We start from the raw sequence: 288358 nt of genomic DNA, 5'->3' as shown, positions 1-288358 counted from the left end.
ATGTTTTAGAAAGGAAATCTAATGTGCTTTACTTTAGGTAAGAGAGTCCATTGTTAACCTTCTTTATATATCCATAGAAAGTAAAGAAAAACTACATTAACCAATTTGTAAAAATAAGAGTCATATGAGAGACCATCTTTTGTTCCATCCCACAACCATTTCTTTAGGTATCCTCAATATTCCAGGGGTTATAAGGTCATGATATTCATACCTTCTGCAACTAGAATTTAGCAACACTACCACTTCCATCAGATTATAAGCTCCAAAGAACTGAATTGAATCTCTACCACATCGCATAGACCTAGAACATGGTGGAACTCATTAAATATTTTTCTAATAAATGAATGAGTGCTGTGAGAAATATAACAAAGGGCAACAATGATTACCTCTTAGTTGGTTATAATTCTGGAAATAAGTCTAAAGTGATTTTTTAAAAAATAAAATGACTACTTTATAATATATAAAATGGGTGGTGGGGACCACACTTTGAGATTACAGAAAAGTAAGACATCAACGTAGGTTGAAGTTGCAGGGGAATTTCTTTGTTGGATGGTTATACCTTCTTCCAAGCTGTGAAGGACACACTGAATTTGGATTACTGGAAGCTGGGAAGCAAAGATGCGAGGCTAAGGAAAAGAATTGCCCTAGATTTAGAGGTAGAAACACTCACAGGAGATACTAATAGTGTCTGCAATAGGTATTTTACAAAATAGTTGAAGTTTGTAAATAGATATTTTCGCATATGCACTGCCTCTTTTGGACGTCAGAATCATTCTTTGGGGCACCTGGGTGACAGAGTCAGTTAAACCACTCTTGGTTTCAGCTCAGGCCTGATCTCAGCATCATTAGATTGAGCCCCATGTTGGATTCTGCTTGAGATTCTCTCTCCCTCTGCCCCTCCCACACATTCTTTTTCTCTCTCTCTTTCTGTCTCTCTTTTAAATAAATAAATAAATAAATAAATAAATAAAGGGAGGCAAGATGGCAGAAGAGTAGGGGACTTTGTTTCATTTGGTCCCTTGAATTCAGCTAGGTAACTATCAAATCATTCTGAACACCGTGAACTCAACCTGAGAGTAAGACAAGAGGTGCTGGAGTTGTGCAAATAGAAAAGTGACCACTTTTTGCAAGGTAGGAGGTGCAGAAAAGTGAATGGGAGAGGATGTATCAGAAGATAAATGGCAGGCGTAGGGATCCTCAGTAAGCCAGCTACTAGAAAGTGATATAGCCCCATAGCTCATAATTGGAACATTTAGAAGTCTGCTCCAGAGAGAGATGTCCCTGTCTGAAATGTGCTCAGGTGGCAAAGCAGAACAAAATCATAGGTGGGACCGTGTGGTCTCAGGATCCCTGGGGTCACGGAAAGAACAGGGATGCCTGAGATGGCAGAGCTCCCAGGCATCAGATCAGGGAAGCTGGCTGCATTAAGTGAGCTTGGGAGTGGGCTTTCAGCTGGGTTTGCCATGAACTGCAAGCCACGGTTGGATTACATGACTGTTCTCTGTGTAGAGGTCCTTCACAGAGCAGAACCGTAGTAACCCTCTGCCTTCCCCCCCAGGAAGGGCAGTATGGGTGCATGCGTGGTCCGGCAACTGCTCTCCTGTGAGGGCCCTGCAAGTGGCAGGCCTGCAGTGACCCTCTTCCCTCCCTGGGAGGTTGGGTCCGGGTGTGCACTGTAGGAGTCTGCAGAGTTTAGCACACACAAAACTGAAGATTGCTTTTCTCTGAGGATTTACTGAAGAGAGGGGGCCACAATTTTTTGCTCCATGGCTGGAGACCAGGGTTTGACCATGTTTACTTTCATCCTCTGAAGTGGGGAAGAAAGCCTTCAGGGAACAAAAGCCACAAAGAAGAGCCTGAAGCAGCTTACGATGATCCTGGCCCCATGGCAAGGGGTGGTGCAATTCAGCCCAGGATAAGGCACCCGAAAATCAGCACAGCAGGCCCCTCCCCCAGATGATCAGCTGAAACATCAAGAGAATACCAGGCTTACCAAGCACACAGAACTGCAGAACTCCAGCACTGGGAGAAAATAGTATATAGAATTCAAGGTTTTTTTTCTCATGATTCTCCTATCTTTCAGTTTAAAATTACCCTTTTTTTTTCTTCTTTTCCTTTTCAACTAGTTTCTTTTTTTATCAACTCTTTGTTTTCAAGTCTTTTTTTAACTTTCATTTTTACATTTACATTTTATAGATATATTCTTCATTTTTGGCTTCCTTTCACTGTATTCAATTTTATTTTTGTATATATATAAGTTTTGCTTTCTTTACAATTTTGGGATTTAGTTTCTTCTAACAAACAGACCGAAATACACCCAGAACCAAGTGGATCACCCTGTTTTGTCCACCTAGGAGATTATATTCTCTCTTCTCTTTCCCTTTTTATCTTTTTCTTTTTTGGTTTCTGACATCTTTGGATTTGTCTAGTGTGTATTTCACTTGAGTTGTGGTTTATATTTTTGATTTTGTTCTCTCGTTCATCCACTTTTTTGAGCAAAATGGCTAGAAGGAGGAATTCACAACAAAGGAAAGAACCAGAGGTAATACTCTCTGCCACAGATCTAATTGATAAAGGTATAAGTATAATGTCAGAGCTGGAATTCAGGATAACATTAATAAAGTACTAGCTGGACTTGAAAAATGCATAAAGACACTAGAGAATCTCTCAGTGCAGAAATAAAATCTAATCAGATTGAAATTAAAAATGTTTTTTAACTTAGATGCTGTCTAAATTGGATGTTCTAATGGTTAGGGTAAATGAGGCAGAAAAGAGAGTCAGCAACATAGAAACAAGATGATGGGAAGGAAGGAAGCTGAGGAAAGAAATAACTAATGAACCATGAGGGGCAGCATCAAGAAATCAAAGATACCATAAAGTAAAACAATATTAGAATTATTGGAGTCCCTGAAGGAGAAGAAAGAGAGGGAGTGAGAGATAGGGAGAGAGAAGGTATATTTGAGCAAATTATAGCTAAGAACTTTCCTAATCAGGGTAAGAACACAAGCATTCATGTCCAAGAGGTAGAGAGAAGGTCCCCAAAACCAATAAAACTAGAATACCCAACATATAATAGTGAAGCTTACAAATTTCAGAGATAAAGGGAAAACCCTGAAACTACTCAAGGAAAGAGCTCCTTAACCTACAATAATAGAAACATCAGACTAGCAAAAGACCTATCCACAGAGATCTGGCAATCCAGAAAGGACTGGCATGATTTATTCAGGGTACTAAATGAGAAAAACATGCAGCCAAGAATACTTTAGCCAGCAAGGCTGCCATTCAGCACGAAGAGATAAAGAGCTTCCAGGACAAACAGAAACTGAAAGAATTTGTGATCACTAAACCAGCCCTGCAAGAAATATTAAAGGAGATCTTATAAGCAAAGAGAAAGCCCAAAAGTAACATAGACCAGAAAGAAACAGAAAATCTACAGAAACAGTCACTTTATAGGTAATAAAATACAATGACACTAAATTCATATCTGTCAATAGTTACTCTGAATGTAAATGGGCTAAATGCTCCAATCAAAAGACACGGGGTATCAGATTGGATAAAAAAGCAAGACCCATCTATATGCTGTTTATGAGAGATTCATTTCAGACCTAAAGACACATCCAGCAGTGCCTGCATGTCTCAGTTGGTTAAGCATCTGCCTTTGGCTCAGGTCATTATCTCATTGGTCCTGGGATAGAGGCCCACATCAAGATCCCTGCTCGGCAGGGAGCTTGCTTCTCCTTCTCTCTACCTCTCCCCCTTCTTGTGCTCTTTTGCTCTCTCTCCCTAAAAGAAATAGATAAAATATTTTTAAAAAATAAATAAAGACACTTCCAGATTGAAAATGAGGGGGTGGAGAATAATTTATCATGCCAATGGACATCAAAAGAAAGCTGCGGTAGAAATCCTCATATCAGACAAATTAAATTTTATTTTATTTTTTTTAAGATTTTATTTATTTATTTAACAGACAGAGATCACAAATAGGCAGAGAGGCAGGCAGAGAGAGAGACAGGGAAGCAGACTGCCTGCTGAGCCTGATGCGGGGCTCGATCCCAGGACCCTGAGACCATGACCTGAGCCGAAGGCAGAGGCTTAACCCACTGAGCCACCCAGGCACCCCAACAAATTAAACTTTAAATCAAATACTGTGGTAAGGGATGAAGATGGACACTATATCATAATTAAAGGGTCTATTCAACAAGAAGATTTAATAATTATATATATTTATGCTCCTAACTTGGGAACAACCAATTATACAAATCAATTAATAATCAAATTAAAGAAATACATTGAAAATAATACAATAAGGCATCTGAGTGGCTCAGTGGGTTAAAGCCTCTGCCTTTGGCTCATGTCATGATCCCAGGGTTCTGGGATCGAGCCCTGCATCAGGCTTTCTACTCGCTGGGGAGCCTGCTTCCTCCTCTCTCTATGCCTGCCTCTTTGCCTACTTGTGATCTCTCTCTGTCAAATAAAATCTTTTAAAAATATATTTTTAAAGAAAAGATTATTATTATACAATAAGAATAGGGGACTTAAACACCCCACTCATAGCAAGGGACAGATCATTTAATCAGAAGATCAACAAGTAAACAAGAACTTTGAATGACACAACCAGATGGACTTCATAGATATATACAGAGCATTCCATCCTAAAGCAACAGAATACATATTCTTGAGAGCACATGGAACATTTTCCAGAATAGATCACATACTAGGTCACAAATCAGGTCTCAATTGACACCAAAAGGTTGGGATTATTCCCTGCATATTTTGAGACCACAGTGCTTTGAAACGTGAACTCAATCATAAGAGGAAATTTGGAAGGAACTCAAACACTTGGAGGTTAAAGAGCATCCTACTAAAGACTGAATGGGTCAACCAGGAAATTAAAGAAGAATTTAAAAATTCATGGAAACAAATGAAAATGAAAATACAACTATTCAAAACCATTGGGATACAGCAAAGGCTGTCCTAAGAGGGAAGTATATAGCAATACAAGCCTATCTCAAAAAATTAGAAATGTCTCAAATACACAAGCTGACCTTACACCTAAAGGAACTGGAGAAGAAACAGCAAATAGAACCTAAGCCAAGCAAGAAAAGGGAAATAATAAAGATTAGAGCAGAAATCAATGATATAGAAATTGAAAAACAAACAAACAGTAGAACAGATCAACAAAACTAGGAGCTAGAGGAGTTTTTGGGAGGGGGGGGAAGCTGGTGGCATCACAATTCCGTACTTCCAACTCTATTCCAAAGCTGTAATCATCAAGACAGTGTGGTACTAGCACAAACACAGACACATAGATTGATGGAACAGAATACAGAACCCAGAAATGGACCCTCAATTCTATTATCAACTGCTCTTTGACAAAGCAGGAAAGAATATCCAGTTGAAAAAAAAGACAGTCTTTTCCATAAATGGTGCTGGGAAAATTGGTCCACCACATGTAGAAGAATGAAACTGGACTATTTTCTTACACCATACACAAAAGTTAAACTCAAAATGAAAGACCTAAAAGTGAGACAGGAATCCATCAAAATCCTAGAGAACACAGACAGCAAGCTCTTTGACCTTGGCCACGGCAACTTCTTCCTATGCAATTCTCCAAGAGCAAGAGAAACAAAAGCATAAATGAACTGTTGGGACTTTATCAAGATAAAAGGCTTCTACACAACAAAGGAAACAGTGAACAAAACTAAAAGGCAAACTATGGAATGGAAGAAGATATTTGCAAATGTCTTATCAGATAAAGGGTTAGTATTCAAGATCTCTAAAGAACTTATCAAATTAAACCCTCTCCCCAAACCAAAGAATATATGAAGAAATGGGCAGAAGATATGAACAGACATTTCTCCAAAGAAGACATACAAATGACCATCAGACACATGAAAAAATGCTCCACTTCACTTGACATCAGGGAAATACAAATCCAAACTACAATGAGATACCACCTTATACCGGTCAGAATGGTCAAAATTAACAAGACAGGAAACAACAAACATTGGTGAGGATGCAGAGAAAGGAGAGCTCTCTCACACAGTTGGTGGGAATGCAAGCTGGTACAGCCACTCTGGAAAAAGGTATGGAGGTTCATCAAGAATTTAAAAATAGAGCTACCCAAAAGCCAACAATTGCACTACTGGGTATTTACCCTGAAGATACAAATGTAGTGATCTGAAGGAGCACCTGAACCCCAACATCCACAGCAGCAGTGTCCACAATAGCCAAACTATGGAAAGAGCTTAGATGTCCATTAACAGATGAATAGATAAAGAAGATATGGTGTATATCTACAATAAAATATTACTCAGCCATCAGGAAGGATGAATACTTAACATTTACATACATTTGGATGGAACTGGAGGGTATAATGCTGAGCAAAATAAGTCAATTGGAGAAAGACAATTATCACATGGTTTCATTCATATGTGGAATATAAGAAACAGAGAAGAAGATCATAAGGGAAGGGAGGGAAAACTGAATGGAAGTCATCAGAGAGGGAGAAAAAACATGAAAGATTCTGAACTAGGGTTGCTGGAGGGGAGGTGTTTGGGGGGGGTGAGTAATTGGGTGATGGGCATTAAGGGGGTCATGTGATGTGATGAGCACTGTGTGTTATCTGCAACTGATAAGTTACTGCACACTACATCTAAAACAAATGATGAACTATATGTTGGCTAATTGAATTTAAAGAAAAATAAATACATAAATAAACCTTTAAAGGAAAAAAAAAAAAAAGAATTGTGCTGTTTCAGTTGTGGAAGCATCTTTCATTTTGTGTCCCAAAATGAAACTACTGGAATCACAAAATAGCTGACTTTCAAACACACCTGTAGGAAGAAACCCAAGTCAGAATCGTGATGCTTTCTGCCCAGTAAGTGAACTCATGCCTTTTAGATACCATAACATTTAAATATTAAGTAAATTATAGTATAGAAAATGAGTTAATAATCATGGTATCCATATATACACTACAATTGAGGTAAATGAACTCAAATTCCAATAACGATATTATCCAAGAAAATACTTAAGCAGTATCAAATATATATGAACCAAGTTTTATGATGATTAAAGCCTTGAGAAAACATCACTCCTATTAGATAATATAATTGTTTTATAATAAAAAGCAGGAGATCATGGGAGAACTTCCTGCTCTTCTCCATAAAAAAACAAACAAATCAAACCAAACAAAAACTACCCATAAATTCAATATTATCATGACAAAATACAGACTGTGTATAAATACAAGCTATATCACCTGGGTGCCTAACACTATTTATACCATGGGTCTTTATAGTAACTGATTTGAAATCATATTTCAACATTTTTACTTATTTTTAAGTAAAAAACATTTCACACCACCTGGCTAACTCTTTTTATTTTTTTATTCATGAATATCTTACAACATTTTCTATTATTCTTTACACTATCAGTTAATGTCTAACACAGAGTTTCCAGATTTTACAAATAAAAATACAAGATGCCCAGTTGAGTGTGAATTTCAGATAAACAATAAATAACATTTAATGAAAGTATAATTTAGCATAAATATAACAATAATATTATAGTATAAATATGTCCCAATATTGAATCATGGCCTATGATTTCAGCCTTAATTCTAATCCAGGCTGCATCAAGTCTGTTGAGATTTATATATTTTTATTTGCATGAAGTTATGTTACATAATAAATTGTTTAACTGATTAGATCATGTTACTGCTCCTTTTTTGTAGATTGTTTCCTTAGGGCTACTGATCTTTGCCCTATTTAGATCAGATATATAACAGTCTTAATTCTAAATGGCCATCTTTTGTACATGTGAAAAGGTATTCTCTCTTCATATTACTTTAAAGATTAGTAACTTTTGATCCTTATTCGGAAGTCTATGCTTAATAGTCAAATAAACAACTCTCTTCTTACTGTTTATTTTTAGTCTCTTTCTCTTTGTCTCTCTTTCTTTTTCTCACACACACACACACACACATTTTCTCAATTCCTGACCCACCACATATCCATGAGATTATAATAAGTTTGTTGTAATTTCAACCATGCTAGTTCCTGAAACCATGGAAATATTAAGTTACTGTGTATTATCTGAGGATGTGATATACTTTTTATGACTTGTGTGATTTTTAAAAAATGTATTACTGAATGGTTCAGTGGAAAGAAAATGAGTGAATCTGTTTTGTTCAAGATTTGGAAGTAAATCCCTTATCAAAAACTTTTTATTAGAATGGTAATTGACTGGTTTCTAACTTGCAATTATAATGATTTTATCCTGTGAAACAAATCCAATCATTATTCTGAAATAGTGACATTTGAAATGAAGATTTTGAACTGAAGCTTCACAAATAGCCAAATATGTATATATACCCTTCGACAGCCTTGTGCCGATTGTTTTGGGTTTTATTCTCAAATAGGAATCTTTTCCTTTTTTTTTCTTCAATAATGGTTGATTTTCTATAATTTTGTCTTCTGCCAAAGAAAAGCAATATTCAAAGCAAATAATATAGATGTTTCTAACTCTTTCATAGATGTGGTTGTATTCATTTAAATTTTAATAGAATACATAAATGATTTTTTTTCTACCTAAACATTTATCTGGGTTCTTTCATGGAATTAGGCAAATAAGACAAACATGTTGCTTTGTCAAATATCAAAAATCCCAAAGTTGGGCACCTGGGTGGCTCAGTGAGTTAAGCGCTTGCCTTTGGCTCAGGTCATGATCCCAGGGTTGGGGCACCTTGCTCAGTGGGGAGTCAGCTTCTCTCTCTTCCTCTACCTTTCCCCCTCCACTCATGTTCTGTCTTTTGCTTTCTCTCTTTCAAATTAATAAATAAAATCTTTTTTAAAATTCCAAAGTTAATCAGGGATTATTGAGACATATACTAGTGCTGCCAGTCTACAAGAGACTGTTTTATAGCTGTATTAAATAATGGCTTATCAAATTCTCAACAGTCACATTGAATGTCAAGATTTAAAGGTAGTTAGGTGGCTAGTATTTTAATTCTCGAGATTAATTAGTTGTCCATTTAGTCTAATTTCATAGTTGAAAGGCAAAGAAATACATAAACATCCAGGCATTAACATTCATGCAGTGAACAAAAGGCTTGCAATTTTATTGTTCATCTAGAAAATATTCATCAAGGATTATCTCATACATTGTATTCTGCTTGATATGACTTTATAATTAGGTCATCCTGTAAGGATTCTGATGCAAAAACTATTTTGTCAGGAAACCATGCTCACATGGGAATTAACTTAATAACAGAAACAACATCTAAGAAGATAAAGATAGTTACTTATTTAAAATTATCAAAATGCATTGCTTTCTTTTAAAAATATGGATTTTTGTTATAAAATTAATATATGCTCATGGCAGAAAATTTGGAAAATACAGAAAGTGTACAGATTAAAGTGAAAATAATTTCTTATTCCAACAGTATTTAGAAAGTTTGTGTTTTTTGGTATATTTGTTTCTAGTCTTCTAAATCTTAATATTTTTACAAAATTTGGATCATATCAGATTTTTTTACAATAGAATAAATTTAAAATGTTAATAGGTGAACTAAAGAGCAAGTTAGAACTAACTGAAGAAAAATCAAGATGCAAAATAAATCTGGTAAAATGATACAAAAATGTAGTAAGAAGAAAAAATATAAAAAACATAAAAGAGAAAATAAAAGACATGGAAGAATAACTGAAAAGGTCAGTAACAATATTCAAAAAAAAAAAAAACAAGAAGTCAACATTTTTGCAGAGCTGTGGAAAACACCAAAACTCAGATTAAGAATCCAAATCTATCTTAAGCAAATAAAAATTCTTAGTCACAACTCTATAGGTCATAGTAAACAAAAGAAGAATATATAAAAAGAATAGATTTCCAAATTATCTGGCAAGGGGTTGTCTTTAAAAAATTGGTGAGTTCCATTTCTAATAACTGGAAATGTGGAAGTTTGGACAAACCTTTTTCTAAGAACAACTAAAAAATTTGGACAAAAAGAAAACTCTATTTCAAATCATTAAAACTTAATAAGCATTGAAAAATTATGGGACAAAAATGCAAAGTGAAAAAGAAACTCAAGAGAGTTGACCCAAGCATTTGGAACTGCCTTCCCCTAAGAGTTTTATGCTGATTCTAAAATAGTGATACAGCTGAGAAACTGAGCAAAGCTTTCATTGAAATTGTTAAGACATAGGAAAAAAATTGGTATGTATAGTCTGCCAAAATATAGGAGTAGAGGGGAAACTGGGGCCTGGATACTTTACTGAGCCACAAAGAGTAAGGGTGAATCAGATAGACCATCTTTTATAGAGACTGAAGCTCAATTTTAAATAATTTTGATTTTTATTGATTTAAGGTAATCCAGGATTGTTATTTCTGCTAACTTCCTACCAGAAGAAATTATAAATCATTCATGAAAGATGGCAATATTGTCCTAGATCTCAAGTTATCTTAATATATGTCACTCAACAATAAAAAGCAGATATATGAAGAAGCCAAATAAACTTAAACCAAGAGAAACTTAAGCCAAGAGAAACAATGGATATTAAAACTAGTCATACTGGGAATCAGCATAGTAAAGCTTTCAAAATAGAAAAATGGTCATGATTAATATACTCAAAGAAATTAAAAAAAATATTTAAAGAGAAGTGATAATGGTAGAGAATCAACTGTAAATTACTCTAAAAAAACCCCACTGTTATTGAGAATGTAATGCATAGCAAGGAAAGCAGTGTAAACACTGATAAAAGGAGAATTTGTGAACTGGAATCCAGGTCAGAAGAAAATACCAAGGGTTAAGCACAGAGAGATAAATGATGGAAAATATACTCTAGGCAGGGCCATTTTCTCTGGTCCATTTTTTTATTATAGGATAGCATGGGGATGGGAAATGTGGAGTTGTGGGGAGTAGTAAGCTTGTCCAGCCAACCCCACTCTTAGATCCTGCCATTCCAAATCAATGATGCTATCTTCCCTTGGAAAACTTAACACACTACCTGAGCTCTAGGAAATATATATATACACACACACATATATATGTATATATATTTTTTAAATAAAATACATACATAAATTATATATGACATATATAATTTATACAATATATATTAAATATATATATATTCACTCCTATATTTTGGCAGACTATCCATATATTCACACCCTGTATCCTCCATTGATTTTTGCCAAAATTCACTGAATTTTGCTTTTATTTCTCATCATTTTTGGTTAGGGATTTGGTACTATTTTATAGTTTCTACATAGAAAATGCAGCATTTTCTTTTCTTTATTCTCTTTTTTGATTTTAGTATGTTTTATTTTATTTTTTTTTAAATATTTTATTTATTTATTTGACAGACCGAGATCACAAGTAGACAGAGAGGCAGACAGAGAGAGAGAGGGAGGGGGAAGCAGGCTCTCCACTGAGCAGAGAGCCCGATGCAGGGCTCAATCCCAGAACGCTGAGATCATGACCTGAGCAGAAGGCAGAGGCCTTAACCCACTGAGCCACCCAGGTGCCCCTGATTTTAGTATGTTTTAGAAGAGTGGAGCAGAAAACTTCACCCTACCATTATTAAATGGAAGTTATTGTAAATTTTTCAAATTTATAGAAAATGCCAGGATAAATACAGTTATATTTACAAATGTGTACCTTTATATTATTTCTTTAGGGAAAATGGAACATCTGGGATGCAGGGTATGACATTGCCAAGTTGTCTTTCAGGAAGTTTGAGCTGATTGATTGATGTCTGCAATTACATGTGGGTGTGCCTATCTTCCTACCCTTTACCAGTTGTATTATAATTCTTTTAAATCTTTACATACAAGATAAATGAAAATTGTATAGCATTGTTTTACCTTTTAACTATTTGGTTCTAGTCTAATCTAATGATGAAATAATATTTCATCATTATATTAGCAGTTTGTAATTTGGGGGGTACAGTGTCTCTTCTAAAGGGCTTTTCTGATTGTGTGTTCCTCCCTCTTCTCATCTTTATTCAGTTTCCATGGAAAACAGACATTGTGTTAGAGATTGTTTTGCAGGTAGTTATTGCCAGGGGAATGTCAGGGTTTTGTTTTGGTTTTTTTTTTTAAAGACTTTGTTTATTTATTTGACAGACAGATCACAAGTAGGCAGAGAGGCAGACAGAGAGAGAGGAGGAAGCAGGCTCCCTGCTGAGCAGAGAGCCCGATGCAGGGCTCGATCCCAGGGTCCCGGGATCATGACCCAAGCCGAAGGCAGAGGCTTTAACCCACTGAGCCACCCAGGCGCCGCTGTCAGGTTTTCCAGAGAATCAGAACCAATAGAAAATATGTAAAAGTATGTTTATATATGATATATATCTTTTATGTGATTATTATGTCATATATTATTATTGTTTCATAAGGAATTAGCTCCCGTGATTACAGAGCTGAGAAGGCCCATGATCTGCCATCTACAAGCTAGAGACCACAGGAAAACTGGTAGTACTATTGTGAGAATAGATGGGGTTGATGGTATGTCCTGGTCAAGTGCAGAAGACTAAGGTTCCAACTCAAATAGTCAAGCAGAGTTAGTAAAATTCTCCATTCCTCCACCTTCTTGTTCTCTTCAGGCCCTTATTAGAATACATCAGGGAGGTTAGTCAGCTTTACTCAACCCGCTGATTCAAAACCCAATCATATCCAGAAATACTTTCACAGACACACTAAAAAATAATGTTTAGCCTGAGTATCTTGTTTCCCACCCCAATTGATACATAAAATTAACCTTGGAAGCAACACCAGTAAAGCAAAAGGAAGTGGGTTTGGGCCAAGAAATGGAATTGTGCATGAAAGTTGCCCTCATTGAGACAAAGGGGCAAGGCTTTTGTACTCCCACATAAACTGGTTATTTGATGAGAGCTGTCCCAAGTCAGCTGCATGACCTTAGAGAAGACCGCATCCTTCGACTGAGAAATTCCTGGAGAGGGCCTTAACTGTGAGCCAGCTTCAACCAAAAGTTCAGAAACTGGTGGAATCCCTCTGTCCTGACAGGAAGATACAGAAATGTACCACAGCATCCACTACACCAAATTTTCCTTTGGTAAAACTTGACCTCTTGGAATTTTAGTCACAAGGTTTGTATGGAATTGACTTCATATGACCTCTAGATCCCGGAATAGAATATAATTGGCCTAAATCTCATCAACAGAATGCCAACCCACTTCTTTGCTACCATATTTAGTTCAAGGATGGGCACATCAGTAAATAAATTGCCTGACCACGGTAGTTTCTTTGAGGTGACCAAAGTCACCACAGATGGTTGAACTAGAGCAAAGACTGACTTTCAATCAATTTCTCTTTTTCACTATAAACCAGGAAACATGTAACCCATTGTGCTGTTGGTAACTGTTTTTTTGTTTGTTTGTTTTGTCTTGTGTTTTTCCCCTGTTTTTGACTGGGGAAACCAGGCATTAGATGCAGACACTAAGGTATACAGGCTTTAGTTAGTTAGCAGTAGGGGAGCTGGGGTCAGGAGGAAGCTGACACCTCAGAAAGAAGCAAAGATGTTGAAAAAAGCAGGGTCTGTGGCACCATTGGACTTCTGGATAAAAGCAATCCCAAAGATTCTCTCTGTGAAGACTATTTCTGTGTATATGTGAACTAAAATGTTCTTATATTGTTTAAGTCAGTTTGAGCTGTTTGGGTGTTTTTTATTGTTGTTTTTGTTTTTGCTTTTTGGTCATTTGGAAAGTAAAAGGTATGTAGACACCTATTCCTGTTTTTTGCTAGTATCTCTGTTAATGTGTGGCTACTTCTTTCTGTATAAATATTTTTTTCAGATTGTTCTTCTAAACTTTTATACAGTCAAGTATTTCATCGTTTTCCTTTGTATTGTCCTCTACACTGGTACAAATCACACTTCTTATATTGTACCCTATCAGTAGAAATATTTGAGCTTACAGCTTACCATGATAGTTGAACTGTCAGAGTAGACTGGCTAATCATGGCTATTACCCAAGCTATAGCAAAACTTTACTAAGATTCAAAAGATACAGGCAAGAATGACACAGATGTAACATATCTTTCTAGAAGAGTACAAATCCTTTAGCCACAGTTTTCAAAAACATCCATTTCTCCTGCATAAATATCAAACACATTCTGCACGTTGGTTGTGAGACATCTTTCTCAAAGAAGCCAATTCAGTTTTGTGGTTTTCCAATTTTATACTCAGATAAAATATATTTATATTACTGGATCCCATTCTCCATCAGCCAAATTGTAAGTTGATTTACAATAAGCAATCTAGACAGACCAGATACAGGGTTTTTCAATAGGCTTTCTCCAGTATCTTTCCCCTATTAATTATCATCAGCAGGTTTTATAATGAAGTCTGGCCAAATTGATTAATGTCTCTGAATAGGTAAGGACTGAGACAGAGTTGGCTTGTTTTGTACCACAAAAAGAAAAAGAAAAAAGACAAACACAAAAAACACAAACCTATTTATTTAAATCATACATATGCACTATACTATAAAATGTATACAAAACAAAAATTTAGAAGACACAGATAAGGATTTAATAAGTATTCTAAAATACTTATTTTATTTTATATCCTAAGAGCAAAAGCCTTTATGCCCTCTCTAAATTATTGTTTATAAAGTTTGTGATAATGAAATTAATTTTAGTGTAGCAACTCATTGAATATGCTTAATTGATTTGGAAACTTTTGATTTAATGTTTTCTGATACAATGTCTCTAAGATCTAAGTTTTGGATATTTGATGTTAGTGACTAATATAACTGAAAAGATACACAAACCCAGTAGGGTAAGTGCTGAATTAATTGTGCTTACTAAATTATGATATTCACTTTCAAATTCTGATTAACTAATTATGCACAGGTTTTTTTGGTCAAACTTTTACCTTCTTCATTGTCAATCAGTCCTTGCAAAATAACCAGAATGTAGTTCAGTTTTACATTTTTAATAAGTGGCTTGGTTTTAAAATTCACTGAAACTCCTTGTATGGAAGATTAGTAATCAGGTAAGGAAATTTTGTTTCCAAGTTTTTTAAGTATGTAGATAGATGAGATTTTATCAACACGTTTACATCAATATCTCACACACACACACACGCACACACACACCGTGTATTACGATGCAGATATTTCCATACATTTATTTTCAAAATCTTTTCTCCTTATTCAAGAGTTTCTTTTGAAAAGCTGTTACTTTCTCATTTGTTGATAAAAGTCACTTCCATGAAGGAACAGGTTAAAGTGTTTATTTTTTTTAGAATAAATACCAATTAATAACTCACTGACAGCCATTTGTCTTCGTAGAAAATCTGGAATGCTTGTTTTTTGTTAATTTGTTTGTTTTTTGGGTTGGTTTTTTTTCTTTTTTTCTTTGAGTTGGCTCCACACTGGGCTTGAACTTAACCACCCTGAGATCAAGACTTGAGCTGAGATCAAGAGTCAGTTGCTTAACTGACTGAGCCACCCAGGTGCCCCATGGAATGCTTGTCTTTTTAAGAAAGAAAATCCTATAGCCCATATAAAGTTTAACAGTTCTCTTAAATACTTTGTCTTGAGGTAACCAGGACAAGTTTTTCCTAGTCCATTCTGATCTCATGTACTGAAAAAAGTATTCTATGATTTAGGAAAACACGATCAGTCGATCTGTTTAATAGGGCCCAGAATACATTGTGTAGCCACATACCCACATCTTATTATGCAAAAATAAGTAAATAAATAAATGCCTGAGAGGGCTACTGTCAGTCTCTTTCTTTGTGCCTGGAGCTTTCTCTACTTTTGTGGGCACCACTGGTGTTGAATGTCGTCCATGACCTCGTGATGTATTAACAAAGGGCAGCCAGCAGTGTAGCCTGTTTACTAATAAAATTAGTACAGGTTGATTTTTCTTACTTTTCGTTTAAAACTAATATAATTAGTAGAGCTACTATGTCTTCTTACACTTCAATTGAGCATTTTGTTTTCGCCCATCATGTTCACACTTTGCATTATAGACATATTTTACTTAATTCCTAATTTGATTTTCTCCAGGGTCAGTTTTGATCGTTACTGCTCTTTTAATGCCATCTGACATTTTAGACTAGTCCATTTTCCTCTTGTTCATATAGCCTATATTTTATTGAGATTATAAAGAATTAATCACGGATGGTGAGTAGAATGTTCCTGTTTCCTGAAATAGGTGATGTTTAGATATGCTTTGTTCATGGCCTTTAGATCCATGTTTTATTTATGTGAGAGACTACTTTCGTTGATTCCTCATGTCGATATTTTCTCCAGATCATCCAGCCTTTAATGGGGAACGATCAGTATATCCAGGCCTATAGGTTGTAAATTGACATTATGTGTATTCCAGATTTTCCTCTTAAGGTTTCCACTTGATACCCACTGGGATGCTGCCAATATTCTCTTGTCCTGCCTGAGGCTGGTTAGCAGTAGATGTGTGGACAGTATCTCCAAATTTGAGGCTTTTAGCAAACACGTATTCAGTGTGACTGGGGCAGGACTGTTTTACTTGCTTTCATTGCCTGGTCTTTCACCACGGGGAGTCAGTCTGGTGTACCTCTTCAGAGTGTGCTATCTCAAATCACATTTCCTGGGTTCGAATCCTGGCTCCACAAGCTGTTAGAGTTGTGACCTTTGGACAAATCATTTAACTTGTCTCTGCTTTAGTTAGCATAGCTCTAAAGTATGATAATCTTTAGGTCACAAGATTGTACAATTCTGTGGCCGATGAGTGTGGGCTTTCATTAATTTTTGTTTGGACCCACTTTTTACCTAAAACACTCAGTGAAAATCATGCCTCTAAAGTACCAATTCCATATGTTTTTCCTATTTCTCCTCTCACCATTGATTTAATACCCAGGCATTAGTGTGCCCTATCTGTCCCTCTTGACCTTTGGTTACTTTACATACTGTAACTTTCAGACTCAGTGGAAAAAGACAGTTAGTCTATTTGTCAATTTAGCTTGCCCTCTCAGAACAATTGCCACTCTTTTGGACTGTAACACAGGCCTCTGTGTCTAATACAAGAATACAGAAGAGGGAAATGCAAGGGCTTTCTCCCATCTACCTGCCTGTCATGCAACAGTTTCTGAGGCCGAGGCATGAGGGCCGTAGTTTCTTGATCTGATCCTTCTGCATAGTTAGGACTTTCAGAGTTTAGCATTTCTACACATCTCTCCTACTCATAGCAAACCTTACCCTCTAATTTATTGTGCTAATTGTGTAATGTCTGCTCCACCTCCCCCTCCCCCCCACCTCACCTGCTCTACAAAGGTAGGCAATTTTCTCTGTATGTTTGCCTAAAACAAGGCCTGGCCCAGCATGGCCCTCATATATTTTTTTAATGCGCCAATACCCTTACTTCTTAGTGCAAATGTGATGTGACTCTGTAAGTCTTACTATGTTTTCAGAGGCATTTCAAAGGGTAACTTCATCGGGCAAAGCTAGCTGGCCACCATAATAATAACTTGGAGGTCAAGTGCATTGTTGTTGTTGTTGTTGTTGTTTTTTAAGATTTTATTTATTTATTTGACAGAGAGAGAGAGAGAAAGAACAAGCAGTGGGAGCAGCAGAAGGAGAGGGAGCAGCAGGCCCCCTGCAGGGCAGGGAGCCCGATATGAGGCTCCATCCCAGGACCCTGGGATCATGACCCCAGCCGAAAGGCAGACGCTTAATTGACTGAGCCACCCGGGCACCCCAAGTGCATTGTTTTAAGAGCCAGTCATTTGGACTTTCTTCAATGTATATCAATTTTTTAAAAATGTATATTTAACAGCCCAGGGCATCTTTTTTTTTTTTTTTCAGGCGATATCAGAAAAAACGATCGAAGTCACTAAATTTGCATTAAGAACAGCGTCTTTACCTGAAACAATAGCTGCCTCAGGGCAGGGGCAAAATTTCAGCAGTGGTGGTTCAACAGGGATGAAAATCAGGATTGGTCACAGACCCTGCTATACCCATGTAACCCAATGGAACTGGTTTTTTTTTTTTTTTTTTTTTTTTTTTTTGAGAGACAGAGATACACAAGTAGGCAGAGAGGCAGGCAGAGAGAGAGGGGAAAGCAGGCTCCCCGCTGAGGAGAGAGCCCGATGCGGGGCTCGATCCCAGGACCCTGGGATCATGACCTGAGCCGAAGGCAGAGGCTTTAACCCACTGAGCCACCCAGGCGCCCCTGGAACTGGTTTTAATTAGTAATATTAATGGCATTCCCTTTTTGGTTTTTTTTTTTTTTTCTCCTGATTCTTTTCAGTTCTGAAGTTTTGCCTCCGTTTATGATGGTTCCAAGTGCCGGTCAAAAAGCTTCTTTTCAAAGCTACTGGCTGAGAGGATACTTGCACCAGGATTTCTATTAATAAGTTTTCTAAACAGTGATTTAGTGTCATTCCTCTAATACATTATATTTAAATCGAGGAAGAAATACACAGTTGTGCCCAGTACACCATTCCTCTTGGTGAATTTGTTCCTTCCTAATAATGGTACTTAAATTACCAAGATGGTAAGAGATCTAGTCCTTGTATTCACTCCTCCTGACATCTCATTTTTGGGTCTTATTGATATACAGGGAGATCAAAACCAGTTCAATAAAATGAAATTGTAATAGTTTAAATCCAGGGATTCTCATTGTTAGGCCACAGGTTCAAATTCCCAGGATCATTTACTGTTATATAAATGCTATTATCTGAACTAAATATCACTTACTATATGAAACGTATCTGGGTCTGTCATTTTCCAACAACGGTTCTCTGATTCTCTGCTGTGTCCTACAATTGAATGTCCTGCAGTTCAGTCCTATTCTACACTAACTACCGAAGTTAACATCAAACTTCACAGGTTTAAGGACTCAGGCCTGTAAGACTGCCCTCCTTCAGGCACCATGTTAGAATTCCTGGATCCCAGGCTAGCTGCATTTGTGTCTTACTTGGAGAAAAATCAGGGTTCCCACAACCTACCTTAAGGTTCAATAATTGCTAGAATGACTCAGAGAACTTAAGCAGTTACTTTATTTTGGATTACCAGTTTCTAAAGGACACAACCCAGGCACAACCAAATGGGTGAGGTGCCAAGGGCAAGGTATGAGGAGGAAGGGACAGAGCCGCCCTGGGCTGTCTAAGAGCACCACCCTCCCAACCATGTCAATGCATTCACCAACCCAAAGTTCCTAGAATCTTACTGTTCATGAGTGTTTTAAAGTTCCATTCCTTAAACATGCTAGATAAAATCATTGATCATCAGTCAATGAACTCTTATTTCCAATCACCTTCGCCTCTCCAGAGGCTGGAGGAGGGGACTGAAAACCAACCCTCTAACACAGCTAGTGAGTCTCTCCCTTGAAACTACCCAAGGAGCCACCTGGAGTCACCTCATTAGCATAAATTCATGGTGGAAAGTGGCTCATTATATGAATAACAAAAGACATTCCTGTCACTCCAGAGATCCTGAGCATTTGGGGGAACTCTGTACCAGGAACCACAGACAAAAACCAAATACCTTTTTTATATACAAGCCTGGGTAAATCATATTTACTAGACAAAGACATTTTGCATATTATGTCTATGTAATACTAAAAACTGTTTAATATTCCAGTATCTGAAAATTCAAGCTATGTAATGTCTTTTAAATCATAACTAAGAGGAAATCAGTTATAGGGAGGAATAATCTTTCAAAAAAGAAAAAAACTTTAGTTTTAAATATAATCTCTTTTCTATTTTTTAAATAAATAATTTCAATTCCAGTTTTAGATAAATAAAATTAAATTTAAAAAATCACTAAGCGGCGAGGAGGAGTCAAGATAGCGGAGAAGTAGCAGGCTGAGACTACTTCAGGTAGCGGGAGATCAGCTAAATAGCTTATCTAAAGATTGCAAACACCTACAAATCCAACGGGAGATTGAAGAGAAGAAGAACAGCAATTCTAGAAACAGAAAATCAACCACTATCTGAAAGGTAGGACTGGCGGAAAAGTGAATCCAAAGCAACAGGAAGATAGACCGAGGGGAGAGGGGTCGGCTCCCGGGGAGAGGGGTCGGCTCCCGGCGAGCGGCGGAGCAATGGAGCAAAATCAGGACTTTTAAAAGTCTGTTCCGCTGAGGGACATCGCTCCAGAGGCTAACTGGGGTGAAGCCCAGGCGGGGTCAGTGCGGCCTCAGGTCCCGCAGGGTCGCAGAAGGATCGGGGGTGTCTGAGTGTCCCAGAGCTTACCGGTATTAGAACGGGGAAGCCGGCTACAGAGACAGAGCCGAGGAGTGACTCTCAGCTCGGGGTTGCCTTGAACCGGTCGCAGGCTCGGTCAGTTCGGAGCGCGGCCGGAGGCCAGGGTGACGGGAGTCATTGGGCGCTGTTCTCTGAGGGCGCACTGAGGAGTGGGGCCCCAGGCTCTCGGCTCCTCCGGGCCGGAGACCGGGAGGCCGCCATCTTCACTCCCGTCCTCCGGAACTCTACAGAAAGCGCTCAGGGAACAAAAGCTCCCGAAAGCAAACCAGAGCAGATTACTCAGCGCGGCCCCGGGTAAGGGCAGTGCAACTCCGCCTGGGGCAAAGACGCTTGAGAATCACTACAACAGGCCCCTCCCCCAGAAGATCAACAGGAAACCCAGCCAGGACCAAGTTCACCTACCAAGGAGTGCAGTTTCAATACCAAGGAGAGCGGCGGAATTCCAGAGGAGAAGAAAGCAAAGCACGGAACTCATGGCTTTCTCCCCATGATTTTTTAGCCTTGCAGTTAATTTAATTTTTTTTTCTTTTTCAATTTTTTTTTCTTTTACTCGTCTTCTGCTAAATTTTTTTTAACTTTTACCGTTTTCTTTTTTAACGTTTTTTAAATAGTTTAATATATATACTTTTTTTTTCCTCTTTTTATATTTTTTCTTTATCGGCTTTTTTTTTTTAATAGTTTCTTTTTTTTTTTTTTTCTTTCTGAACCCCTTTTTATCCCCTTTCTCCCCCCTCACAATTCGGGATCTCTTCTGATTTGGCTAAAGCATATTTTCCTGGGGTTGTTGCCACCCTTTTAGTATTTTACTTGCTCCTTCATAAACTCTTATCTGGACAAAATGACAAGGCGGAAAAATTCACAACAAAAAAAAGGACAAGAGGCAGTACCAAAGGCTAGGGACCTAATCAATACAGACATTGGTAATATGTCAGATATAGAGTTCAGAATGACGATTCTCAAGGTTCTACCCGGGCTTGAAAAAGGCATGGAAGATATTAAAGCAACCCTCTCGGGAGATATAAAAGCCCTTTCTGGAGAAATAAAAGAACTAAAATCTAACCAAGTGGAAATCAAAAAAGCTATTAATGAGGTGCAATCAAAAATGGAGGCTCTCACTGCTAGGATAAATGAGGCAGAAGAAAGAATTAGCAATATAGAAGACCAAATGACAGAGAATAAAGAAGCTGAGCAAAAGAGGGACAAACAGCTACTGGACCACGAGGGGAGAATTCGAGAGATAAGTGACACCATAAGACGAAACAACATTAGAATCATTGGGATTCCAGAAGAAGAGGAAACAGAGAGGGGAGCAGAAGGTATTTTGGAGAGAATTATTGGAGAGAATTTCCCCAATATGGCAAAGGGAACAAGCATCAAAATTCAGGAGGTTCAGAGAACCCCCTCAAAATCAATAAGAATAGGTCCACACCCCGTCACCTAATAGTAAAATTTACAAGTCTTAGTGACAAAGAAAAGATCCTGAAAGCAGCCCGGGAAAAGAAGTCTGTAACGTACAATGGTAAAAATATTAGATTGGCAGCAGACTTATCCACAGAGACCTGGCAGGCCAGAAAGAGCTGGCATGATATATTCAGAGTACTAAATGAGAAAAACATGCAGCCAAGAATACTATATCCAGCTAGGCTATCATTGAAAATAGAAGGAGAGATTAAAAGCTTCCAGGACAAACAAAAACTGAAAGAATTTGCAAACACCAAACCAGCTCTACAGGAAATATTGAAAGGGGTCCTCTAAGCAAAGAGAGACCCTAAAAGTAGTAGATCAGAAAGAAACAGAGACAATATACAATAACAGTCACCTTACAGGCAATACAATGGCACTAAATTCATATCTCTCAATACTTACCCTGAATGTTAATGGGCTAAATGCCCCAATCAAAAGACACAGGGTATCAGAATGGATAAAAAAACAAAACCCATCTATATGTTGCCTACAAGAAACTCATCTTAAACCCGAAGACACCTCCAGGTTTAAAGTGAGGGGGTGGGAAAGAATTTACCATGCTAATGGACATCAGAAGAAAGCAGGAGTGGCAATCCTTATATCAGATCAATTAGATTTTAAGCCAAAGACTATAATAAGAGATGAGGAAGGACACTATATCATACTCAAAGGAACTGTCCAACAAGAAGATCTAACAATTTTAAATATCTATGCCCCTAACGTGGGAGCAGCCAACTATATAAACCAATTAATAACAAAATCAAAGAAACACATCGACAAGAATACAATAATAGTAGGGGATTTTAACACTCCCCTCCTGAAATGGACAGATCATCCAAGCAAAAGATCAACAAGGAAATCAAGGCCTTAAATGACACACTGGACCAGATGGACATCACAGATATATTCAGAACATTTCATCCCAAAGCAACAGAATACACATTCTTCTCTAGTGCACATGGAACATTCTCCAGAATAGATCACATTCTTGGTCCTAAATCAAGTCTCAACTGGTATCAAAAGATTGGGATCATCCCCTGCATATTTTCAGACCACAGTGCTCTAAAGCTAGAACTCAGTAACAAGAGGAAATTTGGAAAGAACCCAAATACATGGAGACTAAACAGCATCCTTCTAAAGAATGAATGGGTCAACCAGGAAATTAAAGAAGAATTGAAAAAATTTATGGAAACAAATGATAATGAAAACACAACGGTTCAGAATCTGTGGGACACAACAAAGGCAGTCCTGAGAGGAAAATATATAGCGGTACAAGCCTTTCTCAAGAAACAAGAAAGGTCTCAGGTACACAACCTAACCCTACACCTAAAGGAGCTGGAGAAAGAACAAGAAAGAAACCCTAAACCCAGCAGGAGAAGAGAAATCATAAAGATTAGAGCAGAAATCAATGAAATAGAAACCAAAAAAACAATAGAACAAATCAACGAAACTAGGAGCTGGTTCTTTGAAAGAATTAATAAGATTGATAAACCCCTGGCCAGACTTATCAAAAGGAAAAGAGAAAGGACCCAAATAAATAAAATCATGAATGAAAGAGGAGAGATCACAACGAACACCAAAGAAATACAGACAATTATAAGAACATACTATGAGCAACTCTACGCCAACAAATTTGACAATCTGGAAGAAATGGATGCATTCCTAGAGACATATAAACTACCACAACTGAACCAGGAAGAAATAGAAAGCCTGAACAGACCCATAACCAGTAAGGAGATTGAAACAGTCATCAAAAATCTCCAAACAAACAAAAGCCCAGGGCCAGACGGCTTCCCGGGGGAATTCTACCAAACATTTAAAGAAGAACTAATTCCTATTCTCCTGAAACTGTTCCAAAAAATAGAAATAGAAGGAAAACTTCCAAACTCATTTTATGAGGCCAGCATCACCTTGATCCCAAACCAGACAAGGATCCCAACAAAAAAGAGAACTACAGACCAATATCCTTGATGAACACAGATGCAAAAAATTCTTGCCAAAATACTAGCCAATAGGATTCAACAGTACATTAAAAGGATTATTCACCACGACCAAGTGGGATTTATTCCAGGGCTGCAAGGTTGGTTCAACATCCGCAAATCAATCAATGTGATACAACACATTAATAAAAGAAAGAACAAGAACCATATGATACTCTCCATAGATGCTGAAAAAGCATTTGACAAAGTACAGCATCCCTTCCTGATCAAAACCCTTCAAAGTGTAGGGATAGACAGCACATACCTCAATATTATCAAAGCCATCTATGAAAAACCCACGGCAAATATCATTCTCAATGGAGAAAAACTGAAAGCTTTTCCGCTAAGGTCAGGAACACGGCAGGGATGTCCGTTATCACCACTGCTATTCAACATAGTACTAGAAGTCCTAGCCTCAGCAATCAGACAACAAAAGGAAATTAAAGGCATCCAAATCGGCAAAGAAGAAGTCAAACTATCACTCTTTGCAGATGATATGATACTCTATGTGGAAAACCCAAAAGACTCCACTCCAAAACTGCTAGAACTTGTACAGGAATTCAGTAAAGTGTCAGGATATAAAATCAATGCACAGAAATCAGTTGCATTTCTCTACACCAACAACAAAACAGAAGAAAGAGAAATTAAGGAGTCCATCCCATTTACAATTGCACCCAAAACTATAAGATACCTAGGAATAAACCTAACCAAAGAGACTAAGAATCTATACTCAGAAAACTATAAAGTACTCATGAAAGAAATTGAGGAAGACACAAAGAAATGGAAAAATGTTCCATGCTCCTGGATTGGAAGAACAAATATTGTGAAAATGTCTATGCTACCTAAAGCAATCTACACATTTAATGCAATTCCTATCAAAGTACCATCCATTTCTTTTCAAAGAAATGGAACAAATAATCCTAAAATTTATATGGAACCAGAAAAGACCTCGAATAGCCAAAGGAATATTGAAAAAGAAAGCCAAAGTTGGTGGCATCACAATTCCGGACTTCAAGCTCTATTACAAAGCTGTCATCATCAAGACAGCATGGTACTGGCACAAAAACAGACACATAGATCAATGGAACAGAATAGAGAGCCCAGAAATAGACCCTCAACTCTATGGTCAACTCATCTTCGACAAAGCAGGAAAGAATGTCCAATGGAAAAAAGACAGCCTCTTCAATAAATGGTGTTGGGAAAATTGGACAGCCACATGCAGAAAAATGAAATTGGATCATTTCCTTACACCACACACGAAAATAGACTCAAAATGGATGAAGGATCTCAATGTGAGAAAGGAATCCATCAAAATCCTCGAGGAAAACACAAGCAGCAACCTCTTCGACATCAGCCGCAGCAACATCTTCCTAGGAACATCACCAAAGGCAAGGGAAGCAAGGGCAAAAATGAACTATTGGGATTTTATCAAGATCAAAAGCTTTTGCACAGCAAAGGAAATAGTTAACAAAACCAAAAGACAACTGACAGAATGGGAGAAGATATTTGCAAATGACATATCAGATAAAGGGCTAATGTCCAAAGTCTATAAAGAACTTAGCAAACTCAACAGCCAAAGAACAAATAATCCAATCAGGAAATGGGCAGAGGACATGAACAGACATTTCTGCAAAGAAGACATCCAGATGGCCAACAGACACATGAAAAAGTGCTCCATATCATTCGGCATCAGGGAAATACAAATCAAAACCACAATGAGATATCACCTCACACCAGTCAGAATGGCTAAAATGAACAAGTCAGGAAATGACAGATGCTGGCGAGGATGCGGAGAAAGGGGAACCCTCCTACACTGTTGGTGGGAATGCAAGCTGGTGCAACCACTCTGGAAAACAGCATGGAGGTTCCTCAAAATGTTGAAAATAGAACTACCCTATGACCCTGCAATTGCACTGCTGGGTATTTACCCTAAAGATACAAACGTAGTGATCCGAAGGGGCACGTGCACCCGAATGTTTATAGCAGCAATGTCTACAATAGCCAAACTATGGAAAGAACCTAGATGTCCATCTACAGACTAATGGATAAAGAAGATGTGGTATATATACACAATGGAATACTATGCAGCCATCAAAAGAAATGAAATCTAGCCATTTGCGGCGACGTGGATGGAACTAGAGGGTATCATGCTTAGCGAAATAAGTCAATCAGAGAAAGACAACTATCTTATGATCTCCCTGATATGCGGGAGAGGAAATGCAACATGGGGGGTTGAAGGGGTAGGAGAAGAGTAAATGAAACAAGATGGGATTGGGAGGGAGACAAACCATAAGTGACTCTTAATCTCACAAAACAAACTGAGGGTTGATGGGGGGAGGGGGTTGGGAGAAGGGGGTGGGGTTATGGATATTGGGGAGGGTATGTGCTATGGTGAGTGCTGTGAAGTGTGTAAACCTGGCAATTCGCAGACCTGTACCCCTGGGGATAAAAATATATGTTTATAAAGCTGTAAAAAAAAAAAAAAAAAGAAAAAAGAAAGGATGAATACCCAAGTTTTGTAGCCACATGGACGGGACTGGAAGAGATTATGCTGAGTGAAATAAGTCAAGCAGAGAGAGTCAATTATCATATGGTTTCACTTATTTGTGGAGCATAACAAATAGCATGGAGGACAAGGGGAGATGGAGAGGAGAAGGGAGTTGAGGGAAATTGGAAGGGGAGGTGAACCATGAGAGACTATGGACTCTGAAAAACGATCTGAGAATTTTGAAGGGGTGGGGGGTGGGAGGTTGGGGGCACCAGGTGGTGGGTATTGTAGAGGGCACGGATTGCATGGAGCACTGGGTGTGGTGCAAAATAATGAATACTGTTATGCTGAAAAATAAAAAAACTAAAAATAAAAAAAAACATGTAAAACTAACAAATAAAAATAAATAAATAAATAATAAAATCTTAAAAAAAAATCACTAAGCAAAAAAAAAAAAAAAAAATCTACTGCCATCTTTGTTCTTTAAATGCCAAAATATTTTAATGGTGAAATATGAATATAGCATCTAATAAAAAGATCTTTACATTTTTTTTTAAAAGATTTTATTTATTTATTTGACAGTGAGAAATCACAAGTAGGCAGAGAGGCAGGCAGAGAGAGAGGAGGAAGCAGGCTCCCTGCTGAGCAGAAAGCCCGATGCGGGGCTTGAACCCAGGACCTGGGATCATGACCTGAGCCGAAGGCCCAACCCACTGAGCCACCCAGGCGCCCCGATCTTTACATATTATAACCAAAGTTTGATCATCACCACTAGGTAACCTGTATAAGGTTTATTTAAAGGAGGCATTTATATAATTTCAAGCCACATTTACTTATATCTGTTCTTGAATATTTACTACAGCCATCAAAAATATATCCTGAATGAGTGGTGACAGAGTACTCAGCCCTAGATAATATATTTACATATTCTGGTTGCCAGTACACTTTGTGATGCTTAAAAAAAAAAAAAAAAAAAAAAAAGTTAAAATATTCTTTCAATGGTAAAGGAAAGAATTTAATTTTTTAATTACCTAAAATTTTTAAATATACAATTCTCATATTTTTAAAATAAGTAAAATTTGTGAAGTGTTTTGTAAGAGACTGGTGCAGTACAACATTAAATTTTTCATACTTTTTAATTTTGTTATGTTAGTCACCATACAGTCCATCATGAGTTTTCAACGTAACATTCCATGATTTGTTATTTGCGTATAATGCCCAGTGCTTATCAGACTGCGGTGTTTTCTCAGTTTGCTTGGCTTTTGCACGTGCTATAGGTTAATCCTTTTAGAATACTTTCAGAAGATAATAGAAATATCACCTAGACAATAATGATATAACAGTTTTTCCATTTTTCTAGCAGGGATTTAATAGCAGCTGTTCTTTGCAGAGATAATTCCTCGTTAATTGATTCATTTTTATCAGTTTTTAAATTGATACATGAGCTGAAAATTGTCACACAAACTGGGGAACATACTAGATTGTCACTCGTTCTACCAAGAGCCCCATTCTGTCTTCTTGAAGACAATGCACATTAGACAACAGCATTGTAAATTATCAAGGCTATGCAGTCAAAGATAATTTCGACTAATACAATCTTCTTTCCACTACATTTAAATACTACACTCAGATCCTAAGCTTTTCTTTGATTACAGATTCTTTGTCAACTTCTTCTGCTTTTTCTAGAATTACTTCTGTGGGCTCTTGAGTTAGATTGCCTAGGTCATCCACTTACAAATCTTTGATCTTTAGACAATTGCTTAAACTTACCGTGCCTCAGTCTCCTCCTCTGCAAAATGGAAATCACAGTAGTATTCACCATGGAGTGTGATATGTTAAGTGTGATATGATAAGATAAAATATGTTATTGCATGTAAAGGATAAAAACTCTGGAACACAGTAGGTGGTCCAAAAACGTTAATTATTATTGATAGTATTTAACCCACTGAGCCACCCAGGCACCCCCATATTGATAGTATTTAAATCATATTTTTGTAGAACTTCTAATTTATAGATTCTCCACTGTGTTTTAATTTTATTTATTTATTTATTTATTATTTCATTCTTTTTTATTATGTTATTTTAGTCACCATACTGTACGTCATTAGTTTTGGATGTAGTGTTCCAAGATTCATTGTTTACATATAACACCAGTGCTCCATGCAATATGTGCCCTCCTTAGTACCCACCACCAGTCTCACCCATCCTCCCACCCCACCCCCAAAAACCCTCAGTTTGTTTCTCGGAGTCCACGGTCTCTCATGGTTCTTTCATATCTAAAATGCAATCTTTTTAAAAGTTCTAAACTGCTGCATCCATATAGATGCCGTGTTTTCTCAACACTAATGGGGAATATGAACTAGAGAGTTTTGAAAATTGGCTCCTGTTTCTTGGAATGACTGTCTTACTTCCACTTAAAGATTATTAGCTATATCTCCTCATGATAGTTTTTCTCCCCACAACTGCTAAACATTTCCATTTGCCTGATGATTTTTCTCTTTAACTTTACAGAGTAAGAGCCTATGTCCAGTTGGGGGAGCTGATACTATATTGACCAACAATTAGGTGGGTTTCATTGTTAACTTTATTTTTGATAGAGTATCATAATTTTCTATCTGTATTATTCAACTGATAAGCACTCACCATTGCATAAACATTTATTTTTTTTTTTAAGATTTTATTTATTTGTCAGAGAGAGAGAGAGAGCAAGCACAGGCAGACAGAGTGGCAGGCAGAGGCAGAGGGAGAAGCAGGCTCCCCATAGAACAAGGAGCCCGATGTAGGACTCGATCCCAGGACGCTGGGATCATGACCTGAGCTGAAGGCAGCGGCTTAACCAACTGAGCCACCCAGGCGTCCCTGCATAAACATTTATATCGCTTTTGATTTTTCATAAGCTTCTTCGTGGACATTTGCTGGAATAATTTCCCCTTAATTTCTCACACACTATCCTGTCTTTTTAGCCTGAGTAATTTCTATTCAACTTTTAGACTTCAGTTCAAAGTCATTGCTAAGTTTTAAATCCAGTCAAAGAGGGAAAAGGGAATATTTTCATTTTATTTTGCTTGATCCAGGAGTCTGCGGTGGCTGCGGTGAGTCGTGCAAGAGCTTCTGGGGAATTAATCACAGGATAGAAAATTCCCTGCTTGGTAAGAAGTTTTCTTTTCTGCAGTTGCTAAATAACCCAAAGTTACCTGAGCTCCTGTCCCGGCCTTCTCCACCTGGCACGGACTCATCTCACCGGTGGCCTGTTCCGACGTTGCCTGCCTCAGCCTCTGGGCGCCCTCTGTTACCTGTCCTCCACTGACCACCCCACAGGACTCAACTCCCAACTTTTGTTTTGAAACCAGATTATGAAGAGGAAGTATTAGGCAATCCTCTTTTCTTATTACATGGGTGGACCTATTTGGTCTTACTAGCCTCATCACAGACTAGTTACTATGGCTTTTGATCTGATCCCATGTGCACTAGATTTTGTAGAGACAATCTTCTAAGTTGGGCCCTCTTCATGAACTTCTCCCCTGTTATCCAACAATTTTTTTTTCCATTTCTCCCACGATTTACATTTTTTTTAAATTTTATTTTTAATAAACATATATTTTTATCCCCAGGGGTACAGGTCTGAGAATCGCCAGGTTTACACACTTCACAGCAATCACCATAGCACATACCCTCCCCAATATCCATAACCCCACCCCCCCCAACCCCTCTCCCCCCATCAACCCTCAGTTTGTTTTGTGAGATTAAGAGTCACTTATGGTTTGTCTCCCTCCCAATCCCATCTTGTTACATTTATTCTTCTCCTACCCCCTCAACCCCCCAATCATGCTTAGTGAAATAAGTCAATCGGAGAAAGACAACTATCATATGATCTCCCTGATATGAGGGAGAGGAGATGCAACATGGGGGGTTGAGGCGATTTACATTTTTTTGATCAGTTCCTTGGAACTTAGGGAAAGAGTTTGTTAAATATACTTGCTCATATCACTATTCTGAAATGCAAAGTTCCTATTTTTCCTTCTTTATGGGAAATCCTTACTTTCTCACAGTGTTGCCATTAGTATCTAATGAACCCAGATTTGAAGTATGTGATTAAATATATAATACATCTCCTTGAAAGAGAAGCCAGTTACCTTAATTTTTTTAATTATAGTAAAATCATTCTCTTGGATTTGTAGTTGAATTTTTGTTAAACCAATAAATAAGCTAGATAACATGAATTTTTAACCTTCCCCTTGATAATTATATGAAAATATTCATAGCACATACTGCATCATAACAGATAGAGTAATATCTAGATAGATACTAGATAGATAGAGTAATAGAGTAATAGAGTAATAGATAGATACAAATATGTAGAAGATAGTCTCACTTGAATACTTGAAAAATTATTTTTAGAAACAAGAACTTTAAAACCGTTATATTCAGTCCATTTCTTCAGTGAGAGCAGTTTCTTCTTTCATTCTTCTTACCTTATTAATTCTCAAAGATTTTCACTTTATGATTCATGTATATTAGTGCTTTTCCACCTTTTAAAATTCATGTTTCCTTTATAGCAAATATTTGTTGGAGTGTTATGTTCCTAAAATTTATAGTTCAAAGATATTTTTCCATTTGTAAACATAACATAATGTTGTAATATTGAATTATACTCTTTTCAAATTATAACACTCCTGCAGAAATTCTGGTAGGTCCTATAGGCTATGTATCTGACTCCTGTCTCAGTCCTCTGACCTATGTGGAGAAGTTGCATTTAAACCTTTGCGTTACTGATTTTTACAATGGAGCTATCGTCTGGCTAAGCACTGAGCTAATTTTTTCTTTTACTCTCCTTTGCATGATTTAGGCATAGCTGACCACTTCCAAATCCTAGGGTATAAATCACAGGTCCTCTCCATTCTGCACATTCTGTTCCATTCTGTTCCTAGAACACGACTCCAGCCCCCAGGACTTCAAAACTACTTAGTCGATACATTCACTTCATCTAAATAATCTCTGTTCTTCCATGGTTATGTGCCCTTCTCTCAGAAGTTTTCCTGAACCACCAAGCTTGGCCCGTATTTCTTGCAGATGCTCGTCAATATCACAGTGATTTTCACACAGTATTGAAAACGCATATTTAAATGCCTTTCCTACCAAATAAACAAACCAAACAATTAGCAGGCAAGAACTATGCCTTTTTGAAATTGGTATCCATAACGCCAAGCACAATATCAACCCTCAAAAATGTGTGGAATTAATGATTAAATAACACAACCATGTGAAACATTAGAATTATGAGGCAATGTTAACCCAGCTATCACACAGTTGGCAAGCCTAAGAATAGCAGTAACTATTCATACGTTAAGTGTGGGGAAAATATAAACTTTAAGACTAATTAATCAGTATCTCTGAGTTTGTTTTTTTAAGAATTTTTCAGTAATCATGTAAATGTCAACATTATGTACTGTTGACATCGGTTAAAATTTAGCCATGACTCATATTCATACCAGGTTTTCATAGCTAATGTGACATAGAGAAATGAGACAATTATCCAGGAAATTGGGGTGTGTGATGCGAATAGGAAGCTTTGACCTAAATTACATTGAGTGTATAATTTGGTCTAGCTTTGATTTTCAAATGCAACAGAAGTATCATTCCAGTTACTTGGGAGTCATTCAGCCTCCCTGCCACCCCTGGTTCTAGGGCAGACTCTCCCTTTTAAGAGGTACTTTTCAATTTGGCAGCACAGCAGCATAACCTGTGTGAATTTGTTTACATGTAAACATCTCAACATAGGTGGAAGGTCCATTTGGAGAAAATATTAAGATACTACTTGGACACATTGTTTGAAATAGCAAAAGACAGGATACTAATCAAGTGGCAATCAATAGAGATCCAGTCAAATAAAGTCTGATATTTCTATATCATCAAACGCTATCTAGCCATTAAAAATTTTAAAAAGGTGTTTTTTTCATTAGTCCTGATATGAAACAGTTGCTAAAATATACCATTAAGTGACAAAACTAAGATTTTTACACACAGATTATGTGTAAAGTATGCTAATATTTGTGTAAAAAGAGAAAATTAAATGTCTATAAATATAGGTTTATAGTATATAAATATATCTCATATGTAATATGTGCATTGTATGTATATGTGTCCTATGTAAATATATATATATATACATACAATACATTATAGGTAGATTGCATATATTATGTGCTTCAATATGAAGGATATCTCTGGAGAGGCTCGTAAGAAATAGTGGTTGCTTCTGGGGAGTAGAGTTGAAGGTAAGAGAAAGACTCATTTTTTTAATTGTATAACTTTCTGTACAACTGAAATTTTGTTAATGTGCATGAATTATCTTTTAAGTTTAAAAAAATAATAAAGTAAGTAAAATCTATTAAAATGAGTTATCAAAATAGTTTTAAAAATTAAACCTGATGGTGGGCCAGACTTTTCTAATAGTGATCGACATAAATGGTATTTTGAAGTATCTATAACATATCTAGTATGATATGAAAACACCTCCAGGCTCTTTGGTGGAAAAATCATAGGTAATGCAGATACCATGTGGTTTATTATGTAATTGCAGAAAATGTTAATTCCAGTTAAAATTAGTGAAAATGAAGATGTGATATTTTCCCCTGTCTTCCAGTTTCACAGACTGTTCCTAGTCTATCCAGGAATTCAGTGAGTGATTATGGGCCCAAATTAAGAAACTTCTCTTTCAAAGAATCCCCTGGGCTTAAATACTTTCATATTCTAAGTAAAAAAATTAATACATATGTTTGTCATAAGGGTTCAGATGAAAGCTAATATGTTACTGTAGAATTTTTCTTAATTCTACCTTATAAATATGCTTTGCATTAATTTACTGTAAGATACCACAGTCAACAAGTTAGACATATTATAACAATTTTGTTTGAGTTTATATTAATGTATAAAGTGAAAAATATATCCATCAGTTACCAGTGAATCTCTTCCATGTACACATGTGTTACTGCTGATTCTAGCCTTTTTTTTGGTAATTGAATTTCCTCTTTTCTCCACCCCAACCAAAAATCAGTGAGTTATAGTTTTTAACATTTTCTTTACTTTTCCTTTATGCCCAAGACACAGCCAGTAGCATCTTTCACACCTATGTCCTGACAAACTGTAACAGCTACTGAAACCTATGTCTTCATTTGATTTTGTACAGCATTATGCTTTTCATCCTAGGCAATGTGATTGAAAGAAATTGCTCAAAATCCAATGCCCCTGACTTTTAAACAATCGTTGCCTCTTCCTTTTGTATCAGCCATAAAGCTGTTAATACTTTGAACCCTCTTTAAGTCACAAAATGTCCACTTGAAAACCTTAATCAGTCAGAAAGTTGGTAAATTATACCTTCATGCTATCCATATTGAGTACCCATTACTCCTGGACATAGCACATTAACTGACTCATTAGCTATTTCAAACCATATGGACTTGGGTTTGGGTGGGTCATTTTGATAATATCCCGAGGTGAGTTTCCTAATTATTGCAATTATGTGATCTCAATCACAAGGCCAGGCTCACGAAATAGTGTCAGTGCCTTTAGAATGAGTGTCAGTGCACCCAGACAATGACTGAGATGAGCAACATGCTCTTTGGTTGTTATAAGTCCCCTGATACCCAAAAAGTAATTACTTGAAAAGTTTTGAGAAAATGCCAGAAACAGTCTGAGAACAGAGTAAGCATGGAATATCACACTGCTTGACAATCATGAATAGATTGTTCAGCATTGAAACTGGGAAAACTTGAATGCCTTAATGTTGATGCTGTTTCAATATGATGTTTCTAATGTTAACCGTGTGTAATATTTCAAGCAACAAGCCAATAGATATTAAAGGGAGGGGGAGGAGTGAGAAGACAGCAAGTGTAAAAACTATGTTGTCTATGATAAATTCTGGGTTGGTATCACAAAACAAAAATAACAATTCAAAAGTTCACATACTGGAGGTGGGGGTGGGTGTTGAAAGAGGTTTTTTTTAAAAAACATAACTTAAAGTTGTTTTTATTGTGGTAAATATACATAAAGGTTATCATTTTAACCATTTTAAAGTGTACAGTTTTGTGGTATTAAGTGCATTCACATTGTTGCACAAGCATCATCACCACCCATCTCCAGAATTTTTTTATCTTGCAAAACTGAAACTCTGTACCTTTTACACAGTAACTCCCCATTTTATCCTCCCCAGCCCCTGGAAATCACCATTCTACTTTCTGTCTCTATGAATTTGACTACTCTACCTAACTCATACGAGTGGAATCATACAATATTTGTCCTTTCATGACCAGCTTATGTCTTCAAGGTTTATCCATGTTATAGCATGCATGAAAATTTCTGTTGTTTTTCAGCCTGAATAATATTTTGATTTATCCATATATCTGTTGATGGACACTTGGGTTGCTTCCTCCTTGTGGCTGTTGTGAATAATGCTGCTATCAGCATGGGTATATAAATATCTTTTCAAGTTCCTGCTTTCAGTTCGGAAAGGTTATTTTTTTTTCTGAAAGGTAATTTTCAAAGAGCAAAATAGCAAATGTGTATTTTCGAAGCCTACCTCTGCACAGGTACCTAGAAGTTACCAATAACAAATTAAAATTAAAATGTCTGATCATCATGACAGCATGGTGTTGGCACAAAAACAGACGCATAGATCAATGGAACAGAATAGAGACCCCAGAAATGGACCCTCAACTCTATGGTCAACTAATCTTCAACAAATCAGGAAAGAATATCCAATGGAAAAAAGACCATCGCTTCAATAAATGGTGCTAGGAAAATTGGTCAGCCACATGTAGAAGAATGAAACTGGACCATTCTCTTACACCATACACAAAGATAAACTGGAAATGGATGAAAGGCCTAAACGTGAGACAGAAACCCGACAAAATCCTAGAGGAAAACACAGGCAATAACCTCTTCAACAGTGGCCACAGTGACTTCTTTCAAGACATGTCTCTAAAGGCAAGGGAAACAAAACCAAAAATGAACTTTTGAGACTTAAATCAAGATAAGCTTTTGCACAGCAAAGGAAACAGTCTACAAAACTATGAGGCAACACATGGAATGGGAGAAGACGTTTGCAAGCGACATTTCAGATAAAGGGCTGGTATCCAAGACCTATAAAGAACTTCTCAAATTCAACACTGTAAAACAAATAATCCAGTCAATAAATGGGCAAAAGACATGGACAGAAACTTCTCCAAAGAAGATACACAAATGGCTAACAGACACATGAAGAAATGTTCAACATCACTAGTCATCAGGGAAATACAAATTAAAACCACAATGAGATACCACCTTATACCAGTTAGAATGGCAAAAATTAATAAGACAGGACACAATGGGCGTTGGTGAGGGTGTGGAGAAAGGGGAACCCTCTAGCACTGTTGAGAATGCAAGCTGGTACAACCACTCTGGAAAACAGTATGGAGTTTCCTCAAGATGTTAAAAACAGAGCTACCCTACAAGCTATCAATTGCACTACTAGTATTTATGCCAAAGATATAGATATAGTGAAAAGAAGGGGCACACGCACCCCAATGTTCATAACAGCAATGTCCACAATAGCCAAACTGTGGAAGGAGCCAAGATGTCCTTCAATAGATGAATGGATAAAGAAGATGTGATTCATATATACAATAGAATGTTACTCAGCCATCAGAAAGGATGAATACCTACCATTTGCATTGACATGGATAGAACTGGATGGGATTATATTAAGTGAAATAAGTCAAACAGAGAAAGACAATTATCATATGGTTTCACTCATATGTGGAATATAAGGAAAAGCGCAGAGGACCATAGGGGAAGAGAGAGAAAACTGAATGGGAAGAAATCAGAGAGGGAGACAAACCATGAGAAACTCTGGACTCTGGGGACAAAACTGAGGGTTACAGAAGGGAGGGGATTGGGGGGATGAGGTAACTAGGTGATGGGCATTAAGGAGGCAGGTGTGGTGGTGAGCACTGGGTGTTATATGCAACTAATGAGTCGTTGGACACTAATCAAAAAACTAATGATATTGGCTAATTAAACATAATTAAAAAATAAAAGTAAATAAAATTAAAATGTCTGCAATCAAAAATGATCAATTTGAGAAGTGAAACAGAGGAAATCCCCAAAGTGCACCACTTCCTTTCATTTTTCTGGCTTCTTATATATCAGCCAAAAATAAACATTAGAAGTAAAATATTTTTGTTTCTATAACTCCAAAATCCATATGAAAGGATCAGCACAATCCAAGCTGCCAAGGTGGGTCAGCTGGGGACAACACCTGAGCACCATTACAAAATCAGTATAGAAGCTTTGCAGGAGAGTGGTCATGCTCAGGTTGATATAAATAGCCAAATTGTTGAAATATGGAGGTATACTAGAAAAAGGAAAGAAGTCAGTAATCTCACAATTGAATGTTAATGATGAACAGATAACTAGCTGATAAGAAGTATTTTCATCTTTTGGGAAGAGTCTAGAGATTGGAAGATAGAAGAACAATTTCTGAAATAAACATCCATTTAGGCTGGAATTGCTGTCTGTATCAATGAGTCTCGGATTTCTCAAGACCCATTCATACTTACAAATAGCTTAAGGGTTCAAAACAGATCCTTACCAATTTAGAGGTGGAAATAACAGGCTTAGAATGTAGGATAAGTCAAGAATGAATAGAAGTTTATGTGTGTGTCTGTGTGTGTTGTTATTTTGCAGAATTAAGTTAAAGTACTTGATAGAGTATAATCTCAATTGGTATAGGGAGTCTAATTTTAGTGGATTTATAATGTTGAATGATGAGTCAGTGAGGAAGACACTCCCAGTGGCTTTAACACTTTTAAGTTTGTTTTTGGTGAGAAAGAGGATCAATATATTTTTTAATTAATTAATTTATTTGACAGACAGAGATCACAGGTAGGCAGAGAGGCAGGCAGAGAGAGAGGGGGAGGCAGGCTCCCCGCTGAGCAGAGAGCCCGATGTGAGGCTCGATCCCAGGACCCTGGGATCATGACCTGAGCCGAAGGCAGAGGCTTTAACCCACTGAGCCACCCAGGCGCCCTGAGGATCAATATTTATTTTCAATATTTTATTTTTGAATTATTTGTCCTTCTAAAATTGGGCCTATTCAACTTTATTCCTAGCCAGCCTAGGAAGCAAATCTGTTACCTCTGGTATAAGGACCAAATACCCTAAAGACATTTTATTTCAAGGTGATGTTTTCATAAAGACCCGACTCTTTGTTGGGTCTGTTATCAAAGGAACGAGACTGAGACGAAGTTATGCAAAGCCTTATTCTATGCCAAGCATTAGAAGTTAGACTGACCAGCAAGGGAAATGAGGCTGAGACAAAGTGAAAGTTATGTAAAGCTTTATTCTATGCCAAGCATTAGAAGTCAGACTGGCCAGGGCCGCCTCCGAAGAGAGAGACGCCACTTGGTCTTACAGGCTAGTTTTTATAGGGCACAATCGCAGGCATCTACATATGTGGCTTTGGCTGATTGGATGTCTCCTACCTGTGTGTTTTAGTAACGGTTACCTGGAACCTATATAAACAAAATGGCCTTGTTTTAGGTGTGTGTTTTAGTAACAGTTACCTGGAACTGATATCAATAACTGTTGAGGCATTTATTAAACAACAAAATGTCTACCTAGGCAACATGGAGTCACTATAGCTAAGTAGGCCCAGGCAGGCCCTAGGGGGTTAACATGTTTTAACGTGGAATCGACCCCAACATCTTAAAATACTAAACTCTCAAGGTTTCACACAGTATTCAAGTATGATGCATGGTGAGGGTGCTAAATTTGGTAGGTTAATATGACAGCAATTAAAAAGGATTGTATTGAAAAAGAACACATAGAAAAGTGTTGATAATTTTTGACCCTAAGGATTACCTAAAGAGATTCAAATATAAAGAAAAAAACTTTTACTAGAAACCAAACGCAAATGTGGGTGACAGCCCTAGCATAGGTAGGGCTTCCTTCCGAGCAAAAAATGTGTCATATGGTCACTCTTTAGTGGGGCCATCCTCACTCTTAATCCCATGTCACACTGAATATTGTATACTGTACAGCAGAATGTTTAAGAGCACAGGCTCTGAAGCTAGACTTCTGGATTCAAATTTTGTCACTGCTGCTTTCAGACTGTCTGAGCTTAGGCAAGTAACTAAACTGCTCAGAGCCTCAATTCATCCACTGTAATATAAGGACAATAATATACCCATATCATTCCTTTTTCTAACTATTAAATGAGTTAAAGTGATTGGTGAATCCATAGCTCAATATTTGGTAAGCCACTACTATTGCTGGTATTGGAGTTTCCTTCTTTGATTTGAATTAAGAAGCATTTGAGGGGCGCCTGGGTGGCTCAGTGGGCTAAAGCCTCTGCCTTTGGCTCGGGTCATGATCCCGGAGTCCTGGGATCGAGCCCCACATCGGGCTCTCTGCTCAGCGGGGAGCCTGCTTCCTCCTCTCTCTCTCTCTGCCTGCCTCTCTGTCTACTTGTGATCTCTGTCAAATAAATAAACAAAAATCTTTAAAAAAAAAAAAAGAAGCATTTGAAAGCCAGTTTTAGAGAAAGCCCAAACTGAAGAACCACACAAAGGGAGAAAGTCATAGGCTAATTTTTAAAATTAAAATATTTGGTGTATTTCAACCATTTCCAATGTAAATGTCTTGTATCTGTCTTTGTGATCATTGCTCAGGACTATTCTGTAATTCTGCTAATGCTTAAGTCATGGTTTCTCTTATTGCCTAACTTAGGTCTGATGGACAGCCAAGAACTGTGGCAGGAATTGGATTTTTTCGGGGATAGAATAAATCCTGTAGCTGGATTAAAGATATCCTTCTATTTTTGGACTGTTTTATCCTGGTGTTTTCAAGGTTGGCTCAATTTGAAAGGATGTGAGTTGGGTGGCTTTTCTAAAAAAGGTAAGCTTCTGCTAAGAGACACTCAAAAACCTTTTTCCTGCCTTTGCAGATCACTGGCTCCTTATATTAGCCTATGCAAGTTGTGCCTCCTTTATTTAACTTTTGCTCCCATATCCTAGTCCCTTTTCATCTAATTTATAAATTGCACAAAATATTCATCAGTTTTGGGGCGCCTGGGTGGCTCAGTGGGTTAAGCCGCTGCCTTCGGCTCAGGTCATGATCTCGGAGTCCTGGGATCGAGTCCCGCATCGGGCCCTCTGCTCAGCAGGGAGCCTGCTTCCTCCTGTCTCTCTGCCTGCCTCTCTACCTGCTTGTGATCTCTGTCTGTCAAATAAATAAATAAAATCTTTAAAAAAAATATTCATCAGTTTGTAATGGTCCCTGTGATTTCAGTATAGATGACTACTCCTCATGCATTAAATAGTGCTCAATAAAACTATGTGTAAATGAAATAAAATGTGACTCTACCGGGGGATTTTAATACTTCAACTATTGCAAGTCTTCCCTCTTCCAATGTACTCTGTCTCACTTGTTCCATTACATCACGGAGATGTGCAAAGTGAAAATTGCCTGGTACATTTTCCCTTCTGAAATAGTAATGGAAAATCTTTGAATTGCTGAGATTATTGGAATGTCTATTACCTAAGAGCAGGTGTTGTCAGTGAGACCAGTGGTATGTGTGTGTAAGTGAGAAGGGGGGTGGGGTGGGATGGTTTAGTGTCTAATTTATGTAATTAATTTCTATAGCATGAAATCATACTATATATTAGCTAAAAAATTTTGATGTGACTCCTGAAGTTTAGGGATCCACAATACTCTTCCAATGAATATAAAACCATGAAAAATAGGCAGGTTCTATAAATAACTTGGAGATCATTAGCGCAGCTTGTCAGTACTGGCATATGCAGCATTTTAGAAGAGTGAGTAATGTTCTGTCTTATTTTTAGAATTTATTGACTTCAGTGGAACAAAAGACTATTTAATAACTTTTCTTGTAGGCTGATGGGAAAAGGGAAATCTTTGTTGACTTCAGAAGAAACATGAATCTGTGCATTTTAATGAGTTTAGGTAACCTATGGTTGTATAGTTGTAAACTTTTATTTAAACAAAGTAATACTAAGTTAAATAATTGTACCATTTTATGCAAATTAAGGGTGTCTTTTCCTTCCTAACATTTTGCCATCCTAATTGTCTAACACCTTAATTCCTTCAAACTAAAAACATAAGGGCACCAGTCTGGGATGCCCAGTGACTCAGCAGAATGAGACAAAAACCTTTATATCAAATCCAAGTTATGATATAAAGATCAAATGCCTCTCTATCCAATCCCACAAACATAAATGATATCCCACAGTATTCAAATTACATCCAGAAAAGGAACAGAAATGAGTAGCAGTGAGAAGTCTTTTATCAAGGGAGAGCAACAGGTATGACTGATAGCAAAACATCTAAAATGACTGAATATAAATCCAAAGTAGTGTCTTAAACAACAATGGGGACTTCAGAGTTAAAGAAAACAGTCAATTATATAGCTAGTCAACTATACAAATAATTACTTTTTTTACATCTGAGTCAATGGATATAAATAGGGACCCCAGTACAGACAGAAATATTGACAGAACTTTCTTACAAGTGTTTCAGGTAGAAAAAGAATACTGGCTCTATTTCTGAGATTTATAGAAATATAAGTATCCAACATGGGAGGGTGACCAAAGACAGGATAATAGAAATCGTTATATTGATAAATAGGAAAAAAAAATCTGTGCTCTGAACAGAAATATGCTCATATTTTCATGAATATGGTCAATATTTTTAAATAGAAGTCTAGGAAGAGGAATTGAGTGTGGCTAAGTTTTATCAAAATGTGACCAGTGCTACAGTATTTGTCTACTTGGTGGAAGAGAGAAAAATACCATGACCAAGGATTTCAAATGAAGAACTGTCTAGTAACAAATTGTTATTAAATAGAGCTCAAATAACGCCATAATCTAGGTCTTTAATCTAAATGGGAAATGTCTCAGTAGTGTATGTGGACTCACCAGCTATTTTTAGAACTCGGAGCGGGGAAAATTGTTTTTTAATCTTGAGACTTGTATTGATCCTGATTTAGTGCTTTGTACTCCAGGGCTCCCAGAGAGAGGTGACACTTAAGAGTGACAAGTAATGACATCATCTCCTGGTGGTGTCATAGTTCCTATTTATTATAACTCTATATCAAGGGTTAGAATGATATATATATATATAAAATTCCCTTAAAATCCTGACAAGCTCTATGGAAACCAATGAGCGGTTTCTATTCCCTATTACAAACCAGATACAAGAGAAAAATAAAAGGCAAACCTCCAGGTTTGAGGTTATTACCTAATTTGCATTTCCAATTTTCTTTCACCTTCAATATCTCTTACCTATTTGGTCCACTTCCACCACTCTTCTCTGTCTTAGGCCATCCTCCTCACAGTCAACACTGGACTTAGGCTCTTGGAGGTCTCTGACTTTCCTCTCTACCATTGCTTAGATGGGACCATTTTGCTTTGTATCAATTCAAGTAGAAACTGACTTTTACAAAGGGAGGGTTTTTTTTTTTTTTTTAAGATTTTATTTATTTATTTGACACAGAGAGAGAGATCACAAGTAGGTAGAGAGGCAGGCAGAGAGAGTGGGGGAAGCAGGCTCACTGCTGAGCGAGAGCCCAATGTGGGGTTTGACCCCAGGACCCCGAGATCATGACCTGAGCCAAAGGCAGAGGCTTAACCCACTGAGCCACCCAGGTGCCCCAGCAAAGGGAGGTTTTTGTTTTTTGTTTTTTGTTTTTTTAAAGATTTTATTTATTTATTTGACAGACAGAGATCACAAGTAGGCAGAGAGGCAGGCAGAGAGAGAGAGAGGAGGAAGCAGGCTCCCCGCTGAGCAGAGAGCCCGATGTGGGGTTCGATCCCAGGACCCTGGGATCATGACCTGAGCTGAAGGCAGCAGCTTTAACCCACAGAGCCACCCAGGTGCCTCAGCAAAGGGAGTTTTAATAACATTTAAGAAGAAGGTATTTTTACATTGACCAAATGTACGGTTGACCAAAAGCAGATAGTATGGCTGACAGAGCTTGCAAGATCCGGCCTTATTTTCTTGTCTTTTACACTCTTTTCTTGTGACCAGATTAAATTTGTATTGCTAGGCTAAGGCAGATAAGACTTCCTCCCTTTTTATATCCTCCCTTTTTATATAAGGTTCTTGAACTTTTGCTTGTTTGTTGATTTTGTATCAGAATGGCCATTTTGGTTCTGGGCTTTGCTGATCTCCTGGTCTACAATTATCTTTTACTGTTGACTATTATTTCTTACAGTCAACTGACTATTCCTTGACCATCTGGATAGAGAAGGCCCATCCCTATCTGGCCCTTAACAATGCTTTCTGAGGTTCTGAAAGAAACACCCCACACTTATCATTGTTGTGTGACTTTTCTTTTTTTTTTTTTTTTTTTTTTTTTAAAGATTTTATTTATTTATTTGACAGCGAGAGATCACAAGTAGATGGAGAGTCAGGCAGAGAGAGAGAGAGAGGGAAGCAGGATCTCTGCCGAGCAGAGAACCTGATGCGGGACTTGATCCCAGGACCCTGAGATCATGACCTGAGCCGAAGGCAGCGGCTTAACCCACTGAGCCACCCAGGCGCCCCTTGTGTGACTTTTCTAAATATTATTTGAGTTCTAGAGTCATTGGTCTGGTCTTCTAGTCCAAACATGTGAATAATCAAACCTTCAGAGGTACTCAGTACTTCAGTACTCAAGCTGGGAGTCATTCCCAGCTTGCAAATCATCCCAGTTTCTGATGTACAGAATCTATGAGCATAATAACATAGCTGTGGTTCTATGCCATTAAATTTGGAGTGGCTGTCACTCCAAATGGTAACTGAAACAACGGGGGGCAAAACTTTTGGAGTTCCTAACACATATATTGCATTTAAAGCTTTGGGACTAGATGAAATTAAAAAAGATCAATGTCTGTGCCCTGAGTAGAGACTGAGCAGAGACAGACTAAGTACCTCAGATATAGAAGGAATAGCCAGTGAGCTAAAAGAGCATTCTAGTGTTATAAAAGTCCAAGGAAGAGAACTGAGATAGGAAGTGACACATTTTTTGGTAATAAGACCAAGAACATGATTGTCAATTTCCTCCCTTCCATCAGAGCAACTGACTTCAGCTGGTTGGTTTCAATGATTGACTTCAGTAGGAGTGGAGAAAAAAAAATCATTGAAGTGGAGAGGTCAAATAAAGGAAACTTTAAACACATTTTGAAGTGAAGTATATATTTAAATTAATTATTTGACTTCAGATCATTAATGCTCACCACCATATCTTCGAGCTGTCATTTCCATAATCAACGGGCAATCCAAATGATAGCCAGGTACTTCCCAATTTTTCTAGGCCCTTTCCTAAATTTTCTACATATTTGCTCCATAAAAGCACCTTGTGTTTATATTCTCATGGCTACCTTGGACTGCTGCTTCTTTTTTTTTTTTTTTTAGATTTTATTTATTTGTCAGAGAGAGAGGAGAGCAAGCGAGCACAGGCAGACAGAATGGCAGGCAGAGGCAGAGGGAGAAGCAGGCTCCCCGCCAAGCAAGAAGCCCGATGCGGGACTCGATCCCAGGACGCTGGGATCATGACCTGAGCCGAAGGCAGCTGCTTAACCAACTGAGCCACCCAGGCGTCCCAAGGACTGCTGCTTCTTCAAGTGCCATCTCTGATCTGAGTCATATATGCTTGGATATGGACTCTTCAGTTTACACACTCATTCATTCATACAAACTAAAAAAAAATTAGAAGGAAGGTAGAAGAGGAAATTAGATAATAGCAACCAAAAACAATTTTGAGTGGAACAGTAGACATCGGACTTGATTAATCCTTTGTCCATTCGATAACCAATGTCTCCACAATGACCTCTTACCCCATCCACTATCCAGTCTCACACCATCTCTCTCGATCTATCTTCCACCCATTGTTTTGCTTCTTCCTCTTCCCTCCTGGAAAACTCTAGGAACTCCACATTATTTCTCAATTCTACCAAGCAATTTTCCCTTCAAGGTGCTCAGCAAATGAAATTCCCTTCCACAGGAGGTGGTGTGGTAATGAATAGATAGAAACTTTGTCCTTACTTTTGCTTCATTTTAATGTTTCTATCCCCAGGTTTTTGGTTACTTTACTCAGAAAGTTTTCCTGGTGTATGTTCTGACTTTTGCATATTTGAAAATATTGCTATTTTTGCCTTCATGCATAAGGATAACTTGACTGTTTTAGCATTCTAAAGTCACAGTCATTTTATTTACAACTCTGTGGTTGACACTCCTTTCCTTCTTTCACTTAGTGTCATAGAGAAAAATCTCTGAGGCCGATCTAATTTTGCAAGTAAGTAGATTTTTGCACTGATATTTTTTGAATGTTTTCCCTCATCACTGAAGTTCATTATCTATCCTTTCCTTTGAATTTTCAAAGAATTTTATAAGTTTATCTTCTACATAACTAATTTTGCTTTTTCAGATATAACAGATTGGGTTAATTTCATCTTTGGTTTATAATTTAGAAGTATGTTTTTTAATCTCTCTCTCTCTTTTTTTTTTTCCCCTAGAATATTTGTGGTGGTCAGAATGATGACCTCCATTCCCAAAGATTTCCAGGCTCTAATCCCTGGAAACCAAACTGAGAATATGTTACTTTATGTGGCAAAAGGTACTTTGTAGGTAATGATTATGTTAAGGATCTTGAGATTTGAAGATCATCCTGAATTATCTGGGTGAGCTCAATTTAATCAAAAGGATCCTTCTAAGAGGAAGCAGGAAGATCAGAGTCAGAGAGAAATATTGAAAGATGCTACTACACGGCTGGCTTTGAAGATGGACCATGGGCCACAAGAGGATTTGGAGGCAGCCTGTAGAAGCTAGAAAATTCAAGGACATGGATTCTTCCCTAGAGCCTCTAGAAGGAGCAGAGACCTACTGACACCTTGATTTTAAAATTTCTAACCTCCAGCCTGGTAAGAGAATACATTTTATTACTGAACTCATAATTTTGTGGTAGCTTGTTAAACAGTAACAGGAAATTACTACATATTATCTTTAATTTCATAGGTAAAAATCTCCCCTTTGGTTTTATGATACTTATGAATAAAAACATTTTAGAATGGTTTTCTGTTTGTTATAATCACTTTATTTTTTAAAAAAGGTAGTTTTGATTTTTCAGAGAAGGAATGGAGTCTAAATATAGGATCTCTCTTTAAGTATGGTAATTTTTCTCAGTTTGGTCATCTACAGATGACCTAATCGTATTTTATAAGAAAAATAGTAACAGAAATAGTTTTTGTTGACCTGATATGATTTCCTACTAGTATCTTTCCTGTCTAGATTTAGTGATAAATGAAAAAACTTACAATATAATAGTGTAATTCTGATGTCTTCCCAAATATCAAGGTTTCTGGAATAACTCTTACCTCTAACAGAAAAATAAAGTAATTCAGGCTCTGATCCAATGTGAGTGTAGATAATGTAGTTGTTTCTCATATAATTTCTGACGATTCCAAGTTAGTTCTTATAAATTTACTGACCACTGACCATCTATCACTATGAACCATTTAGAGAATAATAACTCAGTAGCTACTGTGATCTTAAACGTAGATAGTATCATGTCATTTCTTTGTTTAAATTCTTCAGCAGTTCCTCATTTCACTTAGGAAAAAGACAAAAACGTTTAGCTCACAAACTGTAGCATTATTTGTCCTTTGCCTACGTCTGCAGGATCATCCATTGCTGTCATCTCTTACCATTGTCCTTTTGGGTCCTTAAACACACCTACTTCCTTCCTACTTCGGGACTTGGCATATATCCTTTCCTCCATGAAGTGTTCCTATTTCCCCTTTCTGCCTCCTAACAACCCTTCATCCTTCAGGTCTCATTTTAAGTGTCATTCCCTCAGAGGTTTCCCATGACCTTGCCTGCCAGTTGGAATGAGCTCCTCCTATTACAGCTTCAAATAGAATCCTATAAATTTTCTCAATGATTATTTAATACCTGTCCCCTCCAAAAGGCTATGATTTTGAGGAAGGCAAGCATTCTGCCTTTTGATATAATCCGTGTCCTGAGCCAAGCTCAAGTACTATCTGAGTAAGTAAACGAATCTGCATTGCTGTTTCTGGCTTCTCCATGGGGACTTCTGGCCATTTCATTTCACCCTCATTTTATTCCATGAATTTGTCTTTGTTCCAGGGCATGAACACCACCCCTCATCTTTGTTTTTAATTCCCTAAGTCAGTGCTAAAGGAAGACTGACACCAGGTTGCAGGTTTACTGGGTTGTTTGTTTTTTTAAACTTCATTTATTCATTCAGGATATTCACTGAGCAGTTATCCACCAAGCACTATTAGGAATGTTTGGTGGTTCTCTCTTTGTGTGGGGAGCGAGGGGAAGTGGTGCCAGCTCCCTGCTCCATGAGGCCTTTCAGTACCAATGATGTGGTCCAAATGTTTTGCTCCACATGAGTGAAGTTGTGCTCCTGATGAGGCAATGCATGAATTTCACTTTTAACCATAATACTTCTAAATTTCAAAGGATGGTGGTGTTAATTGACCAGTGTTTCCTTTCCAGCATTATAGATACATTGCTCTTTTAAAAGGATGTTTGACATTGATACTCCATGCTCTCCTTCAATATAAATCCATCTGTATAACTTTTAAAAGAAATGCTTCCAAGTTTCTTTATGTGGCCAGTATTCATTTTTACTTTCTGGTGTTAATGTAGAGTTGTTTTTCCTCTTTCCCTTTTGTAAATGTTATATTGGGCATTGCAATCAGAATTAGAGAGCAGGGAGATAAAAGTCTGCTCTTGTCATTACCTTGCCCAGAAGCTTCCAATGATTTCTTCACCAAACTATGGTCTCCATACATTCTTTCTTCTCTGTTATCTATTTATCAGTTTATTTTTGTTACGAGTAGGAACTGCGTTCCAGGAAATTATTATGTATATTAAGAACTCAAGAGTATCCATATGGCATGAAATATCCTGTAATAGATTGTCCAGATAGCTGCAGATGAAGATTTCATGATGCTAGTAACATTTGCATTTCATAGTTGATTGAGTACCCTTGTGAAATGAATGAGCACTGTCATGAATACTTCACACTGTTGGTTCCCTCCAATATATTGGCATTTGAATGTTCATCAGCCCTATCAAATCAATTCAGCATTACTAACTTCACTTCCAGGGAATGGGATTTTTGTAGCCTTCTTCTCCATAACTTGGCAGAAGAGAAGAGAGAAAGCTCCCTGAGATATAAAAGCATGCTAGAATTCTTCCATTTTATAAGTGAATTCAAGTAGCATCGAATGAAACCCAACCACCTATGTGTGGAAATATGAAACACCAGGTATGGTATAAAATGACATGTCAGGTATAAAATGACATTACTGTGTAAAAAACACTCTCCTCAAAATGGACTTGTTCTTTTGAACTGAATCATTGGAGAATAATCTTGGAAAGAAGAACTTCTGACACTGGTTAGGGCTGTTTTCCATTAGAATGACTTCATAGGAGTGGCTTATAAATATCCTCTTAAATATCCTTGATACCAGACACAGCTAAATAAAGCATGGTCCTTCCAGAACCAAGACCAACACAATATATCATTAGTTTGTGGTTCCAATTATTACTTTTTCTCATCTACTATAGATCATAAACAAAAAGTAGAACATACATAACACTACATTTCATTTTCCACCAAGAAAAGTGAATATCATTGATTTAATCTTATTATTTTGACCCTTCCTATTGAAAAAGAGAATATGTATCCCTTTTAAGTGCTTATATTCTACTGGGTACCTAATTACCTTCCCTTAGAACATTTTAAAAAGCAAATGTGGTAAGGCAGTGGGTATACCATTAATTTCTTTTTATAGAGATAATAGGCATGGAGTTTTCTTTGTTGTAGTAGATAAAACATATCAGAAGTCTGCAGTAAAATATTAATCTACTCCTGTCTTTCCTATTCCACATGCTGAGATAACCCAGTGTTATCAGTATCAGGATGGTGTCTATCCTCCACATCTATTCTATGTTCCTACCAATAAAAATACAAACTTATATACATATATATGTGAAAGTATATGTGAAATATGTGAAAATATCTGAGATAAGATAAGAAATGGACTAAACCTATTATAAAATTACTATAATCAAAAGAATGTGGTATGGGCTGAGGAATAGACCTTTCTCCTACATACATCTCTAAACTCTGGGTGGCTAACACGCATGAGCAGGTAGGGTTAGGCTGCTGCATGAGTTGCCAGGGATTCTCCCATTTTCTGTAGGAGCACTGTCCAGCAGAACTTTCTATGATCATGGAAATCTTCTATAACTGGTTCTGCCCAACAGGTTAGCCACTAGCTCCATGTGGTCACTGGGCACTTGAAATGTGGCTCGTAAAACTAAGGTACTGAATTTTTAATTGTGTTTAATTTCAATTCATTGAAATGTTAAGTGGTCCCAAGTGATTTGTGGCTACTTGATGGGACTGCACAACTCTATAACTTCAAACCCAAACTCTTTTTTAAGCATTTAAGATTCTCCATAATTTTATCTCAACCTGTGCTCAAAGCCTATAGGACCTAAGAATAAAAACTGAGGATGGTAGGGCTGCAGGTATGTGAAAAGCAAGCCTAAAAGCATGCTTACATCACACGTGGGAGAACTGTCCTCACCTCTCCGTTGAATACGTCATCGACTCTATTGTTACTGAAAGCACAGCTTCTGCTTAAAAATCATTCAGCCAGTTCCCCTTCCTCTTTCTTTAGCTCATATTTGTGATTACTGCAGTCATATTAGTTAGAAAGAAGGATGTAAAGTGTGAATATAGTCTTGTGGCTAGTTAACCTTTTATGATGTTTGCATTAGGGAATGGACAGCCTAGGGCTAACATCATGTTGGCTAGCCATATCAGGTTTTACCACATTCAGTTGTTTGAGAGATAATTTGGTGCGTATTTACTTCTGATTGTTTGGCAGCAGGGCTCTACTAATTAATATCTCTGGAAAAGAGTTTATGAAGCCTGTTGACATTCTGACAGATGACATTTTAAATTAATTTTTTGTGTCCTTGACTTTCACTTATATGGACAATCAAGAACTATGATTTGGGGACAATAAGTTGAGACCTTGTAACGGTCTTATATGGAAAGAATGCAAAAGACATAGATATTTGGTATGATTGTATATCTGATAGCTTTGAGATTCCATTTATCTGAATACTATTATTTTCCAAATCTCTATGTCAGTAACTGCTTACTCTCCAGGGATTGTGCATTTATGAGTGTGAATGGCCTCCTGATTTTTATAAAACAAAAACTAGCTCTTCTTTGGCAGGCAAAATGCTTCCAGTGAAGTGATCTCTTTTTCTCACATTAAATTACAAAGATTGGATTTTTCTAAATGTTTTGTCTATGCAACATCTTTAACACTTTAATTGATTTGAAATGATCTTGGCCTTGTAAAGTATGCTCACTGAATGCCTAGGTTTTTCTTTTTTCTTTGAACCAGTACAAGCATTTCACAGCACCTGGTTCTTTGAAAAGCAGAACCCAAGCCATACCTACAATGTTGGCACACCGCCAAGAAAGTCCTTTTGTGTGTGTGTGTTTGTGGTGAATCACTCATAGTCTCTAAGATCTATCAAAATAGCCTTGTTTGAAAACCTTGTTTTCCTTATTTTTTTCTTCTTCAGATGACTCACGCTTAAGTGCTTCATGTCTAGATTCTCTTTTCTTTCTTGTTTCTCATCGTGTTCATTCAGAAGACGCTCTTTCACTAGTTCCAAAATTTGTATTTCTATATTCTGTCAGTTTTCATCTTGAAACATACACACAGCAATATGCTCTGAATCATAAAATTCTGCATTAAAACCCAACACTTAAGAAAACCCCACATATTCTCAATACAGGTTTACCTGCACTTCTGTTCCCATTTTTATTTATGACAACTTTATTAACATTTTAAACTCATTGCTGCTTGAAACTTTATTTCATCTGTTAGGAAGATTTTGGCTGCAAGAAACGTGAAAATCAATGCTAAGAGGCTTAAGCAATAAAGACACTTAACACTTCGCGGAGGAATCTGGAAATTATGGTGGCTTCAATGTCAGTTGAATGAGTGATTCAATGAAGGTCTCAACAACTCAGATTCTTCCTGTCTTCCTCCTCAGCCATTCTTTTCTTTTAAGTCAGTTTCACTGTGGCATAATTTACATGTAATAAAATTTATAAATCCTAAGTGTACAATTAGGTAAGTTTTTACAAATGTATACTTATGGAGTCACACTACAGTCAAGAAATTAATAATTTCTGTCATTCCCAAAAGTTCCAACAGCCCCTTTGCCATCCATCCACCCCTTCAAACGAGTCCCTGGGAATTTCAGTGGAATTATACAATACGTACTCTTTTGTGTCTTCTTTCCTTTCTATAACATCACGCTTTGGGGATCTATTCAGATTGTTGCTTGTATCAGTAGTTTATTCCTTTGTATTGCTGAGTGATATTCCACTTTTTATTGCTGAGTGATTATCTGTTTACTACTTGATGGGAGTTTGAGCTGTTTTCAATTTTTGGCTATCACCTAAGAAGCTGCTATAAATCTCTAAGATAAGTTTTCATGTAGATACAGGTTTACATTTCTCTTGGGTAAGCACCCAGGAACATGAATGCTGGGTCATATGCTAATTTTACATTTGATATGATAAGAAACTGATAAATTGTTCTCCAAAGTGAATTTAACACTTTGGAGCCCTACAAGAGAAGAGAGTTCTTCTTATTCCATATTCTTACCAAAACTTGGTATCTTAACAGGGCTTTTGAAGAGCAAACATTTTAATTTTTTTTTTTTAAGATTTTATTTATTTATTTGACAGAGAGAGATCACAAGTAGACGGAGAGGCAGGCAGAGAGAGAGGGAAGCAGGCTCCCCGCTGAGCAGAGAGCCCGATGCGGGACTCGATCCCAGGACCCTGAGATCATGACCTGAGCTGAAGGCAGCGGCTTAACCCACTGAGCCACCCAGGCGCCCCCAAACATTTTAATTTTGATGAAGTTAATTTAGGAACTTCTTCTTTTAGGCTTTCAGCTTTTGGGGTACATTCTAATTACAAAAAGTCAAAAGATCACAAAGATTTATAAAATCTAAGAGCATAAAGGGTTTCTCCCAGGTTTTCTTCCAAAAGTTTTATAGTTTTAGCTCTTGCATTTAAATTGAGATCTATGATCAATTTCAAGTCAAGTTTTAAATGAGGTGTGAGTTAAGGGTTGATTTTTTTTTCTTTTATTCTTCCTTTCTTTTTTTGGATATGTGAATAAGTATTCTAACCTCACTTGTTGGACATTCTGCCATTTCTGGTGTATTAGATTTGTAATTTGTACTCTCATGGTCATAAAATGACTGCAGAAATTTTAGGCATCACATCCAGAATGATATCCAGAAGAGAACATCTCTTTATAAAGTGTCCAGAAAACTTTTCTTTGCCTCTACCTATACTTCACTCATACATACATACACCCAAACCAATCACTGGGAAGGGAATGGTACCATGATGATTCATGTATTCATTTAATAAGGAAATGATGTGTTTTCTCTATTTGCATCATAGGGACTGGGAATACAGTAGTGATTTTCAAACTTCAGAAATGTTGCCTGTTCTCATGGAACATACAATTTGCTAAGGAAGACTATTTGTCTATTTTCTAAATAAATAAGTTACCCGTATAATATGTTGTTGTACAATGCTAAGTACTAGAAGGAAGAAGGAAAGGGGGTTATAAAATATTGTGGGTAGGTTAGAATTTGAGATTGGATGGTTAAAAAAGGTCTCCCCAAGTTGACTTTTGAATAAAGACCTGAAGAAAGTGATAGAGTAGTCCATACAGATACAGACTGTCCAGGCAAAAGGAAAAGTGCAAAAGTCCCGAGAACAGCAAGGAGACCACGGTGGTTGGAGGGAGTAGTAGGAAATGGGGGAGGTACAGAACATGTTGATCATTACAGATAAGTCATTCTCAACCAGGAACAACTCTGATATTTATAAAATTTGGTAATGGTTGATTTTGGCCATCATAACTGGGTGGGGTGGGACTGCTGGGGAGGCCAGATAGATGCTAAATCTTCTGCAATGCTAAATATCGTACGGGAGGTAGACCACCTCTGGCCCCTCCTCCCCCTCTTGATAAAAGGTCATCTGGCTCAAATGTCAATATGGCCAAGGTTAAAAAACACCATTTTAAGTCATAGTAAGGATTGGCTTTTATTGAATGACTCAAAATGACACTAAAGTGTTTTCAATAGAAGAATGATCTAATTTAAGCTCCTAAAAAGATCATTTAGCTGTTTTCTATGAATAGACTGGAGGCCTAGAAGGGTAGAAAATAAGACAGCATTTAGGAGGGTACTGTAATTGCCCAGGAAAGCCATGATGGTTATTGGACCAGGATGGTGGCAGTAGGGATGGGGAGGACGGATGGATTCTAGATATATTTTGAAGGTTTGAAAGCTAATAGATTTTACCAACTACCCTAGACTAAATGTTTGTGTGCCTCCAACATTTCTATCTTGAAACCTAATCCCCAGTGTGATAGTCTGAAGAGATGGGACCTTCGGAGTTGATTAGGTAATAACATTTCCAGCCTTCAGAAGTGTGAAAAATAAACCTCTGTTGTTTTTGAGCCACCTAGTCTATGGTATTTTGTTACAGTGGCCTGAATAAAGGCACAAATGTATTCCATATATAGGTATGAAGACCGGAGCCATGTATGACCCCCCAGGAGTAATCTGTTGTAGTTGGTGCTGGAGCTGCATCTTCCCAAAGAAATTAACCTGGGGAAGTGGGTAGAAACCTGAACAAATTTGGAATGGGAGAAAGAATGTCCATATGGATGTTTGGCTAGGCAACCAATAGCATCTGTCACATATACATTTTACGGAAATAAGAATGGACACTGTTGGATTAGTGAATCACTACCTTAAATGATACAATTATTCTACACATAGACTACTGAACTTCTTTAAAAAGGCTTTTATTTATTTGTTTAAAGATTTTATTTATTTATTTATTTATTTATTTATTTGAGAGAGAGAATGAGTGAGCAAGCAAGAGGAGAGAGAGAGCACATGCGTACGCAGATGAGCCAGGGGAGGGGGCAGAAGAAGAGGCTCCCTGCTGTGCAGGGATTATTTTTCCCCACTCCCGACTCCATCCTGGGGATCAGGATCTGAACAGAAGGCAGCCGCCTAATCTACAGAGCCACCGGAATGCCCCTAGAAAGGCTTTTATATCCACAGCACCAAGTGCTTTAGAAATGTTTTCTCATGCCATCTTTCATTTAGTGACAGATGTAGGAAGTCCTAAAACCTTATTCCATCAAACTCATTAAAGGACTTTGATTTTCCTTTCACTTTGCATTCCAAGTATTTACTGTCTTCCTACATAGGGTGTTGATATATTTAATTATTGCTTTTGGAACATTTGTTTTGTCTAGCTGAAAATATTAGAAGCTCACTATGAGTCTTTATTACGTGTTAGAAAACCACTTAATAAATTTCTCTCACGTATCATCGTAATGTTTTAACTAATAACCTGCTGAAGAGCCTCCCTTTGACCAAATTCTACTCAGGCTTCCCAGAACTCTTTTTCAGCGAGGGATGGCTATTGACGTCCCTGTCCTCTCCACATTGTCAAGTTTCAGTAAGAATCCTGTTAAGTCAGTTTAGCCCAAATCTCCTGACTAACCACAGCCCTTTGTATCTAATGGAGTTCCTCATCCTTCACCATCCCCCAGGTGAATTCTGATCACCTGGCCCTGACTTCAGCAAGATTTCTGTTAACTAAGTTTAGCCAGAATACTCCCCATATCTCTGACATATCTTCTTAATAATTTTCCATCCACGGACCCCCACCCCTTGGCCATAAAGTCCCACTTTTCTTTGCTGTCTTTGGCACTGAATGCAGATTTCTCCCACTGCAACAGTTTGGAATAAAGTTTTCTTTACCATTTTAACGAGTGTTACTATAAATTTTTTCTCTAACATACCTTATAACCTAAGTAACTGCGGTTATTTCCAGTTCACAGACAAATGGAAGTTTTGTGAAATAATTACGTTTAGTCAAGATTATCCAACCAGTAAATAGGTCTTGAGCCAGTATGTGTCTGAGAACTGGAACAAGGAGGCCCCAGGCCTCCCAGCTCACACCAGGCTTCTTGCCCCCCGGAGGGCCTGACTAGTGTGACTAGTTGCGGGTTAAGTGCTCAGTAAAGACTCGCCCACTGATTTGGAAACTTTGGGGACTGAGAGAGTGCGGGAGACCACAAATTCCTCCTACACAAATGCACGGAAGTGGTCTGGTGGCTCCTTGTCCAGACTCTGGAGGGCCAGGGTGTGTGTGCGACAATCACACAGCCCCCTTTCCCGATTGAGACCCCGCTCGCTCTTCCCCTAGGCGTCTCGGGCGCGCGGGCAAGGCCGCCGGGCGGTCCCGCCGAAGCTTCGCGGGCCTTAGGCCTGCGTCTCCGGCCGGAGCCTGACGGCGCCTGACTCGCCGCGCGCAGGCGGCGCGGGTGCGGGGACGTCAGCCTGGGTCCTTCCGAGGGCCGGCTCGGGCGGGGCCCGCCTCCCCGCGGGATTGGAGGCCCGCGGCCCCGCCCGGCCCCCAAAGCCCGCGGGAGACGCCTTGCGCGGCCTGGCGGCGGGGGAAGCCCCGGGCCGGTCCTGGGCGTCGGGCCGAGCGGCCCTTCTGCGCCCCGCTCTCCGTCTGCCCCGCCGCGCCGGGGGAGGAGCTGCCGTCGGAGTGAGCGCCGGAGCCTCCCAGCCGAGGCAGGCCCGGCTTACGCGGTTGGTCGCGCACTTTTTACTAACTCGGAGCGAGAAGCGGCGCCCTCTCCAACTGGCGTTCGCCGGGAGCGCTGGCGGGAGGTGTTAGGCGCGGGAGGGGGTCGGGTTCCGCGTCCCGCCGGTGCAGGGAGAGCCGGGGGCGGGAAGGTAGTGCAGACGCCCGCGGGCTTCTCGGCGGTTCCGGCCGGGGCCGCCGAGAGGAGAGTCGGGGACAGGCGGGTGGTGGGCCGCACTGTGCACCCGGCCCGTGCCATGGTCTGCCCGAGCCCGGGCCTGGCACGTGTTCAGGCCTCTGGACACCGGTTTGTCCCCGGCAACTCGTGTTGAGCGATTTGCATCGTAGCCCTGGGAGGAACCCCAAAGCAGAGGGGCACCCTGCTGGGGCCGGCCTTGGGAGGAGGAGGCCGCCGCTTGCCCCTGGGAACCCCGCCCAGGATGTGCAGTTTCAGCTCTCAAATTCTGATGCCACGGACTTCCCTCCGAAACTGTGTTTATGCCCTGCTGCAGAGTTGTTCTTTGAAGACTTTGGGTTTTAAGTCCGCAGATACGTTTTGAACACAAGTACGTGTAAAGTATTGGCCAAGGGGAACCACCAGAAAACTACTTGAGGCGTAGTTCACCGAGTAAATTCCCTGCTTCCCTTGTGGCTGTTAGGAGGGGAGGTGACTATGGTTAAAGGTTTCTGCTGTGTTCGTTTGCTCTGAGACACTGATGCTAAGTAAAAGAGAGCAGGACATTGGATTAAAGTCAGTGAAAGAGAGAAGCCTTATTAAAAGGAACAGAAACTTTCTCATTCAGAAAATGGAAAAAATTATACAGCGAAAACTTTACATTAACTTTCAAAGCACTCAGTTAATTTTTTTTTTTAAATACTTAGAGGATTGTAATTACCTTCACATGTAGATCAGTTTCAGGAAGATATGCTGCATGTGTGTGTGTGTGTGTATGTGTTTCCCTATGCAATTTTCTCTTCCAACTAAAAGTCTTTCATTGTGAAATCCACAAACCTTGTGCACATGTAATTGATTAATCTCTAAAGCGGGGCCGTTTTCAGTTTGGTGAGGGTGGGGAAGAAACAGGGTATAGAGAAACAGAAAGGATCTAAAGAAACAGACTAGTGTGCTAACCCTGAAACTGCCCTGTGGCCCTGTGCTCTGAGAAGTTATGTATCCATGAAAATTCCGGGCTTACTTAACAAATATTTCCTGGGTAGCTGCTCTTTGTCCATGATGTGACCCGCTGGCTTGGTGATATTTTTTGCCGTTGTCCATGTTTTCCTAATGCAAAACTGTATTCTGTCCTAGTGACCAAAGACCTCATCTTTGATGCTTAACATTCTCAAAGAAAGGAGTATTTGCATGTATATGAAATTTATTTTCTCTTTGTCATTGGGAATTGTAAACTCATCTCTTAGGATGTATTCTGCACTGTTAGTGGGTATTATAGACTCCCCTAAATGAATTTTGGACACGTTAAGTGAAGTTCACAAGATCTGTTTGTTTTTTAATATCAGTCTTTCTTGGATTTCAGCATTGTAACGTATGTGAGATTCCGATTTGAATATAGTGTGTGGGCTTTCCCAGGTCCAGCGGATCTCATAACCCTAGTTTGTAGGAACCTGGGAAAGTGCCCTGTGGAAGACATTTTGAGAAATGTATTTTAATTGGAATTTTTATTGTTTTTATTTTTAATTACTTATCTCAACCTTTCTGCCAACAGGAGTGATGCCACCAAGAAGAAATGAGAAATACAGACTTCCTGTTCCACTTCCAGAAGGCAAGGTTCTGGATGATATGGAAGGAAAACAATGGATGCTGGGCAAAATGATTGGCTCTGGAGGATTTGGATTGATATATTTAGGTAAAATATAAGTTACCAAATATTCTTGTATATGTGACTGCAACTGTGATCATTTAGTATTTTGACAATTGAAACTTTGAATTACAGTAGAATTCATAAATGTACTTTATTAAGTAAATGAGGATCATTAAAGTTTACCAGAATGTCTGGTTTAAGCCATGATTGACCCCACTCCTTGCTGGGCATGACTTCTGGAAGTCCTTCCAGAACCTAGTTAAACAAAGTCCACCAGACAAATGCTAATGTTGTTTTTGAGTGTGTCTTTTCCTGGAAACATTGCTTTTTATAGCTCAGAAACCACACTTTACAAATCCAGACACTCTGTGAATCTTTATCATTAATATTTAAGTAATAGAGGGTTGTGGTCATTTCTTAACTAGGCTTCACTAGAGAATTGAGTCTTAATACCTCAAGGCATCTGTTGTATGGAATGAAAGAACTCTCCTGTGCGTCTAGATGGTACTAGTTATTTGCTGTCCTTCATAAATGAGAAAATAGACACAAAAACAAATTATTTTTTGTGTTCTTTGGTATAGGCAAGGAATTCTAGTTAAATATATTTTTACACTACATTTAAAAAGGTTTAAATTACACTGAATTTAAAAGGATCGTTCAGGGCTACCTTACAACTGTAGTTTAGTGATCAGAACTATCCATTACATGACTGGATTTAATGAATAAAATAAGATAAATATTAGTGATTTAAAAAAAAATTACCCTCAAGGATAAATTCTCCTAAATGGATTGACTCATTACATCTGTTCTTGTAGGAGTTTAAGAAGCTGGTAAAAGACCTCCACTGGGGGAATCTTGGATTCCTCCCTCATTAAACATTTCAGACAGTAGGGAAGGAAAGACTTTCCCTCTACTCTTCCTATGTTCGAGAGCTGGATTTATAAAATTAACTGACAGCAGGAGAAAAGCTACACGAAATTACTAATTGATGTTATATGCATGGGGATATCACAGAGAAAAAAAAGTGAATACCCCAAAAAGCAGTGAGATATGAGAACTTATATACTGTCTTAATAGGGGAAAGGGACAGGGGATGGAGGTCACTTAAAGGACAGTAGATGATCTTTAGGAAAGATGAATGGGCCTTTAGGAGAATAGGTGGGGGGTTTGATAGTTTGTGACAAAGCTTGTCTGGGAGTGGTGTTAATTTCTAATCTCTTGTGATAAGAGTAGTTTTTTCTGGTTGATGAAACTTCCCTAGAGGGAACTTAGAACAATTGAGTCTTTTTTGGAGGATCTGTCTTCATGTAAATAAAGGGAGTTCAGAGAAAGCCTTTCCCTGTACTTCTTCCTCCTTGCACCCTCAGCCCCAAATAATCCTTATACTGAAGAGGCGTAGTTTAGAATGGCGTATTTCACCACAGTTCACAGACATGTTTCATGGATCATGATGGATAAAGCTCCTTTTTCGATATAATTGGTCATTTTTTAAAAAAAGATTTTATTTTTTTACCTGAGAGAGAGAGAGAAAAAGCAAAAGAGCATAACAGGGGAGAGGGTCAGAGGGAGAAGCCAACTCCTTGATGAGCAGGGACCCGATGTGGGACTTTTCTGGGACTCCAGGATCATGACCCAAGCTGAAGGCTGTTGCTTAACCAACTGAGCCACCCAGGTGACCCGTAATTGTCATTTTGAACAAATGAATGAAATTCAGTAAAAAGAGAACTCCTTATTAATCATCTCAGGGTCTAATCGAGTTGGGAAGATGAGACCAACACACACAAAATTGTATGGCTTAGAGAAAAGTTTCCTCCTCGAACGAGTCTGAACTTGCTAGAAAATTGCTGTGATTCTGAGTAGTAGGTTGAGAGTGCCATAAGCAGCACTGTTGAGGAGAAAGGTTATGCAGGCCACTTATGTAATTTAAAATTTTCTAAGAGAAACATTAAAAAAAAAAAGGATGAAATTTATTTCAATTATATATATTATTTAATCCGATATATCTAAAATATTATTCCAATATGTTATCAATATTAAAAAAATTATTTTAGTTACAGTCTTTAAAATCCAGGATTTACCCAGTCACATTTCAAGAGCTCAATGGCTACATAGAGCTAGTGGCTACCATGTTAGATGGTACAGGTAAAGACCATAAAAGTATATGTGGAGTCCACAGAGAGTAGATTTCCCCATAGAATAAGTGTGGACTGAGACTTTGAATTAGAGAGTTCTCTTGAATAGCAAAGAGCTAAGATCTCTGGTATACTGTCTTGACTCAAAGTCAGAGATAGGAAGTTGAATAAATTTTTGTTGTCACTGAGCTATATAGCCTTGGAGCTCAAGGCTTATCAGTTATACTTTTAGATTTCTAATTGAATTATTTGAGTAATTTCAAAGAAATACAGAAAAGCATAAATTGTAATTCCTTTTTTTAAAAATGGAAATACATAAAATGTTAATATGTATTTAAATTTAAGTGTATTTTAAAAATTAAGTATAGGCCTATACACATATTCGTACATTCACTACTTGTGTGGTTCCTGTTGTGAAAAAGAAATGTGCTCATGGGGTGCCTGGGTGGCTCAGTGGGTTAAGCCTCTGCCTTGGGCTCAGGTCATGATCTCAGGGTCTTGGGATCCATCTCCGCATCGGGCTCTCTGCTTAGCAGAGGCCTGCTTCCCCCTCTCTCTCTGCCTGCCTCTCTGCCTACTTGTGATCTCTCTCTGTCAAATAAATAAATAAAATCTTTAAAAAAGAAAAAAAAAGAAATGTGCTCAGGCATGTGATCTATTTGTCCCTATTTAAATATAAAAAAGCCTTTGCTGCTTTTAGTCTAAGTATATGTCATGTATCATTTACTTATTTTTTCTTACTACCAAAATAATATTTGTTTTACAACAATGTTGATTTTAAGATTTATTTATTTATTTTAGAGAGGAGAGAGAGAGAGCATGAACCAGAGGGGAAGAGAGAGAGAGGGAGAGAGAATCTTAAGCAGACTCCATGCTGAGCATGGAGCTCAACACCGGACTAGATCTCATGACCCTGAGATGATGACCTGAGCCAAAACTCAGAGTCCTATGCTTAACTGACTGTGCCACCCGGGTGCCTCTGTTTTAAAACAATTTTTAAGACTCCTTATATTATACTGGACCCTCTACTACCTGAATGTTAGGACCTGGATCCTGGGAATGCTAGCAAGCACACACCACTGGGGAAAGATTTGAAGAAATCTTTAGCTATTTTGAGGTAGAGGCTCCATACTTCAGAATATATAATAAAACTGTGTGTTCCAGATATTGTCAGCATGCCATCTAGAGTGGCACTTGTGAATCATAGGAGCAGCTCTTTAATGAGATACCATCAGCAATCAGTTCATTCAACTTAGTTTTTACTGATTATTTTCAAAGCCATCTAAGCAAATGCATATGAAATTGTGTCATATTTTTGCACTTTACCAGGTTTCTCATCATTTCCTGTATATAAGTGAAGAAATTTAGGTTTTCCTTAACAACACCTTTGTGTGCAGCTACCTCTTTTCCAGATGTTCTTTATAGATATACTGTTTAGGTAGACACTTCCTCAGGGTTTGTTGCCTGAGGCTGGGAAGAAACTGGCCACCTTGTCTAACTCATTGCATGTTCAGCTGTCTTCTAGCTTTGAGATCAGGAATCATCAGCTGAGAGTCAAGGGGAAGGGATGGGAATTTTGCTATTTGCTCTTGACTTGGACAAATGTGCCTATAGCATTAATAGAAATAGTTATAAGAGGGAAAAGAAGGGTCTGAATACAAGAACAAAGCCAAGGTTCTTTATTTGTATATGAAAAGAGTCAGGGGAGGAGCTGGTTCAGGGAATGGAAAAATTGCTATCATTTTAGTATCAACTAAGTGAAAAAGTTTCTAAACTTCCAGGGAAGGAGAGGGAACAGTCTGAATTCTTCTTTACTGCGAGGTGTGACACAGAAGCAAGCAAAAAAAAAGGGAGAATTGTATAAATGAGGACATGGGTTTTGATGTTAGGCAAATCTGGATTGAATTCTGACGTAAGACCAAAGAAACTGAGTGACTTCCACCTAGTCACAAGACTTTGTTTCTATCACTGAGATAGTAATAATTGTGAGGATTAAATGAAGTAATGTTTTTAAAGGACTTGGAGCTTAGAAAGCCCTTAAATATAATTTATTTTTTTATTTAGAAACTTCTGTCCTCATGGATTACCTGAATCCCAGGTTCAGTGTCTGGTGCCACAGGGGATTAGGAGGTGACAGGGACACCCACTGGAGGGATTTTCCATTTATCCTGCCACGGATTGTGATAGATTTAGCTACCGATGTTGTAAACTAAGAACATCGAGAATGCCATTGGAAGACTATGACATTTTACTTACTGACCTAAATACTTTTACCCCTAAAATTTATAATAGTAGCCATGGTGACATAGTAAAAAGTTCTCATTTAAGTTGTATCTCATATACTTCAGATACTGGGTTTCAGAAATTAGTCAAAACAAATCCAGAAAAACAAAGTTATATGTAATAAACTTAAGCTGAATTCCTTTGAAGGCTTGTATGAGTAAAAACAAAAATGATTTATCTGCGGAAGTTTTAGTTTTTTAAAGTGGCGCATAGCGATGACCAGTTAGCATCTATGGAATGTCAAGCACAGAGTAGATGTTCGGTATTTATTTGCCTGAGAGATTGAGACTGAGGTTGGGATATTCAACCTACACAAGCCAGCCTTCTTTATTCCTTTCCATAATTGCAGATGTCACCCCTTAATTCCAGCCTGTAATTTTACAGAGGTACTATTAGTTTCAAGAAAAGCCCAGACAATTATTATATCATCTGATAGAATCCAGATATGTTTTTTTGCCATAAATCAATAGCATTATTTTTTTATAAAGAGTAACACATTATTATAACTAAAATTAAACTCTGGTGAGGCCTTAAGATCAAATCACTTATCCATGAATAAATGTAAATACATTATCTAGGTGATGGTCATCCATTTCTTGGGTCATGTTTTCAGCTTAGCTCTTTTTTACTTTAGAAACATAGAAGAAAAGTTTTTGGAGTTTGTTTGTTTGTTTGTTTGTTTGTTTTGAGGGGACTGAAGAACCAGAGTAGCCTGAGTAGGATTTTTAGAAGTTATCAAAGTTTAACTCACTTTTTGGTAAGAAAACAGACTTCTATTTTTGAAGAAATAGAAAGGATAATTTATGCATGTGTAGTTTTACTTACTTTACTTTTTTGTCCGTAGTAATAGATTCATTGTGAAGATACGTAGAATAATGTTCAGAAGAGCCCAATGATAATGCAACAGAGTGGAGTGACTGGAATGCTTAGTGCTTTATTATACATCGGTATATTAAGTGTTATTTTGGCAGTGTCTTATGGAGAAGGCTTTGGGATAAGCAGTTAATCTTTCTGACGCAATGCAACGTTATGGTGGCACTAGGATTGTAACTGGAAAATTTTGCCAACAATACTGTGGGGGGTGAAAAGAAGAAGGAAATAAACAGGAACACTGGAAACATGGCATAGAAACACAGTATATATGGTAAAGTAGTTATCAGACGAAGGTGTGGAGAGAGATATAAGAGGAGAGAATTGCTGGGATTTTACGAATTCAATACATTTGATAGACCTTTACACAAGAAATAAGAGCTTGTAGGAGATGTATTTTAATTTGGTATTTGCTGTCCATAGGCTATCAATTTTGAATTTTTAGAGAAAGAGGAGTGTTTATGTGCCTATCAGTCAGGAAATCTAAATATTTACAGAGCTTTGGCTTCTTTGTATGAAAAGAGAAAGTTCTTCTAAGGCTTAGCTTTTGCTTTTTCATTTTGCTAAGTGTCTGATCTTCTTTTTATCATATATTATGGTTCTTCATTTTCAGCATTTTTACTGTCAAACTCTTGTGCCTTCAGGGAAGGTTTACAAACTGCTGCATTCTTCATTGATTTATATATTATGTTTCTTCTACTGCACCTGTTACTATCTTGTAACTGTTTATAGTGGTCAGGGTTTTAAAAATTTGAAACCTATTGCTATAGGGAAATTTCTTCTTCATGAAATGAGCTCACCTCTATTGCCACACAATAAAAGAATCCTCAGCTTTTGAGAGCTTCTGGCTTCCTTATGAAATATGGATAGATTTTGCTTCTGAAGTGTTTTGTTTTTTTTTTTTTTTTTTTTTTTTTTCCTTTCGACATGGAAGAAGAGGAATAAATAGTAGATACGGTCTTTCTTTTAAGACACAGGAATATCCATGTTTATAAAATACAGGAGAGGAAAATGAAACTCTGAAGCTCTGAGCGTGAGAATCCACTAGAAAACAGTTATGGGATGATGAAAATTTGTCCACCATTCACACTTAACGATACAGAAGTGTTTATGGATTTTAGTACTGCTTAGGTTCTTGGTTTTGCAGTTAATCCTTCTTCAGGATGTTTGCCCCTTATAACTCCCATACATGGACCGAATATACTCTACAATATTCTACACGAAGAAGTGTTTTAGGAGAAAAGACAGAAAACCCGGCAATTATTTCAAGACAGTTGTCGAAGGTTTCCACTGTTTCTTTGAAAAGGATGGACTTCAGTCCGTTAGACTTTGCTGTAATGTCTCCAATCAAATAATCCTTGAGGAAAATGCTTCTGTAGAAAGACATCCATTGAAGGCCAGAAACATCTACAGATGCAGTGTGATCCCAAGCAATGAAGCATGTGGCCCTTCATTGGCATTATCTGATAACAGGAGGATCTTCTGGCAGAAGAGCTGACTTTTGCTGCGTTCTGCATGCTGCCCCTCCAAACCCATCTTTGATTGGCACCTATGCCCTATTGAAACTGGCATCACACCTTCTGAATGGGCACAGTGCCAGGCTAGCAGATGGGTATGGGCAAAAGCATGCCAGAAACCCAGTATGTGCATCAAGTTTAAGTATTAGGGGCCCAAACTCTCATCCAGGGATATAAAAACTGCAGTCTGTTGAGAGCTTTTTGTGCTTAAGGTTAAAGGACATGCCATTTCTACTCCAGCTTAGAGGTTGATTAATTTTGAAAGTCAAACAGGAGCTCCCGTGGCTGTGTCAGCCACAATTCTATCTTTGGTGAATGAGAATGACTACTTCATGTAGGGAAGCGAAAGTATTGTAATGAAGTTTCCAATGAGAGTTTCTCTCCTGCAAGTGCCTCCAGCACTTAAGCAGCATGCATTCAGTGGAGATGAATATTTCTATTCTCCAGCAGAGCCAGGTGCAATCAAAGCCAGATCTTCAACCTGCTGCAGTAAAGAACCCTAAATTTAGAAAGGGCAGGCAAAGTTTGGAAGAACTCCTTGGTGGCAGCTCTTACCGTGAGTTGATGAAGCTTCACGCAAGTGTCTAAAGGAGATGAAGGAAAAAGTCCAAACAAAAAACCTTTGGAATACTTGGGCTGGAAACCGAGAGATCTTTAGCAAACCCAAGGAAAAAGTTTAGTCCTTTATCCTCAATGCAGAAATTCTCCTGAATTTTATATCAATAAAAACTTAGTTTACCAAAATGTTAGAATCAACTTAATGCATAAGTAACAAAGTTTTCTATTCTAACATTTATTTCATTGCATGTCTATCATGTATATAAACTTCACTTCTTGAATAATGGATTTTGCATAAAATTGAGTTCTAAATATCATATTCCTTATGATCGTCTCACACCAACTACAGAACTGGGCAAAAAGAGGTGGGGGGCCATCATTCCTTGTGATCACTTTAATCCTATCCCCTAAATGCTCTTAAATTTACAGGAATGCCTCTAAGGCCAGCTGTGGCCAAGAGAAGCTTTTCCTAATCGCCTTATCGCCATTGCTTTTTCTTTTCCACTGTGTAAACTTTATCTATGGAACAGATTCCATGAGACCGTTGTGAATACTTCAACGTATTCAAAACATATAACTGCCACAAATTAAACTACTAAAACTAAAGCTGGTGCGTTGTAACTGCCAAGGAAAGCTGGCACGTCCCTCTGTCAGACTGCGGGAGAGTGTGCCATACAGTCCTCAGAAAACACAATTCATCCAGAAGCACTCTTGTCACTTGCTCTGATATTAAAACAGAGAAAGTGACATTAATTAAAGAAGTGACACGAGCCAACAAAGGCAATGAAATTCTAAGCTTTGGCTCATGTGCAGACCTTATTCCAACTTACTCCGCTTAGGTATTGTGGCCATTTCTGGAGGAGCAGGGCTACTTTCCCCCTTCCTCCTTGCATCTCCCCGTTTGGAAACATCATTTACAAGCAACTAAAATTTTAGTTCAACCCAAGGTTGAACTAGCCAATCGGTGCACTGGTGGTTATTGCAGGGTTTCCCAAAATAGGAGTGTGATGGCATGTGCTGCATTTACTGCACTGGTAACTGCACAAGGAGAACAACAACTAGAGGCAGAGGAGAGCTGGTCTAACAAAAAGGCAAGCCACAGCTAAACAGAGCGGGGTACCTACATTTGGTAGGCTGGGAGCTGGGGAGTCTGGTGCTCGGATGTCTGTGAAAACAAATGGTGGCTGCTGGCCCTTAGGAAAATTCTAACATGCGGAAGAGGCAAGCACAACCTTCCTCTCTTTGTTTCCCTGATGTGTTCTTTCACAGTGCCTAACTTGTGGTTTCATAGGAGTACTCTTCGTGTACCCTTGTATTTGCCAAGCCCCCCATACTAGATTATAAACTCCTGCAGGCCTTCTCTCCGAGTGCCAAAGTGAGGCCTTGCATCCAATAGTTTTTCAAAGATGATTGGTCAAATTAACTCTAGAACTAGACTGTTTTGGGGGGAAAAAATTGGCCCACAAACTGGTTATCAGAGATGAGATTTTGTATATTGTATAGACTATAACATGCAGTGTGTGTATAAGGCCTGGACTTTTAGATTTAGAGACATTATTTTGTATATTTTGGTGGGGAGAGAAGTATCTGTTCATTTTCTTTATAAGTATATTTTTAAAATATAAGGAGCCAGGTGCTTAATCCATAGATTATAGGATTTATTAGAAGAAGTCTACTTTGCTAATGCATAGTGTCAGGAGTTAAAAAATGGACCTCGTATTGAAGACGGTTTTGTATCTAGAACAAAACAATTCTGAGTAGCACTTAATTGAATTCATCCAGAAGCTCCTAATAGCAGATCTAACAGCAAGTATAAACTTTTGTGGAGGAAATGGATGGATGTTGTTTGTTGTTAAATGGATTGATTTGTAGGCATGTAACATGCATAAGAAATCTGCTTTTCAAAGAATGTAAACACAACTTTAACAGAAAATAAATTATTGGAATTTCTTTTAATTCAAATGAATGAAAGGTTTGATTAAGAGTTTTGTACATAGTCAGAAGCTTTTGTTACTGTTTCTGGGTATAGGCATTTTATATTTGAGATCAGGAATTTTCTGTCTGTGTAATTAGTCATGAGGTTTAATGTACATTTTTCATATCAGGCAGACAATGGCTTCAAAGAGACAGCAATGCTGCAAAGGAGCAAGAAAAGAAGGCCAAAGTTGACACACACAGAGGCAAAACAGTGTAAGAAAAATCAACACGTTTTGCAAAATCAATCATTGAAAATGTGTCAGTGTTCAGGAGACTGTCTTTAATTTGCAATCCAAGTGAAAAAGAGTATTTAAATATGAGAGGCAGTATTATTGAGCCCAGCATGCCTGCTACCACTTGTTTGACTAGCTCAGAATAGAACACTGAGAGGCAAGGGCTCAAAGTTAAATGAACATTTATACATTTTAAAATCAAATGAAAGATTCAGAGTATATTCATGAATTAAATTTTTTTCAGAACCCTAAATTTAATCAGCTGGAATTACTTTTAAAGTGTCATTCTATTTAACTTTTGGGAATGATGAATTTGCCTTCTAATAGGGATGCTGTATTTTATCATGAAGATGAAACAAACTGTCTTTTGTTAATTATTCCCCAGAGACACTGGCCATTTTTCTCATCTATGCTTAATGTGGAGTTAAAGCAGCTTTCCCCAAATTTATTTCAAGCAAGAGCAATTGGAAGCTACAACATGTATGAAAGAGGTTCATGGAGAGCATAGCTTCCATTGTAGGTGTTCTCAGTGCCACCTAATGACATTCTTAGAGGTAATGTTACCAAAGCCTCACTCGGCAGAGAACATAGAAAAGTAGAAAGAAAGAAAGAGCAAATCTGCAGCAAAGAGTAGCAGATGAGTCATAATGTGTCTGTGGCATCTGATAACTGCCATGGATAGTTCTTGAAATCCTTATTAGGCAATCATTGTCAACATCAACTACTACTGAGATATCTCACGTAGTGTGTGCCAAGCTCAGTGTTAAATGCTTTACATGCATTATTTAATTTAATTCTCCCAATAAACTAGTAAGGAAGATAGGGAGGCTTAGGGGGAGTTGAGTAATTTACTTGCATGCCACAGTTTTAATAATTGTCTCCATCTGCATTTGAACTCAGGTCTCTTAGCTCTACTGATTGATGTCCTTTGTCAAAGAACACTTTGAATTTATTGCTAGCCAGAGAAAATAGTTGCAAACGACATGCTTTTGACATACTTATTTCTAAAATAACCGTGAAATATCTAATTGATAGTATTGGCAGCTAATTTAAGAAATCTGTTAGTGGTGATGCTGATAATGGTGTCATTTTCATTCAGATTGACAACTTGAGGTGTAGAGCGTCAGGGATATGTTTTTAATATTAAGTTCACAAAATCTGTGGAAGAACATCTGATATTTATAGTAAATCTAATCCTAAGAACTAGAAAAATACATTAAAAATGTCCTATACTTAGGTCAAACAATATTTTTGTGAAAAAAATAGTGAGAATAGTCAACGAGTAGTGCATACAAATTAGTAAGAAAGATTTGGTGGATTTTTTCCTTTTTGAAAAATGAGTAATTTTATGCATTTATTTTGAGTCTAATAAGCAGCAGGAAAATCAAAAGAAGACTCTTTAAATCCCTGTGATACAATTTTAAATAGCACCATGTAAAAATAGATATTTTAACAAATTATTCATGACCATTTCTCTTCATTGGAATAATAAAGATATGGTATTGAGAAAACTATGTCTTTTAAGAGTAAAGCAAAACAAAAAAATAATATTTAGATAAGTGGAATCTTGATAAAGGATATGTTTTCATATAGAATTTGTTCAGATACCAAAATATGTAATTTATAATAGTTTTTAGGAAATTATTTAATTCCTTTAAGATATTATTATATAATAGTGATTTATTACAAATCTATAAATGACTTTATTAAAAAGTTGTAACATTTCATGCAGTGTCCTATCTTTAGTTATTTTTGGTGGAAAAGAGGTATTTAAAAAGTATTGCAATGCTGGTTTTTATGATAGAATCCCTTTTTCTTTGGAGTATATACATAGCAAGGGAAAGAATGAACAAAATATAATACTACATTAGAATATTTGTTTTTGAGCACTTACGGTGATAGGGGTTATTAATTTCAGTTTTTTGAAAATGTGAAGAAAAACTATTTATCATACTTGATCTTGTTTCTATTAAAAGATCACGTGTTCCAATGCTAGCATAGATCTCCAGTGTCACATGTATTAACAGTTGAGAATGAGTATTAGTTATGTAAACCTTTCATCTTACAATGTGTTAGGAAGATGGTAAAGGAGAAGTAGTAAGACGCATTTAAAAAATCCCTACATGATACATTTCAAGAAAAAAAGCAAAAGAAAGTTGTATATCTAATGAGCAAATTTTGCCATGTGATGAAAAGGGGAAGAAAAAAATTATGTAGACTCTATAATAGCAGAATTTCTACTGCAGCAGAAAACTTCTGAACAAGTATAACTGTTCAGAAATTTAGTGTAACATAAATTGAATGCATTATGGAATATTTGTAAAAATAGAGGTTTTTACTGGGAGAAGGACATTTAAGTTCTTTCTGACCCTGGAATTCTGTGAGAGCCTAAAAGGCTGTGAGAGATACTGAGACATGGATAGAGGCTTTATAGAAAGAATTGACTTAACTGAGCAAAAATTAGTTGTACTATTAATGAACAAGTAAAGCAAATCTATATTAGAGAAAAATGACCTAAAGAGATCCTCAAGAAGAAAAAATAATAACACTATTATCTGCTATGTAATATATCTTTGGATGATAAGAATATCACATGGAAAGGTAAAGACCTGCAAGATAGAGACCATAATTAAAAAAAAGATTTCCCTCATTTGAAACCTACTTTCAGCGTGAACATTGGAAAGTGTTTCAAAGGGACACCTGGGAGGCTCAGTCAGTTAAGCCGCTGCCTTCGGCTCAGGTTATGATTCCAGCGTCCTGGGTTCGAGTCCTGCATCGAGCTCCTTGTTCTGCAGGGAGCCTGCTTCTCTCTCTCCACCTTTGCCCGCTTGTGCACTGGTGCACGGGCTTGCTCTCTGACAAATAAATAAAATCTTAAAAAAAAAAAAAGTGTTTCAAAAAGTGAGGGTGGGACTAAAGTTCTTACATAGTAGGTTTTTAAGCAAAATACAAATTTTACATTATGATTTTAGGAAAGGAGAACAAGAACTATGTTAGCCCTTAATTCATAGGCTGAAAATACAAAGACTTCATAATAGCTAAGAGAAATATGGCTATCATTCCACTATACTCTCTGGCCAAATTAAATGTCTCTTAAGAGATAAGAGGGAGCATTTGAGATCTGAGGAAATCTGATTTTATAACAGGTTAGCATGAAGGTAAACTACACTTGAGAGTATATAATTGAAAGAGACTTAGAAGAGGTAAATGAATGAAATTATTAGATTTGATGATACTAAGTACAACCAGTTTAGTAAAAATCGTTAAAAACATAGAATTTTATAATGTAATCCACATTTCTAAAGTAGCTTAATAAACCACGGTTAGGAATTATGGAGTTAAAAGTTAACATTAAATTGCATATCCTTCAAGCAAGCTCAAAATGTATTTACTTAGTAATAATGAAAATATCTGAATTAGAGTGTATCAGTGTTGGGTATTTAAGAAATAGGTAAATGTATTGAAAAAAAAATCTACCGTAAAATATGAAGTATGTACCACTAACAGTAAGGAACTGGCAAAGAAGCACAAAGTAGAGTAACAGTAATATAAATTTACGGAGCATTGGATTGTAATACAGTTGCCGGTTACTGTATTAGATAAAAAATAGTCTGAAATCCTTTACAAAGTATCATTGCCAGAAATACCTTATCAGTTGTCAAAAGAGAAGTACTTTTTTTTTTTTTTAAAGAATTTACTTATTTATTTGAGAGAGAGTGCTCGAGCAAGCGGGCACGGGGAGGGGTAGAGGAAGAGGAAGAGGGAGAGGGAGAGAGAGATTCTTCAGCAGATTCCATGCTAAGCATAGAGCTTGACGTGAGGCTGGATTTCACGACCATGAGACACCATGAGATCGTGACCTGAGCTGAAATCAAGTCAGGAGCTTAACCAACTAAGCCACCCAGGTACCCCACCCCAAAAGAGAAATAAACAATGAAATATACCTTAAAAGATCAAAGTTTTTCATGCACATGTAAATAAAGAGTAAAATAAGCAGGTTTTTTTGTTTGTTTGTTTTACATTCAATAGTAAAACCACTAAAAGAGCTAAACAAGGACGTTATAGGTTCCTGCGTGGCTCAGTTGTTAAGCGTCTGCCTTCGGCTCAGGTCATGATCCCAGGGCTCTGGGATGGAGCTCCGCATTGGGTTCCCTGCTCAGCAGGAAGCCTGCTTCTCCCTCTCCCACTCCCTCTGCTTGTATTTCCTCTCTCGCTGCATCTCTCTCTGTCAAATAAATAAATTTTTTTAAAAAAGGCAGAAATTTAATAAAGCAAAGTGAAAATGTAATGATAGAATTTAATATGACCAGAATTCTACTGTTTATGCTTAAATAAAAGAAAAGAAAATCTAGCAGACATTTAGTAAGAAATTATTGCAAATGTAGTTATGACTGATGGTGTTCTAAACAAACTCAGGAGATGACAAGTCAGTTACCAGTGGGTCTTCACAGATATCTCTAATGGAGCCCCGTCCACAGGTGAGATGGGTAGGGGCTCTGGTCCCTCCACCATGTTTCAACCTGAGCATTTCTGCTTTGACCTGTGTGTCACATTTTTGAGGAACATTCTATCACTAAAAGAGTTTGAAAATAACTGGGCTATATAATATTTAATAAGCTATACTGTTGAATATGCAGTTAATAAATAATTTATATTTGGAGGAAATTTAATAACCTTATAGAGAATAAGCTTTTTTTTTTTTAATCAACTATACAGGAACTCATTTAGAAAATTAGGTGTGTGGTGATATAGTAAGAATTTTTAAAAATGGAATTTTTATATGTCATAGTCTTGGGATTCACTGCTGAAAATAAATACTAAGGATCAACTTGTTTGTTCTGTTTTGTTCTTCTCACTTGTATTATCTCCAGTTTCTATATATTCAAATTGTGTTTATTTGAAGTCTCACCTTCCACTTGAAGCCTACTGTTGTTATCCCTTTTGTATTTTCTCCCAATGTTGTACACTATATATTTGTTTTCAAAATCGTCTTTTGCCTCTTTTTGTCATTAAGCATATTCTATTTCATGTTATGATTATACATTGTGTCTCTTTGTTAATATCATTTTAAAATTGATATAGAGAAAAATTGAAAAAAATTTCACCTGTGTACATCTCTATGGATTTTACCATTCCACAACAGGGTACAGAACAGGTTCATCATCCCTAAAATCTTCCTTCAGTTACACCCTTTCCTTAGCTCTAACCAGTGGCAACCAATGATCTTTTCTCTGTCACTAAGATTTTGTCTTTTCAAGAATGTACAGAATTCCTACCAGTGGGATCAAACAGCGTGTAACCTTTTTTTTTCTTTTTAAGATTTTATTTATTTATTTGGCAGAGATCACAAGTAGGTAGAGAGGCAGGCAGAGAGAGAGGGGGAAGCAGGCTCCCTGCTAAGCAGAGAGCCTGATGTGGAGCTCGATCCCAGGACCCTGAGATCATGACCTGAGCTGAAGGCAGAAGCTTAACCCACTGAGCCACCCAGGCTCCCTGTAACCTTTTGAGATTGGATTTTTTTCACTTAACCTTATTAGTGCCTTTGAATTCATCCACATTGTGTATATCTGCACTTCATTTCTTTTTTTTTTTTCCCATTTTATTTTTTTCGGTGTTCCAAAATTCATTGTTTATGCACCACACTCAGTGCTCCATGCAATACGTGCCCTCCTTAGTACCCACCACCAGGCTCACCCAACCTCCCACTCCCCTCCCCTACAAAACTCTCAATTTGTTTCTCAGAGTCCACATTCCCTCATGGTTTGTCTCCCATCTCCCTTCTCCTCTCCATCTCCCAATGTCCTCCATGTTATTCCTTATGCTCCACAAGTAAGTGAAATGATATGATAAATGACTCTCTCTGCTTGACTTATTTCACTCAGCATAATCTCTCCCAGTCCCGTCCATGTTGATATAAAAGTTGGGTTTTCATCCTTTCTGATGGAGGCATAATACTCCATTGTATATATAGACCATATCTTATCTTTTTATTGCCAAGTGGGATTGTACTGTATGGATGTACCACAGTTTGGTTATTCTACCATTGAAGGACTTTTGAGTAATGTGATTCCTTCAACTTTGTTCTTTTTCAAAATTATTTTATCTCTTCTAGTTCCTGCCTCTCTATATACATTTTTAAATCAATTAACCTGTATTTATTTAAAAAAAAATACAGAACTTTGCTGTGATTTTGGTTGGCATTCAGTAAAGTCTAAAGATAAATTTAGAGAGAATTGGCATTTTTTTAAAAAGATTTTATTTATTTATTTGACAGAGGGAGATCACAAGTAGGCAGAGAAGCAGGCAGAGAGAGAGGAGGAAGCAGGCTTGCTGCTGAGCAGAGAGCCAGATTCGGGGCTTGATCCCAGGACTCTGTGATCATGACCCAAGCCGAAGGCAGAGGTTTTAATCCACTGAGCCACCCAGGTACCCGAAGAATTGACATTTTTACTCTGTGGAGTGTTCTAATACAGTATGCTTCTCCATTTCTTTAGGTCTTTTATTTCTTTCATCAGCTTTTGTAGTTTTTAGCATAATTGGTCCTGTACATGTACTGTTAGGTGTATATGAAAGTTTCATTTTTCTTTCTAAATTTTTGGTTCTTTAGAAAGTGGCATTGTTTTTATAATTTTGGTTTCCAGTTGTACATTATTAAGATATAGAAATACAATTGGTTTTTGCACATTGACTTTATCTGCCCCCTCCTCTTATTTATTTAGGATTTTTTTTTTTTTCAGATTTTTTGGGATTTTCTATATGGATAGTTGTGTCTTCTGCAAATAGGGACCACCTTATTTCTTCCTTTCCAATGTATATGTCTTTTATTTTTCTGGACTCATTGCACTGGCCATGACTTCTAGTACTTTATTGAATAGGAATGATAATAGTGGTATCCTTGACTTGTTCCCAGTTCTGGGGAGGAAGTTTTCAGCCTCTCATCATTTAGTGTGATGTTAACTATAGGTTTTTTTGTAGATAGTTTTTATAAAGTTGAGGAAGCTCTCCCCTAGCATACCAAAGGTTTTTTTTAACTTGTTTTTTAATTTTTTTTATGGTGAATGGGTATTAAATTTTGCCAAATGCTTTTTCTGCATTAATTATTATTGTGGGTTTTTTCTTATTCAGACTTCATATGGTGGATAACAGTAGTTTCCTTTTTATTTTTTTCCATCAGTATCACGCGGGCCTTTGATCTGTAGTTTTTTTTCTTCTTTCTACTGATTTGTCTGGTTTTGATTTCAGGATGGTGCTGGATTCATAAAATGAATTGTGAATTATTCCCTCCTTTTCTGCTTTCTGGAAGTGAATATTTGGAATTGGTATTATTCCTTTTTTAAATGTTTTATAGAATTCTGCAGTGAAGTCATAGGGCTTAGGGATACTTTTTTTCAGAAGTTTTTTGTTTGCTTTTTAAACTTGATTTTACTTGCATTAGTAGTTTTAGCAGTAATTTGGTTGTTTTCATCTTAGGTAACTTTTGGTAGTTTGTGGTTTTTAGGGAATAGCTCCACTGAATCTAAATTGTCAAATTTATATCTGTAGAGTTGTTCATAATTATACTTTTATTTTTAAAATTTTATTTATTTATTATTTATTTGTCAGAGAGAGGCAGAGAGCACAAGCAGTTATAGTGGCAGTGAGAGGCAGAGGGAGAGGCAGGTTCCCTGCCAAGCAAGGAGCCCAATGTGGGACTTGATCCCAGGATGCTGGGATCATGACCTGAGCTGAAGGCAGCTGCTTAACCGACTGAGCCACCCAGGCGTCCCATAATTATACTTTTTTAAAAAAAGATTTTTAAAAATTTATTTATTTGACAGAGAGAGACACAGTGAGAGAAGGAACACAAGCAGGGGGACTAGGAGAGGGAAAGCAGGCTTCCCCCTGAGCAGGGAGGCCGATGTGGGGCTCAATCCCAGGACACTGGGATCATGACCTGAGCTGAAGGCAGACGTTTAACAACTGAGCCACCCAGGCGCCCCCCACAATTATACTTTTAATGTCAACAGGTTCTATAGTGATGTTCCCCTTTCCTTCCCAATGTAGATTATTTTTATCTTTTCTCTATTTTTTTTGTCTATATTTTTTGTTTTTTTGTCATGATATGGGTATATCAGTTTTACTGAGCATTTCAAAGAAACGGCCCTTGGGTTCATTGATTGACTCCATTGTTTTTCTGTTTAAATTACATTGATTTGTTTTTTTCTTTATTATTACCTTCCATTTACTTTGGGTATAGTTAGCTCCTTTCCTAGTTTGGTTAGGTAGAAACTTATTTGAACCATTCCTCTTTTGTAACCTAAGTATTTCATGCTAAAGTTTCTTTCTAAGCCCTTTGTTGGTGGCATCCTAACATTCTGATACTTTGTAATTGTCTTATATATTACCACTATATTCACTGAAAATCCTCCAAACTATAATATAGTTTTTACTTCAACTATGAAATATCTTTTAACTGAAGAGAATCATAATCCATTACATTTCCCCAGATGTTTACCAATTTTTATTTTCTTTTTTTCTCAGTAGTGTGCTTTTCTTTGTACAATTGTCTTTTTTCTGAATATCTTTCTCTAGCAATTCTTATATAGCAGTTCTGTTGGCTATGGATTCTTTCAGTTTTTTTTTTTTCACTTGAGAATGTCTTTATTTTGCCTTAATTCCTGAAGAAGTTTTTGGTAGATATTGGAGTGACAGCTTTTTTTTTTTTTTTTTTTTTCCTCAAGACTTCAAATGTGTTGTGACACTTCGCTCCGGTCTTCATGGTTTCTGATGAAAAATCCAGTCATTTGAGTCATGTTCCTCTCTACTTAATGTACTGTTTTACTCTGGCTCCTTTCAAGAGTTTTCTTTGTTTTTAGCTTCCCCCCATTTGATTAGATGTATCTGGGCATTGATTTCTTTAAGTTTATCCTGTTGGGGATTCACTGCACTGTCAGTTTTTGTATATATAAAACTTAGAACATGTCAGCCATTATTTCTCAAATATTTTTTCAGCACCACACTCCTCTTTATATCTGGGACTCCCAACACCATGAATGTTAAAATGTTTTGTTGTGGGACACCTGGGTGGCTCAGATGGTTAGGCGTCTGCCTTCAGCTCAGGTCATGATCCCAGGGTCCTGGGATGGAGCCCCACATTGGGCTCCCTGCTTGGCAGGGAGTCTGCTTCTCCCTCTCTCTCCCGACTGCACCCCGCCCCCACCTTGAGCTCTCTCGCTCTCTGTCTAATAAAGAAATAAAATCTTAAAAAAAAAATGTTTTGTTGTTGCTACCGACAGGTTCTTGATGCTCTATGCAATTTTTCTGTGTTCTAGCTTGCTGCTTTTCAAGTTGGATAATTTTCTCTTCATCCATTATCAAATTCAATGTTGTTTGGTTTTTTTTCACTTGTTGTCTCCATAATCCTATTGAGCCCATTCATGAATTTCTTTTTCCTTTTAATATTTGGTCATTATGTTTTTCAGTTCCAAAAGTGCCATTTGTCTTTCCTTTGTATCTTCTATGTTTTTACTACACTGGTATGTTTCCATTTGTGCCAAATGTGTTTGCCTTTACTTAGTAGAGCATTTTTGTAATAGCTGCTTTAAGGTTTTTGTCAGATAGTTCCAATATCTGTGTATAATTTTGGCATTGTTGACTTGAATTGGTGTGGTATATTTGTTAACTAAAGTCCATAATTCACATTAATATTCACTTGTACAGTTTTATGGGTTTTGACAAATGCACAGTTCATGTATCTCCCATTACAGTATCATAAAGAGTAGTTTCACTGCCCTGAATCTCCCCTGTATTCCATCTATTTATCCCTCTTCCAGCTGCCCCTAAACCCCTGGAAACCACTGGTTTTCTTACTGTTTATAGTTTTCCCCTTTCCAGAACTATGTATGTATGGAACCATACATTATGTAGCCATTTCAAATTGGCTTCTTTCACTAAGCAATATTCATCTAAGTTACCTTTGTATCTTTTCATGGCTTAGTAGCGTGTTTCTTTTTATTGCTGAATATTTCATTGTGTGGCTGTATCACAGATTGCTTATCCATTCACCTGTTAAAGGGCATCCGTGTTGTTTCCTGTTTTGGGCAATTACGAATAAAGCTGATATAAGCATTCATGTGTAGGTTATTGTGTAGACATAGTTTGCAGCTCCTTTGGGTGAATACCTAGAAATGTGATTCCTGGATCATGTAGTAAGGCTGTGTTTAGCTTTGTAGGAAACTATTAAACTGTCTTCCAGAGTGACTGTACCATTATGCATTTCCACCAGCAACGAGTGAGAGTTTTTCTTTCCTTTGCTTTGCTTTTTCCTTGTGAATGAGAATTTCTATTGCTCCATATCCTTGTCAGCATTTGATAATGGTCAGTGTTTTGGATTTCAGCCATTTCTAATAAATGTGTAATTTTAATCCTACTGTTTTAATTTGCAATTCCCTAATGACATATGATGTTGGTCATCTTTTCATACACTTGTTTGCCATCTGTATATCATCTTTCTGGAGATATATTTTTCAGATCTTTTGCCTATTTTTAAGTGGATTGTTGATTTTCTCATCATTAAATTTTAAGAGTTCTTTGTCTATTTAGGTTATGAGTACTATTTATCAGGTGTGTGTTTTGCAAATATTTTCTGTCAGACTGTAGGTGGTTTTTTTCATCCTATTAATGGTGTATTGCAGGGCAGAAATGTTCAGATTTAATGAAATCCAGCTAAACAGTTTTTTCTTTCCTAGATTATGCTTTTGGTGTTGTATTTAAAAACATATCACCCTAGTTCACCTAGATATTCACCCATGTTATATTCTAGAAGTTTTATAATTTTGTGTTTTATATTTAGGTCTGTGAACCATTTTGAGTTAATATTTATCTAAGGCCAGTGTCTACATTCTTTTTTTGCATGAGGATGTCCAGTTCTAATGCTGTTTGCTAAGACTACCACTACTCTATTGAGTTGCCTTTGTTCTTTTGTGAAATCAGTTGGCTGTATTTGTGTGGGCCTGTTTCTGGACTCTTTATTCTGATCTGTTGATCTCTTTGTCTATCCTTATGAAACAGACACACTGTCTTAATTATTGTAGCTTTACAGACTGTTTTGAATCTTTTGGTTTTCCATATAAACTTTAAAATCAGTATATGAGTATTCACAAAATAACTTGGTGATAATTTCATTAGGATTGCACTGTATCTATAGGTGCAGTTGGGAAGAACTGATATTTTAAGAATATGAGTCTTTTATCCATGAACAGGGAATATTGATCCACATATTTTAGATCTTTGATTTCTTTCACCAGACTTTTATATCTTTCCTCATATCAAATCTGTACATATTTTGTTAGATTTATACCTAAGTGTTTTTGGAGACTTTTTCAGCTGTATTGAGATACAGCTGACAAAATTATAATATATTTAAAGTGTACAGTATTAATGTTTTGATATCCATACAGATTGTGAAAGGATTCCCACAATTGAGTTAAGGCATATATCACCTCACACATTTGCTTTTTTGTTTTTGGTGAGAACGCTTACGTTCAGCTTTCTTGACAAATTTCAATTATACATTACAGTGTTATCAACTATATTACATATATATAATATATATTACATGTTGCATATATTATATATCAACTGAGTTATATATATCACTGTATTATACATTAGATCCTCAGACCTTGTTCATTTATAACTGAAAGTTTATAATATCTTGCCAGTCTGTCCCTACTTCCTCCACTTATCAGCCCCTGGCATCTCTCATTCTACTTTCTGTTTCTGTGAGTTCAACTTTATTATTATTTTTTTAAATTACACATATAAGTGATAACATGTAGTATTTGTCTTGCTCTTTCTGTCTTATTTTACTTAGCATAATGCCCTCCAGTTTCATCCAAGTTGTCATCCACGGCAGGATCTCCATTTTATAAGGTTTAATAATTTTATAAGGCTGAATAATATTCCATTGTATATATATTTTTAATCCATGCATCCATTGACAGACACTTAGATTGTTTCCATGTTTTGGCCATGTGAATAATGCTGCAGTGAACATGAGAGTGCAAATATCTTTTCAGGATAATTATTTCATTTTCTTTGGCTATATTGCCAGAAATGGAATTGTTGGACCATATGGTAGTTGTGTTTTTAATTTCTCAAGGAACCTCCGTACTGGCTCCATAGTGGCTGAACCAGTTTACATCCATACCAACAGTGTAAAAGGGTTTCCTTTTCTCTATAGCCTCAGTAGCAAGACTCTTTCTTGGCCATTCTAACAGGCATGAGGTGAAATATCATTGGGATTTCAATTTGCATTTCCCTTATTAGTGATAATGAGCATCTTTCCTTGTATCTATTGGCTGTTTGGATGACTTCTTTGGAAAAAAGTTTCAGCTCCTTTGCCTATTTTAAAATTGGGTTATTTGGCTGAGTTGTATGAATTCTTGTATATTTTGATATCCCTCATTGAATATGTGGGTTTAAAATAGGTTTGCAAATGTTTCTGCCATTTCATACCTAGCTTTCCTATTTTGTTGACGATTTCCTCCATTGTGCAGAAGTTTTTAAGTTAGATGTAGTCCCACTTGTTTATTTTTGCTTTTATTGACTTGACTTTTGGTGTGAAATCCAAAAAATCATTACCAAGATGAATATCAAGGAATATAAACCTATATTTTCTTCTAGGTATTTTATGGTTTCAGGTCTTACACTCAAGTCTTTAAATCCATTTTGAGTTGATTTTTGTATATAGTATAAGATTGAGATTCAGTTTGATTATTTTTCATGTGGCTACCCAGTGTTCCTAATACCATTTATTGAAGAACGTATTATTTCCTCATTATATATATTTGGCTCCTTTGTCAAAAATTAATTGACCATGAATGCCTGGGTTTATTTCTGGGCTATCTGGGTTAGGTACCATTGATTTATGTGTCTGTTTTTATGCCAGTACCATGCTGTTTTGATTAATATAGCTTTGTAATGTAGTTTGAAATTAGAAGTGTGATGCCTCCAGCTTTGTTCTTTTTTGCTCAAAATGCTTTGGCTATATAGGGTCTTTTATGGTTCCATATAAATTTTAGGATTTTCTATTTCTGTGAAATATGCCATTGGAATTTTGATAGGGATTGCACAGCAATCTGTAGATTCCTTTGGGTAGTGTGGACAGTTTATTCTTCCCATCCATTAGCACAGAATATCTTTCCATTTATTGTGTCTTCTTCAATTTCTTTTATCAGTGTTTTATGGTTTTCAGTGTACAGATTTTTCATGTCCTTGGTTAGATTTATTCCTAAATAATTTATTCTTTTTGATATTATTGTAAATGAGATTGTTTTCTAAATTTCTCCTTCCAATAGCTCATTGTTAGTGTATAGAAACAAAACTGATTTTTGTGTATTGATTTTGTATCCTGCAACTTTACTGTGTTTATTAGTTCTAGTAGTTGTTTTGAGGAGTCTTTAAGGGTTTTCCTATATATTATCATGTCATTGACACAGACAATTTTACTTTTTTTCTATTTGGATGCCTTTTATTTCTTTTTTCTTGCCAGTTGCTCTGGTTAGGATTTCCAGTACTAAAATGAGTAAAACCAGTGAGAGTGGGTGTCCTTGTCTTGTTCCTGATCTTAAAGGAAAGGCTTTATGCTTTCACAGTTTGGTATGATGTCAGATATTGGCTTCTCATAATTGGCCTTTATTATTTTGAGGTATGTTCTTTCTGTACCCAAAGTTTTGAGAGGTTATCATCACAAAAGGATGTTGAATTTTGTCAGATGCTTTTTTGGTATCTGTTGCTATGATCTTCTGACTTTTATCCTTCATTTTGTCAATGTGTGATTTGCATTGATTGATTTGTGTATGTTGAACCATCCTTACATTTCAAAAATAAATCTGACTTGATCCTGGTGTATGAATCTTTATTGTACTATTGAATTCATTTTGCTAATATTTTGTTGAGTACTTTTATATATATGTAAAATATGCAGGGATATTGGCCTGCAATTTTTTTTTTTCTTGGAGTGTCCTTGTCTGTCTTGATCTTTTCTATTGTCTTCCCAGTCTCTCATTTATTTCCACTTTGATCTTTGTTATGTCCTTCTTTCTACTAAATTTGAGGTTGGTTCTTTTTCTAGTTCCTTGATGTATAAAGTTAGGTTGTTTATTTTAGATTTTTTTTTCTTAGCGTACAAACTGATTATTATAAACTTTCCTCTTAGAACTGCTTTTGCTACATTCCATATGTTATTGATATGTTTTCATTTTCATGTGTTTCAAGTTTTTTTTTAAACTAGAAAGTGTACTTTATTTTTTATTTATTAAATTTTTTTATTTGAGTATAGTTGGCAACAATGTTACATTAGTTTCAGGTGTACAACATAGTGATTCAACTTCTTTATAGGTTGTGCTATGCTTACCACAAGTGTAGCTACCATCTTTCAAGATACAGTGCTATTACAGTACTATTTACTGTATTTTCTATGCTTGTCTTTTATTCCCAGGACTTAGTCATTCCATAACTGGAAGTCTGTTATCTCCCACTCCCCTTCCTCCCACCCATATTCCCTCTGGCAACCATTACTTTGGTTTCTGTATTTATATATATATATTTTTAAAGATTTTATTTATTTATTTGACAGAGAGAGATCACAAGCAGGCAGAGAGGCAGGCAGAGAGAGAGGAGGAAGCAGGCTCCTTGCTGAGCAGAGAGCCCGGCGCGGGGTTCGATCCCAGGACCCTGAGATCATGACCCGAGCCGAAGGCAGCAGCTTAACCCACTGAGCCACCCAGGCGCCCCATTGGTTTCTGTATTTATATTTTTGATTCTACCTTTTGTTTTATTCATTTTTTTATATTCCACATATGACTGAAATTACGTGGTATTTTTCAGTCTATTTCACTTAGCATCATATTCTCTAGGTCTATCCATGTCTTGCAAATAACACAATCATCCTTTTTTATTGCTATGTAATGTGTGTGTGTGTGTGCGCGCGTGCGCGTGTATGTCTATACCATATCTTCTTTACTCATTCAGCCATTGATAGACACTTAGATTGCTTCCATATCTTGGCTGTTGCAAATAATGCTACAATAAACATAGAATTGCATACACTTATTTGAATTGGTGTTCTCATTTCCTTTGGGTAAATACCCAGCAGTGGAACTATTAGATCATGTGGTATTTCCATTTTTAATTCTTTGAAGAACCTCCATACTGTTTTCCACAGTGGCTATACCAATTTACATTCCCACCAACAGTGTCCAAAAGTTTGTTTTTTTTTTCTCTCCATCCCTGCCAACATTTGTTATTTCTTGTTTTGATTTTAGCCATTCTAACAGGTATACAGTGACATTGCATTAAGGTTTTGATTTGTATTTCCCTGATGATTAGTGATGTTGAGCATCTTTTCATATGTCTATTGGACATCTGTGTCTTTTGGAAAAATGTCTAAGTCCTCTGCTCATTTTAATCAGATTGTGTGTGTGTGTGTGTGTGTGTGTGTGTGTATTGAGTTGTATGTTATTTTTTTCCTTTTTTAATTCTTTAAGCCATTGGTCATTCAGGAGCATATTGGTCAGTCTCCATATTTTTATAAATTTTCCAGTTTTCCTCTAATAACGGATACCTACTTTTGTACCATTGTGGTCAGAAAGGATACTGAATATGTCAGTATCCTTATCACGTTTCTTAAATTTGTTTTAAGAAATTTAGTCTTTTTATGTCACTTAGCTTGATTTATCTTGAAAAGCATTCCATATGTGCTTGAGAAGAATGTGTATCCTGCTATTGGAAGGTCTGTTCTGTATATGTCTGTTAGGTTCATCCTGTTTAATATAAGATTGAAGTCCAGTGTTTTTTTAATTGACTTTTTGTCTGATGATTTATACATTGTTGGAATTTAGGATATTGAAACCCCCTAATATCCTTGTATTGCTGTTTCCTCTTTCAGATGTGTTAATATTTGCTTTCTGTATTTAGGTGTGCCTATGTTGGGTACATAAATATTTATAGTTGTTATATTCTCTTAATTGATCCTTTTATCATTACATTGTCTTGTTATAGTGTTTGGTTTAAAGTCTCTTTTGTGGACGCCTGGGTGGCTCAGTGGTTTAAGCCGCTGCCTTCGGCTCAGGTCATGATCTCAGGGTCCTGGGATCGAGTCCCACATCGGGCTCTCTGCTCAGCAGGGAGCCTGCTTCCCTCCGTCTCTCTGTCTACTTGTGATCTCTCTCTGTCAAATAAATAAATAAAATCTTAAAAAAAAAAATAAAGTCTCTTTTGTTTGCTATAAGTATAGTGTTTCCTGCTTTCGTTTGGTTTCCATTGACATAGAACATCTTTCTTTTTCATCCTTTCACTTCCATTCTCTGTATGTCTTTAAAGCTGAAGTGAATCTCTTATAGGCACTATATAGTTGGATCTTTTTTTTTATATATATACTATTCAACCATTCTGTGTGTTTTGATTAGTGAATTCAGTCCATTTACATTTAAAGTAATTATTGATAGTTATGAACTTAACTACTGCCATAGTTGTTTTCTGGCTCTTTTATAGATCTTTTGTTTCTTCTTCTCTTGCTCACCTCTCTTGTGAATTGACTTTTTTCATAGTGCTGTGCTTTGATTGCTTTATTTTTTGTGTATCTACTATAAGTTTTTGTTTATTAGTTACCGTGAAATTTATGTAAAACATACTTATAACTCTCTGTTTTAAGCTGATAATAACTTTGAACATATTGATAAGATGTACATTTTTACACTCCCTTTCCCCAGATTTTATGTTTTTATTGTCAAAATTTACATGCTTTTGTTGTTTTTATTCATTAACAAATTATTATAGTTTTTTTGGTACTTTTGTCTTTTAATGTTTATGCTACAGTTACAAGTAATTTACCATCTATTATTACAATCTTAGCATATTCTGAATTTATCTGTATATTTTATCAACTAATTTTATACTTTCATATATGTTCACTTTGAAAATTAATGTCCTTTTGTTTCAACTTAAGCACTCCCTTTAACATTTCTTGTAAGATGAGTCTAGTTGTTATGAACTCCTTGAGCTTTTGTTTGAGAAGTACTTTATCTCACCATTAATTATGAAGGATAAATTTGCAAATGGAGGATTCTTGGTTGACAGGTTTTTGTTTTTGTTTTTTCCCTAGCACTTTGAATATATCATCTCACTCTTTTCTGTCCTGCAAGACAGGATACTATTAGATTTATGGGAGTTCTCTTGTACATAGAAAATTGTTTTCTCTTGCTGTTTTTAAGATTCTGTCCTTATCTGTAACTTTTGACAATTTAATAATAATGTATCTTAGTGTGGGTCTCCTTAGATTCATCTTGTTTGGTATTGTGCTACTTGGGTATGGGTGTCTGTTTCTTTCCCCAGGTTAGGGAAGTTTATGGCCATTACTTTGAATAAGCTTTCTGCTCTTTTCTCTTTTCTCCTTCAGGGACCCTTATAGTGCATGTAATTGTTGGCTTGATGGTATCCCATAAGTCCCTTCAGCTATCTTCACTCTTTTTCATTTTTTTTTTCTTGTTGCTTCTCCAATGTTATGACTTCAGTTGCCCTGTCTTTGAGTTCATTGATCCTTTCTTCCATTTGATCTAGTCTGTTGTTGAACCAACCTCCCTATTGAATTTTTTTGCACTTGATTTTTTTTTTTAAGATTTTATTTATTTATTTGACAGAGAGAGATCACAAGTAGACAGAGAGGCAGGCAGAGAGAGAGAGAGAGAGAGGGAAGCAGACTCCCTGCTGAGCAGAGAGCCCGATGTGGGACTCGATCCCAGGACCCTGAGATCATGACCTGAGCCGAAGGCAGCGGCTTAACCCACTGAGCCACCCAGGCGCCCTTTGCACTCAATTTTAACCAAAAGGCTGAGAAGCGATGTCTATTGCATTTTTTGTTGTTATTATATTCTACAGCTCTATAATTTGTGTTTTGAAATTTTTTTTTTGTTGTTGAAATCTTACTTTATTCATACATTGCTCTCTCTTGAGCTCATTAATCATTTTTATGACCATTATTTTGAACTATCAGGTAAACCACTTATCTCCTTTTCATAAATATCTGTTTCTGGAGACTTTTTTGTTTGGAAAATTTTCCACTGTTTCTTTGTTTTCTTTGATTCTCTTTGTTGGTTTCCCTATGTTAGACAGAACAGCTATCTCTTCCAAATATGACAGAGTGGTCTTGGGTATGAAATGAATCTTGTTAGTCAGCCCTGCTCAAGTTCCTACTTTATTGTTCATGCTGATTGTCCTAGCTGCTGTTTTTTTTGTTTTGTTTTGTGTTTGTTTTTGTTTTAGTAGCCCCCGTTACTTGTGAGTGTGCCAAGACCTGTCAGTGTTCCAGAGAGGAGGATCACAGTGAGGGTCCCTTATGATACATTTTTCTCATTACCCTGATGTGTAAGAGTAGCTCAGTGAGTTTCTGAATCCCATACATTTGCATTCTTGGGTGGAGGGGAGCTCAGCAGCCTCCTATGTCACCCTCTTGGGTACTTCTCCATTTTCTTAAAGTAAAAATTTAATTTCTTTAAAAATTTTTTTTTCTTCCAAGATTTTATTTAAATTCAAGTTAGTTAACATATATTGTAATATTAGTTTCAGGAGTAGAATTTAGTAATTCATCACTTATATAGTAACACCCAGTGCTTATCACAACTGCCCTCCTTAGTGCCCATCACCCATTTAGCCCACAGCCCCCCAACAATATTCAGTTTGTTCTCTATAGTTAAGAATCTCTTATGGTTTGCCTCCCTCTCTATTTTTATCTTACTTTATTGTTCCTTCCCTTCTCCTGTGTTCATCTATTTTGTTTCTTAAATTTCATATCTGAGTGAAATCATATGGTATTTGTCTTTCTCTGACTTATTTTGCTTAGCATAAAACACACTAGTTCCATCCATGTTGTTGCAAATGGCAAGATTTCATTCTTTTTGATGAGTAATATTCCATTTGTGTGTGTGTGTGTGTGATATCTTCTTTATCCATTCATCCATCAATAGACATCTAGGGTCTTTCCATAATTTGACTATTATTGATAGGGCTGCTATAAACACTTGGGTGCATGTAGCCCCTTTGAATCAGTGTTTTTGTAGCCTTGGGGTAAATACCTAATAGTGCAGTTGCTGGGTCATAGGGTAGTTCTATTTTTAACTTTTTGAGGAACCTCCATGCTGTTTTCCAGAGTGGCTGCACCAGTTTGCATTCCTGCCAATAGTCCAAGAGGGTTCCCCTTTCTCTGCATCCTACCGACGACACCTGTTGTTTCTTGAGTTGTCAATTTTAGCCATTGTGACAGGTGTGAGGTGGTATTTCATTGTGGTTTTGATTTGTATTTCTCTGATGATGAGTGATATTGAGCATTTTCTCATGTATCTGTTACCATCTGTATGTCTTCTTTGAGGAAATATCTGCTTCATGTCTTCTCCCCATTTCTTAACTGGATTGTTTATTTTTTGGGTGTTGAGTTTGATAAGTTCTTTATACATTTTGGATACGAGCCCTTTATCCAATATGACATTTGTAATTATCTTCTCCCATTCCTTAGGTTGACCTTTAGTTTTGTTGATAGTCTCCTTCACTGTCAAGAAGCTTTTTATCTTGATGAAGTCCCAATGTTTATTTTTGCTTTCGTTTTCCTTGCCTCTGGTGATGTGTCTAGTAAGAAATTGCTATAGCTGAGGTGAAACAGCTTACTCCCTTTGCTCTCCTCCAGGATTTAGATGGTTTCCTGTCTCACATTTAGGTCTTCCAGCCATTTCTAATTTACTTTTTATTTAGTTTTGCAAAAAAGTGGTCCAGTTTTCTCAACACCATTTATTGAAGAGACTGTCTTTTTCCCATTGGATAGTCTTTCCTGCTTTGTCAAAGATTAGTTGATCATATAGCTGTGGGTCCATTTCTGGGTTCTTTATTCTATTCCATTCTGTGTGTCTATTTTTGTGCTAGTACCATAATACCTTGATGATTATAGTGTTGTAATACAGCTTGAAGTCCAGAATTGTGATGCCTCCAGCTTTCGTTTTCTTTTTCAACATTGCTTTGGCTATTTGGGGTCTTTTCTGGCTCTATACAAATTTTAGAATTGTTTGTTTTAGCTCTGTGAAAAATGCGGTGTTTTTTTTGTTTTTTGTTTTTTTTTTTTTTTTTTTTAATTTTATTTATTTATTTATTTGACAGAGAGAGATATCACAAGTAGGCGGAGAGGCAGGCAGAGAGAGAGAGAGGAAGAAGCAGGCTCCCCGCTGAGCTGAAAGCCCGATGTGGGGCTCAATCCCAGGACCCTGGGATCATGACCTGAGCTGAAGGCAGAGGCTTTAACCCACTGAGCCACCCAGGTGCCCCTGTTTTGTTTTGTTTTTGGTTTTGGTTTTTTTGGTACAGATTGCTTTGAATGTGTAGATTGATTTGGACAGACTTTTTACAATATTTGTCCTTCTAATCCATGAGCATAGGATGGTTTTCCATTTCTTTGTGTCTTCTTCAATTCCTTTCATAATTGTTTGGTAGTTTTCAGAGTACAGATCTTTTACCTCTTTTGTTAGGCTTATTCCTAGGTTTCTTACTGTTTTTGGTGCAATAGCAAATGGGATCAATTCCTTGGTTTCTCTTTCTGCTGCTTCATTATTGGTGTGTAGAAATGCAGCAGATTCCTGCACATTGACTTTGTATCCGAGACTTTGCTGAATTCATGGATCAGTAGCAATTTTTTGGTGGAGTCTTCCAAGTTTTCTACATAGGGTATCATGTCATTTTCAAATAGTGAAAGTTTGACCTCTTCCTTGCTGATTTGGATGTCTTTTATTTCTCTTTGTTTTCTGATTGCTGAGACTAGGACTTTCAGTACAATGTTGAAGAACAATGGTTGGAGTGGACATCCATGTTCAATTCCTGACCTGAGGGGAATATTGCTCAGATTTCCCCACTGAGGATGATATTAGCTGGGGGTCTTTCATATATGACTTTTATGATACTGAAGTGTGTTCCTTCTGTCCCTACTTCGACGGTTTTTATCAAGAAAGGATGCTGTATTTTGTCAAATGCTGTTTCCACATCTGTTGAGAGGATCATATGGTTCTTACCCTTTCTTTTATTAATGTGGTATATCTCATTGATTGATTTGCAGATATTGAACCACCCCTGCAGCCCAGGTTAAACCCCACTTGATCATGGTGAAAATCCTTTTAATGTACTGTTAGATTCAGTTAGCTAGTATCTTATGAGACTTTTTACATCCATGTTCATCAAGGTTATTTGTCTATAATTCTTCATAGAGGGGTCGCTGTTGAGTTTTGGAATCAAGGTAATGCTGTTTCCATAGAATGAATTTGGGAGTTTTCCTTCCATTTCTAGAAGAACAGGTATTAATTCTTCTTGAAATGTATGTTAGAATTCCCCTGGGAAATAGGGGAATTCTTATTGGGACATTTTTGATTACTGATTTAACTTCTTTACTGGTTACAGATCTATTCAAATTTTCTATTTCTTCTTGTTTCAGTTTCATGGTGTATATGTTCCTAGGAATTTATCCATTTTTCCAAATTGCACAATTTGTTGGTATGTAACTGTTCATAATATTTCTTGTATTTCTGTGTTGTTGTTTGTGATCTCTTTCAATCATGATTTTATTTATTTAGGTCCTTTCTGTTTTCTTTTTGATAAGTCTGCCTAGGGGCTTATCAATTTTGTTAATTCTTTCAAAGAACCAGCTGCTAGTTTAATTGATTTGTTCTGTTTTTATTTCTATAGCATTTATTTCTGCTACTGTTTTTATTTCTGTAGAATATATTTCTGCTACTACTTCACATTTGCTGGTTTTAGGCTTTATTTGCTGTTCTTTTTCTAGCTCCTGTAGGTGTAAGGTTAGGTTGTATATTTAAGACTATACTTTCAGGGATCATTTCTATAGTTTCTTTTCTTGATTCTGGAGGAAGGCCTGTATTGCTATATACATGCCTCTTATGACCACCTTTGCTGCATCCCAAAGGTTTCAGACTATCTTGTTTTCATTTTCATTTGCTTTCATGTATTTTTTTTTAACTTCTTTAATTTCCTTGTTAACCCATTCATTCTTTAGTAAGATGGTCTTTAACCTACATGTATTTGAGGCTTTTCCAAACTTTTTCTTGTGATTGACTCTGAGTTTCGGGGCATTGTGGTCTGAAAATACACATGATATGATCAGTCTTTTTTTTACTGGTTGAGAGCTGACTTGTGACCCAGTATGTGATCTCTTCTGGAGAATATCCCATTTGCACTCAAAAAGAATGTGTATTCTGCTGCTTTAGAATGAAATACTCTGAATATATCTGTAACGTCCATCTAGTCCAGTGTGTCATTCAAATCCCTTGTTTTCTTGTTGATCTTCTGCTTAGATGGTCTGTACACAGCTGTGAGTGGGAAGTTAAAGTCCCCTACTATTATTGTATTATTATCAGTGAGTTTCTTTAAGTTTGTTATTAATTGATTTATATATTTGGCTGCTCCCAAGTTGGAAGCATAAGTATTTACAATTGTTAGATCATCTTGTTGGATAGACCCCTTTATTATGATTTAGTGTACTTCTTCATCTTTTATTACAGTCTTTGGTTTAAAATCTAGTTTGTCTGATATAAGTATGGCTATTCCAACTTTCTTTGATGTCCGTGAGCATGACAGATGGTTCTCCACCCCCTTACTTTCAATCTAGAAATGTCTTTAAGTCTAAAATGAGTCCCAGCATATCAATGGGTCTGGGGTTTTTTTAAAATCTTTTATCCTTTATCTTTGATTAGAATATTTAGTCCATTTACATTCAGAGTAATTATTAATAGGTATGAATGTATTGCCATTGTATTACCTGTAAAGTCATTGTTCCTATAGATTGTCTTTGTTGCTTTTGGTCTCTCTTTCCCACTCAAAGGGTCCCCTTTAATAGTTCTTGCAGAGCTGGTTTAGTGTTCATGAACTCCTTTAATTTTTTATTGTTTTGGAAACTCTTTCTCTCTCCTTCTATTCTAAATGACAGCCTTGCTGAATAAAGTATTCTTTTTTTTTAAGATTTTTTTTAAATTTTTTTATTTATTTGACAACCGAGATCACAAGTAGGCAGAGAGAGAGAGGAGAAGCAGGCTCCCCACTGAGCAGAGAGCCCGATGTAGGGCTCGGTCCCAGGACCCTGGGATCATGATCTGAGCCGAAGGCAGAGGCTTTAACCCACTGAGCCACCCAGGTGCCCCTGGATAAAGTATTCTTGGCTGCATATTTTTCCCATTTAGCATGTTGAATATATCAGGTCACTCTCTTATGTCTTGCCAACTTTCGGTGGACAGATCTGCTACTAACCTTATTTGTCTACCATTGTAGGTTAAAGACCTTTTTTCTCAAGCCATTTTCAGAATTCTTTATCTTTGCATTTTGCAAGTTTTACTATGATAATGTTTTGGTGTTGACCTGTTTTTGTTGATTTTTGAGAATTCTCTGTGCCTCTTAGACTTGAATGCCTGTTTCCTTCCCCAGGTTAGGGAATTCTCAACTACAGTTCATTCAAATAGACTCCCCACCACTCCCTGCCTCCCCTTCTTGCTCTTCTTCTTCTGGGACTACTGTGATACAGATACTGTGTTTTATGGATTTGCTGATTTCCCTAAGCCTGTAGTCATGACCTAATAGTTTGCTTTCCCTCTTCTTTTCAACCTCATCATTTTCCGTAATCTTATTTTCTATATCACTTATTCATTCCTCTGCTTCTTCCATCCTCATGATTACATCTGTTCTGTTTTACATCTCAGTTTTAGCTTTTTAAATTTCAGCCTGACTAGTTCTTATGTCTTTTATCTCTGTAGCTGTTTTGAGCAAGGCCCTATTTATGATTTCTTGTTGGTCCTTCTTTTGTGGAGAATTCCTCCATCTTGTCATGTCTAGGTTTCTGTCTTTTATGTGTTATGAAAGCTTGTTTTGTTTCCTGCTCCTCAGAGTAATGGAGCTCATTACTCCTCAGAGTAATTTTTGCTTTATTAAAAAGGAGTTATACGCTGTCCAGGTCTTGGCACTTTAGGAAGTGTTTCTGGTGTATGCTGTGTGTACTCTGCTGTATGTTTTGGCTGTTCTTTCCCACAGGTCAGTCATCTGCTGAGTTCCTCCTTGCAGTGGGGATATTTGGGCCTTTAACTAGGTGTGCTTCCATTTGTTTGTTATGATAAACCTGATTTTTGGGGGAAAAAAAAAAAGTGCCTGTGCCTGGGTTGCTCCGTTGGTTAAACAACTTGATTTCACCTCAGGTTGTGATCTCAGGATTGTGAGATTGAGCCCCATGAAGGGGTTCCACACTGGTCATGGAGCCTGCTTGAGATTCTCTCTCACCTTCTCCCTCTGTTGTTCCTCTACCCCTCTTAAAAAAAAGGAAGAAAGAAAAAAAAATCCTGGTCCAAAAAAAAAAGAGAGAAGAAGAAAGGAACAAAGAAAATAAGCCAACAAAGACTTATAAGTCTGCTTCCAAAGAAAAAGCAAAAAGCAAAAAGAAACCCAAATGCATTAAAAAGGAAGAAACAAACAAAGATAAAACTGTAAGCTTGAGTCCAAAGAAAAAAGATGGAGGGGAAAGAAGAAAAGAAAGAAAGAAAAGGAAAAAAAGGAAAGCCTGGTCTTATTTTCACTAGAACTGAAGCTGATGCTTTGGAACACTTTGTGATCAGTATACTTGGTACATGCAGGGGGCTTGTGTTGGTCCTCTGGGGGAGAGGCATACTTTGCTGGCTCACAGTTAGACCTGCTCTAGGAAAAATGCCCCTGCAGAGCTCAGGAGGGCACAGTTTGGTGTAAGTGGCTCCACCCTCCACTGGGGGTGCCATGTTGCTCACTGAAATTGGACTTTGCTTGTGGGTGAGGGGTGGGTGCAAGATGGCATAACCCTGCTTTTAGTCCTGGGGAGGGGAACTCACAGCCCCTGCTGCTCAGGAAGCCCTCACAGAAAAGCAAACAATCTCCCCTCCTATTCCCCAGACCTCCTTCAGATGCCTACTTTCGACCTATCCATGCCTGGGCCTTCAACATGCCCCACACCACAGTTCTCCTGCATTTTATCTCTGGTGCACAGCTGGGATTCAAAACTCCAAATCTTAAAGAACCCAGCAAGGTGTGGACCTGCTCCCCTCCCCTAAAAGAAGAACCTCTCAGTGCTGTGCCTGGAGCCACTGTCATAGAAAAGCAGTCCCATGGGCATCCAGGTGCCTGGAGTCAATGGTGAAGTCCTGGAGAAAGCTGCAACCAGGTTATCGGCTCTCTGTATCCTCTTCTTGTCCTCTGCTGAAGAATGGCCACTCAGTGGTGCCCACTGGGTCCCTTGTCCTTGGAGAGACAATATACCCTCTTTGAACTGTACCCTAGGAGAGGGAATGTTCTCTCCCAGTGCCACCCAGGGCATCCCCACACTGTACTCCCAGGCCACTCCTCCCTCTCCCCAGAGTACTACTATCTGCCTGGCTTGAATCTGGCAAATGGCATAGACTTCTAAAACCTCAGAATTTGAGCTCCAGTGTTAGCAAAAAACTTGCCATAATCAGTTCCTCCTAATTACCCAGTCAGGGGTCCTGGGGGAGTTTTTCCTTGGACAAACCTGTTGTGCTGTTGTCTCTCCCCTTCTTTCCCTGTCCTCTTTTCACAAAAAGGGCTCCCAGCCCCTACCTGGCAATGTGGCTTTTCTCTCCCCCAATTCATATCTCTGAACCTTGCAGCCTCCACATTCTCTCCTTCTAATTGTGCAGACTGTTCAGTTCATCCTCAAATTTATTTCCTAGTTGCTCAAAATGTTTTGATGCCAATCTAGCTGTGTTTGAAGGACAAGGCAAGATCAGGGTCCTCCTGCCAAACTACTCCACCATCTTAATTCCGCCTTAAAATTTAGTTTCTATGTACTGCTTTCATTCATTAAATTATTCATCAAATATTTAATGAATGCTTACTAGACCCTATTTGAGGTGTTGGGACACATCTAAACTAAACCAAGTCTTTGTGCAGTTTTCATGATGAGAGAAAAGCAACTAATAAATATGTAACTATATGCTAAATAGTTTCAATATGATATTTTTAGTATTCAGTCCTATGTATTTTCTAAATTCCTTTGTGATTTCTTCTTTGGCCTAGGGTCTAGGCATTTTGGTCACAGAATGTAGCTTAATAATCCTTATTCTTTGATAACTTGAAGAAGTGTGCTTTCTGAGTAAAATTATGGGCAGTTAAAAATTGTTTTATGCATAAAAAATTGAAAAAAAAGTATATTCTTTTTTTTTTAAGATTTTTATCTATTTATTTGACAGAGAGAGATCACAAGTAGGCAGAGAGAGAGGAAGGGAAGCAGGCTCCCTGCTGAGCAGAGAGCCTGATGCGGGGCTTGATCCCAGGACCCTGGGATCATGACCTGAGCCGAAGGCAGAGGCTTAACCACTGAGCCACCCAGGCGCCCCCAAAATGTATATTCTTTAATTGTTATTTTATGTGGCTTTTAGATAAAAACTATTAATTGTATTATTTTAAGTTATTTTTGTCTGCTTGACTATACATTATGGATTTGTTTTAAAATATTCCATGATTTTTGTGCTTTTTTGTTTTTCCCCCTGTACTTGTAGTGGCTTTTTTTTTTAAGATTTATTTATTTATTTGACAGAAATCACAAGGAGGAAGAGAGGCAGGCAGAGAGAGAGGAGGAAGCAGGCTCCCCGCTGAGCAGAGACCCTGATGCGGGGCTTGATCCCAGGAACCTGGGATCATGACTCGAGCCGAAGGCAGAGGCTTTAACCCACTGAGATACCCAGGTGCCCCTTGTAGTGGCTTTTGATTTCTGTATTATGAAGGTACATTATCAGATGCTTTCAAGTTCATAAATTTAGTTTTTTCTATTGAATCTTTTTTTTCCATTGAATTATTTTTTTTTAATGATTAGGTTGGACTACCTTTATATCTAGTAATTCTTCTTTGCTGAGATTTCTATAATTTTGTGAAAATAAATATTCTAGCCTTTTTTTCACCTGTTTTGGCTAGTTTACCTTTCTGTTTTCTCTGTATCACTTGGTTTTAGTTGTATTTCACAAATAGTATACATTTATTTATTTTTCTCATGATCTTATCATTTCTCATCTGGTGAATTTAGTCTACTCAAATTATTGAGTAGTATTTAGTCTACTCAAAATTATTATTTTTCACACCTAAGGTGTCCATGATTTTTTAAGATACATAATTATTTTTATATGTTGAGTCTCCATTAGATGCTTAAAATTTCATAATTTTCTTCTTCTTGAATCATTCTTTTTGTGTTTATGTAAGATCTGCTTTATATCTAATACCCATTAGTGCCCCTTAAACTATGACACATACTTTTAAAATAGCCTTACGTATGCAACTCATAGAGCACTCAGTGTTGCAGTCCTATCTTAAAGAACATTTTTTCTTTTTTTTTACTACTATCAAGTTTATGTCCCATTTTTCTGTTTTGGGCTGGTTAACTAATTTTTCTTCATGCACAAATCACTATAAATGACTATTAAATGTAACATTAATATTATCAGCAATGTGCACAACTCAATTGAAGTAAAGACCAATAGACATCTGGGTCTAGATGTGTGACTTGTGTGGGCAGTGAAACCGCTATGTGGTTAGCAGCAATCATATGATGTCCTCAGTTAGTAGGTGCATTCAAATGTCAGAGGTAATGAAATATGAAAAACTGGTGTAAAATTGTTATAAAATTGATAATTTATTTCATTTATATTTTATATTTACCTTTTTTTTTTTTTTTTTAGAGAACCTCTTCTTTCCTGATCTTCTATTAGATTTTTAGGTTTTCTTTATTCTTTTTTCTTTACTGATTTTGAAGTTCTGAATTTTATGTCTATTATTTTAATAGTTACCTGTAAACTCAATACACTCTCTTGATTTAATAAACTAAGAAGCTAATCAGTGTCTTCACTTTTCTCCTGGATAAATACATGGCATTACAACACTATACCTTTAGTCACCATTTTCCTATTTTGTACATTATTTTTGTCCATTGTTTTTAGTGTACCTTATTCTAGGTTGATAGTTATTTTCTCTCAGCATATGAATATGATGTTATTCAGTGCCTTCTTACTGCCTTGTTTCTATTCAGAAGTCTGTTGTCACTTCATCTGTCTTTTGTATGTAAACTAATCTCTTCTCCTGAGTTGTTTGTTAGAACTTTGTCTTTAATTTTCTGCAGTTTGATTATGGTGGGCTGGAGTACAGATTTATTATTTATCTTGCTGGAGACTTAACGATTCTTAAATCAGAGGATTCATGACTTTTATCAGTATTTGAAAGTTATCAGATAATATTTATTCAAAAGTGCCTGTCCTCTATTCTCTCTGTCCTCTAGTTCTGGAGGTTTTTTTTAGAAAATTGTGTTTCTGTCACATTACATTGATGTTTCATAATCTCTTCTTCATATTTTATGTCTCTATATTTCTGTGTGGTGAATTCAAGATTATTTCCTCAGATCTAATCAGTTTCATTGTTCTCTTAGGTTTTAAATATTAACTATTATATATGTATTGCATGTATTAATATTTAGAAAAGTGCATACAACATAGACATATAGTTTATTAAGAAAATATATATAATAGCAAGATACAATCCCCATCTGGGTCAAACATATAATATATCAACATAATCAGCACTCTAGGAGCTCTGACATCTCTTTTCTACCTAAAGGTAGGAACACTGTCTAGACTCTTTATGATTTTTGTTTTACTGTTTTTCATTATAGTTGTGTGTGTGTGTGTGTGTGTGTGTATCCATAAGCAAATATAATTTGTTCGTTGTTTTTAATTTATATAAATAGAATCTAAATATACATTCTGTTTTGTGTTTTTTCACTCAACATTGTATCTAAGAAATATCTATATTACTACTGCATCTGTATTTCATTCATTTTTTCCTACAATGTATTTCATACTATGACTGTAATACAGTTTTTTACACATTCTACTGGAGATAAATGTGTATGTAATTTCCAGCATTGGACTATTCCAAATTCATACTTACTTCCATATATATTTCTTCTTGGAGTTCTTTTTCTTTTTTCTTTTTTAAATATTATATTTATTTATTTATTTGTCAGAGAGAGAGAGCACAGGCGGGGAGAGAGAGAAGCAGGCTTCCCATTGAGCAACGAGCCTGATGTGGGACTCAATCCCAGGACCCTGGGATCATGACCTTAGCCAAAGACAGACACTTAACCAGCTAAGCCACCTATGTGTCCCTCCTCTTGAAGTTCTAATGTATTTCTTGTTTTTGGTCACTGTCTCTTAGATCTCAGATGTTTTTCGAATAACAACCAGTTCATTTTTTCATAGAATGTTTTGCATTGTTTCTTTGTGTTTCTACTTTGTGTCTTTTATCATTCAAGCAGATATTTAAGCTATATGGGAGGTCTGAATTTCTTGGGATTTATGCCTTTTGTTTGCCTTCTATCCCGTTTTGTGGTGTTAGACCATTGACTCATCTTTAGCCATGCTGTATCTCTGGTAATCATGTGGGTCCAGTGTGTCTCTTAAAGATTTGTTTCTTTTACTTCTGCAAGGCTTCTGGGTTATCATTTGGTTTCAAATCCTTGTACTGTACTGTTTTGTAAATTTGAGCCTCAAATTCCTGAAGGCAGCTTCGGAGTAACAAATTTTCAGGAAAGACTCTACTTTTCCTCATACTCAGGGTCTAAGCTACAGAAGGTAGGGTTTTTCATTTTTGTTTTTCTTTATGTGTTTGACAGTGGTGAAGTCTTGTCTGTCTTTTTTTCCTTCTCTTTTCCCTCCTTCCTTCCCCTTTTTCCTTTTCTCCTTCTCCCCACATCTCCCCATTTCTTTCTCTCTCTTCTTTAAATGTTTCATACTACTGAAGATGTAGGCCTTGGAAAATCTGACTTTATGTGACCAACTTAACTTCAAATCTCTGCCTATTGAAGCCCCAAGGACTTGTCTTCCCCAAGAGGGCTTTAACACTAATATCCTTGGCTACCCTGAGTGGGCAGCCTCTTTGGGGCCTGCAGCATGATCTAGAACATTAGTGCTCAGGTACATTTATTTCCCTCTGGTTTTTATTTTTTTATTTATTTTATTTTTAAAAGATTTTTAAAATTGTTTATTTATGTGAGAGAGTGAGCACAAGCAGGGGGAGGTGGGAGAGGGAGAAGCAGGCTCCCCACTGAGCAGAGAACTGATTTGGGACTCAATCCCAGGATTCTAAGATCATGACTTGAGCAGAAGGCAGATGCTTAACCAACTGAGCCACACAGGTGACCCTCCCTCTGGTTTTTAGATTTCTCTGTTTTGGGCTTCCTATTTATTTATTTAACTAGATCAACTCTTCATTTATAAGAAAGTTTGACTTATTATTTTTGGCATCTTCTTTATTTTATAGAAGAAGGTTTTCATTTATCTAGCGTGCTACTTTATTGACATTCTTTATCAGATGCCATCATATTTTAGTTTTTCTAGTTGCCGTCTGTGTTGTCTTTGGTCGCCAGTGTCAGAAACTCAAATGTATTTAAGCAAATGAGGGATTTATTAACTCTTATAAAAGAATTATAGGGCTTTTTTAGCTTCAGGTATGGATAGTCTAGAGCTTAAGCACGGTCAACAGGGCCCTTTCTTCCTGCCTTAACCTTACATTTTTCAGTGTTGGATTTGATTCTCAGACTTCATTTTCCATTTAGCTGACAAAAGTGATTTCTAGGATTTGGTATCCTTACAGCTTATGCCCTCCATGTGTTACATAGGATATATATAGGAAATAACTTTTTGCCTAGTTGGGGCATGTTGCTCTTTCTGAACTGGTTACTGTGGCCGGTGGGCTTGTATATTCCAATTAGCTAGATTTGGTCATCTACCCAACTCTGAGATGTAAGGGCAGGTATACTGTGTTAAGCAGCCCTACAAGGCTCACATGGGTAGAGGGTGGTTTGGTTCCTCAAAGGAAAAACCAGACATAGTTCTCAATGAATAGAAAAAAAGTGCTAGGAGGGCAGATATCTTATATGTACAGTATGTGTTTTTTAGCAGCTCATCAGACCTCAGGTTAGAAATTTAAATGAAGATGTGAGACTGCTATAATTTCAAGACTATCACTATCTGTGATTGATCATTCTTTTCAACCCTGAATAGATTAATCAGCAGTAACCTACCAAACAAGATCCCTTTCCCTCCTTTATCAAGTCCTAACAATTTCGCTTTCTGAAATCTCTGCATCTCTGGAATCTGCTCATTTTTTATCTGCCATTGATAGTGTAGTCCAAGCTATAATCCTCTTTCTTCTGATCTATCGAAATTAAATCCTTACTGATAGGTCAGTATCTACTCCGGTTCCCCTTCAGTCTGTTCTCCACACTGTGGCAACGGGATCTGTTTAGAATGCAAATCTAATAATGTGTTTCCTGTCCTCCAACAACACCTCAAGTCTTTAAAACCTTTCATTAGGCAGAAACTATTAACTAGATTTACATCTGGCCCATCATCACTTCTCCAACTATTGTTGCTCAGTAATTCCCTTTTATATAAATTATATATTCTCTTATTACTATCTACCTCTCCCTTTTACATTTATTATAATTACAGTTTTGCACTTGTGTATGAGTATTTGATGAATGTCTGATTTCTCCATTAGACTATAAAAGCAGATACCATGTCTGTTTTCCATTATCTTTTAATTTCACTAGCTAGAACGTGGCTTGGCTTACAGTAGAAAATAAATATTTATTTCATTAATTAACTGATTGATTACCATAAAGAGACCTCCATGGTAACTAAGACAATTTATTCGTTCAACATCCATCTCCAAGAGCTTTGTAGTCAATTGATTTTGGATTTAGGCCCTCCAATATAATCTGACTTAGAAGTTTATGGAGAGTATTATATAGTTATCAGAACAAGTGTGGGATGTTTTGAGTATCTGTCAACACATAGTTATGTTCATGTGAAATAATGTGAAAGGCTAGAAAGTAGTAGGGCTATAAGGATTGAAATCAGCAAGGAGTAGCCCATTGCACTGGTTAGATATCTCTTTTCCCATTAGCACCCAAATAAGTTATCTAGTTGAAAACCCCAATTTTTGGGCGCCTGGGTGGCTCAGTTGGTTAAGCGACTGCCTTCGGCTCAGGTCATGATCCTGGAGTCCTGGGATCGAGTCCCGCATCGGGCTCCCTGCTTGGCAGGGAGTCTGCTTCTCCCTCTGACCCTCCCCCTTCTCATACTCTCTCTCTCTCAAATAAATACATAAAATCTAAAAAAAAAAAAAAAAAAAAAGAAAACCCCAATTTTTCTTTTGTGCTTTTCTGCTTATATCTGTTGGGCTTGTTGATGTCTTTGCTGCTGGGGCCACTTGCTTTTAGGCAAGAAGCAGGAAGTTTCTACCAACTTATACCTCAGGAAGCCAAGACCCTTGCCCAGAGTCAGCACTGCAGTAAGTGGACGGGGATTGGGGCCGGGTGGTTTCTCCCCAGGCTTGGGTACCATCCTGGTAAAAATAGTTTGCCATAGGTGAGAAGAAAGGCTTTTCTTACCATTTCTTCTTTAACAGGACTGGACCCCTTCTTCTATATACACTCTCTTTAGTTTTTTCTTGCCTTAGATATATAGATAATCCATTCCTCCTGCAATTCCCTTGGGACTACTGCATGGGTGACAGTGGAATGACTTTACATGCATCAAGGTGAAAAGGTAAAAATTACTTGATATAAATAAGTTTAGTTTCTTTGGAAAGAGCTCTGGGTTCATAGTTTACATCTAATATCAACTAAGACTTAGGTAATAATTTCTTCAAATGGTTGATAGCAGACTGACATTAAAATTTTTGGAGAACAGTTAAAGTTGTGCATGAGTGGGCACAACCGTAAAGGGGGATTGGTATATTTTGGTAAATCTGTGATTTTTTTATATCTATCATGTGAAAACGAGAAAAGTTGATGGAGTTAGGAGAAAGGGGGGAAATGTTAGGGATAATCATAAGAGGACAGCGTCTGGTAAGCTTACTGAAAATAAACGTGAAGAATTGATCTTATTCTCCATCTGTTAGGTGCTGATATTTAATTATATTGAGGACTAGTTCCACATTCCTTTCACTCTCCTTTAAACATCCTACTAACACTTGACACAGTGCCTTGCAAATTCTGGCCTCATGATAAATAACTATTGGTTAGTTGAAGGAATGAATGGAAGGAAAATGAAGGGATGAATGACAAGATTCTTGACTTTCACAGTACAAATAAATATATGCATCAACTTACCAAGATTTGAAAACTGTGACTTCTTAATAATTTAGATAATATAGATGAAAGGATTGATTTGATCTAAAAATTTGAACAGTGGAATTGTCAGAAGTTTGATTATTATATCTAAAATACAAGGGGCACTTGGCTGGCACAATTTGGTAAATCATGTGACTCTTGATCTCAGGGTTGTGAGTTCGAGCCCTATGTTAACTGTGAAGCCTATTTAAAGAAAAAATAAAGAAGAATTTTTTAGAAATGCAAATAGCAAATAATAAAATGAAGTTAGATAACTTGAAATGGTGCTTTTTAGGAGATAATGTATTCCTTAATGTAGGCACGATTGATTGCCAGGTTCAGAAAATGATTTTTTAAAGATTTATTCTCATTCTCACTTGATTTTTTTTTTTTAGAATTTTGCCACTTAGAAATTGTTTTGAACTTTCCAGTTAAGATGAATCAGTTTTCATTTCTGAATTATAGATTTTAGTTTAATAAAATTAAAATTGAATAATAAAATTTTATTATTTATTATATATGGGGGTTAATGCTATGTATCTAGAAAATATTTCTCCCTACATTTGGATTTGTGTGTTTAATATGTGTCGGTTTCATGGGGTGCCTGGGTGGCTCAGTGGTTTAAGCCTCTGCCTTCGTCTTGGGTCGTGATCCCAGAGTCCTGGGATCGAGCCCCGCGTCGGGCTTTCTGCTCAGCGGGGAGCCTGCTTCTCTCTCTCTCTCTCTCTCTCTCTGCCTCCCTCTCTGCCTACTTGTGATCTCTGTCAAATAAATAAATAAAATCTTTAAAAAAAAATAATATGTGTCGGTTTCCATGTTTAAATATTTGAATGTGATGTATGGCAAAGTGTGGGCTATGGTATCAGACTGAGTTTCAGTCCCCAGTTTGCACTTCTTAGTGAACAAATTACTCAATTTCTCGAACCTTAGTAGTATCTTGTGTAACATGAAGATGATACCTACCAGAAGAGGTTCTTGGAAGGATGTAATAAATGAAGATATTTAAAGTGCTTAGCACAGTGTCTGGGATATAGTAGATATTCAGTAACTGGGAACAACTACTTCTCTACTCCACCTTATGTTTTTTTTTTCTGCAGCTTTCCCCACAAATAAACCAGATAAAGATGCAAGACATGTAATAAAAGTGGTAAGTATTACTCTTAAATTTATATTTCATATATATTTTACTTTTTTTTCTGCTTTATTCCTGGTATCTTTGTAAAAAACAGTTTTTAATTTAGCTTTTATGATCTTATCAACAAATGTAGTGTTATGGTATATTTTCACATTATTAAAATGTAGAGACTGGAGAACTTTGTTTTTCTGTGTTGGCATTTATCATTTTTGTATCCTATCTAGCTATCCTTTCTTTTCTCCCTTTCTTTCCTCTTTATTCTAAATGGTAAGGTCCTTAAAGGCAAGGATCAGGTTTTACTTTTGTTTGTATCCCCTATGCCTAGTACAATGGATGAAATATAGTAGATGCTTAGTAAAGGTGTCTTGTGTGAATGAACCCCAGGCTAGTTTGTAGTATACCTACCCTGATGTCCATGTTGGTAGACACTGACTATCTGTGTATATATAATTTTCATTGCTTTTAGTAAGTTTTTTCCATAAAAAGACTACTTTCATGGCTAAGATTGTATAGATAGCATTACAGTATTTTACATTTAAACATGAGATTCTCTAAGTTTATTTAGTGCTTTTCTGAGATTTTTTTAGTGGAAATTTGATGCCTCTGTTTTTAATAAATAATTCAAGCACTATTTATATACGATAAACGTATACTCATATTTTCATTGTTGAAATACCAAATCTATCCTTAAGATTGTTTTTACTTAATAAAATTAATTATTCTTTTCTTTTATAGGAATATCAAGAAAATGGCCCATTATTTTCAGAACTTAAATTTTACCAAAGAGCTGCAAAAAGAGACCATAGTAAGTAAATTTAGCAAAGCCAGCTACTTTCATATGCATATATATATACATATAAATATGCGCTAAAGTGAATGTTAATATTTTTCTTTTTTTCTGGCCTTCTGAAAAATTATTTTCAATTAGAAATTTTATTATAATTTATATAATTAACTATTATATAAAAGTAGGATAGATACTTTGTAAATGTTGGTATTATATACACAGTGAGTTATATATTTGAAATCAATATTATTTCTTTTTTTTTTAAGATTTTATTTATTTATTTGACCGACAGACATCACAGGTAGGCAGAGAGGCAGGCAGAGAGAGAGGGGGAAGCAGGCTCCCCATTGAGCAGAGAGCCCAATGCGGGGCTTGATTCCAGGACCCTGGGATCATGACCCGAGCCGAAGGCAGAGGCTCTAACCCACTGAGCTACCCAGGTGCCCCAGAAATCAATATTATTTCCACTACTTTATATGCAATGTCAAGTTGTTGGTCTAAGCTACCAAGAGTTCTCTAAGTATAAAGATAGTAGAATGAAATAATTTGTAGGAAACCATTTGGAGTCAAAGATTGTAAGGAAAAGATATTAAAATGGACGGTAGATATATAAACAAAAGGAATGTCCATAGAATGGATTAGTGTAAGATATATGGAAATGTTTAAACATTAAAATAATTTAGACCATGAGTTAAAAGTGTTAGAAACTTGATTGTTGGGAAAGTAACTGGAGCTGGAAATCACATGTAAAAACCACCAGTTAGAGGAATTGAATGTAAAATGAATGTAAGCAAGCTGAAGAACAGCAGTAGCATTTTATAAATAGAGCTCTCAGGAAGTTAATATAAATAAAAATGATAATATTCAAGGTCCTCTGCATTGTTTTAGAAAAAGAATGATAAGACTAGCCTCAGTAATTAACTTTGTTTTCCTTAATAAAACCTTCTAAATATTATGACAGTACTCTTTACTAACTGTTTAAACTATGTCAGGGTGACAAATAGAATCCATTAAACTTGATTGTTTATTGTAGAGCTGTCATACTTATTAAACGTATATGGTAGAAAAGTGGGAAATAAGCTACCTGACGGTGTCAGTGGATTTGATTTTTTTTTTTTTTAACTAAATTTAATCAAAGCAGTTTCTGTATAACAATTTCATAGTGAGATGATTTTTTCTGCCCAATTTCTATTTTTTTCAACTACCATGGCTTTAAATTTTTAAGTAATGGAAAAGAAAAAGCTATCTCTCTACTGATTCTTTGGTACTTAACATATGTTCTATTTCATTTTATTTTAATTTTTTGAACATATGTTATATTTTAAAATTTAACATATAAGGGAATGAATTTTTTTCATAAATAGAAACACTTGTGTATATGATGCTAATGCATTTTATGACCATGACTACTTTTGTTTTGGTTATTATAGTTGCTTTAATTAAAAATTTCGGTATATGTTTTTATGTTAATTATAGTGATAAATAGAATTTGAAGCCACTAGATAGATGTATTTGATTCCTTAAAACATTTACTAGAAAGGTCTAATTTCTGTTTAGGTTAGCTAACTAAGTTTTAGGATCTATGAAAAAGTAAGAAATAACATTTCTAAAAATGTATATCTTTTTTCCTATTAAATATTTCTTTATAGTCGAAAACTGGATAGAACTCAAACAACTTGATTATTTAGGAATTCCTCTGTTTTTTGGATCTGGTATTACTGAATTCAAGGGAAGAAGGTAAAATGGAATTATTTTTACTGAGTTTCATTCAATGACTATGTCTTATGTGCTTTAATACCTTTGCTATGTAACACATTACCCAAATCATAGTAGCTTATAACAGACTACTATCATCTTAGTTTCCATGGGTAGCCAACATGGAAGTTACTCATGGAAATTATGGTTTCCCCAGATGGTTCTAGCTCAGGACTTCTGAGGATGCAGTCAGCTGTCTTTTGGGTTGCATTTATCTCAGGACCTGATTGGGTACGGATCTGTTTTCAAGGTCACTCGTGTGGCTGTTGGCAGGTCCAAGGAGATCTGCTTCTAAATACACTCATGTGATTGTTTGAGGGCCTCACTTCCCCAGGCCTCCCAATAGGTCTCTCAGTAGGCTGCCTCAGTGTCATAAAGACATGGTAGCTGGCTTTTCCTAGAGCAAATAATTGAAAGAGAGTGGGAGACAAACACACACACACACACACACACACACACACACACACACAGGAGCATGCATCCAAGAATAAAGCCACAGCCTTTTTTAAATTGAATCTTCAGAATTTAAATAAAAATTGGGGAAAAAAAAGTTAACATTCAGTGCAATATTGATTTTAGGAGTAGAGTTCAGTGATTCATTACATAGAACACCCAGTGCTCATCAAAGGTGCCCTCCTTAATCCCCATCACCTGTTTAGCCCATCCCCTGCCCACCTCCCTCCATCAATCCTCAGTTTGTCCTCCTTATTCAGAGTCTCTTCTGGTTTGCTTCCCTCTCCCCACCCCCTTCCCCTGTGTTCATCTGTTTTGTTTCTTAAACTCCACATGAGTGAAATCAGGTGGTATTTGTCTTTCTCTGACTTATTTTGAATCTTGCAGTGATGTCACATATTTCCACTATAGTCTCTTTGCTAGAGGCAAGTCACTAAGTCTACTCCACACACTAGAGGAGATTTAATTAAGCTTTGTCTCTTGAGAAAAGGCACAACAAAGAATTTGTAGAATATTTTTTTAATTGCCACATATGGCTAGTCCTCATATATAAATAATTGACTAGTGATTTTTAAAAAAGAAAAAAAAATCAGTTTGTTAGGTACCCCCTTTCAATAGCCTTTTAAGAGAGGTGATGTCTTTTTCCCTAGGTGAGGAGATAGGCTCAATGGTCAGTGCTTTGTTCAAATGGTCTTTAAATGCTGTCAATAAAAACAAAATGAACGATCAATAATCTTGGAACAAAGTAAAGGGCTGTTAATAGAGGACTGAGTGGCTGAGTGGATCAAGGTATGTCCATATCATGTAATATTATGTAGCCGATTAAAGAAACCAGTTAGAGCTATACCCGTTGGTTTGGGAGGATTTCAGTGAAATATTAATGAAAAAAGTATGATGCAGTAAAGTGCATATAATACCACATTTTTGTAAAACAAGGACAAAAATTCCTTTATGTCTGTGTTCATGTTTTTATACATAGATAAATGCAGACTGATGTGGGCATGTAAGTGAAAGGAAGAAAAGGGACAGAGGTACCAAACAGAAAAGAAGTACATTTTTTTAAAAAAAGGTTTATTTATTTATGAGAGAGAGAGAGAGAGTGTGTGTGTGTGTGTGTGTGTGTGTGTGAGAGTGTGGGAAGGAGAGGCAAAGAGCGAGGGAGAGAATCTCAGGCAGACTCCATGCCAAGTGCAGAGTCTCAATCTCATGACCCTGAGATCACAACCTGAGCCAAACCAAGAGTTAGACTAGACATTCAACCAACTGAGCCACCCAGGTACCCTGAAAAGAAGTACATTTTTAAAAGTCATGTTTATAAGTATGTATAGAAAGTAAAATATGATTTATAAGGTCAAGAAACAAATGTAAATAATATTCTATGTATGGGCAGATAATTTGTTCAAGGTCTTAGTGAGAAGATGATGAAATCAAAATGAATCAAACCAAGGACTCTTTAATTTAGAAAGAACATTCTCTTTTCACGATCTATGAGTGAGCGTGTTTCAACATAGCGTTCTCTTCTACTAGAAACTAACTGCAGAGTAGATACTGACTTGTATCTTTCTTAAAAGAACAGCAAGATTATTAATGTACATTCGTTCTTTAATGGTTCGGATTGCAGTGTTCTTCATTGTTAGGTTGGGGGTGTTTTTCCTTGTTTCAGATTCATAAATAGGCAGTTTCAAGCACTGCTATCTTAAGATCTCTTTTTGACGTCTCCTTCTTATAGTTACAGATTTATGGTAATGGAAAGACTAGGAATAGATTTACAGAAGATCTCAGACCAGAATGGTACTTTTAAAAAGTCAACTGTCCTGCAGCTAGGTATCCGAATGGTAAGAATGAATGACTTATTTCACATGCCTCATTTTCAGATTATTTACTTGTTACAATATACAAATCGTTGCCCTTTGTAGAATTATCAGAGAATGAAGGATTATTGCCCTAGAAATGTCAGTTATTTAGAGTAGAGGCTATTTTGGTGAAATTGATAACAGTGGGCTCTGTAAGTGACAGAATGTGCTGTGTTTGGCACTACAAACTCAATTAGGCATTGGTTCTACAGTCTGATTTTTTTTTTCCCCTCACAGCTTTGTTTAACATATCAGAACAAGCTTGCATTGCTATAAGAATAACCTCTCTTTTGTCGGTTATATTTATAACAATGCAAACTATGGCAAAATATATTATTTTCCATACTAAACATGTGATGGTATGGGGGTGCTATAAAGTTTTTATTAGGAGTTTGGGATGGTGGCAGTAATTAGTACGGCAATGAATAATACATACTTTGCCAAATAAGAAGCAATGAAATCTTAATAGCACCCACGCACACATTTTGTTTATACCACATATTTGTCTTATCTTGTTTGTGTTTGGTTTGCCCAAGCTCCATTTTCTTTTTTCCATTTTAAATAGAATGAAACTGCTCGCTCCAGGTCGGGATGTGGCAAATAGAACTCGTTAATTTTCCCGTTCATCCATTCATCCATTTAGGCAGCCAGCACATGTTTATTGAGCACTAGGCGTAGGTAACATGCACGGCTCCAGGGCTTCAAAGATGAAGCTAAGGTATTTTCTATTACTGTCCAGAGGGAGAATGCCTTTCTTTGTGTTCACGGACATGTTGTTTTGTTCTGGGGTCTCCAAAACTCGATTTATAACCATTGCTTGGGTGAGGAACTGCTGAGGGAGCTTCATGGTTATTTTACTTTGCATCTCCGATTTTGCTGTGTTTCTCCTCTTTGCATAGTGTGATTTGGCTACCACGCTGTGAGGGCGTAGGCATAGGCATTCTTGAATCTTGGTTTCCTTCTCTCAGAAGTTTAATTAAAACACTTGATCTTTGCAGATCATGGTATTCAGCTTTTTTCGAGGATAAGTGACCAGTACATGTGATAAGTGGATAAATACCTAAGTATGGAAGATGTCAGTTTGTTATTGTTAATTTGAAAAAATGTTACTCTATATTCAGAATGTTAGAAGTTGATCATGAGTTTGAAATAGTTACCGATATATATGTATTTCTTTTCGTAGTTGGATGTCCTGGAATATATACATGAAAATGAATATGTTCACGGTGATATAAAAGCAGCAAATCTACTGTTAGGTTACAGAAATCCAGATCGGGTGAGTACAGTATTAAGCTTCTGTTTCCAGGTGGAATCCTCACAGTATTATACAGAGACATTAAAAAATCAAACTCCTAACCTAGAAGAGTTTACAAATGAGTATTAACATGTTGTGATTTATCTTACCTTGTTCATCTCATTTAATGCACTAAACTAAGAAGTAATTCAGATGGGGAAACTGAGACTCAGAGGGGTTTAAATAATTTGTTAATGGACATATAGTTAAGTAGCTGAAATTTGAACTTCTGAGCGACTAAATAAAGAACCATCAAATCCAGTGGGAGATGGGATGGATTTGTGCAGAGAAAACAAATTAAAAGTCACAGTAGCTTCTCTTTCACTGTATAAACACATAGCTTTGAAGCAGAGCAGCATTTCCAGTGGCACTTTCTCTGAGGATGGAAGTATTCGGTACATTACTGTGCAGTATGGTAGCCATCAGCCATGTGTGGCTGTCGAGCCATTGAGACGTTGGTTGTGCACCACCAAATGCTGAAAAAGATGTGGAGCAACAGGATCTCTCATTCATTGCTGCTGGAAATGCAAAAGGGTATGGCCACTGTGAAGACAGTTTGGCGGTTTCTTTAAAAACTGAACATATTCATAACATATGATCTGCAATTACACTGCCTGGTATTTACCCAAAGGAGTTGAAAACTTACATCCACACAAAAATCTACACACAGATGTTTATAGCAGCTTTATTCATAGTTGCCAAAACTTGAATCAATGAAGATGTCCTTTAATAGGTGAATGGAGAAAAAACTATGGTACATCCAAACAATGCGATATTACTCAGTGTTAAAAAGAAATGAGCAGTCAGGACATGAAAAGACATGGAGGAAACTTAAATGCATATTACTAAGTGAAAATCTGTATAATTCCAACTCTACAACATTTTGGAAAAGGCAAAACTATGGAGACGCAAGGAAGATCAGTCAGTGATTGCCACTGGTTAGAGGGAAGGGAGAGATGAGTAGGCAGAGCACAGAGGATTTTTAAGGAAGTGAGAGTGTTCTGTGTCATACTGCCCTGGTAGGTACATGTTTTACACTTGCCAAAGTCCATAGAATGTTCAACACCAAAAGCGAACTGTAATGTAAACCAAAGACTTTCGGTTATAAGGATGTGTTGCTGTGTTCATCCATTGCAACAGGCATAATACTCTGGTGTGGGATGTCGATAGTGGGGGAGACTATTGGAGGGGTGGGGGCAGCAGGTGTATGAGAACTCACTGTACTTTTCCACTCAGTTTTACCTAAATTGCTCTAAATTTACCAAAATTGAATCTAACACTGCTCTAAAAGAATCTTTAAAAATGTGACTAGTGTGACTGAGAAACCGAATTTTAAATTTAATTTAATTTTGGTTATTAATTAATTATTTTATTTTACCTTGCTTCCCTCCCACCAGCTTTGTTGAGGTATGATTGACAAAAATTGCATATATTTAGGCTGTACAACATGTACAAAGTGATGATTTAACATAGAGTACGTTGTGTCGTGATGACCATCATCAATTTAACACATTCATCACTTCATATAGTTACTTTTTTTTGTTTTGTGGTGAGAACACTTAAGGTCTATTCTTAGCGAATTTGAGGTACACAGCATTATTAACTTTAGTCACCATGCTGTACATTCAACCGCCAGAACTTATTCATCTTCTAACTAAAAGTTTGTACCCTTTGGCCAACATCTCCGCATTTCTCCACCCCCCCCCCACCTCCCCCAGCCCCTGGCAACCACTTCTCTACTCTCTGGTGCTATAAGTTTCACTTTTTTACATGCCATATGTAAGTGAGATAATACAGTATTTGTCTTTCTGTGTCTGGTTTAATGTCTTCCACGTTCATCCATGCTGTCATAAATGGCGTAGTTCTTTTTATGGCCAAATAATCATTGCACATATCTACCTCATTTTCTTTATTCATTCATCCACCAGTGACCACGAAGTTTATTTACATATTTGGGCTATTGTGAAAAATGCCCTGGTAATGTGGGAGTGCACATATCTCTTTAAGATAATGATTTCTTTTCCTTTCAATGTACACCGAGAAGTTGGATTGCTGGATTATATGATAGTGCTATTTTGAGGAACTTCCATATTGTTTTCTGTTAAGACTATACCAATTTCCATTCCCACCAAGAGTTTACAGGATTCCCTCTTCTTCACACCCTCACCAACACTGAATATCTCTTGTGTTTTTTATAATAGCCATCCCAACAGATTGAATGATAACTCATTGTGGTTTTCATTTTCATTTCCCTGATGATAATAAGTTTGAGTACTTTTTCTTACACCTTTTGGGCATGTGTATATCTTCTTTGGAATAGTGACTATGTAGGTCCTTTGTGTATTTTTAAATCAAGTTATTTTCTTGCTAGTTCTTATATATTTTGGATATTAACCCCTTATCAGATCTGGGGTTTGCAAATATTCTCTACAGTTTTGTAGCTTGCCTTTTTATTTTGTTGATGGTTTCCTTTGCTGGGAAGAATCTTTTTGTTAGATGTAATTCTAATTTTTGGTTTTATTGCCTGTGCTTTTGGTGTCAGTTGAAAATAATCATTGCCACAACCCATGTTTATGGAAGAATTAATGCATACTATGCAAAGTAGTCCCTATCAAAATTCCAAAGACAAAATTCATAGAAATAGAAAAGGAAAAAACAATCCTCAAATTTATATGGAATCACAAAAGACCCTGAATAGCCAAAGCAATTTTGAGAACAAAGTTGGAGACATCCCACTTCCTGATTTCAAACTATATGACAATGCAATAGTAATCAAAACAGTATGCTACTGGCATAAAAACAGACACAGACCAGTAGAACAGAATAGAGAGCTCAGAAACAAAGCCATACATTTACTATCAACTAATCTTTGACAAGGGCATCAATAATATACAATAAGAAAAAAAATAGTCTGTTCAATAAATGATGGTGGGAAAACTGGACAGAGACATGCAAAAGAATAAAATGACTCAACCTACACCCTACACAAATATTAAATCTTTAACCCATTGAAGATCTAAATATAAGACCTGAAACCATAATACCAGAAGAAAATGCAGGGGAAAAGCTTAATTTCAGTTAATTTAAATTTAAGTAATTCCAAATGGCTAGTGGCCACTCTATCAGACAGGAGAGAGTTAAAAAGTGAAAAAATTTGAGTCTATGAAAAGTATATAAATCATAGTTGAATATTTAATAACTCTAGATGAGGAAAGAAATTTGAGTAATGGTACAAAAGAAAAAATTTTAGAAAATATTGAGAAATTTCAAATTTTAAAATGTCTATATTAAAAAAATTTAAAAAATGAAAGAAAATGAGAAATTGGAAAGCATGCTTATGAAAAATATTTGGGGAGATATATATATAGATATATATCTATATCTATATATATATAAAATATAGCACAAAGCAAAAAATTAGTAAGAGAAAACACCAGGTGATTTTCTTAAAATAATGATTGAAAGGAATGAACAGAGCACAAAAGAACACAGAACACATCCACTGTCAGAAGTGGATGAGAAAAGTTTACCATCACTGGAAAGAAGAGAGTTGCAGATAAAATAGTGAAGTACCATTTTAAAAGAACTTACCAGATTGGAAAAGCCAAAAATAATAATCTGATGATACTGAGGCTGAAGAGGGTGCAGGCTCTTGTAGAACACCAGGGGGAATGTAAATTAAATGGGAGTAGAAGAAGAAATTAAGTTAATGGAAGGGCAACTTGGCCATATATATTAAAATCCTTTAAAAGTCTGCAAACTTTTTGAAGGTGAAGTTTATTGAAGTATAATTTACAAACAGTGAAATTCACCCTTTGCACTGTACAGTTTGATGTGTTTTGACACATGTGTGTCTTACAACCACCACTACAATCAAGATACAGGGTGTTCCTGTCATCCTCAAACTTTCTCTCCTTCCGCCCCTGCATTCAGTCCCCTTCTCTGGCCACTGGCAATGATCTCTGCCCCAGTAGTTTTTGCATTTTTAGAGAATGTCATGTAAATGGAATTATGGGATATATTCCCCCATGCCTGGCTTCTTTCACTTCCCATAATGTTTGTGAGATTAACCCATGCTGTAGTTCATTAGTAGTTCATTCCTCTTTAAAGATAGAGTATTCCATTGGCACTACTACAGTTTATTCGTTTACCTGTTGAAGATTTATGTTATTTCCAGCTGGGGGAGCAAATATTAATAAAGTGGCCATATGCATTCATGTAAGGGTTTTTGTGCAGATACATGTTTTAAGAACTGCTGGATACATAACTAGGAGTGGGTTTCTGGGATCATAAGGAAGTGTAAGTTTAACTTAAAAGAAGCAGCCAAACAGGTTTTCAGAGCGATTGTACTGTTGTTACACATTTCCACCGGTGACGGGTAGTTCTCCACATCTTGCCACCACTGGGTTTCATTAGTTTTTAAAATTTTACCCACTATAGTATCTAGTCTTAATTTGCGACAGTTATGTAATGACTAATGATACTGAGCATCTTTCATGTGTTTATTTGCCACTTTTCTTTGATGAATCAAATGTGCCCATTTTTAAATCAGATTGCCTTATTTTAAGAGAGTTTTATGTTTTAAGGACAGGAACCTTCTCTCAGATCTTTGCAGATACTTTCTGCATCTGTACCTTTCCTTTTCTCTCATCAGTGTCTTTTCAGAAGGCAGATGTTTTTAATTATGAGGAGGCCCAATTTATGATTTTTTTCTTTCATCCTTTCTGCTACTTCTGTCCAAAGCCAGGATCATAAAATGTTTTCTCAAGAGTTTTCTTCAGCAAGTTTTATAGAACTCTCATGTTTAAATACCTGATCTGTTTCAGGTTTGTATTTGGTGCAAGGTTAGGGTCAAGGCTCTTTTTTGGGGGAAGGGGAAACATATACATGTGCAGTTGCTCCAACACTGTGTTGAAGTGAACATCTTTTTCCCTATGAATTGCTTTGGCTCCTTTGTCAAAATTATTGACCGTCTATGAATGAGTCTATTTCTGGATTCTTTTTTTTTTTTTTAAGATTTTATTTATTTATTTGACAGAGAGAGATCACAAGTAGACAGAGAGGCAGGCAGAGAGAGAGAGGGAAGCAGACTCCCTGCTGAGCAGAGAGCCGGATGTGGGACTCGATCCCAGGACCCTGAGATCATGACCTGAGCTGAAGGCAGCGGCTTAACCCACTGAGCCACCCAGGCACCCCTATTTCTGGATTCTTTATTACAGTATCAAACAGACAATATCACACTTTCATGGTCTTGAAGTTAGATAATAGGAGTCTTCCAACTTTGTTCTTTTTTTGTTCAAAATTATTTTGACTATTCTGGCTGCTTTGCAATTCCATATATAATATTTTAAAATAAGTTTGTCAGTTTCTGTCCAAAACCATGCTAGGATTTTGATTGAGATTGTGTTGAACTATAGATTAATTTGAGGGAATTGAAATCTTAACAATATGAGTCTTCTGACTAAATGCCAAGCTAATTCACTGGAAAATGGATGATCTTTGTAGTATTCATTTTTATTACTTTAGTTTTCACATTTAACTTCAAAATATTTTTTTAAAGATTTTTATTTATTTATTTGACAGAGCACAAGTAGGGGGAACTATAGGCAGGGGGAGGGGAAGAAGCAGGCTCTCTACCAAGCAGGGGCTGGATCCTAGGACCCTAGGGCCATGACCTGAGCCAAAGACAGATGCTTTTTTTTTTTTTAAGAGATTTTATTTATTTATTTGACAGACAGTGAGAGAGGGAACAGAAGCAGGAAGAGTAGGAGAGGGAGAAGCAGGCTCTCCATTGAGCAGGGAGCCTGACAACAGGGCTCCATCCCAGGACCCCAGGATCATGACCTGAGCTGAAGGCAGATGCATAATGACTGAGCCACTCAGGTGCCTCCAAAATATTTTTTTAAAGGTTTTATTTATTTATTTGACAAGTAGAGAGGCAGGCAGAGAGAGAGGAGGAAGCAGGCTCCCTGCTGAGCAGAGAGCCCGATTTGGGGCTCGATCCCAGGACCTTGGGATCATGACCTGAGCTGAAGGCAGAGGCTTTAACCCACTGAACCACCCAGCCACCCTCCAAAATATTTTGTAAATTTCCTGTGTAATTTGTTTTTGACCTTAGGGTTATTTAGAAATATGTTGTTTAATTTCCAAGTATTTGGAAGCTTTCAAATTCCTCTCTGCTATTGATGTTAATTTAATTCTCTTGTGGTCAGAGAACTACTCTCTGATTTCTGTACTTCTAAGATTATTGAGAGTTACTTAATGCCTCAGCATAGGAGCTAACTTACTGAATATTTCATGAGCCCTTGAAAAGAATACATTGTCTGTCTTGGGGTGGAGTGTTTAATAAATATGTTAGGTCCAGTTGGTTCCGTGTTGAAATTCCCTACGTCCTCCCTGAAGAGAGTATGGAAACCCCCAATTATGATTATGGATTTATCTTTTTTTCCCATCAGTTTTTGTTTCATATGTATTGGAATTCTATTATTGGTATACATGTTTGGGATTTTTATGTCTTCTTTATGAACTGTCTCTTTTATCATGTTAAAATAAGAGGTTTTTTCCCTAAAATATTTCTTGTTCAGAAATCAACTTTGTCTGAAATTAATATAGCCGCACCCCCTTTCTTTTGATTAGTGTTTGCATTATATATCGTCTCCATTCTTTCAATCTATTTTTGTCTATACATTTAAGTTAAATGTCTTGGAGACAGTATGTTCATTTTGAGGCTATTTTTAAGCTTTGCTAAGATAAGTCTGTAAGTAGCCTATTCTCTGTGGATATTTTATTCCTACATTTTTGCTGTAAAGTTTTGTGACTTCTGTGGAATTCCATGTGAGTTGGTCAGAACTGGTTGGTCAGAACTCAACTCCCAGAAATCCTTGTGCAGATTTTTCTGGACCTTCCCCTGCCTCACACACCACCCTGCCACCTTGTAGCTCCCTCTTCTTCTGAACTCTCTGGAATTTGGGGCTCTTTAGGAGCCTCCCTGAACTCAGTCACCGTCTCAGTGGGATTGCTGTACTCCAGTTAGGAGTTCCTACCTGTTCCTGAGTTGGGAATTGTCACCAGGCAGAAAGCTGGGGCATCTGTGGGACTCAACTAATCTTTTTTTCCCCATTTTCTCAAGGATTTCAGTCTTGTGCTGCCTAGTTAATATCCAAAAATATGTGTATCTTTCATTTTATCCAGTTTCCCAGGGGCAGTAGAAGTGTAAATCCAGTCATTGTATTCCTTTTTGCCCAAAGAAAAAAGGGCTAGTTTTTAATAATTTGTGTGTGTGTGTGCATGAATTATCCACTCCTGTCTTTTGCCCATTTTTATCTTTTTTTTTGTTTTTATTCCCTCAGTTTTAAAATGATCTTTAAATAAGCATTGTATAATCCCTTTATCTATTACAGATTTTGCAAATATTTTCTTTCAATTTGCCTCTTGTCCTTTGATTATACTTGTGATGTTTCATTGCCACGTAGAAGGTGAAACTTCTATTTTTAATGTCACATTTATCAATCTTTTATTTGCTGGATATTGAGTCATGGTTAATAACATTATTCTACAGACAAATTTTATATGAATTTAATTGTATAGTTTCATTTTTTACCTTTAAATCTCTTATTAATTTAGAGGTGTTTTTTTTTTTTAAATTTCTTTTCAGCGTAACAGTATTCATTGTTTATGCACCACACCCAGTGCTCCATGCAATCCGTGCCCTCTCCAATACCCACCACCTGGCTCCCCCAACCTCCCACTCCCCACCCCTTCAAAACCCTCAGGTTGTTTTTCAGAGTTCATAGTCTCTCATGGTTCACCTCCCCTTCCAATTTCCCTCAACTCCCTTCTCCTCTCCATCTCCCTATGTCCTCCATGCTATTTGTTATGCTCCACAAATTAGTGAAACCATATGATAATTGACTCTCTCTGCTTGACTTATTTCACTTTCATATGACAAGAGGTATGGACCCAATTTTATCATTTTCTAAATGATTTTCCAGTTTTTCCAACACTATTGGAAAAAAAAAAGTTTGGTCCAGTGATACTAGATGTCACCTTTGTCATATACTAAACTTCCATACGTACTTGAGTTCATTTCTATACTTTCTACTGAATCCTTTCGGTCTAATTATGTTTCATAATTATACTAGCTCAGTAATTGCTGAGGCTCTGTAACGTATTTTAATATCTGGTGATATTTAGTGCCTTGTAACTTTTCTTTTTCAATATTATTCTAACTATTCACATTTTTCTATATTCTTTTGTTTAGCTTCATTCACAAATACTTGTTGACATTTTTATTGGAATTTTGTTAAATTTTTTTTAAAGATTTTATTTATTTATTTGACGGAGAGATCACAAGTAGACAGAGAGGCAGGCAGAGAGAGAGAGGGAAGCAGGCTCCCCGCTGAGCAGAGAGCCCGATGCGGGACTCGATCCCATGACCCTGAGATCATGACCTGAGCCGAAGGCAGCGGCTTAACCCACTGAGCCACCCAGGCGCCCCAGAATTTTGTTAAATTTTTAAATTAACTTGGGAAGACCTGGAATCTTTATGATGTAAAGTTGTTCTTCAACAACAAGGAATGTGTTTGTATTTCGTCAGTTTTACATTTGTATCTTCTTGAGTATTTTCTCTTTCCTCACATTAACTTTTTCACATTTCTTGCTACACTTATTCCTTCCTACATTTATTCTTCTTATTTTATTTTTATTTTTTTAAAGATTTTAGTTATTTATTTGAGAGAGAGAGAGAAAGCATGAGAGGAGAGAGGTCAGCAGGAGAAGCAGACTACCTGCCGAGCAGGGAGCCCAATGTGGGACTCAATCTTGGGACTCCAGGATCATGACCTGGGCCAAAGGCAGTCACTTAACCAACTGAGCCACCCAGGTGCCCTATTTTTTTTTTTTAAGATTTTATTTTTTATTTGACAGAGAGAGAGACCACAGGTGGAGAGGCAGGCAGAGAGAGAGGGCGAAGCAGGTTCCCCGCTGAGCAGAGAGTCTGACGTGGGGCTTGATCCCAGGACCCTGAGACCATGACCTGAGCCTAATACAGAGGCTTAACCCACTTAGCCACCCAGGTAGCCTCCTACCTGTACTTACTCTTGCTGCACTTATTGTCACTGCTATTTTACTCTACTGTTTTATCTTCTAAGTGATTATTGTTTGTGTATATGAATATTATTGATTTCTGTGCATTCACTTTATATCCTGTTAATTTACTGACTTTGAAATTGCTTTAATAATAATCCTCTAGGGTTCTCATAGGAAACATTTCATATGCAAGTAGATACAATTGTCTTTCTCTTCCAGTTCTTATATCTCTGACTTGTTTTGTCTAATTGTATTGCTGGTACATCCAGTACATAGGAAATAGTAGTGAAGGTAGTGATTATCCTTACCTCTTCCTGATCTTAGTGGAAATTCCTGAAGTTTATTGCATTAAAAGTGATGCTGGCTTTAGGACTAAGGTGCGTGTACCTGTGTGTATGTAAGTGTGTACATAGGTGTGTGTCCTTATAGTCATATTTGGGAAATCATCAATTTCTATGTTCTTTTATTTTTAAGATTTTATTTATTAGAGAGAGAGAGAGAGAGAGAGCACAAGCCAGGGGGAGGGGTAGAGGTAGAGGGAGAAGCAGACTCCCTGCTGATCATGGAGCCTGACATAGGGCATAATCCCAGGACCCCAGGATCATGACCTGAGCTGAAGGCAGACACTTAACCAATTGAGCCACTCAGGCACCTCTCCTATGTTCTTGAATGGATTTTTTCTTTTTATGGAATGGAAATTGAATTTCATTAAAGATTTGTTTAGGATGTATGGAAATAATCGCATTTTTCTCAGATCAATTAATATGGTGTGATATATTGCTGTGCTTTTAATAGTGAACTAACCTTACTTGCCAGGAGTAAATCCCACTTTGTTATAGTATATTATTTACTTAATATGGTGTTGAAGTATGTTCACTAATCCTTTATGTAGTATTTCATATAGGTATTTATAAGTGAGGTTGGTCTGTAATTTCCTATTTCTGTACTATTTTTATCAGATTTAGGTATCAACATTCTGTTTCATAAAAAGAATTTGGAAGTTTTACTTCATTTCCTATGTTCCAGAACTATTTCTTTAAATTGATACCATTTGGTTTTTGAATATGAAACCATCTGGTTCTGCTATTTTTCTGTGAGGCAGTTCCTTGTAACTCAACTTTTTCCCATGGAAATGTTTAAGCTTTTTATCTCTATTTGGGTCAATTATATTAGTTAACCATTTTGTCTGGTTTTTCAAAATTTATTTGTGTGGTGTTATGTGTTGTAGCCTCTTGTGACTTTTAAATTTCTTCTACTTCAATGGCTGTTTTCTTCTAGTTATTTTTTGTTTTTGCTTCCTTTTTTCTGCCTTAGTAAAGGTGTTTATCTTTCAACACACCTGGATTCTGATTTATTAATGAGATATATTTTCCCTTATATATCTCATTAATTTTTGATTTTGCCTTAATTATGTCATTTCTTGTGCTCTTTTAATTTACCCATTTGTTCTTTCTTTTGGTACTCAGTTTCTGATCTATTTCATTTATTTTCATTAATTTTTTTTTTACTTCCCTAGTGTTTAAGGCTGTGATTTTTCCTTTATGTTTATGTTGTACTCATAGATTTTAATATGTTTTTTAATATCTTTATTTTTTAGAAGGTTTTTATTTTTTCTTCACCAAAAAGTTGTTCAGTAGATTTTTAATTTTTTATGTAGAAGGACCTTTTTAAAATTTTTCATTATTAAATCTAGACCTATGACAAGATGATCAGGGTATTGTTTATGATAATTTTACATTTCGGAATGCACTGAAGCTTTTAGTGGTGACTGAGAATAACAGTTTTTGTCCATATTCCATGCCTATTTGGGCCCTGCATTAGGCTCCATACTGGGTGTGGAGCCTACTTTAAAAAAAAAAAAAATCTGTTATTAGTGTGGGTTTTTTGGCCTCAAGGGTCAGAATCAAGTTCTCCTGTAGTTTTTGTTTCATAAAGATCCTTGCTCTGCTACTTGGTAAATATTCATTATTTATATTTGCTGCACTTCGTATGTGTTTTCTTTGATCTTATATTCTTTAAGGTTTCTTTTTTTTAGGGGGGGGACTATCTATGAAAGTTCATATTTTTGCTGTAGTGATTGCCTTGGTATCTGTGCTTTTTAAAGATTCTTTTTGCTCCTTCTGTCTGTATTTAATCTTTTACTGCTGTCTTTCATGGTAGTTGTTTACTTCTACCTACTACTAATTCACTATTGCTTATTTTATCTTCCTCTAATGTTGTCCCCTTAGTTTTTAGTCATTCTACTTTACCTTGTCAGGTCATGTATTATTTGTATATTCTTCATTTATCACCACCCTTGTTTTGGTCTTAGATATAGTTAAATATATTAAATATTCACCTTTCTCTCCTTTTGCCAAAGTTACCCACTCATCTTTAGATTGAATGAAACTAATCTTGTAGATTGCTCAAAAAGTGCCCCTTGCATTTTTTTTTTCTTAAGATTTTATTTATTTATTTGACAGAGATCACAAGTAGGCAGAGAGGCAGGCAGAGGAGAAGAGGGGAAGCAGGCTTCCCACTGAGCAGAGAGCCTGATGTGGGGCTCGATCCCAGGACCCTGGGATCATGACCAGAGCCAAAGGCAGAGGCTTTAACCCACTGAGCCACCCAGGCGCTCCTGTCCTTGAATTTCTTGAAAATGCTGATCTGTTGCCTTCTTTTGCATGTTGCTTTTTTTTTTTAATATATTTTTTTATTTATTTGACAGAGAGAGATCACAAGTAGGCAGAGAGGCAGGCAGAGAGAGAGAGAGAGGGAAGCAGGCTCCCCGCCGAGCAGAGAGCCCGATGCTGGGCTTGATCCCAGAACCCTGAGATCATGACCTGAGCTGAAGGCAGAGGCTTTAACCCACTGAGCCACCCAGGCGCCCCTGCATGTTGCTTTTAAGAAGTCTGCTGCTGATTTTATTCTCTTACCAATGTATGTTATTTTCCTTTTTGCCTTGTTGTCTTTGGGATTTTTTTTTCTTTATTAATAATGTCTAATGTTTTTAACAGGATGTGCTTAGAGTAGATCATCCTTTATTGGTTTTCCCAGATATGTGGTGGGCCCTTTTGATATGCAGACTGGGCCTTTCATTTTCCAAAAGTTTTCTTGGATTATAGTTTTAAGTATTATTTCACTCTTCATATGTGTTTTGAATTAAAATTATAGAGAAAGGAACTTGAGCAATAAGGTGTCTTAATGAAAAGAAAAAAACAAGTGGAAAACGAGATTCAAGAGTAGAGAGGAAAGAATTGTTGAATGATTTGGCAAGAGAAAAAGGCAAGAAAAGTTGACATTCATATAGCCTTTGACAAAGCACTACACTTGCAAGGCCTGAGATAAAAATAGGAAATAGACTCTAGGAGGTGTTGGTGGAAATAACAGCTGTCTTAGTTAAGGTGGAATGAAAGGGTCCTGACAGGGATGATAGTCAAAGTAAAGTTCTGGATAGCCCTTTGGAGGCACACTTGATGTTCTGGGCCATTTCCATTTGTGTGTGTGTGTGTGTGTGTGTGTTTAATTTTCCAAATACTATTCAGACTGGGATCACTGTTTTTACCTATAGTCAGACAGGTAACCTCATTGAGAGTTGAATTACATTGTAGATTATGTTAGTCTTCTTTTCCTTATGTCTTCATTGCATTTTGGCCATTTCTTGGTAACTCATCTCGTACTCTCCAAATTTGGAATTTTGCAAACTCTCAAAGTGTACACCATTTACCTTCTTTCTTTCATCATGTTTATCATTTTTTGTTGAAAAAAAATCTGTGGAAAAGTCTCATTTAAAAAAAAACCCCATGATTTCTTTGTACTTCTTTACAACATCTCCATTTTAGTAAGATTTCTTTTAAAAATCTGTTTTAAACAGAAGACTAAAGAAAATGCTTCAATGGTAATATTGTATTCAGTAGAAGAAGAAGAAAGAAACTGAGTGTATTGATTTGGTTAAAAAAATCCTTTAAATCAAAAATTAAAATTATGTTAAGAAACATCTGCTTACTTTCAGAAAAAACGTTAATCAATCTCAACTCTATTTTGAACATTTATTGTGTACTAGACATTATACTATATTTTTGTTGTTGTTGTTGTTTTTTAAAGATTTTATTTATTTATTTGAAACCAAGCGAGAGGGGTGCCTGGGTGGCTCAGTGGGTTAAAGCCTCTGCCTTTGGCTCAGGTCGTGATCCCAGGGTCCTGGGATCAAGTCCTGCATCGGGCTCTCTGCTCAGCAGGGAGCCTGCTTCCCTCTTTCTCTCTGCCTACCTCTCTGCCTACTTGTGATCTGTCTCTCTGTCAAATAAATTAAAAAAAAAAAAGAAACCGAGAGAGTGTGTGTGTGGACACGAGGGGCAGGGGCAGAGGGAGAAGAAGAAGCAGACTCCCTGATAAGCAGGAAGCCCAATGTGGCACTTGATCCCAGGACCCTGGGATCATGACCTGAGCCGCAGGCACTTAACCAACTGAGCCACCCAGGTGCCCTTGTGCTATATTCTTTAAGTAAAATAATGTTTCTAAATTTATGCTTCCCTGATAGATAAGTAGGTAACATCCTCTTAGACTACACAGGTTTTCTAACTTTTGTTTAGAAACTGCACTGATGTTGAAATATGATACGGTAATTGCACAGTTGATTACTGGAAAGTTAGGCTTATTGGGTGTTGTTATGGTATTTGGAAAACGAATGTGCCTTTCTGATTTCATTACTTATAACGCCATTACTAGAAATGTTATCCAGTGGTGGTTTTGCCCCTGAGTACCACACCCTTGGCTGTATGTCCCAGTGTCACTAGTGAAGAAAGGTGAGGCAGTTTAACTAAAATCAGGGTTTGTGCACCTTTTTAAATTTTTTTGTTTCAGAGGTGCATATATTCTACCTATAAAGGCCAACTTTATTATTATTTGATCAACTTTGTTGATCAAATGCACATCATTTTTAAAATTTTTAATTTAAATTCCAGTTAGTTAACATACAGCGAGTGTAATACTGGTTTCCGGTGGACAATATGGCTTATTCAGTACTTCCATATATCTCCTGGCACTCATCACAGTAAGTGCACTTGCTTTTTCAAATTTTTTTATTATCTATTTATTTATTTATTTATTTTTGTTTTTGAGAGAGAGATTAGGGGAGGGGAAGAGAGAGACTCTTAAGCAGGTTTCATGCTGGGCATGACCATGAGATCATGATCTGAGCCAAAATCAAGTCAGACACTTAACTGACTGAGCCACCCAGGCACCCAACAAGGGCCCTCCCTAATCCTCATCACCTATTTGAAATGCAAATTTCCCCCACCCACCTCCCCTCTGGTAACCATCATTTTGTTCTCTAGCGTTGAGTCTGTTTTTTGGTTTGCCTCTCTTTCTCTCTTTTTTATCCCTTTGCTCATTTGTTTCTTAAATTCCACATATGAGTGAATCACATGATATTGGTCTTTCTCTGACTGACTGATTTCAGTTGGCATAACACCCTCTAGTTCCATCCATGTTGTTGCAAATGGCAAGCTGTCATTTCCGCTGGCCAACTAATACTAATACACCATGTATATCTGTACCACATCTTACAGCTGCTATAAACATTGGGGTGCGTGTATCCCTTTGAGTTAGTGTTTTTCTATCCTTCTGGTAAATACCTAGTAGTGCAGTTGCTGGATCATAGGATAGTTCAATTTGTATCTTTTTGAGGAATATACTTAACTGTTCTCCAGAGTGGCTGCACCAGCTTGCATTCCCACCAACGGTGGAGGAGGATTCCTCTTTCCCCACAGCCTCACCAACACCTGTTGTTCCCGTGTTGTTGAGCATAGCCATTCTGACAGGTGTGAGGTGATAACTCATTATGGTTTTGATTTGTATTTCCCTGATGACCAGTGATACTGAGCATGTTTTCATGGAAGCGCATCATTTTTTTACACAGCAGCTTTTACGTGAAGACTTTCGGGATGATTCTGGTTTATACTGATTTCCTTTTCCAATTTCCTTTGGCTTCTAATACGTATTTTAAATGCAAAGGCCCTCAGTCTCAGTTGTCTTATATTCTGAACTAGGATGGACTCCTTGGGGCTTTTGTAGATAGGTTTACTCTGCTGCCTTCTTTTGTATTCCTCACAGTACCTAGGTTAGTGTTGCTTTTGTAATTACCCTTTAAGAAATACTTCATTGATGGGACGCCTGGGTGGCTCAGTTGGTTAAGCAGCTGCCTTCGGCTCAGGTCATGATCCCAGCGTCCTGGGATCGAGTCCCACATCGGGCTCCTTGCTCATCAGGGAGCCTGCTTCTCCCTCTGCCTCTGCCTGCCATTCTGTCTGCCTGTGCTTGCTCTCTCTCCCTCTCTCTCTCTGACAAATAAATAAATAAAAATCTTTAAAAAAAAAAAAAGAAATACTTCATTGACTCAGGCAGTTAAGGCCGTCTTGATCTCACTTAGTGCCCAGATTGACCTGATTGCTCAGGTCCCTCACCCCGCCACGTTCCATGTGTTTCTGCTCCAAAGCTGTCTGCTAAGTTAAAGACCCCCACAGGTAGAGAAAATAGTTCCGTGTGTCAGCAAATGGAGGGATAAGTATGGCTTAGGAAACCTAGCATTTTTTAAAACACTTACTTGACTACAGGGAGTTGTATTGGACTGAAAGTCAGGAGCTGAGGTTCTAGACTCAGTGCCATCCCTGAGCAGCATTGCAACCTTCAGCGCATGTTTTAATCTGCGAGGTCTTTAGTTCTCCAGTTGATAAAATATGAAACGTTGAGTGATTTCAAAAGTTCCTTGTAGCTCTAAAATTCTGTGATTCTCTAAAAATGTGTTTCCGAATGCTTAGTGCTCGTTGCATAAGGTAATGTTTCTTATGTTTCCAAAGTGTCCGCCTATTGTTGTATAATGAAGGAACTTAAAAAGCTTAAATTTAGAAAAAATTTAATGATCTGGGAGCAGGAATTGAAGTACCTGACCTGTATCTGGTGATAAAATGCTCACTTTCATCCATAGGGTAGGGTCATAAGCGTCATTAAAGCTGCTTGTTCACTGTTTGCTAGAGGGAATTCTAACATAAGCCATTTATCAGTTACAGTTACTTGTAAGATAAAGTGCGAATGTGTATTTATAAGAATTTTGCATGGTATATGCACATATATGGTACCATTTTTAGAGGTAGCATTTCCTTTGTTGAATATATATAAAATTTAGTCCCAATGATACCTCTGTACTGCATTATCTTTAGAGTAGTATGATATATCTTAGCTTGATAATACCAGAATATTACTGGATGGTACCCCTGGTAAGGCTTCTTTAAAGTATTTTGGTGTCATGGGGTTAGGGTTATACTGTAGATTAAATAACGTGGTAGTGTTTACAGTCACTTATAACATGCAGTAATGTGTACATCATTCTTCCTTGTGAGGTTCTGATGTACACTTTTAGTTGAGCAAAGGGACTTTGAAAATTATTCCTATGATTTTAGATATTTGAACTTTTAAAATGTTATGAGTTTTATATTAATAGAATTGTTTGTTAAATACACACTTCCACTGAGTTTTTTGTCTCAATACAATTTGTTATATGAATATGATTTTAAGATTTAATACCTTGTATGTATCTCTACTCATAGATCAGTTTTAAAAACTTACTATTTGGGGATTCTTTTAGTATGATTTGTCAAATAAAAATAAAGTCAGCTCCGAATTTTATTCCCATCTAACATTCTTTAATGTGTTAATACTGATATGTTTTATTGCACTCCAATTTATTAAATTACCTTAAAATTGTTGGAGTAATCAAATGTATTTTAGCTCTGTTATCTGGTAGTGAATGGTGTTTCTATTATCAAAATTTATTCTTAACATGTGTATATTAAAATGTCTGATTTTAAATCAGATTAGATCCATATAAAAAGGAAAAATTCTTATTCAAAATACTATGCAAATGACAGTAATATGAATATAGGCTACCAGAGTCTTATTGGAAGGCGATGAGTGGAAAATATTGAAGAAAACAACATTATAATTATGATTTAGAAGCCATGGTCTCCATATTTAAAATTAATATTTTGTGAAGCTTATTTCCCAGTGCTGGGACTCTGAGATGGGTAAGAAACTAACTGAAAAGGAGATAATTGTGCCTCTAGGAGGATACAGTGTTTTTTAACCTTTTATTTTGAAAAATTTGAAACATATTGAATAATAGAGAACTCCCGATACCCATGACTTTGATTTAAAAATTAACATTTTGAAATTTTATGTATTTTTTGGCTGAAATTTTTAAAACAATTATATATATCATGACATTTTATCTAAATATTTATGTATGCATTTCCAAAAAACAAGGACAATTCACCATATTATCTCCGTGCTCTTAACAAAAGCATCACTCCTCATTGTCAGGTACAGTTTTATGTCTTCTGCTTTCTTTCTCCATTATCCTAGCATTTATTAGAAAATGGGAATACAGACAATTTGTGTTCTAATTGCACTTAAGCTCTTTTTTCTTTATTTTAAGATTTTGTTGGGGCGCCTGGATGGCTCAGTGGGTTAAGCCGCTGCCTTCGGCTCAGGTCATGATCCCAAGTCCTGGGTTCGAGCCCCGCATCGGGCTTTCTGCTCAGCAGGGAGCCTGCTTCCTCCTCTCTCTCTGCCTGCCTCTCTCCTTACTTGTGATTTCTCTCTGTCAAATAAATAAATAAAATCTTTAAAAAAAAAAAAAAGATTTTGTTTATTTATTCGAGAGAGAGAGTAAGAAGGAACACAAGCAGGGGGAGTAAGAGAGGGAGAAGCAGGCTTCCCTCTGAGCAGGGAGCCTGATGCGGGGCTTGATTCCAGGACCCCGGGATTATGACCGGAGCTGAAGGCAGATGCTTAACGACTGAGCCACCCAGACATCTTGTGCTTAAGCTCTTTTTTCCTTTTTTAAAAATTATTTATTGCCCAGGACTTCTCTATTATAACTTCCCTTTTTATAATTGAGTCACCTAGATCATGTGATCTCTTGATCCCTTTTAGCTCTCATAGCCCCTGACTTCCTGGGTAGAACTGGTTGTGAGCTACAAATTTGACTTGGGAAACTACTGGTACAGAACCAGGTGAGCATGATTTCTCTCAGTTTAATGTCCATCAGGAGAGCAAGTCTCTAGTCTTGGAGAAAACAAAGATTGTATTTTATTCACTGATGTGTATCCAGCAGCTGGCACAGAGCATGGCATATAATAAGGACTCAATAAATAAATGATGAGTGAACAATGAGTAATTGAATAGGTTAATGCATAAATGAATTGATTAATTAGCCATTCAGTGTTCAGTAGTAACAGATAAAGCCAACCAAGAGGAGCTGGATATAGCAGAGCCACATATAGTAGCTAAGGCATTTGCACATTTCTTATATTCCTATTGGGAGAAATCTATCCCATGTCAAGACATCAGTAGTACTTTATATAGCCATCACCAGTGCTATTTTTTTTTTTAATGGACAGAGCTCTGCCAGCATGTTCATGAAGAGAAACAGAAATAGGAAGTACTGTAGGTTAAATTGTGTCCCCTCAAAAGATGTTGAAGTCCCAACCCCCAGTCTTTATAAATGTGACCTTATTTGGAAATAGGGTCTTTTTGAGTTAAGATGAGGTCATTTGGGAAGGCCAGGATCTAGTACAGTTGAGATTATAAATGAGAAAACTTGGACATAGAGACAGACCAGACATGAATAGAGGAAAGACAAGCGAAGAGACAGGAAGAAGGCCTTCTATGGACTTGGAGCACCTGAGATCACCAGAAGCTAGGAGAGAGGCATGAACAGATCATCTCTCCCAGCCCTCAGCAGGGACCAACCCTGAGAACATCTTGAGGGCAGGCTGGGAGCCTCGAGGACTAGAAGATGCTACATTTCGGTGATCATTTAAGCTACCCAGTTTGTGGTACCTTGTTAGAGCAACAGCCCTGCAAAACTAATACAGGGACCTAGACAAATCTTTGCGTGGAAGTTGAGATAATACATTTTCCAAACAATTTTAATAAAAACCTCAAGAGAATGTTCTGTTGCATGTAAGTTATATGAAACAGAACATTCTCTTGAGCATGAATACCAGTGTATTTTGGACATATGTGAGCACCAGGATAGGGAAAAAAAAAGGGGGGGGGGAGTGAGACCAGAGGGGAGAGAAAAGTACCCTCTTTGATTATTCCTAGGGCCACTCTGGCCGGGCCAGATCAGCTAGTGTTTCTAACAAGATTTGTTCTTACACATGGGATCTCTGGGCAGTTAATTCTTGCCCATGTGTGGTGGGATTTTCATAATAATAGACTGTTTATTCTGGAGCTAAATGTCCTTGTTCAGAATTAGAAGATATTAAAAAAAAAAAAAAAAAAAAAAGGTTGTGGGGCACCTGGGTGGCTCAGTAAGGTTAAGCATCTGCCTTCAGCTCAGGTCATGATCTTGGAGTCCCAGGATCGAGCCCCACATCGGGCTTTCTGCTCAGCGGGGGCCTGCTTCTCCCTCTCTGTGGCCTTTCCCTCTCAAATAAATAAAGTCTTCTAAAAAAATTAAAATTAAAAAAGGGTGGTTTACTTTCTCCTGATCTCAGGCAAAAGGTTTAATGGAGAAAGATGGCAACTACTTGCATAACTTTCAATAGAGATTCAGATTAAAAATAGTTGAGGGTGTGAGCTCCAAAAACCTCCCTGGTTTTGCCTCTTACTAGCAGTTTGCTTTGCCATATCATTTCACCTTCCTGTGCTTCTGTTTCCACATCTGAAAATAAGGATAATAGTATCTCCCTCACAGAGGGAGAAGAAGTGATTCAAACATGTGAAAGACTTAGACAATAAGTGGCACATAGTAAGCTCAGTAAGTAATAGCCAGATGATAATTTCATTATTTTAATACTTATGACAAAAGATTACCATATCTTACTTTGCTTTCCAGGAATTCTTTAGACATGATGATGTTCTGGTTAGATATTAAGAAGATGGTAATGAGTTGGATTTAATAAGTGTAATTCTCCCCAGATGTGTAGTTTAATGATAGACATCCCTCCAGTTGTAGGGACCAGAACATCCAGGGTGCGTTTTCTATATAAGGGAAAGATTTCACATTTTAGGAGTGTATGTGCAGTGTAAATATAGGATGGCCCATTTAGCAAATTACCTATCCTCAAGAATGTGGTTCCCAAGAGAGTTAATGCTGTTGAAAAATTAGTGTTTTTCTATAATCAATACAGACTTATTAAGTGCCTACTGAGTGCCTACTGGTCATATCATTTCTAGTTCTGAAGGCCAGATGCATACATGACCAAAGAATATTTGAGCATCCTATGTCACAAAAGGCTATATATATAGAGTGTGTGTGTGTTTGTTTTTTAGTTAGTATGGGAAAATGGCATTTCTGGATTCTGAATTAACTCACTAAGCTGCATAAATTGGGTGGGTTAAGATGTACCCCTGTCTAGGGGCTGTTAAAAAACTGTGTGTGTGGGCTGCATGGGTGGCTCAGTGGGTTAAGCCTCTGCCTTCAGCTCAGGTCATGATCTCAGGATCCTGGGATCGAGTCCCGCATCAGGCTCTCTGCTGGTCAGGGAGCCTGCTTCCTCCTCCCTCTCTCTCTCTTTAAACAAAACAAAACAAAACAAAAACCCCCAAAAACTGTGTGTGTATGAATGGCATTGGTGCTGGAAACCTCAAATGCCGTCTCTGAAATCAGTGAACTGTGTAGTTAATATGGAACAGGACAGCTAGTTTGAATGTTGGTTAGCTGTGTTTTATGTAGATGTAACTTCCACTTGGTGAACTTGTTTATAAGATTATAGCAATGGCCATCAAATTCTGTCAGCTAACATTTTGTGAGTATCTGCTATGTACAGATACACCAAACTCTGAGAATGTTTACCAACATGCTGAAAAGTCTCAAGTTCAGATTTGACTTAGACAAAAAGGAAGACCATAAATTGGATGCAATTCAGATTATCCTCTCCCATTGCCTATTTATTTTGTTTAAGGACAGACAAATTATGTGCTTTGATATCATGTTGGAAATTAGAAAGGGTATTATAGGTTCTTTCATATAATTCTTGAGAACTTGTATCAGGACAGATTGGAAAGAGACTGTAATTGGAAAGGTTTTCTTTTGTGGGTGAAAGGCATTTTTAGTAAAGAAGCAATTGCTAACATATGATCTGTTGAAGGAATTTCCCCCAAAAGTTTGGATAGCGTATTAAGTCATAGCCCTGTTTGATCAAATAAGCTTTCACATATTGCTAAAAGAACTGGGTTGGAGTAGAAAAACAGGTCATGGGTTCAAAACACAAGTACATTTAGAATACTGCTAATACCTCAGTATTTTGTTATGGTCCTTGAATCTACAGCATCATTTCAAGGAGCCATAGACTTGAGTCCAAGGGAGCAGTAGATGCCTTGAAGACATCATGATAAGAGGCCCATCTCTTCTGTCATTTCCTCATATGTTAATCACAGATGTATCTTTAAGTCTCTTACTGTCCATGAATATTACGTATAAGAAAACAAGATAAAACTTAAGATTTGAAATCGAGTAGGTAGTTTTGAGATCTAAGAGGGGGGAAAAACCCTCCAGCACCTAAAACAGATTTTTTTCCCTTAAGAATAACTGCATGTTGCATCCATCAGAAAACAGAAATGGCAGCCTTTTTATGGCTCAGATAAGGTCAGACTGCAGTTTTAACAAAATATATCTTCATGCTTATTCTAATAAGCATCACGTTTGAAAAGTAAGCTGGCACCTTTTAAAAGTCCCACTATTTTGTCTAGACTGTATAGCGGGAATGCAACGTTACTGGCAAAACAAGGTAGGGAAGTTGAAAAACAAAAAATGCTATAAAATAAAAGAATAAAAAGCACAGATTTATATCAGCTTGTAGTAGCATCTGTGAGGTTACATGTAAGTTTTTAACAGACGCGAGGGATGTTTGTGAACATAAACGTACTGCTTACACATCGCGTGCTTTACTCCTCTTCTGACATATAGTGATTTTCATTTGTAACCATTTAGTTTCTTGCGAAGATTTTCACGTTATAGTATCTTGTAGATAGGATGGGGAAATATTATACCTTATTCAGTAAGATAAATACTAGCTTCTTTTAAAGAGCCTTCAAATTGCTGAGTAAGTCTGTACATTCTTGCTAGAGTTTTCAAAGTGTTTTCTAAATTTCCATTTAAAAAAGTCCTGAAGAGTGACTGTCTCCCTCCAGAGTATAATTTCCACCAGCCTCTGATAATGAGAACTTAACAGATACATTTCTCGATACAACAAGGTGTGTTAAATAAAAGGATTTAATTAGGGGTGCCTGGGTGGCTCAGTGGGTTAAGCCTCTGCCTTTGGCTCAGGTCATGATCCCAGGGTGCTGGGATCGAGTCCCGCATCAGGCTCTCTGCTCGGCAGGGAGCCTGCTTCCCCCCTCTCTCTCTGCCTGCCTCTCTGCCTACTTGTGATCTGTCAAATAAATAAATAAAATCTTAAGAAAAAAAAAAGGATCTAATTGTATAAAATAGTGTAAATTACAATAAGATATGAGAGTGTATGACAAAAATTGAAGTTCTTAAAGAGTAAATCCCATTTTGGGGACTGAATATACATCTCTAATGTATAAGCAGCCTGCAAAGTGGAGGTAAAGTAGTAATGTGATTTAGTGGGTGGTTACATCTCACTGGCCAGTGACATTTGTTCACCTTGTGTCTTGCTTTTTTCTCTCTCAGCTCCATAACCCCTTGCATCCTTTCTCCAGCTGACGTATTTCCTGTCCATCACATCAAGTGTTGAGAAATGCTTCCATTTGAGCCAATGTGGCTGCTTGGTGCTTAGGATTCCTGGTTGCTTGGGGAGCAGGAAGGCAGCAGATTTGGCCCTTGATGGGGAAGAGGTCCTTTGCCTTTTCCATCAGCTATGAGCATGTCACTCAATCTTGCATAAACTGAAAGAACCAGGAACTGGTTGGGTTAGGGTGTTAGCTACCAATCAACTAGTTTGCTTTTGGTACAAAAATGAATAAATCATTTTCTTTCCAAAACACCTCTTCCACCTGTTTCCTTTATACACTGAATCCTCACTTAGTGGCCAGCCATATGATTTTTAGAGTTGTCATTGGTCCTCTTATCCAAGAACCATGGTTCTTCTTTGTCTCCCTTCTTTCGTTCACCAGTGAGCAAGTCCGCTCTCCCATTGCCCTTTGTCTGGACTATTGTTACACTCTCTTAATTGGATTCTCTGCTTCTTTTTCCTCGTTTTGGAGCTGCCACTACTGGTAATACTATTCCTTACCAAAAACCTTTGGTGACTTGGATTTATATGCAAAAATTGTGTTCCAGCTTCTTAACATGACTTTAGAAGCTTTCTGCTAACCAGTTTTTCTGGCTTGTTTGAGATTTCCAATAACTTCTGCACTCCAACCTACGCCGACCTGTTCCCTGGTTTTCCTTCTTGGGTTACTTCTTTTTCCTGTCTTCGTTTTTGGAAATCTTAGATATTTGTCAAGGCCCAACTTAAATGTTTCTTTGTCTGAACCCCTAAATTAGAAATAAATTCCCCTTGCTCTAAAATACTACTAAATTTAAATCTGCTATACTTTTCTCAAAGTAAATGTTATCTTTGGATCTGTAGATATGCTTATGTCATCTTTCCTTTTTCTGTGTGAGGCATGGAAAAAACTCATCCTCTGGTTAGACTGATTTAGGTTCACTTTCAACTTTGTCCTTTGCTGTATAAGTTTGTTTTGCACAGAGTACCTAACTTTTCTCATTCAATTTTCTCATCCTTAAGATATTTTAAAATAATCTTCTTTTAGGGTCATGAGGATTAAATGATTTGACTTCTGTTAAGCACTTAATGCTTTCACATGGCAAGCATTCAATAAATATGCGTTCTTTTTTTTTTTTTCTTTTATTTGTAAATGTGTGATTCTCAATGGTTTATCATGCTTGGCACTCATGTGGCTATGAGAAAGAATTTACTTCAATTTTCTCAATTATTACCATGAAGTCAAATCAATAGAAAATTATGTAAGCCTGCGCAGAAGGACTTATGAGTAGGTACTGTCATAGATACAAAAATGTGTACATTATCCTGGCCACTTGTCCCCTCAGAGCCTGCAGCCTATAAATCTGGAGCCAAGGTTTAAATAAAAGAAAAGCGAGAGGCACCTGGGTGTCTCAGTCAGTTAAGCGTTCAACTCTTGATTTTGGCTCAGGTCTTGATCTCAAGGTTGTGAGATTAAGCCCTGCATCAGGCTCTGTGCTGGGCATAGAACTGCTTAAGATTCTCTCTTTCTCTCTTCCTTTGCCTCCACCCCCCATAAAAAGAAAAGAAAAGCTAAATAACTATACATTTTTAAATAGTTAATCCACGTGGACATAAATGAAAACCCAATAAGTTGCTTTGTGGTTAAAGGAATGTACAAACCAGAATAGGATTCAAGGGTAGGTGGTAAACCCAGGAATTGTGAAGTGTGAGTGCAGGGCTGGGGTAGAAGGCAAAGAGGACTTATCACAGCGTGTTCTATAATCACGAGTTCTACCCATCCATTTGGAAAAATGAAGCAGTGTAAGAACCTTCCCACCTTAGGAAATGAAGGCAATGAGAAGTAAAGGTTTAACTGAGTGCAGAACTTGAGAATGTGGTGCATATATGTGCAGATCTGGTTAGGTAAAAGGGAAAGAATGTTTGAGACGTCCTGTTCAGTATAGGAAAGTTGTGTTCTTCATGGACATCAAAGTCTAACTTGTTTTCATCATTATTTGTTTAGTGCTTTTAATGAAGGCTGATTTACTGACCACCTGTGCCAAATCCAGTTCTCAGAGGGCCAATGCTGAGATAGAATTAGGGGTGCAAGTCCTTAATGGGGGAAGCAACTATATTACCTATGAAAAACAGAAAGAAAAAAAGCAAGATTGGACAGGGGAATCTTTGAGAGTAGGATATTGATATGACCCCTGTGAGTGGAAAGGGAACAGGAAGAATTGGGCTGGGAGAGCTCAAACTGTGATAGAGTTCTGACAAAAAGCATCAGAGCAGAGAGTACACATTAGAAGAGCCCCTTGGGGAGCAATGGCCACACAGTACCCCCACTGTGATCATTGTTTGGCAGGTGTGACCTAGGAAGACTGTGGCCTTGGCTTACATGCCATAGCTATTCCCGATGGCCCTTGTCACTCAAGGTCATCAGCTTACTGCCCTCTTCATAGGTGAAAGGTCAGTCCTTTCTGGATGGGACTGGACCTCAGTGGCTGCCACATTACCTTTTAAGTAGTAAAATATCAAAGCCAAATGTCCATGTAAACCTTAGTTCAGATTTAGTGGGGTTTTTTGGAATGGGGAAGTTGAAGAGCCTGAGCAACTCACTAAAACAATAAAACTTTGTAGAAGCTGGACTTGGCATTGGGTGACTTGCATTATTTATGTGTAACACATTATTTTTTTATCTGTTAAGAGTGGATAATGACGCTTCTTCCCTGCCAACCTCATGAAGTTGGAATAAAACACAATATCTAAGAAAGATGAGAAGAAAATGAGTATCATGTGGAAATGTGAGAGGTAATGCAGTGTAATAGAAAGATCTATGGAATTAGAGTAAAGAGAGGCAAGCAGGGCTCTTCTTTTACTGATGGAGAAAGGAAATGATTACTAAATTCAGGAAAGTCACATAAAAAGAAAATCACTAAAAATGCATTAGGGAGGGGCACCTGGGTGACTCAGTTGGTTAAACATCTGCCTTTGGCTGAGGTCATGATCTCAAGGTCATGGGACTGAGTTTTGCATTGGGCTCCCTGCTTAGTGGGGAGTCTGCTTCTCTCTTCCTCTGCCCCTCACCCCTGCACATGCCCTCTCTCTTTCTCAAACAAATAATATCTTTAAAAAAAACTAAAATGCATTAGGGAGCTAGATACTTACATTTTTCTATGTCTAGTACGATTACAATGCAAATAATCACTTCCTACTTGATCTTGGTTCTCTTCAGTTTCCCCGATAAGCTTGTCTTAAACTAGGGATAGTATATATATATTTACACTTCAAGTGGAAAATATTAACTAGTTATTTTTTATTTCACAGGAAAAAGAAAGATAATATTCAAAAAGTTAACTAGAAAGCAAGTTTTATTTTAGATTAGAGGTTGGCAAACTTTTTCTGTAAAGAGCCAGATAGTAAATATTTTAGGCTTTTATGAGCTCTGTGGGCCACATATGGGTCTCTGCTGCATATTCTTTTTTTTTCTTTCTTTTCTTTTTTTTTTTTTTATAATCCTATAAAAATGTAAAAATCATTCTTAGCTCAAGGACACACAAAAATAGGACCTAGACTGCAAACCTTATTGTGGATTAAGTTCTGCTTAAACTTATTTTTGACTTTAACAAAATTTCAGAAATGGATAGAACCCCAAATTCTATACTATATTAAAAAACATGGACCTTGATGTTATATTGGCAGGGACTGAATCCTGCTTTCATCCTTTATTAGCGCTGACTTAGACAGGCACTTAATTACTGGGGTGTTTGGCTTCCTCATATGTAAATGAGACCGATACTACCTGGCTGGGAGGTTGCCTGGAATTAATGGCATAACTTGTGAAAGGTACTTTGCCCAGTGATTATCACATAAGTAGAACCTCAACAAATTTTCTTCCTTTCCTCCCCTCCTTATCTTGTTTGACAATATTTCCCAACCTTTTTTTCTTTCTTTGAACTGTTCTTAAAGCATTCTAGACTGTGTTTTTCTACTACTGCATCTTCATAGAAATTCTCACTTTGACCTAATTTGTATCAAATTAATTTCTCAACATTTTGATTACTTGGGACAAATTATTGACTTTCCTTATACCAAAATCTCTGCTTACCAAATGCAGTCACTCTTATTTCTTCATTAGTGCATCAAGATCTATAATACTGATTAGACAATTCATCCAGTTCTCATAGAATATAAATATTTTAAGCCATATGCTGCACTAATAGATTAAAAACAAACTAAAAAAAACAGGGGAGGTTATATTGGGTGTGGTGGGATAGATATTTGTTTGTCCTACCACTGTTTGATGGCATTCCATGATTATTTGAATTCTGCCTGCAACTCTCTATTAAGACCAATAATTATGCACCCGATATTGGAGTACCAAATATATAAAGCATATATTAACGGATTATAGACTCCACCTACAGACAACACTACAATAATATGGGGCTCCAGTACCCCATTTTCAACAAAGGCTAGATCATCCAGATGAAAATCAATGAGGAAACATTGGGCTTAAACTACATGTTAGACCAGATGGGACTAACAGACATATACAAGTCATCCCATCCAACCGCAGCAGAATACACATTCTTCTCAAGCACACATGGAGCATTCTCTAGAATAGATCATATGTTAGGCCACAGAACAAGTATAGTAGTGAATAAATATAGTACTGGAAGTCCTACCCAGAGCAATTAGGCAAGAAAAATAAAGTCATCCACATAGGAAAGGAAGCAGTAAAATTTTCTCTGTGGATGATGTGCTATTATATAGAGAAAACCCTAGACTTCACCAAAAAACTATTAGAACTAATAAATGAATTCAGTAAAGTTGCAGGATACAAAATCAGTATACAGTGATCAGTTGCATTTCTGTACACTAACAATGAGCTATTGGAAAGAGAAATTAAAATAACCCCATTAATAATAACATCAAAAAGAATAAAATACTTGGGAATAAATTTAACCAAGAACATGAAAGAACTATGTGCTGAAAACTACAAAACACTAATGAAAAAAAAAAACTGAAGAAGACATAGATAAATAGAAAGAAATTCCATGCTGATGGGTTGGAAGAATTAAAATTGTAAAAAGGTCCATACTATTCAGAGCAATCAATAGACTCAATTTAGTCCTTATTAAATTTCCAGTGGCCTTTTTCGCAGGAATAGAAAAACAGTTCTAAAAATTGTTTGGAATCACAAAAGATCCTGAATTGCCATAGTCATCCTGAGAAGGAAGAACAGTGTTGGAGGCCTTACAACTCCTGATCTCAAACTGGGTTACAAAGTTCCAGTAATCAGAACAGTATGGTATTAGCATTAGAAGAGACACATAGATCAATGCAACAGGATAGAAACTCCGGAAATAAACTCTTGCATATATGGTCAATTAATCTTTGATAAGAAGCCAAGAATATATATATGTAGGGAAAAGATGCTCTCTTAAATGGTGTTGGGGAAATGGGACAGCTAATGGAAAAGAATGAAAGTGGGCCCATATCTTACACCATACACAAAAATTAACTCCAAGTGGATTAAAGACTTGAACGTAAGATTTGAAACCATAAAACTTCTGGGAGAAAACAGGGAGAAGCTCCTTGACATTGGTCTTCCAGTGATCTTTGGATTTGATACCAAAAGTAAGGGCAACTAAAGCAAAAATCAACAAGTGGGACTTGTTAAATTAAATTAAAACCTTCTGTATAGTGAAGGAAATCATCAACAAAATAGGCAATTATGGAATGGGAGAAAACTTTCATAAATCACATATCCAGTGAGGGTATGTCCAAAATATGCAAAGAACTCCTGCAACTCAATAACAAAAATGAACCAAAACAACCCAGTTAAAAAATGGGCAAAGGGGGGCGCCTGGGTGGCTCAGTGGTTTAGCCTCTGCCTTTGGCTCAGGTCATGATCCCAGCGTACTGGGATCAAGCCCCACATCAGGCTCTCTGCTCAGCGGGGAGCCTGCTTCCTCCTCTCTCTGCCTGCTTCTCTGCCTACTTGTGATCTCTATCTGTCGGATAAATAAATAAAATCTTTAAAAAAAAAAAAATGGGCAAAGGACCTGTATAGACCTCTTTTCCAAAGAAGACATCCAAATGGCCAACAGGTATATAGAAGGGTATTTAGCATCACTAAATCATCAGAGAAATGCACATCAAAACCACAATGTGGTATCAACTCACTTCAGTTAGGCTATTATCAAAAAGAGGAGGTAACAAGTATTGGGGAGTATGTGGAGCAAAGGGAACCCTGGTGCACTGTTGGCGGAAATGCAAACTGGTGCAGCCACTGTGGAAGACAGTATGGAGGTTCCTCAAGAAATTAAGAACAAACCTACCATATGATCCAAGAATCCACTTCTGGGTGTATATCCAAAGGAAATGAAATCATTATCTCAAAGAGGCATCTTTATCATGTGTCCACTGCAGCACTATTCAAATGAATTACTGTATTCTGAGTCAAATGGTTAGCATATGTTTTCTTTATTATACTATTAGCTTCTTGTCTTTAGCTTAACTGAACTTTAGGTAATTTTCTTTGGATTATAGGACCCTGTCCTTTTTTTAAGAGCATTTACCTTAGAAAACGTGAAACTGTAAGCTTTTTCTCTGTGCCTTTGAGATGTAAATCTTTTCCCAGCTTCTTGTCCATTTTGTAACTAGGAATGTCTTTTTCAAGGACGTGGGAGCCATCCCTTTAAAATGTAGTGATTAAGAAAGATTGTGCCTTGAGAAAGGGTCGGAACCTACACACCAATTAACAACATGGAGGGCCCTAGTCACGCCGACCAGCCTTCCTTTAACCTCCTGCAATTAGTTCACTAGCTCACCCCCTGCACTTTAAAACTTGCCCATTTTTTGTTTCAGCAGAGTTGAGTTCAAACTCCCCACCCAGTTGCAGCAGTCTTTCTCTCTTATTCAGTAGCTTTGAATAAAGACTTCCTTGTCTGTGTAGCTTGTCCAGTGCAGTTTCCCTTTGACAGTGATTGAGAGTGAAGACTCTGGTGTCAGACTCTGGCTCCACCTTATTACATGAATCAAATAATCTCACTAGGCTTCAGTGTGTACTGGAGTAAAATGGAGGTGATGGTACCTACCTACAGGATTTTTGGGAGGGTCAGTGAATATTAACCTCTCAGCATGCTACCTGAAGCATATTAGGCACTCCATAAGTTTTAGGTCTGATTGAATGATTGATTGATTGATTTTTGTGACTAATGACTACCTGAAAAACTTCTTGATAGGTCTTTTTTTTTTTTTAATTAAAAATTTTTTTTTTAAATTTCAATTCAATTTAGTGAACATATAGAGTATTATTAGTTTTGGGGGTAGAATTTAGTGATTCATTGGTTGCATACAACACCCAGTGCTCATTACATTAAGTTCCCCCCTTAATGTAATTAAAGTAACCCAGTTACCCCATCCCCCAGCCACCTCCCCTCCAGCAACCCTCAGTTTGTTCCCTAGAGTTAAGAGTCTCTTATGGTTCTCCTATAGTAAATAGTAGTAAATTACTCTAGTGTATTTAAAATGTTTCCATTTGCTGAATTACCAGTATGTATGTTTGCAGGGTATCTGCTTTGCAAAGTGAAGTCTGTTTGGTTCTTGAACTAAATAGAGTGCATGATAAATAGTGAGAGCAAGCTACCAGTTACACATCTGATCCTGGAGTCTAGTTATTTAGGGCAGAGGGATGGGTTACTTCTGAGGCCATGTTGAGAAATAGTGTCTGTGGGCGAGGGAGAGAAAACTGAAATACCATGTTTCCAGACACTCTAGCAAGCTATATTCTCCATCAAATGAAGAAAACTCTTTGCTGTTTATATTTTGAAGGTCAAATTGTCTCCTCCTTTAGCTATCATAAAACCAAAAACTTAGACTAAAATTCAACACTAAATTTTCTTTTAATAGGTATTATATTTTAAAGCACAAGTTGTATTGCAATGCTCTGTTGTCTTGAAGCTGTATCAGGAAATGTTGCCTCAGTCCTCCTGTTTTAAAGAAATACATGTGAAACAACACATTTAAGAATTTTAAACTGCTTTGTTTTGGGAAGGAGCATGGTAACGTAGTTGGGAACTACTCTATTCTGGCTACACATGAGGATGAATGTCTAGTCCTATCAGTTCCCTATTCAGGGCATGCTGTATCTGTAAAACTACTTCTCCCCCTTCTTTTTCTCTCTAAAAGTAATCCGAGAAAAATTCACTTGAATTGCCATCTGACTTTTAACAATCTATATTCTGTTTGGAGACCCGGCTTGCAATTCTGACTGACTTACAAAGATAACAGTGATGATATGGATCGGTCTGAAAGGCCAAAAGTAGTGCATTGATGTTCCATCTTAAATACAGGCAACATGATGGTGGTTTTTTTTTGTTTTGTTTTGTTTTTTAAAGAGTCATTACCTTTTATAGTCTGTTCACTGTTTTTATACTTCTTGTTAATGGAGTTTCCTATAACATTAGGTTTATATTTTTAGATTGTTTGCTCTCCTCTCCCCTCCCTGCTTGAAACATGTTTATGTTTAAGGGAGGGGTTACAAGAAAAGGCAGGCCTCGTAAGCTGTATGAATATGGATTTAAAAGAAAAAAAAATACCTATTGTAGTTTATGATATCTAGATGCCCACCTAGAGGGAAGAGAATTTAGAGTAAAATAAAAAGGACTAAAATATAAGTCAACTCAGAAACAAGATATGCCCATGATGAAGTAAGGATTTAAGCTGGAAAGTTAGTTGTTATGGCCCCCAGTTGTATATATTTTATCCTGAGGCAACATTTGGTTTAATAAAATGTAGATCTGAGGCTGTTCTGAACCTATCAGTTTCTTAAGACTTAATTATAAAGGTTATATTTTCAGAGGACAAAAGCATTACTCATTTCTCTGTTCATGTCTTCCAGGTTTATCTTGCAGATTATGGACTTTGCTACAGATATTGTCCCAATGGGAACCACAAACAGTATCAGGAAAATCCTAGAAAAGGCCATAACGGGACACTAGAGTTTACCAGCGTGGATGCCCACAAGGGAGTAGGTAGGTTTCTTCTTTTTCTTAATTTTATTTCGGAAGAATGATTAAAGGTTAATAAGGCCCATGAAATGACCTTTGCATAGTCAGTTTGAAGAGTAAGAACGTTGCCAAGATTTTTATTGAAAGTAGAGAATTCCTGTATGTCAATGAATATTTCTTCTACTAGAGGGAAGAGACAGAGATTGTGAAAAGTGAGAAGGGTGCAACAGGGTGTCAGGTAAGCAAAACTTGATGCTGATTTGGGGCAGGAAATCAGTAGTTTGTATAGGTTAAACTTGGAGGTCAGCAAGTGAATTTGTATGCTGTCACTAATATTACAGATTTGGTAAAGGTGCACATGGGAAGAATTATTCCTGTTTTTCACCTGGTCCTTATCAGAGTTTTAGAAGATACCATCTCTCAACAATAAGGAAATCTCTTCTGAAACTATAAAGTGTTAACTTGTGGAAATCTCTCCTAGTCGCTTTTCATATATCTTACTTATTTAAACTCACTTTGATGGTATTGGAAACACATTTGCAGGTAAATTACATACATAGTCCTTTTATTGGATATTGATTGTACTGCCTTGCATTCCAAGGCAGACTTAATTCAACAATTCCCTAATTAGTTAAAGTCATAACCTATGTCTTGTATTCATTTACCATTAATTAAACCTTAGCTGTTTATTACACTGCAGTCCAAATCCAATAGCCGACCCAGAAAGCCATGGAAAAGGAAGTGGGAGGTCAATATTGAAAATATATGGTGCAGAGTCCCACTGATGGTTGCTTTGTTCACAATCAATATGGTCAATGCAACTGTACTTTCTTAGTTGCTCTGTCAGCAAGACAAAAAGTCAATTCTAATGTTATGCTAGTAAAAAAAATGGTGATTATTGAAAAAGTTTGCCTTTCAAAATTATATTCTTTGTAAACTTTATTTATACAAGTATTTTCAAATATGCTAAACCATAAAAATAAAAACAGCTTCGAAAGGACCCCGTGTCACTAAAAGGTAATTATACATTTGCACTTGTTAATGGCTGTTGAACTGTTACCCTAAACTGATACTTTCTGATGAGTTTTAGTTCGTGCAAACAACTGTATATTACTGCCTTTTCTATTAAAAGGACCATCGGCCATATAATGTGGGGGGTCTTGATCATTTTCCAGAGCAAATGGAGTTAAAACCCACACTAGTGTAAGGTAAGCCAGTGAAAAAGTGAAACAGGTGTGTCAGTTGCATACCTTCCTTCCGGGAAGAATCATAGGTTAAATTTACTGAAGTGGAGATTACTCTTTATATTCCTGATCAAAGTGACGGGAACCACTACATTTTTTTTTTCAAGGATAAGAGAGTTAGAAAAGTAATGATCACAAGAAATTTAGTAATATTGTATAATTTTTTACCATTTACATTGTTAATGAGTCAGTGAGCATTTAAAGATATAAATGGGACATAGCTTTAATTAAGAAATGTAAGAGTTGAATGCTTACTGATACATTTTTTTCAGTTTAAAGTTCTTTCACTCTGAGTGAATTTTGTTCCTCATTTTTGCCAGATTTATTAGTATGGAAGAATTTGCACAAACCCAGAAATCCTTTTTTCATAGCAGTATAACTGGAAATTCATCATACAGATTCTTAAGCATTGGACCAGGCATGTTAAATGATATTTACTTATGGTTGGGCCCCTTATTACTATAACTGATAGCTCTCATACTGATGCTCTCTGATATTAACTATTAAAAGTGCTAAGAAACAACTGTGATTGCAGAATGGGAAGTAGAATTGTTACATGTTAGTTGAATCAGTGTTTGGACTATGGTAATTCTAAACGTCCTCTACAGTCATTACATTGTTCAGGGCAGTGTTTTCATTGTGCTGTCTTCATGAACGATTTAAACTGTTTTTTATTCTGGAGTCCATTTAAGTTTTTTTCCTCCCTAAATAATAACACATGTTGATGAGTTGGGTAGATTTCACCACGCTAGGTCTCTGAGGAGAAAACTGAACTGAGAATGATGGTAGAAAGATGGTATTACTTCGCTGGGAGGACTGTTCAGGGAAGTGCCTATATTACATATTTTTGGTATCTGCTAGAAAGTTGTATGCTGGAGTGAATAATTCATTTTTATCGAGGTTTCACAAGATTCTTATAAAAAGTAGATTCCCGGGCACCTGGGTGGCTCAGTGGGTTAAAGCCTCTGCCTTCAGCTCAGTTCATGATGCCAGGGTCCTGGGATTGAGCCCCGAATCGGGCTCTCTGCTCAGCAGGGAGCCTGCTTCCCCCTCTCTCTCTGCCTGCCTCTCTGCCTACTTGTGATCTCTGTCAAATAAATAAATAAAATCTTAAAAAAAAAAAAAAGTAGATTCCCTTACTTCATTTAAAATAGAATTTACACTAAACTTCTAGGTATATTTCTATCTACTTAGACCAATATGTAGATATAGATGTCTACATAGATATACATATATAGACAGTTAACCTTGAAGAACACAAGGGTTGGGGTGCTGATTCCCCATGCAGTTAAAAATCCATGTATAACTTTTGACTCTCCCAACACAACCACTGATAGCCTACTGATAACCAGAAGCCTTACCAGATAACAGCCAATTAACACATTTTTTTAAAAAAGATTTTATTTACTCATTTGACAGAGCACAAGCAGGGGAGCTGCAGGCAGAGGGGGAGAGAGAAGCGGGCTGCCCGCTGATGCTTAACCAACTGAGCCACCCAGGCACCCAGCACATGTTTTTTTCCGTTATATGTATAACATACTGTATTCTTACAATAAAGTAAGCTAGAGAAAGAAAATGTTACTAAGAAAATCATAAGGAAGAGAAAATACATTTACAGTACTGTAAAAAAAAATCTGCATATAGTGGACCCAGGCAATTCAAATTCATGTTTTCAAGGGTCCACTATATACACATACGTACGTACATGCATGCACATAAACACACATACATACATAAATACATATAAGTATGTATCTTTGCTGAAGTTTTGATATGCAGTTTCAGTCTGATATATAAAGTGAAGGGTTTGATATCCTCAAATGTTTGAATACCATTCATTCCTAATGTTTTGCATTTAACTTTCCAAAATAAAACATTTTACTTTAGGAATTTATTAGAAATGAAATAATCATTTAGTCATATCTAGACACCAGAATAAACAGGACCATAAATCCTGTAGTTAAATGTAGAAGGTCAGATTCATAAATATTCACGTGTTTACTTTCAGCACAGTCACTATGTAGTTTAATCTCAGAAAAATCATTTCTATAGCAGTCCAGCTGGGAGATCAAATAAATACTGAGAAAGATAATACGAAGGAAAACATAAAGAGCAAAACAAGTTATCTCTAGGAAATAGAACCTCCAGTTGTCAACACAGTTGCTATATGTCAGGTCAGGCCCAGGGAAATATTTAAGACTCAGTGGAAGACTGACTTAGGAATTAGCCACTTAACAGAGACCATTCACCCGATCACGTCTCTCCTACTTGCCATAGCCTACTCAGAAGCCAGAGCCAGCTCTCATTCTTCTGTGGCTTAGTTGGGTTTTTCTAATGAAGGAGTTGTATAAGGTACCAATCACCAGTCTCCCTTAGCATTTTCTAGTTCAACTTTATGTAAAAGGAAGGCAGCTTGTATCATTACAAACCAAAACGTATGACTAGAGATAGAGGCGGCCCGACCGGGGAACGCCCATCCGCGGGACTGTTTGCCTTTTCAAAATTGCAGTTATTCTTCCAGACTCAATTCTCTTGTATGACCTAGAGGTATTTTCTGAGTGGCTGAAATGCTTCATTTAGTGTAAAATTAGAGTAATATACATTCAGTTTATCTATCTCTTCTATTATTAATTTTTTCTTCTTCATAAAAACTAACGTGTATAAACATTGACATATTTTGGGCTTGTTGCCTGATAATTAAAGAGAATTATATCTGTGTCAAATGCACTATTTTAAAATTTGTTACATTCTTAGTAATGTTAAAAAGCAATATTTGGATCAATGTGTGGTATGGATTTTTGTAGATTTTTCTACTCACTGAGGCATGCAGTCAATACCTAATTTCTCTAGAGATATACTGCATTTAACATATTGAGCTTTTTTAAATACTTCAGACCTCTGCATTGAGTGTATAATACCTGTTTTAATTTGACATCATTGATGACCATAAAATATGATCTCTAAATTGCATTTTAAATGTCCATTTGTTTGTGTAATATATTCAGTATCCAGGAAAGATACATATATATATATATATATATATATATATATATATATTTTTTTTTTTTTTTTTTTTTTTTTTTTTTTTTTTTTTTTTTTTGCCAATTGCTACGGTAGATGAAATCCAAGGCTTGTGTTATTTTTTGCACAGTTCCCTTTCACTCTAATCTAGCACTCCAGCTTACAAAATATATGTGAAATAAACTGAGAGTGTATTTTCATGTTACCAAACTTGAGGAAATGATGTAGTTTACACAATATTTATCTCCTCAAACAATAATTCAAAAAAGGGAACCCATTTTTCAATTATGATATTAAGGTAAACGATCAAGCTTGGATCCTGTTAGTAGTCAGAAAGCAAACCATTGGTTTCTATTTTTGGGTAAATTTACTGCTATAAATAGTCCTTGGTTGATTATAAATAAAAAATAATGAAGACACTATTCATTCTACATGGCATAACCCAATTTTGACATTCAGCCATGACTTTTAAAGCCTTAATGTAGGTCTTGAACTATTCGGTTGAGATAATAATACACATTGGCCAAATGTAAGATACCTTTGTGGAATTTAAGAAACAAAATAAACAACAAAGGGAAAAAATAAAAAACCAGAAAGAGAGGCAAACCAAGAAACAGACTTAACTCTAGAGAACAAACTGATGGTTACCAGAGGGGAGATGGTGGGGGGAGGGGAGGGCAGGAATGGGTACATAAAAGTAAAAGTAAACAAAACAAGACAAAACAAAAACACCTTTGCTCTGTTGAATAACTTTACCTAAGCCTCACACAATAGTGTTTAATTAAAAAAGAGAACAACTAAGTTTTAAAATTTTAAAGGTACTAAAAGAATAAGAGAGACTTGAGTTTAATGTTTTATTTGAAATGTGACATATTGCATTCTGTTTTCCTAATATCCTTTTTGAAAGTGTAATAAATCGTGGCCACCGTGAAATTTTTCAGCTCTTTATACATCTTAAGTCACAAAATATAGTAACATAGATTATTAGTTGGGAATGGAAGAGTAAACTAAATTGTTCTGCACATAGTCACCATTCACTTCTTCAGGTGAGCATCTTATTCAGACATTTTCTCCTTTCTTAGGTCATTTTGGGGCGTATAAACTAGTATTTCGAGCATTCCAGTCCTGTCTCCTTCAGGCAGAAGTTTTCAAGTTCACTGTATTATTTCCTACCAAATCCTGTTTTCCTTCATCCTTCATATTACTCTGTATAAAAATAAAACTAAACAGAAAACACTTTAGGCAAATAATCGGATCCATTTTGGGATTAACCCTTATGCTTTCTTCTCCCCCCAGTTCCTGTTGCATTCCATTTGGTGACCTGGCCCCAGATATGTTTACTCCAGTTTGTCTTTAGAATAAAGACCCATTCTCTCAGTTAGCTTCTCTTGTTCTCTGACCAGCTGAGAATGACTATCCGAACATTGGATAAAGTCATGTTTTAACCAGATACCCTTCTTTATCAGAATGAAATAGGTTTTTGTTTTGTTTTGTTTTTTGCTTTTTTAAAGATTTTGTTTGTTTATTTGTCAGAGAGAGAGAGAGCACACAAGCAGCGGAAGTGGCAGGCAGGGGAGAAGCAGGCTCCCCACTGAGAAGGGAGCCCCATGTGGGACTCCATTCCAGGACCCTGGGATCATGACCTGAGCGGAAGGCAGACACTTAACTGGCTGAGCCACCCAGGCTGCCCAGAATGAAACATTGTGAAAGAAACCGTGTGGTGAAAGGATAGTTGCATGGATAGTCATGTTAGTGCTGCACCTCAGACCTTGGTTATTCCCTGCCAAACAACCATATGTCTTTTGGTGTGTGTTAAGTTAAAATTCCTGCCTCAAATACTCCCCTAACTATACAAGTAGTTTATGTAATGCAGTTTGAATGGTGTTAAAACTAAGGGGAGAGGCAAAGTAATTGTTAGATGGAGATCTGGATTACAATGCAGAACTCTGTCAGTTTTTGCTTCGTGATACTAAACAAGTTGCTTAACTTCTCTGAGCTTCTATTTCTTATTTATCAACAGGCTTAAATAGTACTTTATATTATTGTTAGAATGATTAAATGAAATAATATAAAAGCAGTTAAAGCGTCTGGCACAGTAGCAGATCCATAAATCATGTCAGTTGTTTTTATTTTAATTAAGCATTCTAGTATCCTCTGTTCCTATCTGGTTTCTAATGAGATAGAATTCAAGTCCCCACCCATGCCTTTTTTTTTTTTTAACTCTTGTTACTCTTGACAGTACTTTGTAATTTAGAAATTGTTAAACAATGGAGAACACAACAGGCTTTCAGTGAAGAGTCATTTGCTTTGTTCCACATTAATAGGCTAAATAAAAGCTAGATGCTAAATTATGTTTTAAAACTAACAAGGGAGTGTAGGGGAAAAGTATTAATAACTAAATCATGCTACCTTTCTAAGCAGTACCATCATAAGTAAGAGTTTGATTTTTTTTTTTTTTTAGGAAATCTATGTGAAAATATACTACTGTTAATGATTACATTAATTATCAAATTGAACTGAAGAACTTTATGTATTACAATAAATTACACAGAGACCAAATTCTACAGAAACAAAATAGTTAATAATATATTTCAACTTCCAAAGTAAAAGGATTTTTATAGCTCTATATTAATCATTCTCTTCAAATATAATCCTTATTTTTTTATTTTCACCATTTTATTTAATTTTTTTCAAATGCACAGGAAATAATAGACTAATATAATACATATCCAAATACCCAGTTCCTGGCTTTATAATTATTATCCTTTTGTCATATCATCTGAGTCTTGAGGATGTAGTTTAAAGTCAATTAAAGGTATATGATCAATTCATTGTGTTAATTACACATAAACGTAGATGCTAATATTGCCATCTAGAATATTTATTTTTAATTAGCTTAACAGGAATTAAGATGACTTCTCTGTACAGTAGATAGAAGACTAAATCATTGGTAGAGTCTTGGATTTAAACATCATTAAAACACAAAGAACTTTGCAATTTGTTCTCTGGGAGGGAATTTCAGGGAGAGGTCTCTCTTTAATGGTGGGAAAGAGTGACTGTAGGATTTTTTTTTTCCTAGCATTACATGTATTTTAGTGGAAATAGTAGTAAAACATTTACCTAACCATAGTTATCAATATATATGGGCAATAAAAGAAAATAAAGGTTGAAAAATGTGATAATATATATTAATTAGATAAGACCAAACTATAATAGTGAAGTAAAGTTAACTCTCAACGGGCTATTTCAGATGAAGACCAGTTTATGAAAGATTGGCTTCAGAAGTCTTAATGACTTGTCATTACTTACAGCTTCATATCCATTCATCCCTCCGTTGGAGGAGGGGGGAAGTGACTGGAAAGGTTTATTCCATTTTAATTCTGATTATTTTTCCTCAAAGAATCTCTTATATGTAGCCTATGTCATCCAAACAGGTGCCAGAATATGTTGTTTTTTGTGTTTTTTTTTTTGAAAATTAGAGGATGTGAATTTTTTTTTAAGTGGTGGCAATCAGGAATTGCCATAATCGAAAAGGAACTTGTGCACACATCTGTGCAAGTGGAGCCGTTCCATTATTAGGGGGAGATTTATTACTGAAGAAATCAGGACCAAACAGCATGGTAGAGATTGTGTTTTTATTTTAATAGGAGAGCCAAGTCTTGCATTAGGACATTGTCGAAGCTTGTGAGGAAAGCAGACGGTGCCCCTGGGACTATAGCATTCTGCTAGATTGAAGGGCCTTTAATAATCCAACACTCTAATAGCAGTTAGGATAGACTCTGTGGAACGGCTAATCTTGTCTTCTGCTTTTATAATAACTCAAGTGTGGTAACCAAAAGTAGTTACGAGGTGCTCGCATCTTCGTAGGTGACTTTTTAAATTAAAAACTAAGTTTACAGAGAGACTTTTCAGAGTTTATTTAATGAAAGATAATAAAATAGGATACCTGTTTACAGTGGGCTTAATAGCCACACGTTGCACTTAGACGATTTTATATCCCCCCACAGATGGACAAACATTCAAGTAAGGGCAGAAATGTTAAATACCGGCCTATTGTTTTAGAACAATTTGGAATGGTTATTAAAAAATGAGTTCATTTGGTGGGATCTCGTTAATGCTTTGTTATTCCAATAATAGTTGTTCTATTTTGACTTTAGATTTGTTCTATTTGACTTTAGATTCCACTGTGTATCTTTTCAAATAAGACACCTTGAAAAAACACAAGAAACATGATAAAATTAGTCTACAGCACTTAATAGTCTGATATAAATGGCATCTACAGTGGCCTGAAAATGTTCTTCTGTATTTTTTGATGAAAAGCCATCCTATTTTGAATTCTGAACGCCTCTGTGTGGCTTCCAGATCTATGTCCAGTCACCCCTGCACACCATCACCTCGCGGTTACATTTTTCTGTTCAGGCTATTTGACCAGAATTTCAGCTTAGCACTGTTTATATCTAAAAATATTGGTTAAAATTTTAAGAACGCTGTGCCTAAAAAACAGTAGGCTTTTTTTTATCCCGTACTTCCCATTTAATTGCAGAATCTTGAGGCAGACCTGTGTTTCCATCCTGCACACTAGATGGCAGTTTTGTCATATTCTTCCAGCTTTCAGTGCTCCTCGCGGGAGTGGAGCAGGAAAGGCCATCAGTGTTTAGTCTGCACTCCGAGGGTCTCCGCGTGACCAGTGCAGACCCCATGGACTTCCTGGAACATATGTTAGCAATTTAGCCGCAGACATTTATTTCTTTGTTTTACTGCTTGGCTCTTTGAGAAAGTGTTGGTGCCAGGTTATGGGTTGTCTGGATCATGTCAGAGGCCATGGAGATCAAGTTCATGTGACAGGCCAGACGAAGGAAGGATGAAGTTGGAGGAGGCGAGGAAACTGACCCTTACTTTCAACAGCCACAAGTCCCTGCCTGTCTGTGGACTGTGGCCAAAAGCCCAGGCGTCTAAGTTTTCATCCAGCTGAACAAACAAAACACGTTTGCCCATTTGGCTTTTTCATATTTCATCAGCGGTAGTTCATTTGGCGATTTCTCTAGGTCTCAAAACTTGCTTGTCCCTCCTGTTTCTCTCTCCATGCTTCCTCCCCCTCCAGCCCTGTCCAGAAGGAGTGACCTCGAGACCCTCGGCTACTGCCTGCTGCGCTGGTCCTGTGGGGGGCTGCCCTGGGAGCGGAGCCTGCGGGACCCTGCGGCCGTGCAAACTGCTAAAACAAAGTACGCATTTGCAGGTATTCCAGCCCCGAGGGCAGGGGCTCAGGAAGGGACACATTCAAGGGCATTACTAGCCATTGGCCCAGTATGATAATCAAAGCAAATTTCTGAAATCTGAAAAACATTTTTTTAAAGACCAAACACCTGACCAACTTCACATCAGTTACGGTAGCACCTGTGGGGTCACCTGCACGCGCACTGTGAAGTGGAATGTCAAGTGAAGTGTTTGTTCTTTTACGCGGTGTTTTCCAGAGCTAAATTCTGGGTGGTGGCGTTTTCAAGGAAGAGTCGTTTCAAATCAGCGTTGTACAAGTACATGGAGGTAGTCTGCGTTGGGTATGATTGGTATTAACTATGGAAAGTGACAGTGAGGCGGGACAGAGAGGGCTTATATTTTTCAAGTGAGAGCAACTTACCCTTTAATTCTGTGTCTTGGAGGGAGTGTGTTTTGTTTCTTAAGGAAGAAACAAAACTTTTATAGGACGTGTTCCTATTAGAGATAATGTTGCAGCCACATAAACGCTTTTAATATTCCACATTCAATTTTTATCACCTAGAATGTGTTAGCATGAGAACTAGGTCAGACTGAGAACCGATTATGTTACTATTTTGCTAATTTCTCACTGATAAGGCCTACAGGAAAGCAATCGCAGGCAGCCCAGAATAGCCAGTTTTCATTATATACTAAGATATGCTCAACAGTAGTTGTCCGCAGATACAATACTGCGATTGGAAAAGGCAGCTGTGTTTGAAGTAAGGTGAGTCACAACAGAAATTTACAAAAGGGGGAGCTGATCCATAGAAAGCACTCTTCAAATTCAGTGTGCTCTCAGTTCTTAACACAGAGGCATAGTATATGAAGTATTTCTCTGCTTGGAATCTTGATCATCCCAGCCCCTTGCCCCAAACGAACACATTTATATAAGTCAATATTAGAACCATCTAATCAGTTATTTACTGCAGTGATTAATGTGCCCGTATTAACCAACATTTTTCAATATATGGGTCAAGTCAAAGCACAGTAATGGGCATATATAAACAATCTCAGTATCCAGTTTTTCACCTCAGTTCACCTGATTTGAATAATGTGCTATATTTAAAGACTTGCATTTTAACTCTGATGATTTTATGTATTTTTCTCTTTTAATAAGACAACTGTGATTTGTTTTAGTCTTTTATCCATATACACATATAGATGCATTCATTGTTGATAGCTAAAGAATATGCCTACATGTGTATATTCAAATATGATAATAGGGTATCATGCAAAATAATAAAATATAATGCTAATAGACATAACTTCCATTTATATTTTGGGCACCCTTACATTAATATCTTCATTTTGATTTGATTAATATAAATCTGTTAAGCAGTAAAGCTAATATATAGTGAAGTTTATAATTAAGGTAAACTGTAGACATTTTTAAACTTCGGCTAATAAATAATGTATAATCGTTAAGTCATTCAACTTCTAAGAAGGTGCACTCTGAATTTCCTTGTAAGGGCCTGCTTGCGTATACGGCCGTGATACCGTATCTCCTTCATGCCCTTTATTTTCCTGACATGGGGTGAACACCAGATCAGTGCATTTATTGTTGCAATTCTGCCTGTGCCTGAGTTTGTCAGTCAGACACTCCTGTCAATAATTTTAGTTACATGTTTATATACTGGTGGCTGAGGCAAATTAATAGAACTGTGCTTGTTTCATCTAAAGCACTAGGAGGGATTAGAATAATGACTTTTCTCGTTTGTTTTGTGGTTTGAATATTACTTGTTAACCCATTGAATCATAGAATAGCGTAAAACTCTGCCCAATGGAGAACAGTATACATAAATAATTAAATAATTTGCCCCTCCCCAAGGGTAAGTACCTGAGGAAGAATCTCCTGAAAATCCTGATACAATTTTCCTATGTATTTTTTCTTGTTTTTAAGAAAAAAAAAAATCATGATAGATTTCCCTGCTTCTACATTTCTGCATGTCCAGACTTTGAATGAAAGCATTTATACTATAAATCTACATTCATTTTCTAGCTAATTGATATAAAACTGGTCAATGAGAATTGAAGGATCTCCCCCACCTCCACTTACCCTCTTTCCCCTTCCAGGTGTGTGAAAAAAATATATATATATATGTATATATATATATATATTGAAAGACATGACAATACAGGTGACCCACCAACACAGAACTTGAGTTTTGTTTTCTAATCAAGACAGTGAATCACAGGATCGTAAACAAATTCATTGACTCTTACTCTATTTTGTTTTAGTCTGTTGGATGAGCTTCCTGAGTCAGTGCTTAAATGGGCTCCTTCCGGAAGCAGCTGCCGTAAGTCAAATTCTACCACCTTCTCCTATATGATTTAGTGGTCACCACATTTCTACATTTGTCAGTCTTGTTTTACAGTTTTTGCTTAATCCAACCACTCCCATTCCCACGGGGGTAGGAGGAAACTCTGTACACTGGGTTACAGATAAATTGCCTGAGAAGAGAACCTTTAGATCCTCTCTTGACATTAGAACACACGAAGGCTACAAGAAAATATTTAGGCAGCCTTCTAGGCTTTGCTGACTACATTGGGCATGGGGCCGGGGGTGGGAGAGAGGCCGGGAGAGAGGAATCCTACACAGGTTTTTTGGGTTTTTGTTTTTCCCTTTTATTTCTTTTCAGTGTTCCAAAATTCATTGTTTATGTACCACACCCAGTGCTCCATGCAATACGCGCCCTCCTTAATACCCATCACCAGGCTCACCCAACCCCCCACCCCCGCCCCTCCAAAACCCTCAGTTTGTTTCTCAGAGTCCACAGTCTCTCATGGTTTGTCTCCCCCTCTGATTTCTCCCAACTCACTTCTCCGTTTAATCGTCAACTGTATCTAGTGCCTTTAGAGTTGACATTCTGGTTTTGTCCCTTTGTATATTGTTGAAAGAGATAAAGTTGATCTAAGGAAGGACTACTTTCGGTCAGTAATTTAAAAATACCAAATCATTGAACACTTGAATGCTGTTTAAACCTGGGTTGTAGTCTGAACAGCCAGCAAAAAAATTTTGAATTGGCAAAGTCATATAACCTTGGGATTTGAAGGTATGTTTCATTAAATGGTTTTCTCTTTCAAGTTAGTATGGATCGTTTTGGAATTCTTTAATTGACAGTATTATCAGTAAAAATAGTAAGTCAATTCACAAGTGCCTGTCGTTTGCATATGCATGCATGGCACATTGTTCACCAATTTAATAAATGAGTTCGATTGTCTTATAGAAAAGAGGCAGCTTCTGCTGTCAGGCTCACTTTTTCTCAGAGACAGATAAGCAGAATGAATCTCGTTTTCTCTATATTGGGCAATCTCAAAGTTAGCTTTTAGCTGACTTATGAAAGTGAATGTGTACACTGACCCTCTAGATAAGGTCAAATAGCATCAGTTTCCATCTGAGAGTTTAAATGTAGAGTTAAATCGTCTTGAACTTATATTTATAGCCTTTCTTTGACAAGAAACCAAAATGTTCATTTCCATGGGAAACGAAAGAGGAACAAAGCAGTTCTGCTTTTCCACCTCCATCCTCCAAGTCCTGAGCTTGCCCCAGTGTGAGCCTCCAGCTTCCCAGCTTCTGTAGTCCCTCTTCTGACAGAGGAGGGGGTTCTCCTTGGGTGGAGGGGTGGGTTGGGAATGAGAAAGCTTTCCGTTTCTGTAACTGCACTGAGTAACTTGGTCCAAATGCCAGTATTGCTTTTTGGCTAATATGCCTATTGGCATTTGGACTAGGTTATACAGCTTATGTTTTACTCAATAGGACAGCAAAAAGGAGAAATGAGAGATGTCAAAGAAAGTTTTCTCTGTGTATCTCCCTTACCTTTTCTGCCCCTCCTGCACAAAAGGTAACTGTTCAGCTCAGTAATAGAAAAGAAAGCCCTGATGCCCTGGGTTGCACAAGTTAAATGCTTGTGGGCCTGTGTATATTCTGGGACCCTTCTATTACTGGAGATAAGAAGATCCGAGCGACAACGAGAGATGACAGGAAGGCCAGGTTCTCCATTTTCAGTACCAACCATTTATTTGGGTCCATCCTATTATTTTATAAAATGCAGATTTCTATTTCTAAAGCACAGAACATTGAAACTTTAGTATTACCTGAAGATCTCTTGGTTGTACTTAGGAGTGGGTACTGCAAGCATGATAATCCAATGTGTAAAAAGGTTTATTACTAAGGCAGTTGATGAAATAAAACCACCAAAAAGTTTCCAATATGCATGTCCAGCTCGTGTAATAGGAATAGTTGCATAGGTTTCTGTCTCCTGAGGTGATAGTAATGATACTTAGTATTTCATTAGCTTAAAAGCAGATGATTCGAGAATATCATAATATCATACTACTCAAAGCATTTTGTTTTATAGCTCCAGAAATATGCCAGTAAATTAAAAAGTATACTTAATATAATAAATCCAGATCTTGGAAGGCTAACATTTAAAGCAGTAATACATCACAGTAGTCCAAGCTTTGGATTGATAATAACGAATTTATAAGAAGTGGCTTTTCTTTTTCTCCCTTCCCTACCTCACCTCATTTTTCCAAGCCCCAGACCCAAGAAGACTTGGCAGCACAGCTGTCTTCAGCTGGGAGAGCGCCAGGAATCTTGCTTCGTCTTCTAACCATGACCTGCGAAAATTCTCCCACAATGTTCAGCTCTCTTCTCCATTGGGGATATTTTGGTTAAAAGAACTGTGATAACATATACCAAACTTGGTTTACCCATCTCAAAAGGGCCAAAGAACAACAGAATATTTACATGAAAATGGTAGTAAATGTAATGTAATCTTTTTTTTCTTTTTGATCATCCCTTCAGGAATCAGATGCCTGCAGTGGGCTTCTGGAAACAGGAGTTACAAATGTGATGAAGCCATACCACTTACTAGTTAACAGAGATGTGGTTGATCAAATGTTACATAACAATGTGATACACCTTACAACATTAGAGAAGGAAGAAAGTTAGGTTGCATAATTGCTACCGTATCCAGAAGAAAAGGAAAAACAAACAAAAACCAAGAAACTAAAAACAAAAACCCTGGAAGCCAAGAGTTCTCATTTTAGCCACAGTAGCCTTATGGTCCTCGAACATGGCTGTGGGTAATGGGTATGAAATGGTCACTCTGACTTTGGTAAGAGGAAGGGATGGTGACTGTTTCTTTTGGAATTTTTCCCCCATAGGGGGTGAAAGCCAGTGTCTGCCGTTCCTTTTTGAATGGAGATGGGCCCGGAGGGGAAAGGAAGGATTAGGAAGTCACTCCTGCCAACCCCCAAAACTTCCCAGATTTTTCCCAGCCACGGGGATATAGCAACTTAGTGAGAAAGTAAGAGGTACTTATGTCTGTGTGAGTGATAAGTTTTTGAACGGGAAAGCTTATAAAAACTAGTTTGTGGAGTATCTAAACATCTCTGCAAGAAAGGAAAACATGCTAGATTTTAAGAAGTATACGGTATCGTCATATACTTTCATCTTGAATTTAGATTGAATCTCCACCTGAAAAATGCAAAACTACATTTAAGGCAGCAATGTTTATAAATTTGGGTCACTAATTCTATTTGTGTTTAAGAGTTCGTTCATATTTTGGGGGGGGGATTGCTATGTAGTTCTAAGGAAGAGATTACATTAGAAAGAAAAAAGTAGCAATATCTCATCCTTCTGCTCTGTCGTTAGGAAGATGACACAAGTGAAGGCACCCGCCTGGCTAAGGATGGAGGGCTCGAGGGAGGTTTGGTGAACTCTAAAATTAGTCATGGCTAAAAACCTAGAATTCAAGGTCATTTCTAAATGTACTAGTATTATCTCAAAATCAAAGCCTGAATTAAAATTTGCAGTGATATTTTTTTTCCATCAAAGTAAGGAGGTTTATAATAAGTGACACTTGTTTGTAGCTGAATTTTTAAAACTTCAACATAAAAGAAGTATGAAGCATGCCTAATCTATCATATTACTCATGTAGTTCTTAGTAATTGCACCCCGTAAGTCAAAATCACTAAGTATAATCTTAAAAATTTGCTTCTTTTGATTAGTGAAAAATAAACATCCCAAACCAAGATATGTAAAAAATTACTAGTTTCTCCCATCTTTTACATCTCCAGGTCACTATTTCAGTCATTTTTGGGTATCATTTGAAAAGTGCTTTTCACCAAAGTGTTCACTCATAGTTTCTTCAGGATGTGTGTTGTGTGCATGTGTAAGAGAATAGAGAGGTTTTGAGGACACTAGAACCTTGACAATTCTTGCCCATTATGAATGACATTTAAAAAAATTTACCACTTCACAGGTGAAATAGCCGAATATTTGGTATGTGCTCATAATTTGGCATATGATGAAAAGCCAAACTATCAAATGCTCAAGAAAATCCTGAACCCAGGTGGAATACCTTTAGGACCACTGGAGTTTTCCACCAGAGGAGAGGGTGCAAATGTGTATATCCCAGACAATCAAAAAGTAAGTAATTTAGTCCCTGGGACCCTTGGATTGCCTTCTCTGAAGCTTTTCTACCAAATGAAGTTGTTTGGGGTCTCAAAAGGAGTCGGACAACCCAGTTTCTTGCTTATTATATGTAATAATTACTAGTTCTCCTCACTCAACTCCAAGAAATTTTGTTGAAAGTTCTTTTGACCTATTGTCTCCTAGAGAAAAACAGGAGGATCCAGAGCCGATTTAGTGTACTGTTAAAGAAAGCAAGCAGGTGACTGAGGCCACAGAGATATGACCAAGGTCAGATTAAAGGCTAATCTGACTTTACTCATGAGAACCTTTATTTGCTGCTTTTCTTCAGATCTCTTTAGTTACTTCCCTCTGGTTTTGCTTACCAGTTTGGTCATAATTTGGTGGCAATCATAGTGATACTCTTAAATTTAACTAGATGACTTGTGTGTACTGATACTTCAATCTACCATTTTTTTTTTTAAGTTACACCTTTTCATCCTTTACTCTGTAATTTTCCAACTGACTGGCTCACACCAACTTAAAAAAATAGAACTTGAAACAATATACAAGAATTAGGACTTGGGGCGCCTGGGTGGCTCAGTGGGTTAAGCCGCTGCCTTCGGCTCAGGTCATGATCCCAGGTCCTGGGTTCAAGCCCCACATCGGGCTTTCCGCTCGGCGGGGAGCCTGCTTCCTCCTCTCTCTCTGCTTGCCTCTCTGCCTACTTGTGATTTCTCTCTGTCAAATAAATAAATAAAATCTTTAAAAAAAAAAAAAAAAAAAGAATTAGGACTTAACATTTTTGAGGGCGGGGGCAACTTGAGACTGCTGTGAGCGGCCTTACTGGGTGGGAATCCAAGTGTCCAGTCCTTCCTTGATACAGTCCATATGCAAAAGATGTGGGTGGTGGTGGTGGGGTTTCCTGATGCGTGTACAATAAGGTAGGGTCAGGACGCCATTCATTTTTAATATTTCTTATGAACTTTGGATCATCGCAAGTGTTCACGAGCCAAGAATGCAGGATGCAAACTAATGTGACTGATAGGCTGCGAGATGAATGGTGAGTCAAGTATCAGTGCACAGATGGTTCTGATTTGCTGAATTTTGTAGCTGCTGCAACTGAAGACATAAAATATCCTTCTAGTCATAAATTAGCTCTTTGGAAGCAAAACCTTGGCACCAGAGCTTTACAACCTTCAATTAGTAGGGAAAGAAGTATTTGAATGACTGTGGTATTGACATCTGTAGGCCTGCATAGTAATCATTCCTAATAGAAGAGAATATCTGTTTGAGGAGGTTTTGCATGGCTAATTAACTACCAGTGAGAATATGTAATTTTTTCATGATCTCCTGATTGTCACCTTTCTCTCATGATACAATTACATTTTATTGTAGCAAATGCCTCACAAACCAATTGTCAGCACTATTTACGTATTGCAGAAGGCAGAACAAAAGTTCATGTTTAATAAAAAGCCAGTGGATTTTGATCTTGGTAATTACTGAGACTTATTTTAACAGTTTTATTGACTTTTGTGTTTTTATCACTTTTGCAACAAAAGAGCCATTTCCTTAACATAGTATTTCCCTTGCAATAATGGTCACCACTTAATCTACACTAATTTAAGTAGATTTTTTTTCCTTTTTCGTAGTTTTTCAGTTTCATAAACTTAATTGAAATATAAAGGAAACCATTTTAAAAACTGATAGTTATATTCTCTGATGTAAAATTCTAATTATTATTCACCAGAATTTTCAGTTTCATCAAAAGCAAAGGATGTTTGTTGTGAAACCATTTTTATATGCAGATAATAGAACATAAAACATTTTTCCAATGTGCATTTTTCCAATGAGCCTCAATCAAAAATATTTTATTCTTCCCTTTTGATTAGAGCACTTTGATTATGAGTAAAAAGAAAATACAAAGAATAATGTGCATTCTTAAGACCTTAGTTAATTTCTAACAGTATGACCAGCCCCAGTGTATAGTGAGGGTATATTCCACAGCAGATCAATATTTATTGAATAATGACTTCTGTAGTATTTTAAGTGCACAAATATATTTAATAGTCATAAAAATGGGTTCACCACGTGGCTAAACCCAAAGTATCTGAATTTTTATTTTTAAAGTTTACAGATTTTGTAATGTTGCAAAAACCAAACTCGAAAATGTTTAAAAGCAAAATATGACAGTGTAAACTGTTATGTACTCAGTTCCCGTGAATGATAGAAGTATAAGATAGTTTCTGCGATTGACTACTTTTATAACAAAAATCATTTTAGGTCCAGAATGAGCACCAGTCACATGGCTCCAGATTTCTCTCTTTTTAATCACAGACAGAATCCCCTTACTAGTAACTAAAAACATTTCTTGTTACTTCAAACAATGTACTCTAGCTATTTAATAGAATACTGAATGAATTCTGGACTTAAAATTTTTGGACAAAGACACTTAAAAACAAGTCAGTGAGCCAGAAAACATACACAGTTAGATAAACAAAATATTTATATCATTCAGTATTCAAAAGAAAGTTATAAATGTTTAATTTTGTCCAAGTTATTACCCTCAGTATAAGTGGTTGTGCCTTTTAAATTTAGTGTTCCTAACAAAAATATGTTTTGGTTAGGTATTAGAAAATAGCACATCACCATAAGAATCTTGGCAAACTTACAGCATGTTTTTGCAAAAGAAAAATGAGGTATTTTTCCAATACTGGGTTTTACTAGGCATCATAAACTGTTCCTGTAAACTGAGCTGCTGCCTTGCACAAGTCCTCAAATACTGTTACTAGAGTTAAATTGGAAATGAATTTTTGTCAAGACAGGAGAGACACTGATATTTTTTTCCTCAAAAGCAAATCTTTTGGGGCATTTGCCTCAATCAAAATGATGGTCTGTGTTGCTGAAATCACTCTTTAGCAGCTCCGACGGCTCCTAAGGTAACACTGTCAAATTAGAAGAATCTATCATCAGGGCTACCACAGTCTGTTGATGCCTTCCACTGGGATTTAATGTCCAAAATTCACTGAAGGAAACCATATTTCAGTAAGAACGCTTATTGAGGTGAGCTGAAGCTCTAGAATTCCCAGATGAGAATGCTAAGCCAAGCTGGAAAACCAGCATTATTGAAGGCCCCCATTCAACCCTTGAATAAGCTGTTTCTTCAAGAGCCAGTAGTGGACCCTTTGATCAGCTTATCATATCTCCCTCGGTATTGGCATACCCGAGTCATACTGTAACAGCACAGAGACCTGGGCATAATGAGCCACCCATCCTTCCGAAATGCTCGACCTAGACAGAGGAGCAACTGTAGAACAGTGAAACATTCAAGCTGTCCTACATTTCAGACAAGTGCAAGTTTGTCCTTTCATTTACCCTGAATCTGAGGCTCCTACAGCAAACCCAGGGGTGCATATATTATTATTGGTTGTAGTAATCCTTGCATTGAACTTAAAAATTTACACAATTCTTTCTTGAGCCTTCTCAACATAATTCTGTTAAGCTTGTCTTCATATTTCTGTGTGAGAAAAGGAGAGTATAAATTCTCAATTATGAGCATATTGTTGGCTTACTGAATTTTAGGAGGCCAGAGTATTCCTGATTTCTTAGAATACCGTGAAGTGCCAGTGGAAGATTAAATAAAAAATGCCTTATTTGAATAGCTACTTTCTTGAAAATGACCCAAATTTAGACAGTATCATTTTGTTTATGTGAGATGCCTAGACTGTTTCCTGTACTTACTTTTATGTATTTGAAAAAGTTTTACCTCTTTTCACAACTGAGAGTAAAACTTAATCATCCCATTCCACTCTTACTGTTTCAAAAGTTTCCCTAGAAATAGAAATTTTTCATAAACTGGATATCACTTTATTAGCTAGAAGTGCTTATGGCAGCACAACCTAACCATCCGGCCAACTGAGCAGATCCAGGAGGCACCATCTCTTCCAGAAAGCCTCACAGAGGACTGACTATATTAGATCAAATTTTGTTTGTACATCAGAGGCTCCCAGGCCAAAAACCGTTCTACTAAAGTGCCTAGCATCCAGGAGGCTTTAAAAACCTCAACTAGTGGGCGCCTGGGTGGCTCAGTGGGTTAAGCCGCTGCCTTCGGCTCAGGTCATGATCTCAGGGTCCTGGGATCGAGGCCCGCATCGGGCTCTCTGCTCGGCAGGGAGCCTGCTTCCTCCTCTCTCTCTGCCTGCCTCTCTGCCTGCTTGTGAGCTCTCTCTGTCAAATAAATAAATAAATAAAAATCTAAAAAAAAAAAAAAAAAAAAAAAAAAAAAAAAAAAAAAAAAAAAAAAAAACCTCAACTAGTATCTCAACTAATCCTTTATATCATGAGACACATTTTCAGGATGATCGGCAAGCTAGTCTTTTATTAGGATGAATGGTTTTCAGCAGCCTTGGGAAACCCTTTATTTCACCCTGTGGTATGATGAGCATTTATCACCAAGATGACTTCAGTGGGAGAGAGACTCAGAAGATGGTTACACACACGAATTTCTCCAGTAGTTTGGGAGAGTCAAGTGGTGAAAATAAAGAAACCCTGAGTGATGAGGGAACAATTCCAATTGTCAGGTTACTGAAAAGCAATGACTTTGCTCTCCTTTGAGAAGCTGGAATCCAGGAGGAGGGGCGAATAAAGAATGGTGTTGTGACAGCTTAGACCTAGCCACAAAACACCAGCATATTTTAAAGGGAAGGAGTGAACACATTTGGCAACAGAAGCTAAAAATCGAGAGACTACAAATTAAGGCTCTGCTTGCCCAGCCAATGTAATTCATTCTCCGTTTTGGCACTGGCTACTCCATTATTTCCCCTTGTGCTGTTCCTATCTTCTGCCCCCTATTTAACCCATGAAAAAAGGTGATGGCACTTTCAGCTGCTGTAAACACGAAGCTGCTGAGCAAATACTTCACATAAGGGTCTTCACTGTGGCTTTCAATCTTCCAACTCTATTGTGGGATCTACCCTTCTATTTCCATGTCTACTTCAAGGTTATTGAGAGTCAGTCATCCCCCAGAAAACACCGTGGTGTGAAAAAGAAACCTCGGAGACAGCAGGCTTGTTGTAGAACTTAACCTCTGATACTGGTTCACAGTACTAGGTGACATGAACTGTGACTCATCTGCTGAAAGGTTAAGTTACCTGTATAAGAAAAGTAAGCAACATCATAAGCTCCTTTTATACGTTCACATTAATTAGGCTCACTTCAATGATAGAGAACTAAGATTCTAATTAATAAGAATTTAAACTAAAAAGATGTATTGGATCCACTCCCAGCAAAGGTTAATAATGAATTCATGTGCAGTTTGAGAATGTGACAGTTTTCTGTAAAAATGCCGTTTTCAATAAGATAATTTCTAAAGAGCGTACAACAGTGACACTAATTTTAATTGGTCTTGTACTATTGATGAGAAAGGTCTGGATCTTGCCAACTTCTATATTCTTTCCATAACATCCATTTGTTGGCTTCCTCTTTATTTCTTCCTTTTTACAAACCTTGGCAAGTTTAGAATTTTCAAGAATCTGGATGTGAATGCATTTTGTTTTTTTTTTTTAAACAAGTGTCAAAAGTTTTCATTATACATGATTACTCTCTATCAACAGGTTGTTTCTCGAAAGGCTGCAACAAAGCAAGTCAATCAGTTGCAAAATAGGTTAATAGAGAAAAACATCCATAGTGAGAGAAGTGCTGAGTCCTGCTTAACAGGGAGAAAAGTGCAAAAAGTGGAGCCACCGACTGGATTGCTTAGCAGTGAGACAGCTCAGGTGAGAGGCTTTTTGTTGTTTCTTTTTCCTTCATGTTGCATTAGAATATGTGCTATGGGAGTAAAGAAATTGTATTTTCTCCTGAGGGTCAAGGTTGTATGGTTTTGTTAAATGAGAAAGGGCAGAAAACTATCCTATCCAGTGGATAAAATCAAAGCAGCCGACACCAGTCATCATAGAAACAGAACGACAGTGAACACATTTGTGTACAGATCTGATTTCTTTCTTTAGCCTAAGAATGTAATGAAGTGCACTTAAATATTTTATGCCATCTATGATCCATTAGGGACTCTTAACATATTCCATCTCTTACGTGGGTTCCTCCAGTCTCACCCTTAAAATCGAAGGTAAGTGAAGAGTCTCCCTGTTGATATGGTTGTATTTTAAAATGATGCATTTTTTAATGTTATTCCATCATTTGGTCAGGTAGTGACCTACCTTTAGCAGAGGACTCATCCAAGCAATAGCAAAAGTCCTTCCAGAGCTAACCTTTTTTCGACAAGAAGAAGCATACAATGTATTTATATCTTCAGTGAAAGAGAAATTTTTTCCAAAATGACCATTTTCTATCATTTATATACCGTCATTTTCCCCCAAATGATTTGAGGTAGTTTAAAATGTGAAACAGGATAGTTTAATACCCCCATCTTCCATTTCCCAACCCCCACCCCACAAATTGGTATATCAGGCAGCTGGGGATGTTAATCACTAAACTGAACACTGAATTTGGCTCTGAACTTCTTGGCAGCCAGGACGAAAATTAGACATATACAAGTTGGGCATTTCTTATCCAACCAGCAAGCATGCATGTTTATCCAGAGAATGCTCTTTAGTACTAGTAAGAATCTTTTGCAGTTATAGTTCCCATTTATAAAATTACAGTACTGCTTGGTGACAAAATTTTGAGATTTCTTGAGTGTTCTTTTTCAACTGTTACTGTCCGCCATAATCAATTACGTATGGAGGTAGGGAGGGACTATAAAAAAAAACTGATGCTCGGGTTCTAAGCAAAGACATTGATTTATTTTAATTGGGATAGCATTGTGATACATGTGTACAGATTTTATCATTCCAGAAAGCTCTTTGTTCTCTATCTCAGTTAGACCCTTTCTCCCAGACAACCACTGTTCTGATTTTCATTACTAGGCTAGTTTGTCTTCTTCTAGAAAGTCACATACCATATAGTCACACAGTATAAACTCTTGTGTCTGGCTTTTTTCACTCAGCATGTATTTTTTTTTTTTTTAAGATTTTATTTATTTATTTGACAGAGATCACAAGTAGGCAGAGAGGCAGGCAGAGAGAGAGGGGGAGGCAGGCCTCCCTCTGAGCAGAGAGCCCAATGCAGGGCTCGATCCCAGGACCCTGGGATCACGACCTGAGCCAAAGGCAGAGGCCCTGACCCACTGAGCCACCCAGGCACTCCTCAGCATGTATTTTGAAGTTCATCCAAATTGCTACATATATTAGTCATTTCTTCTTTTTCTTGTTGAGTAATACTCCATTGTAGAACTACATCATAATTCATATATCCAGTCTCCCATTAATAACTGGGCTGCCCCTGGCTCTAGTCACCATGAATAATAGCTTTGTGTCAAAAGTCCTTCTATGGATACATTTTGTTTGTCCTGAGAAGTGGAACTGCTATTTCATAGGGCAGATGTATGTTCACCTTAATAAAAAGTTGACAAATACTTCCATTTTATACTCCCACCAGTAATCACAGATCCTCCCCAACATTTGCTGTTGGTCTAATTTTAGCTATTCCAACATTTATGTATTAGTATCTCTGTTGATTCCAGTTATCATGTACCTGATAATTAGTATCTGTGGGCACTTTTTCATGTGCTCTCTGCCCATCCTGTATCTTCTTTCATGAAATGTCTTGGTCCATTTTTATGTGGATGATTGTCTCTTTATTACTGAGTTGTAAGTATTCTTTACAAATCTATACTATGGATATGTACTAGTGTGTAGCCTATCATTTATTTAACAGTGTCTTCGGTGAGCAAAAACTGTGTTATTTTTCTTTGAAGTTCAATTTGTCATTTTTTTTTCTGTAAAGAAACCTGAGAAAATTTTGCCTATCTTAGGGTCACAGGTTACTATACCTTTTTAAAAAGGCTTGTAGTTTTAGTTTTCATTTTGAGTCTATGAGCCATGTCAAATCATTCTGGTGTATGGTGTAAGGGGTTAAGATTCCTTCTCTTACTTTATAGAGAGCCAGCTGTCTCAGCACCATGTGTAAAAAGAGGTTCCTTTTCCTAATTAAGTTTCACTGGAATCTTTTTCAAAAGTCCCCTGACATTATAAGTAATGGTCTGTTTCTGGACTCTCTCCTCTTCTCTCAATCTCTTTGTCTTTATACCAGCGCTACACTGCATCAATTACTGCAGCTTCACAAGTTCTGAAATGAGTAGAAGTCCTTCAATACTTTTTTTCAAGAATGCACTGGCCAGGGGCGCCTGGGTGGCTCAGTGGGTTAAAGCCTCTGCCTTGGGCTCAGGTCATGGTCCCAGGGTCCTGGGATCGAGCCCCGCATCGGGCTCTCTGCTCAGCAGGGAGCCTGCCTCCACCTCTCTCTGCCTGCCTCTCTGCCTACTTGTGATCTGTCTGTCAAATAAATAAAATCTTTAAAAAAAAAAAAAAAAGAATGCACTGGCCATTTTAGGTTCTGTCCCTTTCCATAAAATTTAAGAACCAGTTTATCAATTCCCACTAAAAAGCACAATGGGATTTTGATTGTGACTCTACTCAATCTAAAGATCGGTTTAGGGGCAACACACCGGAGTCTTCGAACGCATGAAACGGATACTCCTCTCCATTTATATAGATCTTTAATTTCTCTCAACAGTGTTCTGTAGTTTTTTTGTGTAGACATCTTACACATTTTCCATTAAAATTATCTCTAAATATTTTAAATTCTATTGTAAATATAATTTTGTATATTGACCTTGAATCTTGGGATCTTTCTAAATTCACTTTTTAATTCTAGTAGTTCTTTGATAGATTCTTAGAATTTTCTACATCATCAATCATGTTTGTGAATGGGAGTTTTACTTCGTCCTTTCTAACATGTATGCCTTTTAGATCTTTTTTTCATGCTTTATCACACCTGCCATGACCTCTAATACTACAAGAGTGGGCATTCTTTGTTCCTGTTCTTTGGTGGAAAATATTCATTCTTTAACCATTAAATATGATGTTAGCTGTAGGTTTTTTCCTAAATGCCCTTTATCAGGCTGAGGAAATTTCATTGTAGTTTGTTGAAAGAAAACAAAATTTAAGTCATGGATGTATATTAAGTAATTTTTTGGGATCTCCTGATCATATGATTTTTCTCCTTTACTAGTATAAGGAATTACATTGGTTTTTGAATATTAAATCAACCTTTTGTCTCTGGATAAAACCCATTTAGTCATAATGTGTTGTCATACTGAATTTGATTTGCTATTATTCCATTAAGGGGTTTTTCTTACATCTACATTATGAGAGATCTTGATCTATAATTTCTTTCCTCATAATATCCTTGGGTGCTTTTGTTTTCAGGTCATTGTATCGGTTGGAGGTGTCTATTTTCAGGAAGTGTTTTACTAAGATTTGTCTTTCATAATTGTTTAATAGAATTTAGTAAAATCATCTGAGTCTAGAGTTTTGTTGTAAGAAAATTTTTAATTATGAATAATGAAATTATTAGATTTTCTTTTTCTTCTTGTGTCAATGTATCTTTCAAGGAATTTGTCCATTTCCTCTAAGTTGTCAAATTTCTCAGCATTGTGTAGTTCATGATATTATTATCCTTTTAACATCTTCAGTATCCATTTTGATTATCCCTTCTTTCATTCTTGATAATGGTAACTTTTTAGTTTCTTTTTCTTTTTTTGATAGTCTAGCTAGATGCCTATCATTTTTATTGATCATTTCAAAGAACCAGTTTTTGGATTTGTTGATTTATCTACTGTTGATTTTTTTTTTTCTATTTCACTAATTTCCATTCCAAAACTTCCTTTTAATCTATCCATATCCATTTAATATAATCATCGTAGTTGAGTTAAATCTACAATCTATTTTATTTCTTTTTGCCCTGTTTATTCTTTATCACTTTTTACCTCCCTCCTGCTTTCTTTTGGAGTAATGGAGAATTTGTCTCTCATCTCTTCAATTTTTAAACTATACTTTTTGGGGTTCTTTTTTGGTTTCTGGGCTTTTGTTTTTGTTGTAGTGGGTACTTTAGCTCAGCAGGCTATGGCCTATGGGCCAAATTCAGCAAGCCACCTACTTCTGTAAATAGTTATATTACAACCTAGCCAGACTTACTTGCTAAGTCTCTTACATATTGTCTACGGCTTCTTTCATGCTATAGTGGCAAAGCTGAGTAACTGTGTCACAGACTGTCTGCCCCAAAATCCTAAAATATTTACGCTCTGCCTTTCAAAGGAGAAGTCTGCAAACCCCAGCTCTAAAACCACGCTAAAAGAAATATAATGTAAGCCACATATGTAATTTTAAAGACACAGGTAAGGTTTACTTTAATAATATACTCTAATTAAACCAATATCCAAAACATTGTAATAAAAATTGAAACATTTTAACATTCTTTTTTTCATAGTAAATCTTCATAATCTGATGTGTTTATTAACAGCACACCTTAATTCAGACTAGCCATATTCCAAGTGTTCAAGTCATATGTGGTCAGTGGCTACTATATTAGCATAGCTCTAGAAATTACAATATACATCTTAAACTTAGATACTATAATCTACCTTGATCTAATATACCACTTCATATATAAGAACCTTGTGAAAACACATTTCCATTTATCCCCTATCCTTGTTGCTATCGTTGTCATACATTTCGTTTTTATAAAACTAATTAATATGTAATTAATTCCACAATGCAGTAAACTATGGTGCTTTAAAAAATCAGTTTTATTTCAAATTAAAGGAAGAAGAAAAAGTCTTAAATATGCCCCATTTGAGTTTACAGTTGGTTCATTTCCCTTCCTCCTGGAAAAATTCCTTTAGGGGCACCCAGGATGCTCAGTCGGTTAAGTGGGCAATTCTTGGTTTCAACTCAGGTCATGATCTCAGGGTCCTGAGATCAAGCCATGTGTCGGACTCCCCACTCACTGGGGAATCTGCTTGTTTCCCTCTCTGACCCTCCTCCCATTCCTGCTCTTTCTCACTTTCCCTCTAAAATAAAAACATGAATCTTAAAAAAAAAAAAAAAAGTTTGATTAACATTTATTGCACTATAGGTTTCCTGGAGACTAATTCTCTCACTTCTTATCTAAAACTATCTTTATTTCACCTTTACTTTTTTTTGGTGTGGGGAGAGGAGGAACTATATTTTACTTCCGAATTTATTAACATTTTAACATAATTTCAACAATAACAGAGAACTCCCATGTACCCTTCACTCAGCTTCCCCAATGACCATCCTATACCCATAGTATAATTTTCAAAACCAAGAACATATTACTGTTAACTACCTTATTTGGTCATCAGTTTTTACATGCATTTGTGTGTATGTTCCTATGAAATTTTACTACATGTATAGAGTAACCACCACAATTACTCTACAGAACTGTTCTAGAAAGAAACTCCCTTACAAAGAAACTTCTGTGTGTTGCTTTATAGGGGCATCTTCCCCCTTATCCTAATCCCTGGAAAGCACTGATTTGTTCTGCATTAGTATATTTGATATCTTCAGCATGTTGTAAAAATCAAATTATAAACTACATAACTTGTTGAGATGGGCTTTATTTCATTCACTGTAATGCTCTAAAGATCCATCTGAGTTTTGCATATATCATAGTTTAGTTCATCCCTTTTTATTAATAAGTACATAGTATTGTGCATGTAGTGTTGAACATGTGAGTTTCCACTTTTTTACCTTTCACCATTTAGTATGTTAGCTATAGATTTTGGTAGGTGTTCTTTATCAAGTTTATAAAGCTCACTTGCATTTCTAGTGTATTAAAGTTACCATGAATGGTACTGATTTTATCAGATGGTTTGCTCTATCAGTTAATAATATAATCATATGATTTTTCAGCTTTATACTGTTGCCACGGTGGATGACGTTTATTAGCGTTTGAATCAAGACACTGAACTAGTCTTTGACTCCCTGAATACACCCCCCCACCAGGTCATGGTGTATTATTCTTTTCACATGTTGCTGGATTTAATTTGCTAGTATTTTGTTGAGGACTTTTACATCTGATAATGAGAACTACTGGTATACAGTTTTCTTTTTATTTTATTTATTTATTTATTTATTTATTTTTAGTTTTAGTTTTCTTTGTCTGGTTTTGGTATCATGGCAGTGCCGACCTCCTATTTTTTGGAAGAGAATAAGTAGAATTGCTGTTCTTTTTCTTTCTTTCCTGCTCTTTTTTTTGGGGGGGGGGGTGTTGTTTTTAAAATGTTTGAGAATTCTCCAGTAAAATCATCTGGGCCTAAGGATTTTTTTCCTTTTTAACTATGAATTCAATATTAAGAGTGGTCAAACTTCTCTGCAAAAAGCCAGATAGTTAAATATTTAGGTTTTACAGGGTCACATGGTCTCTGTCACAACTATTCATCTGTGCATTGTAGCACAAAAGCATCACATACAATACATGAACAAATGAGTATCACTGAGTTCCAACAAAATTTTATGACATGTAAGTTTGAAAACCACAAAATATTTTTCCAACCATTTAAATATGTAAAATTCATTCCTAGTTGGTAGCTCTACAAAAACAGGTGGTGGATTGGATTTGACTGTCGACTACAGTTTACTAACCCCTAATCTATTTCATCTTGAATTAGTTTTGATAATTTGTGGTTTTCTAAGAATTGGTCCATTTTATCTAAGCGGTCATATTTTTGTGTAGAAATGTTCACAGTATTCCCTTATTTAAATCCTGTAAATGGCTGTGGAGTCTGTAGAAGTACTTCTTTCTAGATATTGGGAGTTTTTCAATTTTATTGGTGTTTTTTAAAGAATGAGCTTTTTTCTCTTTTTCTGTTGTCAGTTTCACTGATTTCTGCTCTTCTTTCTGCTACGGATTTATTTTTTCTAGTTTGAGATGGAGACTTAAGTCTAATTATTGAATTGAGACCTCTCTTTTTTTCTAGGTATTTAATATTATAGATTTCTAGCACTGTGTTAGATATATTTCATATATTTTGATATATTTTTCATTTACTTCAGTATGTTTTTATCTTGGGTCTCTGACCTTTCAGAAAAATGTTAATTTTTTTGAGATTTTATTTGAGAGAGTGAGAGCAAGCTGGGAGAGGGACAGGGAGAAGGAGAAGCAGGCTCCCCACTGAAAGGAGCCTGATGTGGGGCTTGACCCAGGACCCTGGGATGACCTGAGCCGAAGGCGGACACTTAATCAGCTGAGCCACCCAGGTGTCCCAAGAGAATGTTTTTAAATTTTCAAGTGTTTGTGGAGATTTTCCTATTTTTTCAGCTTAATTCTTTATTTTCCCTTTTCTTTCTCTAGTTTGTTTTTAACCCTTTCATTTTTTCCTAATGTAGTATTTAATGCTTTAAATGTCCTGTTAAGTCCTGATTTAACTACATCCCATAAATCCTCATGTATTATATTTTTTGTATAATTTTGTACTTTTTCATGAGACTTCTTTCGATACCCTGGCTAAGTGTTTGAAGATTTTTTTCCCATTTTCTTTGTTACTGATTTCTAATTTATATTATCTGAAAATACACTTTCTATACTTTTTAAATTGTTAAGGTTTATTTTATGACCCAGGGTATGATCTGTCTTCGAATGTTCCAATGGCAATTGAAAAGAACATGCATTCTTCTGTTTTGAGGTGGAGTTCTCTATAAATATCAGTTAGATCCCATTGGTTTCTGGGGCCAGTTTTTTTCTATAGCTTAACTAGTTATCTCTCTTGTAGTCTGTTAATTGCCTAGAACAGGGCTTTCTACTTAGAAGGGTGTGGGGTATTGCCTTTTCTTAATGCATGGCAATGATGGGTCAGTAGGAGACCCTTGAGTCTCCGCAGCATCTGGCAGGGAGGGAGAAGTACCACCTCAGTTGTTCAGGCTGGAAGTGGCTGACAGGGCTCTGTCTCATAAATAACCCCAGTGGGAGAGGATACTGCTTTGTTAGTGTGGGGATGGTCTTGCTGTCAAGGCTCTGCTTTAGTCTCCTCAGTGGGGAGAGGTAGGTGTGCTCCCTGGTTAGCAGAGGGTGGCGATACATTGACAGGACTCTACTCCCCACTTTCCATACCACCTCGTGGGAAATGGGAAGGGGACAGATTTTCTCATGGTATTCATCTAGAGTACAACAGGTATAGTCAAAAGTATTCTGAACTGTATACTTGCCCTCTAGCTGATCCATTGTTTAAAGATAGCAGGCTTTCTTGGACCTTTTTGGTCTGTGCATAATGCTGTTTCAAACTGTAGACCAGATTATAGCCCAGGCTGGGTTAAACAGGCATAAAAAGGAAGGGGGTTGGAGTGAGACTAGTGGCTGTGTCCTTCCTTGTGTAGTAAGGCCCTTATCCAGTCTGCCTTCTATTCTACAACTTGGAGAAAGCTCTGTTAGTTGCTTTTGTCTAAAACATTTTAGTAGTAATTAGAAGAAGGAATTAAGTTGAATGTACTTACTGTCTTGTCTGGAATTAGATGCCCCTCACCTTCACTGTGAAAGGTTAACTGGATTTGGGATTTTTCATTCTGAACTTAAAGATGCTGTTTCCTGTCTTGCTTTTTCTAATAAGTTAACAGTTACTCTTATCATTGACATTCTTGTATGTGTCTCTTCTGGCTGCTTTTAATATTTGATTCTTTATTTTTGGTTTTCTAGAGATGGCTGTCTTTTTTTTTTTTTAATTTTTAAATTTTATTTTTTATAAACATATATTTTTATCCCCAGGGGTACAGGTCTGTGAATCGCCAGGTTTACACACTTCACAGCACTCACCATAGGAGATGGCTATCTTTATGTTTATTCTGCTTTGGGTTCATTGAGTTTTGTTTTTTTTTTTAATCTCTGGGTTGGTAATTGTCATCAAATTGGAAAAGTTTCAGCTCTGAATTGTTTCATGCCCTTAATCCCTCTTCTCCTTCTGAGATCCAAATACATGCAAGTTAGAATTCTTTACCTTTTCTCACAGTCCTTTTCCGAGGCTCTGTTTTTACAGTTTAGTCTTTTATCTTGCTGTGTTTCAGTCTGATCCTTTGCCTGGCCTCTAGTTGATTATTAAACCTAACTGGTGGATTTTAAATTTCATGTACTGTATTTTTCCATTCTAGAAACACTTTGTATTTCTCATTTCTCTGCTGAGTCTCCCAATCTGTTCACTAGTTATGTTTAACTTTTCATTTAAGTCCTTGAACATACTTACATAGAGGTTTCATTGTCCTTGTTTGATAATTTTACCATCTGGGTCACATCTATTTCTCTTCTTTTCACATTTTCCTGTTCCCTGTGTGGTAAAGTTTTATTATGAGCTGAATATTGTGGATGCTAGTCAGTTCTTGAAACTCTACATTTTACTGTATTCTTTTAGAGAATACGGACTTTTGTCCTGGGAGGTATTTATTGGTGGGTCAACTTGAGTCATGTCCTGACTTCTGTTTAGGCCTTTTGGAGGCTGATCTAAGGTAAATACCATCTGAAATTGTAGCCCAAGATCTGGGTTGTTTTCCTTGCTTCAAGAATCACAGCCTTGTTTATTTTCTGTGCCTGATAAGTTGCTTCATATATTTTGTCCAACTCTCTTATACGGTATACTTTATTTCATGGGCTTCCACAGCAGGAGGGGAGGTCAGATGCCCATTATTCATGGCCAGAACTAAAAGGGGTGTTGGTATTTTTCCTGTCTCTAATAGACTCTGATATGCATTTGAGGCTAGTAACTTGCTCAGAATTCAAGGTTTCTCAGCAGCATCACTATGGACATACAGAGCTGGGTTAAGGAGCTGTCCTGCATATACACTGTAGCACAAAACTGTCACAGGTTGAGAAACACTATACTAGCAAAGTAGATCACTGCATACCTTAAACCCCTGCTACTGAAAGTGTGCTGAGCCAGCCAGCTGCACTGGCGTTACCTGGAGCTTCTCAGAAACACAGATTCTAAGGTCTCACTCATGTCAGACCTTCTGAATGAGATCTGCATTTTAACAAGATCCCAAGATGATTTGTATGCTTTTTCTAATGTTTGAAAAATTATGCCATAGATCAGACTTTTTCTTACAGAGCCAGATAGTAAATATTTTAGGTTTACAGCCTAGTCTTTGTCAGAACAATTAAGCTCCACCACTGCAATATAAAAGCAGCCATAGACAATACATAAACAAATGAGCGTGGCTGTGTTCCAGTCTTTATTCACAGAACAGGCAGCTCGCAACATTTTTACAGCCCATGCCACAGGTTCTTTGCCAAGCAGATCACTCAGTGCGCTGAAGAAAACTGGTAATTAAATCCTTAGGTGAGTGCTTTCCCATTTGATACTAGTTGTTGTCGCTTACAGAGAGACTGGGTACGTAGGTTACATAATAGACAATTCTATCTTGAAATTTTAGTAGCTTGATTATTTTCTTACCTTGACGGGGTGTCATCCATTTCCACATTTAAGTTATATGTAAATGCTACTGAAGTTAGCTTACCAGTGGCCTCAGCCTTTAAAAATAGACAATTTGATGGCATTATCTCTTTTTCATTGTAGAAGAATAATGCTTGAGTCCACAGGAGTAAAAGCACATTTTGCCTTTAGCAAATAAAGCTGACAAAACTTTTTTTTTTTTTTTTTTTTAAGTAGGCTCCATGCCCACATGAGGCTTGAACTCATGACCCTGAGTTCAAGAGTCACATGCTCTACCCTGGGCCATACAGGTGCCTCTAAAGTTGACAAAAATTTAGGAAAATTGTGAGTGTAACTTTAACTTTATTGGCTCTCAGGTAGTAAAGAGTAATTTAAAGTTAGTTATTTGACTCTCAATAGCTTCTTCTAAGTAGAAGAGCTAAAGTGTCTTTAAGACATCTATTTTGTTTTATATACCTTATGTGGAAGTAACTTATTTCTAAAACTTTGTATCCTTAAAGTGACTTTTGTGGGGTAAAAAAGGCTCTTTGAAGAATGGTTGTTTAGAGGTCAAGAAGGTAGCTATCGTGAAGAATGATGGTACTACATCAAATGAAGATTGAAATATTTTGTCTTGTTTATAAATTTCTTCTCTTCCAAGTTACTTGATAAATGGTACAAGGAGAGGGCAGGCCAGGACACTAAAGTAAAGCAGCAACAGAACAATCTCCAACAAGCTGAAAACAGGAAACTGATTCTTGGAGCTTTGGCCAATAGGAATGATGTTAAAAAATATTTAAGAAATTTCTGGAACTTGCATGTATCAGTATCTGTTCAGTCCATAGTGGTTGGTCTGTTCCTGGAGCATTCAAAGAGATATGCCACAGTATCCACCCTGGGGCAGTTTCCTCTGGTTAGAAATAGCCTGTTCCCTTACCCAATATGTGGCATGTATATTGGGTAAAGGGTGCCATATCATGATAAATAAATTTTGCACACATGAAACTTACCTCAACTGTAAGGTTTAGTAGTGCCAAGTATATTCATACTGCTGTATAACAGATCTCCAGAACTTTACATCTTGCAAAATTGAAACTTTAGACCCACTAACTACCAACTCCCCTACACTTTGGCAACTACCCTTTTACTTTGTTATTTTGACTACTTTAAATATTTTGTATTAGTAGAATTATATATGTCCCTTTGTGACTGGCTTATTTTGCTCTGCATAACGTCCTTAAGGTTCATCCATATTGGAGCATGTGGCAGGATTTCCTTTAAGGTTGCATAATATTCCATTATGTTTATACCACACTTAATTTATCCATTCATCTGCCAATAGATATTTATTTCTCCCTCGTGGCTACTGTAAATAACGCTATGATGGGTTTACAGATATGTCTGCAAGAAGCTAAACTGAATTCTTTTGAATATATACCCAGAATATGGTAATCCGACTTTTAATGTTTTGAGGAACTTTCTGTATTGTTTCCCTTAATGACGGCACCATTTTATAGTTCTACCAAGAGTATACAAAGGTTTCCAGAGATTTTCACCATTTGTTACTTTCTGTTCTTTGGATACCAGCCATCCTAAAAGAGGTAAGATGATCTCTCACTCTGGTTTTGATTTGCATTTCTCTTACAATCCGTGATGCTGAGCATCTTTTCATACACTTTTAGAGAATCGCCTATTCAAGTTTTCCTTACATATTCTGGATAGAAGTCCTTTATCAGATAAGTGATTTGCAGAATTTTCTCCCAATCTGTGACTTGTCTTTTAATTTTTTAAAATGATGTCCTTTGAATTTAATATATGACAACTATTTACCTAACTCTAGGACACAAAGATTTTGTTTTTTCCTAAAATTTTTAGATTCTAGCTATTTTATTTAGGTCTAGGTCTACACTTTTTGTATAAAATGAGATAGGGGTCTTTTTTTAATCTTTCTGCAAGGATGTCTAGTTGTCTCTGCATCCTTGTCAAAGATTATCTGTTCCCACTGAATTGCCTCGGTACGTTAGTTGGAAACCAATTGCTCATATACTGTCTGGATTTCTCTAGCTTTGTGGTCAGTTTTGAAATGGAGAAGTGTGTCTTTCAACTCTGTTCTTCATCAAGGTTGTTTTAACTATTTTCAGTCCTTTGCATTTCCAAAGCCTGCTAGGATTCTGAATGAGATTGTGTTCAATACTGTAGATTGGTTTGGGGGTGGAAATTTTTTTTTTTTTTTTTTTGTTGGACAGTAACTGCCCTATGCAATCACAGTTCCTGGCTGGAGTTGCTAAGATCTGAGTTCACATATACTAGATCCTTGCCATGGGTCAGCTGCTGATTCTTCCTAAGAAATAGTTGCCTTATGGAATTCCACAAATACCTGGTTTTTCTGAGTTTACTCATTATGAAGATATCCATTAAGTAGATACCTACTTCCAGAGGTAGACCGCTTGATCATACTTGCCGTATAGTGTGTTCCAAGTCCCTACCAAAGTACAAGGTTAATGTTTATCTTCATGAGACTCTGGCAGAATCTCTTCACAAATTTTGTCGTACACTTCTAGACATTCCAGCTCCACACGGTATTATTTGTAGAGCCTGCTTGTTTCCTTTTTGGCTAGGAGACTAGAATGAGCATCTTTTCTTGGATCAACTTTCAGGACAAATAAGGATTTTAACCAGCTGTCTTCTCAAGGTCTGTTATTGGAAGACCTCATTCTCTGGAGCCTGGGCAGGAGACTGCTCTGAGGACATGGAGCACTGCCCCCACCATCTTGTTCGCTGTCTTGGCTCCCTTGGAATCACTAATTATTAATGACCGAAAAGCTTTCTAATTATGACTGTCTTGCCCATCGAAGATTAAGCCCAGTTTTTTGTCTTGCCAAGTAAATTTAGTTTTCATATTTCATCATATTTTTAGAGGATAAATTACTTATGAGACAGCCTATTTCCTGATTTAAAAGGACCAATCAGTTTAACTAGATTTCAGTTGCTTAATGTGGTAAGTACTTTTGTAAACTCGTATAATGTAAGATCCAGGACCTAAACTTCTCAGGAAAAATATACAAAAATATGTTCTTTTTATGGTAACATGTTGTATTTAGTATTCTTACAGAATACAAAAATACTAGGATAACTCAAACCTAACAATATACATATTTTTCTTTCTATAGGAAAGCACAAGAAGAAGACAGAAGTACTGTAAGTCTCAAGAAATTCTGAATGAAATAAAAAGTTCTCCACAACAATCCAGCAGCATACAATTCCCCAATTCATTTTATGAATCCTATCAAGATTCTGCCAGTCCAGACATAGTCAATAATTTGAGATCTTCATCTTGGTATATATGTACTTCTACAACTGGTATGGAGATAACAGACTTTACTCTTAGTGAAGAGATGAAGGCAGACATGTATTACTATGGCTTCATCATTCTTTTTCTTTTGACTTTAGTATGTCTTGCTTTGTATTTTCTATGATGATATCAAATAAAATCCTTTTGATAATTTTTAAAGTTGCCAGTTCTTCATAGAAATGTTACATTCTTATTTCAGGATTTCCTTCCAGACATTTTCAAGGTAATTGGCTTGTAAAAAGAGAATACATTTTAACACAGTTAAGTTTGTGGACATTCTAAAAGTAAGATTGCTTTATGCTAGAAAATGGGTGTCATGATACACTTTGGAAAATACTTTTTTGGCCAAAGGAGCAATTTAAAAAACAATGTTATTCATAGGGACAATTTTATTTTTTTTTAAATATACCTAGAAGAACAGAAGTAACAAAATGTTTAAGATGGATATGTACGTAGTGTATCAGCTTACCTTCCAGAACATGTTACTACAAGCTAGGCACACTTTATGAAATGTGATTAATGGTTTTCTTACCTTGCTACAATATGGGCATTCACCAAATATGATGTTAAAACTCTGTCTACTAGTCGGTAGTCCTCTCAACCACTGAAGATTTTAAAAAGAGAAGATAAAGGGAGAGTGTCAGCATGACTACAAATTACAGATACTCCAAGTATTACTTCCTTTGAATACTTATATTTTTATTCCCAAACATTGACCTTCTTAATTTTCTTTTAACAAAAAGTAAGGGGAACATTTCCTGAGCCCATACCAGACTGGTAATATGCTGAACAACAAGGGAGACCAGCATGGATTTCAGGGTTTATACCACTGGTTTATAGCTAAATTATAGGCCACTTTATGTACTTTCTCAACCCCATAAGACACAAAAATAATGCACACAAGTCCATGGGGTTCATAGACCCCACCTAAAATCATTACAAATTAAGAACTCCTGCTGTAAAAGATACCACAGGCTCTTGAATATTTAGGTCTTAATCACCAATAGTGGGTTAATTCTCAATCCATTAATTAGAAGCATGAGGCAATCCATTTTTAAAAATTAAATGAGTACTCATTATTACAAAAAGAGCACATGTTCCCTTAAGAATATCTCTATAATTAGACTTGATATTTAATGGTTTTATATAAGGTAAATTGACATCTCCAAGTTCTTCATTGTTAACGCCAACTGCTAAGCGCAAAGATGGTAGGTGATATTAAGGAAGACAGGAAGCACTATACAACTGAAAGGTGCTCTATATAATCAAGTCAACTGTGCACCAAGAGGAATGCTATAGAGATCAAGTGACTACACAGGAATGAAAGCAGACTTCACATATAGTAAATAACAGTAAATAAAATGTCACTGAGAGTCCTATCACATTTTTAGAGCATAAAATACATTCTTCTCAATATCAAAAGATTATTATATTTATTCTATACTTAAGCCTACTCTGAAAAGTAATAGATACCCAATAGTGCTACTTCCTTTTCACCTTATTGCCACTACTACTCCCTCTTGGATGAGTCTACAGAGTTTGCTTTGGGTTACAAGAGGCATTAAACAGTCCAAGGTACCACTGATTTGATTTGTTAGCATCAGTAAACAGTCCATGAATATATTCTGGATACATTTTCTCCTTTCTTGGGATACTTTAGGACATTTCTTCACTTACTAGTAACCAGGATGAAGAAATAAAAGCACACGGGCATCTGGAAATGAACTGGTAAGGAGGCCAATGGCAAAAGAGATCACCATTCAGTAAATAGAATTTAGACTCTGTGTATTTCAAATATGCATACTCCCTATGTCGTGGTAGCCAAAAAAAAGTCTTGCCAAGGTTATTTTTATTTTATTTCTACCTCATATAAGCATATTTGATGGAAAGGCTGTCCACACTGGGAGTTATCACACACTTGATTAGGAATGGCGCCATCAAGCTGATAGGCATAACAAATCCCACAATCCATAGAAAAATCCTTCAAAAGAAAACAAATATTTATAAGTATATGTGTTTAAAACATATAGGTAACATAAGAGTGAATATGGTATAGATAAATATTAACTTTTTATAAAGTTTTTTTTTATAAAGGTAGATATATGACTGTTTAACACCTTAGAAAAGCTATTGCTAAGAAGAGTGCTTCCTTTTTCATCCAGTAAGTAATGCACACAGATATACTCAAAACAGATTCTATTTTGGGCTTAGGTAATTTTTCCATATTGTACTTCAGTATAATGCCACTGTAGTATGTAAAGAGAAGAACTGACATTTGATTACTAAATTTCAAAATTCTGTAACTAAAGGAATTAAAAAAAACATCCCTACCACTTTAACCATCTGCAACCCCAGCAGCTTTATCAAAAATCAATTCTAAGGTTATTATTTTTGCAACATAGTAATGTCTATTCATTTTAAAAAAACTGTACTGCCACCTTTCACAAATAACATCTAGTTAATTAAAACTTTATTTCAATCATCCATAAGTAGATAGTAACAGAATATCCAAACATCTCATTAGCTACTTTGGACCTTTCCCCCTATTTTTAATAATAAAGATGTCTGTAATTAATCACTTTATTGCTGCGAAGACCATGAAAAAAGTATACTTAAACCACTAATCAAAGGTTAACAAGTTCTTTGATGCTACTGTTGCTTGCAGTTCAGAAGTCTGTTACAATATTCTTCCAACTCCCTCCCTTTCAGCCTCATTTTCCTCTGGTGTCTAAAAGAAGAACATTTAACTTTCATTATGCTATGCTGTTTGGAATATCAAAGCACTGATAAAACTTACAGATTTTTCCAGGTTAGCACGAGCTGGGAAATCTATTTCTAAAACATCTTTCAAGTTTTGTAACAGACTATTTTCTGGATCCCTGAAAGCATGAAAAAAAAAAATGTGTTGTTAAATTTGCAAAATAGAAGAAGAACAATTGTATTGCAGAGATACCTACCACAAATGTATGTTTCTGCTCAGCTTAATTCCCAGAGGTTTTACCACTTCAGATATTTAAAAAAAAAAAAAAAAAAAGTTTAATAATTTAGCGTCTGCTGCTCTCACTTTGTAAAGACATTAAACAGAATTTTTTTTTTTTTTTTTTTACTGAGATATAATTGGCATATAACATTGTATTAGTTTTGGGGGTACAACATAATGATTAGGTATATGTACTTATTGCAATACAGTCACTACAAAGGTTAGTTAACATATCACCACTTGTAGTTACAAAGTTTTTTTTTTTTAATGAGAACTTTTAAAATCTATTCTCATAGTAACTTACAAATATAAATAGTTAAATACAGAATTTCCTAATTACTTGGCTGGAAAATCTAAATCATATTTTTTAAACACCACAAAAGTACATAGTTCAGAATATTTTCATTTAAAATGATTACCAATAATTGCTATTTCAGAATATCTTAACAGTGCGAGATAAGAATTTTATGACCCTGCTAAAAACATTTAAATGTGAGATCTCATACCATGGTCTGCTCCAAGAAAGCAGTACTCCGGAAGCATACTAGGATGCCTGGGGTCAACCTCTATATTTATTGAAGCATTATTTCCTAAAATAAAAGAATATTGAAGTTTATAGAAGTAGAAAAGTTCATCAAACAAAAAATAAAGGGGCATCTATCTGGTACTTACTATACGAAATGATTAGCCAATGTTTTATAGTTTTTGTATATTAGTAGTTTACAGTCTAAGAGAAATAAATTTTGAAATTATGATTATGACTAAAGATTTGGGGATCCACCCAAAGTTTCAAAATACACAGTCAATCCACTGAGTTACTATAATTTATACTAGAATTCTGGTCAGAATTCTATTATACATTAAAAAGTTATCTATAGAGTGATAAAGATCTTTAACATTAAAAGAAATCACAAGATTAGGAAACAGTTATCTAAATGACTCTCATGACTTTCTTGAAAAGCAGAACTGTGGTCAAAAATTAAAAGACCAGAAATACAATAAATGGTAAAAACAAACATGTTTACGGCTTTTTATGAAGTTTTATCAAAACATTTTCTAACAATAATCACTTTCAATGTAACTGGACTAAATTTTCCAATCTAACAACACAGGGTTTCAGAATGGAGTTAAAAAAAAACAAAACACAAGACCCATCTATATGCTGCCTACAAGAGATTCATTTTACACCTAAAGATAGCTGCAGATTGAAAGGGAGAGGGTGGAGAAACACTTGTCACACAAATGGGTATCAAAAGAAAGAGGGAGTAGCCATACTTACATTGGACAAATGACTTTACTTTCTTTAAATTCAATCATTATACAATGTATTACTAGTTTCAGAGGTAGAGTTTAGTAAGTTATCAGTTGCATATAACACCCAGAGCTCATTACACCAAGTGCCCTCCTTAATGCCCATCACCCAATTATCCCATCCCTTCACCTCCATCCCTTCCAGCAACCCTTAGTTTTTGTTTCCTATGATTAAGAGTCTCTTACAGTTTGTCTCCCTCTCTGATTTCATCTTATTTTTCTATCCTTTCCTTTATGATCATCTGTTGTTTCTTAAATTCCACATATGAGTAAAATCATGATAACTGTCTTTCTCTGACTGACTTCACTTAGCATAATACCCTCTAGTTCCATCCACAATGTTGCAAATGGTAAGATTTCACTTTTTGATGGCTGAGTAATACTCCACTGTATTTTTATATACCACATCTCTTTATCCTTTCATCTGTTGATGGACACATCTGGATTCTTTCCATATTTTGGCTATTGTGGACACTGCTGCTATAAACATCAGGGTGCATATTCCCCTTCAAATCACTCTTTGTATCCTTTGGATAAATACCAAGTAGTGCAATCGCTGGTCATAGGATAGCTCTATTTTTAACTATGGACAAACTAGACTTTAAACCAAGACTGTAACAAGAGATGAAAAAGGGGACAATCTAACAAGAACATCTAACAACCGCCAATATTTATGCACCCAAAGTAGAAGCACCCAAATATATAAAACAATAACATAAAGGAACTAATTGATAATAACAATAATAGGGGACTTTAACACCCTACTTACATCAATGGGACAGATCATCTCAACAGAAGAGCAATAAGGAAACAATGGCTATGAATGACACATTGAACCAGATGGGCTTAACAGAAATATTCAGAATATTCCATCCTAAAACAGCAGAATACACATTTTTTTCAAGAGCACATGGAACATTCTACAGAACAGATCACATATTAGGTCACAAAACAGACCTCACCAAGTACAAAAAGACTGAAACCACCCCCCTTTTTTAGTCAATGCAATGAAACTTAAAGTCAACCCACCTAAAAAAAATTGAGGAAGACACAAATAAATGGAGTTTTAACAACATGCTACTCAACAATGAATGGGGTCAGCCAGGAAATAAAGGAAGAAATTTGAAAATACATGGAAATAAATGAAAATGATAACAACAGTCCAAAACCGTGGAGATGCAACAAAAGTGGTCTTAACACCGAAGTATATATGGCAATACAGGGCTACCTCAAGAAGCAAGAAAAATCTCCAACCACCTAACCTTAAACCTAAAGGAGCTAGAAAAATAACAATAAATGAAGCCTAAAGCCAGCAGAAGGACAGAAATAATAAAGATTAAGACAGAAATAAATGATACAGAAACTAAAAAATCAAAACAAAACAAAAAAACAATAGAACAGATCAATGAAACCAGGTGCTGTTTCTCTGAGAAAAAAAAAAATTAATAAAGCTCTAGCCAGACTTGTCAAAAAGAAAACAGAAAGGACCCAAATAAATAAAATCACAAATGAAAGAGGAGAAATAACCAACACCAAAGAAATAAAATTACAAGAGATTATGAAAAATTATATGCAAATAATTGGGACAACCTGGAAGTGGATAAATTCCTAGAAACATATAAACTGCCAAGCTGGATCAGGAAGAAATAGAAAACTTGTACAGACTAATAACAAGCAAAAAAATTTAATCAGTAATCCAAAAACTCCCAAGAAACAAAAGTCCATGGCTAGATGGCTTCACAGGTGAATTCTAGCCACAGCAATCAGAAAACAAAAAGAATTAAAAGGCATCCAAATCAGCAAGAAAGAAGCCAAACTTTCATTCTCTGCAGAACACATGATATCTATATAGAAAACCCAGAAGACTCCACCAAAAAACTGCTGAACAGATAAATGGATTCAGTAAAGTTGAAGGATACAAAATCAACATACACAAGTCTGTTCCGTTAATATACACCAATAATGAATCAGCAGAAAACGAAATAAAGGAATCAACCCCATTTACAACTGGACCAAAAATAAGATACCTAGGAATAAACCTAGTCAAAGAGGGGAAAGACCTGTACTCTGAAAACTATAAACAGTGATCAAAAAAACTGAAGATGACACAAAGAAATGTAAAGACATTCCATGCTCATGGATTGGAAGAACAAATATTGTCAAAATGTCTATACTAACCAAAGCAATCTACACATTTAATGCAATCTCTATCAAACTACCAACATTTTTCACAGAACATAACCCTAAAATTTATATGGAATCACAAAAGACCCCGAGTAGCCAAAGCAACCTTGAAAAAGAAAAGCAAAGTTGGAGGCATCAAAATTCCAAACTTCAAATTATATTACAAATCTGCAGTGATCAAAACAGTATGGTACTGGCAAAAAAACAGACACCTAGATCAATGGTACAGAACAATACCCAGAAATAAACCTACAACTATATGGTCAACTAATCTTTGACAAAGCAGGAAAGAATATCCCATGGGAAATGATGATGGGGAAACTGGACAGAAACATGCAGGAGAATGAAACTGAACCACTTTCTTACATCAAACACAAAAATAATTTCAAAATGGCTGAAAGACGACCTAAGTGTGAGACCTGAATCCATAATAATCCTAGAAGAGAACACAGGCAGTAATCTCTTTGTGACACTGGCCATAGCAACCTCTTTCTAGAACTATCTTCTGAGACAAGGAAACAAAAGCAAAGATAAACTATTTAGACCTCATCAGAATAAAAAGCTTCTGCAAAGAAAATGAATCCACAAGACTAAAAGGCAGTGTATGGAATGGGAGAAGTTATTTGCAAATGACATATCTGATATAGGGTTAGTATACAAAATATATAAAGACCTTGTGAAACTCAACACCCAAAAAACAATCCAATGGAAAACGGGCAGAAGATATGAATAGACATTTTTGCAAAGAAGACATACTGATGGCCAACAGACACAAAAAGATGCTCAATATCACTCTTCATCAGGGAAACAAATCAAAACTACAATGAGACAGCACTTCACACCCGTCAGAATGGCTAAAAACAACAAAAGAAACAACAGGTGGTGGCGAGGATGTGGAGAAAGGGGAACCCTCTTACACTGTTGGTGGGAATTCAAACTAATGCAGCCACTCTGGAAAACAATATGGAGATTCCTTAAAAAGTTAAAAACAGAACTACCCTACAAACCAGCAATTGTACTACTAGGTATTTACCCAAAGAATACAAAAATACTAATTCAAAAGGATATATGCACCCTGATGTTTATAGCAACATTATCTACAATAGCCAAATTATGAAAACAGCCCAAGCGTCCATCAACTGATGAATGGATAAAGAAGTAGGGGTATAGATATACAATGGAATATTACCAGTCATTAAAAAAAAATGAAATCTTGCTGTGGCGACTATGTGGATGGAGCCAGAAAGAATTACACTAAGTGAAATCAGTCAGAGAGAGATAAATACCATATGATTTCACTCATATATGGAATTTAAGAAAACAAATGAGCATAGGGAGATAAAAGAGAGAGAGAGGCAAACCAAGAAAAGAGATTCTTAACTATAGAGAGCAAAGTGATGGTTACCAGAGGGGAGGTAGGTGGTGGAATGGGTTAAACAGGTGATGGGGATTAAGGAGGGCACTTGTGATGAGCACCCAGTGTTGTATGGAAGTACTGAATCACCATATGGTACATCTGAAACTAATATTACACGGTAGGTCACCTGGAATTTAAAAACTTAAAAAATAATAATAGAGAAATAAAAAACATTTTGAGTTCTTTTGTTCCATTATAAGTTAACAATGGATTCAATTCATATTAAATCAGATACTGTTTATTCAATAACAAAAACAACTTACCTAGTTTATGGAATCTAAGAAAATCTATTTCTATTTGGCAATAAATTCCTTTATAAATTCTACCTACTGGAATATTGTACTAATTTCAGAAATGTTACTATTTCTTAGAGGTACATTAGTATAACTATAAGGTCTATTTGGATTTTTTACAGTAGATACGGCTTGATAAAGTTTATACAGTGTAACATTAGCTTTTGGCTAAGGTTGGCAACAATATGAACACAATTACAATAGATCTAACAAAAGGAGATAATCAAGTAAAACAAAAAATGACTATAAATCATTCCTGAGAAAAACAAAAATTATAAGTTAACTTACAATCTCACTTGTTTATACATTCGTTACCATGAGCACAAATTCCGTATTAGCCTTTAGCAATGTCATGTACTAATGGCTCCAGAAAATGCTTTCACTTAAGAGTGGGTAGATTATTTAATATATTTCAATTACTTTGCTGAAAACTTGGGTCTTAAAAAGACAAATCAATGCCTGAGGCAAAAAAAAAAAAAAAAAAAAGAGCTAAAGGTAAATATAGAGAGAGTGAATAAAAAACCAGGTTGTCTATGCTGAACAATGAAAAATATAATAAAAGGTATATTTAATCATTACCTGATCAAAATAATTATTTAAATGGAGCTATGAAGAAAATTAATTACTACACTCCTTTGAAGAAAATGCTTTCATTCTTAATATCTATTTGTTCACAAATACACCATAATTTGTTAATTATTCCAAATTAAATACCGTTAGACTTTTTAGACGGAGTAACAATACTACTTGCAGAACTGCTTGCACAATGATACCTTCCTTTTCTCATAATTACATGTTACTTCTTTTCTCCCAGATAATCTATTATGCCTGGGGAGAAACTACAAAAATTGTTAATGTGGATATGATTCACAACAGAATTTCATAATATCCTTCGAAATATATGCCTTTTAACAATATATTTATTTGGGCTTTCAAGGAAAACAAGAAGGAAAGATATAAATAGGTATCTTATAATCATCTACACTATTTACTGCGAACTCAAATATAGTTTAAAACATCTAAAATATTGAAAGGTTGAACTCTAAAACTGACATATTGCTTTTTCATAATGAAAATACATAAAGCAATAATTTTATATAATAAAGAGAATATAGTAATGTTACAAGGATATTCACTGTTATATCACATCTTATTCATTAATATCATGTTATTTATAGTAAAGAAAATACCTAAAATGTTTAATTATTATTTTGTGCTTTCTGATTATTCTTTAATGGCATGCATAGCCCACTTCAGCTTCTTTTATCCTCTAAATTTTGTCAGAAAATATTCCCAGATCTGTTCATATTAATCTTGTCTAGTCTCATGGATGAAGACTTCATTATTGTAATTTTTTCCCTAAGTCATGTAAGTTTTGAAAAATCTGTTTCACTACTTCTGTGCTACTTAAAAGCTAATTAAACAGTATCTCTGAATGATACTTCCATTGATCATCACCTTTTATAATGAAACACCTCAGTGTTTGCCCTTTTCTCCTGAAATAGTTATTCAAACACATAGTAATAAATCATAGTTCATCCCAATAAGTTTTAATAGTTGACTTCATGCAAAAAAAAAAAAAAAAGTCTCACCTAAGAGTCCAATGTCCTGTTTGGGTCCATTTTCCTAATTAATACAAAGTACAAACGCACACACACAAAGTCTCCTTAATCCTTTTTCTGTACCTAGTGCAATTCTGCGTGCTGTCGCACTCCGGGTAGGTTTTTCTGGTTCAAGCACCCAAGTCTTCTCATCGATTTCATCCATAACATCCCAGAATGCCTTCAGTGATTCTAAGGCTGCCAAAAACTGACCGTAAATGCTTATTAAGGAGCTCTGTGAAAGACAGATAAAAGCTGCATAAGTTGCACGATGCTCTTATCAACAGCAGATAATCTTTCACTTAAAATACAATTCAATTTAGAAATTTTAAGCTCTGTTTCATTTTAGCTGAAACTACTTAAGTAAACAAGAGTCAACTCTCTCTGCTTCACCTCTCTTCACCTCCATTAGCATTGACAGAATTTTCTGTTTGTCATTGGGACTGTGCATCTTACCAGAAATTGTTTTTTAAAGACCATATTTATTTTTACCATGATGCATTCTATACTATATTTATAGAACAGTAATTACTAGTACAAGATGACATGTATGTACTTTATTAATGGCTATACTATATATGTATTGAGCATAGTCTCTAAACAATTTTAGTATGAAAGTTATCAAGTTATCTAATACGCAGTTATCAAGTTAAATGTAGTGCTATTTGTAATTCAATTAAATTACTATTTTTAAAAGATTTTATTTATTTATTTATTTGACAGAGAGAGAGAGACAGAGAGAGACTGAAATCACAAGGCAGAGAGGCAGGCAGAGAGAGGGGGAAGCAGGCTCCCCACCAAGCAGAGAGCTCGATGTGGGGCTCGATCCCAGGACCCTGGGATCATGACCTGAGCCAAAGGCAGAGGCTTTAACCCACTGAGCCACCCAGGTGCCCCCCAAATTACTATTTTTTTTAAAGATTTTATTTATTTGTCAGAATGGGGAGAGAGAGAGTAGTGTGCACAAGCAGTGGCAGCGGCAGGCAGAGGGAGAAACAGACGCCTGCTGAGCTAGGAGCCAGATGCCGGACCTGTTCTCAGGACCCTGGGATCACGACCTGAGCCGAAGGCAGACACCCAACCATCTGAACCACCCAGACATCCGTCAGTTAAATTACTTTTAAACATTATTAACTTTACAGACTTATTTAGGCAAAAAGTATAAAAAGGTTCTACATATATTTTCCCACAAGGTTTTTATTGATTAAATTCAAATAATAATGGAGTACATTTTTTGTAATATAGATCTATTAATGAGAATAATGTGGATGGGGAACAATGTTTAATTGGGGCTAGAAGTTAGTGTTCCCTTTATCAAAATCAATTGCAAATGTTTATCTGTTAATGTCTGTAATGAAATTTTACTTGTATTAACCCTGAAAATGTTTTTTCACACACATAGGCACCTTGTGGAATATCTAGTACTGACAAATACGGATATAAATCCAGAAGCATCGGATTTTAAAAGAGACCATTCATTACTAAGAAGACATCTGTAGATTCCATGAGGTTCCACTTTTTTTTTTTTTTTTTGAGGTAAAATCGACATACGTTATATTAGTCTCAGGTATACACCCCAATTTATTATTTGTGTACAATCACAGTAAACCTAGTTATCTGTCACTGAAGTTCCAAAAAAAAATTTCTGCCCTTGTGATGAGAACTTTTAAGATTTACTCTTTCCAACTTTCGAATATGTAATAAAACACTGACTGGGTTTTACATATTTCTGAGAATTCAAACAAATTACAAATAAGATTTCTTCTAATGTTAAGTTTCTAGCCAACATGTGAATTCTGTATTTCAGACATTAATCTTTCATGGGAATTAACAAATACATTTTCGGTAATAATAAGAACTAAAGCCTTTTTTTTTTTTTAAGGATTTTGTTTATGGGGGCACCTGGGTGGCTCAGTGGGTTAAAGCCTCTGCTTCAGCTCAGGTCATGATCTCAGGGTCCTGGGATCGAGCCCCGAGTTAGGCTCTCTGCTCAGCAGGGAGCTTGCTTCCTCCTCTCTCTCCACCTGCCTCTCTGACTACTTGTGATCTCTGTCTGTCAGACAAATAAATAAAATCTTAAAAAAAAAAAAAAAGAAAAAGGATTTTGTTTATGTATTTGAGAGGAAGAGAAAGAGAGAGAGCAAGATTAGGGGGAAGGGGTAAAGTGAGAGGGAGAAGGAGGCTTGATCCTAAGACCCCAGGATCATGATCTGAACTAAAGGCAGATGCTTAACCAACTGAGCCACCAGGTGCCTCTACCATTCCTGATTTTAAAAACCAATTCATCATTACTTTCAAAGACAACAGTTTCTTATAAAGTAGTATTTTAATGGTCACCACTATTTATTAAATATGTTCTACTAAAAACAAAACTAAAAGTTTAAAAAGAACAATTAAGGATCTTACTGTTTAAAAGAAGCAAAACATATTTTTAAAAAGTCACTGAAAATATTACAAATGTATTTATCCCAAATAACTGATACAAGTCAACAAGGCAAGAATACAGTATACCCTGAGTAACGTGAAAAGGAAGTACTTCCTTAAAGGTATACTTTGTACTTATACATGCTTAAGGAACACCTAGATGAAGTCATGGCTCAGTTTCACAAAGCTAATTCAACTCTGCAACCTTCAATAAACAGGGGCCGGTGGGTAGTGGGGGTGTGAGGTAGGTTAAGTGTAGGAATAAAATCTTGAAGGTAGAATACTTGTTTTCTTTTGTTATGCCATACTTACCTACAAATTTAGATGCCAAACAGAAATCAGAAACCAAACTCCCAAATTTTGTTTTGTTATTAAACATGTCACTGTTCTTTAGATAACCAAACAAGAAATCAGCTGTGATTTCTTTTTACAGCTAATATATTCAATAACTAAAGATCTTTTTTAAATTTCATTTTTAACATATTTCTTGGTAACTCTATTTACCCTAGTATTACTATTTACTATTAAAATAACCCCCTCGCTCTTGTTTCCACATCCAGACATGCCATCACTAACTTACCGCAGCATACCCTATCTAAAATGTAAACTGAACTTACCAGTCTGCCTCCGAAAACCATTCGAAACACCTTCTAACTGGATGTTTTCCCCTCTAGTCCTATTCCCCTGAAGCCCATTATTGATATTGCAATTAGGTTGATATTTGTATTCTGCAAACCTGAAACTATAACTTCCTGGCTTACAACAATGTAAATGCAGTTCTTCTCAAAGTGGTATTTTTTCTTTGTAATACCACCACTTAATGACAGCAACACAAATTCCAAGATTTAAGTAAACTGAAGTCAACTACCTGACATAAAAGTAATTATTTATGAGCTTCATCATTTTATTTCTTAAGGCTACTATTAGTTACAGGTAGCTTGCAAACTGTTTTATGTTACTGGTTAAAACCACAGTTCTTTATCATGGCTTGCAATTAACATTGTTTAATGGTAACGCTCTGTATCCTGAAAATGGACTGCATGAGTATATTCATTTACAGATATTTATGTTACACATGCTGGAATTTATGTGTTTCATGGTTCCCAAATTTTACAAAGAACTAAACTTTAGTAAAGGTAGATATGCTGAAGTATTTGGGGGAAAGATCTTTGGACATCTGCAAATTACTTTGAAAGGCACCAAAACTCAAATCAACTTAGGGATGGAGAAATGCACAAATGGAAAGATAGTTGATGAAATAAGAACCATAAATGTAAACTCTAAAATCTAGGTGGTGGGTACATGAGAATTCATGATAAACTTTTTCAATGTTCCTGTACCTTTGAAAAGTTTTAATAAAATACTGGGGGAAGGTAAATTATAGAACTTAAGTGTGAGTTATTTACTGTGACAGAAATTGAACTCAATTAGTTGAGTTGGGTTATAGACTAATCTTTCATTTTTTTTTCAAATATTCAGTAACTGACTTTTAATTCTTTAGACCTATACATTTAAAATATTTAACAACCTCTCCCAGAACAAAACAGAAATATTTCTTCCTAGAAAAAAGCTCACCGCATAAGGCAAGTTATAATTTTTGAAAAGTCTGTAACAGATATTCTTAACCAGAAAAATCAGAAGTTTAGGTTAAAAAAAATACATCTTTATATTCTTGAAGTAAAATCTAGCATTTCCTTCAACAGATTCAGGTAACAACAAATAGTATCAAAACCTGTAACTTTCTCTACAATAAAAATTATATTGCAATCACCTAAGGAACTTCAACACTAATATCTAGATTCCACTGTCAGCCATTCCTTTTTAATTAACCTTGGTTCAATGTGGCCTTGGCCTTGGTACTTCTAAAAGCTCCCCAAAGGATTCTAATGTGCAGAAAAAGTTAAGAATGACTAGTAGAACAATGAATAGCCATCCCTGTTGTAGTCCAAAAGTTACAGGATCATATTTCTAAAAGATTTAAACAATTCATGTAGCGCGAGACAAAGATGAACACTACATAATGACAAAGATAAGAATCCAACTGTACATATTTATGTACCCAACAAAGGAGCACCTGAAAACACAAAGCAATCATTAACAGCCAAGAAAGGAGAAGCTGACAGTAATACAAGCAGAGGACTTGAACACCTCATATACATAATTTTGCATTCAGAAACAGCAAAACACTCGTTCTTTTTTTTTAAGTAGTTTGCTCTAACTCTCAGAGCCAGTCAATGATGGACCTAGCTTCTTCATACCCAATTCTACCTGATTATAAAGTATATTACCTCCCTACCTGCTGACACTCAGCAGGAGCTAAAGAAATGCTATCCTCCCAAGACGCTGGTTAAGCATGTGGCAACTCCAAGATAAATAGTGCGGGTGACCAAAAAAAAAAAAAAAAAAGTACAGAAAGCATAACACCCAGTCCTTAAAATAAAAACTGACCTAAATAATGCCTGGGGTATAATCTTTAGAAAATTAGTATGCCGATGTCCAAATGTTTCTCTCTCAACTTTATTATCACTAGACTTCACTGTAGAATGAGGAAAGACTTGGTCATTGAGGGGAGGTTCCAAATATATTTGTGGCAGGTAATTGCTTATGTTGCCTATTCTGACGAAATCAAGAATGGTGGGGTACAGAGGGCAAAAATGGAAGTAGAGGCAATGTTGAAAGGAAATGAAAAGCAATGTATACCGGTGCTCATACAAATTATTCTGAAGAAAGAGATTGGTGAGGGTGGGGAGGAAGTGGATAACTGAGGAAAGAAAGAACCAAACTTGAGAGGGCATTGGGAAAGAAAGGAAAAAACGGGTAAGAGACACAGACACTTCCAACCATTCTGTGGTGAGGAAAAGAATGCCAGCAAGGACCTCACCTCTTTCTCCAGAGCTGTTTATGGTGGCTGCTGGCTCTCAGCAATCCATGGGAGCTGCTGGGTGGCCTTAGACTGCACTTTCCTGGCATTGATTTCATGACCCCCATCCCCCCCACCCCACATTATAACCTGGACTGGGAACACAAAGGCAGACCCTCTGCAAATTCAATACAGATATTGGTAGAAGTGACTGCACATGGTAAAGGGTGGTGGCTAGGGGAAAGAGTATTGATACAAGGGTCAGCAGACTTGGTTCAAATCTCAGCTCTAACACTCAAAGTTTAACTTCTCAAGGACCTCACTTTCCCTAATTGTAACATGGGCGTGATGTGCCACCATCCTAAGGCTGGAAGAGTAAATGCAAGAAAGTACCTAAAACTGTCTCACACAAAGCCCATCCCATGGGACATTTCCATCCTTTCCCCCCTTGCCTGGAGCCTTTTAGTAAGAAGATATCAATTCTCCCTACCTTGGCTTTAAATTATAACTAACTGCTTAGCCTCCTCCCATTAGGTTTAGGTAAAAAATATAGAGTCTTGGGGCGCCTGGGTGGCTCAGTGGGTTAAGCCGCTGCCTTCAGCTCAGGTCATGATCTCAGGGTCCTGGATCGAGTCCCACATCGGGCTCTCTGCTCAGCAGGGAGCCTGCTTCCCTCTCTCTCTCTCTCTGCCTGCCTCTCCATCTACTTGTGATCTCTCTCTGTCAAATAAATAAATAAAATCTTTAAAAAAAAAAATATAGAGTCTTCTTCAAAATCTTTTCAAGTGCACACAGAACATCCTCCAGAAGAGATCACATATTAGGCTACAAAACAAATCTCAAGAAATTTATCAAGCATCTTTCCTAACCACTACAGTAGGAAAGTAGAAATCAATTGTGACAAAAGTCTGGAAAGTACATTATACATAGAGGCCAAATAACATGCTACTCAACAATAAATCAGTCAAGTAAAAATCACAGAAAATTTTTAAAAATAGAGAAAAATGACAACACAATGGTTCAAAATCTCTGGAATGCAACAAAAGCTGTTCTAAAAGGGAAGCTTATAGCAATACAGGCTTACGTAAAAAAAAAAAAAAAAAAAAAAAAAGCAAATCTCAAACAACTTAACTTTACACCTAGAATGGCTAGACACATAAAAACAATGCCCAAAGTCAGAGGAAGAGGAATGATAAATATCAGAGCAGAAAGGAACAAAATTGAGATTTGAAAAATAGAAAAGATCACTAAAACCAGGAACAAACTCCTTGAAAACAAACAAAATTGATAAAGTCTTAGCCAGACTCATCAAGAAAGATAGGACTCATAAAATTAAAATGAGAAATACCTGACCCTACAAAAATACAGAGGATTATAAGAGATTATGAAAAATTATATGCCAACAAATTAGACAACCTAGGAGAAATGGATAAATCCTAGAAACACAATCTTCCAAAACTGAATCATGAAGAGAAAATTTGAATTGACCAATTACCACTAATAAAATTGAATCAGCAACAACAAAAAAACAACAACAAACAAAATTCAGGACATGTAAATACTACCAAACATTTAAAGAAGACTCAATACACATTCTTCCCAAACTATATAAACAAACAAACAAACAAACAAACAAAAGAAAAAGAGGGAAAACTTCCGAATTCATTCTACAAGGCCAGCATTACCCTGATACTAAAACCAGACAAAGACACTACAAAAAGAAGAAACCACAGGCCAGTATCTCTGATGAACAAAGATATAAAAATACTTTAAAAAAATTCAACACATTAAAAAAAAAATCATTCAGCACAATCAAGAAGAATTGGTTCAATACTCACCAATCAATGTGATATTTCACATTAGTAACAGAAAAGATAAAAACGGTATGAATACCACAATAAGATGCAAAAAAGCATTTGACAAAATACAACATACGTTTATGATAAAATCTCTCAATGAAGTGGTTTGAAAGGAAATATATCTCAACATATTGAAGGCCATATATAACAAACTGACAAATAGCACCATACTCAATGGTGAAAAACAGAGCTCTTCACCTAAGATCAGGAACAAGGTAAGGATGTCCATTCCTACCACTTTTATTCAACATAGTACTGGAAGTCCTAACTATAGGAACGAGACAGGAAAAAGAAACATCATCCAAAATAGTAAGGATGCAGTAAACTGTCACTCTTTGCAGATGACATAAAACTACATATAGAACACCTTAAAGGCTCCACCAAAAAACTATTAGAACTGATCAATGAATTCAGGAAAGTTGCAGGGTACAAAATTAGTATTACAGAAATCTCTTGCATTTCTATATACTGAGTAGCAGAAGCAGAAATTAAGAAAACAATAACATTTACAATTACACCCCCAAAAATTAAATACTTAGGAAAAAACTTAAGAAGGTCAAAGACTAGGGTGCCTGGGTGGCTCAGTGGGTTAAAGCCTCTCCCTTCAGCTCAGGTCATGATTCAGTGTCCTGGGATCGAGCCCCACACTGGGCTCTCTGCTCAGCAGAGAGCCTGCCTCCCCCTCTTTCTCTGCCTGCCTCTCTGCCTACTTGTGATCTCTGTCAAATAAATAAAATCTTAAAAAAAAAAAAAAGAAGAAGAAGAAGAAGAAGAAGATGAAAGACCTGGCACAAAAATAGACACATAGATCAATGGAAAGACTAAAGAGAAATAAACCCACGCTTATAAGGTCAATTAATCTATGATGAAGAAGGCAGGAATAAATAATGGGGAAAAGACAGTATTTTCAATAAATTATGCTGGGGAGACTGGACAGCTCCATGCAAAACAATGAACTGGACCACTTTCTTACACCATACTCAAAAATAAATTCATATTGGATTAAAGACCCAAATGAGACCTGAAACCACAAAAATCCTAGAAGAAACAACAGGTAGTAATCTCTTTGATATCAGCCTTAGTAACATGTTTCTGAATGTATCACCTCAGGCAAGAAAAACAAAAACAGACTACTGGGACAACACCAAAGAAAAAGCTTTTGCAGTGAAAGAAAGCATCAACAAAATGAAAAGGAAACTGATAAATGATATATTCGTTAAGAAGTTAATATCCAAAATATATAAAGAACTTACACAACTGAAGACCAAAAAAAAAAAAAAAAAAAAAAAACACAAACAAAAATTCAAATAAAAAATGGGCAAGGGGTGTACCCGGGTGGCTCAGTTGGTAAAGCATCTGACTCTTGATTTCAGCTCAGGTCATGATCTCAGGATTGTGATATCAAGCCCCACATGAGGCTCTGTGCTAGGTGTGGAGCCTGATTAAGATTCTCTCTCTCCCCTTGCCTCTGCACTCCTACATCCCTTTCTCATTAAAAAAAAAAAAAAAAAAAAAAAGGGCAGAGGACCTGAATAGACAGTTTTCTCTAGAAGACAAACAGATGGCAAAAAAACACATCAAAAGATGCTCAATATCACTAATCATCAGGGAAATGCAAATCAAAACCACAATGAGATATCAGCCTACACCTGTCAGAATGACCAGAATCAAAAAACAAGAAATAACAAGTGTTGGTGAGGATGCAGCGGGGGAAAACGTCACTACTGGTCAGAATGCAAACTGGTGTGGCTACTGAGGAAAACAGTATGGCAGCTCCTCAAGAAATTAAAAATAGAAATATCATATGACTCTAATTCCATTACTGGGTACTTACCCAAAGAATACAAAAACATTAATTTGAAAAGGTGTATGCACCCCTCTGTTGATTGCACTGTTATATACAGAATCCATGATATGAAAGCAATGTAAGTGTCCACACATACACAACGGAATACTATGCAGCCATAAAAGGGATGAAATCTTGACATTTGTAACAACATGGATTAACCTGGAGGGTATTAAGTTAAGTGAAACGAACCAGACAGAGAAAGACAAGTAAATTATGATGTCAATTTATGTGGAATCTAAAAAAACAAAAAACCAAACTGGTTGTTGTGGGGGTGGGGGAGGTTAAACGGATAGAGATTTAAGCCAAACTTCAATTATAAAATAAGTCGTGGAGATGAACAGTATAGCATAGGGATTATAGTCAATAGTACTGTAGTAATATATGACGACAGATGGTAACTATACTCATAGTAAACACTGAACAATGTACAGAAGTGTTGAATCAATTTGTACACCTGAAACCAATAAAACATTGTATGTTAATTATACTTCAATAAAAGAAAAAGATTCGAGCAGTCCAGTTTATGAGGAAAAAGGCATCTTTAACATTTACATCTTAATTTAATTTGACCATTTTTTAATGTTTAAACAGAATTTTAATTTTGGGATTTGGGGGGATATACAACAAATTTATAAAAATGAATTAAGTTCTATAAAATTAGACCTATGGAAAAAAGTTTTACCTTCAACTTATAAACAATCAGCTTTTAACCACATTTGACAAACTATCTGGATCAAGAACTGAAGAATGTAGAGAAAGACAAATATTGTATGATTTTACTTATATGTAGACTCTAAAACACAAAACAAAAAATAAACAAAAATCAGAAACAGATCCATACAGAGAACAACCGATGAATGCCAGAAGGCAGGGAAGTGGGGAGATGGGCAAACGAGGGAAGAGTAGGAGATGCAGAATTCCGGTTATGGAATAACTAAGTCATGGTGATAAAGGGTACAGCATAGGGAACATAGTCAATGGTATGAAATGTTGTATGGCGACAGATGGTGCTGCACCTGGGGTGAGCACCACATGAAGTATAGACTTATTGAATCACTATGTTGTATATGTGACGCTAATGTAATGGTGCAAGCCAACTGAACATTAGTCAAAAAAAGATGAAAGAATGCATGTTCTTATTTACAACACACTGAATTATACAAAAACACATAAGCAAATACATCAATGAGTTATGTGTTAATACAATTCAATCCAGCGAAAGTACAGAAATGTCTACTAAGTATTATGCTCTATCATAGATACTGGTTGACCTAATGAAATATAAGATGCAATACATTTAGTTAAGATAAAAGACTTTAGAGGTACCTGGGTGGCTCAGTTGGTTAAGCATCTACCTTCGGTTGAGGTCATGATCCCAGGGTCCTGGGATCCAGCCCCAAGTGGGAGTCCCTACTCAGCAGGGAGCCTGCATCTCCATCTTCCTCTGCCCCTCCCCCTGCTCATTCTCTCTCTCAAATAAATAAAATCTTAAGAAAAAAAAATCACAGACTGGTCAAATCCTGAATCTGATTCCCAGGTCTACCTCTTAAAGCTAGCTACATCTTTTGTAGCAAATTAATTCACTTAGCTTCTGCAATACGGAAATAGTGTTAATCCGTATAAGATTTGAGTGAGATCATATATACAAAATGTTTAACTGCTTAGCATATAGTGTATGTTTAAAAATTGATAGCCATTATTAAAAGTCATACAGTCCTTGGCCTGGAGAAGTTCACAGCCCGTGAACAAGAAGAGCAACTGAAAGATACCTGTATCATACCAGACAAAGTATCAACACTCTTAATATAAAAGGGTTATTAAAAAATCAGTTTAAAAAAAAAGTACATAGGACTTAAAAAGGGGGGAGGGATGAAAAGGTAACTCCCCAAAGAAAAAAATACACGTGATCAAATGAAAAATATTCAACCTCCTAAGTTTAGATACTACTCATCTAATTGCAAGACTTAAGGGTAAGAGAGAGAGAAGAAAGGAGCAAAGCCTTAAGAATTAAAGGATGGTGAGAAAAATGAAGTAGACTGGATGGGGGGGGGGGTCTACTTTCACCAGAGCAGCTTTTCCTTCAAAGCTGAGGTAGCTCAGTTCCATAGCTTGGCTTCTCTTATAACACAGTGACTTATATTAGTCACTGCTTCTCACATTATTAGTCACTGCTTGATTTTAGAACCTCACTGAAGAGGTCAGCATTCTCTAGGTCATATAGGACCATGATACATGCCCTTAATCCATTCCAGAAAAATCCAGAGTGGTTTTGTTCTATTTGGCGCCAATGACTTTGTCCAGTAAGTTTCAATGGTCCCTGGTTAGTGTGGCTTTACCCATTTTTACAACAATTTTTATTTCCTTCTTTGTATTTTTCCATATTACCTATTACTTTTCCAATCAGAAAATCATAATTTTTGTAATCATAATTTTTATTTCATATGTAAAAATAAATGGTCAGAGAGCAATCTTTTCACTTCATGATGTGCACAGATCAGTGAAAAGCACACTAGCCTAATTAATACTTCAACTATGTGTCAGGTCTATGTTGGGAATCTCTGACACAAAGATAAGAGTATCCAGTACACAAGGTCACAGCTCTCATCTTGATAGTAATGAAGTATTTGATCAAGACCTTCTTAGCCTCTTAAAGACTTAATAAATCAATAAATATGGGTATGCAGTAGACAACTTTTTTTTAAAAATTTTATTTATTTATTTGACAGAGATCACAAGTAGGCAGAGAGGCAGGCAGAGAGAGAGGAGGGGAAGCAGGCTCCCTGCCGAGCAGAGAGCCCAATGTGGGGCTCGATCCCAGGACCCTGGGATCATGACCTGAGCTGAAGGCAGAGGCTTTAACCCACTGAGCCACCCAGGCGCCTAAGCAGTAGACAACTTCTAAGGTGACTTCCAATTCTAAAAGTCAAGAATTCTAAATATAACTGTCTGAAAATCCATAAAGCAGATAGTTCTGTCCACTTAAAAGTACCTATCTTTCAAGACGCCAATTACTATAATGCACTCCCATTTAGTCCCAATTCATGTGTATAAACAGATTTTCTCATTCAAATTATATATAAGTATCTATCCATTACATATGAACAATTTATATGATTCAACATAGTCATTCCCTCTTTAATCATATCAGAATCAAACTATTTAGACAATATTTTATTCTCTATCCCCATGTATTCAAGGACAGAAGTCAATGATGCATTACACAACTACCATTATTTTATAAAATAAAGGGGAAAAAAATCAGTCTTTCGAAACTTTTGAGTTTTTGGAATAGGTTAGGAATCACAAATTTCTAGAACAGCAAGCAATTATATAGCTATAACATGGCAAAGAGCCAAAAATCATACCCAGAACACTGTAGGTATTAATTTACTAATCAAAGAGAAAATGCCAGCTTTTTCTTTTCTTTTTTTTCTTTTTGCACATATACATAATACTATGATGAGAAATAGAGGAAGGAAGACATAAGACAGGGGAAAAAAACTAAAGAATACAAAAATAAGCAGCAAAAAACAAAAGCAAAAGCAAAAACAACCAAAAAAACCCATCAACACACACAAAATAGGCTTAGGATCCCAAAAGCAATAATCTGTCTTACAGGGAAGAAATGTATCCCAGTAACCAATAATGATGCAGAAACCTAACCCCTAAGCCTTCCTGTAGTAGGAGAAAGGAGAAGACAGGAAGCTAAGCAACCTTCTGTCCTTAAAACATTAAAAAATAAAAGTGAAAAGGACATGTAGGTGACTCAGCTGGATAAGCATCTGCCCTCCACTCAGGTCATGATCCCTGGACCCTGGGATCTGGAACTGAGCCCAGCACTGGGCTCCCTGCTCATCTGGGAGCCTGCTTCTCTGTCTCCCTCTGCCACTTCCCCCTGCTCCTGCTCTTTCTCTCTCTCTCAAATAAATAAATAAAATCTTAAAAAATAAATCAATAAAAAGGAAAGGAAGAGAACTCCTGCAATATCTAGAAAATATAAAACAAGGTGGGAAAAGGACATTCTACTCTACCTGCTCCAAAGACATGCGGCAAGGTACCATGTTGAGGCATATCAAACACACTAACTTTCAAGTCTGTGTATTTCCACATGGGGTAGAACTATAACAGAAAAAAAGGTACAGACCAAACACCAGGAACTGGAAAACTACCTCTGTAACATTACGGGAACAGGAAGCACAAAGCTAATAGGGGTATGTTCTTGGGTGTGGAGTCCAATCCTCCTGGGTGAAAAGCAAAGGTCAGAAGAGTAACAAGCATTTATTAATCTTGAGAAGAATAAGAAAAAAAAAATAGACTTCTCAACATGATTTGAAAAGAGCAAGCATGAAGATATTAAGAGATCAATCTAATCTTAGATTGACCTAAGACACTTACTGACATTCTCTGCACTGAAATCAGAATACCTGGACTATTCTGTATATGGGCTTCTCAATGGAAAGATCTCTATGTGGGATACCTGCACTGATTCATTGAAAATTTCTGAAAAAAACACCACTGAAAAGACTTCTAAGCAAGCAGTCTGGTCAGTGTGATAGATTTGGAATTTAAACCTTGAGATCATGAACCAATAGAAGTCTGTCTGGTCCAAGGTCTACATGCCTTACAAAAAAACTAAAAGGTTTATTTTATTTTCTGACTAGTGTTACAATGCTAAAGCACAGCCTATTTTGGCAATGCTTGCCCACTTTTATCAGTGGAGGATGTACATGAATCAAGTACCCTGACATCTGAGCACATAAAGGTCAAGTTGGTTATTATAGTTCATGTTTAATAAATAAACCATCAGAAAAGTAGGTTTTATCATTACTCTAAATACCTTAAATGGTGTCTTTTTTTAAAGATGCATACCCAGTGAACAGGGAGGTAGATAAAGTTGTTCTTACTAGCTCCATGACTAGACAATGCACCTTTAGAGAAAAAAAAAAAAATCACTTATCTGGTTTCCACAGTATTAATTGTCCACTGCTGAACTGTCTGTATGCTTAAGTCTAAACTCTTTCCAAAACATGCTAGTACTGGAGAAATGGGAATTCTTTTACACTGTTGGTGGGAATGCAAGCTGGTACGGCCACTCTGGAAAACAGTTTGGAGGTTCTTCAAAAAGTTGAAAATAGAGCTACCCTATGACCTAGCAATTACACTACTAGGTATTTACCCCAAAGATAACAATTGCAGAGATCCGAAAGGGCACCTGCATCCCCAATGTTTATAGCAGCAATGTCCACAATAGCCAAACTATGGAAAGAACCCAGATGTCCATCAACAGATGAATGGATAAAGAAAAGGTGGTATTAAAAAAAAAAAAAAAAAAGAAAAAGAAAAGGTGGTATTTATATACAATAGAATACTACTCAGCCATTAAAAAGAATGAAATCTTGCCATCTGCGATGAAGCAGATTGAACTAGAAGGTATTATGCTAAATGAAGTCAGTCAATCAGAGAAAGACAGTTATATGACTTCACTTATATGTAGAATTTAAGAAAAAAACAGAAGCATAGGGGAAGGGAGGGAAAAATTAAACAAGATAAAAATCAGAGAGGGAGGGGCGCCTGGGTGGCTCAGCGGGTTAAAGCCTCTGCCTTCGGCTCAGGTCATGATCCCAGGACCCTGGGATCGAGCCCTACATCGGGCTCTCTGCTCAGCAGGGAGCCTGCTTCCTCTCTCTCTCTCTCTCTCTGCCTGCCTCTCTGCCTACTTGTAATCTCTGTCAAATAAATAAATAAAATCTTTAAAAAAAAAAAATCAGAGAGGGAGACAAACCATATGGGACTCTTAATCATAGGAAACAAACAGAGCTGCTGGAGGGGTGGGGGTAAGGGAATGGGTAACTGGGTGAAGTAATAGCACTGAGTATTATGTAAAACTGATGGATCATGAACTCTACCTCTGCAACTAGTAATACACTTTATGTTAACTGATTAAAAAAAAAGTAAAAAACAAAACCAAAACCAGAACAAAGCTAATTCTATGGGGAATGCTAGATCTTTAAATGCATTAAATTGAAGTCTATTCAGTGTAGAAAATGCTAATAAAATCTTTTATAAAAAATATAGTGGCCTATCACAAAGCTTCAAATTCTGCCATTAATATTTTGATCTTACTATTTTTCTAGGATTTCTTATGAATCTACATGGGAAATGTTCAGATTTTTTTTTTTTAATTATAAAAAGAAAACGGGCATCTGGGTGGCTCAGTCCATTAAGCATCTGCCTTCAACTCAGTTCATGATCCCAGAATCCTGGAATCAAGCCCCACATCAGGCTCCCTGCTCAGCAGGGAGTCTCCTTCTCCCTCTCCCTCTGTTCCTCCCTCATCCTCCCGCCCCCTACTCATGTTCTCTTTCAAATAAGTAAAATCTTGCGCGCCTGGGTGGCTCAGTTGGTTAAGCGACTGCCTTCGGCTCAGGTCATGATACGGAAGTCCCCGGATCGAGTTCCACATCCGGCTCCCTGCTCAAAACAGCGTCTGCTTCTCCCTCTGACCCCGTCCGGTCTCATGCGCTCTCTCTCTTGTTCTCATGGTCTCGCTCTCAAGTAAATAAATAAAATCTTTAAAAAAAAAAAAAATCTTAAAATTAAAAAAAAAATCCCTTCTGAGGGGGGAAAACATGTTAATACCTATATACATATTTTTTTACAGTCTACAAAGAAACTATGTATAAGTACAAGCTAAGAAGTTAGTTCCTATGGTCCACTGCTGTATAAAAGTTACACAAAATTTTCAAATGGTGGTGACAAGTTAAGGAAGCTTATAGCATCTGTGAAGATCACAATGTTCTAGAGGCAAGGAAATCACCTGAGAGAAGACTAGTGTAGTCTTTGACTTATAAATTGATTTTAAGAAGCTCTGTCAAGTTATATTGTACAGAAAGTCCTACATATGTTTTGGTCGATCTTTAAAAAAAAGAGAAAAGATCAAATAAGCAAAACGCAATTTTTTTCATTTTTTTAAGGAGGTAAATTTCTGGGCCATAGGTATGACTGGTATATTTGGACCTTTGTTCCACATCATCTTTTTCTGTAGCTATGCCAGCCAGTAATATACACAATGATAATTTGAGCTTGGGGGTCTCCCCAGAAAGCACTGTAAGACAGAACTTATGTGCAGACAGTCCCTAAGATTGCTGCCAACAACCTGATAAGCAGTGGGTAATGGAAAGAGTGAAACAGAGGACAGAAAGCCAAAATAAGAGTGTGCTGTCAAGCTAGTCACTGTGGTCAATGGTGACTCTTGGAGAAGTTATACAGAAAGCTGAGAATTACGGCCTAAAAAGAGAGAATCTCAAAACATTTATTCACTGGCCTCTGTTTCCAACTGGTCAAGTTGTCCTAAAAAGATTATTAATTCTCACATTTCCAGATTTGCATACATACCAGAGGCATACATATGCTCCTGGTCCTGGCATTAGAAAAACTCTGGGACAAAGGAAAAAATGAGCAGTGGTTGAGCTGAGATGAGGTGTTTTGTCAAGAAACACCACTCTGAGGCTGACTGAAATATGCCTAGGTAAAAAGTTAATGCAAAGGAAGTGAAGTGGGGAGTGAGAATTACCTGATTCCTAGCTACTTGCCAACAAGGGAAACATACAGTCAATTCTCTAAAAGGAAAAAAAATCTTGAAAACCTTTTTCTCATGAAATCGAGTTATTTAAAGCTTTAATGGTAACAAAAGGGTTTGAAGTACACAAAATATTATGTCTATAGAAAGGTCTGCTCATTTTAGGTTGTTATATTATTGAGCCTGAATGCTCATTACATAATCTAAATACAAGTCAATTATCAGGCATGTAATTTGCAAATATTGTTTCTTAGTCTGTGGCTTGTCTTTTCATTCTCTTAACTGTTTTTCAAGAATAGAAATTTTTAATTTTGGGGGCGCCGGGTGGGTCAGTTGTTAAGCATCTGTCTTCGGCTCAGGTCTTGATACCAGGGTCCTGGGATCTAGCCCTGACTCAGTCTCCCTGCTCAGCGGGGAGCCTGCTTCTCCCTCTCCCACTCCTCTGCTTAGGTTCCCTCTCTCCCTGTCTCTCTCTCTCTGTCAAATAAATAAAATCTTTAAAAAATTTTTTTATTTGATTAAGTACAATTTATCAGTTTGTTCTTATATGGATCTTGCTTGGGGTGTTATACTAAGAAATCCCAAAGTCCCAAAACTTTCATTCCCCCCCCCCCGAAGTTTCATTGTCTTAGGTTTTATATTAAGTTTATAATCCATTTGGAGTTAATTTCTGTATATGGGCTAAAGTTCATCTTTTTTTGTATTCTGCAAACTGTTTCAGCACAACTTAATGAAAAGACTGTCATTACATCACTGAATTATCTTTACACCATATATATATATATGTATATATATATATATATATATATATATACACACAACTATTTTCAGCAAACAATTTGTATGGGTATACATATGATCCGCAACTTAAAATGGTCCGACTTAATGATTTCTGACTTTACATTGGGGTGAAAAATGATATGCATTCATTCAAATCAGTACTTCAAATTTTGAATTTTGATCTCTCCAGGCTAGTATTATGCATTATGATATTCTTGTAATGCTGGGCAGTGAACCTTGCAATCACAACGGTAAACAACCAATACACTTACAAACCATTCTGTGCCCATACAACCATTCTGCTTTTTGTTTTCAATACAGTATTCAATAAATTACATGAGATATTCAACACATTATTATAAAATAGGCTTTGTGTTAGAGGACCTTGCCCAACTGTTGGCTCATGTAAGCGTTCTGAGCATGTTTAAGGTAGGCTAGGCTAAGCTGTAATGTTTGGTAGGTTACATGTATTAACTGCATTTCCAACTTAGAGTATTTGTAACTTATGATGGGTTTATCATCTTTAAGATTGGGTAACCCCATCTTAAGTCAAGGCGTATTTCTACCATAATGCCACACTGTCTTGATAAGGGTAGATCTGTATCTTGAAATCAGGTCATATTAGTTCTCCCACTTCATTCTTTTTCAGTTTCTTATTCTAGGTCCTTTACACTTTCCTTATGCATTTTAGAATTATACTGCCAATTTCTAAAATCAATCTGAGGGGATTCTGACTAGGACTGCACTGGATCTATAGATCTATTTGAAGAGCACTAACATCTGAACAATACTGAAAAGTCTAATGCATTAATGTGGCCTATTTCTCCATCTAATTAAGCCTTTAGGCAAAAAAATTGCAGATATTTCATCAAAAAGGATGTATGGATGACAAGCACATAAAAATATGCCCATATCATTGGTCATTAAGGAATGCAATTAAAAACACAATGAATTACCACTACACTACTATTAGGAGGGCTAAAATGAGAAAGTCGGGCACCTGGGTGGCTCAGTCAGTGAAGTATCCAACTCTTGTCTCTGCTCAAGTCTTGATCTCGGAGTCATGAGTTTGGGCCCCGTAGTGGGCTCCATATTAGGTGTGAAGCCTACTTAAGGAAAAGAAAAGCAAAAGAAAGAGAAGAAAGACTGGCCATACCAAGTATGAGCAAGGATGAAGGACACAGAGAACAAAGATCTCAGACACTACTGTTTGGAATGTAAAAATGTAACAACCACTTTCATAAGCAACTGTTTTTAATGTGAGCAGTTTCTTTGTTTAATTTGTTTAATTTTTTAATTAAACACACACCTCTTAAATGATCCAACATTCCACTCGTAAGTATTTGCTGGAGAGAAATGAAAGCATATGCTCATATAATAACATCACATAATGTTCATAGCATCTTTCTCTATTTTTAACAGCCAAATCTTGAAAACAATTCATATGTCCATCAACAACTAAATGGACAATATGCAGTAAATCCATACAATGGAGTATTATTCAGCATAAAAAGAATGAACTGTTATTATATGCCACAATGAATGAATCTCTATGCTGGGGAAAGAAATGTGACAGAGAATACATAAAATTATATAAAATTCTAGAAAGTAGATGAGTAGTTGCCTGGGGACCAAGGGGAAGGCCAAGAGGACCAAAGATTATAAAGGGGAATGGGGAATCTTGGGTCTAATGGAAATGTTTATTATCTTGATTGTGGGGTTGATTTCACAGGCGTAAACACTGGTCAAAACTCAAATTGTATACTTTAAATATGTTCAGTTTATTACATATCAATTATACGTTAATAAAGCTATTAAAAAATTTCTGGTTTCTGGGTAGTAATGGGATCTACATTAGTGCTACCTTTCTTGCAGTAAAATAATCAATAATTAGGAGCTAAAAATTACAAAGTAGCAATAGTTCTAACACCGAGGACAAAGGCAGAAAAGTAACTTCATAAACCCACCACTTAGAGAATGAAATTTTATCACTTTTATATATATAGATGCCTAAGAAGTGTATATATTGAAGGAAGGAAGGAAAAGGAAAAGGATATATATGAGAACTCAGATGTTAGCTATTCCCCAATAACTGTTATTAAATTACGTTAAACTAGGAAAGCACTTAAGCAGAAAAGTGCGAACACTGCCAATCTCAAAATGTAACGCTTATTATCTTTAGAAGCATTTTGTTACTTTTATAATACCTGAAGTGATATAATAATGTCAGTCACTTAACCAGATCTTAGAGTATAATATCTTCATCTTAAGTACTATTATTTCCAGTATTTTAATAATTTTCTCACAGTCCTGGAATGTGATCTTTTGTGCTCTGATGACACTTAAATTAATAGCATAATTTTCTGGTACTTGCAACAGTTGCTTTCCCTTCTGATTTTTTTTTTTATACTTTCCTCCTATAATATGTGCAGATAAATCCTCTAATAATCATTTTTGTCTTTATCTCTGGGGGATTCAAAAAACTTCAACAGAATAAGGAAATATCAAGAGATTAAACTTTTTAAGAAATTTAATTTTAATATTAATTGCAATATTTCTAATCAGATATCTTTAAAGAGAGCAAATCTCTTAAATATTCCGTTCATTTGATCTTATTTGCAAGCTTCATTGATGTTCTCCACACCCTCTCTAAGTAGCTCTATAACTACATCTGTTTAATCAAATGCTATTCTCTATCAAATAATCCACACGGAACATATCAACCCTTCCTATACTTAAGTTTATTTTTACTATAACTGACCAATACTGAGGATTATTTAAAAGATCTGCTACTATTTTTAGGACAAGTGAACAAGTATCTATCCATAAAGTCAAATGAAACAGCCTCACTTCATATGTTCCTATGCAGCCATTACAGAATGATTATAGCAACTACCTTTAAAGAAAGAAACATCTGCCAAGTTGCATGTGGGAGATTAGGAGACACTCTCATAGTGTGGTCCTTAGCTATCCTATACTACAGACCATTAAGGAAAAAAAAAAATCAACAGCAAGGCAATGGGGAGAGGATTCTGAGTAGATGGCTAAGCAGAAAGCACCAGGAAACGGTCTCCCCACCTAGACATTGACACTGATAGACCCTGATATATTTTGGAACTCTGGAGTCTATTGAAGGCTTGCAAATTCTATCAATTTTAGCTCTGAGCTTGACAGAGGCCACCCATCACCCAGCCCCATAGCCAGCAGCCCTGCAGGTACTCAGGAGCAATGTACACACAGCTTACTGAAGCTAGGGTAGGCAAAGGGATCAGTCTTCCACGTACAGGGATCTGTGCTCTGCTCCAATGCCCCATGACTGCAAGCCTCTCCTCCTCCTGGAGAAGTGACTTCCTGAATATTCAAAGAGCCAGTTTCCTCCCCCTCCACTTCATTTTTCTTTTTTTCCCCTTTTGGGAATCAGACATTAAGGATACAAACACACCAAAGTAACTACACAAAGAAACGTGGAAGTCACTGTGCAAGCCCAAGAAGATGAAGGCTCAAAAATGATCAGCAGACCCTAAACTTATACCATAGGCTTATCCTTAGCACAGAGACAGCCTATAACAATCAAAAATTAAGAATAAAATTTTTAAAATGGGAGATTTTAATCTTTCTTCTCTAGGGAAAAAGGAAAATCTAGAGTTACCTCGCTATTTTTAAAAACAACAACAAAATTAAAAGGCATAAAAGAACAGGAAAGTGAGGCCTTGATCCAAAGGGGGAAAAAAAATAGTAACAGCAATTTTCCCTAAAAAAGACCTGAGAATAGATTAGACAAGAATTTGAAAAGGAGGGGGAATTTGAAAAGGACCCACTGGGTGGCTCAATGGGTTAAAGCCTCTGCCTTCAGCTCAGGTCATGGTCCCAGGGTCCTGGGATCAAGCCCCACATCTGGCTCTCTGCTCAGCAGGGAGCCTGCTTCCCTTCTTATCTCTCTGCCTGCCTCTCTGCCTACTTGTGATCTCTGTCTCTCAAATAAATAAATAAAAATTTTAAAAAAAATTCAGAATTTAAAAAGGACATTTTAAGTATGCTCTAAAAATTAAAAAGATGCAGAGAAAGATGTGGAGAAAGAAAATGATGAACAAAATGGAAATATCAACAAGAGAAAGAAAACCTAAAAAGAAATTGTGGAGCTGAAAGTACAATGACTGAAATGAAAAATTCACAAAAGGAACCTAGAGGCAGATTTGAGACTTTAATCTGAGAGAAGAATCTGAGACTTTAACGACAAGACAATGTCAACTATCAAATGTGAACTAGAGAAAGAAAAGGAATACAGAGAAGCGAACAGAACCTAAGGGAACTGTGGGACAAACCAACCAATGTATGCATTGTAGGGACCCAAAAGAAGACAGTGGCACAGAGAGAATATTTGAACAATGTCTTAAAACTCCCAATTTTGATGAAAGACATGAATATAAACATCCAAGAGATCAACAAAGTCCAAGCAAGATGAAATCAAAGAGACCCACACCAAGACACATTATAATCACACTTTCAAAGCCAGATTCAGAGAATCTTGGGGGGAAAATGGTGACTCATCATGTATTAGGGACCCTCAAAAACAATCAGATTTCTTATAAGAAATTTTGAAAGGCAGAAGGCAGTAGGCTGATATATTCCAAGTGCTTAAACCAAACAAAAACAAAAACTGTCAACCAAGAATCCTGTTTCTGGCCAAACTGTCCATAAGTGTGGAAGAAATAAAGATATTCTCAGATAAACAAAAGCTGATGGAGGTCTGGATTAGATTAGATAACCCAGGTACCCACCCACCTTGCACTGTGATGCTAGACAGAGTATTTCTTTCCTTAAACCTCGTGAACCAACTTCTATAGCCTCAAACTTCTCTTCTGCAGCTTTCTCACTCTTCTTTGCCTTCATAAAATTGAAGAGTTAAGGCTTTGCTCTGGATTGGGCTTAGGCTTAAGAGAACACTGCAGCTGATTTGATTTTCTATCCAGACTACTAAAACTTTCTCTGTATCAGCAATAAGACAGTTTTGTTTTCTTATCATTTGTTTGTTCACTGGAGTAGCACTTTTAATTTCCTTCGAAAACTTTTCCTTAGCATTCACAACCTGGCTAAGTGTTTGGCTCAAGAGGTTTAGCTTTTGGTCTATCCTGGTTTTTGCCAGGTCTTCCTCACTAAATTTAATCATTTCTGGCTTTCGATTTAAAGTGAGAGACAGGTGACTCTTCCTCTCAGAGGCCATTTAGGCTTATCAATTGGCCTAATTTCAAAATTTGTGTGTCTTGGGACCAGGACAGCCAAAGGAGAGGGAGAGATAGGGGGAATGTGCAGTATGTGCAGCAGTCAGAACACATTAAGTTCGCCATCTTATAAGGTTGCAATTCATAGTGACTCAAAACAATTACAACAGTCACATCAAAGATCACGTCACAGATCATAACCAGTAATAATGAAAAAGCTTAAAATACTACAAGAATTACCACAATATGAGACACAAAGTGAGCAAATGCTATTGGAAAATGGCACCAACAGACTTCAAGATAGACTGCCACAACCCTTCAATTTGTTAAAATACCCATTATCTGTGAAGCACAATACAGCAAAGTACAGTAATACGAGGTATGCCTGTACACCAGACCCTGCCTAAACTCTAGCAAAACGTCCAATCTTATCACTAATTCTGACCACAGAGTACCAAATGCTGTATAATTCATGCCTTATCTCCTATAATTTCATGTATTTGTTCTTTGGCTAATGCAGTTCTCCCCTGAAGCTTCCTGTCTCCTCCCAAGTCTAACTTCTTACTCCTCAAGACCCACTGAACTCAAGTAACATCTTATCCAGAAAACTTGGTTGACCATATCAGGTTAGATTACATGCTTCTACTCTACCTTATCAAAATGGCTCATCATAACACTCAACACATTTTACTGAAATTATCTTTTTTTTTTTTAAAGATTTTTGTTTATTTATTTGACAGAGATCACAAGTAGACAGAGAGGCAGGCAGAGAGAGAGAGAGGAGGAAGCAGGCTCCCCGCTGAGCAGAGAGCCCGATGTGGGGCTCGATCCCAGGACTCTGGGATCATGACCCGAGCCAAAGGCAGAGGCTTTAGCCCACTGAGCCACCCAGGCACCCCTGAAATTATCTTTTTAAATACCTCTTTTCTCATCAGACCGAAAGCTAATCCTGAAAGCCTATCCTAGCTAGGTATTAGAACCTAATTCACTTTAACATCCTCAGAATCCAGCTCACTGCTCCACAGACAGTGGATAATAAACGTATGTTACATTTAAATTGTTTCCTACTGAAAAAACGCTGCTCCTTGCTTCTCTGTTTATGTACTTTTTCAAGGTAACTATTAAGAAAGACTTGACCATGACAGCTATACAATTTTCATCTAGTAAAGCCCTAAAAATAGGGCAGAACTTCTCTAGTAGACTTTTGTAAGTTAGTTCTTCTTATTTATCTTACCCTAAGTTTTATGAAGGTCCAAAGAAACCTGACCGTTCCACACTAATACCCTCCATATTACACAAGTGGATGGGAAAACAAGAGGATTTCTTTTGTCACTTGCCTATGTGGCAACCCCATTCATATTTAGCATACTTATTTAGAAATTTTAATATTTAAATTAATATTTCTCTTTAACAACCCATTGGTGAAAGCAATGAAAAAATTTTAATATTTCTTGTTCACAACTAGTTTATACATCAGAATTCAAAGAAAGTAGTAACGACACATTTAATATTCTGTAAAAAGAGGGTAAAAGCTATTAGATAAGGAAGGTGGATTAAATACACACATCTAACTTCAGCCTCTCCCCAAAACTCACTAAAACTATGTTGCTCCTGTTTTTACTTTAAGGCATAATCTCAAAGAGAACAGGGAAAATTGGAGAGGCGACAAGAAGAAAATTGTGGAAGCAGAAAAACAAAGGGATTGCTCATATAAGCATACATGCAAATTCCTAAAAACAATTAAAAAATGAAATCTGGCAATAAGCAATATGCACCAGAGATCACGTGTGTGAGCAACAGAGAAATATAAAATATACCACAACCTGAGTGTATTTCAAGAACAGCGGACTGGCTTGACATTAGGAAATCAAACAATCAATTCGCCACATTAACAGATTAAAGGAGAAAACAATCTGACTATCTTAATATACAGAAAGAATATATTTGACAAAATTCAACTTTTCATAACAAAATTCCTAGCAAAACAGAAATAGAAATAAATTCCATTAATTGTTAGAGGATTTTAGTAAAAGAAATACATATACAAAAATCTACCTAATAATAAAAACGCTAAACTTTTATGTTTTTTGTTTTTTGAGATCTGGAACAAAAATGTTTACTATTTCACATTGTTTTAGAAAGCCTAGCCAGAGCAATAGGGGGGTTGGGGGGAAGGGAGGTATAAAGATGGGAACGGAGGAAATGAAACTGTCATTACAAATATTATGGTCACAGAAAAATCCAGACGAATTTACTGATAAATTATTAGATAAGAGTTTAACAAGGCTACTAGACAGAAAACCATTAAAAAAAAAAAAAAAAAAAACAGATTTATAGGGGTGCCTGGGTGGCTCAGAAGGTTAAGCATTTGCCTTTGGCTCAGGTCATGATCTGAGGGTGAGGGTCCTGTGATCAAACCCCGCATCGGCTCCCTGCTGATCTCCCTCTCCCTCTGCAGCTCCCCCTGCTTGTACTCTCTTGCTCTGTCAAGTAAGTAAGTAAAATCTTAAAAAAAAAAAAAAAAAAAGATGTACATACATCAGCAACAAACAAAACTGAAGGGAGAAAAAAAGGACTACTATACATAACAAAGAATGGCCAAAATTAAAGTCTGAAAAAAACAAGTGATTGACTAGGATACCATTTTTTGCCTCTTAGCTCCAAATCCACCCTTATTACCCGCTCTGTGATAATGGAGGTTTATCCTGTAAGCATGTCTCTTTCACGGCTACACCATGTTCAGCCCTATCAGTAGAAGATGGCATCAAGTTAAGTGCTTACTAATTCAGGCTGTGGTTTCCTGTCCACCAGCCTGGTCAGCTGACACCTCAGAGGAATGTTTTCTGCTGCTCAGAAACAGAATATTGGAAGAGTCTTCTCCAAGAAATCTGAGTGACCAGTCACTCAAAAAGACCTGAAGGTATGGACATTTGGCATACCTTATTATGAGATCTAGTCAGATGACTCAGAAATAGAGTTCACAGTTGACAAGCCTCATGCATGCACTGAGAGCTTCCAAACAGCTTTTTTAGTTTTTTTTCCCAAACAGCTTTTTATATCCGACTTTTTTTTTTTTTAAGATTTTTATTTATTTATTTGACAGACGGAGATCACAAGTAGGCAGAGAGGCAGGCGGGGGTGGCGGGGGAGCAGGCTCCCTGCTGAGCAGATAGCCCGATTTGGGGCTTGATCCCAGGACCCTGGGATCATGACCTGAGTCGAAGGCAGAGGCTTTCACCCACTGAGCCACTCAGGTGCCCCTATATCTGACTTTTAACCACAAGCAGAGGACCAAAGATTTTAAGTGCAGAAAAAAAAGAGTAACTGAAGGAAAAAGAAACTACTTAGAGGGGAAAAACAGTATTTCTGGAGGGAAAAGTACATACACTTATGAAGTAAACTCTTTAGAAATTAACATGACAAAAGTAAAAAAAAATTTCAACAGGAAGGTTATTAGGTAAATCACATGAAATTCCCCAGAAATAAAGTCAACAGAAACCTAATACAGATGGCTAAGAAGAGATCTAGACGAGTGACAGGAAATTAGAGGTTGAAGGAGTTTTAAGTATAGAGAAAACTACAGAAATGAAAAATTAAGATAATTGTTAACTCTAGGAATAACAAAAACCAGGTAACAAAAGAAAAATAATAGTTATTTTAACCACATGGCTTATCTCTGCATAGTATATACACATGTTCATAATGTGAACACTGAGTACTGATATAATCAAAATTAAAAGATAACTATGTGGGCGCTCACTTCAGCAGCACATTAACAATGGAACAAGACAGAGAAGACTAGCAGGGCCCCTGCGCAAGGTGACATACAAATCTGTGAAGTATTCCATATAAAACATTAAAAAATTAAATAAAAATACAAGATAACTATTTGAGAAAAACAGGAAGCTAGGAAGTACACAGGTGTGTGGAGTGGGAGCAGGTAGAAGATACAGCAAACCCACCTAAAGGCAAAGTTAAAAGATAATGCCTAGGGCACCTGGGTGGCTCAGTGGGTTAAGCCACTGCCTTCGGCTCAGGTCATGATCTCAGGGTCCTGGGATCGAGTCCCGCATCGGGCTCTCTGCTCGGCGGGGAGCCTGCTTCCCTCTCTCTCTCTGTCTACTTGTGATCTCTCTCTCTGTCAAATAAATAAATAAAATCTTTAAAAAAAAAAAAAAAGATAATGCCTAAACCAAGCAAAAAGGCAGCATAATTACAAGAACATGCAATAACATAAAGAATACTGTAGCACCAAAAGAATCAGCTAACACTCAAAAGTCGTTGACCCTGCAGAAGGAGAAAAAGGCAGGAAGGAGGCTAGGAAATGCTCTTTGGTCGAAAAAGAAAACGGCACCAACAAAAAACCCTATAACCTAACTCTTTAAACTATGTTCTTATGTAACTTTAATAAAAGTAAAAGGTTTAAAAAGAAAACAGCTTGCCCACATTCTCATGGTAAACTAGAAAATACGACTTTTTTAAAAAAGCATTCATAGTAGCAAGAAAAAATTTTAAAATACTTAGGAATAAAGTCAACAAAAATATGCTAAGTGTACACTAAGAAACTACTGCTACTTAACTGAGGGACCTAAATAAATGTAGATATAACCAGTTCCTAGAATGTGAACACAATAGTTCTTAATCTGATGGATAATTATAACTAAAAATTAAATGATTCTAAGGAATACTTGGAATAAATACACAACATTACCAGTGATGTTTTAAAACTGAAATATTTTAAGTAACAAACCTAGTTTCAAAGCTATTATCTACTGAGAACACCATTCTAAATAAAGACATTTCATTTAGATTTTATATTTTAAGTGCAAAATTTGCACTTTTGTATTTTATATTTTCCTAATTTTGCTCATTTGTATTTGCTTTATTTATTTATTTTTTTAAAGAATCAGTACAGGGTACTTTTAAAATAAGTTATGAAAAAAAAGAAAGGTCGTTAATAGGTTACTGAGTCCAACAGATCACACGGATAGTTCTTCTACCATATCGCATAATCTCAATAATGAATTAAGTTTCTTTGTTTTGGTCCTTTTGATGTCTTTTTAAACATACTGCTAGAGCAACAATAAAAGGCAAAAGTGTATTTACTTAACTAATTTAAGAGTGAACAAAAATCCAGTACTAGGAGTTCTCCAACAAAGGCAGCAAAGAGGAAAAATGGAAAGAACAATAATCTAATAGCAAAAAAGGAGAAGTTCCACAGGACCCTTAGAGTGGATTTTGATGGTTCTTCCCCTGAAGCACAGTTTATTTTATTTTTTTTTAAAGATTTTATTTATTTATTTGATAGAGATTACAAGCAGGCAGAGAGGCAGGCAGAGAGAGAGGAGGAAGCAGGGTCCCTGCTGAGCAGAGAGCCCAATGTGGGGCTCGATCCCAGGACCCTGGAATCATGACCTGAGCTAAAGGGAGAGGCTTTAACCCACTGAGCCACCCAGGCGCCCCAGACAGTTTATTTTAAATCAAACTTATTTTTCTTAACATCTCTATGAAAAAGTTCATTATTTCCATATAATATGAACTGAAGCAAAGGGCAGACACAGGACTTGTTTGAAATTATACAATTAAGGCAATGACTGAACTGTAAACAGAACCTAAGCTACCCAACTGCTAGTCTGCTGCTCTAACTAATGGATCATGCTCCCTGCTATGTAAAAGGACTGTTTCCTTTAATTACAAATTCTTCATTCACCATCAGCTTATCAGCCAGAGGCTTCATCATTAGTTTTGCTATTCTTGCATTTCATGGACTTATTCTAAGAATATGAGATTTCCATGATAAAAAATATAAAGGCCACTTCTTATTGTATCCTACCAAATCTAAAAATTCCAACTGCCATGGCAAGGATACTTCACCAAGCCTGCACTTAATGGCACATTTATAGGTAGAACTACCATTTTTTCCCCTAAAGATTTGTTTATTTATTTGAGAAAGAGTGCATGCAGGAGCACGCATGTGCGCACACACACACACGTGAAGGGGGGCAGAGGGAGAGGGAGAATAAGTCCTAAGCAGACTCCGAGCTGAGTACAGAGCCTGACATGGGGCTCTATCCCAAGACCCTGATATGATGACCTGAGCCGAATTCAAGAGTTGGACACTTAACAGATTGCATCACGAAGATTAACACCTATTTTGGGTTGGTCAGTGACCTAGAGAAAATGAATTTTGTTCTTATAGACCCCAATATCAATGCACTTAAAATCTTACATTAGAGCATTCTATGGACTCATTAGTCAACAAAATTCACATATATGACCTGTATGTTAAAGTCCAAAAGGTAGCAGGCTATTAAAGATGCATGGAGCATCTGTGATGCCAGAAAGTAGATTAAGATAAAAATGAGATGTTCTTATATTCTATGCCAAATCCGTAAAAGAAAATTTACGGGGTAAGCAAAGTAAATATCTGAAAAGAGGTATGTAGTCACTCGTCTTTGAGAAGCACTTTGTGTTTCTTTGGCAAGGATCACCGCAGCAGTAGTAGCAGCAGCCTTGCCCTTGGTGCTGATTTCTTACTACTCTAAATGTCTCCTCTGAGCCAGAATACACTGGCTGTTGCTGATCATGCTGTGAGACACCTGCACTGGCTACTAGGCTTGTCATGACGCACAAAACCCTACCATCTTCAGCTTGACATTGTGCAAGTTATAATTATTCATCCAAATGAATATGTCAGAGCAGCAGCAGCAGACCTCTCATCAGAGCAAAAGAAAAATACATCAAAACATTATCAACCCAGCAGGAAGACAGGGACCATAAGGAAAATTACCCATTTTTAATATGGATGCCACAAAGCCATGCCTATTATTTCACAAAAAGAAAGGAAAATAAAGATCTTCCAAGTTTAAAGTCCAGAAACATTGAATCCAAAGAGGAAATAAATGTACAAAACAAAAACAGACAAGGATTATTTTTTTAATGAATTATCTGGAACCCATGTACAATCTCTTAAATATAAGTTTGCTGCTAGACTGCATTTATTTTGCTTAAGAACCACTGTTAAAAAGCTGTTAAGAAAAAATAATTCTCACAAGCAGAATTATTTCCAACAAATCAATGAAAAAAGATCATACACAGCAAAGTAGTCTGATATTGCTTACTTTTAAAACATAAACTAATATTGCCAATACTCTCATCATCTCTAAAAGACTCAAGAGCTCATACCACTGGTAGTATTATTACTAAAATGTTTATGATGTACTGCTAGACTCTAAAATAAATTAATAATGTATTTTGAAACATTTTAATAGCAAATATAAAAGAAAAACTGAAATTACCCCCAGAACCAAACAAATGAAGACACATCCAAATTCTAGGTGCATATATAAAATAGGCAAGTGTAAATTAAAAATATGAAAAAAATATTAACTTTAAGAATGACAGGAAATTATCTTCTCAGAACAAGTTATGAAAGGTTTTCCCATTCAAGACACAAAAAGCAGAAATCACAAGGACAAGACTTGGGACAACACTGAAAGTTAAACTTCTGACTGACAAAATAGATTACATACAAAGGTAAAAAGTATACCATAGAGAGAAAATACATCCCATATAGCCAATAATCCGTATCCAAATTAAGAAAAATTTTTAAATAAGCAAAGATTATAAACACAGTAATAATAATTTCAATTCTTGTTAAGAATAAAGGTCAGGCTAAGACCTGGAAAGAATTTGGAAAAGTAGATATTATATGCATTCTAGTAGGGAAATAAACTTATACAACCAATCTGAGAAGGCAATTTGGCAATATTTAGTAATCTCAAAGAGGTACATTCCCCTCAATCCAAAATTTTCTCTAGGCATATGCCACACTAAGAGTCTCATATACATACAAGGAAATGTAAGGATATTCACTAGCGCACAACTTAAGAAACTGTGAACAACCTTATCAGTAGGACAACAAATAAATTAACTGTTGGATTCATATAATGTAACTATATAAAGCACTTAATGTATTAAACATGCAAAGATCGCGGGTAAATCTCAAACGCTGTATAAAAAAATTCAGACAGCCAAAACTATAGAATATGGCATGAACAAACGTAGCAAGAAAGATGCACGGGTAGCACATGCATCAATTTCAGAGGTGTGGTTACCTCGAAAGGGAGAGAAGGAAAGGGAAAAGAGGAATAAAATCTTAGTTGTTAGTAGAACATTTATTCCTAAGAGAGAGAGATAAGAGCTAGAAATGAAACGAATGTGACGAAAAATTAACATCTGTCAAATCTGAGTTGTGGATAAAAAGGTATTCAAATTTTTATCTGTGATTTACTAAGAATCTTAGTATATTCTTTAATTTAAAAAAAAATAGTAACATTCCAGTTACTACTAATTAGGTTCTGTTCTCTGGGAGCTAGTACAAAACAGAAAACTTGCTATATGACCTAACTAGATCTAAAACTCATCCCATGCGTAAATGTGCAAGGCATTGAGCTGGTGTTAAATACAGATAGCAAATTTGAAAGAAATTACCCTCAAAGATTTCCCAGTGTGTTGAAATCACTAAATAATTTTGCTAAATGACAGAATAAGATAAGCGCTAAACAGTCTTCTTGTGGAGATGCAAACTTTTTCACAGATTTAAGGCTGGAAAAGCTTGTATGTTTATCTATGTTAAAAACACTACAAATTCGTCAAAAATACAGTCTTTGAATTGGGATTCTGATACATATTAAAATTTAATCTAGAGATAGCATATCTGGAAAGAATAATATAATCCAGGTACAGCCCTATCTCATATTCTCACATAAAACAAAGTTTACAGAGCCAAATAGGAAATTCATATTTTAAAAAGAGGAAAATGTTTATTTTAAAAAGAGGAACGCCAAACAGAAAATGTATATTTAAAAAAGAGGAAAAGTGTCTTTTAAAAAAAATTTAAAAGTGAACACAGTATTTCTTAGATTTTTATAACCTGTATCAGAATATCAAAAGCAAATTACAGGGGTTTTCCTCTCTTTTTTCTTTTGCTGCATTTTCTCAGTTTCCATTTAAAGGAGGGAGATTGTTTTTAAAGAAAAATATACAAAAAATAATTTTTAATATATATGTGTCATTAATGTAATAAATGACATTTGAACCTACACAACACTATTTAAATCCTGTTAGGTCTTTTTAAAAACTACCTTCATACACAATTACTGTATATATGTACTTTAAAAATTAGGCATAAATTTTCACTTGACCCCATCAAAATTTCCTAACAAAAATACAGGTAGCCTCTACAGAATATTTGTAAAATGTCAATAGGAATTTCCCCCCCGCTCTTTGGATGAGAACAGAAATGTTCTCTCCATTTTGCTACCAAATGGCACAATTTACATGGTGAAAGAAGGACTATGCCTGTCATGACTAGATTGTTCTCTGAATCTAACCAGCACTCTGTCAGATCTTTAAAAATCACACACACATAATGTTGGTGTTCATACAATTAAAAACCTTACATCTACATTGTGTTACCATTTACAGTGTACTTCTAATTTCATATTCTTCTTCGGTATCAACATTTTGAGAAATTAAGCTGATAGAAGCAGAAGAAAGAATTTCCTATATTCTTTACACAAGTACGAATGTCCCAAAGCCCATACAAAAATATAGCCGATGCTGAAGGATGAATTACGGACAACCACTTTAAAACAATAAAAACTCAGTGCAAGTGATTTGTATTGTCAGGCAATATTTCTTCTCTGAAAAAGATCCTCTGATATTATGCCATCAATATTAACAGTTTCAGCAATCTGAAAAATTCACCCAACTTTCTACTTACTGCTCACTGCTTTAGAGTTCCTTATGATTTAAATTAAAATTAAATTTCTGTGAATAGAACTTCATCTTTATCTACTATGAGGCATAAACACCTAAAGACTGGATGGTGTGTTTATGTGGGAGGGGAGGGAGAAACTGGACATTTACTACTAGGAAATACAGGGAAAGAAAGCACTCTGAAAGTTCTGTTTATAAGTAAATGCTTACAACAATAAAAACAAAAAATCACTTTATAACCTAAAATGTAACCTATAACCTCTATTTATTATATATATATAAATAAATATATATTTATAACCTATAGCTGTAACCTATAAGGTATTGTTTTAATAGAATATGCTTTTCAGCTACTTAAAATAAATCTAAGAACTCACCTGTGGTGTCCAGGAAATAGAAAATGAAACAGGAAAATCCACGAAACAATCTGGAGATTCTGCTGGGTACTATGAAAAGGCATAAAATTAGGTCATATCTGCTTCTGTCGTGACAACTTCACATGAACTATTTTAGAAAAACTGAATAGGAAAAGTCTTATAAATGCAAATGTATTATATGTTAATATTTTGCTTCTATTATTGTAGAAAATGTCCAGAACTGACTAATAAGTCAACTTATGCTCAAGAGGTACAAAGTTTGGTGATTTGGGGTGCCAAAGCAATAGGTTTTGAGTAACGAATAATGAATTAAGTCAGTGTCAGGTCAGCTACTAACTGTAAATTGAGGGGTGAAACACACGGATCTCAGTTTCTTTACCTTTAAAATGAGAGATCAAACTGACTAATATTTAATTTCCTTTCAATCTAAAATTTAATCTCCATCTCAGGCACCACTTAAAAAAAGTTATCTGTTAAAAGAGCCAAGAAGTTTACAAAAACGTATTTTTCACAATAAAGCAATTACTCCTAGCAAATAAACAAAAAGAAAAAAATAATAGTTTTAAGAAAAACCTTTTCATGGTCAATAAAAAAAATTAATTCAACAGCTTCATACAAAAAGTGATAGTCATTAAGGATAAATTAGGTGACTAAGTTAAGAAAGACAAAAGGCTGTTTTTCTAAAAATCAATTTTGTTATTAGAGAATTGTACTACATGACTTCTGTAAAATCCAGTTCTGGATTCCTGGAAGTCAGATGTAATTAAAGAAAACTCACTTATTTTCATTAAAAAGCAAAATTTACCGAAAGAAAATTAATTTGGGAAAACTCCTAGCTCTCATTCGACAAAGTCTTAAAATAAGTATTAGACTTTCACTTTCTTCAGCCTTTTATTTCTCACTACTTCGCTGAATAAGCAAATGGGTTCCAAAAATTATCATTATAGTATTTAGCAAACATTAGCCCATCTGAAGTCAATGTTTTGAAAAGAATTAACATTTAGTTATAGTAAGCAATTCGCTAAAAAGAAATTTATCAACTTATACTCTGACTGATGGTTATCTGGCTATGCAGAACTGATAACACAAAGGCAAATATACAGGAAATAATAAAAATATAAAATGCTCTCATTTGGAGAAAAAGAAAAAAGAAAAAGGTCAAGCCGAGATTTAGTAAGGAACTCTATTACAATTCAAAATATGAGATGATGTACTTCTGAGTATAACTGCTATAATCACTACAGAAACAATCTGTAAGCCACTTTACAAGTCATGTAATTATCTCAATAAGTGCAGACAGAGACCTTAATTTCTCTGGTTTCCAATTCTGCTAACTTATGTGATCTTGGATAAGTCATTTAACTTCAACAGCTGTTTGATAGGTAAAATTGATGGAACTCAAGCAAAAGTGTTATCAAGTCTCTTTTCCTTCTAACATGTTAAGATTCTGTAAAAATTATAATGCACACTTGAGACCTCTGTGGTCAAAAATGGAGTATTTACTTCATTTTGAGTTTTTAGCTCCTACTCGTGTTGACAGTGAAAAATATCAACTTAAATCATCAATCTAGGTAAGAGTATGAAGTTAAGATGCTCACTGTATTTAGAGTAGATGAACAAAGAAAAATATCTGTGACTTTGGAAGTCATTTAGTACATACAGCACATTTTAAAAGAGAAGATGATCTCCTACATTCAAATAGGACTCAATATAGTGATTAAAAAAAAAACAAACCTACAAATAGTTAAACAAAAAAGCAGATTATAAATTCCATATGATCCCATATATATGAGTCACAATTTCTGAGATGATGTATTCAAATACATTTTTATGTGTAATTATACATACAAATATGTAATAAATTAGACTGATCTATAGAGGTGGCTTTACTGTATATCTACTGTAAGCTAAATGCAAATATATTATATGTTAATTACATTCATGTTCAAGATCAATTCTGTTTATACAATAAACTTTACATAACTGTACAGAACCTAATTAAAAAACTGATATACTTCTGGATGATTTAACGTCAATTAGTTAAGTAGCATCCTAGATATTTCAGAATCTTTTGTATTATAAAACTGTAACAAAGATAACTAAATGCAATATTGTACTATCAAAATTCAGGTAGTTTTCAGTAGTAAGTTGTATAGGTATATAAAAACCAGAGACTAATTGCCAAGTTTTACTTTAGTAGTCCAACTAACAACAATGAAAGCTCCACATAAAGGAATATTAATTGAAAAATAAGTAATTCTTGTTCTTAATTGACATAGTTTTTCAAATCTTACCTAAAAGAACCCATCAAATCAATAACTATAAAAGAATACAATTGTCATACAATATTAAGTAACTATTTTTGTCATATATGGTATTTTTTAGATTGTATAGAACGTTGTTCTAAGGAAAATTTTAACCCAATCTCTTCTGTGATTGGACCATCTAAGCAGTAAGGCTTCCTTAAAGTAAACACATACAAACTGTAGCAAATTACAAAAACGGCCAGCAGACAGAGTGCCCAGCCTCTGAAACACATCTGTGTTTTTCAAGTAGTTCTTGGATCTTGGCCAAAGCTGAAGAAGCCCTGGTCTCCTTTTTTAAAAGAAAAGATAATAGTTCCATCCCATAGTTCAGCATGTACTTTAAGTATTGCATAGAAATACACCTATAAAAATGACAAAATTCAACTATTTCCCTTATTATATTTCTTTTTGACTTATATATTCACTTTTAATAAGGACTGTTTAATTAAAATTGGCATTGTTTTCTTTGAGGGTTGGAGACAGTGAGGGGGAATGGCAGAATTGGGAGAACAGGTATTCAACAGGAAAAAAAAATGAAACAAATGTGTTCCTTTACTGTAAATCAAAAAATACCAAGAAATAAAGGTTTGTATATTTACAAAAACAAGTCTGCATTAAGGTTTAAAAAAGATCAGCTTGACCTTTAAAATTTAGTTTTAATTGTGATTTTGCACTATATACTTTTAACATATAGCTTCAGCTATCACTGTTTTTAACTGACAATCCCAGACCTAAATATTCCAGAAGAAAGAAATTACCACAACTAAAATACAACTTCGGTCTATGTAACCTGAACTCAATATACAATTAAAGATTCTAATAAATCATACCAATATAAAAATCATTCATTTCCACTTTTTTTTTTTTTTGGATACAAATTTTTTTCTCAATTCCTTCTGAATTTAAATAAAGCTTTCTCTTCTCTCTTCCCAGGGAATCCATAAGAGTGCTTCACAGTTATCAATGCTGCAAAAACTTAGAAACATTCTTCACAGAAATATTAAGTGTCATCTTATCTACCCTGAAAAGGTATAAGAAAAAGCAAAAAGGATGGGCCATTATAATGGCTACATCCTTCCTCTTGATACTACCAACTAAAGTCATTAACTGGAATAATAAAATTTTACAGATGTAGTTCTAGACAGAGAATCTCCTTAGTAAAGGTAAGGTGTAAAAATAAGGCTATTAAAAAAACCACCACCACCACCACGAGTCAAGACACGATGCATTTAAAATTTTTCATTTTGGTCTTCACAACAGCAAGGCAATTTTTATATATTAAATTAATTAACAATTAAAACTCTGAAGTAAATTACAGAACCCATGTGATCTTTGGAGAAATAAAGGAAAATTTCTCCCCGATCTTAAGGGGAAAAACAAAGCTCACCTTTAAAAATTAAAAAATAAATTTTTATTCATTTTGACAAAAAAATCCATGTAACTTCTTTCACAAATAAATTTCTATCCCACTAATATTTTCAATACTTATCACACATGAATCTTAAAATTATACCTGAATATTCTGTGTGTGAGAAAAAGAGAGAATGAGTCATTTCTCAAATTGTCTGATAAAGAGGCACTCTAAGATACCAACTTTTCTGCGTCACCCAGTTCAGCTTTATGTATTAATTTTCTCTCATGGAAAGCTTAAATGCCAGACACATTTTTAAAACGGACAAACACAATTGATCTTTTCATACTACAATCTTCTGAACCAGAGTTGATTGATGATTCCTGGGAACAATAAAAAAAGTTAAATGTCCGGGTTTTCTCAAATTCTAATGTGTCCCTAGTGATTACTAAATAAATGATTAATATGCTGAACTTGCTTACTCTACTTATTTCTCAAAATTCATAACCTAGAACTAAAACAAAGACATAAAGACAGCTATGTTTTGTGCCAACAGAATTAGTAATTATAGATCACTAGCCTGTAAAGTCTATAAATGGAGGCATAATCTTTGCAAGTTCTTAAAATACAGAATTAAAATTTTAGCCAAAACAAGGAATAAAAAGGTATACATATGGATGTGTTTGGAGAGTGTAGTTCATAGTAAAAGTTGAAGACAAGAGACTTCAGTGAAACTTTACTTGGGATAGTGGAAACTTTCAAATTTTTTCTTTGCACAATATTACAAAAAGGACATCAAGGTACTCTGATCCTGCCCAATCTTATTTCTAGTATTTCTTCACTATGAAGTCTATATTTTGAGCAAATCTGCAGTAAAAGAGTGACAAAAAATCATGTCTAGGCTTTTGGAAACCTAGTGGGTAAATTTTTTGAGCTTTCCAAAATAAAATTTTTAAAGTGCCAGATGCCTTTTCAGAAGCTATTAGCACTTCCTACATTGAAAACATTCAGAGTTCATTTCACAGAGTATTTCCTGACCATAATAACAGTTTAATGAAGCACATACCTTTGCCTTCAACTTGAGAGTTATTAGATGCTTTCTACCAGAAGCATCTTCAGCTTTTAACTTGATGGTACTGAGACAAGTATCCACATATACAAGTCTGGTGAACAGAAGGAAATAAAAAATGATCATACTAGGGAGGACAAAGATGGGGGGAGGGGAAGTTGGAGGATGGTAGGATTCAAAATGAAAATATTTGCTGTATTCCTATGAATCCATTACAAAAATTAATCAGAGGAATTTCTACATGCCAGCCCTTTATGCAGCTATAGATTTACTGCCGTTAATACACCAGCCTGGTGCTTAATGCAGTCATAGATCTCTGGATTATTTACAATGTGTGTCAAGGCTCATGCTGTGGTCAGTGAGCACTATGTTTCGGTTTTCCATCACTGGAACCTTTGGCACACACAGCATGTTGCTGTCAGCCTCTGCTTATGTACACATTAAACTTCCTGTCAAACTCTTTGATCCATTTCTGTAGTTTCATACAGTATGAGACTTTTATGCTTCCTTTGTTTTTCCCTTCAATGAACTTCTCCTTTATTATCAATAATGTTAGTGTACAAAAATCTGGCTGATATTAGTTCATATACTCAATTGATCCTCTAAGGAAAATGTTATATAAGCACAGGTACAGTCTAATCTGCTAACAATAAATTTTCTTTCCATACAATATATAGCTTCTGACATTTAACCTGGACATGTATTCAAAATGACTAATAATTTTAAACCTATAGCACAGCACAATTGTTTTTGGCTTTAAGTTGCTCTAAATGCATGAATTTTCTACAACGGATACCAATACCCTTTGAAATATATCATTCTGTAAAAATATGGTCCCTTGCGTAGCATAAGCTACTGCCAAAAAGGTTCAAATTTAGCAGTATATTTACTAGCGAACTGGGCATGTGGATATTTTTTGACATTTTTACAATACTATTCTCTTGTAAAGATAAAAAGTAGCCTAAGAGTATTGCACAACTTATCACCCAGACTGATGGTGAGACCCATTAGAGTTCAGAACTAACATTAGCCTCCTAACCTAGGAAACATTTCTTTTAACATCACTATATGCCATTTAGTCACTGGCCAGATATAATGGTTAAAATGGGTCAATTTCAAGAAATGATGGGCAACAGCTGTGAACACTGCTTGTAATGAAAAACAGATCTGAATCTGAAGAAGATATATATCTTCAATAGTAGAATCAAAAGCAAAACAAAACAATCTTTGTCAAGAGAAGAAATTTATATCAGAAACTATGAAAAGTCTAGAGTCCTGGAAAACAAAAAGTAAAATTATTCTAGAAAAAAATATTTACATTAAAATAGCAATGGTTATATATATATGTGTATATACATACATATATATATATATGTAATCATTTTCCTACAGCTCTATCTGTAAACATCTCAAATCCCTCTCCTCCCAAAAATTTAGAACATAAGACTTTAAAGGTTTTATTTATTTGACAGTCAGAGATCACAAGTAGGCAGAGAGGCAGGTGGGGGGGGTGGGGGTGGGAGAGCAGGCCCCCTGCTGAGCAGAGAGCCTGATGCAGGGCTCAATCCCAGGACCCTGGGATCATGACCTGAGCCGAAGGCAGACACTTAACGATTGAGCCACTCAGGTGTCCCAACAAAACAGATTAGAAGAAAAAGAAAGAAGACTCCTAGAGAAAGATAGTGGACAAAAAAGTCTGTAGAATATATAGACTAGAGGGTAGGACTTATATATAAGACAAAATTAATATAAAAAAATAGAAGAAACCAAAAGGGATGAAGAAATTTTAAACTAAGTTTTAAACAATAAAGCTATGATGAAAGTGCAATTGCTCTACCACTAGCTTTTCAGTGAAAAGTATTTATGTAGTCATTAAAAATGTAACTGCTTACTAATCACAATTTTTAGACTCCAGCAACAGACAAAAGCTAAAAGACTTAATTATAGCTACAGAAATTAATGTAAATATATTTGGCCACAGCAATTTAAAAAGTAGAGATGACAAAAATTGAGAGGTAGAAGGGAAAAGATATGAGGAAGATTAGGAACACTAAAATTTGTAATTGCTAATTTGACAGGAAGAGATAACATCTTTAATTGAAGGAACATGAAGAAATTTTAAGGTGAATAGAAGAATAATAGTGAAGAAGGGAGAGAAAAGGTGGTATACGAGCTGAATCCATTTTTATTATAGTAATCAGTACAGAATTTCTAAGACTGGTAAGTTACACTGAAAAAGCCATACTATTTAGAAATACTGAAGTTGTACACATGAACATTTCAGAGTGTCTGTCTAAAGAGTCAGATAAATATGCACACAGAAAGCAAGAACGGATGGCGAGAGGAGGAACGACTAAGTCACCACCTAGTACTTCTCATGCTTCACATTTCTGCTCATCATCAATATACTAGAAATCATTATTGAACACCTACAAGATAGAAATAAACAAAAATTCTAGTCTTTACACAATCACACAAAAAAATCATCTTCCCACAATATTTAAGACAGAAATAATACCTTAGAGATAAACACTGTCATGCTCCAAATATGGCCTTGCAGTCAAAATGATCATGTTAATCTTGAACTTTTAAGAACTAATTCAAATAAAGCAGCAAAAAATGTATAATTATGGGTTAATCTCAGCACAGTCATTTCAAATTAAACATTTTACCCATGCTGACTCCCTGTCTACTTTGTATGAGGGACAGGAAGAAACCTTACTGTAATTATTAACCCTTTGGTACACCTGACCTAGATTGCAAAATGTCCTCTGCTATCTATTCTCACCTCCTTCCTTTTGGTAACAGGATCCCTGCCTCCACAGCACCCCTAACTAAACCAAATTTTAGCAGGGTACATTCCACTCAGCTAACAACCCTTCCAGCTGCCCTTGGGTGTCAGCATATCAATAAATCTTGGTCAAAGAACTGTAAGCAGCAGGGATATGTGCATCTCTTGAATCATTTATAACAGAACTGTGCCTTCTCCCCACACCCCTCTCATCTTCCCTACCTACAGACTAAAACTTGGGCCAATGAGAGCCAGCAAAGACCATGCAGACAAGCACAACGCTCAGAGCAGCTCTGACCAACAGAACCTTCTGCAGTGATGGAAGTGGTCTCTCTCTGCACTGTCCAAAATAGTAACCATGGCCATGTGTGGCTATGAAGAACTCAAAATACAGCTGGTATGGACCCTGAATTGTTAATGTAATTTAAATATAAATGTCAATGTCAATAGCCACATATGGCTAAGACCTATGTACTTAATAATGCAGCCAGGCTGATGATTGAGAAACAAAATAAACATGGATTCTTAGATGACCCTGTGGAACAGAGCTCCCAACTCAATCTTGGCCATCTGCCTACCTCTCAACTGTTAAATGAGAGAGATGAATAAAATTCTAACCTTGTTTGGAACACTGAGAATTTAGGGTTCTCTTTGTTAATGGTAGCTCAGCTTGTATCCTTACTAATACAATGTATTTCTATCCACAATAGGAAAGAGTATCTTAGTGTTTGGTCTATGGAAGAGATTATTAAAGGAAGAGGGAAAAGTGATAAAATCTTACAAGTAATATCAAAATCAATTTTTCTGAAAAAAGTCTATTTCAAATGCTCTGCTTTATTATAAAGTTGGGTCTCTCAATTTAGACAATATGGAGTAAACAGTTTCATTCATTTAAATAAGATATAAGTTCATGTAAGTAATAAATTTAGGAAAATCAGTGAAAAGCTCAATTTTTGAAGTTATGAAATCACATTTAAAATTTGTATTTAGAAGTTTTGGTGTTATTACTTAAATAGACATATTCTAAAATTGACAAAGAAATAGAAAAACAAATATAAAATCTAAAGAATATATATTTCTGGCACTTAACTTTGTATTTATCACTTGCTGCATTTCTTTATAAGTTGCTGCTTACAATAAAATGGCACTACACTTGAATTAAATTTTTAAAACCTTTGAAAAAGGATGCTAATACTTAAGATTCATAGAGGTTTCCACTGTTCCTGTTAAAAGCTGAATGGTATCAGTACAGACAGACAAAACAAATTTGCTTTGTTTTTCTTGAAATACAGTATTTACTTTGACTAAAAGCTTAGGTTACATAGTTTTTCTTTAAATACCTAGAGGCATATATGTAGCAATAACATCAAAAGGCAGACTAAAGATCTTCATGTTTTAATAAAGCATCAATTTCATCTTCATTACCACCCTCAGGTTTAAGCATTAACTACTTCAAAAAACAATCTCCCTAATTGGTGTCTTTACTTCTTGTATCTTCTGTACATCAATCTATTCTGCCTTTCATGACTAAATTAATCTTCCTAAGTACTTTTTTTTTTTTTTAAGATTTACGTATTTTAGAGAGAGAGAGAGCATGAGTAGGAGGGGCAGAGGGAAAGGGATAGTCCCAGACTCCCTGCTGAGTGGGGAGCCCAACATGGGACTTGAGCTCAAGCCCTGAGATCACAACTAAGCCAAAACCAAGAGTCGGGTACTTAACCGACTGAGCCACCCAGGTGCCCCAATCTTCCTAGATACTTTTAAAATCCTATCAACCCCTTGCTCAAAAATAGTGAGTCCCCATCACTTGCATATACAGAATCCTTAGTCTAGTAGGAAAGACCTTTCAGTCTGGCCCTGGTTTCTATTCTCTTCTGTGAGCAACTGATCTACTACAAAGTCCAAAGATGAACTACACATTTCCATCACTACAAACTTACTTCCACCACTGCCTTTTAAGACTCTCTACATTCCTTCCTAGCTTATCCCAATACCCACCTCCTTTAGGAAGAACCTTCCTAAATCATCTGCAGCCCAAAAGGACTTCATCTTCCTAGGGGTGCCCGGGTGGCTCAGTTGGTTTAGTGTCCAACTCTTGGTTTCAGTTCAGGTCATGATCTCAGGAGTCTTGAGATTGAGCCCCACCAAGGTCTCGGAGTCTGCTTGAGATTCTCTCCGCCCTCTCTCTCTGCCCCACTCCCCACTTGCATATGCATGCACAAGCACGTGAACTCTCTCAAATAAATGAATCTTCAAAAGGACTTCACCTTTCTCAAAACTGTCACACTGTTCAAGTTTTTGCTTCCCAATCAAATCAACTTTTTTCTAAGGAATATGAAAGTTTTAAACTTCTATGCATTGTATCAATGCTCTATGCATTACATGACCATGGAGAAGTTACTATCAGACTGGTTCATATTTATTGATTTCATATGCAAGTTTTAAACAACTGAATGCAAACTGTTTAAATTACATACTGTAAACATATTACCAGTTTAGAAAAACAACTTTTTTCATTATTAGATAAAATCTACTTTTTCATTGATTTTAATATATATGAGGAAAAAGCACTCTATGGTAAAGATAATTTAGGATGAAAATCATACTTATTAACATCTATGTTCTTATGCAATATGCAATGAAAATTATCATTACTGGTTATAATTAAATCATAACACTAATTAAGAGCTGTAAAACTCATATATAGTCTGACATTTTTAGGTGAACTAGTAGCTCAACTTTATACCTATTTTATACAAGGCATTCTTTGAATCAAATAACACGTTTCTTTTTAACCCTTATTATTAAGTATTATTAGTTTCATTTGAAAAATAAAACGTGGCTCAGAGAGGTTACATTACTTGCCCAATGTCACAGAGCTGATAAGCCAGAATTAAAGCTCTTGTCTAGTTACTGGAACTAATTTCCTCCTAACAAGTATCTCCATTTCTCCCAATACAGTATACAGTTTTTTGAAATGCACTGGGAATTATAGAAAATATCAATGGATTAGTAAGTTCATTACCAAAATAAGATACTTAATTAAAAATTCAACTTAATATGTATTTACAGTCTTTCAACAGCACAACAAATTTAATAAAACTCAGCTCTTTCCCTAGACAAATTTAAAAGGCCAAATAGTTGAATTCTACTCACTCTAATTGATATATATGGTGTCTTAAAAAAAGAATAAAACCATCAGATCACACTTGCCCTGTTAGAACTATTTAATCTCTGAATTACCTAGGGCCATGTGATTACTAAAACAAACATTAAGTATCTTCTAACTAAGATGACTAGATATTTCTTCCAAAAAGACACTTCTGAGACTGCAAGAGGCCAGATAAAAGGAATAAACTAGGATTATCCTAGGTAAAGTGGAATGTAGATCAACCTACTTATAACAAAAAGTATTTAGTGCTTTCAACTGCCAGGACATTCTTGATATCCGTAACATCCTAATGTTTCTGAACAGAAAACCCTGTTAAACCCCAAGGACTCTAATTCTTGTCCTTTTAATGAGCCCTTCTGCAAACCACCACAAGCAGAAGTGAACAGAAACCTATTAAGACAGCTTTTTGCATCACTTACCTTTGTGAACTGTTTACACCCAAAATCACTGACTTATCATCATCTTTTTACCCTTCAGACAACTAGCTGTTTTTAGTGTGTTCTTATACAAGTTGAAAACAAAGACAGAAATTACAACAATAGCAATCAAACTTAAGGTCAGTTACTAATTCTCAATGCCATTTCCATAAAAAAATGTATGTGAATAAAGGAAAAAAGATTTCAATCATATTCTAAATATTTCTATTTTTCCCTAATTTTTTATAAAGCCTCATCATATAGAATTGATTAGATATGTCAGTTATGTAATTTAAAAACACAGCAAACTCTTCATTATCTTAAAAAAAAAGATTTTTCTTTCATTATCAGATTCTACCATTATACTAACAAATCTACAAGAATATTAGAGTGTAAGAAAAATATAGACATACTGACATGGTCTACAAATCATTAAGATTCTGACAATCCATTCAAATCAATTTGTCATACAAATTATTGTCTGTGTCATTTTAAGAGATATTTTAAATTAAGAAGCTGGCCAGCTATCCAGGCAAGGCCTCAAAAGGTAGCAATTCTAGTACGTGGATAGCACAATTCAAGTCTCAGTGTTACCACTGATGGTCTGAAACCCTATGCCAACATTGCCAGACCTGATTCAAGAATTAAATCACAAAAATAAAATTGATAATTTTCTTACTCCAGAAAGCACTGAATAAATACCGACAAAATCTTACTATCTGGCTTCTGACAATCCACGCAAGCAATTTCTCTTTTGCTAACACATTCTTCATCTGTAAAGACTATGAAACAAGTGATTCGGTAACAGCAGCTATATTCTAATTCAATCACGCATGCTAGTCACTATAATTAAACTTTGATCTCTCACAAATCTAAACAACAGATTTCATAACTATCTCTCAGAATGGGTTAATTTTGCATGTGGCCAATTTTATCCATGATGAGACAGGCACATACTGAGGGTGAGACTAATAAAACCTATCTCCAAGTATATGAAGGCACTTTAGTGAAGGATCCTTATCAGAGCTACTCCATAGCACAATTCAAGGCAGCACCATTCACACAGAATGCCTAAGGACTGTTATGCAGCCAGTCTTGGCTACATAAACATTTTATATATAAAGCTGAACATAAAAATATGTATCTTGAAATTTATTCAGAGAATTAACTAGGCATTATATAAAGTGGCTATAGCAGTCAGTGGAACAGGACAGAAACTTCAAAAATGGAAGTCCCTGTATAAAATAATTTTAGTCTAAGGAAGAGACAAGCATTCATATTGTGATCAGTGCTATGATAGAGGCATTCATAACCTTCCTTTTGGCTTCATCTATTATCCAAGCTAGACATCTGTTCCTTTTTCTCCCACATCAGAATAGGTATAATGCAAAGCAAAACTCAATACTTTCTTTTTGTCCCTAAAAAACACTTATTCCATAAGATATTTTAATACTTGCACTATTTCTCTTATACCTTGTTAATGGCTCTCAAGAATCCCTATAATTATATTCTGTAGTACTTATCACAGTTAGAATTAAATACTACTGTGATCATCTACTTAAATTCTGACTCTCCCACTAGACATAAGTTCCTTGAGGAATCTTTAATAAAGTCTTGCCTATGGTTATCCACTCTCTTACATTATAGGCATTCAATAGTTAGGTGAGAAAAAAATGAATGATTCACAAATCTCTTATTTGCATTCTCAGTGCTTCAACTACTTCATTACTAGAGTTCTTCCAAACATGTCACAACAACTTTGAAAAGGGTTTCCCCTTCCCAAGTCCTTCCTACATTCCTAAGTATCCTCTAAACACTAAGATCTTAACGTTTAAGCATCTGAAGGTAAGTCAACCTGATTTTTCTGTAACACCTTAAATCCAAAGAATGACCAGGTCCATGATGTCAATGCCTCAAGACAAATCTTCATACTTCCAGCCAAACTGCTATTAGTTCATCTCAATTCATTACTTGTCTTCTGTCTCCCCTCTCCTGGTTATGCTAAATTTTATTTAAAAGTTCCATCTTTAAGAAAAAAAAAAAAGTTCAATTTTTCCCAAATCCTATTCAGGAATGGCACCTTACCAAATAATGCCTAATCACATGAATAGCATTAACCAGTCCTCGATATCACCACAACAGTACATTTGAAGTTATATGTAACAGCAATATCTGGCTAAAATGGAGTATCCTGCTACAGACCTACACTTCCACTGAGAACCATCAGAGTAGCCTGATGCAAGAGGGGGGAAAAAAAAAAAAAGGTTGGAGGCATCATAGAATTGCTAAAGCAACCAAGACCTAAAGAACCAAGGTCCTGAAAAAGGGGAACAGAGGAGAGGTAAGCCAACACTGCAGCCATTTTTCCCTCAGCTTATTTACCAATTCTGCACATAGGGCAAGAGAAGAAGAATTTGAGCAAAGGGCACAAACAGAAAACTGCTATTAAGAAGCAAATCAAAACAAACAAAAAAAAACACACTGCAGCATTTCTGGAACTCTCTTGAGGTTAGGGATAAAAATAACAGACTTTTAAAGAGCCAGAATCTAGTGGTAAGGTAGGGCCAGGGAACTTGCCCTAAACTTTCAGCACTCTTCCACCAAAACTTTTGATAAATCCTTGAACTGCAAGTGATGAGGATAAAAAAAAGAAGAAAAAACTAAGTGGAAAGCCAGTGAAAACCAAGGGGGGGAGGGAATATTTAGAAATCCCATAACACTGAGGAGAAATTAATTAAAATTTAGAACCTACATGAGGAAAAGCCCCAGTGAATATCCCTAAGCCCTTAGTGGGAACCCTGGGAGGGTTACCCCTAAAAGTAAAGCAAACAAGAGGCAGATGAAACATTGTCAAAAATGGACCCCTGACTCCAACTGAGAGGTAAATTGGCTCCATGAAGAGACACACACAAGAGTTTAGGATCTACCAAGGGGGAAATACCAATGAACACACCCAGCTCGTGCCTAAACGTTCTAGAGGGTTACAACTTAGGAAAGGGAGAGGAGCAGTAAGAAGTACATTGAGTCTTAAAAAAACTATAGCCCAAACTCAACCAGGATTATAGCAACCTACCCCTACTCTATTTCTTAGCAAAGGAAAAAGTAAACCCTTTTAAAAGAAAGTATGATTTAAAACCTCTGAACTTTTTTATATACAATTTCTAACACTCAACAAAAGATCATTAGGCATAGCACTGCAGCCTTAATGAACAAGGGCAAATACTGAAGAACAGCCAGCAAGAGAAAGTGAGAAAAGATGTATTAACTAAAATATCTGGAAATTAAGTCAGTTTCTGCACTTCTCCCCTTTTGCCAGTTTTTCAGGTTTTTGTTTTGTTTGGGTTTTTCTTTTTTAAAGAAAGAGTAGTCATAGTCATCTTGTTAAGCACAGACCATGAGAGTTCAGGTTTTACATTTTCATTGTTATAGAGTACTCAATTTGCCACTGATTCAATTGTGAAAATAAAGAAAAACCCCTTACCTCTTACTATTAGAACATAGTAGGCCCACATGAAAAGATGCTCAACATCACCTGTCTTCAGAGAACTACAAATCAAAACTACAATGAGATACCACCTCACACCTGTCGGAAAGGCTAAAATCAGCAGCACAGGAAATGAAAAGGGGAACCCTCCTGCACTGTTGGTGGAATGCAAGCTGGTGCAGCCACACTGGTGAACAGTATGGAGGTTCCTTGAATGGTTAAAAATAGAGCTACCGGGGTGCCTGGGTGGCTCAGTGGGTTAAAGCCTCTGCCTTCAGCTCAGGTCATGATCTCAGGGTCCTGGGATCGAGTCCCACATCGGGCTCTGTGCTCAGCAGGGAGCCTGCTTCCTCCTTTCTCTGCCTTCCTCTCTGCCTACTTCTGATCTGTCTCTGTCAAAGAAATAAATAAAATCTTAAAAAAAAAAAAAATAGAGCTACCCTGTGATCCAGCAACTGCACTACTAAGTCTCTGGCCAAAATACAAAACTACTAATCCAAAGGGATATATATACACACTCCAATGTTTATAGCAGCAGTAGCCACAAGAGCCAAATTATGGACACAGCCCAAGTGTCCATCAACAACTGATGAATCCATGAGGAAGACGTGGTATGTATGTATGTATGTGTGTGTATATATATATATATACACACAATGCAACATTATTCATCCATAAAAAAACAATGAAATCTTGCCATTCGCAATGACCTGGATGGAGCTAGAAAGTATTGTGCTAAGTGAAATAAGAGAGTCAGAAAGACAAATACCATATGATTTCACTCATATGTGGAATTTAAGAAACAAAACAAACAAGCAAAGGGGGTGGAAAAGGATGGACAAACAAACAGACTCTTAACTATAGAGAACTGATGGTTACTGTAGGGGCGGGACAGGGGCAGTGGGTTAAATAGGTAATGGTCTAAGGAGTGTACTTGCTGTGATGAGCACACACAGTGCTGAATCACTGTATTGTATACCTGAAACCAATATTACACTGTATGCTAACTAACTGGAATTTATTTTTTTTAAGATTTGAAGGAGAGAGAGGGCACGCGTATGTGTTGGCGGGGCAGTGGGGGAAGAGGGAGAGACAGGAGTGTGGACCTCAACAAAGGGCTCCATCTCATGACCCTGAGATCACAGGCTGAGCTGAAACCAGAAGTCAGACCCTTAACTAACTGCACCACCAGGTGCCCCTTACAAAACTGTAATTTAAATAAAAACTTAAAAGGAAAAAAAAGCAGTAGGCCCTGGTATTTACCAATATGGATAAACACACACGCACGCGTGCATACACACACACACTTGCACACAGATGTTTATAGCAGCTTTATTCATAACTGCCAAAACTTAGAAGCTAACTAAGATGCACTTCAGCAAGTGAAAAAATAAACTTGTACAGATAATGGAACTATATTCAGTACTAAAAACAAAAGAATTAATAAGCCATGAAAAGATTAAGAAGAAATTTAAATACATATTACTAAGTAAAAGAAGCCAATCTGAAAAGGCTACATAATGTCCAACTATACGACATTCTGGAAAATCCAAAACTGTGGAGACAGTTCTTTCCTTAGAAGGAGGAAAGAACACTGGGAGAGGGGCGTCTGGGTGGCTCAGTTAATAAAGAATCTGCCTTCAGCTCGGGTCACGATCCCAGGGTCCTGGGATTGGGAGCCCCACATCATGTTCTGCTCAGTGGCTGCCAGAGGCAAGGGGAGAGGAAGAGGAAGGAAGCAAGGTAAAGGGAGAGGAAAGGAGAGAAAGGGAGGAAGACAGACAATTTGGGGGGAGTACTAGGAATGCCAAGATCCAGGACTAACTATATGACTGAAAACCACAAGAAAAAAAATTAAGAACAGACTCCAGTGGATCTAGATTATGGAAGTTAGTAGAAAAAAAAATTTTTTTTTAAAGATTTTTATTTATTTGACAGAGAGAGATCACAAGTAGACAGACGGAGAGGCAGCCAGAGAGAGAGAGAGAGAGGGAAGCAGGCTCCCTGCTGAGCAGAGAGCCCGATGCGCGACTCAATCCCAGGACCCTGAGATCATGACCTGAGCTGAAGGCAGGGCTTAACCCACTGAGCCACCCAGGCGCCCCAGTAGAAAAATATTTTTAAATAATTATAAAAGTTAATACGGGAAAAGGCAGAGAATTCTAAAAAACACTGAAATCTAGAGTAGTTATACTAATCTAACAAAGTCGACATTAAGGAAAGAAATATTACCAGAGATGGAAAGAAACATTTAATGATAAAAGGAAAAATCCACAGGAAGATACAGCAATTATAAAAATGCATACACTCTAAAATTAAAAATGGAACTGCCATATGATCCAGCAATTTCACTTCTGGGTATATACCCAAAGAAAACAAATGTTGAAGAGGTATCTGCAACCCCAAGTTCACTGCCGCAATATTTACCACAGCCAAGACATGGAAACAACGTTAAGTATCCACTAACAGATGAATGAAGAAATTTTAGCGTGTGTGTGTTTGTGTGTGTGTGTGTGTGTGTATGTATGTGCGCACGTATTCACCAAATATACAATGAAATACTTACTATTCAGCCATAAAAAAAGATCATCCTGCTATATTACAACAATATGGATAGACCCTAAGAGCATTACACGAAGTAAAACAAGTCAGAGAAAGACAAACACAATATGATGTCACTTATGTGTTGAATCTAAGGAAAAAACAAATGAACTCATAGATACAGAGAACATACTGGTGGCTGCCAGAGGCAGAGATGAAATGACTGAAGTTAGTCAATGGTACAAAATTCCACTATGTAATGTACAGCATAGCCACTGTAATTAATAATACTGTAATATATATTTAGAAGTTGCTGAAAGAGTAAATCTTGAAAGTTCTCACCACAAGAAAAACTGTAAGTATGTGTAATGATGGAAGTTAGCTAGCCTTATTGTTGTGATTTCCTAATATATACCTATACCAAATCACTACATTGTACATCTAAAATATGTCAATTATATCTCAAAAAAATATTAAAAGAATTCTGTAGCGAGGAAGAAAAAAGATTCCAGACAGAGAAGTAGAAATGCAGGAAGGAGGAAAGAACACTGGGAGAGGGGCGCCTGGGTGGCTCAGTTAATAAAGAAACTGTCTTCAGCTCGGGTCATGATCCCAGGGTCCTGGGATCGGGAGCCCCACATCATGTTCTGCTCAGTGGGGAGTCCTTTCCTACTCCCTCTGCTCCTCCCCCACTTATGGACTCCCCTCTCTCTCTCAAATAAATAAATAAAACCTTTTAAAAAAATAACATAAAAATACGGAGCACCAGGGTGGCTCAGATGGTTAAGCATCTGCCTTTGGCTCAGATCATCTCCAGGTCCTGAAAACAAGCCCCATGTCACAACGGGCTCCCAGCTTAGCAAGGAGTCTGCTTCTCCCTCTCCCTCTCCCCCTGCTTGTGCTCTCTGTCTCTCTTGCTCTCAAATGAATAAATAAAAATCTTAAAAAAAAAAATTAAAATAAAACAAAAAAACTGGGAGAAATACACAAATTACATACAAATTATACATACATAATGTATAATAATATATTTACACATATAATCATATATATAAAATATAAATTTATATATAAATGCATATACATAAATATTGACTTTAAAAACAGTTTGCCAATTTTAAATATAGAATTAAAATGCATGATAACAATAACACAACAGGTAGACAGGTAAAAAAATATACTGCATTTCAGATCCTCCCATAAGAAAATTGGTAAAAGTAAAAATGTGTATTTTGCTACACATATGCTGAAATCTCCAAGACAGTTCTAAAAAAATAATAAAAGAATGTGTAACAACTTAATTCTTGATTAATTCAAATAAAGGCTGATGAAAGTAGATAAAGCGAAAAAACACAAAATGCAGGAAACAAACAGAAAACATATAGCAAGAGGTCAGTGAAAATGGCAATCAGAAATTCCTAAAATTCTCCATTCCGTAACAGTCAGAAGAACAATGACCCAAAAAACATCAAGGAAAAAAGCAAATATGTGAGGTGATGAATATGTGAATATGTGAGCTTATGTGAATCCTTCCAAATGTACATGTAAATCAAATCATATTGTACATGCTGAAAATACTATAATCATGTTTGTCAATTATACCTCAATAAAACTAAAATAACATGTTTATGCTCAGTAAAAATATGGTAACATCTTACTTCCTATATAAAAATGTTATTTTTTTCAACATTTTATTTCACATTTTACTTTGTAGATCAGTTTGTTAATGATGCTATCCCTTTAATTCATACCCACAATAAGGATCAGTTATCAATTATAATTAAATAAGTTCTAATTATAATGAAACACTTTGACTAAACACAGGTACAAAATAAATTGCTAAAACTGCAAATAAATTTAAATGTGTAAAAAGAAAAAAAAAAAAAGAAGACTTTTCTGGAACATTTTAAAATAGACATACTTATCCCAACCAAGAGTTCCTATCTCTTCAATAAGGCTGGAGTAGAACTGGGGAGGCAGAGGTGGTGCGTACAACTCTTGTTTATTCTTTAAAGCAACTTCCTGTTTAAAAGAAAAAAACTTGAATCAGCTGTGTATTGCTAGACAGCAAGTTGTTACTATCTGATTACAAAACAACTTCATAATCTCCTTTGTGCCTCACTAAAGTGTCCACTATTTTTACAGAAATTCCAGCTGAATCATTCCCCTTCTCATATAAAGACAGGAACAAGCTAAAGGACTGCACTGAAGATTATTATGTGAAAATGTCAATTATTATACCATTTAAAAACTTCAGATTTTAGTATTTTTCTAGACTATTATGTCTATCAGGTATGACAAAACTTTAAAAATACCCTCAAGGCTTCACTATTCTTCTATTCCTGTGGATAGGACTTTGATATAAAGAAAATGTACCTTTAAGAAAAGCCTGAACTCTTAAGCCCATTATTTAGACAGATATATTTGTATACAGTTATGAATCACACCCTTACAAACACAAACCCTTTATTACCACAGTAAATACTTGCCTGCTACTTTCTTTCACTGGCTTACATTCTATATTACTCCCAGACCAGGTTAAATATTTTTCCATCTATGTGGAATCACAGTTCCTTTCCCTGCTAGGCTCACCTATGATATCATCAAGATGGTTTATGTACCCTACCCCCCAAAAAACTAATATTTCCTTTTTTTTCTTTTTTAGTTTAGAAGCAATACAAACATCACTTTAATTGCTGAGGCTGAATATTATCAATTTCTTCAAAGGTGCTAACCCAGACAAAGATTTTATTTGGAAAGCAAAAACAAAAATGTATCTGCAAATTACACAGATGTTCATATCAAAAGAGATAATTAAAAAGTCAGATATAGTAAATGATAAAAGCAGATGAGAACAAGCATAAAAATTATGTTTCTATTAACTGTAACCCTAATAAAAGGTATAATTTTTTTCCTTTAAGTATTTACTCTATCAGTCCTTATTCTTTGTTTTTAAACAAGGATAGGATACCATTAAATTGAGATAATACTAGAAAGAATAGATTTTACAAAACAGTATTTTAAAATCAGGACTATTAACTGAAACTACTTTTCTAAATCTCCTTTAGAATTAAAAACAACAAAACTGTGAAAGCAGGTTTGTAAAGCTCAAAATGACAGTATGGATTTAATTAGAAGGTAAGTTCTTAGAAGACAAGGAGTATACTGCCTTTTTAATAAATACTCAATGTTATCTGTAAATTGCCTGATTTAGTCCACAGAAACAAATTTTTACTATTAAGATTATCCTGTTAAAAAGTCAGTATAGTTCCTATACTTATTTATAAAACAGCTTCAGCAATTCTTTTGAAATTTTTTTAAATCCAGAAATATTAAATATTGCTATCCACGTATGTGGATGGTAAATGTGGATAATAAAAACTGCATCTTAATCTTAAGTTTATGACATTCGTAAACTCCACCTTCCACGTTGGGTCAGACAAGGTATTCCCATTCCAGAACCGTAACAGAAAAAAGGGCAAGGCAGAGAGTCAAAGCAGTCTTTGTGAAGAAGAGGCAAGATACCCAGTAGAAAAAACACAGGCTTTACAAAGGTTTTAAATCTTAACTTTACCATTTCCTAGTTTTAAGGCCTTAGATACACACTACTAAGCCCTAAAATGGGTATTTAAAAAACCTACCCACATCAGAGTTCTTTTAAAATACAGGTAATTGTGGGGCACCTGGTATCTCAGTCAGCTAAGCATCTGACCCTTGATTTCGGCTCAGGTCATAGCCTCAGGGTCCTGGGATCGAGCCTCGAATTGGGCTCTGCACTCAGCTCAGAGACTGCTTAGGGTTCTCTCTCCTTCGCCTTCTGCCCCTCTCCCTGATTGCATGCACATGCACACTAACAAATAAATCTTTAAAAAATAAATAAAATACAGGTAATTGTTCACTTATTAAATATATACTGAACACCTACTATGAGCTTAGTTATTACTAGGAAACTGGAGATTTACCAAATCTCCAGAAAAGGTTCAGAATTACTGATTTCATTTGTACATCATCCTCAGTAATTTCATGGGTGATTACATTATAGAAAACCCTGTTACTGACTACACAGCCCAACAAATAAACTGATATTTTTGATACACTTTGATACACTTATTTTTTGATACACTGTTCATAAATGTGCAATAGTTTCACCAATTCTGTCAATTTCTCTAGAAAACTAAAATACAGCATGTCATTTTATTCAGAAATGCAGCAACGAATGTACTAAATACTGTTAGAGATCAATGTCAATATTTTATTTTAAATTAATGACAGTTTCTTCAAAATTAAATGACCAAAACAGCTGTTCTTACAACCTAATAAAGTCAGCCAGTAGTTAAGAGCTAATGGGACATAGTGTATGTAGTTTTACTCTGGTCCCTTAGTCCTTTATTTGTATAGCTTATGAAAAATTAGAACAACTTTTTCCTTTTAAAGATTTTATTTATTTGACAGAGAGAGGAGGAGAGAGCACAAGCAAGGGGAGAGGGAGAGCAGGCTCATTGCTGAGCAGGAAGGCTAATGTGGTGTTCTATCTCAGGACCATGAGATCATGACTTGAGGCCAAGGCAGATGCTTAACTGAGTCATCCTAGGTACCCCAATAAAAAACTTCTCAAATTTTTTTGCAATCTCAAGGTAAACCAAAATATGCTTTACTTCTTCACCTTACCTCTTTGAAGCTTATCATGAAATCAGGCCTTTGATGAAATTCATCATCAATTTTGATAATTCTCGTTAGAGTTTACAAATTTGTAAGTCAAAATTCAAACTTTAGAAATTGACTTTAAACTATTTATTCTGATCCCAAACATTCAGAGGGTTGTTATGAGGATTTAAAAAAAAAAAAAAAAAAAGGACTGAGAACAACTTGAGCAACTAAGCTCTTAGTATGTGGCAGCTGCTGCTAAGAATAAAAAACTCAAAAAGAACTATAAAAAATAAACTGCTTTCAGTTGTTAGTAGCAATATATTGGTACTGTAATTCTGTAAAATATAAATAGAGACATAGGAAAAGCATAAGTAAAACATAACAAGTAAAAAATAAAAAATAATTATGTTAATATTAGAAACCAAGATTTTCAGAGTAAAATATAAGCATTAAAATCAAATTAAAAGTGTTATGCCAAATTTGAATTGGAAATGTCAATATGAACTCATAATGAATTATTCTCTTTCTAAACAGCATTTTTTCCCAGCTCTGTCCACTGAAGAGGCCTACCAGTAATAGTAACAATCCACAGTTTCCAGATCTGTGGCATCAAAACACCATTTCCTACAAAGAAACCATGGCTCTTTAGAGTAGTAACTAATTATAGTTCTGCAAAAGGATGAGTACATTAAATTGGGGTAACTAGTCTCAGAAAGCATAGTTTGGCCTGTGTTAGAAGAACTAAGGAGCCAAATGAAGGGGCATACACTGACCAAAAATGATACAATTTAAGCATCCACAGGTATAGTGACTGCAATGGACTTAAGTCAATATATAAAAACTCAGGAGTTCATAATGATACTAAAAAAAAAAAAATCATTATTTTCCTTTGACAGTTGCTAGGCACTAACTCATTACTCTAAAAATTGATTTTTGTTTAAAAAAAAAAAGGAAAAGAAACAAGCACTTAACCTATTTCTCCAGCATGAGCTATACCTCGAATAAACCAAATAACTGATGAAAGGAAGTTCTCTACAGAAGATAGCAAGATAACAAATGTAGATGATGGAATTTTAAAAATCACCATTTGCAACCCCTAATAGTGGATGTAGGCAATTATTTTCACTGGATGCTATAATCATTAGGTGATAAGCTGATAACAAACTTTATACTTGATGGATCTAAATCTACTGATCAATCCTAACTCTACTAAGAGAGGAACTATCAAATACCATGTGCCTCCTTGTGCAATGTAAGTACACAGCACAAAGTATTCTTACCAGAACAAATGAGACTAGGTCACAAAAAAGGTAGAAAAATATGTTAAAAGATACTATAAATATTTAATAAACCAAATCCAGAATGCAAGAAATGTTACAGGACACATAGTTCATTTAACTAGCAGACTAAAAGAAAAAAAAAAGTACGGGAAAGACATAGCAGTGCTAGAAATTAAAAGACTTAGGAGACATACCAACATTTAATGTGTGGACTTTGTTTGCATACAGACACAAACAAGAAGCTATAAGAAATTACCACTAAGTCTGCTGGGGTTATAACAGCATATTTAAAAACAAAACAAAGAAACACTTAGCTGTTAGAAGTATACACCAATACATTCATGGAAGGATGGATACAATGTTCAGAATTTCGTTAAAATGCTCTAGTCCCAGGGCACCTTGGTGGTTGAGTCGGATCAGTGTCCAACTCTTGGTTTCAGTTCAGGTCACGATTTCAAGGTCCTGGATTGAGCCTTGCAGCTGGCTCAGCACTCAGTGGGAAGACCGCTTGAGAATTCTTTCTCTCCCTCTGCCTCTCCCTTCCCTATTCAGTGCATACTCTCCCACTCTCAAATCAATCTAAAAAAGAATACTCTAGTCTCTTCTCCTTAAGGAGCAGGGGAGGAAAAACGGCAAAATGTTAAAGGCAGGTCACGGGTCCACGGGTATTCACTATACAGTCTTCCCTCTTCTGTTTATATTGAAAACTTGCATAGTTAAAAATTTCTTAAACAATACAATGTCTATAGGAAAAACTAAAAACTCAAGTATTTTATGCATAATTAACTGAGTAATCAATTATTATATATAGCTGTATGTATATAATGAAGTCTAACAAGTTCTTCAGAAATCTGCAGCTATAAACAAAATTATTTATACACTCTATTAGATCTTTAAGTGTGGGTACCTAATCTCTCCACAGATGTTAAATTCTGACAGACCAGGACTACATTTTATTTCACCACCTGTCCATGACTAGTGTCCAGTGTACTCGGTTTGACACAATCAATTTAGTTCCTATACACACGTTCTGTTCCTCATGTAATTCAAAAGAAGCATCATCCACATTTACACACAGTAAGATAAAACATTGAGTGACTGGGAGTAGAAGTTTTAAATTCTAATCATGTTAATTTTTATAGGAATTTAAAAAAAAATCAGAGGCGCCTGGGTGGCTCAGTGGGTAAAAGCCTCTGCTTTCGGCTCAGGTCATGATCTCAGGGTCCTGGGATCGAGACTTGCATTGGGCTCTCTGCTCAGCGGGGAGCCTGCTTCTCCCTCTCCCTCTGCCTGCCTCTCTGCCTACTTGTGATCTCTCTGTCAAATAAATAAGTAAAATCTTTAAAAAAAAAAATCAGGACTTACAGAATATGGTAATAGCATTAAAAAACAAATTCTTACCAAAATCATCTTCAACTCCATCATAAAGCTCATTAGATCAGGAGAGTGCTGCATTCTCTAGATAGAAACATTTCTAATTAATTTTATCTGTACAATGAATATTCTATACACTGAAATTGAAATAAAATATAAGTCCATGTGAATGCGAAAAAAAATATCAGATTTATCTACATCTTAAAAGCTTAAGAACTGAAGTACCAGTCACCATCCCTTCTATACCTACCAATTTCAAAATTCTGAAAGAGTAATTACTGCCCGCAAATCTGTTTTGGTGAGCTAAATTGAATTGTACCAAAGTCTCTTAAAATCTCAAACACTCCTTTGTTCCTTCAGCACTGACAACTGATCAAGTTTAGCAAATCTACCAAACCACGTTATTTAAAAAAAAAAAAGGTTGGGGGGGGGGGGGCGCCCGGGTGGCTCAGTGGGTTAAAGTCTCTGCCTTCAGCTCAGGTCATGATCCCAGGGTTCTGGGGATGGAGCTCGGCATCGGGCTCTCTGCAGGGAGCCTGCTTCCCCCCCTTCTCTCTGCCTGCCTCTCGGGCCCACTTGTGATCTCTGTCAAATAAATAAAATCTAAAAAAAAAAAAAAAATTTTTTTTAAAGTGGTATGGGGTGGAAAGATGAACATAAAATATAAAATCAGGCAAATCTATGCAATTAAAAAATCTAATCGGAGTGCTAAATCAATTATTAATCAACACCATGTTTTTATTTTCCCCCTTGCCTTAAAAACAACATACAATTGTTAGTTTTGTCTTTTCACAATTAACTCTATTAGTTCAAAAGAAGTCAATCTTTAAACAGGATAAAACCATTATAATAAAATGGCAAAAAGGAAGTAACTTCTAAAGTTCAATAAATATTTAAGGGTTATAATTCTGTTTCCTAGAAATCTTTGATTCTTAAAATACCTACAGTATAAAGGAAAGCAAAGCAAATTCTCAAGTGTCCCATTTTTTATTTGATGAAACTGTACATCACTTCTCTGCTTGAAATCAAAATATTTTAGTTACTTTTTGTGATACACTGCACTACCACTACACAGTTCTGAACAAAGCCAATCTGTGATTTTGTTCCCTCTTTTAGAGGAGAAAATAATAATCTAAAATATTTCAACAATGCATGAGACATATGAAGCACATCTTAACATAGCTTTAGGTGGGCAAATCTGTAAAACAAATCTTGACTTCCCCATCTTCTATACAATATTTTCCCTGTTAGCTTACCAGTAATGAGCAATAAATTATATCAGATTTTTGTGAACTACAGCCTAGGGGCTAAATCCAGCCCAAACAATTTCTGTAAATAAAGCTGTACTGAAATGCAGCAATGCCCATTCATTTACCTCTTTATGGCTGCTTTGGCTCTACAAGTGAAGTAGTTGTGACAGAGATTTTAGGGACCACTAAAGCCTAAAAGATTTACTAGCTGGCCATTCACAGAAAAAGACTGCTGATTCCCCTAACCCATATTCACTAAAGTTAAAATCGATACAAGGAAAGAATAGTAATATTAGAATAAAACAAAGACAAACTAACTCCGGGTTCTATATGACCAACTAGAGGACAGGAAAGAGATTAGTAAGTAATTGGAAATTTTTCTAGGAACCGTCTCAGTGAACTGATAGAGAAAAACAGTTATAGATATTATTACACTTAGTCTTTATTAACAAGTTTTTTTCCAGGGTATTTAAATATCTCAATAGATTCATTTCCCAAACTCTAGAACAGAGTCACATTGGATGAGGAGGAGGCAGTGGAGAGAAAACAAATAATTTAAACAACCCCTTAAAAAAACAGCAGTAATTATGCTGCCAGCAACGACAGCCTACATTCTACAAATCAAATAGTTTATCTCCTATATTTCTTTGTGGCTCAGTAATGCTTTATGTGAGTGACTGTCATTGTCAGTTATCATACATAATAACCCACTTTTAAGATGAAAAAAATATAGGAATATAGGAAATCGGGAAAAACATAAAAATGAATAAAGCATCAAAAGAAATTCAGTTCTACTTACATTTTTTTTTTTTCTACAAGAGGCATTTCATTACTTTGGGTTTCTTTAGTAACAGTAATTCTTTTTAAGTGTTTCTAATTTTTAAAGAAATTTTCAGGTAGAAGAATCTAAACTTAAAGAACAACTACATTGGAGCTGAAAGTGAAATGGATGAAGGTGATCAATAATACAAACTTCCAGGGGCGCCTGGGTGGCTCAGCCGGTTAAGCGTCTGCCTTCTGCTCAGGTCATGATCCCAGGGTCCTGGGATGGATCCCACATCAGGCACCCTGCTCAGCAGGGAGTCTGCTTCTCCCTCTCCCTCTGCTCCTCTCCCCTGCTCGTTCTCTCTCTCTCAAATAAATTCTTTTAAAATAATAATAATACAAACTTCCCAGTTACAAAAATCCTATTTATATCTCTGCTGTATTTACATCTATGTTCATTAAGTACATATATATGATCCTAAGTGATCTCCACCACACCTTTTCTGTTACTAATCTAGAACTACATTCCAATTTTTGCCACAGATACTCTAAAATATCCAGATGGTTCCTGGATTTCTTCTACCACTAGTCTCAGCAGAAAAACTGCTCAAAAAGTAATGGATATGGAAGGGTGAATACATTTGAAGACCCTCTCCAGGATGGAAATTCGCTTCAGAATACTGCCCAGTAATGTGCTGAGGATTCCAAGACAGAAAACATTTTATATAATTCATGGACCCTTAAAATATTTAAGATGAAACCTATAAAGTTCAGCAACTACTATACCAGTCTGTCACCACATTCTGCAAGAAGTACTCTAAAAAAGTTAATGTAGCAATTTCTGTTATTTTATTTAATTATTTTTATTAACATATAATGTATTATTTGCCCAAGGGGTATGGGTCTGTGAATCATCAGGCTTACACATTTCATTACACTCACCATAGCACATACCCTCCCCAAAGCCCATAACCCAGCCACTCTATCCTTACCCCCTCCCACGCCCAGCAACCTTCATATTGTTTTGTGAGATTAAGAGTCTCTTATGGTTTGTCTCTCTCCTGATCCCATCTTGTTTCATTTTTTTCCTTGCCTATCCCCTAAACCCCCCACCCTCCTTGCTTAAAACAAGTCTTTTAAAGGACTTACCTGTTGTACTATGTGATGGTATCCATTAAGTATTGCTCTCAGTTGCCAACTACATAATAATCTAAAATTTTAATGGAACAAAATGGTTTGTTCATTGTTCAGAATTAAAAAGAAAAAACTTATTTGTATGCTAACACAAACATGCACATACAAAGAAGAGAATGACATAAATATAATTCTGACGAGTTAATAAAATTTTTACCACTGATACTGTTGAAAGTCTTGTCTTCAGACTGTCGGTACTAATTTTATTTCAAAATATAAATAACTGCAATCAGTAAATGACATGCAAACAGTAAATCTTTTTTTAACATATTGAAAGCAGAATTTTCTACTTAACTCAATTCTTCTCTAAGGTAGGTTAAATAAACCAACAGTTCTGATCATAATATACAGAACTTGTATTTGAGAAAGCATATATAGCAATATAATCTTCAAATTCAAGATTAATGTAAAAGATACTTTTAATTGTGTAAGTAGTACCTAGTGTTCATCTATCCACTGGCTCACCTCAGCTGTGCTCTCAATATTATTTAGGTGAGTAATTCTCCTAAGAATTGCTTTTCCTTACCTGGAAGTAGGAAGCCCCTCTGATTCCCCAATTACAACCCTTTCAGACCACCATGACTGTCTTCCATTTTTGCTATGCTAACCCCCATTTCCACCCCTATTTTTTCCTCTCTTAATGGCAAAGTAGTTCATTCAACTGCCCATGGGGAAACTCCCCCTCCAAATGTACTTTCCATCCCTTGTCACCAACTTGGTCATATCAAGTAATCAATCATCACTTTATTGTGATAGTTTTATTTTCTCCTAGTTTTTTCAACAAACATATTAACTTGCTCAAGCAAATCTCAAAAAACAAGATTATAACTCTGCCTTGACTGCATACCCTTCTCTACCACTCCTCTTTTTCATAATACAGTTGATCCTTGAACAACACTGGCTGAACTACCCAGGTCTACTTACACACAGATTATTTCAGTAAACATACATACGGTATTGTAAATGTGTTTCCTCTTATGATTTTCTTAACAAAATTTTCTTTTTAATCTATAATATATACAACGTACAGCATACAAGCATTAAACGGTTTGTTCATGTTATCAGTAAGGTTTCCGATCAACAGCACTGTTAAATTTTTGCAGTCAAAAGTTACATGCAAATTTTCAAGTGCACAAAGGGTCGGTGCCCCTGACCCCTGGGCTCTTCAAGGGTCAATTGTAGTTTATACTGTTTACATTTCCTTTCTACTCACCCACTCCAAAACCCAATACAATCTGGCTTCTGCCACTACATGAAACCTAATTTAACCTGATCCCTCTGCAATACTCAGCACTAGGAACCATGTCCTCTTTAAGCCTCTATTTGGCTTCAGTGACAACTGCCCAGATTTTCCTCTTACTTCTTTGGTAAATCCTTAGTCTTCTTCCAAGTTCCTCTTTATCAGTTCTTTACATGTTGGTATACTCTCAAGTCTTTTAAATGTTGGCCTTCTTTTTTCACCCTACACTTGCCAGCAATGTTAAGTACCCATACTCACAGCCCCAAATCCCATCCCTACTGTGACTTCCGTGTTTCACATTTGAGTTCCACACTAATACATTAAACAATTCTTCTTGATATTTCACATCTACTATGTCTTAAAATGATGGCTCTCCTATTTCTCCACTGTGACCCATTCTCTAGCTTAGTGATGAGAGCCAGGAACTTAGAAAGCAAACTTCACTCCTCTTTCCTTTTCTTCTCCTACTTCTAATCAGTCACAAAAATCCTGTCAATTCTAATAAGTGTCTCTGGATTCTTCCTCCACTCTTCTTCCAGAGATATTTAAGAGTGGAAAAGAGGGGGGCGCCTGGATGGCTCAGTGGGTTAAAGCCTCTGCCTTCAGCTCAGGTCATGATCCCAGGGTCCTGAGACTGAGCCCCACATCAGGCTCCCTGCTCAGCGGGGAGCCTGCTTCCCACTCTCCCACTCCCTGTGCTTGTGTTCCCTCTCTCGCTATGTCTCTCTCTGTCAAATAAATAAATAAAATATTAAAAAAAAAAAAAGAGTGGAAAAGAGGTTCTAGATGCTACCTAATTTCCAGTGTCCTCTCTTGACATTCCTTGATGGGCTGTTTTTACCAACAGATAACTTACACAACTGCTAATCATCTAAGCTATCAAAGGAAAAAAAATAAAAATAGAGAATTAACGTGTTACCTTCGGTACTTCAGCACAAAGCATAGTAACTTACAAATGTACACTGATTTGGAAAAAACTGGAAATGTTTCTGGTTGACTAATAAGCATGTGGGCAAAACTAACAGAATAAGCTTTTCCTAGATTAACTGACTGCCCATCCCACCAAGATGCGTGTATATGACCAAACACTACATCACCTTGCATTCTTCATTTGTAAATCTTCAGGCAACACTATTCTAAGGTGAAAATCACGTCCCTGTGGAAAATATTGAGAAAATTACAATGTTAAGGAAAAGTTAAACAAAATTACATCAAAAAAGCAATGTTTTCCTTTATTTTCAAAAAGGTATCAACTTTATCCAAATCTTTACATTTGTTAAAATATATGCAATAGAATACTACATTTGAAGGAAAATAATGTAAAAATGCCAGAAACTTTGTAATTATTGGGAAACCAAAACAAAGACAAGACTTCATTTTTAAAGAGAATCAATTCACATAACAGAATGTTAAGAGACTGTTAGTGCAAACAAAGAAATTTAATTACTTCTTATAAACTTGGGAAAAAAATTCTTTCAATTGCTTTGACTATGAAAGAAAAAAAAAACAGTGTAATATAAGAATATGTAATCCATTACAGAATTCATTTTCAATTTCCTCATTTTAATAAAATGAAAGTAGAGTTAGTTACACAATCTGAACATACAGACATGAAAGAAATAATTTCAAAAAACAGAATATTTAATTATCCCACATTTGTGGGCCTTTAATTAAAAAAAATCACTAATATTTATTTTAATTTAAATATTTACTAGCTATACATTTGAATATACCAAATTTTACTCAAGAGTTTTTCTAAGGAAAGAACTGTTCTCTGAGAAATATATTCAGTTTCACTTTCTTGAGAAAGTGAATGGGTAAGAAGCTTAAACTTTATATCTTAAATAGAATAATACACATGATCTGAGCAAAGGTAAGCAGAAAAAGACAAACAGAAATATAATCTTTTACTCCAACAATATAAAATGAAAAAGAGTAATAAAATTCTCGAAAAATAATCACCCTGAGAATTTTAGCACAGGCTCCCTCAAAGCAGATTCAAAACTAAAGGAACACAATTAAATGTACCCCATAACCTTTACTTTCATGATAATATTACAGTTCTGACTTTCATTACATTTAAATGTCCTTTAAAAAAATGAAACAAAATGTACTACTGACCTTTTCAAAAGGTCAAGTAACAATAATTCACTATTTCATTAAAGCACTAGAAGGTATTATGTAGTAACTTTAACCTAACTTTATAGACATCCCACACATAGATGTAAGAACAATCTGGAATTCAGAATTTACATGAAAAATAGTAAAACTACTCTGATCTGTTATCTGAAAGAATAAAATTCCAAAGTCCCTTATTTGCAAAATCCAGCCATTTTAAAAGGTCAAATGCTATGTTACATGCCATAATATTTTTCTGATTCAAGAAAATGTCCAAAATTAGCTTTTTTAGTTAAAGCATATAAAAAATGTTAATTGCTCTCAAAAAGAAGTCTTCCAGGTTGTATGGAACAAAGTAATGACAGTTGCCTAAATCTGAATCTCTCCATATGTCCTCCCAAATATATCAATATTAAGAACATCTAAAACAGGAGCACCTGAGTGGCTCAGTCAGTTAAGTATCCAACTCTTGGTTTGAGCTCAAGTCATGATCTCAGGGTCATGAGATCAAGGCCCATGTTGGGCTACATGCTCAGCACAGAGTCTACTTGAGATTCTCTCCCTCTGCCCCAACTCTCTCTCTCTTTAAAATAAATAAAATCTTTAAAAAAAAAAAAACTAAAACTAAAACTAAAACCACAAAAAACCCATGTCTCCACCAAAATCAGAAAACAGAGAACACTATAAACTTCAAACTACCTGTAGGAAGGAAAACATAAACCACTTTCCAGTGATTTTCACTGTGGGGCTCCTATACCAAGTCCTTTTAAAGAACTACGGGGTTCAGAAAAAAAGTGCATGGAAGAGAGAAGAGGAGACTGAACTAAGTGTTAAGATAATAATAAAGAGTTTAGTAGATCAGAGCACTGACTATAGGGAGGGGGCTTAATATGAACATAAAAGTCAAGAAGCTCACCCTGTAAAAGAAATACACAGGTAGAAGATAATAAAAAGGCAGGTAGAGACATCCTTTGGAAACTGGGTATTAGGAGGAAAAGTAAGAGTGGAAAACTGAGGTTCTTATGTAACAAAATAAAAATATTCAACTCCTCCGTCAGCACTACTTTAAAAAATCAGCCATTAAATAAACCGCACTTTGCTTCAACTACAGAATAAAGTATTCTTAAACTAGTAATTTTATAAACTACTGCCAACAACCAAATTCACAAAGATGTTTTCATCAATGCCAAGCTACTATGAGTCAAAATCAGAATAAAAGAAAACATTTCAAGTAATAATGATCCCCCATGCAAATAAAAAAACACAAGGCATAAACAAATTACAATATTGAATTATATCATCATTAGTGTCTGTACCCAGACTCAGAAATTCAAAAAACTATGAACAGAAATTACAAGGAAAAAAAATTTAGTTCCAAAAAAAAAGATACTACAGTAGAATAAATTAATAAGTGCTCAAGGAGAAATAGAGTAAAATAAAAATTTCATTAGAGGCACTGTGTTGGATAGTTCAGGTAGTAGAGCACATGACTCTTGATCTCAGAGCTGTGAGTTAATGCCTCGAGTTGAGGGTAGACAATATTTAAAATAAAATGGTTAAAAGTGGCAAATGTTATGGGTACGTTACCCCAATAAGAATTTTTAGGATTTGGGGCACCTGGGTGGCTCAGTGGGTTAAAGCCTCTGCCTTTGGCTCAGGTCATGATCTCAGGTCCTGGGATCGAGCCCCAAATTGGGCTCTCTGCTCAGCAGGGAGCCTGCTTCCTCCTCTCTGCCTGCCGCTCTGCCTGCTTGTGATCGCTCTGTCAAGTAAATAAATAAAATCTTTAAAAAAAAATTTTTTTTAAGATTTATTTATTTATTTTAGTGAGAGAAAGTGAGCAGGGGGAGGAGCAGAAGGAGAGAGAGAGTCCTAAGCAGATTCTGTGTTAAGTATGGAACCCAAAGCAGGGCTTGATCATATGACCCTGAGATCATGACTTGAGACAAAACCAAGAGTTGGACACCTAACAGACTATGCCAGCCAGGTGCCATCCTCAATAAAAGTTTTCTAGCATTTTCTTTTCTTGCTTTTTTTTTTTTTATAAACATATATTTTTATCCCCAGGGGTACAGGTCTGTGAATCGCCAGGTTTACATACTTCACAACACTCACCATAGCACATACCCTCCCCAATGTCCATAATCCCACCCCCCCTCTCCTAATCCCCCTCCCCCCATCAACCATCAGTTTCTTTTGTGAGATTAAGAGTCACTTATGGTTTGTCTCCCTCCCAATCCCATCTTGTTTCATTTACTCTTCTCCTACCCTCTTAACCCCCCATGTTGCATCTCCTCTCCCTCATATCAGGGAGATCATATGATAGTTGTCTTTCTCCGATTGACTTATTTTGCTAAGCATGATACCCTCTAGTTCCATCCACGTCGTCGCAAATGGCAAGATTTCATTTCTTTTGATGGCTGCATAGTATTCCATTGTGTATATATACCACCTCATCTTTATCCATTCATCTGTTGATGGACATCTAGGTTCTTTCCATAGTTTGGCTACTGTAGACATTGCTGCTATAAACATTCAGGTGCACGTGCCCCTTCGGATCACTACGTTTATATCTTTAGGGTAAACAGCCAGTAGAGCAATTGCTGGGTCATAGGGTAGTTCTATTTTCAACATTTTGAGGAACCTCCATGCTGTTTTCCAGAGTGGTTGCACCAGCTTGCATTCCCACCAACAGTGTAGGAGGGTTCCCCTTTCTCCGCATCCTCGCCAGCATCTGTCATTTCCTGACTTGTTAATTTTAGCCATTCTGACTGGTGTGAGGTGATATCTCATTGTGGTTTTGATTTGTATTTCCCTGATGCCGAGTGATGTGGAGCACTTTTTCATGTGTCTGTTGGCCATCTGGATGTCTTCTTTGCAGAAATGTCTGTTCATGTCCTCTGCCCATTTCTTGATTGGATTATTTGTTCTTTGGGTGTTGAGTTTGCTAAGTTCTTTATAGATTTTGGACACTAGCCCTTTATATGATATGTCATTTGCAAATATCTTCTCCCATTCTGTCAGTTGTCTTTTGGTTTTGTTCACTGTTTCCTTTGCTGTGCAAAAGCTTTTGATCTTGATAATATCCCAATAGTTCATTTTTGCCCTTGCTTCCCTTGCCTTGGGCGATGTTCCTAGGAAGATGTTGCTGCGGCTGACGTCGAAGAGGTTGCTGCCTGTGTTCTCCTCAAGGATTTTGATGGATTCCTTTCTCACATCGAGATTATTCATCCATTTTGAGTCTATTTTCGTGTGTGGTGTAAGGAAATGATCCAATTTCATTTTTCTGCATGTGGCTGTCCAATTTTCCCAACACCATTTATTGAAGAGGCTGTCTTTTTTCCATTGGACAGTCTTTCCTGCTTTGTCAAAGATTAGTTGACCATAGAGTTGAGGGTCTATTTCTGGGCTCTCTATTCTGTTCCATTGATCTATGTGTCTGTTTTTGTGCCAGTACCATGTTGTCTTGATGATGACAGCTTTGTAATAGAGCTTGAAGTCCGGAATTGTGATGCCACCAACCGTGGCTTTCTTTTTCAATATTCCTTTGGCTATTCGAGGTCTTTTCTGGTTCCATATAAATTTTAGGATTATTTGTTCCATTTCTTTGAAAAAAATGGATAGTACTTTGATAGGAATTGCATTAAATGTGTAGATTGCTTTAGGTAGCAAAGACATTTTCACAATATTTATTCTTCCAATCCAGGAGCATGGAACATTTTTCCATTTCTTTGTGTCTTCCTCAATTTCTTTCATGAGTACTTTATAGTTTTCTGTGTATAGATACTTAGTCTCTTTGGTTAGGTTTATTCCTAGGTATCTTATAGTTTTGGGTGCAATTGTAAATGGGATGGACTCCTTAATTTCTCTTTCTTCTGTCTTGTTGTTGGTGTAGAGAAATGCAACTGATTTCTGTGCATTGATTTTATATCCTGACACTTTACTGAGTTCCTGGACAAGTTCTAGCAGTTTTGGAGTGGAGTCTTTTGGGTTTTCCACATAGAGTATCATATCATCTGCAAAGAGTGATAGTTTGACTTCTTCTTTGCCGATTTGGATGCCTTTAATTTCCTTTTGTTGTCTGATTGCTGAGGCTAGGACTTCTAGTACTATGTTGAATAGCAGTGGTGATAACGGACATCCCTGCCGTGTTCCTGACCTTAGCGGAAAAGCTTTCAGTTTTTCTCCATTGAGAATATTTGCGGTGTGTTTTTCATAGATGGCTTTGATAATATTGAGGTATGTGCCGTCTATCCCTACACTTTGAAGAGTTTTGATCAGGAAGGGATGCTGTACTTTGTCAAATGCTTTTTCAGCATCTATGGAGAGTATCATATGATTCTTGTTCTTTCTTTTATTAATGTGTTGTATCACATTGATTGATTTGCGGATGTTGAACCAGGCTTGCAGCCCTGGAATAAATCCCACTTGATCGTGGTGAATAATCCTTTTAATGTACTGTTGAATCCTATTGGCTAGTATTTTGGCGAGAATTTTTGCATCTGTGTTCATCAAGGATATTGGTCTGTAGTTCTCTTTTTTGATGGGATCCTTGTCTGGTTTTGGGATCAAGGGGATGCTGGCCTCATAAAATGAGTTTGGAAGTTTTCCTTCCATTTCTATTTTTTGGAACGGTTTCAGGAGAATAGGAATTAGTTCTTCTTTAAATGTTTGGTAGAATTCCCCTGGGAAGCCATCTGGCCCTGGGCTTTTGTTTGTTGGGAGATTTTTGATGACTGTTTCAATCTCCTTACTGGTTTCGGGTCTGTTCAGGCTTTCTATTTTTCCTGGTTCAGTTGTGGTAGTTTATATGTCTCTAGGAATGCATCCATTTCTTCCAGATTGTCAAATTTGTTGGCGTAGAGTTGCTCATAGTACGTTCTTAAAACTGTCTGTATTTCTTTGGTGTTAGTTGTGATCTCTCCTCTTTCATTCATGATTTTATTTATTTGGGTCCTTTCCCTTTCCTTTTTGATAAGTCTAGCCAGGGGTTTATCGATCTTATTAATTCTTTCAAAGAACCAGCTCCTAGTTTCGTTGATTTGTTCTATTGTTTTTTTTGGTTTCTATTTCATTGATTTCTGCTCTGATCTTTATGATTTCTCTTCTCCTGCTGGGTTTAGGCTTTCTTTCTTGTTCTTTCTCCAGCTCTTTTAGGTGTAGGGTTAGGTTGTGTACCTGAGACCTTTCTTGTTTCTTGAGAAAGGCTTGTACTGCTATATATTTTCCTCTCAGGACTGCCTTTGTTGTGTCACACAGATTTTTTTTTTTTAAAGATTTTATTTATTTATTGGTCAGAGAGAGAGAGGTCACAAGTAGGCAGAGAGGCAGGCAGAGAGAGAGAGAGGAGGAAGCAGGCTCCCTGCCAAACAGAGAGCCTGATGCGGGGCTCGATCCCAGGACCCTGAGATCATGACCCGAGCTGAAGGCAGCCGCTTAACCCACTGAGCCACCCAGGCGTCCCCCCACAGATTTGGAACCGTTGTGTTTTCATTATCACTTGTTTCCATAAATTTTTTCAATTCTTCTTTAATTTCCTGGTTGACCCATTCATTCTTTAGAAGGATGCTGTTTAGTCTCCATGTATTTGGGTTCTTTCCAAATTTCCTCTTGTGATTGAGTTCTAGCTTCAGAGCATTGTGGTCTGAAAATATGCAGGGAATGATTCCAATCTTTTGATAACGGTTGAGACCTGATTTAGGACCGAGAATGTGATCTATTCTGGAGAATGTTCCATGTGCACTAGAGAAGAATGTGTATTCTGTTGCTTTGGGATGAAATGTTCTGAATATATCTGTGATGTCCATCTGGTCCAGTGTGCCATTTAAGGCCTTGATTTCCTTGTTGATCTTTTGCTTGGATGATCTGTCCATTTCAGTGAGGGGAGTGTTAAAGTCCCCTACTATTATTGTATGATTGTCTATGTGTTTCTTTGATTTTGTTATTAATTGGTTTATATAGTTGGCTGCTCCCACGTTAGGGGCATAGATATTTAAAATTGTTAGATCTTCTTGTTGGACGGTTCCTTTGAGTATGATATAGTATCCTCCCTCGTCTCTTATTATAGTCTTTGGCTTAAAATCTAATTGATCTGATATAAGGATTGCCACTCCTGCTTTCTTCTGATGCCCATTAGCATGGTAATTCTTTTCCACCCCCTCACTTTAAATCTGGAGGTGTCTTCAGGTTTAAGATGAGTTTCTTGTAGGCAACATATAGATGGGCTTTGTTTTTTTTATCCATTCTGATACCCTGTGTCTTTTGATTGGGGCATTTAGCCCATTCACATTCAGGGTAAGTATTGAGAGATATGAATTTAGTGCCATTGTATTGCCTGTAAGGTGACTGTTATTTTATATTGTCTCTGTTCCTTTCTGATCTACTACTTTTAGGGTCTCTCTTTGCTTAGAGGACCCCTTTCAATATTTCCTGTAGAGCTGGTTTGGTATTTGCAAATTCTTTCAGTTTTTGTTTGTCCTGGAAGCTTTTAATCTCTCCTTCTATTTTCAATGATAGCCTAGCTGGATATAGTATTCTTGGCTGCATGTTTTTCTCATTTAGTACTCTGAACATATCATGCCAGCTCTTTCTGGCCTGCCAGGTCTCTGTGGATAAGTCTGCTGCCAATCTAATATTTTTACCATTGTACGTTACAGACTTCTTTTCCCGGGCTGCTTTCAGGATCTTCTCTTCGTCACTAAGACTTGTAAATTTTACTATTAGGTGATGGGGTGTAGACCTATTCTTATTGATTTTGAGGGGTTTCTCTGAACCTCCTGGATTTTGATGCTTGTTCCCTTTGCCATATTGGGGAAATTCTCTCCAATAATTCTCTCCAATATACCTTCTGCTCCCCTCTCTGTTTCCTCTTCTTCTGGAATCCCAATTATTCTAATGTTGTTTCGTCTTATGGTGTCACTTATCTCTCGAATTCTCCCCTCGTGGTCCAGTAGCTGTTTGTCCCTCTTTTGCTCAGCTTCTTTATTCTCTGTCATTTGGTCTTCTATATCGCTGATTCTTTCTTCTGCCTCATTTATCCTAGCCGTCAGAGCCTCCATTTTTGATTTCACCTCGTTAATAGCTTTTTTTTATTTCAACTTGGTTAGATTTTAGTTCTTTTATTTCTCCAGAAAGGGCTTTTATATCTCCCGAGAGGGTTTCTCTAATATCTTCCATGCCTTTTTCGAGCCCGGCTAGAACCTTGAGAATCGTCATTCTGAACTCTGGATCTACATATTACCAATGTCTGTATTGATTAGGTCCCTAGCCTTTGGCACTGCCTCTTGTTCTTTTTTTTGTGGTGAATTTTTCTGCCTTGTCATTTTGTCCAGATAAGAGTATATGAAGGAGCAAGTAAAATACTAAAAGGGTGGCAACAACCCCAGGAAAATATACTTTAGCCAAATCAGAAAAGATCCCAAATCGTGAGGGGGGAGAAAGGGGATAAAAAGAGGTTCAGAAAGAAAAAAAAAAAAAAAGGAAACTATTAAAAAAAGAAAACCTATAAAGAAATAATATTAAAAGGAAAATATATATATATATATATTAGATAAACTAGTTAAAAAACGTTAAAAAAGGGTAATAGTTAAAAAAATATAGCAGAAGAAGAAGAAAAAAAATTAAAAAAGAAAAAAAATTAAATTAACTGCAAGGCTAAAGAATCATGGGGAGAAAGCCATGAGTTCCGTGCTTTGCTTTCTCCTCCTCTGGAATTCCACTGCTCTCCTTGGTATTGAAACTGCGCTCCTTGGTAGGTGAACGTGGTCCTGGCTGGGTTTCTTGTTGCTCTTCTGGGGGAGGGGCCTGTTGTAGTGATTCTCAAGCGTCTTTGCCCCAGGCGGAGTTGTACCGCCCTTACCCGGGGCCGGGCTGAGTAATGCACTCGGTTTTGCTTTCAGGAGCTTTTGTTCCCTGAGCGCTTTCCGTAGAGTTCTGGAGGGCAGGAATGAAGATGGCGGCCTCCCAGTCTCCGGCCCGGAGGAGCCGAGAGCCCGGGATCCCACTCCTCAGTGCGCCCTCAGAGAACAGCGCCCAATTACTCCCATCACCCTGGCCTCCGGCCTCGCTCCGAGCTGACCGAGCCTGCGACCGGTTCAAGGTAACCCCGAGCTGTAAGCTCACTCCTCGGCTCTGTCTCTGTAGCCGGCTTCCCCGTTCTAATACCTATAAGCTCTGCGACACTCAGACACCCCCGATCCTTCTGTGACCCTGCGGGACCTGAGGCCACGCTGACCCTGCGTGGGCCTCACCCCGGTTAAGCCTCTGGAGCGATGTCCCTCAGCAGAACAGACTTTTAAAAGTCCTGATTTTGTGCTCCGTTGCTCCGCCGCTTGCCGGGAGCGGCCCCTCCCCCAGCGGTCTATCTTCCCGTCGCTTTGGATTCACTTTTCCGCCAGTCCTACCTTTCAGAAAGTGGTTGAATTTCTGTTTCTAGAGTTGCTGTTCTTCTTCTCTTCGATCTCCCATTGGATTTGTAGGTGTTTGCAATCTTTAGATAAGCTATTTAGTTGATCTCCCGCTACCTGAAGTAGTCTCAGCTGCTACTTCTCCGCCAATTGACTCCTCCCCACCATTTTCTAGCATTTTTCTTTGCCATTATGGAATTTTAAAAAAGTTATCAAATCAGAAAATAAAAATAAAAACCATCAGAGAAAAGCAGTTGAATTGGTCACATGTAATGAAAATCCAACACAAAAAGAACTGGCAACCTTGAAAAGGAAAACAAAAGAGAAGAAAGAATATTTTGAATTATAATCTAGACATACTTTCTGGAAATTCACATATGAAAAAAACTGACCATGTGAGAAAGAAGTCCTAATGACTGACTCAAATGTATGTTAATATGCAGACTTTAAAGAAAAAGTCCATTAACTTACGAGACCAAATAATATATGGGAAAGAAAATAAAAGTAGCATCACACTTCTCAAAGCAAGATTTTAAAAAAGCAACAATAGAACAGAACTTTTAAGAAACTGAGAAGATTTCTGCTTCTAGCTATGATGGAGAAACAGCAGCAGTTAAACAAAGCAGTTAAACCTTCCCACTTTAACTAAAAACTGGACAAAATATATGAAACAATGATGTTCAGACATCAAATAGGCAGCAAAAAACAGTGATTACTGAAAGATGGGAAACAAATGAGAAAAATCTTTATAATTATCCTGTCTTACTACCTGGAGAATTTTTCAGACTTCACAGCAAGGATGGAGAACCAAATGGAGCCAAACAATTCTCCGTGATTTGACAAAAGGGGGTGAGTTGGGGGGAGGCAAAGACATGTATAATTCACAATGTACAATACCAAAGAGGAATGCCATATAAGAAGAGATAATACACAGAGAATGAACCTAGAAAATATCAGTGTATTGTTGTAAAAGTCATCAGCTAAGTATGATTGCTGCGTATATGTGAGAAAACTACCCAAGGCCTGGGAATCATGAGACTGGAACATGCAAAACAATCTCAGAGCTCACACCAGGCTGGGAGTAGTCATGTTTCCTCTCAGAAGAGTAGAAAACCTTATACTATAAAGGTTATCATTAAAGAGAAGTGGTGGGACTTCTCTTCTGGGAGTGCCTGGGTGGTGGCTCAGTCAGTTAAGCATCTGACTTCAGCTAGGGTCATAATCCCAGGGTCCTGGGATCAAGCCCCATATCAGGCTCCCTGTTCAGTGGGAAGCCTGCTTTTCCTTCTCCCTCTGCTGCTCCTCTCCTTGTGTGCTCATGCTCACTGTCAAATAAAGGAGTAAAATCTTTAAAAAGAGAAAAAAAAAAAAGAGAGAGAGAGAGAAAGAGAGTGTACTCTGAAGATTACTGCCTAAGTGGTAGAGCCAAATTAATCTAGGCTAAAATCTGTTTTGATTCTGCCTAACAAAGCTTAGAAGCAAACTATGAAAAGCTTAAACTGTTTCCAAATAATTTAACTACAGTTTAGAATAAATCAAGAATATTTAAGAGAATAAAATTATCTAACACACAATAGTTGGAATGCACAGTATCTGGCATCCAACCAAAGTATGCAAAGAAACAGGAAAATAAGATTCATAATGAAGAGAAAAAAAAAATCAAGAGAAATACAAAAATGGCAGATGATAGAACTGCTTAAAAAAATTCAACAGTGATAACTACATATGTTCAAGAAGGTAGAGAAAAGCATGAGTATGCTAAATAGAACAGGAAATATAAAGACAGACCCAAATCAAAGAGATGAAAAACACAATGTCTGAGATGCTATAAAGTATTAACAGCAGATTAAGTATTGCAAAAGAAAATATTAGGGTACCCAAAGGCACAGAACATTCAAGAGAAAGACACTGAAACAAGCAATGAAAAAGTACAGAACCATTAGTGAATTACGGAATGATTTTTAAATGGCCTACTATACACATATTTTAAGTCCCCAATACGAAGGAGAAGAAGAAAAGAAATTTAAGAAATAATGGCTGAAGTTTTGCCCAAACTGAAAATATATACTCACAAATTCAAAAAGCTCCACAAACCCTATGGAGGAAAATCATGAAGAAAACTACACCTAGGTACATCATAATCTAATCAACAAAAACCAAGGATAAAAAGAAAAATCTTAAAAGCAGTCAAAAACAACACACTTACAAAGGAACAAAAACAAGAAACAGAAGAGATTTCTCATAGGCAATAATGCAAGAGAATTAAGCAGCATCTGAAAAGTACTAAAAGAAAAAAAAAAATCTAGAGTTTTATACCTAGTAAAAGTATCTTTCAAAAGGCCAAACACCATGTCAGACATAAAACCACTGAAAAAAATGTATCAGTACAAGGTATGCACTACAAGCAATGTTAAAGGAATAACCTAAGGAAGTAAATGAAACAAGAGAAATGTGGATATACAACAAAAACTACCAGAAACAGTAAATATACAGGTAAATATAAACGACCTTTTTCTTAAATGTCTTTAAAAGGATTACTGTGCCAAACTGGACAATCTGAACAAATAAATAAGGACTGGATTACAAACCAAGGTATAAGATACAGTATCTATGAGTCCATACTGATATAAACGATTGATTTAATAAATGAGGGAGGGCACCTGGATGGCTCAGCATATGCCTTCAGCTCAGGTCATGATCCCAGGTTCTTGGGATCAAGCCTCACATAGGGCTCCCTGCTTGGTGGGGAGCCTGCTTCTCCCTCTCTCTCTGCTGCTCCCCCTGCTTATATACTCACTGTCTCTAATAAGTTTAAAAAAAAAATCTTAAAAAAAAATAATAATAAACGAGGGAGTTAAGGAATAAACCTAATCAAAGAAGTGAAAGACCCGTATTCTGAAAACTATGTACTAATGAAAGACGGGACCAAAAGAAAAAAGAAAGAAAAAAAAAAAAAAAAAAAGACAAGACAAGACATTCCATCCTCAAGGACTAAAACAACAGATATTGTTAAAATGTCTATATATAGAATATGCCATGGGAAAAAAAGTCTCTTCAACAAATGGTACTGGGAAAACTGGACAGCTACAAGCAAAAGAATGAAACTGGACCATTTTCATACACCATACACAAAAATACACTCAAAAATACAAAATGGTTTAAAGACCTAAATGTGAAATGTAACTGTAAAATCCTAGAAGAGAACACAGGGATTAATTTCTCTGACATCACCCACAGCAACATTTTTCTAAACAGGTCTGCTGAGGCAAGGGAAACAAAAGCAAAAATAAACTATTGGGACTAAATCAAAATAAAGATTGTGCTCAGCAAAAGAAGCAATCAACAAATCTAATAAATGAGAAAAGATATTTGCAAATGACATACCTGACAAAGGGTTAGTATCCAAAACACATAAAGAACTTATATGACTGAACACACACCAAAAAACCCCTAAATTATCCAATTAAAAAATGGGCAGAAGACATGAACAGACATTTCTCCAAGACATACAGATGGCTGAAACACATGAAAAGACAGAAGCTCAACATCACTAGTCATCAGGGCAATACAAACCAAAACTACAATGAGATTATCACTTCATACTTGTCAGCGTGGCTATAATCAACAACACAAGAAACAACAAGTTTTAGGGAGGATGTGGAGAAAAAGGAACACTCTTGCACTGCGGGTAGAAATGCAAACTGGTGCAAATATTCTGGAAGACACTATGGAGGTTCCTCAGAAAGTAAAAATAGAAGAACTCTATGATGCAGTAATCACAAACATTTTTAGGTATATACCTAAAAATTACAAAAACACTAATTCAAAGGGATACACGCACCCCTATGTTTATTATAGCATTATTTACAATAGCCAAGTTTCAGAAGCAGCCCAAGTGTCCACTGACAGATGAATGGATAAAAAAAGATGTGGTACATATATACAATGGAATTATTACCCAGCCATAAAAAGAAATGAAATCTCGGCATTTGCAGCAACCTGGATGGAACTAGTGAGTATAACACTAAGTGAACTAAGTCAAGAAAGATAAATATTGGGCACCTGGGTGGTTCAGTGGGTTAAAGCCTCTGCCTTCAGCTCAGGTCATGATCCCAGGTTCCTGGGATCAAGTCCCGAATCAGGCTCTCTGCTCAGCAGGGAGCCTGCTTCCTCCTCTCTCTCTCTCTCTCTCTCTCTGCCTACTTGTGATCTCTGTCAAATAAATAAATAAAATATTTTAAAAAAAGAAAGATAAATACCAATGATTTCACTCATATGTGAAATTTAAGAACTCGAAACAAATGAGCAAAGAAAAAAAAAAGATGAACCAAAAAAAACCAAAAAACAAACAAACAAACAAAACCCCAAAACAAAAACTCCTAACTACAGAGAACAAACTGATGGTTGCCAGAGGAGAAGTGGTAGGGGGAGGAGGGATGGGTGAAATAGGTGATGGGGATTAAAGAGTACACTTATCATGATGAGAACAGAGTAATGTACAGAATTGCTGAATCACTATATTGTACACCTGGAACTAACAGAACACTACATGTTATCTATATTGGAATTAAATTTAAAAACTTAAATAAATATGGGAGTTAAACTAACCTTCCTTACAGAAGAATTCCAGGTAAATTATATACTCTACCTTAAAAGAGGGGGAGCATAACCCTTCACTCCTTAAATGGGAGCAACTCAGAGATTTCCTTCCAAAGAGTAAGTATGGAAAAAGAAGAAGAGTTAATGCTGCAGTAGAGAAACCGGACAAACACTATTTTAGCCAAAGTCAATATCAAGAGTGGTAAATCATATTGTTGGTTTCCTCCCTTTAGATCATGTGATGAAATGGTACTTAAATTCTCAATGTTCCTCTCAAAAACCAATAACCAGTAACATAAATCAATGGAAGGACAGAAAACCCAGAAATAAACCCACTCTAAAACTGTCCTTAAAAAATAAAAGTGTCTTAATAAAGGAAGATAATTATTTAAAGGAAATAAAAATTTAAAGGGAATTAAAAGTGTATTGGGAGGGTTAAAAGATAAATAGAAGTAAAAGATATGACAACAAGTACACAAAAGGGAGGGGATGGGAAAGAGTACATTGCATGATTCTTATAAGTGGTATACTTGAAAGTAGATTGTGGTAAATTACAGTAGCATACTGTAAACCCTAGAACAAACACTAAAAAAGAGACAAAAGTGATATATAGCTGATAAACTAATAGTGCATATAAAATATAATCCTAATATTATGTGAATCATGACAAGTTTTGAAGTTGTATACTATAAACCATAAAGCAACTAATTAAGAATGAAAATAGCTAATAAGCTGATAGAGGAGATAAAAAATATTATACTATATAGTGCATAACAAAAATGCAGAAAAATATGAAAAAAGATAAAAAAACACATAGAATAAACAAAAAAGCAGCAAAATATTAGCTTTAAACTCAGTGATATCAGTCATCCATTAAATGTAAATGGTCTAAACATCTCAAAGCAAAAATCAGTTTTTTTTTAGATTCAATAAAAAAAAAACAATGTCCAGAAGAAATCCTCTTCAAATATAAGACACAAATAGATATCAAATAAATGGGAAATGATTAAGCCATGCCAATACTAATTAAAAAAAAAAAAAAAAGCTAGAGTCACTATACTAATATCAGAAAATTGAGATTCTAGGACAAAGATTACCAGAGATAAAAAGGGTTATTTCCCAGTCATTTAAAAAAAAAAAAAATTCCGTTCAAGAGTGCTCAACAATCCTAAAAGTTCATGTACCTAATAAAAGAACTTCAAAATACACAAAGCAAAAACTTACAGAAACAAAAGTAGAAACTGAACAATAATTGTAGTTGGAGATTTTCAATACCCCCTTTCACTAATAAAACTAGTAGACAGAAAATCAGTGAGTATATAAAAAACTCAAATAGCATTATGAACCAACTTGACCTAACATTACAGAACAATCATCCAACAGCAGCAGAATGCATTCTTTTCAAATACAGACATAACATTTACCAAAATAGGACACATTCTATGCCATAAAATAAGTCCCAATATATTTAAAAGAATTTCAATCCTATAAATTCTGTTGTAACCAATATGAAACTAAATTATAAATCAATATCAAAAAGATATCTAGAAAGTCCTAAAATATTTAGGAAGGTATACTGTTGTTCTAAGTAACCCATGGGTCAAAAGAAAAAAAAAAAAAGAAAGAAAAAAGAAATTAACAAATATTTTGAACCAAAAAAAAAGAAAAAGAAAATATAACATATCAAAGTATGTGTGATACAGCCAAAATAGTGTCTGAAGAAAAATTTACAGCACTAAACAATTATATTACAAAATAGAGGGGTGCTTGGGTGGCTCAGTGGGTTAAGCCTCTGCCTTCGGCTCAGCTCACGATCCCAGGGTCCTGGGACTGAGCCCTGCATCAGGCTCTCTGCTCAGCAGGGGGCCTACTTCCCCATCCCCACCCCCCACCTGCCTCTCTGCCTACTTGTGATCTCTGTCAAATAAATAAAATCTTTAAAAAAAAATATTATAAAATAAAAAGTTCTCATTATCCATGAGCTAAAATCCCACCTGAAGATACTAGGAAACTTAAGATCAGAAAAAGAAATACACACACACATACAGAAAGCAAAGAAAGACACAGAAAAATAAGTGAAAAAAAAATCAATAAAATCAAAAGTGGGTTCTTTGAGGAGATCAATAAAATGTTTAAGCCTCTACCCAGTTGCGCCAGGGAAAAAAGACACAAAATACCATAAGAATGGGGACAAGAAGTATCTATAAAATATATCCATAATTTCTTTGATATTTCAACCTTTAAGAGTTGGTGCCTCATTTCTCTCCTCTTGAATATGGACTAGATTTGGGGCTTGCTATAAAAAACAGAAAAAGGGGGCACCTGGGTGGCTCAGATCATTTCATGTCATATACATACATCAAATCATTATGTTGTACACCTGAAACAAATGTTGCATGTCAGTTATACTTTAAAAAAAAAAAAAGCATGAAACAGGCTTCTCTTTAAAGTTAAATTAAGTATCCAGTTTTCAAATACCCAATACTCAAACACTTAAATATTTCTGAAAGCTGAAACCATTTTCTTAATCACTATAATTAAGAGTTAAATTTTACCTCCATCCCACTCTTTTAATGCTGACAATGTTTTGATGAGGATTGTTGAATGGAGTGTTAATCAAGGTAAGGTGGAGCAATGCAATTATTCATTTTCCTTTCAGAAAATAAAAATAATTCTGAGAACAGAAATTTTTACTCATCACCATGAGGTTTTCAAATTATCTGGTTAATTACTAAATTTTAAATTTATTATGACAAAATTGCATAATTTGTGTTTCTACATAACTGAGTTCAAATACTGAAAATGTGCATGTCTATAAAAGATTCATACATATTTTTTCCAGAAAATACAGTTGTTTCAATGTTAAGTGGTTTAAAAATGACCACTTTGTTTCTTTCCTCTTCCAAAATTTCTTATTTCACATAGCAAATCAAATCCTCAGGTTAGTTGCGTGTTACATTTCATAGCTAAAAGGTACTGCTGGTAATATAACATATTCATGATCCCTATCAAAAGTTGCAGGTGGTTAATTTGTGTGTAATTTCAACAGTTTTTCCTCAAGCAGAATCTGTTAATTTTAAAAGTCCAAAAAAAAAAAAAAAAAGAAAGAAAGAAAGAAAGTATTGTGCTGGTGAGAGAGGTTGCACAATGTTGAGTATAAAGGTCTGGGAGCAAAAATCTATACTCAAAAATCTAACCCAGTATCCTGGTGCAATGCAGAGAGAGGAGCAAAACGCGGGAGTGGAATCTGATTGCCTCACTTTCAGGGACTCTGGCAATCATGGACAAATAACTTAACCTGTCCACTTTCCCATGCCCTGTTTTACTTAACTATGAAGACTGAGAAAGATTTCTTTTAATTCTGCCTCAAAGGGCCGAGGATTAGTGAGATAACGTACCTGGAAAGCGCTTTGTAAACTTCAAACCTGTACACGTGTGTTACCCTGTGTCATCAACTCCACCACAGAATTAAGAAGCCGCCTGGACTCAGGAAAGGTAATTAATTCTGCTGTCAAGATTTCGTACAAAATATCGCTACAGGAAGCGCTCAGGGACACAGGACTTAGTTGAGAGCCAAAAGGTGGTTTTCCTCCAAAATACATTTTTGCAGGAAAAACGAGTATAATCTGCAGGGATTCCCTAGTGAACGGCTGGCCACCAACCTTTGTGGGGCTGGGGGTGGGGGGAGACAGGGGGGTTGTTAGAGACAAGGTAAAAATTTGCAAAACAATCAAAAAAACAGTTCAAGGTGGGGCAGACGCGGAATCAGAAGGGAGGTCAAACTCAGGAAGCGCGCGCGAGGGGGCGTGGCCGTCTGCCCCGCCCCCCGCTCGCGTCCCGCGCCGGGCTCCTCTTGCCGAGTCCCTTGCCCGACGGTAGCCCAGGCAAAGACGCGGTAGCGAGTGGCGGGTTGTCAACAACCGCAGAAGTCCTCAAACCTCCAGTTTCCAAGGAGACGTGAGGCGCCTCCCCTCCTAACTCCCCGCGGCTAAGGGCCCCTAACTGCTCCCGTAACTGACTTCCAGGGGCGGAGCTGCGCCGAGAAAGGGACGCCCTCCTAGCAATCGGGCAACAAGCTGGCGGGTACCTGAGCCGAAATGAATCCTTCGTACACGGTTTTCGCCCGGTTCTGAGGCAGAAGCAGCGGGCACTGGCGCAACAGGCTCGCTTCCATCTCCGCCATGGTCCGCAGTCCGTGGGGCCGCGGGGGGGTTATCCGTCGGCCAGGGCTCCGCACATGCGCAGTCCCGCCTGCGCCCGGGGCTTGGAGGGGCGGAAACCCGGCCTTTGGCGGGAAAAAGCCTCGAGGACCAGGCGGAGTGAAATTAAGCTCTGGTGCTAGTTGCAGCACCTGGCAGAGTAGATGTGGCTCTGTAGGAGGCAGCATTGGCCCCAACAGGAGACAGGAGGGAAGATTGTTCTCAGGTTCATAGCTCTAATTGAACAAGACCATTCCAGCCTTGTCTCAAGAACCTTTTTGGTAATTTTGTTTCATTTTATTGAAAGACTGCTACTATTTTTATGCAGTTGTACTTCTTCCCGCATAAAATGGGACTTCTGCAACTTTGAGATTGCACTTCTTCCAGCATAAGATGGTTTGTACAGTCTGGGTGTTGTAGTATCTCTTTTATTTACCCCGAACCTGCCTCCACTCCCCTTCTTCACTGCAGTCTGTCTCCTATTGGCCTGTTCTACAGGATCTTCTGAATGCCCTCGGCATACGGAATAATGTATTATTTTGTATATATTATTATACAATGTACTATAATCCATTCAATATATGCCACGTAATTCTATGGTTTGCCAAGTTTAGTCAGATACTATTCGAGAGATGCACAAATGTGTGTGTGTGTACATATACATACACACACACAGATCTCCAGACTCAAGTCAACACTATAGTCAGTTTCGGTGCACTGCACTCACAAATATCTAAAGGCAAAACATGAGGGAAGATTGCCAATTAACTTGATGAGCCAAAGTTAATTTTTCTTTGACAGCCCCTTCTCTACATTTTTTAAACTCAGGAATGGTAATTACCCATTTTCTTTTACTAAGTGTTGATTAAATAAGTAACATTACTATTTCCACAAAATCAGTTGCTATCCCAATCAGTGTTCAAATGCATTACATTTTTGAGCACTAGTATTTGCAAAACATCATTGTAATATGCCAAGGCTATGTAAAGATGAATAAGATGTACTCCCTCCCATCTTTATTGCCCTCAGAATGGAATCTGACTTCTTGAAGATTAAAGTTGCACAACAATTGTTACGGTATTCTGGATACTTAGGGAAAAGCAAGGATACTGCTGCAGGGGTTAGGTTTAAATTACACTATGGCAGTGGTTCTTAAAATGTGATTCTAGAATCAGCAGCATCAATAACACCTGGGAAGTTGGTAGAAATGCAGATTTTCACTCCATCTCAGATCTACGGGAATCCCAAATTCTGGGAGTGAGGCCTAACCATCTGTGTTTTAACAAGCCCTCCAGGTGATGGTGATACACTGTGAAGTTTGAGAGATCCTCAGGGAAATGACCTACACACACACACACACACTCAATTATGCAACTCATTCCTTAAGGATGATACTGTGTTCAACCATCACAATCATGTTAAACTATATACATAGATGCCCAGGCTACATCCCTGACTAGTGGTTCTCAAAGTGTGATTCTTGGACTGGCATCATCAGCATCACCTGGGACCATGTCACCCCCAAACCAACTGAATCTCTTTAATTCTAGGAGACAAGCTCAGCAATCTATGTTTTTAACAACCATATGTTTAAAACCTCTGTGTTTTGTTTTGTTTTGTTTTAAGATTTTGTTTATTTATTTGACAGAGATCACAAGTAGGCAGAGAGGCAGACAGAGAGAAAGGGGGAAGCAGGCTCCTGCTGAGCAGAGAGCCGGATGCGGGGCTTGATCCCAGGACCCTGGGATCATGACCAAGGACCCTGGGATCATGACCAAGAACCCTGGGATCATGACCTGAGCTGAAGGCAGAGGCTTTAACCCACTGAGCCACCCAGGCGCCCCAAAAACCTCTGTGTTTTAACAAGAGATTCTGATGCAAACTAAAGTTTGGAAACCATTACTCTAGACTTAGTGGTTATATTTCACACCTAATTCTGTTGTGCAGGTAGTTGAAAGTCATTGCCCTAATCAAGTGAGTAATTGTCAAAGTTCTGAGCTCAGTTACCTAGCCACATTGTGACTAACTGAAGTGAACTTATCTAAAAAAAAGTATTAAGAATTAGAAATCAGATTAAAAAGTAACATTATAAAAAGCAATAAAGAATCAATTTTACCTTTTGGAAACTTGGTGTAATCTATAAAGTAATGAAATGTCCTGCAAATAGAATAAGGAAGCCATGAAATTACAGGGATATTTTCATACAAAAATGTCCTTCAGCTATGAAAGATAAATAAGATATGGTTGTGGTTTGTGACATTCCTTTAAAGAATCCTTTGTTGATGGGGATAAGATTTGCTAAAATAGCAATTTTGTTTCTATTAAGTAAAAGAGAGCAAGTAAATGAATTATCCATAACATGGAAATAGCTGATTTTATAAAATTTTGAGAAATAACTAAATTAACAAAAATAAATTAAAATTTACTCTAGGGGTGACTGGGTGGCTCAGTCTATTAAGCGTCCTACTCTTAATTTCAGCTTGGGTCATGATCTCAGTGTCCTAGGATGGGACGCCCTCTGGCAGGGGGTGGTCCGTGCTCAGTGGGGAGTCTGTGTAAGGATTCTCTCCCTCCCTCCCCTTCTGCACCTTCCCCCATGTGCTCTCTCTCTCTCAAATAAATAAATTTTCAAAAATTAAAATAAATAAAATTCGCTCAAAGATTCAGAAGTTTAGAATTTCATATGTATGTAATCATTTCAAAATAACAAAAACATTTTAAGTATCTTTATCAAAAAATTAGTAGTACCCTTTTTATTCTTTAATATCTTAGCTATGTAAAGTTAATGTTAGCAGGTCTATAGGAAACAGATATAATCATACATTGCTGATTATTATGCATAATTCACAAAATGTTTCTAAAAAGCAATCTACTTATGTACAACAGAAAACATAAGAATTACTTTCTTTTGAACAAATACTTATGGGAGTATATCCCAATAAGATAATCCAAAAATGTTTAAATAGGAGACAACTTAATGTCCAGTAAGTTAGAAATGGTCAAGTTATATAACATGATAAAATGTCTAAAAGCCAGGGGCGCCTGGGTGGCTCAGTGGGTTAAAGCCTCTGCCTTCATCTCAGGTCATGATGCCAGGGTCCTGGGATCGAGCCCCGCGTCAGGCCCTCTGCTCGGCAGGGAGCCTGCTTCTCCCTTTCTCTCTGCCTGCTTCTCTGCCTACTTGTGATCTCTGTCTGTCAAATAAGTAAATAAAATCTTTTAAAAAAAATGTCTAAGAGCCATTAAAATGACTTATGTGAACATGCAATATTGATACATAAAAACTATATATGAGGGGTGCTTGGGTGGCTCAGTGGGTTAAAGCCTCTGCCTTCAGCTCAGGTCATGATTCCAGGGTCCTGGGATCGAGCCCCGCATCAGGCTCTCTGCTCAGCGGGGAACCTGCTTCCTCCTCTCTCTGTCTGCCTCTCTGCCTACTTGTGATCTCTGTCTGTCAAGTAAATAAAGAAAAAAATCTTAAAAAAAAAAAACTATATATGAAGTCTCGATATGTGAAAAGAAAAATGTCAAGAGAAAGAGAAGGAACTTACATAATTAGTTGATACTTTAAAGATAAAAGGTCTTTCATATTTCTGTGTAAAGCAAATTACTTAAGAGACCATAAATTTTTTAAAAGAAGGCATTAGCTAAGATTTTTATAAATGTAAATGCTGTCCAACTTAAAATCATCTGTTGAGTTAGAAGAAGCACAGTATAATGAAAAGAGAGTCAAGAAATTTCAAATGCTTGATTCTGTATAAATAATATGATGATTTATAGGGTCCTTTGCAATTCTAAAAATGTATTTGTAAGAAATGAATGGGTTTAAAAACAATAATTACAGTTAACTATGGATTATCCAAATAACAAATCTGAAAAAACTCAACTTTGGAAATTTCATTCACAATGTCATTCCACGTAGTGAGAATTTGTTTGTGAATTCTAGGGTGGAATGCTGACATTGGATACTTCTGCAATTTTGTCAACAATTGTAACAAGAAGATAATTTAGTCTTGTTCACTTTTAGTTGGACAATAAATGCTTTCAGGAAATGATGGAAGAAAGTTATGAACCAATTATTGTAGCAGGAGATGAAGTTCATGTTCGTATGGAGTGAACAGCAAGAAAGAATTGAAACAAGCATCTTTACATATGATTTTATTATTTTTTTGATGAATCAAAAGGATTCATCCCTTGAATGTTCATGTTCAAATTATGAACTAAACACCTTACAAATTCAAATGTACATAATCTCCCTTCTATAGAACTTACCATTCAGAAATTATTATGTATCAGCAGTTCAAAATTCAAGGCAATTTTATATATACCTATAGTCATTCTAAAATAACAAAAACATTTTAAGTTTATAAAAAATTAGGACTTTTGGGCACCTGGGTGGCTCAGTTGGTTATGTGACAGCCTTCAGCTCAGGTCATGATCCCCAGAGTCCTAGGATCAAGTCCCACATCAGGCTCCATGCTCAGCACCGAGTCTGCTTCTCCCTCTAACCCTCCCCCCTCTCATGCTCTCTCTCTTTCTCAAATGAACAAAATCTTTAAATAAATAGATAGATAGATAGATAAATAATAAATAAGTAACAGGGCTTTTAAAATATTCTTCAAAACCTTAAGTATATAAAATTGTCTTTTATAAAATACATTCTTCAAATTGTCTGAGGAGGAGACATTTTAATCTCATTTTCCTTTATAGCCTAAAATAGGTACAAAGGAAAATATATTGTGAAAGGAAAAGGGCACAAAGGAACAGAAAGTCACATGTCAAAATTGGCTGGCCCAAGTTTTATAGCTGGAACTCCATATGAAAACATGACCAACAAAGGTAAAAGATGAAATCTCAAATTTTTAGGACTCTTTAGAGCACCAGTATTTATTTACTAGACATATATTAATATAAGTATATATTTAGAGTTTTATACTATCATGTTTCATATAAATTATAACAGTATTATAAAAGTTATTTTCTGTATTTAAAATGTATCCACCTTTCTGAGAGTATCTTACCTAACTTCAGTGCATGGTTTGGTAGAAGTCACAACCTAAATTATGTCCTCTTCCTCAATTGTCCAGAGAGTCTAAAAGACAAATGTAAATTTGGAAGAAAATTGAATAGACTTGTTGGATAAGCAGTTTCATTCAACAAAGGTAAAGCCTCAGAGGCAATCTGTTCCCAGAAATAGTCTTGGCTTGTGCTTTATTTAGTTGATTTTCAACAAACCTAATTTGACTCAAATACAACTTTATGTACTATAAAGGACTTCCTAATGAGCAGAATGAAAACTGAATCAAAAATACTTTCTGCTGCTAGGGCAGGGGCTCCTTATAGTCCCTACCCAGCAGAATTTCCTAACCTCCACTGACAAGAAACTGCTTTGTATCTTCGACTATTCTTTCTCAGTGGGTAAGCTTAGTGTCTTTATCCTGTCCCTGGTCCACCACTGTGTTTTGCATCTGTATGTTTGTGTGTGGTGGGGAGGTGGTGGCAGTGACCAGAGGAATCAAAATCCAGATCCTGATAGAAAGGATGTATACCCCTGGGAAATCCTGGAGTTTGAAATGAATGTAGTGACAGATGAAATGTTGGGTTATTTAATCTGGGAATGGGGTGGGGGAGTATGTTTTATGTGTGAGAAGAGGAAGCGTATTTGGTCATCAGAAGAGTAAACTATAGTGGAGACTGTTATGTACGTGCTCTTCTAACCCATTTCCTCTATCTCCTGGGCCTAAAACTAAACTACATTTCTACCCTCTCTTGCAGGTTGATGTGACCAGGTGACTGAATAGTAGCCAATGGAAGGTGGGTGGCTCATAAAACTTTACTATGCTTGATTCAACTTTCTCTTTCCTTGTTCACTGACTTGAATCAAAGTATTCTAAAGCCCTTAGGAATGGTGGAGGCATGAGGTAGAAAGAAGCTGTGTCTGAAATGTTTTCCAATTGACATGTGTGAGGGAAAAATAAATGTTGTATTAAGGCACTGAAATTGGGGATTTCATTTGTTACACTAGCATATAGCATGCATTACTCTAATATGGTGGGTATCAAGTTGCTTTGGTATTTAGATTCCATTGGAATGTTTAAAAGAAGGAAATAATAGCTTTATTATAAAAAATCAAATATTTACAACATGTCAAAATCATATCCTTTGGATCTATTTAAACTTATAATAAAAAATTTTAGATGTCAACAGAAATATATGTAATTAGAAGTTTAATCTGGGTGATATGTGAGTGAAAATGTGTAAAGACTGCTGCTGTGAGGCTTCACTATTATTCTACTTATTTTTATTCCACCTTTTTCTATTTATTTGTATGATAAAACCCCAGTGATATTACGCAGATTAAGAATCCACATTTAGGGCCACCTGGGAGGCTCAGTGGGTTAAAGCCTCTGCCTTCGGCTCAGGTCATGATCTCAGGGTCCTGGAATTGAGCCCTGCTTCGGGCTCTCTGCTCAGCAGGGAGCCTGCTTCCCCTTCTCTCTTTGCCTGTCTCTCTGCCTACTTGTGATCTCTCTCTCTCTCTCTCTGTTAAATAAATAAATAAATAAAATCTTAAAAAAAAAAAAAAGAATCCACATTTAAACACATTCAACAAATATAAAACAACTACCATGGGATAAACATTTTAGCAAATTATCAAAGTTGTTTTTGGTTTGTTTTTTGTTTTTTATTTTTGGGGAGGTTTTGTTGTTGTTGCTGTTGTTGTTTTTGCTGAACTTCTGTTTGAAACCCTTTATTACCCTCCTTCCACTTAGGAGTATAATAAAGCCGAATATCTTTAAGAATATCTGGTGCCATTTATTATGCTAAGCAAATAAGTCAATCAGAGAAAGACAATTATATGATCTCACTGATAGGAGGAATTTGAGAAACAAGACAGAGGATCATAGAGGAGGGGAGGGGAAAATGAAACAAGATGAAACCAGAGAGGGAGACAAACTGTAAGAGACTCTTAATCTCAGGAAACAAACTGAGAGTTGCTAGAGGGGAGAGAGTGGGAGAGATGGGGTGGCTGAGTAAGGGACATTGGGGGGGGTATGTGCTATGGTGGGGGGGAAATATATATATATATATATATATATATATATATATTTCATACTGAATTTCAGTAACCATTGATTATACATTAATTTGCTCTTACCTTTTCTTGTCCCATCAGGTTAGCTGAGCCTTTTTGGCTTGGTAGACCTATTGTCCTAGAAAGACTATATATAAATTAGATATCTTTTTGGAGTCACAAAGTGATACCATTCCTAGTGGTAATGATGTCCAAGGACAGTAGATCCAGGATCGCAAGAAGCGGACTCTGAACCAACTGTGCTTCTGGAATTGCCACAGGGAGGTGTTTTGAGCCCCATGGCCTTGGAAGAGCCAAGACGTAAAAACTGTGACTCTGGGGACCTGTCAAAGACACACCAGCAGAACAGAGTAACATTTCTCTCTCAAAGATCTATAGCAGCCTTGAGTAGACCGGAGCATCAAAAGCAGACGTGTATTGACTAAAGCACTGGTTTTCCATTAGGGTCACTTGTGACCCCCAGGGGTATTTGGCAATACTTTACATTTTGGTTGTCACAACTTGGGTGGGGGGTACTACTGGCATCTAGTAGTTGGAAGCCGGGACTGTTACTAAACATCCTACAATACAAAGGACAGCCTCCTCCAACAAAGATTTTTCCAGGCCAAAATGTCAAACATGCCAAGGCTGAGAATCTCTCCTCCATAGAGATATGCAGCTAGACTTCAGCAGCCAGGCTTGGTTACCAGCTTTCCTTACTAGAATCATCAGACTGCATACTCTTCCTGCTTAGTGTATGTATCAGCCTAAATTGGCTACATTGTTCAGTGCTAACAAACAATTCCAAAATCTCGGTGGCTGAATACACAAAAAAGCTTATTTCTTGTTCATGCTACATTCCAACACAGATTGAAATGCTTATCACACAGGGACCCAGACTGATAAAGACTCCATTTCAACATATGCTTCCCCAACCAGTACAACAGAGGGAAGGGAAGAACAAATCAAATACTGGGCCTTAAAGAGTTCTGCAAGGAGGGGAAATATGTCATTTCTACTTACATTTCATTGTCCAAGCAAAAAACATGGGAGCAGAAAAGTACGTATTTACTATATGCTTAGAAGGAGAACCAGGATATTTTTTTAATAGCTCTAGTAACTAACATAGCCTATCTTCCTGCTTACCCTTTTTTAGACTGTGTAAGCCTCTAGAACTGTGGAAAATTTGGGGGAGAGAAAAAAGAAGGGAAATGCTTCCCCCCCCCCCCCTAGTGTAGCATTTAAGGTATACTCTAGGTAATCAACTGGAAGGAAAATAAGTGATGATATTTGTGCTCAGTTTGTAGAGCAGTGCATTAAGGTCACAATTTGAGACATACACACCGCCACACACTATAAAATAATAGTGGTCAATTACACCTTGCTGATGTCAGGAAAGGTTTCACAGTTGCCTTTAACTTAGTACCAAAACATGAATCAGATGAAACAAGTGAAACAAATTCTCCCACAAAAAAAGTTGAATAAAAGTTAGAAAAACAAACAGTTTACAATGTTTCAAGAAACTGCCTGGCAGTGTGTACAGGGAAAGGATGGGGAATGGCAAGACCTGAGCAAGCAAGCAAAGATACACGTCCCGAGTCATTATGGTGAAAGTAGATATTTGGGCTTTATCCTAAAGGCAATGCAGAGCTTTTAGAGCGTTTTAATCTGAAAACTAATAAAGCTGATAGATTTAACTTTCAGACTAATTTCTCTGAAAGTCCTGTGGAGCATGAATTAGAAGAGGCAAAACTAGAGGCAGTAAGATCAATTAGATGATTACCACAGTCCAGAGAAGATACCAAGGAAAAAGCCATGAGAAATGATATTAATAAGGTGGATCCTGCCTCTCAGTCTTCTTTTGGCTACTTCTCTTCATCCACTTTTGACAGTCAGGGTGCCTGATTGCTCACTACGGGACCCTCCTCTCCATCCTCTCTCTCCCTTTAAATACCTCATCCAGTTTACGAATAGTAAGTGTCAGCCATATACTGATGACTTCTAAGTTTATCTTTCTCACACCAACCTTCAGACTTGCATACCTAACTGCTACATGACATATTCACTTTCGTATGTAATTGCCATCTCAAATTGTATCAAAAACGGATCTCCAGAAAATGACATCTATTACTCATATATCAATAACTGTCTTAGGCAATAGGCATCCATATATGCTTAAACCTTTATGTGAGAAGTTAGGGTGAAATGGACAATCACATGATGCAAAATTATCAACTTCATAATGGTGGAGTTAGGGGTATAACCACCTGATAGCTCTTTAGCCAGGAGCCGGACAGCCTTAATTTTGTGCCAGCTGATATATAACAATATGAATTTCAGTACCAAAAATGTTTCATATGAATCTAATCAAGCTTTGGGATGCAACTTCTGGTTTACTGGTATGGTAAAACAGGGATGGATGAACAAGCTAAATAAAGTCAAGATGGACCAATCAACCAATTCCAGAATGTCAAGGATACCATAGGACAACCGAACCAATTTCGTTAGTCAGTGGCATGTAAAAAAGAAGGAGGGAGTTGGCAGGAAGGGAAAGAACTGTTCAAGTGAGAAAGAGACTTAGGAATCATGACATTCAAGAGCAATATAATACTATGAATTTTGAGTACTGGGTCCCTGGATTAGTGAAGTCTTGATAATGGTACAAACATCCAAGACCAGGAGCAGTGAAGAGAAAATTACTACTCGGGATATAAAATACTAAAATGCAAGTTCTTGTGAAACCTTTAATGTGAAGATGACTACAGACCAATTGTTCTCAGCTAAGGGCAATTCCAACCCCCAGGTGACATTTGGCAATATCTAGCAGGGAAGGAATAAGATGCTACTGGAATCTGGTGTGTAGAGGCTTGAAATTCTCTTCAGCCCTGTACAAAGCACAAGACAGCCATCCTTAGCAAAGAGTGACCCATCCCAAAATGTTAGTAGTGCTGAGGTTAAGAACCCCTGAGGCTCCTGAGTGGTTCAGTTGACAAAGTGTCTACCTTCAGCTCAGGTCATGATCCCAGGGTCCTGGGATCTAGCTCTGCCTCAGGCTCCCTGCTCAGCGGGTAGTCTGCTTCTCCCTCTCCCTCTGCCCTGCCCCTCACTCTTTCTCTCTCTCTCTCTCTCTCTCTCAAATAAATAAAACATTAAAAAAAAAAAAAAGACAAACCCCACAGTAGGCAACCAAATGTCTATACAAAGAAGGCAGAGACCAGAGTTAATATGTTTAGTCTGATCATTGCACAGTTCCTGGCACAGAGTAAACAAAAATGTTTGATAATCTCCTTTACATTGTATAAGCCTTCAGATTCTTTGGAAACTGGGGGGAGACGCAAAGAGAGAAATATTGTTTGAGGGGGCTGAGGCTTAGAAGACAGATCTTAAAAGAATTTATAAATGTACCTTGTTAGCATAAACATGGTGATAGAAACCTTGGGAGTGAATGAAAACTCCCACAGCAGTGGTCCTCACACCTCACAGTGGATGGCAGTCACTTGGGCAGTTTTGAGAAAATGTAGAGGCTTGGTCTAAACCCAGAGATCCTGATTTAAATGTCTGGGAGTGGAAGGTATAATAAGCATCATATTTTTTAAAGACTCCTCATATTATTTTAATGTGTAGCCAGTGTTGGAAAGCTAAGATTTTTTTTTTTTTTTCTGAACAAACTGAACCGTATTCATTATGATGGGTTTATTCATAAAACATACTGCGTTCAGTGTGGTAGCTCAAAAAGTTTTAGCAGTTTTCGCAGGTTTGGCAAAGCAAACAGGAATCCACTGTTTGTTGCTTTTGGTAAAAGAAAGGCTAGAAAGTCCTTGGCACAACAGAGAGGAAAGAATTTAAAGACTGTGTGAGGTCAGAAAGTAGATTAAATGGATCATGTGTTGTATTCCTATATTCTGCCAGGGCCCTGAACATTCTTTTCCCCTGGCAATAAGACAGCCAAAAAAGGGAATACCCAAATATCTAAAAGGGTTCTGCTGGCTTTTATTTTTTATTTTTATTTTTATTTTTATTTTATTTTATTTTTCTGAGCTGGGGATGCTTGTGGAAGGAGCTGCGATCAAAATGGTATTCCTGATCTCAATGAGGAGCCAGCTGAGGCCTGGCCCAGGTGATGACTGTTAACAGTCTGAAGCAAAGTGGGTATTGTTTTAATAGCCAGATGCTACACTCGGGGATCGGGAATGGCTTCAGTAGCAGAAATCTCTGGCTATGGTTAATTAATCATGGGCTCTCCAGGAATGAAATAGAAAGACAGCCAATTAAGGTGTGTCTTGATTTATTTAACCAAAGCTATTCTAGGTCTGGTGAACAGAGGCCTCACTGGAGCCAGAGTGCTAGAGAATTTTGGGTTCATAGACCCAGCATCACCCAAGGAAGGGGAGGCTAGTACCTACGAGAAAAGATCTTGCTGTAACCTTCTGCCTTATCTTCCTTAATGGGGCCTGCTGTTGTTAACCTGAATACTTGTGCATTGAGGAAAGGGAAATACCTAAGCTCAGGAATATTGGATATAGGCTCAAATTTATCAGTGATTCCTGGGGACCTATAATTCCACAAGAGTTAGTTGGTTAGGTTTGGGATCGTCATAGAGCCCAGGTGATAAGTGGGGTTCCGGCCTGAATTTTCTTCATGGTAGGCTTCATGGGATTCCCCAAAACATCTTGGGATCATTTTCTCAGATCCTGAGGGAATTGTTGGAATGGATATTTTAGAAAACTGGCAGAACCACACACAGTTGCTCACTTAGACCTATAAAAGGGGCTATTGTTTTAGGAAAGGCCCAGTGGAGGCCATTTGGCACCGTCCTCCCTTGCCAAAACAGAGAATGAACAGGAACACTACAAGAGATTGCTTCCCGAAAGTGCAGATTTGGTGATTAATTTAATAGGCTGATTTGGCTTTCACTCTTCCATAAGTCATAAGGAATCACAGTAGATTATTGAAAACAAAATGAGTTGAGGTTCCTGTTGTAGCTGCTATTCTGATTTCTTTCCTCCTTACCAGAATAAATTAATGTATCTTCTAGCACTAAGTGTGCAGTTATGAATCTTGCCCAAAACATGTTTTATCCATTTTGGTTTATAGGTATTACCAGAAATTTGCCTTCATTGACATAAACACCAGTAAATCTTTGTTGTTGTGCCTCAGGAATATATCAGCTTCCCAGCTCTGCGCTACAGTCTAGTTTGTGGGAATGTCACCTCTTTGATCCAAGTGGTACATCGCTTTGATCCAATACCCACAAAACATCATGCTGATAGCACACGAAGATCAGAATGTAGAAATGCTCCTGGTTGCTCTTATAAGTCATATGTGTGAAAATCTATAAAAATAAAAATCATAAAAATTCTGACATGACACTAGAGGGTCTGGGTGCTTGAGGATTTATGGCATTCCAAGATACTCCTTTCAAAAGGATTATCTAAATTTTGGGTGCAGCCTATTTGTACACCTTACTCTGACCATTAACAAGATGATCTGAATTTTATCCATCTTTAATTGGGGTCCACAATAAAAGAAAGCTGAGCACCTTGTCCAGAGTTTCAATGCAAGCAACTGTCAGTTGGTCATTATGACCTGCAATCTTTTATTGTGCTTGATTTTTTGTAGCTGCCTGAGGTACTGAGTGGACTTGCTAACTCCAGACAGGAGATACTCAGAGAAGGATCCTCAAGTTTGGACAAAGTCCACGCCCCTTCCAGGAACTTTCCTTTAAAAAATTCCTGCCTTGATATTAGCTCTGGAGGAAACTGACCATGGGGTTCCCTTTGGTTAAAGCCATCAATAATGAACTGTGTGCTATTCAATGAATCCAGCCATAAAGTTTGTGGTACCAAATAGTTTAATAATGGAATAGACCCTACATTCCTATGCCTTCTGCAAACTCTCACACTTGCTTAAACTCACATCTATAGCCTAGAGGGAGTTTTCTATGAGCAACTGACCGATGATGTGAAAGTCAATTGTACATCTCAGTTTAAGTACTAAAGGGAGTGGAGCATCTTGGTTTAAAGATGGCTCCACACAGTATGCCCATACCAGATGAAAGAAGATTGCTGGATCTTAGGACAATGGAGAATAAAAATCGTATTAGTAGGCAGAACGTGGGCTTTACATGTTAGACATGTTTCATGGAAGACGATCTGGCTTGAGGTCAAGATATATACTGATTCCTAGGGAGCAGCTAACGGTGTAGATTCTTTAGGATTTGGAAGGAACAAAATCAAAGGTTTGGTAAAAACAAACAAACAAACAAACAAAAAAAAACAAAACAAGCTTATGAAATGGGTAAAACTATGGGACGGATCACTGAAAATAGTCCAAGAGCCTGAAAATGTTTGTGTCTCAAGCGAATACTCAGCAGAAGGCCCATAATGGAGAAGTGCCTCCTTACTCATCAAGTGGACAGGATGACTTCCTGGCTTGGTATCTGATCAATTATCTCCATCAACAGAGCCATTTGGGTCTAGGCGACCTAAGGAGGGCAATTAGAAGGGAGTAAGGGAAAATGAGAGAGGACAATGCAAAAGACAGGAGGCATAGAATTTTTGCCAAATGGTTCTGGAAGCCTCGATGAAGCCTGAGATGATGGATAAGTGGCTGCAACATGAACAAGTAGGAGTTTTTCTTTACTGTCCTAGATTTAAGAACAGCAAGGCTAAATTACTGGGAGGTATATCCGAAGTATAGCTTGAAGGGTGAGTTGGATAGGAAGTAGGGGAACTGTTGCTGTCCCTGAGGAGAGTCTCCGCCTTCCAACATAGTCAACTTTTCCAAAAAATTTTTTACAGTAGAAATAGTTTGACATGAAAGATGTTCAGATTATGATGAAAAGGCACAAGAGGAAGCAGCGTGAGAGCAGGACTGGGAGTCACGATAGAAAGATAACGCTCATTTGATCACCTTTGTTCAGTTCACTAGCAACCCCGGCACAGGCCTGCCTGCAAAGCTTGCTCCTTGATTTCTGAAACCGGCCATGCCTGGGCAATAACAGAAACAGACAGGATCCAAGGCACTGAGCCTTCTAGCCACAGTGTGGCCACACGGATATACCACAGGTTCTATGCTGAATAGGCGAAGACGTGATAAGCGATAGGCTGAAAGAAAGAGAATTAACAGATTAAAGAAGCATGTGGGTCAAAAGCAGCATATTCTGGCAACCTGCCTCTGCTCTGCCATTAGTATTTTCTCGACAATCCTACAATTGCTCCTTTCCATGTCTTTGCCCTACTCTTCTCACTGGAAAACCTGCTCCCATCTGCCAATTCATACAACTTTTTCAAAACCTTGCTCGAAACTCATTTCCAAAAACTATATTTTTAATCACCCTAATTATGGCTTAATTTTAATCCACCCTTAATCTACATCTTGATTTTGTGCTATTTGAAGACGGTGCATTATAGTAATTTGCACCTGTTGATGTTTCTCTGAAAGTGTTTTCATTTATTATGTGTGCATCTGTTCTGTTTCCCTACCCACACTGAAAAATTGCTAGCGAGTACTGGATCTTTTCTTTTATATTTGGACATGATGGATCTACCAGTGAGCTTATTGATACAAAAGAGATGTTTAAAATGTTTACATTGATTTGGATCATATGGATGGGCTCTGAATTGTTAAATCCAAGATCTTACTAGTAAATCAAAATGTTATATTTTTATTGGAGATGAAAAGTACGAGTTTGAATTTTAACTTTATGTTTCTATTTTTTGTTCTTTTATTTAAAGATTTTATTTATTTATTTATTTGATATAGAAAGAGCAGGAGGCAGAGGAGAGGGAGAAGTAAACTCCCTGCTGAGCAGGGAGCCCAGTACTGGGCTCAATCCCAGAATCCTGGGATCATGACATGAGCTGAAGACAGACGCTTAACGCCTGAGCCACCCAGGCACCCCCCTGTGTTTCTGTTTTTTTTTGGAAAACATCGACTGAATCATACTGTAAAGGCATTTTTGCCAAGAAGTGAAGGAATCAGTAAAACACACCTTTAGAGTACTTTACTTCAACTTGCAATTCAGTAAGGGAACATGAAAAATATACAAGTGAGATCGTATCTTTCAATTAAAAAAATTCAATAAAACTAAAATAAAATAAAATCAATGAAAAATAAAATTTAAAAATCATAGTGATAGTAATCACTTTTTTAGAGGAGCTTTCATCCATAATTGAAAAGTATATGGAAAAATACTGAAATTGTTACTAAAGAAGAGAATACAAATTAATCTATGGTGTAGATGAGATAGTTTGCACACCAGAAATTATGTTATATTTTAATACCAATAATGTTAGTTAATACAGCACTCTCATTTTTCCTTGGGTCCTCTTTCAAACTAAACTCTTGAGTTCAAATACATTGCATTTTGACAAAGTCAAAATAATTATAAGAAACTTATTTATTACAGAAAATATTTCCCCTGAAAAAAAAAATACTTTGTTTACTCCATTCAGAAAGATATTGTCAGGGTTTGATAAATGTTCTTTTTTTTTTTTTTTTTTAAACCCTCAAAATAACATGCTATTTGCTTTAGGCTTATATCTCTTATGTGATATGTCAAAGATTCTGAGCCTTACATTTTAAAAGATTTGTTCATTGACAAATACATATGGATCTAAAAATGATTTGATATCCAAGAAACTGGTCCATTTTAACTAGTTCTAAATATGATCATTTAAGTCTGATCTATAATAATGTTTTTTTAATGATTATTTAATATAATTTAAATGGCTACTTACAGATTGTGAATGGATTGTTCAGTTGTTATGGGTCATGCAAAGGAAACTCTCCATTAAGGAGAAGATTTGACAAGATAGACGATTTTTCTTACCCATTTATTTTGGGGTCTATAAATGAGTGAGAAAAAGCACCAGGACAGAAGTCATAAGACCGAGGTTAAGTTATGACCTTTCATATATAAAGATATATATAATGTGTATACATATGCACATATATGTGTGGTATATGCATTCATTTTTATGACATGGTTTGGTGCTTATTATGAAATTTTCTGTCATACCAAATTCTAAAATGAGATTACAAAGCACTGTATTCATAGGCCACTGACCAAAGCTTAGAAACATTTTCATTATTTGGATTCTATTAAAATTTGACATTTATATCAAATTTTAGCTATTTTAAGGTTTTTAGGACTTAAATTTTAAGTCTGGAAATTCATAATGAATTGCTTGAAGTTGTTATTTCAGGTGTGTCTGGGTGGCTCAGTGGGTTAAGGGGCTGCCTTCGGCTCAGGTCATGATCCCAGAGTCCTGGGTTCGAGTCCCACATCAGGCTCCCTACTCAGCAGGGAACCTGCTTCTCCCTCTCCCTCTCCCTCTACCTGCTGCTCTGCCTACTTGCGCTCTCTATCTCTCTGTCAAATAAATAAATAAAATCTTGGAAAAAAAAAAGTTTCACTTTAGGTTTTTAGTATAGGTTTTGTTTGGTTTTTATTTAACCTTTAAGAAAACATCACAAAGAACATTTTTAATCTCACCTACTAGCATTAGACACTCTTTAACTGCTGTGTCTTTTATTTTGCAAGAGCAATCTCATATCTATCCCGAAGGTCAATTTCTGTCGCTACATATGATGAGTAGGCATGAAATCTGGTGAAATTATTTGTTGCAACACAATATGATTGCTGTAAATTTTAAAATATAAAATTTCAGGAACCAGGCTATATCATATCATAAATACATGGTATGTTATTCTAGGTTAGGTAATAAGTCTGATTCTGTCTATAAAAATTGTTCTATTCCATTATAATCATACTCATGAAATTAATTATGGTACAAATAAGTTTCTTAAGGCTGGAAACATGTGTATTTCTTTCTATCCCCTAAATCAACTGATTAACTATCTTGTGCAATGACAGGAATTAAGGAAATAATAACGTAATGAATTTATGAAGGAATATCACAGGTTCCTAAAGTATCTGAATACCATGATAAGAGAAAGTGACTCTCTCTGCACTCTATAAAACATGGCTAGGTACTTTCCCCAGTGGTGTCCGATTTCTACCTGCCAGGGAACTGCTGTGAATATTTCTCACATTCCGCAAGCAAACTCTTCCACTTTTACAGAGGGAAGAACAGTTATGTGGAGCCTATTTAATTTCTTTTTAATGTTTCTCCACCAGGTCTCCGGCTGTGTGAAACATAAGAGTTAAAATTCATGACATTAGCACAGCTTACTTAGAATTTCCACTGGAGACATGTAACAGTCTAGTCAGAAAGTTAGTCAACATTGTTCTCTAACTAGTCTCCTAACTGATCCCTGCTTCCACCCTGGGTCCTCTACTCCCAACATAGAAGCTTCAAAGATCCTCTTTAAATGGAAATCACATTGTCCCCATACTGCTCAAATATGTCCAACAGTTCCCCATTTCAATCAAGTAAAAGCCAAAATCCCCAAAATCGTTTATATGGCCCTACAGGATCTCTCCTGCCATTTCCTTTCTAATCCTGTCCTCTGCTACTCTCCTTGTATGCTACTGCAGCCACATTAGTCTTTTTGCCGTGCCTTGACCAAGCCGCGCACCTGTCCCAGGAGCTGGTTATTCCCACTGCCTGGAATGTTTGCACCCCACGTGGCTTCTCCCTCTTTCCCCATCTTCACTCAAGTCTTTGCCCAAATGTCATCTTTTCAGTAAGACCACTCAGTGCACCCTATTTAAAATTGTAGCCCACCACTGCATCCTATGTCCCTTAGCCTGATTTTTTCCCTTAGACTATCTTCTAACACATTAAACTTGTTTATTTCCCTTATTGTCTGTCTCCCCCTCCCCAAGAATGGTATAGACCACATAAACAGGATATTGTTTCTGTTTTATTTTCTGTTGTATCTACAGCACCTAGGCTACTCCCTGGAACATAATAGAAATTCAAATAAATATTTGTTGGGTGAGCAAACAGAGACACAAGTTTTGCCTTAATTTTATCAGTTTTCAGTTATGTTAGAATCATAAAGTTACTAATGAAAAGATGAATAAATAAGCTACAACTGAAAATGATCTAATACAAATAAATACATTTTATAAATGAAATACAATCATAAAAATGAATAGCACATTTTCTTCTCTTTTCTTTTTTCTTTTTCTTTAATTTACTCATTTGTCAGAGAGAGAGAGAGAATACAAGCAATGGCAGTGGCCCCCAGAGGGAGAGGCAGGCTCCCCACTGAATGAGGAGCCCAATGTGGGACTCCATCCCAGGACTCTGAGATTATGACCTGAGCTGAAGGTAGATGCTTAACCGATTGAGCCATCCAGGTACCCAAATTTCTTTTCTTTCCCTTTTTTTTTTTTTAAAGATTTTATTCATTCTTTTAACACACAGAGAGAGAGAGCACAAGCAGGGGGAGCAGCAGGCAGAGGGAGAGGGAGAGGCAGCCTCCTCACAGAGTAGGGAGCCCGACACCGGGCTCACCTGAGCCACCCAGGCACGCCTCCAGCAATATGTTTTCAATACAAGTACGTTCTCAATAAACACTTCAGAACAAAGAAATAAAGTATTGAAGGAATGAGTAAGTAGAGCGTACCAGGTGCTGGTGGTACAGAAGAATCGGCAGGATGAGATTGCTTTGATTTCTATCCTACTCATCACCAAACTTGATTTGACTGATGTGGCCAAATATTCTTCTCCCCCATCGCTCTCCACGTGAGTTCCCCTAAAGCTAAGGGCTTCACTGGATTCTGGCTTATGATATAAACAGAAGTGCATGTGGCCAGGACCTGCTTATCAGTCTGTGCAATGGCAGACTGAAGTGCTGGATAACTTTATCAGGTAATTTGGTTAGTTAGTACTTTACCAAGTTAGTACTGTAGGCCAACTGCAGGAATTGTTTTTGTTTTTTTAATTCACAGTAGTCTAGGTCTGGAGTTCTTTTGTCCTATAGCCAGAACAATGTCCACTTCAGCTGCAGTTTGAGGCAGTGTGGGGATGAATCGGACTTTGTCTTAGGAACACAGGGGGACAGGTACTTCTCAGAATGGGTGATCCATTCTGTTGACTATATTCCTCAAATATGTTCAAGGTCTCAATAGATTATAAATTACAAGAAAATGTGATGTTTGGGATGCCTGGGTGGCTTAGTCGGTTAAGCATCTTCCTTTGGCTCAGGTCACAATCCCAGGGTCCTAGGATTGAGTCCTGCATTGGGCTCCCTGCTCAGCAGGGAGCCTGCTTCTCCCTCTGCCTGCCACCCCCTCTGCTTATTCTCTCTCTCTCTCTCTCTCTCTCTTAAGATAAATAGAATCTTAAAAATAAAAGTACAGCTGGAGCTAACGTAGTAAACAAAACCAACACAATCCTTGCCAATATGGAGCTTACATCTAACAGATGTAGCATAAGACAGTCAGTGATGGTATCTATTACAAAGGAGAAGCAGACATTGAAAAAGAAAGCACACAACCTAGATCTGATCTAGTTTGAGACACCGGATACAAAGTCTCATAGGAAGGGATTAATTCAAGAGCCAAAGAATAGATACGAGTTAATAAGGCAAAAGAGAAGAAGACAATGTATATAGGGGTTGCAGTCTGAGTTAGGAAGGTAAGTGACACCTTCAAAAAATTAGAGTATAAAGGATAGGAATGTAACGAGGAATAAAATGACTCTAATGTGTGAGGCGGGAGACAGTTCTTAGAATGCCTTGAAGTCAGTGTAAGGAATTTTAATTTAATCAAAGAGTTTGGAAGAGTCCATGGGATTTTAAGCAGGAGGCTGACATAAGACATGATTAGAACCTGGTTTTCAGAAAAATAAATCCACCCCAAGTATAGAATATAACATTGCTTGGTATATAAAATCTCAGCAGCTGCCGTGTTGATAATAGAAGGGGCAGGGTAAAGCCAGGGATTAGTTAAAAGGATAGTTAGATAACTTCTTTTGTTAGCTTCTAACAAGGTCTTTGGATGTCTCTAGCAATAATCTGAAATGAGCTTTCCTAGGGCTATCTTTTAAGTTGTGCTTCTCATACATTACAGTAGATAGGGAAAGACCCCAATTGAGAGGCTATTGAAGTAACCTGTATAAACTACGAGGACACTTGGCCTGGGGGGGGGGGGCGGTTAGTGGTGATGGAGATGAAAAGAATGGAAAGATTCTGAAGACAGAAAACAGAATCAGTAAGCCTTGCTGATTAATTGGTTATGAGGTAGGCTAGGCATAAATGGAAGCATAGTTGATTTATTTACGAGGCTCATGAACAGAGAAATAACAGGAAAATCTGTGAATTTTGTATTGAACATAGGAAGATTAAGATGCCTGGGCATGGAATGCAAGTGATATACAAAATGGTGCTCGGGGGATGCCTGGGTGGCTCAGTGGGTTAAACCTTTGCCTTCAGCTCAGGTCATGATCTCAGCGTCCTGGATCGAGCCTTGCATTGGGCTCTTGGCTCAGCTGGGAGCCTGCTTCCTCCTCTTTCTCTGCCTTCCTCTCTGCCTACTTGTGATGCCCCTCTCTGTCAAATAAACAAATAAAATCTTTAAAAAAAAATGGTGCTGGGTATATGGGTTTAAAGCATGGAGGAAAGATCTGGGCTAGAGCTAGAAATGGGAGTGTTTTGCACAAAGATGGTAACTGAAGCCACTGGGATGATAAAGATGAAGTCTAGACAATATAATGAGAAAAGAGGTTGCCTAAAGGAAGTCAAATGTTTCAAGGTTGGATATAGGAAAAATGGTCATCAAAAGATACTGAAGATAAGTTACAGTGAGGTAGGATGAAAACCAGTTAGCATCAACCTACATGTTTATGGAATGAATGTGTACAGGAGATACCTGGGAACATAGTGCTAGATTCCTCCCTTACCAGCAAAACAAAATGTTTCCTTATAGTGCATCTGGATATCACAGATGATATGCAGGTATCTATTCCTGCTGGGAGCATCTATTCTTGGCTGTAGAAAGTACATTATCACTACCCCACATACATGCCCTCATTGCCCTGGTGCTTGGTCTTGGGTGTACTGGCCCACACTGGTCTCATATTTAGGGGATAGGAATTGATTGAGAATGACGAGCTGGCCTTTGTTGGCATGCCATTGTCACCACCTAGTCAGGCTACATGCTTTAGTCATTCCAGCCAGCTTATCAGGAAGAGACCTAGGTCATGGGAAATGACATCCTAGGTTAGGTACCATGCTGACAAGGCAGGAAACCCAATCCTTTCCTTTCCTCCCTTAGACATGCATTCTTCACAAACGGATGGGGGTTGTAGGAGGGTTAGGGGCAAAAAAGGAATAGTCATATACCTAGAGTGCTTAGAAATAAAATGCCATAAAGAGTACTTTTCAACTTCTCATGTGCACAACTTCTCATGTGCACAAAAATTGCGTGGGGGTTCTGGTTAAGGTGAAGATTCTGATCAGTTCATCTGATTTGCTGCCTGAGATTTTGTATTTTCAACAAGATTCCCAGCTATGGGAATGCTGCTACCCACAGTTTCAGTAGCAGGGTTTAACTTATATTTGTAGGCTAGCAAGCCAGAAGAGAAATTCACCACCAAAGCAGCTGAAGCAGCAACTGATCAAGAGAGACATGGCATGCTGTGTAAAGCCCAGATCTGACCTTTAAGTTCAGGAACAAGTCCTCCAGAAGGTGTATGGATCGATGGTGGTGCCCAATTGATGGACATTGAATGTGGATACTTAAATAAAGAGCTCCACCATTGTGGGCTTCATTCTCCTTAGGTGCCTCTTCATGCCCTAGGTCCCTAAGTACTTCTTCCAGGAGAGTTTGAAGCATGATGCGTTTGTAAACACAGATATAAAGCAAAATTTTCATGGGTCAGCAGCATCTTCAGCTATGATTTTGCTTGGGAATGTAAAGAAGATTCCTGGTAGTAAAAGCAGTAAAGAAATATTTCTGGAAAGAAAATTGAGTCTATAGGGGCTCCTGGGTGGTGTAGTTGGTTTAGTGTCTGACTCTTGATTTCAGCTGAGGTTGTGATCTAAGGGTTGTGAGACTGAGCCCCACATCAGGCTCTGTGCTGAGCGCAGAGCCTGCTTGAGATTCTCTCTCTCCCTCTCTCTCTGCCCCTCCCACTCCTGCTTGCTCTCAAAAAATGAATAAGTAAATCTTAAAAAAAAAAAAAAAAGGAAAATTGAGCCCACCTACTTTTTGAAAGTGCAAATTTATAAGATATATATTACGTGGCTTATTTCTTTTTTTTTAAATGATTTTATTTATTTATTTGACAGAGATCACAAGTAGGCAGAGGAGCAGGCAGAGAGAGAGGGGGAAGCAGGCTACCCGCTGAGCAGAGAGCCCAATGCGGGGCTTGATCCCAGGGCCCTGGGACCATGACCTGAGCCAAAGGCAGAGGCCTTAACCCACTGAGCCACCCAGGCGCATCCAAATCAGCAAAGAAGAAGTCAAACAATCACTCTTCACAGATGATATGATACTCTATGTGGAAAACCCAAAAGACTCCACTCCAAAACTGCTAGAACTTGTACAGGAATTCAGTAAAGTGTCAGGATATAAAATCAATGCACAAAAATCAGTTGCATTTCTCTACACCAACAACAAGACAGAAGAAAGAGAAATTAAGGAATCAATCCCATTTACAATTGCACCCAAAACTATAAGATACCTAGGAATAAACCTAACCAAAGAGACTAAGAATCTATACACAGAAAACTATAAAGTACTCATGAAAGAAATTGAGGAAGACACAAAGAAATGGAAAAATGTTCCATGCTCCTGGATTGGAAGAATAAATATCGTGAAAATGTCTATGCTACCTAAAGCAATCTACACATTTAATGCAATTCCTATCAAAGTACCATCCATTTTTTTCAAAGAAATGGAACAAATAATCCTAAAATTCATATGGAACCAGAAAAGACCTCGAATAGCCAAAGGAATATTGAAAAAGAAAGCCAAAGTTGGTGGCATCACAATTCCGGACTTCAAGCTCTATTACAAAGTTGTCATCATCAAGACAGATGGTACTGGCACAAAAACAGACACATAGATCAATGGAACAGAATAGAGAGCCCAGAAATAGACCCTCAACTCTATGGTCAACTCATCTTCGACAAAGCAGGAAAGAATGTCCAATGGAAAAAAGACAGCCTCTTCAATAAATGGTGTTGGGAAAATTGGACAGCCACATGCAGAAAAATGAAATTGGATCATTTCCTTACACCACACACAAAAATAGACTCAAAGTGGATGAGGGACCTCAATGTGAGAAAGGAATCCATCACAATCCTTG

General features: G+C 36.6%; 2 protein-coding genes, 1 long non-coding RNA gene, 1 other non-coding gene and 1 pseudogene across 9 annotated transcripts; 3 read left to right on the top strand and 2 right to left on the bottom strand.

Moving 5' to 3' along the window:
* Positions 1-54796: 54796 nt before the first annotated feature.
* On the top strand, positions 54797-174487 carry VRK2 (VRK serine/threonine kinase 2). 5 transcript variants are annotated; one of them, XM_047744081.1, is made up of 13 exons: positions 54799-54979; positions 56699-56839; positions 100727-100776; positions 101500-101569; positions 103201-103288; positions 105489-105594; positions 106796-106888; positions 138608-138740; positions 148083-148203; positions 150473-150531; positions 154504-154670; positions 160265-160426; positions 160713-160796. In XM_047744081.1, the coding sequence occupies exons 2-13, from the start codon at positions 56704-56706 to the stop codon at positions 160779-160781; spliced, it is 1254 nt and encodes a 417-aa protein (XP_047600037.1). In that variant the 5' UTR covers positions 54799-54979; positions 56699-56703; the 3' UTR covers positions 160782-160796. The 5 variants fall into 5 exon arrangements, with proteins under 5 accessions (XP_047600039.1, XP_047600037.1, XP_047600035.1 ...); XM_047744079.1 differs by lacking the exon at positions 160713-160796 and adding an exon at positions 174153-174487 and having other exon boundaries at positions 54800-54979; XM_047744080.1 differs by lacking the exons at positions 54799-54979; positions 160713-160796 and adding exons at positions 55398-55540; positions 174153-174487.
* Positions 151295-153866, top strand: LOC125108368 (uncharacterized). Its single transcript, XR_007129888.1, has 2 exons — positions 151295-151901; positions 151964-153866. It is a non-coding gene; the product is annotated as an uncharacterized LOC125108368 (long non-coding RNA).
* LOC125108812 (protein NipSnap homolog 2-like) lies at positions 172269-173780 on the bottom strand (annotated as a pseudogene).
* Positions 174230-265071, bottom strand: FANCL (FA complementation group L). Of its 2 annotated transcripts, none has more exons than XM_047744084.1 (14): positions 264940-265071; positions 246828-246886; positions 244446-244506; positions 241309-241365; positions 235902-236002; positions 221574-221670; positions 216851-216919; positions 184205-184355; positions 177821-177904; positions 177292-177337; positions 177132-177213; positions 176199-176315; positions 174867-174938; positions 174230-174565 (listed from the first exon to the last, which is right to left on the bottom strand). In XM_047744084.1, exons 1-14 carry the CDS (start codon positions 265033-265035, stop codon positions 174530-174532), a joined length of 1128 nt encoding a protein of 375 aa, XP_047600040.1. In that variant the 5' UTR covers positions 265036-265071; the 3' UTR covers positions 174230-174529. The 2 variants fall into 2 exon arrangements, with proteins under 2 accessions (XP_047600040.1, XP_047600041.1); XM_047744085.1 differs by lacking the exon at positions 264940-265071 and adding an exon at positions 263408-263447.
* Positions 210443-210544, top strand: LOC125110154 (U6 spliceosomal RNA). The gene has a single exon (XR_007130483.1). It is a non-coding gene; the product is annotated as a U6 spliceosomal RNA (small nuclear RNA).
* Positions 265072-288358: the final 23287 nt, after the last annotated feature.

The sequence above is a fragment of the Lutra lutra genome, chromosome 9 (genome assembly GCF_902655055.1).
Source record: "Lutra lutra chromosome 9, mLutLut1.2, whole genome shotgun sequence".
Classification (NCBI taxonomy): Eukaryota; Metazoa; Chordata; class Mammalia; order Carnivora; family Mustelidae; genus Lutra; species Lutra lutra.
Note: the sequence above shows the minus strand (reverse complement) of the source record. Positions and strands in the feature narration are given on the sequence as shown.

Excerpts from the sequence above, each read along its gene's own strand:
- VRK2 (XM_047744079.1), top strand. The coding sequence starts at position 56,704 with ATGCCACCAAGAAGAAATGAGAAATACAGACTTCCTGTTCCACTTCCA. Across the intron at positions 138,741-148,082 it reads GGATGCCCACAAGGGAGTAG|CCCTGTCCAGAAGGAGTGAC; the intron begins GTAGGTTTCTTC and ends CTCCCCCTCCAG. Across the intron at positions 160,427-174,152 it reads TTAGCAGTGAGACAGCTCAG|GAAAGCACAAGAAGAAGACA; the intron begins GTGAGAGGCTTT and ends TTCTTTCTATAG.
- FANCL (XM_047744084.1), bottom strand. The coding sequence starts at position 265,035 with ATGGCGGAGATGGAAGCGAGCCTGTTGCGCCAGTGCCCGCTGCTTCTG. Across the intron at positions 177,905-184,204 it reads AGCACGCAGAATTGCACTAG|GAAATAATGCTTCAATAAAT; the intron begins GTACAGAAAAAG and ends CTTTTATTTTAG. Across the intron at positions 176,316-177,131 it reads GTGCTAACCTGGAAAAATCT|GATTTTTCTATGGATTGTGG; the intron begins GTAAGTTTTATC and ends TTTCTTTTGAAG.